Source organism: Amblyraja radiata, chromosome 4 (assembly GCF_010909765.2).
Source record: "Amblyraja radiata isolate CabotCenter1 chromosome 4, sAmbRad1.1.pri, whole genome shotgun sequence".
In the NCBI taxonomy this organism is placed as follows: Eukaryota; Metazoa; Chordata; class Chondrichthyes; order Rajiformes; family Rajidae; genus Amblyraja; species Amblyraja radiata.
In genome coordinates, this window is record NC_045959.1 from 101,971,779 (window position 1) to 102,217,454 (window position 245,676).

General features: G+C 44.3%; 5 protein-coding genes across 17 annotated transcripts; 4 read left to right on the top strand and 1 right to left on the bottom strand.

The window, feature by feature from the left end:
• Positions 1-12,763: 12,763 nt before the first annotated feature.
• On the top strand, positions 12,764-77,590 carry virma (vir like m6A methyltransferase associated). Of its 6 annotated transcripts, none has more exons than XM_033020092.1 (26): positions 12,779-12,883; positions 20,836-20,951; positions 21,195-21,281; positions 21,918-21,966; positions 23,575-23,791; positions 24,909-25,028; positions 26,220-26,459; positions 28,518-29,667; positions 30,512-30,988; positions 35,198-35,352; positions 36,274-36,356; positions 37,663-37,765; positions 39,862-40,406; positions 41,032-41,267; positions 42,438-42,690; positions 44,199-44,416; positions 46,179-46,311; positions 49,375-49,527; positions 50,408-50,568; positions 54,058-54,154; positions 55,450-55,616; positions 56,945-57,267; positions 61,521-61,580; positions 74,759-74,821; positions 75,308-75,442; positions 77,209-77,590. In XM_033020092.1, exons 1-26 carry the CDS (start codon positions 12,824-12,826, stop codon positions 77,343-77,345), a joined length of 5,538 nt encoding a protein of 1,845 aa, XP_032875983.1. In that variant the 5' UTR covers positions 12,779-12,823; the 3' UTR covers positions 77,346-77,590. The 6 variants fall into 6 exon arrangements, with proteins under 6 accessions (XP_032875989.1, XP_032875983.1, XP_032875984.1 ...); XM_033020093.1 differs by having other exon boundaries at positions 61,524-61,580; XM_033020095.1 differs by having other exon boundaries at positions 26,223-26,459.
• LOC116972429 (RING finger protein 151-like) lies at positions 62,904-107,836 on the bottom strand. Of its 6 annotated transcripts, XR_004411802.1 has the most exons (8): positions 107,659-107,713; positions 97,228-97,434; positions 93,072-93,211; positions 87,849-87,875; positions 85,537-85,699; positions 81,857-81,977; positions 78,985-79,335; positions 62,904-62,934 (listed from the first exon to the last, which is right to left on the bottom strand). XR_004411802.1 is itself a non-coding variant. In XM_033020108.1 (7 exons), exons 2-7 carry the CDS (start codon positions 97,431-97,433, stop codon positions 79,126-79,128), a joined length of 867 nt encoding a protein of 288 aa, XP_032875999.1. In that variant the 5' UTR covers position 97,434; positions 107,759-107,836; the 3' UTR covers positions 78,974-79,125. The 6 variants fall into 6 exon arrangements, 5 of the variants coding, with proteins under 5 accessions (XP_032875999.1, XP_032875996.1, XP_032876000.1 ...); XM_033020108.1 differs by lacking the exons at positions 62,904-62,934; positions 107,659-107,713 and adding an exon at positions 107,759-107,836 and having other exon boundaries at positions 78,974-79,335; XM_033020105.1 differs by lacking the exon at positions 62,904-62,934 and having other exon boundaries at positions 78,974-79,335.
• Positions 103,514-234,029, top strand: rad54b (RAD54 homolog B). Of its 3 annotated transcripts, none has more exons than XM_033020101.1 (15): positions 103,514-103,650; positions 108,334-108,444; positions 110,565-110,769; positions 182,167-182,436; positions 189,598-189,894; positions 190,514-190,676; positions 193,976-194,201; positions 197,159-197,366; positions 200,678-200,817; positions 209,921-210,211; positions 212,716-212,900; positions 215,496-215,757; positions 222,761-222,827; positions 226,756-226,956; positions 231,845-234,029. In XM_033020101.1, the coding sequence occupies exons 2-15, from the start codon at positions 108,349-108,351 to the stop codon at positions 232,063-232,065; spliced, it is 2,832 nt and encodes a 943-aa protein (XP_032875992.1). In that variant the 5' UTR covers positions 103,514-103,650; positions 108,334-108,348; the 3' UTR covers positions 232,066-234,029. The 3 variants fall into 3 exon arrangements, with proteins under 3 accessions (XP_032875992.1, XP_032875990.1, XP_032875991.1); XM_033020099.1 differs by having other exon boundaries at positions 182,164-182,436; positions 231,845-232,284; XM_033020100.1 differs by lacking the exon at positions 103,514-103,650 and adding an exon at positions 230,661-230,663 and having other exon boundaries at positions 107,933-108,444; positions 182,164-182,436; positions 231,848-232,284.
• Positions 120,787-130,038, top strand: LOC116972427 (fibrinogen silencer-binding protein-like). The gene is made up of 2 exons (XM_033020103.1): positions 120,787-121,344; positions 129,006-130,038. The coding sequence occupies exons 1-2, from the start codon at positions 120,962-120,964 to the stop codon at positions 129,577-129,579; spliced, it is 957 nt and encodes a 318-aa protein (XP_032875994.1). The 5' UTR covers positions 120,787-120,961; the 3' UTR covers positions 129,580-130,038.
• On the top strand, positions 149,928-159,302 carry LOC116972426. Its single transcript, XM_033020102.1, has 2 exons — positions 149,928-150,701; positions 158,225-159,302. Exons 1-2 carry the CDS (start codon positions 150,013-150,015, stop codon positions 158,775-158,777), a joined length of 1,242 nt encoding a protein of 413 aa, XP_032875993.1. The 5' UTR covers positions 149,928-150,012; the 3' UTR covers positions 158,778-159,302.
• Positions 234,030-245,676: the final 11,647 nt, after the last annotated feature.

The following is a 245,676-nucleotide window of genomic DNA, read 5'->3' on the forward strand; positions in this document are numbered from 1 at the left end:
ATTCTTCTTGGCAATGCAGCACATAAAGAAAGAATACAGACATAACAGTAATAAATAAATTTAAACATAAAAACATCCCCCCACAATGGTTCCCACCATGAGGGAAGGCACAATGTCCAGTCCCCATCCCATGTCCACCCATAGTCGGGCCTATTGAGGCCTCCACAGTTGCCTTTACGGAGGCCCGATGTTCCAGGCTGTTCTCGCCGGGTGATGGTGCTCCGGCGTCGGGAGAATCCTCTCAGCGGCATGGGAACCCTGGAACGGCCGCTTCCCTTACCGGAGACCGCGGCTTCCGAAGCCAACAGGGCCGCGCCGGAAGGAGCTTCACCACTGGCGATCTCAGCAAGAGATCCCAGGCTCCCGATGTTTAAAGTCAGCGCCGCCGCCCGCGGCTGGCCGCTCCACAGACCCGCAGCTCCGCGATGTTTTTCTCGGCGGTCTTCAGCTCACCGGAGCTCCAGCGCGGCGACCCAGGCAAGGCATCGCCCGCTCCGCCCTGCGATAGTGCTCCAGCGCTGTGCCGCCGCCGAAGCCGAGGTTCTGGGCAGTCCCCTCAGGAAATGCCGCTCCAGGCCCGCTGGTAGGCCGCGAGGACGGGTCGAAATTGCAGCCCGGAGAAAAGCTGCCTCTCCGACCAGGTAGGGACCCTGAAAAGTAGTTCCCCCCTTGCTCCCCCCCACCCCCCACATAAAAAAGACTATAGCTCCAAAAAACAAAACACTAAAACTCACTAAAAATAAAAAAAGAGTGAAAAACTAACAGCTGCAGGCTGGGCAGCCATAACCGCACAGGACGGCGCCCCCTATTTTGAACTACCCCGTGAGAAGTGGGGCTGCTAAGAAGATCGATGTTATACCAACCACAGAATACGAGTCGACGAGAGCCAGGTACTGCTTGCCATGCCACTCAAATGTGTCAGTTGCCATTGTGGACCACGGGCAGGGCATGAACCGGGTGTGAGAGAAATGGCTGCTTTTGTTGATGTGGTGCCAAACTGTTGCACATTGCACAGGATTCCACCTTCTCGTGAATGTAATCAGTCATGCCAGGCCAGTAAAACATGTTTTTTTTTTTTTTGCTCGTAGGACAGTTGCTTCGGCGCCTGTGTGTCCCGCATGGACAGCATCAAAATACTTGCTGTGTGGAGAAAAGAGGAACTTGTGGCCTTTTACGATAATGCCATCTTGTAGTACTAGATCGTCACGGACGGCAAAGAAGGGCCGAATTGGAAGTGGTGGATTGTATTGCTTGTCAGGCCAGCCGCGCTTAGTGACGGAGGAAGGCGAACGCAGGGTATCGTCAGCAGCAGTGTGGGTCCCCCAAACCGGACGAGGGAATAAAGGAAACAGTCGTCACGACAAAACCGTCATCTGGTGAGGGTGGACCTTTGCAGGTCTTTCGAGGAGCATGCGAGAGGGTGTCAGCCGGGTGCACGTCCTTGCCAAGTTTGTAGGTCAGAACAATGTCATACTTCTGAAGCTGCAGCAACATCCATTGAAGGCGTCCTGGAGAGGCGTGTATCGATTTGTTCAAAATGCTGATCAGGGGTTGGTGTAAGTAAGTAAGTAAGTAAACTTTATTTATATAGCGCATTTTAAGCCAATTTGCATTGACCCCAAAGCGCTTTACATAATTTAAATAATAAATTATGTATGTACTTAGTCTGGTACTTAGTACTTATGACCGTGTTCCCGAAGATAAGGTTATTAAACTTCTTGCACGCGAAAACGACCGCTAGCAGCTCCTTTTCAATCTGGGCATAGCGTTGTCCCGTGTCTGTCATGGTCCGTGAAGCATAGGCAACAGGCCTGTTGCCGTTACCATCATCCTGGAGGCAAGCTGCCCCTAAACCGTACTGCGAGGCGTCACAAGTCAGTGTCAAGTCAAGTCACTTTTATTTCTATGGCACATTTAAAAAACAACTCTGGTTGGTCAAAGTGCTTTACATTGGTGGAGGTACTAATGTTATACAACATTGGTTCATAGACTAAGTACATACATTGCTACATACATATCGTCCTCCCTCAGAGGATGTCAAGAAAGGCTTGAGAGTAAAGATGAGTTTTAAGTCTCGACTTAAAGGAGTCGATGGAGGGGGCAGTTCTGATGGGAAGAGGGATGCTGTTCCACAGTCTAGGAGCTGCAACCGCAAAGGCGCGGTTGCCCCTGAGTTTATGCCGAGACCGCGGGATGTTCAGTAACCCCAAGTCGGCCGATCTGAGGGACCTGGAGGTGGTGTGCTGGGTAAGCAGACTTTTGATGTAGGTGGGGGCAAGCCCGTTAAGGGCTTTGTAAACATAAAGAAGGATCTTGAAATTTATTCGGAACCCGCGCAGGGAGCCAGTGGAGAGAGGCCAGGATCGGGTTGATGTGGTCCCTTTTTCGGGTGCCCGTCAGGAGTCTCGCTGCGGCGTTTTGGACCAGTTGCAGGCGGGACAGGGAAGATTGCCTGATGCCAGTGTAAAGGGAGTTGCAGTAATCTAGGCGGGAGGAGATAAATGTGTGGATGATTTTTTTCGAGGTCATCAAACTGGAGGAATTGTTTTACTTTAGCTATCGTCCGAAGCTGGAAGAAGCTAGCTTTTACCACGGCATTGACTTGTTTGTCAAATTTCAATGCTGAGTCAATTATCACGCCAAGGCTTTTGACGTGAGGTTTGAGTAATGGGGTAAGGCTTCCAAGGCTGCCTGCTATCATTTTGATTGAGTCCGAGGGGCCGAGAAGGATGACCTCAGACTTACTCTCATTTAGTTGGAGGAAGTTCTGGGCCATCCAACACTTTATATCCTCGAGGCAGTGGATAAGGTTAAGTAGATTTGATCGGTTTTTGGGCTTCAGGGGGAGATAGAGTTGTGTATCGTCTGCACAGCAATGGAAGGAAATGCCGTTCCTTTTAATGACTTGGCCTAAGGGGAGCATATACAGGGAGAAGAGAATGGGGCCAAGGATGGAACCTTGTGGAACCTCGCAGCAGAGGCTAGCTGGGGAGGAGAAAGAGTTGCCTATGTTAGTAGAGAAACTCCTACCTTTGAGGTAGGAGATGAACCAGCTCAGGGCAGTGCCATCAATACCAACCCCATACTGGAGACGGTCAATTAGGATGGTGTGGTCGACAGTGTCAAATGCTGCGCTGAGGCCGAGAAGGAGCAGGATTGCACAGTCGCCGGAGTCAACGGTGAGCAGTAGGTCATTATGTACCTTCAACAAGGCAGACTCTGTGCTGTGGTGGGCCCTGAAACCTGATTGGAAAGTTTCCAAGATAGTATTTTGGTGAAGTTAAGGCATGTTGACTTAAAATTACCTTTTCAAGGGCTTTTGAAAGGAAAGGCAGTTGACCGGCAACTTAGAATTAAAGTAGGCAAGAGTGGGGGCACAAGACATCTGGTGTTTAACAGTGTCAAACACCCTCTTTTTTGCCTAGCATGAGCAACAGCACAGTGTCCTTGTGGGTCAGCTGGTGATATATGTGGGTCAGTGGGGCCGATATATCACTGAAGTTAGGACTATATTTCCCCAGATATTTTTACCATGCCAAGGAATCTTTGCAGGCCAAGCACGCCTGTGGGTGCTGGTAACTCGTTAATAGCAATAGTTTCCGATGGATCGGCTTTGAGGCTGTCTTTAGTGAACACATGGCCTATGTAGGTCACCTCGTTTACTCTGAATTTGCACTTTAGAGGGTTTGACTTGAGGTTGATTTATTTTGCGCGGTCCAGAATCTTTTTTAAATTTGCGTCGTGTTCTTGAAAAGTCTGCCCAGCAACAAGGATGTCATCAACTACGATGGAGCATGGGGAGCCTGCAAACAATTGTTCCATAGCGCGTTGAAATACTTCGCCGGTAGAACTTATGCCAAATGGCAAACAAAGAAATTTGTACCTTCCAATTGGAGGAGTGGGTTCGAATCCCACTTCTGACACCATGTTGAAATTCTGATCAAACTCACACATAGTGATTAGAATCCATAGTCCTTTATTAGCAACTCCGCAGAGGAAACACAACGGTGCTTTCTTATAAGCATGCCTACTAAGAGTCTACCAGAGAGAGGTCTAATAAGCCTGTGGGCAGAGCCGCAGTATGAGTGCCACTAATTTACACCTTCTCCCAGCTAACAATGGTCTATTCTACATTTTCCTTTTTCACAGTTTAAGGATAAAGGGGAAATCTTTTAGGACCGAGATGAGAAAAAACTTTTTCACACAAAGAGTGGTGAATCTCTGGAATTCTCTGCCACAGAAGGTAGTTGAGGCCAGTTCATTAGCTATATTTAAGAGGGAGTTAGATGCGGCCCTTGTGGCTAAATGGATCAGGGGGTATGGAGAGAAGGCAGGTACAGGATACTGAGTTGGATGATCAGCCATGATCATATTGAATGGCGGTGCAGGCTGGAAGGGCCGAATGGCCTACTCCTGCACCTATTTTCTATATTTCTATGTTTCTATCTCCATCCCCTTTTGCTCATTTTCACACCTTACACTACCTTGTCTCCGTATCTCCCTCTCCCCCTGAAGATCTTGACTGTCTGAAGAAGGGTCTCGATCCGAAAAGTCACCCATTCCTTCTCTCCAGAGATGCTGCCTGTTACTCCAGTATTTTGTGTCGATTTTTGGTTGAAACCAGCATCTGCAGTTACTTCCAACACATATTATCTGATCTATTTGGATAGCATGCAAAACTAAGTTTTTCAGTGCACCTTGGTACACAACACATGACAATAATAAACAAAAATCTAGAGTCATAGAATGATACAGTGTGGAAACAGGCTCTTCAATCCAACTTGTCCATACCGGCCAATGTGGCCCAGCATCACTAATCCCACCTGCCTGCGTTTGGTCCATATCCCTCCAAACCTGCCCCTATCTACGTACCCCTCAGATTCCTTTTAAATCTTTTCCCCTTCACCTTGAACCTATGTCCTCTGGTCCTCTATTCCCCTACTCTGGGGAAGAGACACTGTGCATCTACCCGATCTATTCCTCTAAAAAACCTCTTTGCGTTTCCAAGTTATCAGACAACTGAATCATCCAACCACAACTAGAGAGCAGTCCTGCACTACTATCTACCTCATTGGAGACTCTTGGAGTATCTTTAATCCAACTTTATCTTGCACTAAATGATATTCGCTTATTATGTACAAAATCATGAGATGAATAGATCGGGTAGATGCACAGAGTCTCTTGCCCAGAGTAGGGGACTCGCGGACCAGAGGAATATACAGTGCCCTCCATAATGTTTGGGACAAAGACCCATCATTTATTTATTTGCCTCTGTACTCCACAGTTTGAGATTTGTAATAGAAAAAAATCAAATGTGGTTAAAATGCACATTGTCAGATTTTAATAAAGGCCTTGTACCTTGTACCTTGTGGTCATTAATTCCGAAGAGTCTAACAGGGACTATACTGGAAGTTGGACAATTTATACTGGACAATTTTTACATTTATCAAGCAAATTAACCTACAAACCACTGCATCTTTGGAATGTGGGAGGAAACTGAAGATCTCAGCGAAAACCCACACAGGTCATGGGAAGAACGTACAAACTCCGTACAGACAGCGCTCGTAGTCGAGATCAAACCCGGGTCTCCGGCGCTGCATTTTGCTGTAAGGCAGCAACTCTACCGCTGCACCACCGTGAATGCTTGAATGAACCGTTTATACTTGGTTTCACCATGTAGAAATGACAGCAGTGTTTATACAGTGTTCAGGGCACCATAATCTTTGAGACACAGCAATGTCATGTAAATGAAAGTAGTCATGTTTAGTATTTTGTTGCATATCCTTTGCATGCAATGACTGCTTGAAGTCTGCAATTCATGGACATCACCAGTTGCTGGGTGTCTTCTCTGGTGATGCTCTGTATTGAGCCAGTCTGTGTTGCTGCCATCTTCAGCATTCTTGTTTTGGGGGCTAGTCCCCTTCAGTTTTCTCTTCAGCATATTAAAGACATGTTCAATTGGGTTCAGATCGGGTGATTGACTTGGCCACTCAAAAATTGACAAATTTTCAGCTTTGAAAACCTCCTTTGTTACTTTAGCAGTATGTTTGGGATCATTGTCTTGCTGGAGAATGAACCGCCGGCCAATAAGTTTGAGGCATTTGTTTGAACTTGAGCAGATAGGATGTGTCTATACACTTCAGAATTCATTATGCTACTACCATCAGCAGTTGTATCATCAATGAAGATAAGTGAGCCGGTACCTTCAGCAGCCATACATGCCCAGCCCATAACACCCCCACCACCGTGTTTCACAGATGAGGTAGTATGCTTTGGATCTTGGGTAGTCCCTTCTCACCTCCATACTTTGCTCTTGTTATCATTCTGATTAGAAGTTAAACTTCGTCCCATCTGTCCACAAGAACTGTTTCCAGAATTGTGGTTGCCCTTTTAAGTACTTCTTGGCAAACTGTAACCCGGCCATCCTATTCTTACGGCTAACCAGTGGTTTGCATCTTGCAGTGTAGCCTCTGTATTTCTGTTCATTAAGTTCTCTGCGGACAGTGGTCATTGACAAATCCACACCTGACTCCTGAAGAGTGTTTCTGATCTGTCAATAGAAAATAGACAATCGGTGCGGGAGTAGGCCATTCGGCCCTTCGAGCCAGCACCGCCATTCAATGTGATCATGGTTGATCATTCCCAATCAGTAACCCGTTCCTGCCTTCTCCCCATAACCCCTGACTCCGCTATTTTTAAGAGCCCTATCTAGCTCTCTCTTGAAAGCATCCAGAGAACCTGCCTCCACCACCCTCTGAGGCAGAGAACTCCACAGACTCACCACTCTCTGTGAGAATAAAAGTGTTTCCTCGTCTCCGTTCTAAATGGCTTACCCCTTATTCTTAAACTGTGGCCCCTGGTTCTGGACCCCCAACATCGGGAACATGTTTCCTGCCTCCAGCGTGTCCAAACCCTTAACAATCTTATATGTTTCAATGAGATACCCTCTCATCCTTCTACACTCCAGAGTGTACAAGCCCAGCTGCTCCATTCTCTCAGCATATGAAAGTCCCGCCATCCCGGGAATTAACCTTGTAAACCTACGCTGCACTCCCTCAATAGCAAGAATGTCCTTCCTCAAATTCGGGGACCAAAACTGCACACAATACTCCAGGTGTGGTCTCACTAGGGCTCTGTACAACTGCAGAAGGACCTCTTTGCTCCTATATTCGATTCCTCTTGTTATAAAGGCCAACATGCCATTCGCTTTCTTCACTGCCTGCTGTACCTGCATGCTTACTTTCATAGACTGATGTACAAGGACCCCCAGATCCCGTTGTACTTCCTCTTTTCCCAACTTGACGCCATTTAGATAGTAATCTGCCTTACTGTTTTTGCTACCAAAGTGGATAACCTCACATTTATCCGCATTAAACTTCATCTACCATGCATATGCCCACTCCCAACCTGTCCAAGTCACCCTGCATTCTCACAGCATCCTCACAGTTCACACTGCCACCCAGCTTTGTGTCATCTGCAAATTTGCTAATGTTACTAAATTTGCTAATCCCTTCATCCAAATCATTGATGTATATTGTAAATAACTGCGATCCCAGCACCGAGCCTTGCGGTACCCCACTAGCCACTGCCTGCCATTCTGAAAGGGACCCGTTAATCCCTACTCTTTGTTTCCTGTCTGCCAACCACTTCTCTATCCATGTCAGCACTCTACCCCCAATACCATGTGCCCTAATTTAGCCCACTAATCTTTTATGTGGGACCTTATCAAATGCTTTCTGAAAGTCCAGGTACACAAATGGCTCTCCCTTGTCCATTTTCCTAGTTACATCTTCAAAAAAAATTCCAGAAGATTAGTCAAGCATGATTTCCCCTTCGTAAATCCTTGCTGACTCGGACTGATCCTGTTACTGCTATCCAAATGTTCGGCTATCTCATCTTTCATAATTGACTCCAGCATCTTTCCCACCACCGATGTCAGGCTAACTGGTCTATTATTCCGTGTTTTCTCTCTCCCGCCTTTCTTAAAAATAACATTAGCCACCCTCCAATCCACAGGAACTGATCCTGAGTCTATAGAACATTGGAAAATTATCACCAATGCATCCACGATTTCAAGAGCCACTTCCTTAAGTACCTTGTGATGCAGACCATCAGGCCCTGGGGATTTATCAGCCTTCAGTCCCATCAGTCTATTCAACACCATTTCCTGCCTAATGTGGATTTCCTTCAGTTCCTCCGTCACCCCAGATCCTCTGGCCACTACTATATCAGGAAGATTGTTTGTGTCCTGCTTAGTGAAGACAGATCGAAAGTACCTGTTCAACTGATCTGCCATTTCCTTTCCCCCATAATAAATTCACATTTTTCGGTCTTCAAGGGTCCAAGTTTGGTCTTACCTAATGTTTTCCTCTTCACATACCTAAAGAAGCTTTTACTATCCTGCTTTATATTCTTGACTAGCTTACCTTCGTACCTCATCTTTTCTCCCCGTATTGTCTTTTTGGTTATCTTCTGTTGTTCTTTAAACATTACCCAATCCTCTTGCTTCCCGCTCATCTTTGCTACGTTGTACTTCTTTGCTTTAATTTTTATACTGTCCCTGACGTCCCTTATCAGCCATGGTCGTCCCTTTCTCCCCTTGGAATCTTTCTTCCTCCGAGGAATGAACTGATCCTGCATCTTCTGTATTATTCCTAGAAACACCTGCCATTTTTGTTCCACTGTCATCCCTGCTAGTGTATCTTTCCAGTCAACTTTGGCCAGCTCCTCCCTCATGGCCCCATAGTCCCTTTTATTCCACTGCAACACTGACACCTCCAATCTACTCTTCTCCCTCTCCAATTGTAGATTAAACCTGACCATGTTATGGTCACTGCCTCCTCATGGCTCATTAACCTCGAGGTCCTTTATCAAATCCGGTTCATTACATAACACTAAATCCAGAAGTGCCTTCTCCCTGGTAGGCTCCAATACAAGCTGTTCTAAGCATCCATCACAAAGACACTCTACAAAGTCCCTTTCTTGGGGTCCAGTACCAACCTGATTTTCCCTGTCTACCTGCATGTTGAAATCTCCCATAACAACCACAGCATTACTTTTACTACATGGCAATTTTAACTCCTGATTCAACTTGCGCCCTATGTCCAGGCTACTATTTGGGGGCCTGTAGATTAGTCCCATTCGGATCTTTATACCCTTACAATTCCTTAGTTCTATCCATACTGACTCCACATCTCCTGTTTCAATGTCACACCTTGCAAGGGACTGAATTTCATTCCTCACCAATAGGGCAACCCCACCCCCTCTGCCCACCTGTCTGTCTTTTCGATAGGAGGTATACCCTTGAATATTCAGTTCCCAGCCTTGGCCCTCTTGCAGTCATGTCTCAGTAATTCCTACAACATCATACTTGCCAGTCACTTTTTTTATTTTTTTTATTATTTTTATTAGAAGTACGGTAAATTACAATAATACACAACACATATATCTTAATACATTTTTTGTACCGCTTCATTTTTTTGAGCTTTAAGAAAAAGATAGAAGTAAGGAAAGTAAAGAAAGTGCGCAAGAGTCGTGAAGTGCAATAGAGTGTTGGGAAAAGAAAGCCCCTTAGAAAAGAAGTTAGAGAAGGAAGTAAAGTAAGAAAGTAGACCCTAGCAAAGAAAGAAAAAGAAAGTAGGAGCAATCGCTCTATTAAAACATTAAACTCCGCAGAAAGGGGACTACCAACCAAGTCTGTTTTTGTTGTTTTACCTCCCATTGCCAGGTCCTGATACCATTTATTTATTTATTTATTTTTAAAATTACTATTGCACCTCATGCTTGTAATAGGTCCAGAAACGTAGACCACGTCTTTTGGAATTGGTCTGCTTTACCTGCTAAGAGGAATCTCATCTCTTCCAGATGTAATGTTTCAAACATATTTGATGTCCACATTTTTATTGTTGGTGTGGGCGCATTTTTCCAGAATTTAAGTATGAGCTTTTTTCCCATTATTAGCCCGTAATTGAATAAATTCTTCTGATACACGTTTAATTCAGGGATACCTTCCGATATTCCAAAAATGATCCATTCTGGTTTTGGTACCAGTTTTATTTTAATTAATTTTGAAAAAATATCAAATATTCCATACCAGAATTTTTGGATTTTTGTACAAAAAACAAAAGAATGCGCTATGGTAGCTTCTTGACACAGACATTTATCACAGATTGGTGAAACATTAGGAAAGATTTTATTTAATTTAGTTTTTGAATAATATAGTCTATGTAATGTTTTGAATTGGATGAGCGTATGTCGTACGTTGATCGAACATTTATGCACCTGTAGTAAATGATTATCCCAGCTCTCTTCTGAAATTTTTATAGCTAATTCTTGTTCCCAGTCTCTTCTAATTCCATCTGTTGTGGGTATTTCTATGTTTAAAATGATATTATATAAGTACGATATTAGATTAGCTGATTCCGCCTTTGTCTTCATTGCTTCATCCAGTAAGTCGGAAGGCATATTATGATAGTCTTTTGTGTATTTTTTCAGATAATCACGAATTTGAAGATATTTAAAATATTGGTTATTTTTCAAATTATATTTCAGTTGTAGTTGTTGAAATTATAGTAATTTTCCCAATTCATACAGATCTTCGAGCGTTTTGATTCCCATTCTTTCCCATTGTATAAATTATTTGTCTATGATTGATGGTTTAAACGATGGGTTATTGACTATTGGTATTGAGAGAGATAGGTTTCTTAATTTTAGATTCTGTTTTATTTGTTTCCATGTTCTAATTGTGCTATGTATAATTGGATTTTTATTATAATTTTTATTATTCAAATTTATTGGTGAGAGGATAATCGCTCCTATATTACTCGGTGAGCAGTCCCCTTTTTCCATTACAATCCAGTCCGCCTGCTGGGCAGAATTGTCCAGCAGGTGAATCATATTTTTAATATTTACTGCCCAATTATAATACATAAAGTTAGGGAGCGCTAGACCCCCCAACTCTTTTCGTTTATTAAGGTGTGCTCTTTGTATTCTATGGGATTTATAATCCCATATAAAATTTGTAATGTCTGAGTCCAATTTTTTGAAAAACTTTTTTGGGAGATATATAGGTATTGATTGAAATAGGTATAGGATTTGTGGTAAGAAAATCATTTTTATAGCATTTATTCTGCCTATTAAGGACATCGGAAGTGTTTTCCAGAATTTAATCAAATTATTTAATTTCTTAAGTAAGGGATTATAATTGGCTTTAAACATATCCTGGTAATTTCTAGTAATTTCAATTCCCAAATATTTGAATTTTTCTGTAGCTATTTTAAAGGGGAATTTCCTGAGGTGTGTTGAGTCTTTTGGTTTTATCGACATAATTTCACTTTTGTTCCAATTTATTCTATATCCTGAGAAGGATCCAAAGTCCTCAATTAAATTTAATATATTCGGTATACTAATTTGTGGTTTTGTGATGTACAGTAGTACATCATCGGCGTATAGGGATATTTTGTTATTTGAATATTTTGTATTATAACCGTAAATATCCAGGTGTGTTCTTATTTTTTCAGCAAGGGGTTTAATTACCAAAGCAAATAACAGCGGAGATAATGAACAACCTTGTCTATTGCCCCTTGATAGTTCAAATTTCGAGGATAATATATTATTAGTTAGTATTCTAGCCGTAGGTTTGTTATATAATAGTTTTATCCATGCAATGAAGTTCTCTCCCAATTGGAATTTTTGCAATACTTTAATCATATAATCCCATTCTACTTGATCAAACGCTTTTTCTGCGTCCAGTGAGATGATAGATAACTCTTGGTCATGAGATTTATGTGAGTGCATTATGTTAAGCAAACGTGCCAGTTTCTAACTGAGCCTCAAGCTCGTCCACTTTATTCCTTATACCTCTTAAATTGTGGAGTACAGAGGTAAATAAAGAAATGATTGGTCTTTGTCTCAAACATTATGGAGGGCACTGTCTGTTCAAGGTGAAGGGGAAATGATTTAATAGGAATCCGATGGGTAGCGTTTTCACACAAAGGGTGGTGGGTGTATGGAACAAGCTGCCAGAAGAGGTAGTTGAGGCTGGCACGATCCCATCGTTTAAGAAACAGTTAAGACAGGTACACGGATAGGACAGGTTTGACAATAGGTGCAGGAGTAGCCCATTCGGCCCTTCGAGCCAGCACCGCCATTCAATGTGATCATGGCTGATCATCCCCAATCAGTACCCCGTTCCTGCCTTCTCCCCATATCCCCTGACTCTACTATTTTTAAAAGCCCTATCTAGCTCTCTCTTGAAAGCATCCAGAGAACCTGCCTCCACCGCCTTCTGAGGCAGAGAATTCCACAGACTCATCACTCTCTGAGAGAAAAAGTGTTTCCTCGTCTCCGTTCTAAATGGCTTACCCCTTATTCTTAAACTGTGGTCCCTGGTTCTGGACCCCCTACATCGGGAACATGTTTCCAGCCTCCAGCGTGTCCAAACCCTTAACAATCTTACATGTTTCAATGAGATACCCTCTCATCCTTCTAAATCCAGAGTGTTTGGAGGGATATCTGGATCTGGATGTAGTTCGCTGAAAAGCTCTAAGTAGAGCATCATTCAGCACTATGATGGTGGTGGGGTGGACGTGCAAAATGGACCAAGCACAGGCAAGTGAGACATGTGTGGACAAGTTGGGCCAAAGGGCCTGTTCCCACACTGTATCACTCTGTCTCTGGACACTGGATGGCCTTTGTTGTTGTCCTTGGGGTTGGGGCTGGGCCCGAGCATGCGCAGTGCCCCCACTACAACAACAACAACAACAACAACAACGCGACCGGAAGTGGCGGTGCCAGCGGAGGCGGAAGTGAGCGTCGAGCCGTCATGGCGGACGCGGTGGCGGAGCTTCTGTTTCTCGACACCTTCAAACACACCAACTCTGAGGTAAAGTAAGTCTCCGCTTCACCCCACCCTCCCTCCCTCCCTCCCCACCCCAGTTGCAGCCTGTTCGCGGCTCACTGCGGGTACCGCCGCCGCGGGGAATGGCGCCGGAGGAGGAGGAGGAGGAGCCCGGCCTCCGATGGTGGAGATTACCAGCGGGATTTAAAAACAAAAACAACGCACAGAGAGGGGAAAAAACCCACAAGCGCCTGCGGAGATACTCAACGGGTCCGGGCAGTGTCCGTGGAGAGAGGAGCGGCGGCGGGACCTGCTCTCCCCGGCTCCATCCGTCAAGGCAGAACCGGGCCTTGGAGAATTAAACCCGCATCGACCGAGGAAAGGAGGCGGGCGTGGAGAACAAAAGGGAACGTCTCTGCCATGAAGGAGGGCAAGAGGGGTTAAGCTTCAACAGCAGTGGTGTTACTGGCTGGAATAGTGTGTAAATAACACAAACAATGGTGTTACTGGCTGGAATAGTGTGTAAATAACACAAACAATGGTGTTACTGGCTGGAATAGTGTGTACATAACACAAACAATGGTGTTACTGGCTGGAATAGTGTGTAAATAACAAACAATGGTGTTACTGGCTGGAATAGTGTAAATAACACAAACAATGGTGTTACTGGCTGGAATAGTGTGCAAACGACACTAGTAATGGTGTTACTGGCTGAAATAGTGTGCAAACGACACAAACAATGGTGTTACTGGATGGAATCGTGTAAATAACACAAACAATGGTGTTACTGGCTGGAATAGTGTGCAAACGGCACTAGTAATGGTGTTACTGGCTGAAATAGTGTGCAAACGACACTAGTAATGGTGTTACTGGCTGGAATAGTGTAAATAACACAAACAATGGTGTTACTGGCTGGAATAGTGTGCAAACGACACTAGTAATGGTGTTACTGGCTGAAATTGTGTGCAAATGACACAGACAATGGTGTTCCTGGATGGAATATTGTGCAAACGACACAAACAATGGTGTTACTGGCTGGGAGTGTGTAAACGAAATTAGTAATGGTGTTACTGGCTGAAATAGTGTGCAAACGACACAAACAATGGTGTTACTGGTTGGAATAGTGTGCAAACGACTAGTAATAGTGTTACTGGCTGAAATAGTGTGCAAAGGACACAGACAATGGTGTTACTGGATGGAATATTGTGCAAACGACACAAACAATGGTGTTACTGGCTGGGTGTGTGTAAACGACATTAGTAATGGTGTTACTGGCTGAAATAGTGTGCAAACGACACAAACAATGGTGTTACTGGATGGAATAGTGTGCAAACGGCACAAACAATGGTGTTAGTGGATAGAATAGTGTGCAAACGACACAAACAATGGTTTTACTGGCTGTAATGGTGTTACTGGCTGAAATAGTGTGCCAACGACACAAACAATGGTGTTACTGGATGGAATAGTGTAATGGTGTTACTGGCTGAAATAGTGTGCAAACGACACAAACAATGGTGTTACTGGATGGAATAGTGTGCAAACGGCACAAACAATGGTGTTAGTGGATGGAATAGTGTGCAAACGACACAAACAATGGTTTTACTGGCTGGAATAGTGTGTAAATGACGCTAGCAATGGTGTTACTGGCTGGAATAATGTGTAAATGACACTTGTAATGGTGTTACTGGCTGTAATAGTGTGTAAATGACACTAGCAATAGTGTTACTGGCTGGAATAGTGTGTAAACGACACTAGTAATGGTGTTACTGGCCGGAATAGTGTGCAACCGACACTAGGAATGATGTTACTGGCCGGAATAGTGTGCAAACGATGCTAGCAATGGTTTTATTTACTGAAGTGTGTAAGCGACGCTAGCAATGGTGTTACTGGCTGAAAAGCAGTACTTCTAGGGTGGTTATCTCTGGATTGCTTCCTATATCTCGTGCTGGTGAGGGCAGGAACAGGGGATCTGAATGTGTGGCTGGGGGGAGGGAACAGGGGTTTAGATTTATAGATCACTGGGATCTCTTCTGGGGTAGGGGTGACCTGTACAAAAGTGATGGGTTACACCCTAAATGGTCTGTCCCACTTGGCGATATTTTTCGGCAACTGACGACATCATTGACTGACGTATCAGGTCACCGTGAAATTTGCGGCGTTATGACATATGACGCGCGGTGTTTTTTCAAGTGTCGCAACATTTTTTTGTCGTCGCTGGATTTCGAAATATTCAAAATCTTTTGGTGACACTGATATGACGCCGGCAGTCGCTGAAAAAATCGTCAAGTGGGACAGACCCTTAACTGGAGGGGGACCAACATTCTGGCAGGCATGTTTGCTCGTGTTACACATGTGGGTTTAAACTAAATAGCAGGGGGGGGGGGGGTGTTATCTACAGGACCCCAAACAGTAGCCTGGATATAGGGTGCAAGTTGATCAAGAGTTAAAATTGGCATATCTTAAAGATAATTTCGGTTGTTATGGGAGACTGGGAAAATCTGGTTGGTACTGGACCCCAAGAAAGGGAGTTTGTGGAATGCCTCCGAGATGGATTCTTGGAGCAGCTTGTACTGGAGCATACCAGGGAGAAGGCAGCTCTGGATTTAGTGTTGTGTAATGTTAGATAGTTAGATAGAGCTCTTAAAGATAGCGGAGTCAAGGGATATGGGGAGAAGAGGGTACTGATTGTGGATGATCAGCCATGATCACAGTGAATGGCGGTTCTGGCTCGTAGGGCCAAATGGCCTACTCCTGCACCTGCTGTCTATTGTCTGTTGAAATGGTGTAAACATTGCTAGCAGTGGTGTTACTGGCTGAAATTGTGTAAACGATGCTAGGAATTATGTTACTGACTGAAATAGGGTGTAAACTACACTGGTCGTAGGTGAAATGGGTGTAAATGACACTAGCAATGGTGTTACTGGCTGAAATGGGTGTAAAGAACACTTATCAGTGGTGTCTCTGGCTGAAATATGTGTAAACTACACTGGTAGTGGTCAGTGGCTGAAATTGTGTGTAAATGACACCAGCAGTGTAGTAGGTGACTAAAATGGGCATAAACAACACTAGCAGTGGTGTGACACAAAATGCTGGAGTAACTCAGTGAGATGGGCAGCATCTCTGGAGAGAAGGAATGGGTGACGTTTTGGGTTGAGACGCTTCTTCAGACTGATGTCAGGGGAGTGGGCATGACAGAGATTGAATGTAGTTGGAGATAGTAAGACTGGTGGGAGAACTGGGGAGGGGGAGGGGATGGAGAGAGGGCTATTTGAAGTTAGAGAAGTCAATGTTCTTACTGCTGGGGTGTAAACTACCCAAGCGCAATATGAGGTGCTGTTCCTCCGATTTGCGCTGGGCCTCACTCTGACAATGGAGGAGGCTCAGGACAGAAAGGTCAGATTGGGAATGGGAGGGGGAGTTAAAGTGCTGAGCAACCGGGAGATCAGGTTGATTAAGGCGGACTGAACGGAGGTGTTCAGCGAAACGATTGCCGGACCTGCGCTATGTCTCGCCGATGTACATAAGTTGACACCTGGAACAGCGGATACAGTAGATGAGGTTGGAGGAGGTGCAAATTAACCTCTGCCTCACCTGAAAAAACTGTCGGAGGCCTTGGATAGAATCAAGGGGGGAGGTAAAGGGACAGGTGTTGCATCTCCTGCGGTTGCAGGGGAATGTAACTGGGGAGGGGGTGGTTTGGGTGGGTAGAGACGAGTTGACCATGGAGTTGCGGAGGGAACGGTCTCTGCGGAAAGCAGAAAGGGGGGGAGATGGGAAGATGTGGCCGGTAGTAGGATCCCTTTGGAGGTGGCGAAAATGTTGGAGGATGTAACACACTGAAATAGTGTGTAAATGGTACTGATAGTGGATAGTGGACAGTGGCTGAAATAGTGTGTAAATGACACTAGCAGTGGTGTTAGTCTGAAATAGTGTGTAAACGACATCAGTGGTGTTACTGTCTGAAATAGTGTGTAAACGGCACTGGTAGTGGTTACTGAGTGAAATGGGTGTAAATGACACTAGCAGTAGTGTCACTGGGTGAAATCAAGTTCAAGTTCAAGTGAGTTTATTGTCATGTGTCCCTGTATAGGACAATGACATTCTTGCTTTGCTTAAGCACACAGAAAAATAGTAGGCATTTACTACAAACAGATAAATGTGTCCATAAACCATGATATAAATATATACACACATGAATAAATAAACTGGTAAAGTGCAAATAACAGAAAGTGGTTATTAATAATCAGAGTTTTGTCCGAGCCAGGTTTAATAGCCTGATGGCTGTGGGGAAGTAGCTATTCCTGAACCTGGTTGTTGCAGTCTTCAGAAATGGGTGTAAATGACTGGCTGAAATAGGATGTAGTGGAGTTAGTGGCTGCAATATGATGTAAACGACACTAGTGTTATTGGCTGCATTAATGTGTATATGACGCTAGCAATGGTGTTACTGGTCGAAATAGGATGTAAACGATACTACCAGTGGTGTTACTGGCTGAGGTCTTTGTAGGCCCCCCTCGGTCATGACTGACCATGGGTGATACATCCTAGCTGTTGGCTGCTTGCTCCAAACCTCGGCTAGAGCAGCGTCGCTTGTGGCTGAAGAGACCAATGCGGGAGTGACAGTCTCTGTCGCAAAGTCACATTTGTGTGTGGTCTCTGGTTTGTTGAAGTTGCCGCGCTCCTTTCTATGTGCCCGCTTGTCTGCCGCTGCCTTCAACAGCTTCTCTTCCCCCGTTTTGAGATGTTGGTTCAGGGTACCTCTCCACCTCGTGCGGTCAGCTGCAAGGCTCTCCCAGGGCTCCACATCGATGTCGAGCGCCTTCATATCTCTCTTACAGACATCCTTGTAACGTAGCTGGAGGCGGCCGACTGGTCAAAATAGGGAACATAAACAACACTAGTAGCGTTTTTACCGGCTGAAGTAGGGTGTAAAAGACAATATCAAGTGGCGTCACTGGCTAAAATAGGGCGTAAATGGCATTCGCAGTGGTGTCTGGCTGGAATGGGGTGTGAAGGGTGGTAGTTCATAACAATTGTGCTGCGTGGAGGCATAAAGCAAGTGAGATTAGAAATTATCTGGAAAGAGAAAGGAATTTAAATGCTGTAAATGTGAGCTATAAGGCTGGCATGTATAACTATCTGAAATCACTGGATTATGGAAAATTACTATGGATTTATTTATTTTTATATATACATGTGCGAACAGGTGTCAGTGGTTTTACGGGAGAAGGCAGGAGAATGGGGTTGAGAGGGAAAGACAGATCAGGCATGATTGAATGGTGGAGTAGACCTGATGGGCCGAATGGCCTAATTCTGCTCCAGTGACTTGTGAAGTAGTCCAACATCCCCATTGAGGTGGAAGAGCATTGGGCAGTGTCCCAGCTTCTGGAAGGACTGTTCAGAAGTTTGATAACAGATGGAGAAGAAGTTGTTCTTGAGTCTGATGGTGTGCCTTTTCAAGCTTCCACGTCTACTGCTGAGGGAAGTAGGGAGAAGAAGGAATGACCGACCTGGTTGGGAAGAGTCTTTGAGTATGTTGGCTATTTTCCTGCGGCAATATGAAGTTTAGTTGCAATCAACGGTGGCAAATCTGTCTGTGTGATGACTAGTTACATCCTCAACTCTCTGCGATGTCTCAAGAGTCAAAAGTGTTTTATTGACATGTATCCTGGAACGGAGCAATGACATTCTTACTTGCAGCAACTCAACAGATATGTAACCATAGTACTCAGTAGATAACGTAATAAACAACAAAAGGAAGTTTATTATATAAAACAAACAAACATATAGACGAAGACAAGTCCCTAGTGCATTCAAGTTCGGAGTTTAGTTTGAGATTGTGGTGTTCAATAGCCGATGGTTGTTGAGAAGAAGCTGCTTACATTTTTCTGCTCCATCTTTTTGATGGCAGGAGTGAAATGAGAGTATGGCCAGGGTGGTGTGGGTCTGTTGATGATGCTGGCTAACCTTGTTGAGGCAACACTTCCTATAGATCCCATTGATGGTGGGGATGTCAGTACCCGTGATAGTCTGGGCTGTGTTCACCACCTTTTGTGATCTCCTTTCTTCCTGGATATTTGAGTTGGCGAACCAGGCCGTGATGCGACCAGTCAATATTCTCTCTAGTGTACAAGAGAGTTTTCGTCGATATACCAAATCTACTTAACCTCCAAGGAGGTAGAGACGTTGATGGGCTTTCATTGTTATTTATTTGATTGCGTCGATGTGTTGGGTCCAGGACAGTTCCTCAGTGATATGTACACGCAGCAGCGTGAAATTTTTAACTCTCCTCTACTGACCCGTCGATGAAGACAAGTTTGTGGATCCTTGGCCTTCGTCTTCTCAAGCCAAGAATCTGCTCTTTGGTTTTACTGATGCTGAGAGCAATGTTGGTGTAATATCAGATGTTCCTCAAATTTAAATTGAACGTTTTCGAAAAACAATTGATTTATGGAATTTTCACTGGATAATAACTTATAGCACCCAATATCATAAAATGTGGCAAGAAATTGATTTTTTTCTTTCAAATAATCAAACCACCCTAGCCATGCTCTCACCTTGATTGGTAAGAAGGTGTAAGCTTCTGAAAGCTGTGACCATCAGGTTCAAGAACAGCTTCTTCCCAACAAACATTGGTCTCTTGAACACGAACTAAATTATGAACTGTGGACTGGCATTGGTTGCATTAAGCACTTTGCGCTTTTTTTCGCTAGTATTGAGCTTGTTAATTTTTTGTTTTTTTTGTTGTTATGTTATCTATGAGTATTGTGTCTACAGGCATGTTGCTGCTGTAAGTAGGAAGTTAGTTGTTCGGTTGTTGGTACATAAGACAGATAAGCACTCCACTCTTGAAGGGAGAAGGAAAAAAATGCTGGGGCACCGCTGAGGGGTGCTGTTTACATTGTATACATACGTTTTAACTTTTCTGCTTTTGCCCACGATCATAGTGATGGGCCACTCTGGCCAGAGTTTTCACCTGTAGCTTCCTATCTAGCCTGAACATGGGGGGGGCACCCTTGTTTACTGGTGAGGTGGGCGCATCGAATGTGCCGTGCATGTTTCTTGCCACTGAGAATTATTTGACAATTTTTCAAAGTTAGGGCTGGAGCTTTTTCTTCTGTGAAAGTCGAAAGTTCCTTCAATAATTATTCAAAATAATTTCTATTTAACAGCAAAAAATGTATTTTACAGCAAGCTGAAAAATACTGATAGGTGTTTGTTACATTAATTTAATGGAAAAGTGCCGATCGAAGCACTGGCTTGTCAATTTCAATTGCTTGTCATAAGGTCATAAGGAAGAGGAGTAGAATTAGGGCATTCGGCCCATCAAGTCTACTCCGCCATTCAATCATGGCTGATCTCTCTCTCCCTCCTAATCCCATTCTCCTGCCTTCACATAACCTCTGACATCTGTAGGAATCAAGAATCTATTCAATTCAATTCAATTCAACTTTATTGTCATTGCACAAATACGAGTACAGGTACAACGAAATGCAGTTTAGCGTCTGGTCATAGTGCAAGATAGTAGAAATAAAAATACTGGTTAAATAATGTGTGCACTGTGGATGAATTAAACTGGTACATAGGCAAATAAATGTATACAAATGGGAGAGTATAAAAGATAGCTAGCAACGGGACTGTGAGTTCAGCATTATCTCTGCCTTAAAAATATCCACTGACTTGGCCTCCACAGCCTTCTGTTGCAAAGAATTCCAAAGATTCACCACCCTCTGACTAAATAAATGTCTCCTCATCTCCTTCCTAAAAGAACATCCTTTAATTCTGAGGCTATGACCTCAAGCCCTAGACTCTCCCACTACAAGTGACACTTATGACCTGATGAATGACCTAATTCTGCTCCTATGTCTTATGGTCTTAGAACAGGAATGTGACGAGCATGTGCAAATGCTATGGAAATTTAAAAACGCTGCTGACAGAAGATTAGAGCTCCAATAAGAAAGTGCTGTTTCTAAATTTATTTTTCCTGTACCTTCTAGCATAATACACACGTGGATGTAGTTCGCTTTCCTTGTGTGGTTTACATAAATGAGGTTCGTGTCATTCCTCCTGGAGTCAAAGCTCACAATAGCTTGCCTGACAGTGGGGCATATGGGTAAGTGACGATGGGTGGGGATACCTCTTGAGCTTCTTGAATTATTAGTCAACTTAAATGTTAATGTCCTTGCAAGGGACCAATAGTCTAATAATCTTTGATCAAATTAATATCTATCAAAGGTGAAAAAAATCAGCGGTAAATTTTCTAATATAAATGAGCATCGCTGCAAGTTTATGACATAAATCGCATTGGATTAGAATGTAGTGTTTTGCTTGATGTGTCGTCTTTAATTTTCTTCAGGGAGACCTCCCCACATGCTTTTCAGTTAGACTTGTTTTTCAACAACGTCAGTAAACCAAGCGCGCCTGTTTTCGACCGATTAGGAAGGTAAGGGCAATTGTCACTCTTTAATTTGGGTTTTGATCTGCAACTGAATTGAGTGCCAGTTGTGTAAAACATTTTTTTGCGCTCATGTGTGTTAAAGTTTTAAAAAAAAGTATTTTAGCTAACTATTTGAGTCATTATCTGAATCGAGCATTTAGTTTATGGAGGGGGGGGGGGGAAGAAGAAAGAAAAAATGAAAATGTCTTTCTCTTGTTACATTTTCACAAATGCCTTCCAATCATCTCATGCATACGGGCATTCTGGTCGCCATTTATCACTTGGGAACAATAATTGTCAAAGGGTTATTGCATATTGCATTAAATTTGTCACAGTAAATTACCATGAACTGACAAGGGCTTCTATCCCTGACTGATCATGTTATTTGTTTCGGCTTCTCAATGCAGCAGAGTGTCATTCTCTGGGTTTAGAGAGAGGTTTCATTACTCTGTGCATGAGATGAATGGAGAGAGTTAAACTTTGTGATGTATGAATTCTTAAAATGGACAGAATTAAAAATGATCAGCAGGTTATTTAAAAATGTTTTAGTTGATACATCTAACGAAGTTCTATCTTAGATTTAAAAAATTGTAAAACAATATTTTGAAATAAGTGTAACCTATCTCTTATGTTCTTCCACAGTCTTGATTATGATGAAAATGCATCTATCATTTTTAGACCAAGCAATAAGGTAAGCTTGTTGCCAGTGTATGTTGTATTTTGTGAAGCAATTGCTTTTTATAACTTGTATACTGTCCTCGTTTGTCCTCCTTTTGCGATGTCATTGATTTTTATCTGTCCTTGCATTCCCTCAAATGTCAGTGAATGGGTGAGGCAGGTAAACTACATTGAGTGCTGAATTTGTTGCCTAGTTTTTGAATGGGTTGTTCCATTAACTTTTACAGTATTTGTATTTTTTTAAATTTGAGTCATATTTCCCTCTCTGGTACAGTAGATTTAGTTGGGGGGGAAAAGCCTGTAGATTATTCCAGTTCTAATTTTATCTGTAAGTTATCAAAATTTGATGTTTTAATGTTTATTTAAATTGTAAGAAAATATTTGTCTAGAAATTCTAGTTTACCATGTTGCAAACATCGAAACCTAGAAAATAGGTGCAGGAGTAGGCCTTTCGGCCCTTCAATATGATCATGTCTGATCATCCAAAATCAGTATCCCCATTCCTGCCTTCTCCCCATATCTCTTGATTCCGTTAGCCCTAAGAGCTATATCTAACTCTCTTGAAAACATCCAGTGAATTGGCCTCCACTGCCTTCAGTGGCAGAGAATTCCACAGACTCACAACTCTGGATGAAAAAGTTTTTCCACATCTCAGTCCTAAATGGCCTTACCCTTATACTTAAACTGTGACCCCTGGTTTTGGACTCCCCCAACATGGGGAACAATTTTCCTGTCCAATCCCTTAAGAATTGTATATGTTTCTATAAGATCCCTTCTCGTCCTTCTAAATTTACTGGGCTGCTTTTGTCCATTTCCAGTTTCAAAAAGAGCTCCCAAAATCATTGTAAATTTTGTGGAAACTCGTGCTATAGCATTAACAAAAAATAATGCTGAAAGGGGGTATCAGACCTACAAATACTGAGCAGACTACTAAGAAATGAGTTAGCATTTAAAGAACTTGAATGGCAGCCACAGCACAGCGGTTGGAAAGGTTACACTAAAGAGAAGGTGAAAGGGCAGCTTTGTCCTTTGGTTGTGGTAGTGTAACCTGGTAGGATAGTTGGTAGTGTAACCTGATCTTGAAATATTGGCCCAATCGACCCTTGTGCTACAATTCGTACAATGTTAGTGTGTGTCACGGTGGCGCAGCGGTAGAGTTGCTGCCTTAGACCTGGGTTTGATCCTGACTACGGGTGCGGTCTGTAGGGAGTTTGTACGTTCTCCCCGTGATCTGCGTGGGTTTTCTCCGAGATCTTCGGCTTCCTCCCACACTCCAAAGACGTACAGGTTATTAGGTTAATTGGCTTGGTAAATGTAAAAATTGTCCCTAGTGGGTGTAGGATAGTATTAATATGCGGGGATTGCTGGTCAGCCTGGACCCGGTGGACCAATAGATAATAGGTGCAGGAGTAGGCCATTTGGCCCTTCGAGCCAGCACCGCCATTCACTGTGATCATGGCTGATCATCCACACTCAGTACCCCTACTCCCGAAGGGCCTGTTTCCGCGCTGTACCTCTAAACTGAATGAACTAAAAACTATGTTTGGAAAAGAGGTGGGGTGCGATTCTGCTCGGCCGTTACTCAAATGAGTTTGTTTTCAACGTTACTTAATTCCCACAGGTCAATACAGACGGAATTGTCCTGAAAGGTTGGTACAACTGCCTAACCTTGGCAATTTACGGGACTGTCGATCGTGTGATAAGTCACGACCGAGACTCCCCTCCTCCACCACCACCACCACCACCTCCTCCACAGCAGCAGCTGCCGCAACAGCAACAAGCCCAGCAGCAGCAACACCAGCAGCAGCAACCAGCTCTTAAACGGAGTGTAAAACATGGTAAGGATTGATTTTAAGATATGTCGGGGCATGTGTTTTTTTTTTTTTGTTACTTCATGTCTGACGTTCTGTTTAAGAATCAATGATTACACACACTGCATGGTGTGGTATTGAGGCATTTAGATGTATAGCCTGAAGTTTGTTTCCCTTTTCCCCATGACTCTCAATGTGAAGAAAGGTCTCAACCCAAAACGTCACTTATTCCTTTTCTCCAGAGATGCTGTTGGACCCGCTGAATTACTCCAGCTTTTTGTGACTCTCTGGAGTTTGTTATGGTCGTTTGGGATAAATTACATGATCTCAGTGGTAGTGATAACTTGTATGTAGTTTTGTTATCTCTGACTTATTTGGAACCTTTAAAATGAGTAGCCCGAAGTTGATTTTTTGTTGTTGCTGCATTTGCTAACTTGAAACATAATCTGTTTCACTGTTTGAGGAAGAGATTATAAAGTGCAGGAGATTTATAAGAATTTTTACAAGCTATTTGGGACAGCATGGTGGAGCAAAGTTAGAGTTTCTGCCTTAGCTCCAGAGACCCAGGTGCTGTCTGTACGGAGTTCGTATGTCCTCCCTGTGATCTGCATGGGTTTTCTCCTCTCACACGCCTAAGATGTACAGGTTTGTAGGTTAATTGGCTTGGTATCATTGTAAATTGTCCCTAGTGTGTGGAGAATAGTGTTAGGGTGCAGGGATCACTGGTCGGCGCGGACTCGCTGGGCCGAAGGTCCTGTTTTCATGCTGTCTCTAAACTAAACTAAGTTCATACAGTAGACAAAAATGCTGGAGAAACTCAGTGGGTGAGGCAGAGCGAAGGAATAGGTGACGTTTCGGGTGAAGAAGGGTCTCGATCCGAAACGTCACCTATTCCTTCGCTCCAAAGACGCTGCCTCACCCGCTGAGTTTCTCCAGCATTTTTGTCTACCTTTGATTTTTCTAGCATCTGCAGTTCTTTAAGTTAATACAGTACTTTGTTGTGTTACAGTTTTTATTCACTGTGTAAGCTATTTTCGGATTTACAGTGATTTAGCAATGTTTAAAATAGAAGCTGCCTATTTTGTTTCTTGTTAGTGCTGTCTTGCTTAATTTGTTTTCTGGGTACATTTGTTTATACCTTTAGATTGGGATAAGGAGGATCAATTTAATGAAAATCCCCCAAGACCACAGCCCAGGGGACCTCGAACACCCCCGGGCCCCCCTCCTCCTGATGACGATGAAGAGGAAACATTACCTCAGACTGGTAAAGTGAAATAATTCAGTGTTGCTATCAACAATATTCAATACTGGTACCAATAATTTAAATCCAAATCAAAGATGTGCTGCCATAAATTGTTGGTAAATTCCCTTGGAATTTGTTTCCTAATCATGGATTTATAATGGAACTATATTTTGAAGTTCAATGCTCTTCATGAGTGGTATGAGTAAAGTTTTATCACATATCTGGCATCATGGTTGCTGATGTTATGGTGTATAATTGCACAAGACATTGTCTGATGGGGTATAGTGTTCGGTTTGGTCACCCAGCCATAGGAAAGATGTCATTAAGTTAGAAGGGAGTGCAGAAAATACTTGCAATGATGTTGCCAAGATATCGCTCAAATGCAAAGATGATTTGGCTTCGAGATACAACGCGGAAACAGGCCCACCGTGTCCGAACAGACCGGCGATCCCCGCACGCTAACACTATCCTACACACACCAGGGACAATTTGCATTCATACCAAGCCAATTAACCTACAAACCTGTACGTCTTTGGAGTGTGGGAGGAAACGGAAGATCTTGGCGAAAACCCACACATGTCACAGGGAGAACATACAGACAAACACCCATAATCGGGATCGAACCCAGGTCCCTGGCACTGTAAGGCAGCAACTCTAGTGCTTTATATGAATGTTGCCTGAACAGGATTAAAACCTTGTTAAATTTGGCTGGGAGGATGTTTCCCTTAGTTGAGATTGTGCAGGAAAAAGCATTGAGGTAAAGGTCAACCATGATCCTATTGCTTGAAGGGGCTAAAATGTCTTATAATTCTGTCATGGCATCATAGAGTATGGACGAGGGCCTTGCGGCCCAACTTGCCCGCGCCAACCAAGATGCCCCATCTACGCTACGCCTGCATTTAGCCCATATCCATCTAAAATGCTCCTATCTATGCACTTGTTTGTTAAATTGTTTCTTAAATGTTGTTATAGTACCTGCCTCAATTACCTCCTCTGGCAGCTTGTTGCAGACACCCACCACACACTGTGATAAAACTGCCCCTCCGGGTCCTATTAAATCTTTCCCCCTCTCACCTTATATTTAAAGGGAATAGTTTTGCACCATTGCAAATTTAATTTTAAGAAAACAATTTTGTTATTGTTGTTTTTGGAAGTTTTGTGATTAAATTCAAAGTTCTTCTCATGAAAACTTGGAACGATTTATTGTTTCAGTAGCTGCGGATAAAGCGGATGAAAGCGAACAAAGGGAGGATTACTTTGAACCCATTTCTCCAGATCGTTCTTCAACTCAGCAAGAGGCGCAGTTTTCTGAAGGTGAAGAGGAGGAGGAACCTCCAGATGATGAAGATGACGATGAGGAGGAGGATGCAGCAGAAGGGGAAGATGAAGACGAGCGCACTGTGGAAAGTATTGAAGAGGAAGATGATGTAGAGGAGGAAGTAGAAGTTGATGGTATGTTTCAGTTCAGTTTATTGTCATGTGTACCGAGGTACAGTGAAAAGCTTTTTTTGCGTGCTAACCAGCTAGCGGAAAGACAATACATGATTACAATTGAGCCATTCGCAGTACACAGATACATGATAAGGGATTAACTTTTAGTGCATGGTAAAGCCAGTAAAATCCGATCAAAGATAGTCCGAGGATCCCCGATGAGGTGGATAGGAGTTCAGAACTGCTCTCTGGTTGTGGGAAGATGGTTCAGTTGCCTGATAACAGCTGGTAAGAAACTGTCCCTGAATCTGGAGGTGTGTGTTTTCACACTTTGATATCTTTTGCCTGATGGGAGAGGGGAGAAGAGGGAGTGGCCAGGGTGAGACTCGTCCTTGATTATGCTGCCGGCCTTGCTGAGGCAGCGTGAGGAATAAATGGAGTGAACGGAAGGGTGGTTGGTTTGTGTGATGGTTTGGGCTGCGTCCACAATTTGCTGCGATTTCTTGCGGTTTTGGAATTGCGCTGTTCCCAAACCAAGCTGTGATGCATCTGTAGAATTTGGTGAGGGTTGTCTTTGTAAAAATTTATAATCCCCTGTTCAAAAGAAAATCTGGTTATGTTATTGAAAAATAAAGTTAGCATGTGTAGGAAATTTTTATATTCAAGGGAATTTATGAACGGGGGTAGGGGGAGCTGCCTTCAACTTTAAGAGCGTTGGAGCTGCTAAATTGGTTTGTTACTCAGCTTTAAAAAATAAATTCATAAACCTTTTGCTACACATACCCAACTGCAGTAATCACATTTTATAGACTTGATGCCTTGTCTGTTCAGTTTAGTTTATTGTCACGTGTACCGAGGTGTGAGGTGTAAATGGGGTAAATGGAAGGAAGGTTGGTTTGTGTAGGTGAGGCAGCTCCATAGATGCTGCCTCACCCGCTGAGTTTCTCCAGCATTTTTGTCTACCTTCAATTTTCCAGCACCTGCAGTTCCTTCTTAAACAGGTTGGTTTGTGTGTTGGTCTGGGCAGCGTCCACAATTTGCCGCAATTTCTTGTGGTCTAGGATGGAGCTGTTCCCAAACCAAGCTGTGATGCATCCCGATGAAATGATTTCTATGGCACACCTGTGGAAGTTGTTGAGGGTTGTTGGAGACGTGCTGAACTTCCTGAGCCTTCTAAGGAAGTAGAGGTGTTGGTGTGCTAATGATGTGTGCTAACATGATATTAAAAAAAAGGCCAGTCCAAGGGAAAGGGTAATTTGATGTTATTTTGTCTATCCCATTTTGGCTTCTGTACCTGCTTGATATCATGGAAGCTGCAACTCAGCTCTCCTCACCCCATGGGTTTCTCTAGGGTACAAGCTCACTGGCTAGTGATCATTGTATGGAGAAATCTCCCAGCTGGGGGAGCGGGGGAGGGGACTGTTGCATCTCAACCTTTTGGAGCTGGTCCTTCCAATCCCCAGAAAAGCTTGCATTCATTGCTGAGTGACTGTACTGCTTGCCCCATTCTGCCCAGCGCTCACAGGCAGCCTCTCTACAATGAGCAATGAAGTGATTCATTCCCGGGGCGAACAACAGTGGAGGACGGGTGACGACGGTACTGGGCCTGTACTCACTGGCGTTCAGAAGGATGAGGGGGTACCTCATTGAAACGAATAGTGAACGGCCTGGATAGAGTGGATGAGCAGAGGATGTTTCCACTAGTGGGAGAGTCTAGGACCACAGGGCACAGCCTCAGAATTAAAGGGCATTCCTTTTGGAAGGAGATGAAGAGGAATTTCTTTAGTCAGATGGTGGTGAATCTGTGGAATTCATTGCCACAGAAGGCTGTGGAGGCCAAGTCAATGGATATTTGTAAGACTGAGAATGACAAATTCTTGATTAGTAAGAGTGTCAGGGGTTTTGGGGAGAAGACAGCAGAACGGGGTTGAGGGAAAGATAGATCTGCCACGATTGAATGGCGGAGTAGACTTGATGGGCCAAATGGCCACATTCCGTTCCTCAAACTTAAGTACTCATTGTGATCATTGAAACTTAAATGAAAAAGATTATAATTGTTTCTGTGTTTTTATTTTGTAGAAGATGATGGGTATGAACAAATATCCAGTGATGAAGATGGAATTGCAGATCTGGAACGTGAAAATTATAAATTGAGCTTTGAGCTTGAGTACACTGTTGAAGATCTGACCTCTGTGCCTCCCATTGCATATGACACTTACGACCGAGAGATAGGACCCCCTTTATATTTTAATCCTCCCTATAGGACTAAATATGAGAATGAAATGGCGAGGCTGAAGGAGCTTGACCTAGAGAAAGCAGGCATGGGAAATATGGATGCTGCAGTTAAGTTAAAGGAACTTCTTGAACTCTACAAAGATGATAGGGGTGCCAAATGGGTAATGGCTTTGGAAGAGATACCGGGTTTACTCGTTAAAGGTTTAAGTTATGTTCAGCTGTTTGAGCGTGATCAGGACCATCTAAAACAACTTGTGGACTGGACATTGGATGCTTTAAGCCTTCACACAGCTATAACACAGCCCATAGCGTTGAATTTAAGGCAGCTTAAGGCTGGGACAAAGCTTGTTTCATCCTTGGCTGAATGTGGGTCTGAAGGAGTTTCAGCCCTTTCAGAGGCAGGCATCATTGACCGACTCTTTGTTCTGCTGTTTGCGGAGCACATGTCGTCTTCATTAAAGCTAAACACGCTTAAAGCTCTGGATAGCGTGATTAGCATCACGGAAGGGATGGAAGAGTTCTTGAATGCCAAAGCAGAGGAGCAGGGAAAAAGTGGGTATCAAAGATTAATGGAGCTAATACTGACTGACCAAACAGTGAGAGTGGTGACTGCTGGCAGTGCTATAGTTCAGAAGTGCCACTTCTATGAGATTGTATCCGATCTGGAAAAGATGGCCTCACAGCTGGCGGAAAGTACTCCCGTCCCGTCTAATGTCCATGAGGCTGATCATGATGCTAATTCTGGGCGAGAGAAAGGAAGTAAAGATAACGACGAAGGGGACATGGAGACTCCCACAGATTTGGACCGTTTGTTGGAAGCTTCGAACATTAGTGAAGTGGAAGTGGAAAAACTTGTAAGCATTCTCGATGAACTTCTGCAATTGTTGGAAGCCGCACCTTATTCAATGATACAACCACCTGTTAAGTCATTTCCAACAGCAGCTCGCATCACAGGTCCTCCAGAAAGGGATGATCCTGCACCATCGCTGCTAAGGTAAGTTTTTTATTTATTTAAAGGGTATGTTAAAAATGTAATTAGATTTTAATTTGTTTCGTTTGGAGATGCAGCGCGGAATCAGGCCCTTTGGCCCACTGAGTCCGCACCGACCAATGATCCCCAACGCTAACACTATCCTACACACACTCGGGACAATTTACAATTATACTGAGCCAATGAACCTACAAATCAGAAGGTCTTTGGAGTGTGGGAGGCAACCCACGCAGGTCACGGGGAGAACGTACAAACAACCACCCGTAGTCAGGATCGAGCCCGGATCTCTGACGCTGTCAGGTAACAACTCTACCACCGTGCCACCCAGTTAATTTGAGATTCTGGATTGCTGGGAAGGCAATTGCGTTTGAGAAGAGAGTGGTGAAACGTCTGCATGAATTACATAAGCTCATCGTATAATGGGACCGTACCTCAGTATGGGCGCTCCATTGATTCTCCGGCAACTGATGGTCCGGCACCTCCTTTAATCCGGACAAAATTCCGACAGCGTTGCATGTGGCGCACGTTATTTCAGGATTCCCCCAGCCCTGAAGGGGTTTATTGTTTACTACATTGTTAATTGCTGATCCTTTACGTTTCTTGCAGGCGATGGTGATTTAGGGACATGGGAGGGGTATGATTAGTGAGTGTATTAGAGGTGTATTATTGAATAATTATTACGTGGCCTCGGTTGGTGCTGCAAAATGAATAACCCGGCAATGGCTCTGGAACCAAGGGTGCCGGAAAATCGATGGTGCACCTGTCCTCATTTACAATTAGAACTGCTGATTGAAAGTTGTATAATTATTTCAAGATGTAGAAGTCTGAATGTTTAATTTTCTTGCAGGTACCTTAACAGCTGTCATTTTCTGGAATCGCTCGCCCTCCTTCTGTCTATCCCTGCAACCAACGCACATCCGGGTCTGCTGCAAGCCATTAAAGACTTGATTAAGTTTCTAATTCAGATACAAAATGGTCTTCTGTTCCTGAGTGCAGAGTACGAAGTGACAAATCTGCTGATCCGGGCCTTGTCTCAGACTCTTGATCAAGACCAAGAGGATGGTGGTAATGACGAAACATTGGCCATATGGCTGTTGTACTCGCTACAGGCATTGCAGTACGTTTCTGAACTTTTTGATTACTTGAATCGAGGTTTGTCGCTTGAGGAAACCGACCGCGCAGACATACTAGGAACTCTACACAGCCTCTACCTGGTTACCTTCCATCCAATTGGAAGAAGTGCTGTGGCCCACGTGCTACACCTGGACAAAAATCTTTCAAGTCTCATTACGCTAATGGAACACTATTCCAAAGAACTCTTGGGGTAAAGTATCTTTTTTTAATGAATCACTATGCACCCAGTGTACCACACGCATGCTTATTCTGAGGATTCTATTTCCACGGTTTGGAAAGGCCTTGATAGAGTGGATGTGGAGAGGATGTTTTCACTAGTGGGAGAGTCTAGGGCCCGTGGTCATAGCCTCAGAATTCAAGGACGTTTCTTTAGGTAGGAGATGAGGAGGAATTTCTTTAGTCTGAGGGTGGTGAATCTGTGGAATTCTTTGCCACAGAAGGCTGTGGAGTCCGTCAATTAATATTTTTAAGGCAGAGATAGATAGATTCTTGATTTGTCCGGTTGTCCGGGGTTATGGGGAGCAGGCAGGAGAATGGGGTAGGAGAGAGAGATCGATCAGCCACGATAGGGGAGAGACAATGCCTTTGCCTTCTATCACAGTGAGGAGGAGATTCACTGTGATGGATGTTTGTGTTAATTGTGTGTCTTGGTTTTTTTTTTCTTGTTGTATGACTGCAGAACTTCATTTGAGGTTCAAATGACAATAAACGGTATTGTATTGAATGGTGGAATAGACAATGGGTCGAATGGCCTAATTCTGCACCCATCACTTATTTAAAAGATTTTCTCAAACCTTTAGCCTGGATTTTAAACCATAAACGTAGTTTGGTTGGGGTAGTTGTTTTGTAAGAGGGTTTTTGCTGTTGTGATATTCATAAGTCTTGAACATTCAGTGGTTATTAATGGTGCGTTTGCCAAATTTGTGTTCTTTTGATTTCCTGCCGACTTAGCAAAATACAAAGTGCTGGAGGAACTCAGTGGGTCAGGCAGCTTCTCTGGAGATCATGGATGGGTGGCGTTTTGGGTCGGGACCGTTCTTCAGATTGTGCTGTGTAAATGCACTTAACCATTGCCCAAGATGAATGGGTGTGTTTCAAAATATCATTACTGACAATTAGGGTTGTGGTAGAGTTGCTGCCTTACAGTGCTTGTTTCCGCACTGGATCTCTAAACTAAACCTCATTTGAATGATCAATCGTCCTGTCAGTGTCCTATCTCCACTTAGGCTGCAAAGGCCTTGACTTTGGGGTCAAGGGGAATTGGATTCCTGTCTTTGCTTTGTATTGTAACATCTGACATGATATCAATGCAAAACACAAAATTCTGGAGTAACTCAGCGGGTCCAGGGATGCTGCCTGACCCGCTGAGTTACTCCAGCATTTTGTGACTTTCCATGGTAAACTAGCATCTGCAGTTCATTGTTTCTACAAGATATCTATGCACCTGTTCTGGGAATGAATATTTAGCCCACATTCTGTTGAATCAAAGTTGTTTCTAGGTCCGGAGAAGACTGTAAATATAAAAGTAATTGTAAACAAGAATAAGCAGCATTCTGGTAATTTATTTGCAAATTTATGCTATGGAGTGAATGCTTTTGGAGAAGTTTATTAAATAAATTAAGTGAAGCAGTTTATTAAAATATTATTGAAATTCTTGTGTTGTAGGAAATGGAAATGAATGTGTTTGCATATGACAGAAAAAAACGTTTTTTGTTAAAGATGCTAATGAAAATTTAAATTCTGGTTTGGAATATTTGAGTGAGAATCTGATAGAGGAACTCGGCGAGTCGAGCAGTATCTGTGGAGAGAAATGGGCAGTTGGCGTTTCAGGCTGGGATTTTTCATCAGCTTGGATGAAGGATCCTGACGCGAAACATCAATTGTACATTTCCTTCCACAGGTTGCTTGACCTACTGAGTACCTCCGGTAGATTATTTGTTATTATCTCCTTCCAATTAGGAACTCTGAAACCCCACAGATGCTCCCTCAATGCATCCGTTCCCTTCCCGTAGCCCCCAGGGGAGGCGTGGTCCTCCAACTCAAGCCGGTCCCGAACTTAAGATTCCAGCACTCCCCTGCCTCCCTCAGCAGTGCTCTTTAAAAATAAATTGCTATTGCACTTGCCCTGTGCGTTGCAATGGCAATTCGCCCTCCCCTGCTAGTCGAGCCATTGTGACGTCATCAGTTGAAGCTGGTCGTTTTAAATTCAATAGACAATAGGTGCAAGAGTAAGTTATTTGGCCCTTCGAGCCAGCACCGCCATTCAATATGATCATGGCTGATCATCCCCAATCAGTACCCCGTTCTTGCCTTCTCCCCATATCCCCTGACTCCGCTATTTTTAAGAGCCCTACCTAGCTCTCTCTTGAAAGCATCCAGAGAACCTGCCTCCACTGCCCTCTGAGGCAGAGAATTCCACAATTCAAAGTCATCTGATTTTTTTTTTGTGGGCCACCCCGACGGGAGCGCCACAGCCCCTCACGGGAGAGTCTCAGCCCCGCGCCAGGCCGCCCTCACGGGAATGTCACAGCCCCTCACGGGAGCGCCGTTCCAGCCCCGAGCCGGGCTGCCTTCACGGGAGCGAGCCCAGGGCAAGTCCTGACTGGCTCTGCCTCCGGAGTCTCGAGGTCGCCAGCTCCGCCATTAGGCCTCAGCGCAGACGGAGGCAGAGAAGGGGGATACGACAAAAAAGTCACATTCCCCCGAAGGGAGAGACAGCAAGCCCTGTTTCAACCCCTTTCAACCCCCCCCCACCCCACATAAACACAACCTAAAAACCAAAAACTTAACTAGACAAAACGGAAAACAACAACACAAAAAAGTGAAAACAAACGGACTGCAGGCGAGCTGCTGCTGCCGCCAGGCCGACTACCGCGCGCGCGCACACACACACACACACGTAATTTTTAACTCGCTGTATGTCATGTTGTCACTTGCGGGCGGAGCACCAAGGCAAATTCCTCGTATGTGAATACTTGGCCAATAAACCTATTTATTCATTCATACACAATGCTCCAGACAATTTGAATTCCTAATTTGCTCCTAGTTTTACAAGACTTCTTTTGACCGTGCTGCGTACACATTTTTCTCTCTTGCTCGACATACATCCTTTAATGCAATGTACTCCGAGGCACCCACTTGCAAGTGAAAAGCATTGTTATGCTACGATACGAGATAATTTTATTTATCCAGAAGGGAAATTGACCTGCCAATGGTCATAAAACACAACAAGATACATGAAACATGAAATTAAAGTGGCGAGTGGAAAGGATTGGGGATGTGCAAAATTTGGGGAGGGAAGTCGGTCTACCCCACGACAGAAGGGGGAGGATGTTGTACAGTTTGATAGCCACAGAGAAGAAGGATCTCCTGCGGTTATCTGTACTGCATCTTGGTGGAACCAGTCTGTTGCTGAAGGTACTCCTCAGATTGACCAGTGTGTCATGGAGGGGGCTGAGCTTTTATTGTCCAAGATGCTCTGCAGTTTGAGGTGGATAATGCAAGTATCCACCAAGCATTATGTTGTGCTGGATAATGCATTCAAAACCTAAGTAATTACTACTTTTTAAACTTTCTGCAACATTTATATTTCTAATGTAAGAACTTTATGAATGATCAATATTTCTCTAACAGTTTTTAAGGAAAATAATGTTTAAAGTCATTTATTTGTAGCTATTTACATTTTTCGAAACGCAGCTTAAAGCCCTTCTGCTTCTGTCTTTATGGACCATGTCCACTTGCTTTTCTGTATAGTATTATAATTTACAGTGCTTTTATTAATTAAAAGCCATTGAAATGCAGAAATATAACTGTATGGCAATGTCAACACTATATTAAACCTGACATTGTTTATGTAGACGTGGATGATTGGTGATCTGTGGACAATTCATCAGCTTTGAAGACTCTCTTAGCAAAGATTATGCAACTGTCTGGTTATTATAATTGCTATTCATTTCTATTTCCTCCACCTCCATTTTCATTAGACAGAGGGTGGTGAATCTGTGGAATTAATTGCCCCAGATGGCTGTGGAGGCGAGCCAATGGATATTTTTTTAGGCACAGGTAGATATTGATTAGTACAGGTGCCAGGGGTTATGAAGAGAAGGTCGGAGAACGGGGTTAGGAGGAAGAGATAGATCCGTCATGATTGAACGGCGGAGTAGACTTGATGGGCCGAATGGCCTAATTCTGCTCCTATCACTTATGAACATTCCACTCATCCATCCACTCTCAGCCTAGTAGTGTTTGCAATAAATAAGACTAGTTAAGTGCAGAATTTGTGGATTCCAAACTTCTGAAATGGAGAAACAAACTATTGGTACTAATTGTAGTGATGGCAAATGATACATTTTTCAATTTGTGTGTGATGTGATGCATGTCAACTTATTTCAAATTCCAGGGATACAAAGTCGAGAAAATCAGTTGCGTGCAATTATGCATGCATGCTTATTTTGCTAACAGTGCAGTCCACCCACGATGGACAAATGCTGGAGCAGCATTCAGTTGGGCTGCTGAGACTCTGCAAAGCTGACGACACCAACCCCAAACTTCAGGGTAAGATCATTCGAATCGTTTTCTCTCAACACATTCTCTACGTTCTCTCCAGAGATGCTGCTTGTCCCGATGAGTTGCTCCAGCTTTTTGTGTCCATCTTCGATATACATGTTTGATGCTGAATCATGTTCTTAACTTTGTAGAAGCTTATATGGGTGGGTTGGGTGGCCTTGCCGTTAACACCACCTCTTCCCTGGCCATCAGCACAGGGGTTCAATACTGTCACATGTGCAAATGCGCAGTGAAATTATTTTCCTACAAACAGTCCAGTAAAGTATTGTATAGGATTGTCTGAAGAAGGGTCTCGACCCGAAACCTCACCCATTCCTTCTCTCCAATTATGCTGCCTGTCCCGCTGAGTTACTCCAGCATTTTGTGTCTATCTTCCAGTAAAGTATTGCCCTACCCAAGCACATCCCGATTAGCAAAGCATACAGAAATAGTCTACTGAGTCCGCATGCATGAGATGCCATGTTTTGGCGCCATTTTCAGAGTCCAGTCCACACTCTAGTTCTCGTGAGCATTGCCCATTCCAGACAAGCCCCAGGGCAAGTCAAGGCTGCGTGCACAGACCCCAGCTCTACTTTTGAGGAAAAAATAGTTATAACCATACAACAAAGTCTTTCTAATTCAGCATCTGTGATGTTATAATATGGCACTGTATGTATGCAATCTAATGTTGTCTTAAGAATCTTTACATATTGTGTTTTAAAGTTAGCACGAGCATGATTTAGATTGTGATTTTTAACCAGTCTATTGGACTGAAGCTACCCAAAATAGTCTTGCACCGCATCTAACAATAAACTTAATTTAAACATTTGTAATGTTTTGGGAAATACTAAACATAAGTTGCAGAATGTACGAGTTTAGGAATTCTATATCAGGTGATATATTTTTCCTTCAATTGTTCTTGATTTTTAGAATTAAGTAAATGGGTGGAGCCCCTGAAAAATCTGAAGTTTGAAATAAATTGTATTCCTACACTTCTTGAATATATCAAACAGGTGAGTTGCATGTTAGATGTCTGTTTTCTATAGCTCATTCATAAAAATTGCAGCGATGGTTCCACTATATTTTCATTTTGTTTTTATTTATCGATAAACCAATTATGAAGTTATACGTTATGGAAACAGGCCCAACCCATCCATCCCCACCCAACAAGTTGCCCAAGTGAACTCCAACCAGTGCTTCTAGAGCTGCACGCTAGTAATCCTCCTGAAATCTAAGGAGAAACTATTCCTGTATTTTTAGTTTAAACTTTTAAGTACGATTGCATATTAACTGAAAAAAACAGTAGATAATTAAGATTAAACTAATGAGTACATACCTATTAGTTCGAGTACATACCTTCGAGTACATACCTAATTCATGTTTGTATTTACAAAGGCACTGAAATTTGTAGACAAGCAGCTAGTCTAACTAGTTTATATGTGGTTGTATCCTACATTTAATTAAACGGCTTTAATCATGCTTACCCATCCTGTTCTATTGCCTTTCATCTGCCTATCCAATCCAACGTTAATTGTTGACGCTCATTTTGCCAAAACCTTAAGTGAATTCCAAGTTTATTTTCTCTTTTAAATCTTAGCATTTAATGAGTTGCCTCATTCCAAGTTCTTAGCTATGGAAAAAAAACATGGTTCAATCTATCTGATCCGTACCAAAAAATAACTAGTTTCAAGTAGGATAACATTAAGATAACACTGGTTACATTTTTGAGTAGTTGTTATACAGATGGGAAATATTTGGAGGAAGCTAAAAGCGTTAGTACCCTGCAAAACAAAGAATTTAGCTGTGACATGTCATGTGATAATATAGTATCATTCTTAAATCATTGATAGTACTGTTAAGGACTGTTTAGGCCATTCTTGTAACTATGCAACCAGTAAAATATGAAACCGACAATTCAGTCCAAGAACAAGCCAAGCAGGGTTCACTGTTTTTGGATGTGTTGCAGTGGATAAAGGCCCTCGACAGCACACTGAGTCTACGCAATCCAACAATCGCCCGTATATTAGTTCTATCCTATACGCACCAGGGACAATTTACACAAGCCAATAAGCCAACAAACCACGTCTTTGGAATGTGGGAGGAAACTGGAGCACCTGGAGAAAACCCACGAGGTTACAGGGAGAACATGCAAACTCTGCAGAGACAGCACTAGTCAGGATCGAACTCGGGTCTCTGGCACTGTAAGGCAGCAAATCTACCGCTGCAATAATTCTTTCAATTATCTGCCAGATCAGATTAAAATGATTTAGCCTAAGCATTTTCATATTTAGCGTAACCAGTTTCATCTTGTGTTTTCAGAACCTGGATAATTTGACCATTCAGATGACTCAGGAAGGTGCTGGATTAACCTCTGCTCTACGTGTTCTTTGCCACATTGCCTGCCCCCCTACACCCCTTGAAGGTATGATACTTGATCACAGCGATAAAATTGTATAAAAAAATTTAAAAAATTGCTGGACGGACTCATTTGTGAGCAACATTTGTGGGCGATATGTCTCAATCCAAAATGTCACCTATTCCTTCTCTCCAGAGATGCTGCCTGACCTGCTGAGTTATTCCAGCATTTTGTGTCTATATCTTCCCTATATCAGGACTAAGAGTGCAAAGGCATGATAGCTAGTTATCTGGTGTTGGAAAGAACTACAGATGCTGGTTTAAATTGAAGGGTCGACACAAAATGCTGGAGTAATTCAGCGAGACAGGCAGCATCTCTGGGGAGAAGGAATGGGTGACTTTTCCGGTCAAGACCCTTCTTCAGATGGTTATCTTCCATCCTCACTCTCAGGCCTTATGCAATACCTTGACTTAATGGCAAGTTGCTCTTCCCCTCACAGATGATACTTGATCCACGGATCTTCAGCAGTTTGTGATTTGCACTAAATCTCAATATTATCTGTCCATTTTGTCTTTTCATAGAATGGTAATTATGTTTCAATATACTGTTTACTACAGCTGATTTTACCTCTTTGAAAGCATAACAATTTTAATCTATCTCAACTTCAAAAAAATTTTTTTTACATAGAGCACAGAATCATTTAATATGAAGTAGATAGTATATTTACTCACATTCCTTGGAATTGTGGATTATCACATGGATAGGATGGGATACGGGACAAATGCGAGCAGATGGAACTAGCTTAGATGGAGTATCATAAACATAGAAAATAGGTGCAGGAGTAGGCCATTCAGCCCTTCGAGTCAGCACCGCCATTCAATATGATCATCCAAAATCAGTACCCCGTTCCTGCATTTTCCCCATATCCCTTGATGCTGTTAGCTATAAGAGCTCAATCTAACTCTCTCTTGAAAACTTCCAGTGAATCCATTGCCTTCTGTGGCAGAGAATTCCACAGATTCACAACTCTCTGGGTGAAAATGTTTTTCTTCATCTCAGTCCTAAATGGCTTACCCCTTATTCTTAAACTGTGACCCCTGGTTCTGGATTCCGCCAACATCAGGAACATTTTTCCTGCACCGAGCCTGTCCAATCCTTAAGAATTTTATATGTTACTATAAGATACCCTCTCATCCTTCTAAACTCCAGTGAATACAAGCCCAGTCGATCCATTCTTTCCTCATATGTCAGTCCTGCCATCCCGGGAATTAACCTGGCGAACCTACGCTGCACTCCCTCAATAGCAAGAATGTCCTTCCTCAAATTAGGAGACCAAAACGGCACACAATACTCCAGGTGTGGTCTCACCAGGGCCCTGTACAACTGCAGAAGGACCTCCTTGCTCCTAAACTCAAATTGTCTCGCAATGAAGGCCAACATGCCATTAGCTTTCTTCACTGCCTGCTGTTCCCTCGTCCAAACCGTTAATATATATTGTAAATAACGGGTCCCAGCACTGAACCTTGCGGCATCCCGCTAATCACTGCCTGCCATTCTGAAAAGGACCCGTTAATTCCTACTCTTTGTTTCCTGTCTGCCAACCAGTTCTCTATCCATATCAATACCCCATCCCCAAATACCATGTGCTCTAATTTTGCACACTGATCTCTTGTGTGGGACCTTGTCAAAGGCTTTTTGACAGCCCAGATACACCACATCCACTGGCTCTCTGATCAATGCCTTGAGCTTCACCACTATCGTGGTGACATTGTTGCCAAAGAAAAGCAAGGTCCCATTGATACTCATTTGTTTAGCACCTTGCGGTGTAAAAAAAATCTTTCAGACTAAATTTCATTATAAAAGCAAGCAGTTTTTTTTTACCTGTTCTATCTTCCTGGTAGCTGCAGACAACATCCTTTAAAACTCTTTAAGAGATGAAAGTTCAAAGTCAAATGTTGTTTGCAGCGGCTTTATTCGCACTGGCACCAGAAAGGCTGTGATTTTAACGCTTGCTGCAATAAATATATCTGTACATAAAATTATGAGATTCTAAGTGGCTTTTAAAATGGGTTCGAGTCGCATTCAATAATGGTAATGTCGTGAGTATAAAATCATTTTTCTTTCAACAAGCTATGTGATTGACTTTTATTTTTTTTCACTAGGTCAGCAGAAAGATCTTAAATGGAACCTTGCCGTTATTCAATTGTTTTCAGCAGAAGGAATGGACATCTTTATTCGGATTCTGCAAAAACTAAACAGTGTCCTAATACTGCCCTGGAGGTTACATGCCAATATGGGAACGACATTACAGAGGATTATGATCTTGTCCATTACAAGATGTACCCTTTCTCTCTTGAAGACAATGTTGACAGAACTTCTGAGAGGAGGGTCGTTTGAATTTAAAGATGTTCGTATTCCTACTGTTTTGGCCACCCTCCATATGGTCCTTTGCTCCATCCCTTTGTCTGGTCGACTGGATGACGAAGAACAAAAGATTCAAAATGACATCGTTGATGTTCTGCTTACGTTTACTCAAGGCGTCAATGAACAGGTCGCTTATTCTGAAGAGTCCCTGGCAAACAACACGTGGTCGCTAATGTTGAAGGAAGTCCTTTCCTTTGTACTGAAAACCCCAGAAGGATTTTTCTCGGGAATGTTACTGCTTTCAGAACTTTTGCCCTTTCCATTGCCCATGCAAACAACACAGGTGAGATTAGTATCAGAACTTGCTGTGAAATGTCAAGTAATATTTGAACACTCTTCAAAGGTCATTTTAGGTGACGCAGCAGTCGTGTTACTGCCGTACAGCACCAGAGACTCGGGTTCGATCCTGACTAAGGGTGCTGTCTGTATAGAGTTTATGTTCTCCCTGTCACCGTGGATTTTCTCTGGGTGCTCCGGTTTCCTCCCACGCTCCAAAGACACGCAGGTTTGTACGTTAATTGGCTTCTGTAAATTGTAAATTGTCCCTAGTGTGTAGGATGGTGATCTCTAGTCCGCGCGGACTCGGTGTGCCAAAGGACCTGTTTCCCACCTGAATCTCTTTTGCCAACTATATGGGAATGATCTGATGACTAGAAAATCTCTGATGCCTAGCCCACTAAAGAAGATTCATTTCAAATGCAGTCAATATTTGAAACATTGGTCAAAAGGCATGAATCTGCAGATGCTGTAAGTCCAAAAATAAAACCAGAAAACGCTGCCTATACTCATCAGGTGAGACAGTATCTGTCATGGGAGACGGAGTTTTATTAGCCCTATTTTAAAAATGTGTTAATTTGTTTTGTTTTTTTTTAAAAACCTTTTGATTTGTGTTTTTTTAAATTTGACAGCCGATTTCAGCAGAAGGCATGGCTGTTGCACTGAATACCCGAAAACTGTGGAGCATTCACCTTCAAATCCAGGCCAAGTTTTTGCAGGAGATAGTACGTTCTAGCTTCGGATCTACGTGCCAGCCTTTACAGCAGCTTCTCCGGCGTGTGTGCATGCAACTCTGTGATCTGGCTTCTCCCACAGCTCTGCTCATCCAGAGAACTGTGTTAGATCTGATTATTGAAGAAATAAGCAGGTAATTTGTTTTTTTTAAGTGCTCCGTGTGATTTATGGTGGTGTCACCTTTGTGCTTTGTTCATGAAAAGCTGCTAAGGAATATTTCTTTTTAAATTCTGAAAAAATAATTTGGATTTCCAAGACAAAAGAGAAGGGCCACGTTTATTTGCTCAAGGTCAGCACAATTATATTTGTTTGGAGCCTTTTAAGACGGGTAAGGAGCAAAAGGATTTGAGTATAGGAGCAGGGAGGTTCTACTGCAGTTGTACAGGGTCTTGGTGAGACCACACCTGGAGTATTGCGTACAGTTTTGGTCTCCTAATCTGAGGAAAGACATTCTTGCCATAGAGGGAGTACAGAGAAGGTTCACCAGACTGATTTCTGGGATGTCAGGACTTTCGTATGAAGAAAGACTGGATAGACTTGCCTTGTACTCACTAGAATTTAGAAGATTGAGGGAGGATCTTATACAAACTTACAAAATTCTTAATGGGTTGGACAGGCTAGATGTAGGAAGATTGTTCCCGATGTTGGGGAAGTCCAGAACAAGGGGTCACAGTTTAAGGATAAAGGGGGAAATCTTTTAGGACCGTGATGAGGAAAACATTTTTCACACAGAGAGTGGTGAATCTCTGGAATTCTCTGCCACAGAAGGTAGTTGAGGCCAGTTCATTGGCTATATTTAAGAGGGAGTTAGATGTGGCCCTTGTGGCTAAAGGGACCAGGGGGTATGGAGAGAAGGCAGGTACAGGATACTGAGTTGGATGATCAGCCACGATCATATTGAATGGCGGTGCAGGCTCAAAGGGCCGAATGGCCTACTCCTGCACCTATTTTCTATGTTTCTATTTGTTACTAGTTCGTTTATTATTGGCACGTGTACCAGGGTACGATGAAAAGCTTTTGTTTGCGTGTAACCCAGTCACAGAAAAGACTGATTGCAATCAAGGTGCTATGATTACACTGACTGATTACAATCAAGCCGTCCACAGTACAGTACAGATACAGGGCACAACATTTAGTGCAATGTAAATTAAAGATGAGGTCGAAGAGAGGGCAGGACCACACTCTAGCTGTTGAAAGGACCGTTCAGTTGCCTGATAACAGCTGGAAGTAACTGTCCCTGAAGCTGGAGCTGGAGCGCTCTCAAATAATTAAATACTCTTCATTTTTTTTTTTTTCCTCGCAGTCCTGCAGAAGGGAAAGAGAAGACAGTCACTGCTCAGACTGCACGGCTGCTGGCATTACTGGATTCTTTAGCCTCCCATGGAGCTTGTAAGGCTGCTCTCCTACACCTTTTGAGTGGAGCCAGCAAGGGTGACGAGAGGTTTGCAGAAGTATTTCGAGGGATGCTGGAATTGTTACGGACAGTGGTCAACAATGTTCATCATCAGCACTGCGCTGAGTATATTGCTTCTGTTGTGCAGTCCCTCTGTGACCAGGTAATCTTTTAGTTTAAAAAGTTAAATATTGATTCATTTTTAAAATTTATCCTGCAGATTTAAATATAGATTATTTTTCTTATTGTAGAAACAAGGAACTGCAAAGATAGAGACAACGTTTTGGAGTAACACAGCGGGTCAGGCAGCATCACTTTCTCCAGAGATGCTGTCTGACCTGCTGAGTTGCTCCAGCACTTTGTGTCTATCCTTTTTCTTATTGTTAGGAAAAGTGCGGAGTTGTCAAAAACCTATTCCAAATCATTGCCTTCATGCTGCTGCTGTAATGGTGAGCTGGCAGTATTGGCGCATTGGCTGTCAGAACTTAGCACGAGATATATGTCCTTCTAAAATACTTTTTGTTTTCTGGGTTTCTCACTGTGAATCACTGTTCCTTCCGGTTGCAACTATTTTTGTTTTTAAATTAAATCTGTATTTCAGCGCCTCACTTGAAGGGGGGAAATAGTTAGATACATTCAAAAGTTATGGGAAGAAGGCAAGAGAATTTGAGAGAGAAAGATGGATCAGTCATGATGGAATGGTGGAGTGGCCTCGATGGGACAAATGGGCTAATTCTGCTCCTTTGACATGAACTTATTAATTGAGTACAGTATTTGTGCTCTGATATCTAGCCCACGTGTGTCTTTTCAAAGTAATAAAAATAAAAACGAAATGCAGTGATTGCAAAAAACATAAATAAAAGTGACGTTTGAAAATACTCAGTGGGTTAAGTTACATCTGTAGAGAGAGAAACAAGTGTCATTTTATTTTGATGATCTATATCGGTTATGATGAGTAGTCGTCAATCTGAGGCATGACCTCTCACTGTCGCAGTTGCTGCCTGAATTAATGAATATTGGTTTCATTCTTTTAAAAAAAAATCAACCTAAAAGACTGTTTGAAAAGGTCACATTTATTCAGTTTCACAGTTGCGTCTGTCTGAAGATATAGTGTTCTCTTTGGCAGATGATGGAATACAGAGCTGGAGGAACTCAGCTGTAACTTTGGAGGACATGGATAAGTGACGTTTTCTAACATCGGTCCCAACCTGAAACTTTGCCTATTCATGTCTTCCACAGATGCTGCCTAACCTGCTGAGTTTCTCCAGCACTTTGTGTTCTACACTAGATTCCAGCATCTGCAGTTCCTTGTATCTACATTGAGCTGATACACCCATTTGAAGAAGGGTCTCGACCCGAAACGTCGCCCATTCCTTCTCTCCAGAGATGCTGCCTGTCCCACTGATTTACTCCAGCTTTTTGTGTCCGCCCATTTTACCCGTTGCCAATTCCTATTCTTCTGACCAGGGCTCTAATTGCTGGTTCTTCCTAGACCATATCTTTTCAAAATGCATTTGTTAATATAAATGTGGTCATTTATGTGTAGTTATTAGTTAGCCCTTCAATAAGTAGTTAATTTAAGTGTATGGTTTGAAATTACGGCTTTAATGCAAGTGCAATAAAAACTTTCAATGGTTCTAATGCTCTTTTCATTCCGACCACCCTGTGCAGGACATTTCACTGATCTTGAATAATTCAACTGAGGGATCTGGTTCTGACCTGGAGCAGTTGTCTAATTCCCTGCCAAGTGGAGAATTTCTGTCATCAATTTGTGATACCTTCTTGCAAGCACTGGCTAATAATGAGACCACGTTTGCCACAGTTCTTACTTGCCTCAGGACCATGATATTTTTAACGGAACATGAATATGGGTTTTTCTATTTGAAGAGGTAACGAAGCAAATTAAAATATTTGACTTTAATATTCTCAAGCTGCCAATTAAGAAAATGACATGCAGTGGATTTGATGAGTCAACTATCAATGGTGAAGAAATTTACTCAATTTGAATGGATCTGTTATGTAATATTTAAGAACTAAAAATTATAAGCTGGTTATTGTGAAAGATGCACGTTATCCTCTTTGCATCTATACCTGGCCCATTTGATTACCTTAGAGGATGAGTTTGAATTCCAAAATAGGATGGTGGGTGTATGGACCAAGCTGCCAGAGGAGGTAGTTGAGGCAGGTACTATCTCAATATTTAAGAAACAGTTCGACAGATGCATGGATAGGACAGGTTTGGAGGGATATGGACCAAACGCAGGTAGGTGGGACGAGCGTAGCTGGGACATGTTGGCCGGTGTGGGCAAGTTGGGCCGAAGTGCCTGCTTCCCCGCTGTATCACTCTGACTCAAAGCCAAGGATGGAAAATAGGTGCATGAGGAGGCCATTCGGCCCTTCGAGCCAGCACGGCCTAATTTTAGCTTTACATAATTGTACAGGAGACATCATGTTTAGCCAAAGATTGATTGCAAGTTTAGTTACCTGTCTGTTTATATGTTCAGTGTCTCTTGATACCAAACCAAGGTTGACATTTTGCTGCAGCTCTGTGTGCCAACCGTTGACGCGTGAAACTCTACATTGAGGTGGATCAGATGTTAAAATATCATTACTTCACATAGCTATGCGTCCTTATAGTTTTCCATATCTCTCAATATGTTTTAGCGCCTGTTCAATATGTTGTCGTCTTTCCCTGAGGTCTTAAATCATATTAATTTTTCTGTAAAATGAGCAGCCTCAACTCTGAGTAGAACTTCTCAATAAACACTCCATGCTGAAAAGATTTCTTTAGCTTCTTTCTTTGCTTCTCAACCTCCAACTGCCTCTAGTTCTACATTGTTCTACATTTTATCTCTGTTACCTTCTCCCAGCTAACAATGATCTATTCTACATTTTCCTCGATCTCCATTCCCTTTGCCCTGTTTTCACACCTCACACTTCCTTATCCATGTATCCCACCTCCCCCTGACGTCAGTCTGAAGAAGGATCTCGACCCGAAACGTCACCCATTTCTTCTCTCCAGAGATACCGCCTGTCCCGCGGAGTTACTCCAGCGTTTGGTGTCTACTAATCCTACATTTCCAATTTTCTTCTTTATCTGTGTCATGTGACATTTCACCCAGAGAGTTGTGAGTTTATGGAATTCCCTGCCACAGAGGGCAGAGGAGGCCAAGTCACTGGATGGATTTAAGAGAGAGTTAGAGCTCCAGGGGCTAGTGGAGTCAAGGGATATGGGGAGAAGGCAGGCACGGGTTATTGATAGGGGACGATCAGCCATGATCACAATGAATGGCCGTGCTGGCTCGAAGGGCCGAATGGCCTCCTGCACCTATTTTCTATGTTTCTATGTCTTATAAGCGTTCTGAATCAAATATTGATTGAAAAATGTAAATGAATCTTTTGCATTTTTTGAATGGCATAGATGCAGCATGTGTCATTTATGTGGATTTAACAGTTTTTGTGCAGAAGACATAATGATAAATATAACCTAAAGTGTCATTATTTTACCATAATTAGAACTTAATAGTCTTGCTAGCATTTTTAACTTTACCTAAAATTCATGTTTAGATAGTGAAATAATAAATCATGCTAATGCTTAATTTTGAATGTGTAATTAGGTTACATGTTTTTAATTCTTTTTCCTTCAAATAGTGCTTTGAAACAATTTAATAACGCCCTTTACTCTCTGCTAAAACGTGTGGTTCATAATTTCAACAAAGAAATGGCTGAGTTGGCATCCACATTACTGGATTTTCTACGGCAGATCATAAATACAGACAGTTTGGTAAGTGGGAATATATTTTGTTTTACCAATACAACAGCTTTAAAAAAAGGAATTGCAACAATTGCATTTAGTGTTATGTCCCTATGTGGCATAATACGTGGGAGTGACTGTTCCTTCCTGTTACTGGAAAATCAGGTTGTATTCTTTGTTTAGAGTTTAGTTTTTTTATTTCAACTCTCGGCACATTTGAAGCATCTTGAATCAGATTGTGCTGGATCAACACAATTTGATTCACACGGCGTTCGAGCTGCTGCCTCACATTGACAGAGACACAGGTTTGATCCTGGCTATGGGTGCTAGCTGTGCAAGAGTTTGTACATTCTTGTGATCGCATGGTTTTTTTCTGGGTGCTCTGGTTTCCTTCCACACGCCAAAGACATGCAGGCTTGTGGGTTCAGTAAATTGTCCCTAGTGTGTAGGGAGTGGATTCGAAAGTGGAATACCATAGAACTAGTGTGAATGGATGATCTTGTGTGGACTCAGTGGGCCTGTTTCCACGCAATCTCTAAACAGTTAGATTATATCTTGTAAACATAATAGACCTTCAGCCCAGAGACATTAGGTTAGACGAACTAGGTGTCAATGACTGACTATGGGAGTGTGTAGGGGGTCACCTGAAATGAACTAACTAGGTACCAATGACTGACTATGGGAGTGTATAGGGGGTCACCTGAAATGAACGGAATTCGGAGTCTGCTGGTTACCACCCGCTGAGTGTAGATCTGGGGACCAAAAAATGGGTGCTAAATAGATGAGTGAGGTACTACTTAAATCCACCACCATGCTGTGCTCACTGCCACGCCTATATCAATAAAACAAACGGCAGAAAAGTCTCCTGGAAAAGTCAATGTTCATACCGCTGGAATGTAAACTACCCAAGCAAAATATGAGGTGCTGCTCCTCCAATTTGCGATGGGACTCACTCTGGCCATGGAGGAGGCCCGGGACAGAAAGGTCAGATTCGGAATGGGAGGGAGAGTTGAAGTGCTGAGCCACCGGGAGATCAGGTTGGTTAATGCGAACTGTGCGGAGGTGTTGGGTGAAGCGATCGCCGAGCCTGCGCTTGGTCTCACCGATGTAGACCCGAAATGTCACCTATTCCTTCGCTCCATAGATGCTGCCTCACCCGCTGAATCTCTCCAGCATTTTTGTCTTATCTTCGATTTTTCCAGCATCTGCACTTCTTTCTTAAACTAACAGATTGCAATCCCAAAGTCTTTTTGAAATGGAGTAGCCACGATAAGAGTCAGTCAGAGAGATCCAGCACCTTCCAGGATACAGTGAAGAGCCAAGCAGACTTACATGGTAACTTACATGGCGGTGGGGACAAGCCATTTCGATTTAAAAGCCATTTCGATCTGCAGTTCTTTCTTAAACATCCATTTACTATATCTCTTCTCTCAAAATCCTTGAATAAACTGAACCGTGTCATTACACTAATTCCCGAGGGTTTTCCCAGAAAGTCACTTCCTATTTTTTAACTGTTTGATGTTCCTTGGTTATCTCATCTGAAAATATAATGCCAGATTCCACATATACATGACGAACAACCATCCTTGCATGGCCAACGTCAATCTCGGCCGTTCCGCTGTCTGTGCTGTTCTTCTGGTTACCTGGCATCCAGTATTGGAAAATCTTCACCAGATATCAGAATCTAAATTGACTTACAAGTGAAAAGCAACGAGAGACCTTTCTCATAGTGTATCAATTGGTCAAGCTGCTCTTTGGTCATTAGAATTAGGTGGTAAAGCAGAACTATATAATTTGATGGATTAGCTTGTGACTCTTAATATTGCATGAAATTTGGTTTTGAATGTAATTTTAATGTGACTGTGTTGAGTTTATATGTTTCTCATGGCTTGTAAATAATACACATTTCGAGTAACAGAAACATTGCTGTGGTGGTGTAGAAGCACTTTATTTCCCCGTGGTTAACCCCGGTTCACCTTGAAAGGAACAAATATTTATAAAATTGCAAATGAAAATCAGTTTGACGTAAAGCTTTGCAGCTGATTAACTGGTGTGTGGTGTGTTTTGGGATTGGTGTGTGGGTAGGTGGGTCAATGAGAGCCTCTATGTATGTTATGTCTTGTGCTGTATATTCTATGTTGGACCCCCTCGAAAACGAGATGACTGTCCATCTCAAGGGGTTATCCATGAATAAACTTGTTTCAACTGATGAATACGTGGGAATTGCATGCATTCCTAGCATAGTTGGGACGACAGATGGCACAATGGGCTAAGTGTTCGGCTGGCAACCGGAAGGTAGCCGGTTCGAATCCCGCTTGGAGTGCATACTGTCGTTGTGTCCTTGGGTAAGACACTTCACCCACCTTTGCCTGTGTGTGAATGTGTGTGAGTGATTGGTGGTGGTCGGAGGGGCCGTAGGCGCAGATTGGCAGCCACGCTTGCGTCAGTCTGCCCCAGGGCAGCTGTGGCTACAGAAGTAGCTTACCACCACCGAGTGTGACTGAGGAGTGAATGAATAATGCGATGTAAAGCGCCTTGAGTATTAGAAAGGCGCTATATAAATCCCATCCATTATTATTATTATTATAGTTCAATTAGCATGCTGTGTTTCTTAAACTACAGGATTTTGAGAATACTGTAATGATGGGAATATTTACTTAAACTATTATAAAACATCACAATAAATAAGGATATTGCTATGTATCTTAGAGTTAATAAAATATAAAACTTACCATTTAAAAACACTCATTTAAACATAGCATTTAATCTATTTAGCAAACAATCTGTGATATCTATATGTTGTGATTTTTTTATTCATTACATTGACATTATTAGAGCCAGGTAATCTAAGATAGAATGAAATAATTGAGAAAATATTGGTCGGTGGGAAAAAAAAGTACTTACCTGGGTTGGTATATTAATTTAATATTTGTAGCAAGGTAATTGCAGATGCTGGTTTAAACCGAAGATAGACACAAAAAGCTGGAGTAACTCAGCAGGACAGGCACCATCTCTGGAGAGAAGGAATGGGTGACGTTTCGGGTCGAGACCCCTCTAATGTTCCGTTTATTAATGCTTGTAATTGTCTCGCAGGTCAGCTGTGGAGATGAAGGTGGTCCGATGAAGGTTGATGGGCTCCAGACTCTCCGATCTTCAGCACTGAGTGCTGCAGATGTGAAGCAGCTGCTGAAGTGGAAGGAATCCTCTGATGATCATTTGCTGCTTGAACTGGATAAAGTCGTAACGGTATGCACTGGCATTGATTTATCGTTGTCACATGCACCGAGGTTCAGTGAAATTTTTTTTATTGTGAATTCCATTCAGTCCTGTCATACTATACATGTCCAATCAATCTATACACAAGTAAGGTCATAAATAATAGGAGCAGAATTAGGCTATTCGCCCATCAAGTCTACTCCACCATTCAATCATGGCTAATCTATCTCTCCCTCCTAACCCAATTCTCCTGCCTTCTCCCCATAACCCCTGACACCCGTACTAATCAAGAATCTATCTGTATCTGCTTTAAAAATGTCCATTGACAGCCTCCACAGCCTTCTGTGGCAAAGAATTCCACAGATTCACCACCCTCTGACTAACAAAATTTTTCCTCATCTCCTTCCTAAAACAATGTCCTTTAATTCTGAGGCTATGACCTCTAGTCGTAGACTCTCCCACTAGTGGAAACATCCTCCACACATCCACTCTATCCAAGCCTTTCACTATTTGGTACGTTTCAGTGAGGTCCCCCCAAATTCTTCTGAACTAAAGCACAGCAGGTAGTGTAAAAATATCATGAACAGTGCAGAAGATTGAGCTATTGCATTGCAGTTACAGCTGGAGAGAAAGGTAAGATTTTTTTAAAGTGCAAGGACCACACTAACGTAGACTGGGAGAAGGTGCACTCTTACCTTATGAACGTTCCACTCAGGAGGCTGACAACAGAGACGATATATATTTTGTTAACCAGCGTCTGCAGTTCTTTGTCTCCATTTCGAACTATGTTTTTTTTAATGAAGTAACGCTGATATGAGTGTAGTTTTTTTTTTTACAGAGGTCTTCCAAATCATGTATATCAGTCTACTTCGTTATGGATTTGTGAAAATAAATGTTCTTCTTGTCGCAGGAGCTGTGTAAAGAGGATGATAGTTTTGACTCTTTGTTTGAAAACGTTGTTGGGTTGCGACAGATATTGGAAACTAGTCCAGATGTTTTGCCGCCCACTGAACAGGATGTGGAGACTGCCCTTCCGGCTGCTGAACCTCTCCCTGTACAATTTAACAACAGGTAAGTAACACAAATCTATGAAATTTCAATTGGTCTTTTTAGGACAGAATATATGCTCCTCTCTCTGTCTCTGCCCCTCTCTCTCTGTCTCTGCCCCCTCTCTCTCTGCCCTCTCTCTACCCCCCCCCCCTCCCTCTCGACGCGCCTGCGAGTTGGGGGCTATGCGTGAGTGGATAGGGCGAGGATGGGGTATAAAGGAGCGAATGAATAATATTAATATAATATCAAGGGGGGTGGTGTGTGTGTGTGTGTGTGTGGGGGGGTGGTTAGTGTGTGTGGGAGGCCGCAGGCCACCCTCCCCCCCCGCAACCCAACGGGTCCCACTTGGTCTAGTATAACCATTAAGTCGTTAGAAATCAAGTAAGAATAGACAATAGACAATAGGTGCAGGAGTAGGCCATTCAATGTGATCATGGCTGATCATCCCCAATCAGTACCCTGTTCCTGCCTTCTCCCCATATCTCCTGACTGCTATTTTTAAGAGCCCTATCTAGCTCTCTCTTGAAAGCATCCAGAGAACCTGCCTCCACCGCCCTCTGAGGCAGAGAATTCCACACTCACCACTCTCTGTGAGGAAAAAGTGTTTCCTCGTCTCTGTTCTAAATGGCTTACTCCTTATTCTTAAACTGTGGCCACTGGTTCTGGACTCCCCCAACATCGGGAACATGTTTCCTGCCTCTAGCATGACCCAGCCCTTAACAATCTTATATGTTTCAATGAGACACCCTCTCATCCTTCTAAACTCCAGAGAAGAAGTCAGAATTGTTTCCCGCACACATCAATTTCTTTCTTGATTTCCAGCAATACCTTAAGTTTAAACTCGGAATGGAAACAAGGGTTTCTGGAGATTTGGCTGATAATGAAAAAATATTATTTCATACAGATAGCTGATGTATAATTTAGATATTCTAAATAGGAACAAATGAATTGGCTTTTGAACCTCTATTTGAAAATAGTAATTTCTAATTATTACTGGATAATTTGAAGTCATAAATTTCTGGTACTTTGGTGTTTATTTAATAATTTGACATGGGACTGTCCCACTGTACGAGGTAATTCAAGAGCTCTCCCGAGTGTTTAAAAAAAAATCAAACTCGTGGTAAGCACATAGAATGTACGTAGCGGGTACGTCAGAGCTTGGGACTTCTCTTAGCGGGTCGTAACGCTAACGGCAGGTACTCTGGAAACGCAGTAAGCTCGTTATGACTCGTGAAGATTTTTCGACAGGTTGAAAAATGTCCACGAGAGCCCCCGCGTACCTATGAGCAGCCATTACCGTAATTCTCCGAGTACGAATCAGGGGAAACTCGGGAGAGCTCTTGAATTAGCTCGTACAATGGGACAGCCCCATTAATGAAACTGAATTGCTGTTTCACGCAATTACTGAATAACTGCTCCAGTTAAAGGCTTCAATTAAACGATCAAAAACTATTGTCTATTATTATTATTTATGGCTAATGTTATGAAAACTAAATCTATACCAGTTGTACATTATTGTATGGAGATATGAAATGCAGGAATAAAGTATATTTCTTGTCATTTGAACGTTCAAATTCAGATTGTTATTCACAAATCAATTGATGTGGCTGTGAATTATTTCCCTTGGGTATGCTTTTTGTGTAATACAATGAAAAAAATACGCAGTGCCACTTGATTTCACAAGTTATAGGAGCAGAATTAGGCTATTTTGGCATGTCGCGTCTACTCCACCATTCGATCATGGTTGTCTCTCTCCACCCCATTCTCCTGCCTTCTCCCCATTACCCCTGACACCCGTACTAACCAAGAATCTTATCAATCTCCTCCTTAAAAATAAACATTGGCTTGGCTCCACATCCGTCTGTTGCAATAAATTCCACAGATTCACCACCCTCTGATTAAAGAATTTCCACCTCATCTGCACAAGGGAGAGCCAGTGGATGTAGTGTACCTGGACTTTCAGAAAGCATTTGATAAGGTCCCACATAGAAGATTAGTGGGTAAAATTAGGGCACATGGCTTTGGGGGTAGAGTGCTGACATGGTTGGAAAATTGGTTGGCAGACAGGAAACAAAGAGTAGGGATTAATAGATCCCTTTCAGAATGGCAGGCAGTAACTAGTGGGGTACCGCAAGGCTCGGTGCTGGGACCGCAGCTATTTACAATATACATCAATGATTTAGATGAAGGGATTCAAAGTAACATTAGCAAATTTGCAGATGACACAAAGCTAGGTGGCAGTGTGAACTGTGAGGAGGATGCTATGAGAATGCAGGGTGACTTGGACAGGTTGGGGGAGTGGGCAGATGCAGTTTAATGTGGATAAATGCGAGGACAAATGCGAGGACAAAAACAGGATCGCAGATTATTATCTATTTGGTGTCAAGTTGGGAAAAGGGGAAGTACAACGGGATCTGGGGGTCCTTGTTCATCAGTCAATGAAAGTAAGCATGCAGGTACAGCAGGTAGTGAAGAAAGCGAAAGGCATGCATGTTGGCCTTCATAACAAGAGGAGTTGAGTATAGGAGCAAAGAGGTCCTTCTGCAGTTATACAAGGCCCAAGTGAGACCACACCTGGAGTATTGTGTGCAGTTTTGGTCTCCAAATTTGAGGAAGGACATTCTTGCTATTGAGGGAGTGCAGCGTAGATTCATAAAGTTAATTCCCGGGATGGCGGGACTGTCATATGCTGAGAGAATGTATGCTCCAGAATTTAGAAGGATGAGAGGGTATCTTATTGAAACGTATAAGACTTTTAAGGATTTGGACATGCTAGAGGCAGGAAATGTTCCCGATGTTGGGGAAGTCCAGAACCAGGGGCCACAGTTTAAGAATAAGGGGTAAGCCATTTAGAACGGAGATGAGGAAATACTTTTTCACACAGAGAGTTGTGAGTCTGTGGAATTCTCTGCCTCAGAGGGTGGTGGAGGCCGGTTCTCTGGATACTTTCAAGAGAGAGCTAGATAGGGTGGTTAAAGATAGAAGAGTCGGGTGATATGGGGAGAAGGCAGGATCGGGATACTGATTGGGTATGATCAGCCATGATCACATTGAATGGCGGTGCTGGCTCGAAGGGCCAAATGGCCTACTCCTGCACTTATTGTCTATCTCCTTTCCAAAGTTGCGTCTTTTTATTCTGAGATTGTGCTCTCTGGTCTTAGACACTCCAACTAATGAAAACATCTTATCCACATCCACTCTACCCAGGCCTTTCACTGTTCAGTTAGTTTCAATGAGGTGCCACCTCGTTCTTCTAGTCTCCAGCAAGTACAGGCCCAGTGCCGTCAATGACCTAATCATCCCCTGGGTCATTCTCGAAAACCTAGTTATCATTTAATTTAAAAACTGAAATTTAAATATCTCTGGCTCATTGGAATTCGTGACGTATTTAAAACAGCACAAATTTATTTGTGTTCTGAAAAAGCAACTCACTTTGAACTTTAAACTTGGAAAAAATGTATTCAACTGCTAGAATTTGCATCACCGGTGACATTTATTTTTGTGTTCTAGGACTGTATATGTGATAGCAGATGTTATGGATGACCAGTTAAAGACACTGTGGCTTTCCCCATTCCAAGCTGAGGAGATGGATACAGATTTAGATATGGTAGGTCCAATAACAGAACGCTCTCTTAAACATTTTCTAGGCTGAACTGAGCGAGAGCAGGGGGGGAGATATGGGTCAGGTGCGATGGACAAGAACCGGCAAGAGGACTGGTTTAATTAGGCTAATTGGTCGGCATGGACAAGTTGGGCTGAAGAGCCTGTTTCTATCCTGTGCGAGTCTGTGATTTCATGATTCTGTTCAGCCCTCCAATATTCAACAGACCCATGAACATCCAAATGTCCTATTAAGAAAGGTGCCATTGTTGAAATATGGACCATTCACTAAATCTACGTATGGCAGGCCAGTAAGGCACACGCCCAATATATGATTAAGGTGGTGCCTTATATTTGAGTCTTTGGAACTGCGTTATATGGCTCGGGTATAACGCATTATAACAGGTTCATAAGACAAATTCCTCATTGCAAGGGATAAGCAGTTCAGCTCTGTTGCTGAAATACATGAGGAGTTTCAATGTCTGAATAAATCCCCGAAACTACCAACTGGTTCTGTATTCCAGAGACCAGGTTCGATCCTGACTACAGAGTTTGTACGTACTCCCCGTGACCTGCGTGGGTTTTCTCCGAGATCTTTTGATTCCTCCCACACTCCAAAGACCTACAGGTTTGTAGGTTAATTGGCTTGATGTAAATGTAAATTGTCCCTAGTGTGTGTAGGGTAGTGTTAGTGTGCGGGGATCGCAAGTCGGTGGGCCGAAGGAGCCTGTTTCTGTGCTGTATCTCTAAACTAAACTAAAAGGTTCATAACTAGCTGACATAATGGTGAATGCTGCCAATTTGATGTGGAACTTCATTTCCCTGTAAATTCCAGCTCAATAGATAAGCTGCAAAGTAGGGATCACATTAAATGTTGCTGATTAGTTTGTCAGCTGATCAGAAGTATATATGCATTTAAAAAAATGAATATTTGATCAAATGAGTTGCAACTGTCATTCATCGTTGAAGTTTAGTTTAGACATACATTGCGGAAACAGGCCCTTTGGCTCAGTGAGTCCATGCCGACCAGGGATCCCTGTACACGAGCACTATCCTACATACAGGGACAATTTACAATCTTTGTAAAAAGTTAACCTACAAACCTGTATGACTTTGGAGTGGTGGAGAAAACCCACGTGGTCACGGTGAGACGGTACAAGCCTCTGTAGTGTGGATGGAATCTGGGTCACTGGTACTTTTAAGGCAGCAACTCTACCGCTGCGCCACCGTGCTGCCCAGTTATGAGTTTTATGAGCTAAGTTAAGGTTCCTTGCATTGATATCTTTACAATGTTCTCTGTAGGTCAAGGTTGACTTGATTGAGCTGGCTGAGAAGTGTTGCTGCGATATGGACTTGAAGGCAGAATTGGAAAGATCGTTCCTCTCAGAACCCTCGTCGCCTGGTAGAACCAAGGTATCGAAAGGCTTTAAACTGGGCAAGCATAAACACGAGACCTTCATCACATCCAGGTGAGATGTCATGAGATTGGCATTTTTGTTGTTGCTTCATCCACATGGTCAAGGAACAAGAAAATCATTTGAATCCTCTGATCTCGTACATTTATACATATCTTAGGAATTTCTAATTATTTTAGTCTATTCGGGTCTATTTGTTTTTCCTTATTGATGTGCCAAATGAGTGGTCTGTAAACATTCACATTTCCAAGGTATCTGTTTTAAGTTATCCGTTTAACTCGTTAAAGTGGCTCTCTTATTCCACCGGTCATTTTGGACTGCTATTGCCAAATGTATTTTTTATCAAAAATTGTCAATTTTGGACATTGAAACTGCTTCTTTTTCTTGAATCTGGTTTCTCTCAATTATGAGGTAAGGTTTGAGTTTTTTTTCTGTTTTCCCAGTCATTTTTTGTTTAGTTTAGAGATACAGTATGGAAACAAGCCCTTCGGCCTAACGAGTCTGCGCATATCATCAATCACCCGTTCACACTATTGCTATGTCCTGCACACTAGGGAGAAATTACTTTAGCCAAATCCGCACATCTTTGGGGTGTGGGAGAAAACCGGAGCACCCGGAGGAAACCCACGCAGTCACAGGGAGAACGTGCAAACTCCACACAGACAGAGATCAGGATAGAACCTAGGTCTCTGGCACTGTGAGGCAGCAACTCTAGCGCTGCGCCATCTTGAGATCTATTCCACATTACAGCAACATGGAGACATTTTTTTTTTCCATATTTATTTTATGTATAGCTCATTTCTTGGTAAGGTGGGAAATATGCAACTCATTTCCTGACCATCTTCTGTTCTCCCAAAACTCGCCCTCTGACCAAGATAATCAATTAACGATCAACATTGATCTAATTGAATGGGGGGAATAAATATGTCAAATGGCTTGCACAAGTTTATTTATCCTAGCTTCAGTTTTGTATATAGTTTAGTTTGGAGATACAGGGTGGGAACAGGCCCTTCAGCCCACCGTCTGAACTGACCAGCGATCCCCGTGGATTAACACTATCTCATACACTCATACCACGCCAATTAATCTCCAAACTGTACATCGTTGGAGTGTGGGAGGAAACCGTAGATATCTGAGAAAACCCATGCAGGTCACGGGGAGAACGTACAAACTGCACACACAAGCACCGGTAGTCAGGATCTAACCCTTGTCTCTGCCGCTGTAAGGCGGAAACTCTGCTGTGTCGCCCTAGTCTTTTCATGCAAAATATACTTTCTTTGTAAAGTTCATGCATTGTTTTCTTTAACGTGATCATATGTTCAACTTATTATTGTGGAAATATTGTTTAATTTGCTATAATCTTTGTATTAATTTTATTCCAGTGGAAAATCTGAATACATAGAGCCTGCTAAACGAGCTCATGTGGTTCCACTGCCTCGAGGGCGAGGCCGAGGGGGCTTTGGGTCCAATTGCAGACCCCACGATATATTTAGACAACGCAAGCAAAATACAAGCAGGCCGCCTTCGATGCATGTGGACGATTTTGTGGCCGCAGAATGCAAAGACGTTCCTTCCTCCGGCCCGCCGCCGCCAAAGAGGGCAAATAAAGGACCCCAGAAAGCTCCGCGTGGCGGGTTTTCTGGGAACAGGGGGCGAGGTGTCTTTCACAGTCAAAACCGCTTCTTTTCACCGCCTGCCCCCAAAGGTATGAAAATATCTACACTGTTCCCCTTTGTATGTGAAACCGAGTGATGGAAATGATCTTATTTACAATATAGAACATACATAGTACAGCACAGGCCCAGAGGACCTTTGGCCCACAATATCTGCACCAAACATGATGCCAAGAAAATGCCTGTTTCCTTTACCATCGTTACTTTATTGCATATCTTTTATTCATTGTTCTTTATCTCTCCACAACATCGTCTGTATCTCTCGTTTCTCTTATCCCTAACCAGTCTGAAGAAGGGGTCTCGACCCGAAACATCAGCCATTCCTTCTCTCCAGATGCTGCCTGTCCCGCTGAGTTGCTCCAGCTTTTTGTGTCTATCTTCGGTTTAAACCAGCATCCGCAGTTCTTTCTACACATGATACCAAGATAAACTAATCTCATCTTCATCACATGATCCATATCTCTCCAATTCCTTATTTATGTTTTTATTCATTTATATAATTGCATGTAATACTTCAGATGCAGCAATCTTTCAATAGCTTAGTACAGTCATGTATTGATTGCATGGATACTCAGGTAGCTAATGTACCACACAACTACTGTAGAGCCACTGGTCTAATAGGCTGACGTACATTATTAGGTGTAGGAAAGAACTGCAGATGCTGGTTTAAATCGAAGGTAGACACAAAATGCTTGAGTAACTCAGTGGGACAGGCAGCATCTCTGGAGGGAAGGAATGGGTTGACGTTTCGGGTCGAGAACCTTCTTCAGACACATGGGCCCAAAAATGAGCTTTATTATCAGCGGGCCGCAGCTCAGGCCCTCGCGTTTGTCTGACATTGTATTTTATTGGCAAAAGGAAAGGACCTGCTTTTTATTATTCATAGTCCTGCAACATTTTAGAGGAGCTTTCTTGGTGTGAAAATGTGTTTGTGCAAGGTTTGTATGTGCACTCCATGATGGACGTGGGAAAGGGAGAACACACAGTTGCATCATGTCCCCACTACGATGTTGAGGAAGGAACTGCAGATGCTGCTGTAAACCAAAGATAGACACAAAAAACTGGACTCAGCAGGACCCGAAGCGTCACCCATTCTTGCTCTCCAGAGATGCTGCCTTTCCCACTGAGTTACTCCACCTTTTTGTGTCTAATGTTGCTGGGATGAAACCAATTCAAACTTCAACAAGACACTGGACTGAACAGCCTGATACTGTGCTGTACCCTTCTACAGTGCCCTCCCTAATGTTTGGGACAAAGACCCATCATTTATTTATTTGCCTCTGTACTCCACAATTTGAGATTTGTAATAGAAATAATCACATGTGGTTAAAGTGCACATTATCAAATTTTAATAAAGGCCCTTTTTAATACATTTTGGTTTCACCATGTAGAAATTACAGCAGTGTTTATACATAGTCCCCCCCATTTCAGGGCACCATAATGTTTGAGACACAGCAATGTCATGTAAATGAAAGTAGTCGTGTTTAGTATTTTGTTGCATGTTCTTTGCACGCAATGACTGCTTGAAGTCTGCGATTCATGGACATCACCAGTTGCTGGGTGTCTTCTCTGGTGATGCTCTGCCAGGCCTGTGTTGCAGCCATCTTTAGCTTATGCTTGTTTTGGCAGCTAGTCCCCTTCAGTTTTCTCTTCAGCATATTAAAGGCATGCTCAATTGGGTTCAGATTGGGTGATTGACTTGGCCACTCAAGAATTAACAAATTTTTTTAGCCTTGAAAAACTCCTTTGGTGCTTTAACAGTATGTTTGGGATCATTGTCTTGCTGTAGAATGAACCGCAGGCCAATGAGTTTTGAGGCATTTGTTTGAACTTGAGCAGATAGGATGTGTCTATACACTTCAGAATTCATTATGCTACTACCATCATCAATGAAGATAAGTCAGCAGCCATACATGCCCAGGCCATAACACCCCCACCACCGTGTTTCACAGATGAGGTGGTATGCCAATAGACAATAGGTGCAGGAGTGTTTCCTCATCTCCGCTCTAAATGGCTTACCCCTTATTCTTAAACTGTGGCCCCTGGTTCTTGGGCAGTTCCTACTCTCCTCCGTACCTTCCTCTTGCCATCACTCTGATATAAGTTAATCTTTGTCTCATCTGTCCACAAGACCTTTTTTCAGAACAGTGGTTGCTCTTTTAAGTACTTCTTGGCAAACTGTAACCTGGTCATCCTATTTTTGCAGCTAACCAGTGGTTTGCATCTTGCAGTGTAGCTTCTGTATTTCTGTTCATGAAGTTCTCTGCAGACAGTGGTCATTGATAAATCCTCACCTGACTCCTGAAAAGTGTTTCTGATCTGTCGGACAGGTGTTTGGAGATTTCTCTTTGTTAGAGAGAGAATTCTTCTGTCATCAGCTGTGGAGGTCTTCCTTGGCCTGCCAGTCCCTTTGTGATTAGTAAGCTCACCAGTGCTCTCTTTATTCTCAACGATGTTCCAAACAGTTGATTTTGGTAAGCCTAAGGTTTGGCTGATGTCTCTAACAGTTGTATTCTTGTTTCTCAGTCTCATACTGGCTTCTTTGACTTTGATTGGCACAACTTTGGTCCTCATGTTGATAAACAGCAATAAAAGTTTCCAAAGATGATGGAAAGACTGGAGGAAAGACTCGGTGCTGAGAGCTCTCTTATACCTGCATTAAGGAGGCATTTAAACACACCTGAGCACTAACAAATGCCTGTGAAGCCATGTGTCCCAAACATTATGGTGCCCTGAAATGGGGGGACTATGTATAAACACAGCTGTAATTTCTACATGGTGAAACCAAAATGTATAAAAATGGCCTTTGTTAAAATCTGACAATGTGCACTTTAACCACATGTGATTTTTTTTTTTCTATTACAAATCTCAAATTGTGGAGTACAGAGGCAAATAAATAAATGTTTAAGAAGGAACTGCAGATGCTGGAATATTGAAGGTAGACAAAAATGCTGGAGAAACTCAGCGGGTGAGGCAGCATCTATGGAGCAAATAAATAAATGATGGGTCTTTGTCCCAAACATGGAGGGCACTGTATATTCTAAGATGCATAGAGGAAAGAGAGGACATAGGTTCAAGGTGAAGGGAAAAAGATTTAAATGGAATCTGAGGGGTGACTTTTTCACACAAAGGGTGGTGGGTGTATGGAACAAGCTGCCAGAGGAGGTATTTGACGCTGGGACTATCACAACATTGAAGAAACAGTTACACAGGTGCATGGATAGGGCAGGTTTGGAGCGATGTGGATCAAATGCGGGCAGGTGGGACTCGTGTAGCTGGGATATGTTGGCTGGTGTGGGCAAGTTGGGCCGAAGGACCTGTTTCCATGCTGTATCACTCTATGACTATATGCATTTTCCCTCCCAGACCTTGTTATTATATATCCTTATTCCTGTCTGCCTCACTTTAAAATAGAGCAAATGCATTCTTTACTTTATGAAATAAAATTAAATGCATTCATGTTACTTTATAGAAATAGTTAAAACAGACTGCCAATTATGAAAAAATGTATCATAATATTTTCTTATGTATATTTATAAATTGGGAAGGGCAAGTGACTGAGGTCTCAGTGGGCGAGCATTTTGGGACCAGTGACAATTGATCTATTAATTTTAAGATAGTTATGGAGACTGCAGGCAGCCAGCTGCAAGACTAATAATGTTGCCGTAGTTGGGGATTTTCGTTCCCAATATAAACTGGGACTGTCATAGTGGAAAAGGCTTGGACGGTTTTAAATGCATTCGGGCAAGTTTCCTCAGTTATAAGGTGAGAGGGGAAAGATTTAATAGGAACCAGAGGGGCAACTTTTTCCACACAGTGGGTGCTGGGTATATGGAACAAAGTGCCAAAGGAGGTATTTGAGGCAGGTGCAATAATGATATTTGGTTGTCATTAATACATGGATAGGTAAGGTATCGTAGGATATGGGCCAAATGCGGGCAGGTGGGACTTTCATAGATGGGGTATCTTGGTCGACATGTTTCCATGCTCTGAATCTTTGACTACCAAAGACTGCAGTCACCCCTGTGTCTTTGTTCAGAGAGATGTAATAATTGTGCCAGGTTTCAGGGGCTATGGGGGGGGAAAGGCAGGAGAATGGGGTACAGAGAGGGAAAGATAGATCAGTCGTGATTGAATGGTGTAGAGAAGATGGGCCGAATGGCCTAATTCTTCTGCTAACGCTTAACAAAAAATAACCTCATTCAATGACACTGTCAAGGGCAAGTTAGATTCAAGATCTATGGTTAGTTATGCATATTATTGATCTCTTATCATTTCTTTTTAGTAGATCTGACTTTTATTCCAGCTCATGCAGTCGGACTTCTGCATCCCAGCACGAGAAACCGTAAGTACTTTGTTTCTTGAGTCTATATATAGAGTATCATCATTTATTAATTTTATGACCAACAGAATGAATTAACAACACACATTTAGTTATGCTTGTTACTAATTTAATCTTAGTTAAATTTATCAGAAATAATATTTGGGCAGTAACTTTTCTTCTAATGGGTGTTCGATATTCCTTATTCCATCCATAATCTTTTACATGTTATAGGAGTAGAATTAGGCCATTCAGCCCATCGAGTCTATTCCACCATTCATTCATTGTTGATCTCTGCCTCCTAATCACATTTTCCTGCCTTCTCCCCAAAACCCTTGACACCCGTTCTAATCAAGACTTTGTCGATCTGGACTTTCAAAAAGCCTTTGACACAGTCCCGCTCAAGAGATTAATGTGCAACATTGGAGCACATAGTATTGGGTGTAGGGTATTGACATGGATAGAGAACTGGTTGACAGACAGGAAACAATGAGTCGGAATTAACGGGTCATTTTCAGAATGGCAGGCAGTGACTAGTGGGGTGCCGCAAGGCTCGGTGCTGGGACCCCAGTTATTTACAATATATATGGTAATGATTTAGACGAGGGAATTAAATGTGACATCTCAAAGTTTGCGGATGAGACAAAGCTGAGTGGCAGTGTGAGCTGCGAGGAGAATGCTGTGGGCTGCAGGGTGACTTAGATAGGTTGGGTGAGTGGGCAGATGCATGGCAGATGCAATATAATGTGGATAAATTTGAGAGCCATTTTGGTGGCAAAAACAGGAAGGCAGGTTATTATCTGAAAGGTGTCAGATTAGGAAAAGGGGAGGTGCAACGAGACATGAGTATGCTTGTACATCAGTCACTGAAAGTAAGCATGGCAATAGACCGCACCTGGAGTATTGTGTGCAATTTTGGTCTCCTAATTTGAGGAAGGACCTTATTGCTATTGAGGGAGTGCAGGGTAGGTTCACCAGGTTAATTCCTGGGATGACTAGACTGACCTATGATGAAAGAGTAGGTCGACTGGGCTTGTATTCACTGGAATTTAGAAAGATGAGTGGAGCTCATGTAGAAACATATAAAATTCTTAAAGGATTGGACAGGCTAGATGCAGGAAAAATATTCCCCATGTTGGGTAAGTCCAGAACCAGGGGTCACGGTTTGAGAATAAGGGTCTCAAAAATAATCATTTAAGACTGTGATGAGGAAATTCTTTTTCACCCAGAGAGTTGTGAATCTGTGGAATTCTCTGCCACAGAAGCCAGTGGGGGCCAATTAACTGGATGTTTTCAAGAGGGAGTTGGATTTAGCTCTTGGGGGTAAAGGAATCAATGGCAGTGCTGTCTCGAAGGGCCGAGTGGCCTACTCCTGCACCTAATTTTCTATGTTTCTATAATCTCTGCCTTAAAAATATCCACTGACTTGGCCTCCACAGCCCTCTGTGGCAATGAGTTCCACAGAATAACTACCCTCTGATTAAAGGAGTTCCTCATCACCTCCTTTCTAAAAGAGAATTAGGCCAGTCGGCCTATCTATTCTACTCTGCCATTCAATCATGGCTGATCTATCTATCCCTCCTAACCCCATTCTCCTGCTTTCTCCCCATAACCCCTGACACCCGTACTAATCAAGAATAAATCTGTCTCTGCTTTTAAAATATCCATTAACCTGTCCTCCACAGCCTTCTGTAACAAAGAATTCCACAGATTCACAAATTCCTAAATAAATTCCTTGTCATTTCCTTCCTAAAGGAACGTCCTTTAATTCTGAGGCTACGACCTCTAGTCCTAGACTCTCCCACCAGTGGAAACATCCTTTCCACATCCACTCCATCTATGTATGCCTTTCACTATTCTATAAGTTTCAACGAGGTCCCCCCCCTAAACCTTCTAAACTCCTGCGTGTCCAGGCCCAGTACTGTCAAGCGCTCATCACATGCTAACCCACTCACTCCTGGAATCATTCTTACAAATCTCCTCTGGACCCTCTCCAGAGCCAGCACATCCTTCCTCTGATATGGGACCCAAATCGCTCACAGTACTCCAAATGCGGCCTGACCAGCGCCTTGTAGAGCCTTAGCATTACATCTCTGGTTCTTTGCTAAAAGGGGCTTGAATCCATCCCTTATTAATGGGATTACATTAGGCTGCTCTGAATGAAATAAAAATGACAGTGATGTACTTTCTTGAGACCGAGGCAGACTAGAGGGAACGTAACTCTGCAGCTGGCTGTCTGACAATATCCCAGGTATCTACGATATTATTATTCCATGCACTGTCTTTAAATATAAATTCAAATAGTGCAGTTTAGTTTATTGTCATGTGTACCGAGGTACAGTGAAAAGCTTTTGTTGCGTGCTAACCAGCCAGTGGAAAGACAATACATGATTATAATCGAGCCGTTTACAGTGTATATGGCTCTATTGTAATTGTGTTTTGCCTTTCCACTGGCTGGATACGACCTGTGACAATAAACTAAACTGAACTGAAGTGTTTTAATTCATATTTAATGTCAGTGCATGGATCATTAATATTTTAGATACCTGGGGTACCACTAAATGAAATCACGTACACACGCGCGCACACCCACACACACACACACATACACACCCCACCACACACACCCCACCACACACACCCCACCACACACACCCCACCACACACACCCCCCCACCACACACACCCCCCCACCACACACACACCCCCACCACCCACCCACACCCCCACACCCACACCCACCCCCCCCCCCCACCACACCCACCCCCCCCCAACCACACCCACCCCCCCACCCACACACCACCCCCCCACCACACCCAGCCCCCCATCACACCAACCCCCCACCACAACCACCCCCCCATCACACAGAAACCCACCTAGCACTAACACCCCCCCCCCCCCACACCACCCCCCCCCCCCCCACCCACACCCCCACCCCCCCACCACCACCCCCCCACCCCCCCACCCAACCCCACACCCACACCCCCCACCACCCCCCCCACACCCCCCCACCACACCACCCCCCCACCCCACACACACCCCCACCCCCCCACCCCACCCACCCCCACCCACCCCCCCCCCACACACCCCCCCCCCACCCCCCACCCCCCACACCCCCCCCCCCCCACCCCCCCCCCCACACCCACCCCCCACACACCCCACCACCACCACCCACCCCCCCACACACCCCACCCCCCACCACACACCCCCCCACACACCCCCCCACACACACCCCCCCCCACACACACCCCCCCCCACACCACCCCCCACACACACCCCCCCACCCCCACCCCACCCCACCCCCCCCCCACACACAACCCCCACCCCCCCACCACACCCACCCCCACACCACCCCCCACACCCCCCCCCCACCACACACCACCCCCCCCACACACCCACCCCCCCCACCACACCCACCCCCCCCACCACACACACACACCCCCCCACACACACCCACACACCCCCCCCACACACCCACCCCCCCACACACCCCCCCCCCCCCACACACACCCCCCCACCACACCCCCCCCCACCACACACACACCCCCCCACCACACTCACCCCCCCCCCACCAACCCCCCCACACCCAAACCCCCCCCCCCCCCCACACACACCCCACCCCCACCACACACACCCCCACCCCCCACCACACCCACCCCCACACCACCCCCCCCCACACACACCCCCCCACCACACCACCCCCCCCCCACCACACCCACCCCCCCCCACCACACACCACCCCCACACACACCCCCCCCCCCACCCCCACACCCCCCCACACAACCCCCCCACCCACACCCCACCCACACACACCCCCACACACCCCCCCACACACACACCCCAACAACACCACCCCCCCCCCACCCCCCTCCCCCCCCACCACACCCCCCACCACAACACCCCCCCCACCCACCACACCCCCCCCCCCCCCACCACACGCCCCCCCCACCACACGCCACCCCCCCCCACCCCACCACACACACCCCCCCACACACACCCCACACACACACCCCCCCCACACACTCACACACACACACACACACACCCACCCCCCCCACACCCACCACCCACCCCCCCACCCCCACACACACACCCTCACACACACACACACACACACACACCCCACCCACACATCTCCTGTTCAAAAACCTTTCCAGCAGGTTTGAAATTCAAATGACAGTGCTTGCATAAGACAACAAGGTAAGTTTGCCACTGTTATATTGACAGACTTTTCAAACGTTCATACTTTCAAATCTAAACGATATACATATATATATATCTTTATTTCATTCTATGGAGATTTAAGAAATAGTGGATGCTGGTAAAAAGCAGAGGAGTTGGAGGAATTCAGTGGCTCAGTCATCAGTGGAGGACTGTTTTATTAACTTTCTTATTGTCACATGTACAGAGGTACGAGCATGTTGTTGTGCATTGTCCAGTCAGTGAAAAATCTCTACGTGGTTGCCATCAAGCCGTCTACAGTGTACAAATACAAGATAAAGGTTATCATATTTATATCATATTTATATCATAAAGGTTAGCAAGGTAATATCCAATTAAAGATAGTTTAATGTGAGGTCAAGACTGCTCTCTCGTTGGTGAAAGGACGGTTCAGTTGCCTGATAACAGCTGTAGAGACACTGTCCCTGAATCTGGTGGAGGTATGCGTTTGCCAGAGGGGAGAAGAGGAAGTGACCCGAGTGAGACTGGTCCTTGATTATACTGCCGAGGCAGCGTACGGTGCATATGGAAGGGGGTGTTGATGTGTGTGATCGTCTGGGCTACGTCCACAACTTCAGCTTGCGATAAAAGGACAGTGCTGGAGTAACAGAGGGTCAGGCAGTATCTCTGGAGAACATGGAGGGTAGTTGATATTTTGGGTCATGGCCCTTCATCCAGACTGAAAGAGCAAGGGGAAGTATCCAGCGTTAAGAGGTGGGGGGAGGGGTGAGGAAAGACCTATCAAATGATAGTAAAGTCAAGTTTATGTTCATATGCACAAGTCTGATGAGGTGCGGGTGCAATGAAAATCTTGCTTACAGCAGCATCACTGGCACATGGCCTCAATGGCATGAACATTGGACTCTCCAATTTCAGGCAATCTTTCTGTTTCTTTCTTTCGTCCTATCTACCTTGTCTACACACGCATGCACGCACACACCTTCCCACCCAGGTCCTTATCACCCTGTTCTTTCCCCCCCCCCCCTCTCCCCTATACACTCCTCCCACTGGATCCACTCCCTACCCCTGCTGCTCACCAGTCCCCTTCCTGTGTTGTCCCTACTGCCACCTCCTCCTCCTCAATCAGTTCCATTCTTTATCTTCCTTTCCTATCAGTTTCCACAACAACCACCAGACTCAACAATGGCTTCTTCACCACTGTTGTCAAACTCTTGAACAGACCTCTCCTGTGCTAAGAATGTATTCCCGACCTTCCAATCCACCTCGTTGTGGCCCTTGCACTTTCTCTGTAGCCGTAACGCTATTAATTGTGCACTCTTTTTCTACACTTTTTCTTGCTGCCTCTTGCTACACATGACAATAAGCCTTTTGTTCTCAACTTCTATCCTCTGTTGCTATCTCCACCGCTTCCCTCCCCCGGCGTGACTGCTACCTGCCATTCAACCCATCTTCACCTGTATTCACCATATTTGTTGATCCTTCTTGCCCCACCTCCCCCGCATCTCGTCGCATTCTTTCAGTCTAGATTAAGTGTCTCAATTTGAAACGCCTACTGCCTGATTCCCAACTGCCCAAATGTTATCTGAGCCATTGAGTTCCTCCAGCTACACTCCTTATTTTTATTACATCTCATTGTACTGAGTTGGTTCTGTATGAAATAAGCGACTGGTAAATTCATTTCTAAGCGGAATTTTTAATTGCTCTGAGTTAAAAGGTTGGCAGTCGTAGCTCAATTGAAATGTGGACTAGATCGGTATAGATTATTAGTCTGAAGTAGTTTCACAAAGGAGCATTGTAGTTGATACTAAATTTGGCATCTTTCACAAATTGATGTGATTGGATGTGGCAAGGATGTTTCCACTAGAGGGAGAGTCTAGGACTAGAGGCTACAGCCTCAGAATAAAAGGATGTACCTTTACAAAGGAGATGAGAGGAATTTCTTTAGTCAAAGGGTGGTAAATCAGTGGAATTCTTTGCCACAGACTGCTTTGGACGCCAAGTCAGTGGATTTTTTTATGGCAGAGATTGTCAGATTCTTGATTAGTCGGGTTATGTGGAGAAGGCAGGAGAATGGGGTTGAGAGGGAAAGATAGATCAGCCTAGATTCAATGGCAGAGTAGACTTGATGTGTCGAATAGCCTAAATTTCCTCCTATAAATTATGAACATGATAATAAATAAAGTCTAGTTCATGTGGCGATATCAAATGTTACCACATTATGTAAAGAGGACATGGTAGAATAATGATATAAGCATAACAAGTGGAGAATAAGAAATATTCTCAACTTAAAAATAATGCCACTGATTAGAATTTGTAACATTTCTCATTTGAATGAATGAATGAATAAGTTTATTGTCCAAGTATTCACATACAAGGAATTTGCCTTGGTGCTCCACCCACAAGTGACAACGACATACAGTGATAGTTAGGAATTACACATGAAATATTAAACATTAATAATAAAACATTGGTACACAAAAATGCTGGAGAAACTCAGCGGGTGCAGCAGCATCGATGGGGCAAAGGAAATAGGCCGAAACCCTTCTTCAGAATAATAAAACATTATTGATTAAACATGTGAATTAAGTAAAATACCAGAGCAAAAGGAGGCTACAGATTTTTGGTTATTGAGTAGAGCTACTACTCGTGGAAAAATGCTGTTTTTATGTCTGGCTGTGGCAGCTTTGACAGAACTCGTTTTTCTTAGTTTTAAAATGTTGAGATTGCTGCCTTAGACAGTTTTTTTTCATGTTCATATAACTATCAGTAATTCTTGGATGCCGAATACTTTGCCACATTGCTAGATGAATGCACAGAAAGTTTGTGTCTTCCCCTTGTTCTGTAACATGATGCAGTTGTGCAGTAATCCTCCACTATGCCAGTCAAGTGTTTATTCTCCCTGTTGAAATCTGACGATTCTCAGGTTCTTGTACCTTAAATACAGTCAGTTGCTTTGATGTTTACTAGTTACCAATTGGGAATCGGGATCCGAGCTGTGTTTCTCCTCTGCTTGATTATCCTTGATTTACAGCTTTCATTAGCCAAGACATAGAAACATAGAAAATAGGTGCAGGAGGCCATTCGGCCCTTCGAGCCAGCACCGCCATTCATTGTGATCATGGCTGATCGTCCGCAATCAATAACCCGTGCCTGCCTTCTCCCTTGATTCCACTAGCCACTAGAGCTCTATCTAACTTCCTCTTAAATCCATCCAGTGACTTGGCCTCCACTGCCCTCTGTGGCAGGGAATTCCACAAATTCACAACTCTCTGGGTGACAAAGTTTTTTCTCACCTCAGTCTTAAATGACCTCTCCTTTATTCTAAGACTGTGGCCACTGGTTCTGGACTCGCCCAACATTGGGAACATTTTTCCTGCATCTAGTTTGTCCAGTCATTTCATAATTTTATATGTTTCTATAAGAGGGAGACTGGACAAAAAAAACTTATGGGCTGTCCCACTTAGGTGATTTTTCTTTTTGGACGACTACAGGCAAGTGCCACACAATTTTCAACATGTTGAACATTTTTCGGCGACAGTGGTAACAATTTTTGTTGTTGTCGTAGGTTGTCGCCAAGTGACGGAGTTGTTGTCGTAGGTTGTCATAGTTGTCGTAGGTGGTGTCGTTGGTTGTCGTAGGTGAATTAGATTAAAACTACTCCCTGGCAGTCGCCCAAAGAGTCGCCTAAGTGGGACAGGCCCTTTAAGATCATGGGCTGGCCAGATTCACCAAGTGACCTCTTAGTCATAGTCATACAAGATAAGAACGGCCCCTTCGGCCCTACCCGTCCATGCCGACCAAGATGCCCCATCTGCGCTAGTCCATTTGTCACACTTGACTCTTATCCCTCTAAATCGGCGTGCGGGGACCACTGTGGGAGGGGGGGGGGGGACAAAGGAGGAGCCGGTGTGCTTTGTAACTTTGTCAGTGCTGTAGGTGCCCACTATTTGTATGTATGCAAGCAAAGAATTTCACTGTGCCTTGTGACATGAGACAATAAACCATTCCATTCTTTCTTATCCATGTATCTGTCTAAGTGTTGTGTAAATGCTGTTATAGTGTTATAGTGCCTGCCTCAACTACCTACTCTGGCAGCTCATTCCATTTATCCGTCTCCCTCACTGTGAAAAAGTTGCCCCTCGTGTTACTATTCAATCTTTCCCCTCTCACCTTAAACATCTGCCCTGTGCTTCTTGATTCTCCTGCCATGGGTGAATGATTCTGTGCATTCACCCTGTCTATCCCACTCATGATTTGATGCACCTCTCTGAGATTACCGCTAGCCTCCTGCACTCCTGTGCTGCCCAACCTCGCCCCATAGCTCAGGCCCTGGAGTCCTTGAACATCAGGTGCAGCAGTGAATCTGTGTCATGGGCCGCATATGCAGTGGCCTTGCCTCAACATGAGCCAAAACCTCAAAATAATTTTTTTAAATAATTTGCATTTTTTTTTTGTTTGTTTTTATTTATTTTATTAGAAGTTAGTACAATACAAAACAATACAGTGGGACCTAATTTTATGTGCCATCTATGTCATAACATAATTATACATTCTATGTACAACCTCTAGTTTTATGTTTTTGAAAAGGAAATAAGAAAGACAAGAAGAAGAAAAAGAAAAAAAAATTGAAGAGAAAAAGAGGAAAAATAGATGGTAGAAAATAGAAAAATGTGAAGTGTGTATAAGAAAAGAAAAAGTGGAAAGTAGAAATAGGAGAAAAAGACACTTAAAAGAGAAATTTTCAAATCTTTATTCGGAGATGTAAATCTATCCACGACCTGACCTGAAATCAGTAATCTTTACGGTACTGCTGCATCACATGATTCCAAAAAGTCGATAAAAGGGGACCAACTCCTTAAGAATTGGTCATATTTATCTATTAGTCGGAGTCTCATTTCTTCAAGGCGTGCTATGTCCATCATATTCCTAATCCACATTTTAACAGTTGGAATAGCTGTATTTTTCCAAAATTTAAGTATCAATTTCTTTCCAATTATTAACCCATGCCAGATTATCTCAGCGGGTCAAGCAGCATCTCTGGAGAAAAGGAATAGGTGATGTTTCGGGTTTCGACCACAGTGAAATGTATCGAGCTGTCTCCACCCGAAATGTCACCTATTTAGTTTCCCCTGGGATGCAGTCTGATCCGCTGAGTTACTCCAGCTTTTTATGTCTATCTTCAGACGAAATGAATGATGGATTTATTGCATTTAAGTGCCAAATTTATTTAGGTTTGTGATACCCCATTCGGCATATCGTGTTGTTAGTGGTTCTGACGAGATGATAGACATTGTACGTGTTTGAATAATGAATTTATTTCTACTGGATGAGAGAAGACTTGTCAAAGGTTTAATTTTAATGGATTTTGATAGTCTAAGAAAAAACTTATCGGTGGGAGAGTTAGTGATAAATGGACACCAATTTAAAAATTATTATGCAGCAAATTTAGAGGACTCCTCATTTGCAGAGTTTGGCGACTTGCTTTTGAAGATACCATTTCTACCACAGTAGCTTTGCTCCTTTGCTGTACCTGCACGGTGCCCTCCTATATTAACCACATTAACCCATTCAAAGTTGGATGCTTCCATGTCATTTCAGAATTGCTGGATGACTAGTTGATGATTAGGTGATGTTGCTGCTCCTAGCCTATCAAACGTCTTCACTGGGGGAACACATCCTGATACATTAGTTGAAAATTAATGTTAAAGATCTGTGGAATTCTCTGCCTCAGAGGGCGGTGGAGGCGGGTTCTCTGGATGCATTCAAGAGAGAGCTAGATAGGGCTCTTAAAAATAGCAGAGTCAGGGGATATGGGGAGAAAGCAGGAACGGGGTACTGATTGGGGATGATCAGCCATGATCACATTGAATGGCGGTGCTGGCTCGAAGGGCCAAATGGCCTACTACTGCACCTATTGTCTACTGTCTATTTCATAATGTAGATAAACTTTATATTTTGAATCAAGTTAAAATATTTAAAGCAATTTTTGGGCGACACGGTGGCGCAGTGGTAGAGTTACTGCCTGTGGCGCAGTGGTAGAGATAGCGCCAGAGACCCGGGCTCCATCTTGACTACAGGTGCTGTTTGTACCTTCTCCCCCTGACCACGTGGGTTTTCTCTGGTTGCTCTTGGTTCCTCCCACATTCCAAAGACGTACAGGATTGTAACTTGTCCCTAGTTTGCGTAGGATAGTGCTAATGTACAGAGATGGTTGGTCGGCACGGACTCGATGGGCTGAAGGACCTGTTTTCCACGCTGTATCACTAAACTAATCTAGAATTCCACTATTGCCTTGTGAAGGAATCAACCTAAGGTTCACTCAATCTTCCTGCACACGTGATAATATTATTTCAGCAACAGAAATGGCTCAAATGCCTCTGAGCTAAAGTCGAGTTTATTTAAAACAAAAGGCTATGCATTTTGTTCCTTGTTGGTTTCATGTGAAACCCAGTGGATTAAACTCTGTACACGTTGAAGACTGAGCCAGGTTTGGCTAGGATGTCTCATTTATTTGCACAGGCCTTTAGCATTCACAAGCTGGTTTCATACTGGAATAGTGCCAACTGAATGAGTTAACGGTGGATTGCTGACCCCCACCCTATGGAATCAAGATCCCAACAGGAGTAGGTATCTTTCAGAAGGAAAAGTGAAGCTAAATTTCATATTTAATACACCCAAGTTGAGTCAAGTCGGACTCGTTGTTTCGGCAAGCCGTTATATTTAAAAGTACAAAGTTGTCAGTCTTTAGTTTAGAGATACAGTGTGGAAACGGACACTTCAGCCCACCCAGTCCTCACCTACCAGTCTTCATCTTCTTTTGTACGCAGCCTAAAGTTGTAGGACAACTTGTTCCATTTCATCTTCCATTTGTGTACGTCGAGTTGATTGCATCAGTCGAAACAGGGCTGACCACGTGAAAGTTGCAATCTTCCACCCCAATCACCTACCAGTGATCCCCATACACTAGCACTATCTTACACACTAGGGACAATTTGCAATTTTTACGGAAGCCTCTTAACCTACAGTCCTGTACGTCGTTGGGGTTTGGGAGGAAACGGAGCACCCGGGGAGAACGTACAAACTCCATACAGACACCATCTACAGTCGGGAACGTACCCGGGTCGCTGGCGCTGTAAGGCAGCAACTCTACTGCTGCGTCACCATGTCGCCCTTTCCAGCCATGCAGTACTTTTCTGACTTTATTTCTGATATTTCCTTATGACAAATTCAGCCCATCAGCTCTTTGCTAGTTCTAAGAGCAATCACACCAATCCCATTCCCATTTGAATTCCCTGTAACCTTTTTGTTTTGTATGTGCCTTAAGCCCCTGTCCCACTTGCGTGTCCTTGGCATGCTAATTATGCGACCTCGTGGTCGCGTTGAGGCGCGACGGTCCCGCGAAGGTCGGATGCGATTTCATGCGTACGCACAGCCGTCTGGAGCGCGTGAAGTCATTTGAAGATGGACACAAAATGCTGGAGTAACTCAGCAGGACCAGCAGCATCTCTGGAGAGAAGGAATGGGTGATGTTTTGGGTCGAGACTCTCCTTCAGTCTGAAGAAGGGTCTTGACCCGAAACGTCACCCATTGCTTCTCTCCAGAGATGCTGCCGTTCCCGCTGAGTTACTCCTGCATTTTGTGTCTATCTTCAATTTTCTTGGCCCCGCTCTGGGAGTAGAAGTGGGGGCAGATCCGGACCGCAACGGCCGTGAGCCCCAGGCCGAGTTCGGCGATCGTTTGCCTGCTTCTGCTGCTGGTGGAGGTGAGACGTTGTGTCGCGCCAGGGTCTTGGGCCCGTCCCACTTTGGCCGTCAGTTACGCGACAGGCCGGTTGGGCGCAAAGATTTCGTTCGCTCCAAAATCCCGGAGAGCCGCGCACAACTGCGTACTCCTCCACGTTTCTCAGTGGGACCGGCCCCGCGCAGCAACACGGTGCCCGTGCGCCTCAACGCGACTGCGTAATAAGCGTGCCAAGGACACGCAAGTGGGACAGGGCCTTTAAGCACTCCCTTGATTCTTTTGCCACCCGTCTAAATCGGGAGCAAAGTACCGTGACCAATAAACCTAACAACCCAGCACATGGTTGGGTTGTGGGAGAAAACCAAAGCACTCCCAAGAAACCCAGATGAAAGCACAAAGTCCACGCAGTTAGCACTGGAGGTCAGAACTGAGGTCAGTGCTTCTTGCCCAGAGTAGGGGAATCTAGGAGCAGAGGGTGAAGGGGAAAAGATTTAATAGGAATCTGAGGGGATAACATTTTCACACAAAGGGTGGTGGAACAAGCTGCCAGATGAGGTAGTTGAGGCAGGGACTATCCCAATGTTTGAGAAACAGTCGGACAGGTACATGGATAGGACAGGTTTGGAGGGATATGGACCAAGCGCAGGCAAGTGGGACTAGTGTAGCTGGGACATGTTGGCCGGTGTGGGTAAGTAGGGCCGAAGGGCCTGTTTCCACACTGTGTCACTCTATGACTCTGAATGTGGGTCACCAGAACTGTTGAGTAAGTGTACAACCTACAGCACCACTCTGCCCCTGCAGTGCCACACTGTTTGCTGTGTTTTTAATTACATTTTCATTTCTTGGCACTTTACGATTTCTCATTTTCTTCAGTTGGATTTCAGCTCTTCATTAAATTTTTATTCTAAAACTAATTCCAGTACATGAGGTGAACAACTCATTTCAAAATGCCGGGTACATATATGTGTACATTAAAACATAACCATCAGTGTGCCTTCCAACAATGCTAACTCCACAGATAAAATAACAAACAAGCTGATATGACTTTGTATCGTCCCCATGAATAAATCTCCAGTCAGCTACAGACACATTATAAATCTTGTGCATTTGGCTGTAAAACGTTAGAAACAAAACTGGCCACTTTGCTGCAAGAGTTTGTCACTGCAGCTAAAAATGTTTCATCTGCAGATTATTTGTGAATTTAATTTTTAACAGTATCAAAATTGTGCTTTCTGATGAATCAGCAACTTGTTTTAAAGTCCCTTTCGTTTCTACTACAGAGTTTCATTTGTGCGCTGGTATTTCAAGCCCTTTTTATGCAGCAAACAGTCTGGATGAATGGGGTACTACAATACTACATTTCATTATCTTTAATTTAAACCTGTTTGCACAGCATTTAACTGTTAACAAAAGTCAAGGATATGCAGCAGAAAATATGGCATCCTCCTGTTGGGGAAGGTCGCCCAGTGCAGTGCTGCCCCCCCCCCCCCCCCCCCCCCAAGGTGGTCCCGGGAAGCATGCTATGGTTTGGCTTGTAAATCATTCTCCCACTCCTCTGTGCATTAGCTGTTTGTCTTCTTGTGGCTTTTCTGACCTTTTAAAATATGTGCCATTTCCCCACACCTTGGGAAGAGCTCTGCTATGTTCTGTGTTTAATGATTGCATGGTGAAGGTATATATATATATATACTCATTACAAAATATTTTGCGTTCGATATCCAGGCAGCTCTTTTCAGCTGTTAATTTGTGTCCTCCTAATGCATTGTGTTACTTGGTCACTTCTGGTAATGTGCTTTGACCAGCTGCTTTTTTTTCTCTCTCTACTGTAGGAAATTATAGCCGTCGTGAGGGAGGTCGCGGCTCGAGCTGGAGTGCCCAGAACAGCCCCCGCGTGACGTACAATGAAAATCGAGGTGGCCAAAGCAACTTTAACAAAGCTCCCCCATCCAGACAGCCATCTGCAGGTACAATAGCAAAGGCAGAAATCTGACGCTGTTTTTCCACATTCAAGTCCCTACTTTAAGAAAATGTATACTTTTCACATTAATAGATCAAGAAATAAAAATCACTGTATCGAGGCCAAATAGGAGTTGCACACAGTTGATATAATTTATATTGAGTTGAAAGATACTCCGTATTTCCCGGCAATGAAGATGCACCTGCGTCGAAGATGCACCTGTGTCGAAGACGCACCTCCATTTTGAGTTGCTAAATTAAAAAAAAGGCTGGCAGGACATAGAATTTCTCACACTCAAAAAAATAAAAAAAGTAACCATTCAATTTGTCCAAGGCTTCCAGATCTCCTCCATTCTGAATGGCTGAATGGGTGGAGGGTGACGGCAGGTGGAGAGATGGTGGGAAAAACAGGAGCACAAGTTGTATCAGTTGTGATCTTATTGAATGACAATACTAGTTCAAGGGACCAATTGGGGGTAGAGTTCCTTTCACAGCGGGTGGGGAGTCTGGCCCGGGGTCAGCACGGACAGGAGCGTTGAGAAGGAGGGGGTCGGGGATCATGGCAGCAACTCACTCACCGCTGCCGCCGCATTCCGGGCATGGAGCCACCGACTGCCGCCGGGAGCAGGACATGGCCTCACTTGCTGAGCTGGGTGACACTGCCTGGCTTTCACTGCTGTGTCTTTCAATGTAGACCGGACATTGAGGGACCAGCTCAAGATCGGGTCAGTGGATGATGGATAACAGGACAACGGTCAGTGGAGCTTACTCCTGTGTCAGCGCGATCAAGGGACCAATTGAGGTTACTTGCGCTGACACGAGTATGCTCCACCGCCCGTTGTCCTGTTATTCATCGCCCGCTGACCCACTCCGCTCTATGATATTGAGCTGGTCCCCTCACTGTCTGGTCTACATTGAAAGACACGGACTGGGCAATGAATGCCGTGCAGTGTCACCCAGCGCAGCAAGTGAGGCCATGCCCTGCTCCCAGCGGCAGTCGGAATTTAAGGAACGGCGGCCGCTCGCAACCACCCAAGCTACTTCCCTCCCCGGGCACAATGCGGTGGCTCCGCACCTGGAGCACTGCGGCAGCGATGAGTGAGTGGCATGATCCCCGACTCCCTCCTTCTCACCGCTCCTGCCCATGCTGACCTGCGCCAGACTCCCCACACGCTGTGAAAGGAACTTTTTCTTTCCCCCCCCCCCCCAGCGACGCTGTCCTTTTACAGCCGCTTCCCATCAGCTGCCAGCAATGAGGGATGGACTTGGCTATCCTTCAGTACAGCAACATCGTTCTTGATGTTGCTGTACTGAGGGATAGCCAAGTCGATCTTTCTTGGCTAACAACCTAACCTTCGGCCTCCAAGACACAGGTAAATTTTCGTGCCTTATTTTTGGGAAAAAAATAGCGTCTTCATTGTCGGGAAATACTGTATTTAAAAAAAAAAACAAGTGTCAAAATGGTCAACAATTTTTTTAATGTAATTACATCAGTGGAATGTTACAAGCATGAACTTGCAATTTGCTTTTTTGCAGCAAAAGTCTTTCTACTTTAGTTTAGAGATACAGGGTGGAAACGGGGTCCTTTGGCCCACGCCGACTAGCACTATCACACACACACATACGCACACACCAATAATTTTTCCAAAGCCAAAAACTTACGTCTTTCGAGTGTGGGAGGGAACTGGAGCACCCGGACAAAACCCACGCTGTCCCCTATTACTTCCTGTTTTAATAAAATGTTTGATGAATATTTCTGTTCTCGTTGATTCAGGATATCGGCAGAGTCCCCGTGATCGTACATCGAGGGGTCGAGGAGCGGGGCCGTCCTGGGGAGGAGGCGGCTCGAGAGGAAAGTTTGGCGGAGGAAACAGCGGAAGGGGAAGACACGTGCGATCGTTTACCCGTTAAATGGAATTTTTTTTTTGTTGCACATTCTCTTTATCAATGAACAATTAAATGTTTTTCCCCTCAAGACGATGAAGTTGAGAGAGATTCTGTAGTAGGATATGTGGCACTGAAGGACCAATTTTTGACGCCAGTAACTTCTGGCTGTGAGACTTAGTTCAAAGAAGTGGATATTTTTGTTGAATAAATTTGGAAGATGTTGTTCTTTTATAACGGTATTGAAATTTTAATAAAATCGATCAAAAAGATGTGTTTTGTAGTTGATGAGATCATGCACATTGAATGAAAGAGGTTCCTATGAAACTCCTTTTTATTTAAGTATATCTTGGGCAGAAGATGGATGCAAAATGCTGGCGTAACTTAGCTGGACAGGCACCATCTCTGGATAGAAGGAATGGCTGGCGTTTTGGGTCGAGACCCTTCTTCAGACTGCTGTAGAGTCTGCAGAAGGGTCTCGACCTGAAACGTCACCCATTCCTTCTCTCCAGAGATGCTGCCTGTCCCGCTGAGTTACTCCATCATTGTGTGTCTCTCTTCAGTGTAAACCAGCATCTGCAGTTCCTTCCTACACATCTTGGGTGGAATACACGGAACTTCCTACTTTACAGACTCCATTCTTAGAATACATCCCAGTCAGTTACCTTATTTTATCTAGAGAATTAATTATACAGCTCCTTTAGAATCTCTGAATAAGATTTCATACAGGATGTTTGGAGTTTTTCATCTGTTGATTTTCCAGAGATTGAAACTTGTGTATTACATTGTAAGAACAGTCCTTTGGAGCTGTATTGTGTTAAGGGCCTTAGGCGATTTTTTTCGGCGACTGTCATAGTATGTGGCTGAAAAAACGACGACTGGACCCCCCCCTGCGACAAGCTACAACAACCTACCACCTAGTTGACGTCAAGCTATACGGCAAGCTGTTGACAACCCATTAGGACATCCACCCGCGACAAGCTACGACAACATAAGACAATTCAGTCGCCGGTTGACGTAGGTAGTCGCCAATAGAATTCACCAAAGTCAGAACCGCCGACAACCTACGTCAGGAGAAGTCAAGCTACGCTCATTGGCGTCAAACCCACTGTCACCGACTGCTGCCAAAAATGGTTGAACATTTCAAAATCCAGCGGTGGCCAGAAAAATGCTACAACTCTTTGGGCGAGGACTCCCGACCGTACAGGCAACATCTCGGCCACCATGTGGTGACAGCCTAGTCGCCTAAAATAATAGCCCAAGTAGGACAGGCCCCTTACCATTCACAAACAGAAGCATACAAAAAGCCAACATGTGAGATGTATTAATACTCTGACTTTAATTAGGGTTTATCCTTCAAGGAACACGTGACACTCGAGCAACAGTTTTACAAATTCTCCTTAAAAGGAGCATAAGGTCAGTGCAGAACAGGCACTTGAGTGATTGAAATGACTCCTCTGATCAAGTACTAAGGCCAAATTCCTGTTTACAGAATAGCTTTGTCACCAAAAGCCACGTGCCTACATTTTACCATTACTTATGCTTTCAAGAGAGTTAGATGGAGCTCTTAGAGATGGCGGAGTCAAGGGATATGGGGAGAAGGCAGGAACGGCGTACTGATTGTGGATGATCACAGGGAATGGCGGTGCTGGCTCTACTCCTGCACCTATTGTCTATTACTACTCAAATGTTCTATCCTCGTGGGGGTGAGGCAGAAAGTAAGAATGAACTCATTTGCAAGAAGAATGAGGGAGCTGCTTCCTTCCACTAATTCCGTCGCCTAGTTTCTCAGAAAGCTGTGACCGCTTTAGGTTTTCCTTTTGATGTTGAGGGGCCTGGTGCAGGTGTTTCTTTTGCTACTTCCTTCTCCGCTGGAAAGCCTGCCGTCTTTGTGCATGCTCTTCAGCAGCTCCACCAGTTCTCTTTTCTCCAGCTCTGCCTGCTCTAGTTCCTGCCGATGCTTCCTCTCTTCTGACACCAGAGTCTGTACCTCCGACATCACGCGTGACATCTGGCTCTGAAAGCACAAATCGCACCCTGAAATTTAATACTTGACACAATTATTAAAATGTAAAAATAAAAACATCAAATACCCAACTGAGGCAAATACAATTTTGTATCTTACTTTGAAAAAAATTGGGGGATACAGTGGCGCAGCGGTAGAGTTGCTGCCTTGCAGCGCCAGAGACCTGGGTTCGAGCATGACTACGGGCGCTGGCTGTACGGAGTTTGTACGTTCTCCCCATGACCTGCGTGGGTTTTCCCCAGGTGCTCCAGTATTTCTCCCCCACTCCAAAGACCTACAGGTTTGTAGGTTAATTGACTTGGGTAAGGATTGTAAATTGTCCCTGGTGTGTCGGATAGTACAGCGTAGGTTTACAAGGTTAATTCCCGGGATGGCGGGACTGTCATATCCTGAGAGAATGGAGCGGCTGGGCTTGTACGCTCTGGAGTTTAGAAGGATGAGATAAACAACGTAAAAATAAAAACATCAAATAACCATTTGTATCTTAGTAAATATGGGGGAACATTGTGGCACAGGTGGTGGGGGGGAGGGGGGAGAAGGGAGAAGAGAGAGGGGAGAGGGAGAGAGGGGAGAGAGGGAGGGGGGAGAGAGAGGGGGGAGAGGGGAGGGCAGAGAGGGGGGGAGAGGGAGGGGGAGAGAGAGAGCAAAGGCGGGAGCCAGGGGGAACGTTGTCTAAAACGTGATACAGACACACAGGAAAGTTGCCGCTGTAAATAAGACAGCTAAAGCACAGTGTACGGTAAGTCCTTTAAAAGAGGGGGAGAGCGGGGGGAGAAGGAGTGGAGGCAACTTTTAAGAAGCCAGAGATACACGGCTGTGAAGCTCGGCGGACATTTAACATTACCGGTCGGTTATCCTTGGTTCTGAAAACTACTTACTGCTTACCTTTTTTTTTCCCCAATGAGCCAATGAAATTCATCGGTCAGCACCGGCTACAACCTACGAGAACCTTCAACCTCCTGGCAACCCACCAGGACTTCCTTGTGACCCACCTACGGCACGAGAATTCTCGCTACTCTCCATGGCGACTTCATTCTAGCCGCCACTAATTTTTCGACATGTTGAAAAATTATCAGCGCCCATAACGAGGCCGCGACTAGTTCCCAGAATGCGGGAACTCCTCACGACCATGAAGGCGACTCCCCGGCAACCACCCGCGAACATGTGGCGACTGCAAAGTCTCCTGCAGTCGCCTAAAAAGTCGCCTAAGTGGGACAGGCCCATTATGGTGACCTTAGGGTAAAAGAGTAAAAACTAGGGGGGGGACGACGACAAGATTTAGAATAGAACTGAGGGGCAATTTCTTCATGCGGATGGTGGTGCCAATATGGAACAAGCTAACAGAGGGAATTGTGGAGGAGAATACAATAGAGACATTTGAAAGACATTTAGTCAGGTGCATGAATAGGAAAGGTTCAGTGGGGGTGTGGGTCGAATGCAAACAAATCTGACCAGCTCAGTTCTAAACATGATCAACGTGGGCAGGTGGGGCCACAGGGTCTGTTTCTGAGCTGCATGACCCTGTGATTATTATAGGAAGGTCTGCAACTACATGAGGCATTCTTATAATGGACATTAATCCAACAGTTTCCCACCACCCCACCCTTCCCCACCTCCCCAAAGTTATTTTAAAAAAGTAAAAAGGAAGGCTAAAATGCTGGAGAAACTCAGCGGGCGAGGCAGTATCTATGGAGCAAAGGAATTTTTCCATAAAGTTAAATGCTTAAAAAAAAAAAATCACGATGAAAGGAAGAATATTTTCTGGGCAGGTTAATATCAACACATTCAAAATGTTCATGAGCAACTCAATGGATGAACTTTGCAATTCCAGCAGGACTGCAGAAAGACACCCAGATAGTCTTGTTTATTATAGTCACCTGTCCCAAGGTACAGTGAAAGGTTTATTCTTGCGTGCTGACCCAGCTAAAAGACTGACCATGATTACAATCAAGCTGTCCACATCGGAATTGGGAGAATGTTCATGAACATTGAATTCTCCCAATTCTGTTAGCCCTTGCTGTCTCCTCCCCTCTCTCCCTCAGCCCTCGGGCACCTCCTCCTCCTTTTTCCTTTCTTCTCCCCGCCCCCCCCCCCCCCCCCCCCCCCCTCCCTATTTCCTTCGCTCCATAGATGCTGCTGCACCCGCTGAGTTTCTCCAGCATTTTTGTGTACCTTCGATTTTCCAGCATCTGCAGTTCCTTCTTAAACACATGCTAATTTAGCACTGCAGTTTGGAATAAGGCACACAGGCTATTGTGGTGGCTGTGTCGATGGTCACTGGAGCCCTATAAAGAAGATGCCTTTGTTAATCCAAATATTGTCTGAAGTAGTATCCCGACCTAAAATGTTAGCCTATCTGTTTGCCAGAGATGCTGCCTGACCCGCTGAGTTACTCCAGCACTTTGTGTTCTACGCAAGTATTGTTAGGATATTCTGCCGTGCATTTTCAAGGCATAGATAATCACATGTATATATTTAGTTCCGTAAAACTCCCATAAGTAAACGTACTAACTTTAAGCTCCTCGATTTCATTTTGCAAGAAGCTCTCTTTCTGGACCATGTGCCGTCTTTGAGAATCTAAACGGGATTCCATTTCATGTCTTAATTCTTCCACTTTACAAATCATTTCAGACCTTTCATACGTTAAAAAAATGGGAGAAAATGTTAAGATTTATTTTACCAAACCGTATTTATTTTTCTCCAATTTTTAAGAAGAAGAAGAAGAAATAATTTTATTGCCACACAACCAAGGTCGGTGGTATTTGGGTTGCCAGCAGCGGTACAATAATAAAGAACACAACCACATTAAAATTTTACACAAACATCCACCACAGCATTCATCACTGTGGTGGAAGGCACAGAGCTTGGCCAGTCCTCCTCCATTTTCCCCCGTGGTCGGGACCTCCACCCTCCACAGCCGTTGCTGCGGGCGTCCAGATGGTAAGGGACAAAGTCAAAGTCAAGGTGAGTCCAGGATCGGCTCTTCCCAACCAGAGACCGCGGCTTCAGGCTGGTGTAGGCCGCAGGCCGGCGGTCAAAGTTTTAAAATTCTCCTTTCCATCAAGTTTTGACTGATTTCAGATATCATTAATGTAGATCTCCATCGTAGAGTGATACAACGTGGAAACAGGCCCTTCGGCCCAACATGCCCCAGCTACACTAGTCCCACCTGCCTGCGTGTGGTCCATGTCCCTCCAAACCTGTCCTATCCATGTACCTGTCTAACTGTTTCTTAACTGTTGGGACAGCTTGTTCCATACACCCACCACCTTTTGTGTGAATGTTTCCAAGCTGTGTACACATCTTCAGTGGAGTCCTTCCAAAAAATCCCTTTCAGACCTCGATAGCAGATGATAAATTGAGAACCCTTTCTATGCATTGCATCATCTACAGTCTGTAAAACCTGTAATTTGCTCTGTTGGTACGGCATCATTCATTTCCACCAATAAGATGAACATTGTTGTCCTTCAATTCAAAAGTCGAACGGAAAGATTTTCACATTACATTTTGCCAATTTCCAAGTTGGTGGGTTATGTCAATATCTTCTGGCTAATCTCATTAGCAGACGTTAGAATATCCTAAAACTTTAAAACCAGCTAGAAATTGTAAACCATTAACAGGTATTATCGCAGTGTTTAAGAAACATTTAGTTAGGTACATGGTTAGGAGGGATATGGGCCAAAAGAAGGCATGTGGTGTGTTGGTCGGCACGGGCAAGTTGGGCCGAAGGGCCGTTTCCATACTGTATGACTGTGACATTCATCATCGTCGTGGCTATCCCTCGCGGTCGAGGATGATGGTCTACGTTCTGTTGTTTTTATGGACTCTCAGGTGGCTTATGAGTCCAATCCTGGCTTTGAAAGTTCTTCAGCATTCAGGACAGGTAATTCCAGATGGCAGATCGGGCTTTGATTGTTGCTGCCTCTCTCTCCGTTTTCTTCTCTTTTCTTCCAATTCTGCGCATCTCTTGGCTTCAAAGGTCGCTGTTCCTTCTTGGATGATGGTTTCGCCAGTTTCCTGTCCTTGGCATTGGTTTCCCAATTGTCAATTTCACATTTCTTCACGCTGGCTTTTAAGGCGTCGTTGAATCTCTCCGTTTGTCCGCCTCTTTAGCGCTTGCCTTCTTTAAGCTGGGAGTAGAAGGTTTGCTTTGGTAGACGCTCGTCTTCCACCCGAACAACATGGCCGACCCATCTTAGTTGGCTCTTGATGACGAAGGCTTAGGATTAACATTTATACAACATTCTTCCGTCTGCACTCTTTGTGCATAAAACTTGTTCATCTGATATCAAACTACAATTTACATACATTAGGCCGAGATAAATAACGTACCTCGGTTGGTCAACTTCTCTTGTTCTTCCAAGAGACTTTACGTGAAAATTCAGGGACAAATGTTTCCTTCAGGCAATGAAGAATAAAAAACAACTTCCGCAAAAACAGCACAAGAGGACAGAATGCAATCAGCAGCTAAAGGTCATACACCTTTAATGCACATTACTTAGTTTGTTTTAGTTTTAGAGATGCAGCAGGGAATCAGGCCCGTCGGCCCACCGAGTCTACACTAGTTCTATGATATCCCACTTTCTCATCCACTCCCGACACCAAGGGCAATTTACCGGGGGCTAATTAACCTGCAAACCCGCACGTCTTTAAGATGTGGGAGGAGGCCGGAGCACCCGGATGGAAACCCACATGGTCCCAGGGAGAACGTGCAAACTCCACACAGGCAGCATCTGAGATCAGGATTGAACCGGGTCTCTGGCGCTGTGAGGCAGCAGCTCTAACAACTGCACTGTTGCCCAATATAAATTTCATATAATATTCCTTTATGTAGTTCTGTGCCACATGTACTAGGACACCAGTGAAGTAGAATTGGTAAGGACACAGGAGTTTCTTGGAGCTGAAGGGCCCGTCCCACTGTACGAGGTAATTCAAGAGTTCTCCCGAGTTTTCCCCTGATTTGAACTCGGAGAAGGTCCGTAGCGGGTCCGTAGGAGTTCGTGGATGTCCCGTAGCGGCTCGTACGAGTAACGGTAGGTACTCGGGAAATCCAGTAAACTCGTGACGTTTTTTCAACACCATGAAAAATGTCCACGAGTAAAAAAAATACTCGTGATGAAAAAAATGGTTACTTTTTACTCGTACGAGCCGCTACGAGACATCCACGGACTCCTACGGACCCGCTACGGACATTCTCCGAGTTCGAATCGGGGGAAACACGGGAGAACTCTTGAATTACTTCGTACGGTGGGACAGGGCCTTGAAGCAGAAGAATTGGGAAAACCAAGACAAGAGCATTGCTCTGTATTGAATATACATTTACAGCATGATAACTTTATGCATATGTTTCCCATTGTAAATATCGGCACAAATTTATAAGGAATGCGCTGATCACGATTTTGTAAAGAGGATGTATATTTTAATATATAAGGTTATAAAACTTTGTTCACACAAGACCTTATCAAACTATACAGCAACTTGTCACCAGCTGCAAATCACTCACAGAAATACTGCAAAGAAAAATGATGATTTTCAGCTACTCCAACGCCCAGGAGCAAAGATGATTGCACAAAGTGGTGAATGCTGCCCGGTCCAGCACGGGTACTGACCTCCCCACCATCGGAGGGACCTACAGGAGTCGCTGCCTCAAAAAGGCAGCCAGCATCATCAGAGACCCACACTTCTCTCATTTCAAGCCTTCCATTGGAAAGAAGATATAGGAGCCTGAAAACTGTACCATCCAGGTTCAGGAGCTGCTTCTTCCCTACAGCCAACAGGCTATTCAATTCTACAACCTCCAAATAAGCTCTGAACTACATAGACTTGGGGGGGCGGGGCATTGATTTTGTCTTTTTTTAGTACTATTATTATTTGTTTGTTTTTCTGTGTATGTTTGTGTTTGTATTTGTGACCGTCATTAGTGTCAAAGACAGATGACAGTCTGAAGACGTCTCAGTTTGAAGGAGGGTCTCGACCTGAAACGTCACCTATTACTTTTCTCCAGAGATGCTGCCTGACCCGCTGAGTTACTCCCAACGTTTTGCGTCTATCTTCAATTGAAAACGGCATCAGCAGCTCCAATAATCTATGCCCATTCTATAAAAATCCAGCTCGTGTCAGGAGTTTAGGATCAAGGTTGTGGAGAAGCCAAACAGAGCTCAAGATCAGGTTGTGAAGTGGCCCGTTACATACCTGAGCAATTCTAGTTCCGTCCTCAATTCTGCGATACAGTTGTGCTGTGCATCGTCAGCGCTGAGAATAGCATAGCCACAGCCACTCGAGCACTCACGGCTGCGGTATTCACACCCCAGCATGTGCGACTCCAGATTGTGTCGCTCGATCTGAACCGTGCAACCTGCGCAGAAAAATGCATCGACGTTAGAAAAATCCTTACGCGAACAAATTGCAGTTAAAAAAATAAAAATAAATAAATCTTGGAGCATGCAAACAGCACAAGGAGCACTGGAGTCCGTAGCATCTGTGGAGGGAAATGATTAGTTAACGCTTCGGGACGAGACCCATCATTTCCCTGAGCCAAGTCCAACAGTGCCACGGCTTCACAGCAGTAGAGTTGCTGCCTTACAGCGCCAGAGACCCGGGTTCGATCCTGACTACGGGCGCTGTCTGTACAGAGTTTGTACGTCCTCCCCGTGACCGCGTGGGTTTTCTCCCACATTCCATGAACTAGCGTACGGGTGATCGTTGGTCGACACAGACTCGGTGGATCGAAGGGCCTGTTTCCATGCTGTATCTCTAAACTAAACTAGACTGCAGGTGCAATTTCCTGGGGCATTGAGCCCAGCAGTGCAAAGGGGATCCATCCAGTATGTAGGGGTCCCACCTCCCCCGTGGATCTATAGCCCACCCTGCTGTAGCAGCTATCTATTCCATCTTCCTATTTCTGTACTCTGTGGTTGTGGTATTGGGGGGTAATCCAGAGATTTGTGCAAATACTTCCACTGCTTTTTGTTTTCAAAGATATCCGTTTACTCTGAGAGAAAGACAAAAAATGCTAGTCAGCGGGTCAGGCAGCATCTCTGGAGAACACGGATGGGTGAGGTTTCAGGTCGAGATCCTCTGCCTGACCTGCTGTTACTCCAGTATTTTGTGTCTATCTGCGATGGAAACCCAGCAGTTCCTTCCTACGTTTCTATTTACTCACCCACCCACCTCCTACACACCTTCCATCAAACACCTGTACAGGTTTATAGCACCTGTATAGGTTTATAGTTCAGGTGAAACAGAAAGCCCCAAGGAAATAATGCAGTTTTAGATGTAAAATACCATAGCCATGGGGCATAAGTGGCAATTCAACAACAGAAATGCTGGCATTGAGTTTTCATTTAGCATTGAGTTTTCATTTCTCGTGGCATCAGAAAAATAAATTAAAATCGAAGTGGCAAAGGACACGGATCACAAATGGTTTTGGAGAGGAAACAGTCATCTTAGACATAAAAGGAATCTGATGTGAGGAAAAAGGGGGCTGCTGCCACGTACGGTGGCAGGCAGTAGATGCCACTGTCCAGTGAACTTTTGTAACTGTCGGCATCAAAGCGTGGCGACACTTGTGTACTGCCTCGCTGTGGTCCGTCTGCGACATGATTTTACCGGCGTTGCACGCAAAACAAAGCATTTCACTGCACCCAGGTACACGTGACAATAACGTGTCATTGAATAACCAATCAAATCAAAAATTAAGTAGCATTTGAGCAAAAGTGAGAAGCTAAACTGACGTGATTAAAGCGAATAAAATCAAGAAAAACCTACCTGATCGCATATTAAAAAATACATTTGATGGAAAAAAACTATAGGGAATAGAGTAATATAATGAAGGGAAAAAATTGAATATTGTGATTGAATAAAACTGAAATTATACATAAATGTTTTATTAAAATGTTATATTAGTCAAATACACTTCCCATAAAGGCATATTCATGCACTTCCAACTACTGTTTTATACACCCTTATACTTCAATATGATTGTGCCTAAGATTTTTACTGGTGTGTAAAAAGATGACACTGTACTTCAGGACAATATCGTACACTTGATATGGGCCAAACACAGGCGGGTGGGACTAGTGTAGTTGGTTGGTGTGGGCAAATTGGGCCGAAGGGCCTGCTTCCACATGGTGCATAGTGTACAGAGGAAGTTGAACACTGGTTAATTTTATACTCGCTCTTGAACAGTGACATTGGATCATTAATGACCACAACAGGACTTGATGATAGTTCAACATTATTTAAACGTCATGATTTTGCTTTCTCTTCTGCACTGGAGTGTCAACCTGCTTTATATCTTCAATCGATAGAATGGGTCCAGGAAGCACAACATCTTTGGGCAGAGGGGGTGCATTACCAGATTAAGCAAGCACAAAATCATTCAAATCACACACACACACACACACACACACACACACACACAATTAACCGGTTATATTTTTGTATGCAAAATTAAGCTTTAAAATTGCACTGCAAAATTCACTGTTAAATATATACATACATACCACATCCATAATACATGTAAATTCCACCTAAAGAAAAATGGGTAGAGGGATACTTCAAATACTTGCGGAGAGAAACAAGAAAAGCCTTACTTTAGATGCAGAAATATTTTGAATGCTGCACAGCGCAGAAGAGAGCATGTCCATTATATCGTCACTGCTATCATATATTGGGAAAATATTACATTTAAGCCACATAATAGCCACAGTGATAAGGCTATGGTCACAAAGTAATTTTGCACATTGGTTAGAATGGTGTAAATGGAGCAGAAACCCTATAGTAGTAACAAGGAACTGCAGATGCTGGTTTACACAAAAGGACACAAACTGCTGGAGACACTCGGCAGGTCAGGTAGCGCCTCTGGAGTTTACGTTTTGGGTCAGGACCTTTCTTCAGAATGGACAGATTTTTTAAAAAGCCTAGAAAGTTGGAGGAGAGATGGGAGCGAGGCACACTCAAATATTTGTGAGGAAAGGGATGACTTTCAAGTTCAGAAGGTTTAGCAATAGGGTTATTAAAGTCATAGAGTCTTAAAGCCCTGTCCCACGGTAAAAGATCTAACTCGTGGTAAGCACGTAGAATGAACGTAGCGGGTACGTCGGAGCTCGGGGACGTCTCTTAGCGGCTTGTAACGCTAACGGCAGGTACTCGGGAAACACGGTAAACTCGGGAAGACTCGTGAAGATTTTTCAACATGTTGAAAAATGTCCACGAGAGCCCCGAGTACCGACGAGCGGCCATTACCGTAAATCTCAGAGTTCGAATCAGGGCAAACTCGGGAGAACTCTTGGACTCGTACAGTGGGACAGGGCTTTTACAGCGTGAAAATAGGCCCTTCAGCCCAACTTGCCCACACCGGCCAACATGTCCCATCTTCACTAGTCCCACCTGCCTGCATTTGGCCCATATCCCTCTAAGCCTGTCCCATCCATGTACCTGACTAAATGTTTATTTAAACGTCGTGATAGTCCCTGCCTCAACTACCTCCTCCAGCATCTTGTTCCATACACCCACCACCCATTGTGTGAAAAAGTTACCCGTCAAGTTCCTATTAAATCTTTCCCTCCTCACCTTAACCCTGTCTTCTGGTTCTCGATTCCCCTACGCTAGGCAGAAGATTCTGTGCGTTTACCTGATCTATTCCTCTCATGATTTTGCACACTTCTATAAGATCACCCCTCCTGCGCTTCAAGGAATAACGCACCAACCTACTCAATCCTTCCCTGTAGCTCAGTCCCTCTTGTCCTGGCAACATCCTGCTAAATTTTCTCTGAACCCTTTCAAGCTTGACAACATCTTTCCTGTAACATGGTGAGCAAAACTGAACACAATACTCTAAATGTGGCCTCACCAAAATCTTATGTAACTGTAACATGACCTCCCAACTTCAATAGACTAAACTAAAATCTCCATATCGCCCATTCTTAGTCACATGTGTGACCAAAATATTGTGGAATCCATCTCTTCTAATTCTGAAAGCATTACAGGTATATTGTTCTGTCTATATTACTAAAAGTCTGATCTTGACCACATCCTGTTTTTCTGTTTCATGATTTTAGAAGAAACGCTGTCATTTACAGCTGTGATTTTTGGCCATCTTACTCAGAGTCCCCCTCCGCTGTGCAGGACAAGATGATTTTTCCCATCGATGAAAAATAAAAGAGTTATTAATGTTTAAAAAATGTTGAGATTCTCTCTGCTGCCCCTGCTGGTGGGAGGGGGGAGGGACTATAAAACCCAGAAGTGTTGTGCCTCAGTCAGTCTCTGCAAGATGGGGGAAGTGAAAAGATCACGTCTCTCAGTCTGAGCTGTGAATAACACTGAACACATGTCTACTAAACTGTGAGTGTGGTTTTGAAATGGTAGGAAAATTGATTTGAATTTGGTGGCCTTGCACCCTGCTTGAAATAGAATTTCAAAGAATAGCCGTGAGTCAACTGCCAGCCCACCAGGCGTGAGTGAGCTGCCAGCACATCAGGCTTGAGGAACTGATCTGCCACCCCAAGAATCCATTTGGCCCACAATGTCCATACTAGCCCTCTGGAGACCAGTCCCTTCAGCCCACAACACCCATACCAGTGCTCCAGAAAGCCCCCCACTGGCCACCAATATTGGAATTGGTGGAGAGGTGGAATATTGCGTTGAGGGACCAGCCCTCCCATGTGATCATGGGACCCAACGGGTCCCACTTAGTCTAGTACTGTATATATCTTCTTCTTCTTCTTCTTCTTCTTCTTGCGTATGGCGTGCACAGCCTAAAGTTGTAGGTCAACTTGTTCTATTTGATCTTGCTTATGCACGTCGGGTTGATTCCATTAGTCGAAACAGGGTGGACCATGTGAAGGTTGCAATCTCCCACCCCACTGTATATGATATATTGTTTTTTCGAAGCTTATCAAGCGAAATATTTATGTTATGCTGACAATGTTTGTTTAGGGTCAGAGGTTAAATACGACTGGTCACGTGTGTGTGGCCTCGCACAGAAGCATTTTTTTTTCCCCATAACTCAGTTTCATCTTACAAACTCTTGTGAATTTTGAAAAGCTAGCATGTTCAATACCTTTAGCAAACATGCATTATAGCTTTGTAGGTAGGAAAATAGCAATGAATATGATTAATCTCTTACAAGAATGGTTTTAATGCATTACTTTATGTGATGCCATGTGGTCACGTGTGTGACATTTTGGTTCACTCTCCAAAGAATGGCCCATATTAAGGTCTCCAAATCAAATTTGGGTTAAAACTAGTTTTACCCACCAGAGGGCATGGCTCAGCAGCATAGAATTCCTCAGTCACAAGTGATTTAGATGGAAATAAATTCAACGAAGTATATGTGGTTTAAAAAAAAAATGTTTTAATTCCTCGAGATCTATTGCTTTTTACCCCTGATAGAAATCGGTGGCAATTTGCATCTATGGATAAATTGCTAAGTTGGTGCGGAGCTTCTAGAGAACTAACAACAGGAAATAAAAGAAATGGCAGATATGTTGAATTGATTTTACGTATCAGTCTTCACTGTGGAGGACACTGTGAATATTCAGAATTTAACAGATGGGCTAATTTCAAATAACAGGGAGGAGCTTTATAGAAAGTTTGGAAGAATGAGTGGTGACCATGTTCAAACATACAACAAGATGCTTATCTGGTTTGATAGGTTTGCTAGTCTTTTCAGTATGAAGAAGGGTCTCAACCCAAAACGTCGCCCATTCCTTCTCTCCAGAGATGCTGCTTCACCCGCCGAGTTACTCCAGCATTTTTTGTCTACCTTTGATAGCTTTGCTGTCGGACAAGTAAGCACCTGTCCAAATGCCTTTCAAAGACTGATTGGATCTATCTTTCCCAGCCCCCTTGTCAGCCCCTTCAATATAAACACCACCCTCTGAGTGGAAATACCTACCCCTCAGATCATCTTTACATTTATCCCCCTGAATCATAAACCTACGGTGTCTACGATCCAGCATAGACTAGACATGTACTCGGCTTGTACTCGCTAGAATTTAGAAGATTGAGGGGGGATCTTATAGAAACTTACAACATTCTTAAGGGGTTAGACAGGCTAGATGCAGGAAGATTGTTCCCGATGTTGGGGAAGTCCAGAACAAGGGGTCACAGTTTAAGGATAAGGGGGAAATCTTTTAGGATCGAGATGAGAAAAAAAAAATTCACACATAGTGGTGAATCTCTGGAATTCTCTGCCACAGAAGGTAGTTGAGGCCAGTTAATTGGCTATATTTAAGAGGGAGTTAGATGTGGCCCTTGTGGCTAAAGGGATCAGGGGGTATGGAGAGAAGGCAGGTACAGGATACTGAGTTGGATGATCAGCCATGATCATATTGAATGGCGGTGCAGGCTCGAAGGGCCGAATGGCCTACTCCTGCACTTATTTTCTATGTTTCTATGTAAAATGGCCTCCTTCTGTGTCATGATAAGTATGCCAAGACAGTCACAAAGTAATGCACAGCTAGTACAGCTGCTGCCTCACAGATCCAATGACCTGGACTCATTCCTGACCTTTGGTGATGTCTGAGTAGAGTTTGGGTTTCCGCTAGGAGCTCTGGTTTCCTCTGACATCGAAACATAGAAAATAGGTGCAGGAGTAGGCCATTTTGCCTTTCGAGACAGCATCGCCAATGTGATTATGGCTGATCATCCAAAATCAGTACCCGTTCCTGCTTTCTCCCCACATCCCATAGGTGGTTTGGTTAGGGACCGCTGTTAATGACCCCAAGTGTGTAGGTGAGTGGTATAAGTCAGTGGAGATGTGGCGAGAACAAAACAGGATTATTGCAATAATGGCCAGTGCAGAGTTGGTGAGCTAAACGGCAGAGCAATGTGAAAGGCCTGGATAGATTGGTTGTGGAGAGGATGTTTCCAGAGATGGGAGTGGAAGATTCTAGAACCAGACAACATGGGCAGCAGACTCTTGCATGATGTCGAATGGACAAGCCAAATCCATACTGAGTTTAGAAGAATGAGGGGGGGACCTCATTGAAACATACAGAATAGTGAAAGACAGAGTGGATGTGGAGAGGATGTTTCCACTAGTGGGAGAGTTTCAGACTAGAGGTCATAACCTCAGAATTAGAGAACGTTCCTTTAGGAAGGAGATGAGAAGGAATTTCTTTAGTCAGAGAGTGGTGACACTATGGAATTCATTGCCACAGAAGGCTGTGCTGGCCCAAGTCAATGGATATTTTTAAGACTGAGATTGACAGGTTCTTGATTGGGGTGTCAGGGATTATGGGGAGAAAGCAGGATAATGGGGTTGAGAGAGAAAGATAGATCAGCCACGATTGAATGGCGGAGTAGACTTGATGGGCTGAATGGCCTAATTCTGCTTTCGCTTATGAATTTATGAGTCAGTTCAAGAAATACATGCTCACTGGACCCCCATTTTGTTTTTATATGAAATCACAATTAAAATATATTTTGTCTGCTCTAGCGGTAAAATCCTCCTGTAAATTTCAATCAATTAAATGGGAATTAGTTAGAAAAAACAACTTAAAACCATAGACACTGGAAAAGGGTCTCAAGCTGAAACATCACCCATTCCTTCTCTCCAGAGATGCAGCCTGTCCCGCAGAGTTACTCCAACATTTTATGTCTATCTTCAGTTTAAACCAGCATCTGCAGTTCCTTCCTACACAATTTTAAACCATAATTGAAGACTACTCTACCTAACGGCAATTCTGGTCCAATATCATTTTTTATTGCTTTACACTCACCAGGATTTAAGCAAGGAACCTGGCTGAATTCACACTCTCTTTCATGTCTGTCAATAGCTTCTAAAGAACAGGTCGTTTCACAGCCATGCTGCCTGTTTTTGCACCAGATCTGAAGACGATTCAAATCATTTCGCATATATCTGTTATATAAAAAAAAGAGAGATTAACTTCTTTATTCTTTTTCTATTTGGTCAGACATGCAACATGTTAAATAAAGCAATTTTCACTGGGGATACACTTAATTTTCTAACATAAAACAGTCATGGTGGCGCAGCAGTAGTGTTGCTGCCTTACAGCGAATGCTGCGCTGGAGACCCGGGTATGATCCCGATTATGGGTGCTGTGTGTACGGAGTTTGTACGTTCTCCCCGTGACCTGCGTAGGTTTTCTCCGAGATCTTCGGTTTCCTCCCACATTCCAAAGACGTACAGGTTTGTCGGTTAATCGGCTTGGTAAATGTAAAAATTGTCCCTAATGTGTGCAGGATAGTGTTAATGTGTGGGGCTCGCTGGTCGGCGCGGACCCGGTGGGCCGAAGGGCCTGTTTCCATGCTGTATCTCTAAACTAAACTAAACTAAAATGGAACAGTTAAGCTGTACCTCAACTTTTAAATTCTCAGGTTCAGGAAGGAACTGCATTTTATTTTTATCTTTTTATTTTTCCAGTGCTGATGAAGGTTCCTGAGGCTGAAACATTAACTTTGTTTGTGTAGGAAGGAACTGCAGATGCTGGTTTGCACCGAAGATAGACACAAATGTTAAGGTAACTCAGCGGGACAGGCAGCATCTCTAGAGAGAAGGAATGGGTGACGTTTCGGGTCGAGACCCTTCTTCAAAGTTTGTGGTCTTGTTTTAAAATCTTCCAATGTCTCTAAACTCCTTTAGTTCTGCAAACATTTTGCTATTTATAGTTGTGATAGAGGGAGGCATTTCAGATACAGTAATATTTATTGATCACCCCTAATTGCCTCTAAGATGATGGTAGGGACACCTTCTTGAACTGCAGTTGCCATTTTGTTGTAATGTGTTCTTTGGATGGAATTCCATAGCTTAGCCCAGTGAAATCAAGAACCAGAGGATAGACAAAAATGCTGGAGAAACTCAGCGGGTGCGGCAGCATCTATGGAGCGAAGGAAATAGGCAATGTTTCGGGCCGAAACCCTTCTTCAGACTGATGTAGGGTGGGGGCTGCGGGAAGAAGAAAGGAAGAGGAGGAGCCAGAGGGCTGAGGAAGAGCTGAGAAGGGGAGGAGACAGTGAGGGCTACCTGAAATTGGAGGTCAATGTTCATGCCACTGGGGTGCAAACTGCCCAAGCGGAATATGAGGTGCTGCTCCTCCAATTTATGGTGGTGCTCACTCTGACAATGGAGGAGGCCCGGGACAGAGAGGTTGGATTCGGAATGGGGAGTTGAAGTGCTGAGCCACCGGGAGATCAGGTTGGTTAATGCGGAGGTGCTCGGCGAAACGATCGCCAAGCTTACGCTTGGTCTCACCGAAGTAGATCAGCTGACATCTAGAGCAGCGGATGCAATAGATGAGGTTGGAGGAGGTGCAGGTGAACCTCTGTCGCACCTGGAACGACTGCTTGGGTCCTTGAATGGAGTCAAGTGGGGTGGTAAAGCGACAAGTGTAGCATTTCTTGCAGTTGCAAGGGAAAGTGCCCGTGGAGAGGGGGTGGTACGGGTGGGAAGGGATGAATTGACCAGAGAGTTACGGAGGGAGCGGTGTTTGCGGAAAGCAGACAGGGGGGAGGTGGGAAGATGTGGCTGGTGGTGGGGTCACGTTGGAGGTGGCGAAACTGACGGAGGATTATTTGTTGTATGTGACGGCTGGTGGGGTGGAATGTGAGGACTAGGGGGACTCTGCCCTTGTTCCAAGTGGGGGGGGGGGGGGATGGGGAGAGAGAGCAGTGTTACGGGGTATGGAAGAAACCCCGGTGAGAGCCTCATCTATAGTAGAAGAGGGGAACCCCCGTTCCCTGAAGAATGAGGACATCTCCGATGCCCTGGTGTGGAACACCTCATCCTGGGAGCAGATGCGGCGTAGACGGAGGAATTGGGAGTAGGGGATGGAGTCCTTACAGGAAGCAGGGTGGGAAGAAGTGTAGTCTAGATAGCCATGGGAGTCAGTGGGTTTATAGAGGATGTCGGTCAGAAGTCTATCACCTGCGATGGAGATAGTGAGGTCAAGAAATGGTTGGGAAGTGTCGGAAATGGTCCAGGTGTATTTGAGTGCCGGATGGAAGTTAGTGGTGAAATGGATGAAGTCAGTGAGTTGTGTGTGGGTGCAGGAGGTAGCACCAATGCAGTCATCGACGTAGCAGAGGTAGAGGTCGGGGATGGGGCCCTGGTATGTCTCGAACAAGGATTGTTCAACGTGGGTTTAAGGTGAGAAGGGAAAGATTTAATAGGAACCCGAGGGGCATTTTTTTCCCACAAACTGGGTGGTGGGTAAATGGAATGAACTGCCAGAAGATGTAATTGTGGCAGGTACTATAACAACATTTAAAAGACATTTGGAAAGGTACATGGATAGGAAAGGTTTAGAGGGATATGGGCTAAAAGCAGGCAGATGGGACATGTAGATGGGGCATCTTGGTTGGCATGGGCAAGATGGGCCCGTTTCGTTGCTGTATGACTCTAAGATGACTCTAAGATGTCCCTTTAACATTGTTTTGATTATGTCTTAATATCTCCTTGCATAGCTGAGACTCAAATATAGTTTGTTAATGTTCCAGTATTGTGCCTTGAAATATTTTGCCACATGAAGATTACAGAAGTTACTGTTACAAAATATCAGAAGTCAGATGTAGAAGTGATGCCATTTACTTACTTTTAAAAATTTACAAATTCTATTTTGTGCTTCAAAGCACAAGTTTAATAAAAGTATATTAATATAACACCGGGCCCCGGCAGAATATCAGCTCCTGAAAATTTGTTTTTAAGAAAAATGTGTTTACTATTGAAATAAGTCTTAGGCAAGATATTTTACCTTCAGTTGACATTGTCTTAGCATATTTATTAATATAAAACTGCTAGAAAATTGTGGACACAAGGAACTGCAGATGCTGATTTACAAAAAAAGACGCAAAGTGCTGGAGTAACTGAGCGGGTCAAGTGGCACCTCTGGAAGAAATATATGCCAAATTACTTAAAGAAATGTACTTCTAATCAAGTGTAACAGAAATATATACTTGCAGGTGGATGAGGGGTGATCTTATAGAAAAGTGTGTAAGATCTTAAGGGGGGTGGACAGGGTAAATACACAGAGTCTTGTACTCTGGATGGGAGAATCGAAAACCAGAAGACATAGGTTTAAGGTGTGGAGGGTAAGATTTAACAGGAACCTATGCGGCAACTTAAGGGCCTGTCCCACGAGCATGCGACTCCATGCGGCAAGCGCGACTTAACGTGGTCGCTTGAGCCGTACGGCCTCGCGGGGCCGGTCCCACTCCGATCGCCGGAGCCGTATGGAGTTGTGCGGAGCTGATCCCGACATCGCGAGGGGCTCCGAAAAACTGACCGTGTTCAAAAATTCCACGCGGCAACGGCCTGCCGGCCCGCAGCCGCCTCGACGGGCGTGCGCAACGTCTTGACGCTGTACGTTCAAAGAGCCCGTTTCCACGCTCTATGACTCTAAAGATGTTAAGAGTCTGTGGGCCAAAGGACCTGTTCCAGTGTTGCATGGTTCTATGTTCGATGATAGTGCAAATAGGAAGCATCAATTTCCCTTATCAGAGGGTGAAAAATCAAGTGGCAGAGATTTAAAACAAAGGGTAGTCACGTTAAAGGAGGTGTGAGGAGAGTTTTGGTTTCAAGTGTGAAGAATATGGTTGCGATAAAAACCTTTAAACAGCACTTGACGGATAGAATGTGTAGGAAAGAACTGTAGATGCTGGTTTAAATCGAAGGTAGACAAAGAATGCTGGAGTAACTCAGCGGGACAGGCAGCATCTCTGGAGAAAAGGAATTCCTTCTCTCTGGAGATGCTGCCTGTCCCGCTGAGCTATTCCGGCATTTTGTGTGTACCTTAGGTATTTGGATAGGACAGGTTTAGATGGATATGGGCCAAATGCAGGCAAGTGGGACTAGTGTAGAGGGGCCTGTTTCTAGGCTGTATGACTCTATGACTCAGATAGAGATATTTGGAAAGTTACCTGAACAGTGGTCGAAGCATGGACGTGTCCAGGGTCTGCCGATCTTCAGGACAGTTGTGGTTCTGCACGAGCCACCCGTGTATACATGACGTGCAGTAGGCATGCTCACACGGAGCCTGCAAAGGATTCTCCAACACATCGCGGCAGATGCAACACAACAGCCCTTCATTCACATAGCCTACAAATCGCTCAATATCGTAGCCCATTCTAGTACAGAAAGGAGACCAAGATTTAAAGTTAAAACCAGATAACAATCAATACTTTGCTTTAACTTTGAATAAGACGATCTTTTTTTTTGCTCTGAATTGATAACAAGTTTGATTTACACACGATAAAATATTTCTCATGTACTTATCCTATATTATTATGTAATGTAAAAAATGGTGGCGCAGCGATAGAGGTACAGCTTACAGCGCCAAAGACCTGGGTTCGATCCTGACTACGGGTGCTTGTCTATACGGAGTTTGTACGTTCTTCCCGTGACCCGAGTGGGTTTTCTCCGAGATTTTTGGTTTCCTCCCACACTCCAAAGACGTACAAGTTTGTTGATTCATTGGCTTGTTATGAATGTAACATTTTCCCAAGTGTGTGTGTAGGGTAGTGTTAATGCGCGGGGATCGCTGGTCGGTGCAGACTCAGTCGGCTGAAGGGCCCGTTTCCGCGCTGTATCTCTAAACCACTCAGCCATAGAAAAAAAAACAATTTTGTACCGACTTTTTTAATCTTATTGTTTAAAGCAGGAAGTGAATTAAAATGATGTTGGTTACCCTAGCTTACAATCTACAATAATAATAACTCCAGGTCAATGAATTTCGTGACTTCTGCTGCTAGCGGGTCATGAGGTCATAAGTGATAGGAGCAGAATTAGGCCATTTGGCCCATCAAGTCTACTCTGCCATTCAATCATGGCTGATCTATATCTCCCTCCTTTACCCATTCTCCTGCCTTCTCCCCATAAGCCCTGACACGCGTACAAATCAAGAATCTAAAACCTCCGTCTCATGGTGTGAGTCCACCCACGAGTGATCCCGAGTTTAAAACAAGTCAAACTCGTGGTAATCACGTAGAATTAACGTAGCGGGAACGTCGGAACTCGTAACGCTAACTGCAGGTACTCGGGAAACTTGTTAACTCGTGAAAATCTTTCAACATGATGAAAGATTTCCACGAGTCAAATTTACTCTTGAAGTAAAAATTTTAAACTTTTAAACTCGTTGTAAGAACGTAGTAGCCCGTGAGTTTACAGTAGTGAATACGGTACCGTGGGCACGCTTTAACTCAGCGGGACAGGCAGCATCTCTGGAGAGAAGGAATGGGTGACGGGATGACGTTTCCAAATTTCTGCTGCGTCTTTGTGTTACTCCAGCACTGTGTGTTCACTTTTTGTCAACCAGCATCTGCCCTTTCTTGTGTATGACATTATTTGTATCCGTGGCAGTTGATTGTCGCTCCAGTTTTCCAGGGGGTCGGGGGGGGAAGATGCTGCCTAATGGCGATCTCATTTATTAATTTCTAAATAACCCGCCAATTTCTCTTCATTCGCTGTTATATCCGAGAACTGCTCCAGATGAACTCCTGGATTTGATTTTTTACCCTCCCGGGGGTAAAAGAAAAAAATAAATGCACTTAAAGCACCAGGGGTTGGGTAGAGGCATATGACCAACGAACGGGGCGATATTATCCAGAATTAGTAAAATAAAACAAAAATTGGAGTACTGAATTGCAGTCGCCCAGTCCATTTCTCCAGAGATGCTGTCTGACACACTGAGTTACTCCAACTTTCCGTGTCTCTCTACGGATTTGAGAGAGTGAGATTCACTGCCAGACATCGTCGGTATATTAAATGTACAAGAGTCGTTTCACATGACTGTAGTCGAGGAAACAGTAGCGTACCAATAGTCCGATTATTGTAGCGGTATAGCAAAGACATCTCTGCTGTCCGTTTTTGGTGTTGTATATATTTGTTCTTCCCCCCCCCCCCCCCCACCACCACCTTTCCCTCCCAACTCCAGTCCCGTCCCGACCCCCTGGGAAACTGAAGGGAGCGACAATCAACTGCCACGGATACAAATAATGTCATACACAAGAAAGGGCAGATGCTGGTTGACAAAAAGTGAACACACAGTGCTGGAGTAACACAAAGACGCAGCAGAAATTTGGAAACGTCATCCCGTCACCCATTCCTTCTCTCCAGAGATGCTGCCTGCCCCACTGAGTTAAAGCTACGTTAATTCTACGTGATTACCACGAGTTTGATTTGTTTTAAACTCTGGATCACTCGTGGGTGGACTCGCACCGTGAGACAGGGCCATAACTATCTCTGCCTTAAAAATAAGTGTGTGTAGGCACAGAGTTACTGCAAGATGGCGCTGAAGCCAGGAGGCTCTTTGCATGCTGGTCCCAGAAGAGGATCTGCTATCATACATTACAGTTGCTCCACTCTTTGATTTCTTTATTTCAAATGCAGCATTGCTTACTCAACTATGCTCAGCTAAACCATCCTCTCACTCGCTAGAGTGCAGTCTTGACCTCCCATCTACCTCAATGAAGACCCTCGAACTATCTTTAATCTGGCTTTATTGGTCTTTTTCATGCACTAAACATTAGACCCTTTATTCTGTTATGCCCGTCCCACTTAGGAAACCTGAACGGAAACCTCTGGAGACTTTGCGCCCAACCCAAGGTTTCCGTGCGGTTCCCGGAGGTTGCAGGTAGTGGAAGCAGGTAGGGAGACTGACAAAAACCTCCGGGAACCACACGGAATCCTTGGGTGGGGCGCAAAGTCTCCAGAGGTTTCCGTTCAGGTTTCCTAAGTGGGACAGGGGCATTACTGTACACTGTGAATGGCTTGTTTGTAATCATGTATCGACTTTTCACTGACTGGATACCACGCAACAAAAAGATTATCACTGTGCCTCTGTAACACGTGAGAATAATAAAGTACACTAAACATTGAGCATTTTATTGGTATGCATCACAGCTTGGTTTGGGAGCAGCTCCATCCAAGACCACAATTGAATTGAATTGAATACTTTTTTGTCACGTGATAAGTCACAGTGAAATTCTAATGTTTTGCAATAGTCACCACATAAAGGCTGGGTCGGCACTGACAAAGTTATAAAGTATCCTGCGCTAGGTCCACCCTTGTTCTCACCCCCTCCCTCATGGCGGTCCCCCACGCCACGTCCTCCGACTCCCACGTGGCCCATCCTCGAACGGCGACACACTCATCGACCGCCACACCGACCTCCTCCACGATCACATCCGCAGCGCTGACCCAGGCCCCAGTCGCGGGCTCCGTCGACCCAGAGTCAGTCGGCCGCAGGCTCCACCAACCCACGAGACTCCACCGACTGACGAGGATCGGGCTCCGACCCGCGAGGCTCCACCGCCCAGGTTCTCAGTGGCCTCCTGGAAGGCAGTTGCTGCGGCGGCCTCCAGCAAGTAATTGCCACAAATTGTGGACGCAGCCCAGACCATCACACAAACCAACCTCCCTTCCATTGACTCCATCTACATCTCACGCTGCCTCGGCAAGGCCAGCAGCATAATCAAGGACGAGTCGCACCCTGGCCACCCCCTCTTCTTCCCTCTCCCATCGGGCAAAAGGTACAGAAGTGTGAAAACGCACGCCTCCAGATACAGAGACAGTTTCCTCCCAGCTGCTTTCAGGCAACTGAACCTTCCTATCACAACTAGAAAGCAGTCCTGAACTGCTATCCACCTCATTGGTGATCCTCAGACTATCCTTGATCGGACTTTATTGGCTTTATCTTGCACTAAACGTTATTCCCTTATTATGCATCTGTACATTGTGAAAGGCTCGATTGTCTTTTTGCTGACTGGTTAGCACGCAACAAAAGCTTTTCACTGTACCTCGGTACACGTGACAATAAAACTAAACTAAAGGTACAGGATTGTTGACACAAAATGCTGGAGTAACTCAGCGGGACAGGCAGCATCTCTGGAGAGAAAGATTGGGTGACGTTTCGGGTCAAGACCCTTCTTCAGACTGATGTCAGGGTAGAGGATTGTGCTTGGTATGATTTCAGTAAGCTCTGTTGCCTGTGGTTACCCACTGTTAAGATACAGGCACAAGCAATACTCACTAGCTATTACGGGAAAACCGATACGTACTCCACAAAGCATTTGATTAAGCCCTTCTTGAGAGATCATTAAATAAAATCAAAGCTCTTGGTATTCAAGGTAGTTTATTGACCTGCCAAGGAAATAGGTGGAATGATATTTGACAGAGAGCAGAAATCACACGCATACCTACATTAGACATTTGTGACAACCTAATTCAGTATGTTGAAGTATAGATTTTTAACTGCATTAATTAATTGCCAAATTAAAAAAAAACAATTTTGCCAATACCAGAAATGTAAGTTACTCCCAAATTTCCCGGCAGCAATGAATCCTCCATTTGTGTACACAACGCATGAGAGATGATATGCAATTATGTAAGTGCTGGCTCGAAGGGCCGAATGGCCTCCTCCTGCACCTATTTTCTATGTTTCTAATCAAGACTGAAGAAAGGTCTCGATCCAAAATATCACTAATTCCTTTTTTCCCCCAGAGATGCTACCTGACCCGTTGAGTTATTCCAGCTTTTTGTGTCTATGCTCAAGAATTTGTCTCTCCCTCAAAAATACCCATGACTTGGCATCCACTGAGTCAGAGAAACGAGTGATATAGACGGTGATATAGAACAAATGAATGAAGGATATGCAAGAGAGCAGGAGGAATCACAGAGGGGGAACAGTGAGAGAGGGTGTTGCAGAACTCCCATTGGGGAGAAGAGGAGAACAAAGTAGGAGAAATGTGTAGGAAGAAACTGCAGATGCTGGTTTAAATCGAAGACAGACACAAATGTCTGAAGAAGGGTCTCGACCCGAAACGTCACCCATTCCGTCCCTCCAGAGATGCTGCCCGTCCCACTGAGTTACTCCAGCACTTTGTGTTTGTCTTCAAAGTAGGCACACCTCGAGGAGATTTCGCAGTGGAGTGGACAAAATGAGCTGCAGATGCTGGTTTACACCGAAGATAGTGAAGAAAGCGAAAGGCATGTTGGCCTTTATAACAAGAGGAATCAAATATAGGAACAAAGAGCAGTTGTACAGAGCCCTAGTGAGACCACACCTGGAGTATTGTGTGCAGTTTTTGGTCCCCTAATTTGAGGAAGGACATTCTTGCTATTGAGGGAGTGGTGCGTAGGTTTACAAGGTTAATTCCTGGGATGGCGGGACTGTCATATGCTGAGAGAATGGAGCAGCTGGGCTTGTACACTCTGGAGTTTAGAAGGATGAGAGGAGATCGCATTGAAACATAAAAGATTGTTAAGGGCTTGGACACGCTAGAGGCAGGAAACATGTTCCCGATGTTGGGGGAGTCCAGAACCAGGGGCCACAGTTTAAGAATAAGGGGAAAGCCATTTAGAACGGAGACGAGGAAACACTTTTTCTCACAGAGAGTTGTGAGTCTGTGGAATTCCCTGCCTCAGAGGGCGGTGGAGGCAGCTTCTCTGGATGCTTTCAAGAGAGAGCTAGATAGGGCTCTTAAAAATAGCGGAGTCAGGGAGATATGGGGAGAAGGCAGGAACGGGGTACTGATTGGGGATGATCAGCCATGATCACATAGAATGGCGGTGCTGGCTCAAAGGGCTGAATGGCCTACTCCTGCACCTATTGCCTATTGATAGACTCCAGCAGTAACTCAGTGGGACAAGCAGCGTCTCTGGAGAGAAGGAATTAACTTTCTGGTGCCTTTGCCCACAGTGGAAATTTTTGATTCTGCTGTGGGGGGGACGTTTGTGTTGTGTTGTGTCTATTTTCTTTATTTATTTATTTTTAAACCTTTTTCTATGGTATGGAAACTTATTATCTATTTTAAGTAAAGCACTTTGGTGTCAATGCGAGTTGACTTAAAACGTGCTATATAAATAAAACTTACTTACTTACTTACTAAGGAATGGGCGACGTTTCGGGTCGAGACCCTTCTTCAGACTCACTGGTTATATCTGCTCGTTACACTCTCAGGCTTTCAATGTCACCACGTTAAATTGATATCTGAGTGTTAGGAATGCATTGGCATCGTGTATACAACGATACGGTGGTATTACCTCTCACCGGCCCCGCTGCTGCTGATCCCACTCCCCTAGTGACCACCCGCTGTTGCTGCTGTAAAGCAAAGATTATACAGGCGCTCCTCTAGTATATTTGCTGTAAAGTGTCGCAAACTCCCCCTCACCACCTGCACTTTACGGCGTCCGTTGCCCAGGGTAACCGGTCCCCGGGCCTTCCCTCGCCAGTCGCCGGGAGACGCCGGCGGCGACGGTGGAGGGAGAGGGTACGCTGCCCACCTCCAGTCAGCAGTGTTTTATTCTCACTTGTCCCCCCCCAAACGGAGCAATGAGTAGCGAAGGTAATCTCCACATTTAAAAACACAGTTGCCTATTTCCTTCGCTCCATAGGTGCTGCTGCACCCGCTGAGTTTCTCCAGCATTTTTGTCTACCTATCATTTATTTGGCCGTGAGGCTTGTTTTTTTGTTTTTTTTAAAAAGAGTTGACAACATGAATGAATGCATGAATGAATGAATGAATGAATGAATGAATTAGCAAGGTAGACAAAAATGCTGGAGAAACTCAGCGGGTGAGGCAGCATCTCTGGAGCGAAGGGAATAGGTGACCCTTCTTCAGACTTAGTATGAATTAGTAAATACGGTGCCCTCCCCTCCCTCGGGTTCTGTTACCGGTGGTGTGTGTGGTGGGTCTAAAGAAGGGTCTGGACCCGAAACGTCGCCCATTCCTTCTCTCCACAGATGCTGCCTGACCCGCTGAGTTACTCCAGCACTTTCAATAGGATGAACATTGGCGTCTCCAACTTCAAGTGATATCCCTCTCCCACCGTTAACCATATAACAATTACAGCACGGAAACAGGTCAACTCGGCCCTTCTAGTCCGTGCCGAACACTTATTCTCCCCTAGTCCCATCTACCTACACTCAGACAATAACCCTCCATTCCTTTCCCGTCCATATACCTATCCAATTTATTTTTAAATGATAAAATCGAACCTGCCTCCACCACTTCCACTGGAAGCTCATTCCACACAGCTACCACTCTCTGAGTAAAGAAGTTCCCCCTCATGTTACCCCTAAACTTCTGTCCCTTAATTCTCAAGTCATGTCCTCTTGTTTGAATCTTCCCTACTCTCAATGGGAAAAGCTTATCCACGTCAACTCTGTCTATCCCTCTCATCATTTTAAAGACCTCTATCAAATCTCCCCTTAACCTTCTGCGCTCCAAAGAATAAAGACCTAACTTGTTCAACCTTTCTCTGTAGCTTAGTTGCTGAAACCCAGGCAACATTCTAGTAAATCTCCTCTGTACTCTCTCTATTTTGTTGACATCCTTCCCATAATTAGGCGACCAAAATTGTACACCATACTCCAGAATTGGCCTCATCAATGCCTTGTACAATTTTAACATTACATCCCAACTTCTATACCTTTCTTACCTCTCCCTCCATATTTCTCCATGCTCACATCACTCCCCACCTACCGCCTCTTTCTTATCCCTGCCTTCAACCCAGTGTGCATACATTTCCCCCTCCATCCTCCTCACATCACGCCCCACCTCCTCAAACCCCCACCCCCTACTTCCTCACATCACTCCCTCATTCCCTACTTTTCTCCCTCTCTTAACCCTGCCTTCAACCCAGTGCATACACATTTCATCCCCCTCCAACCCACTCACATCACTCCCCCACTCCTTCAACCCCTACACCTCTACTTCCTCACATCACTCCCCACCTAATCCCTCTTACTCCTGCCTCCACCATTGTGAGCGCACACACATGACTTCCCCCTTCAACCTCCTCATATCTCTCGCCCACTCCTCACCCCCGACTTGCTCACATCACTCCCTCATCTCCCATGCTGCATGCCCTGCTGAGTTACTCCAGCAGTTTGTGTCTCTCCCCACTTTCTCAAGCTGCACACTTTGAGATACTTTATTACAAAGAAACACAAAAGTACTGGAGTAACTCAGCAGGTCAGGAAACATCTCTGGAAGACACGGTTAGATGACGTTTCGGGTCAGGACCGAGAAACATGATTGTAATTGCACTACCCTATAATTATCAGTTTTAAGTTGAATCTTAACGTTGCTACCTTGGGAGATTTTAAGTTACCAAAAGTAAGATCACTGTGGACCAAAATCACTTTTAAGAAGGTTGGATCTTTGAAATAATCTTTCAAATTGGAAGAACCGCATCTTATATTTTGCTTGGATAGCTTACAGCCCATTGGTACGAATATTGATTTATCTCACTTCAGGTAGCCCCAGCATTCATAGATACATAGAAAATAGGTGCAGGAGGAGGCCACTCGGCCCTTCGAGCCAGCACCGCCATTCATTGTGATCATGGCTGATCGTCCCCAGTCAATAACCCATGCCTGCCTTCTCCCCATATCCCTTGATTCCACTAGCCCCTAGAGCTCTATCTAACTCTCTCTTAAATCCATCCAGTGACTTGGCCTCCACTGCCCTCTGTGGCAGGGAATTCCACAAATTCGCTCTCTATCCCTCCCCCACCCGTCGCACCAGCTTCTCATTTTCACCCTACAAACAGCTTACAATGGCCTGTGTCCTTTATTATAGTGTTTTGCCTATCTTTCATTCGTTGTTCTTTATCTCTCCACATCACCGTCCATATCTCTCGTTTCCCTTATCCCTAACCAGTCTGAAGAAGGGTCTCAACCCAAAGCATCACCCATTCCTTCTCTCCAGAGATGCTGCCTGTCCTGCTGAGTTACTCCAGTTTTCTGTGTCTGAGGGCACTGACAATATCTGTAAGGAAATTGGATGCTGAGGTTGAAAGGAGAATCGAGTAAAGGCGATTAAATGCTTAAAGAGATGACATTTTAAAGAAATCAAAAATATGTTTGTGGAGAGCAATTTTAGTTACTGTGATTATAGCCTCTACCACCAGGTGAGGTTGTACAAAAAGCCGGAATTGTAAGTGCTTTGTGATGGCGTTTGTACAAAAAAGGTACAATGAAGGAAACCTATAAATTAGTAACAATAGGGCCACAAAGGTTTTGCATGTGGGATTCATAATGACTTGGTAGATTAGATTCAAATGTGGCCTGACCATGGAAGAAAGTAGACAAAAGTGCTGGAGAAACTCAGCGGGTGCAGCAGCATCTATGGAGCGAAGGAAATAGGCAACGTTTCTCTAGCACTTTTGTCTACCTTCGATTTTCCAGCATCTGCAGTTCCTTCTTAAACACAGAAGAAAGTAGATAGATTCGCAGAGCTACACAGAATGAAAACAAGCCTTGCAGCCTAGCTTGTTCATGCCGACCAAGTTGGTTCTCCAAGCTATTCCCACTCAGTTTAGTTTAGAGATAGAGCATGGAAACAGGCCCTTTGGCCCACTGAGTCTGTGCTGACCAGCAATCCCTGCACCCCAACACTATCCTATGCACCCCAACACTATCCTATGCACAAGGGACATTTTACCAAGCCAATGAACCCACAAACCTGTACGTCGATGGAGTGTGGGAGGAAACCAGAGCTCCCGGAGAAAACCCAAGCAAGTCACGGGGAGAACGACAAACTCCGTACAGACAGCACCCGTAGTCAGGATCAAACCTGGGTTCCTGGCGCTGTAAGGCAGCAACTCTACCGCTGCGCCACCGTGCCTGCACCTGGGACACAATCTCCAAGCCTTTCCTATCCATGTACATATCTTAGTGTATTTTAAATCTGTAACCGTACCCACCTCTATGGCAGCTCATTCCATGTATACATCTGCCTCTGTGCAAAAAGGTTGCCTATAGGCTTCTTTTAAATCTTTCCCTTCTAACTATGGCCTCTAGTTTTAGACTCCCCTATCCCGGGGAAAAGACTGGCAGAATCATACAGCATGAAAACAGAGCCTTTAGCCCAACATCCATGCGACCCAGATGCTTCATATAAGCTTGTCCCTCCTGTACATGTTTAACCGATATCTCTCTATACTTTTCATATCCATGTACCTGTCCAAAATGTTTTATTTTAATGTTGTTATTGCACCTGCCTCAACTTGCCCCTGGAGCCAAACACCCAGTGCTGGAATATCTCAGCAGGCCAGCCACTGAGCCATCCAGGACTTTGTATTTTGCTCATGATTCCAGCATCTGTAGTTTCTCTTCTCCCCTCCCCCCTGGCAGCTCGATCCATATACCCATCACCCTCTGTGTGAAAAATAATTGCTCCTCAAATTCCTGGATTAACTCAGCGGGTCAGGCAGCATCCCTGGAGAACATAGATAAGTGACGTTTCGGGTCGGGACCCTTCTTCACTTAATACTCCAAGTGCCAACGTCTTGTATCAGGGTAGTATAATACATAATATATTATCTACATAGTTTGATTATATTACCTTAATGCGACCAGTCTCTCTGCCATCCAGTCTTTCCTTCCCAGTTCCACCACCTCTCTTTCCCATCACTAACATAAAACATATATAACATGTGGAAAACCTTCAGCATCCGTGGAAGGAGAAACTGTTAACGTTTCAGGCCGAAGATCCTGCGTCACAACGCCCAATCTCCACTTGTTCAGCAAAATCTTAGAACTAGATGCCCGAATTTGTTAGTCGCTCTCCATCCTGAATTGACTCGAAGCCACGATTTCTCCTTAACTTGCACTGCTTAAAATCTCTCCAAATAATCCCACTCCTCCAAGTGGTCATGAACAGCAATTCCCTTGAGTTTGGCTGAAGTCCAACTGTCCCTGGCCGAGCGGTGTCTCTAAATCTGGGTGGCATACTGCAGAGCAAATGTTACAATTACGACTGCGCCACTTTGAACAAAGTCGACGTGGATATGACATTGGGGACGCGTACATGCGCTGTGTGTAGAGTTTCTTGTCCGTGCTAAGTCTTTTGGGAAGGCGGGAAGCTCAAAACCATCAGGCATGAACATCAACAAAGTTATCGCCCGCTCGGTCACCTGCAGTACGAGAACGAGCGAGCCGATATCGTGATAAGTTTAACTCGTTCCTCGTCGACTTGCACACGCATTCATTTGTATGTTTCTTCTTCTTGCGCCAAAAGTGACAATTTATTAAGATGCGAAGGTCTGCAGCTCCGAGCCAACTCAGCGGCAACGCCGCAAAACGGTTCAAATTCGTCCCACCGGGGAGCAGACTCCTGCAGAGGAACGAGGTAGGCACTGAAATAAACATCTGTAGACATTAATTGGGATCGAGAAACGGAACACACCATTAAGGGGTTAATTTAGACTTCCGGGTTTCCACAGAAGGCTGTGGCTAATGAGACCAAGTAAATTGATGTTTTTAAGGCAGAGATAGATAGATTCTTGATTAGTACTGGTGTTAGGGGGAGAAGGCAGGAGAGGGAAAGATAGATCATCCATGATTGAATGGCAGAATAGACTTGATGTGCCGAATGGTCTAATTTGCTCCTATCACTTATGAACATGAAAATAAACACATTTTCTTGGAAACATTTCCAACCAATTGGAAAAGTCTCATATTTTTAACAAAATATATTAAGAGTATTCGATGGATGAATGTATTTACTGCCCATAAATATTACTTTTTGGCGTGGGTTATCCTTTTCTGAGCATTCTTAGTTTTGTGAAGTATGTGGAATTTATATAAAAACACAGTTTGGATGTAGTTGCAGGGTGTGTGGATGAACTCCATGCAACCTCCCAATATCAACGTCTATATGTGTGTGTAATTTTTACTTTCATCAATTGTTTGGCAAGTTAAGAATATGTTATAATGACTGAATCTGTGACCACAAGAGGCTGCCATGATGCATACTGCCTGTGTTATTGGTGGATACAAAATGCTGGAGTAACTCAGCGGGACAGGCAGCATCTCTGGAGAGAAGGAATGGGTGACGTTTTGGGTTGAGACCCTTCTTCAGACTGTATTATAGTATCTGTATTATTGGTGTTGGAGTAACTCAGCAGGTCAGGCAGACTTGTGTTCCAGACTTGTGGCCTGACCCGCTGAGTTAATCCAGCACTTTGTGTCTTTTTTTCATCAACCAGCATCTTTCAGATTGCAGAGAAGAGGGATGGGTGGAGAGAACAAATGGAAAGTCTGTGACAGTTTTGTCACAAAAAGAGATTCAATGACAGCTAAGAGTATTTGAGACCCCTGTTAACTATGGTAGAGGGAAAGCCAATTTCAGTTTAGTTTATTGTCACATGTACCGAGGTACAGTGAAAAGCTTTTGTTGCGTGCTAACCAGTCAGTGGAAAGGCAATACATGATTACAATTGAGCCATTTGCAGTGTACAGATACATGATTAGGGAATAACGTTTAGTGCAAGGTAAAGCCCGATCAAAGATAGTCCGAGGATGACCAATGAGTTAGATAGTTCAGGACTGCACACTCATTGTGGTAGGATGATTCGGTTGCTGGATGACATCTGGAAAGAAACTGTCCCTGAATCTGGAGGTGTGTGGTTTTGCCCGATGGGAGAGGAGGGAGTGGCCAGGGTGCGACTCTTCCTTGATTATGCTGCTGGCCTTGCCGAGGCAGCGTGAGGTGTAAATGGTGCCAGAGTTGTGAACAAAAATATAATTTCAAAACTGGATCCATAAGTGACTCAAATGATGTTACATAATGTACCAGGGTGTCAAGTACACGACTATCATATACAGGTACCTCCACTGTTATCTCATTGAAGATGGCCAAACATAATTTGCCTTTAACAAATTGTTGAGGCTTCCCAACTAATCATTTGAATACCAGGTTATTGAGATCAGTACAGAATTAGTGTAAATGGGTGATTGATGGTTGGAGTGGACTCACTGATCTGATGGACCTGTTTCTGTTCTGTATCTCTGACTATGAATATTTTTTCTGTTTTGTCTAATAATAATAGTGTGCTACGGTACCTTTGTGCCTTTTACCTGTGTTTCTCAATTTGTTTTTAAAGTTTTTCCTACTTTTGCATATTTGATCATTTAGCAACATTTGATATCTATAAAGAACCAGGTTCTGAATACAGGTTAGACGTTGACACAAAGAACTGGAGATGCTGGTTTACAAATTTAAAAAAAGGACACAAAGTGCTGGAGTAACTCAGCGGGCCAGGCAGCATCTCTGGAGAATGTGGATAGGCAACGTTTCGGGTTGGAGTCTGAAGAAAGGTCCCAACCTGAAACGTCGCCTATCCATGTTCTCCAGATATGCTGCCCGACCTGCTGAGTTACTCCAGCACCTTGTGTCTTTTTTCTGAATATAAGTTGGTGTCAATTATTTTAAATGATTTACTTATTGAAAATTGCATTTTCATTTAGACCCCCCGTGAAAGTGGTGATAATAAGAACTCCTTGCTGCGATCCAAAGCATTGCTCACAACATGCAAACAGCTTCAGACCAACCCTTCCCTCGAAACCTCAGGAAATGGGAATGAACATGGTTATTTGGAAACATCTAAATCGGATCATCTGACCACCTCAACTGGTTTTTCTGCTGAGTTTCCAAGTGCAAACCAAGCTGATGGTAAGTAGAAATTCACAAATCATATTTTTATTAATATCTTGCATATTGTGGCTTGCTGTTTGCCAGGATATTCCTCTGGTAAAATTCAACTGCTGACCTGTGTGAACGGACTTAAAAATCCCCAGATGGGAGGTCAGGGCATGCAGTAACTGTGCAGGGAGATTTAACATTGAATGTACACGTGATGCTAGAGTTTGTGCGGAATGAAAACTGTCTTCTCTCAGCCATCAGCAAAGTAAGAGAAAGTCTCATGGATGTTTGGGTGGCACATGGGTGCAGCGGTAGAGTTGCTGCCTTGCAGCTCCAGAGATCCGGGGTTGATCTTGGCTACGAGTGCTGTTTGTATGGAGTTTGTACGTTCTCCCTGTGACCGTGTGGATTTTCACCATTTCCTCCCATGCTCCAAAGACGCGCAGGTTTGTAGGTTAATTGGCTTCGGTCAAAATTGTAAATTGTCCCCAGTGTGTAGGATAGTGCTAGTGTACGGGGTGATTGCTGGTCAGTGCGGACTCAGTGGATCGAAGGGTCTGTTTCTGTGCTGTATCTCTAAAGTCTATAATAAAGCAAATATATGAATGAATAAGTTTATTGATCAAGTATTCACATACAAGGAATTTGCCTTGGTGCTCCGCCCGCAAGTGACAACATGACATACATTGACAGTTAGGAATGACACATAAAACATTAAACATTATTGTGGTCATCTGGCATTTTCTCATCAAAATCCTGCTAATAAATGTCCAGGTTATGACTCGCCAGGACTACCTAGCTCTGGAACTCATTCGTGATGTTCCATCAATCCCCCCCCCACCATCGATAATCTAGGGATGACCATTGACTGAAACTCAGATGAATCAGCCACATGAATATTGTGGTGTATGACTCAACCTCTGGAACTACAAAGCCCTGCATCGTGTGCAAGGCACAAGGTGAGGAGTATGATTGGAGACTCTCCAACGGGGCTGGGTAAGTGCAGTTCCAATAACATTCAAAGAACCAGTGCATAGTAGCTTTGTATGGTTGACATGGAATCACAGCCCTACCAGTTTCATTTCCCACCATCAGTTCATTCAGCATGGACCATCTGAACACTGTTCAGCTGTTACTGTTACTATGAATGAATTATCACATGTGACATCCCAGTCCCTTATCCTCTGCCAACAATCATCAGGCTATTAAATACAACAACCTCCAACTAAGCTCTGAACTACATAGACTTGGGGGCACCGCCATTCAATGTGATCATGGATGATCATCCACAATCAGTACCCCGATCCTGCCTTCTCCCCATATCCCTTGACTCCTCTATCTTTAAGAGCTCTATCTAACTCTCTCTTGAAAGCATCCAGAGAATCGGCCTCCATAGCCTTCTGAGGCAGAGAATTCCACACATTCCACATTGCACTATTATTATATTTTTTAATATACTGAACTTATTTTTTGTTGTTTATTATGGTGTTTACAGAGTGCTATGTTTACATATCTGTTGTGCTGCTGCAAGTAATAATTTAATTGTTCCATTTTGGGACGTGGCAATAAAACAGTTGATCAATAAGGGCAAGGGCAGCACGTGCATGGGAGCAGTGCTCCCTGTGTGTTTATTTCTAAATGACATACCACCCTCACTTGCAAATACAGTTGCCATTCCTTCGTCACTTCTGGAATTCTCCAGAAAAGAAAAATGTTGGGAATGCTTCCACTGGAAAATCTGCAGCGGCTCGTGAAGATGGCAACTAGAGATGAGCAATAAGTGACAGTTTTGTCAGTGGCATCCACATCCTGAAAAATAAGTTTAAAAAAAAAATACCTTTAAGTGGTTCACAGCTCAACCACCTACAGACCACTTTTGAGTCTGAAGAAGGGTCTCGAACCGAAACGTCACCTATTCCTTTTCTCCAGAGATGCGGCCTGACCCAGCTGAGTTACTCCAGCATTTTATGTCTATCTTTGATGTGAACCAGCATCTGCAGTTCCTTCCTACACACAATAGTGAAATTGACTGGAGCTATCAAGAACGGAACTCGCTATCAAAACATGGAGGGGACAGGACACAATTTTTTGGCGGCCACGCGCGCATGCGCACACTCACACACACACTCACACTCACACACGCACACGCACACACACACACACACGCACACGCACACGCACGCGCACGCGCACGCGCGAGGCTTCGGAGGCTCAATCCAGCTCAACACTGCCCTGTCTGGACTGACGGGACACCAGCGCTGCTTCTCCACGCTGGCCATATTTCCCGCAAGTCCAGGAAGGGTTGTAAGCTCCCCTGGCGGGACAGGCAGAGTTAGTTTGGTTTAGCGCTGTTTCTCTGCGCTGGCCCGTCTGATTCCCGACCAGAGATCCTAGATCCTATTGCGGATGATCTTTGCTGCCAACCTCACTGGCCACCCGCGGGGGGGGGGTGGGGGGGTGGTACTCGGGAGGGGGCAGGACAGCGCTAGAGACCCCGCCGGGATCGATCCTGGCTGCGGATGAAGCGCAGGTCTGTGCGGAGCTCCACTATAAGATCTTTGCTCCAATCATCGCGCTCTATCCTCAGTCCAACCCCCCCCCCCCCCCCACTCCTCCCTCCTCCAATCACCGCGCCCTATCCTCAGTCCCCCCCCCCCACTCCTCCCTCCTCCAATCACCGCGCTCTATCCTCAGTCCCCCCCCCCCACTCCTCCCTCCTCCAATCACCGCGCTCTATCCTCAGTCCCCCCCCCCACTTTCTCCCTCCTCCAATCACCGCACTCTATCCTCAGGCCCCCCCCCCCACTCCTCCCTCCTCCAATCACCGCGCTCTATCCTCAGTCCCCCCCCCCCACTCCTCCCTCCTCCAATCATCGCGCTGAATCATGTCCCGCCCCCATTGCCTGCTGACCGACGTCTCTCTCCTCCAATCGGCGCCCTCGATCACCGGATTATAAAATCCGGATTACAAAAACTTGGGCGGGGGGGGGGGGATGTCCCCCACCTCTCAAAACATGGAGGGGACGTGTCCCCCCTGGCCCCCCCGGGTTTTCCGCCCCTGGGAGCTATTAATACAGAAAAAGCCCAAGGTTCATGTTCTGGTTTGGAGCCTCCAAATGCAAACATCATCAGGATTTAAAGATTTTTACATGCCATTTGAATGGGGGGGAAAAATTGATAAACATCTTGTGATTACCAAGCCTTTAAACGGATCTGCAAGTTGAGCTTCAGGAATGTAACCCTTCCTGTATTTATTTATTTATTGTGAGCAATTTTGGGCACCATATCTGAGGAACGATGTGCTGGCTCTGCAGAGGGTCCAGAGGAGGTTTACAAGAATGAACTCGGGAATGAGTAGGTTAACCTATGATGAGCATTTGTCAGCACTGGGCCTGTACTCACTGGAGTTTAGAAGAATGAGGGGGGACCTCATTGAAACATATAAAGATTGTTAAGGGCTTGGACACACTAGAGGCAGGAAACATGTTCCCAATGTTGGGGGAGTCCAGAACCAGGGGCCACAGTTTAAGAATGAGGGGTAAGCCATTTAGAACGGAGAAGAGGAAACACTTTTTCTCACAGAGAGTGGTGAGTCTGTGGAATTCTCTGCCTCGGAGGGCGGTGGAGGCAGGTTTTCTGGATGCTTTCAAGAGAGAGCTAGATAGGGCTCTTAAAAATAATCAGAGGATATGGGGAGAAGGCAGGAACGGGGTACTGATTAGGGATGATCAGCCATGATCACATTGAATGCCGGTGCTGGCTCGAAGGGCCAAATGGCCTACTCCTGCACCTATTGTCTATTGTCTAAATTTATTTAATCAGAGGGTGACTAATTTGTGAAATTCTTTGCCACAGAAGGCTGTAGAGGCCAAGTCAGTGGATATTTTTAAGGCAGAGAGATAGATTTTTGATTAGTACAGGTGTCAAAGATTTTGGGGAGAAGGCAGGAGAATGGGGTTAGGGGGGGAGAGATAGATCAGCCATGATTGAATGGTGGAGTAGACGTGATGGGCTGAATGGCCTAATTCTACTCCTATCACTTATGACATGTGTACTTTGGGATCTTTAGTGTTCACTTTAGTGGGACTAAGGCCCCTTCTATTTAATGTCTCATTCAAAGACCAACATTTATTCGCCTGATACGATGAATAGCCACAATCTTTTTCTCAGTGCAAGGGGAATGTACAACTAAAGGGCATTGATTTAAGTTGAGTGGAAAAAAGTTTCAAGGGACCTTTTCATGCAGAGGGTAGTGGGTATGTGGAACGTGCAACCAAAGGAGGTGTTAAAGGTTCAATTACATTATTCACGGTGGCGCAGTGGTAGAGTTGCTGTAGATAGAGTAGGTTAATTGACTTCTGGAAATTGTTGCTGATGTGTAGAGAGTTGATGTGAAAGTAGGATAACGTGGAACTGCTGTGAATGGGTGATCGACGGTCAGCGTGTATTCAACAGTTACGGGCCAAAGGGTATGTTTGCATGGTGTATCTTTCAGTCAATCCATATATGTATCCAGTCGTTAATGAATACCATGAAACATTATTATTATTATTATTATTATTACTATAATAATACATTACAGTGGTGCAGGGCCAGAGACCATGTTCGATCCTGACCTTGGGTGCGTGACTGTATAGAGTTTGTATGTTCCCACCCTGACCGTGTGGGTTTTCCCTGGATGCTCCGGTTTCCTCCCACACTCCAAAGATGTATAGGGTTGCAGGTTAATTGGCTTTGGTGAAGATTGTAAATGGTCCCCAGTGTGTAGGATAGCGTCAGTGTATGGGGATGGCGGGTCGGCGCAGACTCGGTGGGCCAAAGGGCATGTTTCCGCGCTGTATCTCTAAACTAAGCTAAACTAAAAAGGATTTTGGGCAGATTCATGGATTTAAAAAAAAAGGTTTTGAGGGATATGGGCCCAACCTAGGCAAATGGGACTAGCTGAGGCAGGCAAGTTAATCGGCATGAAGTGGGGCAGGAGGCTTTTATCCGTGTTGCATTAACTCTATGACTCTTTGATTTTTAGCTGTGCAGAACTCTGTTAGTTGTTGATTAGTGCATCATTTTAGTTTAGAAGCTCACTCTTGGTTTAAGGTTCAAACTCGTGACCTAAACCAGATGGGTTGGTGCTACAAATGAATTGAGGTGAAGAAGACCTTTCATTGCCGTGGCAGTCATAATTGTTTGGTATTTCAAAGTGCAAATAAATGAATATTTAGGAAAAAATAGAGCCACTAATATAAACAATCACGTACGTACTGTAGATTTGTTTAGAAAGAAGATTGTGAAGATATCTAATAATCTTCAATTTTTGTTTACACCATTTTGAAGTTTGATTAAGGACTTTAGTGCTTCTATTCACTTGTTCTTTGGGAACCATTGTTTGTAATTATCGCAAGGATATGGTTATGCATTTATCTTTGGCGATGTCAGCAGTTGACTATACAGTATTATATTCTTTGGAGCCATTTCGGCCTATCTAGTCTACTCCGCCATGCAATCGTGGCTGATCTATCTCTCCTCCTAACCCCATTCTCCTGCCTTCTCCCCATAACCCCTGGCACCTTAATCAAGAATCTGTCAATCTCAGTCTTAAAAATATCCATTGACTTGGTCAGCACAGCCTTCTGTGGCAATGAATTCCATAGTGTCACCACTCTCCGACTAAAGAAATTCCTTCTCATTTCCTTCCTAAAGGAACGTTCTTTAATTCTGAGGCTATGACCTCTAGTCTGAAACTCTCCCACTAGTGGAAACATCCTCTCCACATCCACTCTGTCTTTCACTATTCTGCATGTTGCAATGAGGTCCCCCCTGATTCTTCTAAACTCATTCTTCTAAACCCCTGACAGCCGTACTAATCAAGAATCAATCTATCTCTGCTTTCAAAATATCCATTGACTTGGCCTCCACAGCCTTCTGTGGCAAAGAATTCGACAGATTCACCACCCTCTTGACTAAATAAATTCCTTGTCATTTCCTTTCTAAAGGAACATCCTTTAATTCTGAGGCTATGACCTCTAGTCCTAGACTCTCCCACAAGTGGAAACATCCTCTCCACATCCACTCTATCCAAGCCTTTCACTATGCAGTACATTTCAATGAGGTCCCCCCTCATTCTTCTAAATTCCAGCCCAGTGCCATCAAACGCTCATCATATGTAAACCCACTCATTCCTGGGATCATTCTTGTAAACCTCCTCTGGGCCCTCTCCAGGGCCAGCACATCCAACCTCGGATATGGTGCACAAAATTGCTCACAATACTCCAAATGCGGCCTGACCAGCGCTTTATAGAGCCTCAGCATTACATCCCTGTTTTTGTATTCTAGCCCTCTTGAGATAAATGCTAGCATTGCGTTTGCCTTCTTTACCGCTGGCTCGACTTGCAGATTAACTATTTCTCCTTTAACTCCTTGGGGTCACAAATGGCTTCTGATTTTATGGGTTTATGTTGTTAATGAGGTCAGTGTGGCAACTCCAGACTCCTCCTCAGATGGGCAGGAAGCGTCTCACAAGGAGGGCATGTGGTTAGTTTGATGAGGTCGCGTGCCTCTTCCATCACTCACACAAGGCTTCCTCAAGCTCCCAATGCATGCCCTTGAGGTTCTTAATACTATCCAGAATGTTTCACTTTGAACAATCATAGCCCTACCTGGTAGTTAATACCTGCCTCCACTTGAGATGCATTTTATCAGGATGCATCACAGCTTGGTTTGGGAGCTGGTCCATCCAAGAACGCAAGAAATTGCAGCAAATTGTGGAAGCAGCCCAGGCCATGACACAAACCAACCTCCCTTCTATTGTCTCTATTTACACCTCACGCTGCCTCGGCAAGGCCAGCAGCATAATCAAGGACGTGTCGCATCTTGGCCACTCCCTCTTCTCCCTTCTCCCATCAGGCAAGAGGTACAGAAGTGTGAAAACGCACACCTCCAGATTCAGGGGCAGTTTCTTCCCAGCTGTTATCAGGGAACTGAATCATCCTACCACAACCAGAGAGCAGTGTTGAAATACTATCTGTGGTGAACTACTAGTGTGCCTGCTGGTGCTAGGGGCACTCACTGGTCTCCCTAAATGACCATTCGGGTTCTGTCGTACAACTGTCGCAGCCTGCGTTTGGGCCAGAGCGCAGGGGATAAAGCTCGCCGCTCAGTTGTTGACAACCTTCTGGAGAACTGTGACATACAATGTATGCAAGAGACATTCTTAGTGAAGCAACACTTGGACAAATTCAATTATCTCAATGACAATTTTCATGGGGCTGGGGAGTCTACAACTGACCTTGGCATGGGAATAGTCAGTGGTGGGATACCAGGGGGTGTGGCTATTCTATGGAACAAGAAGCTTGACTCATCAATGGTCGAACTACGGAAAGCCAAGTTTGCAGAGACTAAAGGTGGCCTATAATGATGCAATGAGAACACTGCTAAGGAAACCTAGATGGTGCAGTGCTAGTAACATGTTTGTGGCTGCAGGACTCAGTACTTTAGAAGCTATCCGAAGAAATCATATGTATAAACTCATCTGCAGGATAAATGACTCTAAAAATGTGATTATTGTGGCCTTGTCAAAAATAAGGTTTAGCACTACACGCTACGAATCCCAGTTGTGGAGACTCTGGTATCACTGTCTCGTTGGAGACCATTGATCATTATTTTTTATTCTGGATTTTAATTTGTGTATTGTGCTTTTTTTATAAATATACTAGACCAAGTGCAGACCCGTTGGGTCTGCTCCCCCAACGCAGCCGTTCCTTACCCGTAGCCCCCACGGGAGACGTGGTCCTGCAAGTCAAGAGGCTCAGGAATCAGCAAGGCGGCTGTTTTGATATGGCGTCTTTGAGGCGAGATGCGGGCGCCAGCAGCCGTTATGGTCGCTGGCCATCAGGAGGCGACAAAATGAGTGATTGGGGGGGGGGAGGAGAAGGATTTGATTTAAAAAGTGTACATAAACACGACAAAATTTAATGAGGAGTGGATACTTGGAATGATAAGTGTAATCTCTACCGAAATGGAAAAAATCAGGGCATTTCTGGGTCGGGTGTTGGCGTAGCAACGAATCAAAGGCTGGCAGCCACAAGTCAGGCAGAAACACACACAGCCAGCCGGAAGCCACACAGTTTTATATATAGATAGAAGATAGATAATTTATGATGCTTTTATAAGTGATATACTAAGATTTTATTTGTATTTTATGATGTTTTTATATGCAATGTATTTTTATGTAATGTTGTCCCTTGTCTGGACTTTGAGTCCGAAATAAAGTTTATTATTATTATTTTTATTACTATCTACCTGTTTGGTGAGCCTCAGACTTTCCTTGATCGAACATTGTGGCTTTACCTTGCACTAAACATTATTCCCTTAATCATGTATCTATACATTGTAAATGGATCGATTGTAATCATGTATTGTCTTTCTGCTGACTGGTTAGCACGCAACAAAAGCTTTTCATTGTACACTGGTACACATGAAGGAGGGAAGAGACAGTAACCCTAAGATTTTTGCCTCCACCACAGTGAGGAGATGCTTGGAGGATACACTGTGGTGGTGTTAATTTGTGTTTATTGTTGTTTATTATTGTATGATTGTATGTATGACTGCAGGCACGAAATTTCGTTCAGATCGTAAGGTCTGAATGACAATAAAGGTATTCAATTCAATTCAATTCAATGACAATAAACTGAATTTAACTGACCCTCGGACTTTCTTTGATCGGACTTTGCTGGCTTTACCTTGCACTAAACATTATTCCCTTTATCATGTATCTATATACTGTAAATGGCTCGATTGTAATCATGTATTGTCTTTCTGCTGACGTGGCAATAAACTAAACTGAATTGAACTGATGTAGCTCCTGAGATGAGGGAATTGTTCCATTTTCATTTTCCAGGGTTTCACTGTGAACCTTTGTCGTCAGAGGGTGTTGAAATACAGTAGGATCAGGTTGGTCAATTGAAGGCAAATGAGACTAGCACAATATGTCTACTTTGGGTTGACATGGATAAGATGGGCTGAAAGGCCTATTTCTGTGTCATGCACAGCACTGTGTAACTCTGATGGAGGATCTTTCTGTGGGTATTGAGTACAGGCCCCATTTCGTATGCTCTTCAGCAAATGAGTCGTTAACAGGTTGGAGCTCGGCTTCTGAGCCGCAAGTATATTGTTTTATCATGTGGATTGGTCTTGGAAATTAATTTTTCACAATCTCACTTGAATATTGGTAAAATGTTATATATTAACTAAAATGCTTAAAATTGCATTGTTTTCCAGAAATCCAATCTGAGATACATAAAGTACGCTGAGGTGTTCGTATGCATTTATAAATAATTAAAAGTTTGGTAGAACAGGTTTGACTTATAAGTTGTTTTGTGGGATTCACGTATTTATGGTTTCAGATTTCATGCTGTTGCTTGTGGACTGCAGATCTTTCAACTTCTATAGCATTTGCTACATTATGATCTGTTTTTGTCAGTGCAACTTCATTTTATTTAAAACAAATGTTAATAACTAAACTTGTGCTGATTGTAATAGCAACTCATTGCGCGGAGTACATCCTAACATGACAGAGGAAACAAAGTTCCTTGGTTTACATTAGAAATAGCACGGGGAATGCAAATAACACTAAAGGCTCAGCAGCAGGATTACTGGGGCCCTGTCAGGGATCAGTGTACAGACTACCGCATACTTTTGCATACTGTTGTTTAACAACAACAATAATTCTTTGTTCCTCGTTTCATGTCATGACTTTTTCATTTCAAATGTAAAGTTGACACCAGTCCGCCTTTTAATTCTAAAGCCGCAATTTCAACATGCTTCATTATCCACAGTGACAATTTGATTAAATAGGTTTCTGTGGAAAAATAGCGCAATGGTAGCTTTCGGACACCTGTACCTTTTTTTTTCTCTGGGATTCTGTTGCTAATGCTTTCAAAAACCAGAAGAAAGACCAGATCAGATAACAAAATAGTCCAGCATTTGATTGGTCTCAGTATCGGGGACTGCATGGTCTCATTTTAGTCTGGAGCTTTAAGTAGGTCAGGCCTAGCTTAATCAGCTTGCAGATGATCTCTGGATGAAGCCAAGCTGAAAGGAATTTCAATGCACTCCTCCTGATAGGCGTAGGCCTAAAAGGGCTGGCCTAGCTAAGCTTCAGCTTACAGTGCCAGTGTAGATTTTTGCAGTCCGTCTGAAGTTTGTGTGCTTGTGTCCCCTGCAAAATATGCTTGGGAAAAAGTCTAACCGGTCCTCGAATTTTACCATATATGAGAAGATCGATTTGTTAAAACTTGTGCGCCCTTACATTAAAGTCCTGGAGGTTCATAAGAATAACCAGGCTGTCATAGTGGAAAAAAACCGCTGCTGGGAAAGTATAGCTCAGCAATACAATGCTGTTGGAGTAGATCGTCCATCTCGTAGCGCACAGGCTTTGCGAACACTATATAAACGGATTAAAGAAAGTGCCAAACAGGAGATAGCAAGGAGAGAACAGCTGCATCCAGACTATAAAGGCAACATCTCCGAGCCAACCCGGAGAATTCTTGAAATGATTCCACACATATTCCAACCGCTTCTGAAGGTGCTGGATGGTGACAACTTGCAAAGGTAAGATTCTCTAATTTTACCGAGTGTGTTTTTTTTGTTTGTTTAAAGACATGTCTCCCTTTTTGTGTGTCTTGCATGTGGAACTTGTTATTAGAATGGTCACTTCATCCATGTTTTTGAAACGGGAAATTGGATCACCCATGGAAAATCTGATTACAAATAATACAAATTGTGGTGAAATTACCATTGTGAGGTAGAGATTCCAAATTCTGAGATTTATTTGTTTCAGTGAGTAGACTGCTCGAGCCTCATATGGCTGAGGTTTGAGATTCGGGCATGTCCACTACTGATAAAAGCTTCTTCTGAACCTTGACTACCAAAGCAGCTTAGAAATCATTCCCTTGTTAGAATGGGTTAAGGCAACCATTTTTTACCTTGAGTTGAAATTAAGTAAATTGGCAACTAGCAGATCTTCTCACAGAGAGCGCTGAGAAGATGGATGGTGCTGTTATTTGGAAAGGTTGAAGCAAATACCACTGCCCTTAAGAAAGATGTGTAGTTATAGTGGTGGGTGTCCTGTGTTGAACGAACATGCGAACACATCAGCATACTCCTGTTATGCAAAATGGATCTTTCCTGTGATGAATTGCACGACACAATGACAGCCCAGCGTCAGTGGAGGCAGAGTGGAAATGAGGAACAGCGTGAAGTTGTCAGTATAAAATGGAAGGTACAGCCATGGAAATATCAATGAGAGGGAGCTTGTTCATGAGAAATGGGATGGGACCAAGGGTAGATCATTGACCATGGGTGGAAAGAGAAGCAACTCCAAGAACCTGGTCGGGAAGTCATGTTCAGCTGGACTATGGATGAGAGGTCTTGGAGGAGAGACATTGAAAAGGACAAGACTTTAATAAAGACTGTTATTGGAGAAAGAAAGTTTAGGATTTCCTTTGCATTTAGAGTCATAGAGCTATACAGTCTTAGGAAACGGGGCATTCGGGCCACCTTGTCCTTGCCTACCAAGTTGGGGTTCTGGACTAGTAGATTTGCTCACATTTACCCCATTTGTCAGTTGCCTTTGTGGCGACTCTCTTGGGTAAAGTATCATCATCACCATATCCGTCTAAAAGCTTCCCATCCATATATCTGTCCATATGCCTTTTGAAAGATGCAAGGACAGAATGCCACAGGAGATCCTTCTTCCATGTGGCTATCAAACTGTACAACTCCTTCCCCTTCTGTCGTGGGGTAGACCAAAGATCCTATAGCAAGCAAGATAGATCACCCGACGAAAAAGACGTAGTACGGTCATGGGCAGATTCATGGGTAATTTTCGGCCCCATTTCTGTAACCGGCTTCCGTCTCCGCACCAAAGATCCCATAGCGGAGCAAAGATACTAGTGCGGTGACGGAAGCCGGTTACGGAAACATCCATGTAAAAATAAAAGTTATTTGGGGAAAATGTTCTCCTCATTTATTATAATTTCTCCTCAGAATTATAATTTATTAACACAAACTGTTCCCCCGCAACGTTGATTACACTGCGGGTCGGGTCGGGTTACTGAAATGGATGAAAAAAAGGCCCACGTTCCGCTCCGTTGCGTACTACACGTCAGCCTTTAGAAGGATTGGTCTATCTTGCTTGCTATAGGATCTTTGGGGTAGACTTACTCCTCTTCTTCCCCACCCCCCCACCACCCCCAATCCTTTCCACTCATCACTTTAATTTCACGACTCATGTATTTTGTGTTTTTTATGACTGTTGGCAGATCAATTTCCTTCCTGGGATAAATAAAATTGTATTGTATCGAAAGGCTTCATTGTTTTTGTTTTTACAGTTATTTCAATGTGATCTAGGAGTTGTGAGCAAATGTTCCACGTAGAGCCTGATTTGTGCAATGTGGCCCAACCTGGCTTGGCTAAATAATATTTATTTCTAATCTATGCCCCTTGCAGTTGAGGGAGCGGTGATCGAACATAATAAAGAGGCTGCACAGGATAGGTCCTTTGAATTAAAAAAAGATAATTTTATCACCATATTCTTGATATTCATAATCTGTGGATTTCATCTTGACATTATTTAATAGCTATTAAAGGTTACCGTTTGCTCACTTCATATTGTAGCTTATAATCTAATTTTCAATCTACCATAGCCATCTCAAGCCTCGTGCTTTATTCAGATTTACGACTTGGCTTCAGGTGAAACAAATCATTTTCTATTTTTGTCTAAAAACATCTGGTTTCACGGCTTCCTAAAGATCCCTAACTGCTAAATTGGCATTTTACCCATTCCTACTACACAAGATCTAAAAATGTCTTGTCTCCTCATTCGCTTCCTCAAGATGCTGATCTCGAAAACTATCTTGTGTATTCCATAAGTTCGTCCTCCATATCATGATTATACATCTGTCTCTGTTCCTCTCTCACTCTAGTCCTATTGCTAATTTCACTGTTTGACTTCCTTTGTTATCACCTCGCCCCCAGCCAACATTGGACCATTGCGGGCTCCACCTTTCCTGAGTCATCGATTCAGGTTCTGCTTTGTTCTGGACCTTCCCATACCTCTAGTTTTCCCCTTCCCTGTCTGATAAAGGGTCTCGACCCAAAACGTCACCTATTCACTTTCTCCAGAGATGCTGCCTGACCCGCTAAACTACTCTCGCATTTTGTGTATATAGGGCCTGTCCCACTTACGTGACTTTTTCAGCAACTGCCGGCACCCGTCATAGGTTGTTACAGATCGCTGAAAAATTTGAAATGTTGAAAATCCAACGGCGACCAGAACAAGGTACGACTCTTTGGGCAACTACTCACGACCATATCACCATGTCGCCAGGGTGTCGCCTGTATGGTCGTGAGTAGTCTCCTAGTCACCCAAAGTAGCGTCTTTCTGGTCGCCGCTGAATTTTCAACATGTTGAAAATTTTCGGCGACATATGATGGGTGCCAGCAGTCGCCGAAAAAGTCGCGTAAGTGGGACAGGCCCTTATCTTTAGTAGTCGTGATTTATCCTTGTTACATGCACATTTACTTTCCTGACTTATAGAATTGCCTACATGACCACTACCGTTTGAGGCCACTCTCCACCAATGGTTTCTGCCAGTAGCTGTTGATTCATTCCACCCATACTTTCTCCACTTGAGGATTTTGCTGAATGAAGATTTTTCCTCGCAATACCATCCATTTCCTTTACTGTTCTTCTAACTCTGACTTTAAAATGTTAAGTATCCTTTAATATCTAATTCCCAAATTGTGATCACTTTGCAACCAAATCACTGGCATAGCTGTTAGATTGGAGCCATTCATTTCCATTTTTGTCATTAATTGACTATTTAGCCACAAATGTGTACATTCAAGTGCTTTCATTTTTGTCTTTATCCCTAATTTCTCCCATCTCAAACTCTAATTAAAGATATACTTGTACGGCTGTAAATTCAGTCCATTCCTTGCCAATTTGCCATTGCCATTTCCCATTTTGCTAGCCTGCATTCATTGTTTAAGGGCCTGTCCCACTTACACAATTTTTTTCGGCGACTTGCTGGCACCGCCATAGTTGCAGCAGGTTGCTGAAAATGTTCAACATGTTTATAATCCAGCGACGACCAGAAAAAGGTACGATGTCGCGGGGTGACGCCTGTTTGGTGGTGAGTAATTGCCCAAAGAGTCGTACCTTTTTCTGGTCATCCCTGTATTTTCAACATGTTGAAATTTTTCGGCAACCTGCTTCAACTATGACGGGCGCCTGCAAGTGGCCGAAAAAATTGTGCGAATGGGACAGGCCCTTTAGCCATATAACATATAACCATATAACAATTACAGCACGGAAACAGGGCATCTCGGCCCTTCTAGTCCGTACCGAACACTTATTCTCCCCTAGTCCCATCTACCTGCACTCAAGCCATAACCCTCCATTCCTTTCCCGTCCATATACCTATCCAATTTATTTTTAAATGATAAAATCGAGCCTGCCTCCACCACTTCCACTGGAAGCTCATTCCACACAGCTACCACTCTCTGAGTAGCCTTTCACTTTAACTTTCTAACTTTCTCCAGAGATGCTGTTTGACCTACTGAGTTACCCCAGCTTTTTGTGTCCATCTTCGGTTTAAACCAGCATATGCAGTTCCGTCCTACACATTTTATCTGCCTTGTTATACTGTCCCGTTTATCACTACATTCCTATTCTCTTCCCCCAACTTTAATGGCCCTCCTATAGCAAGGTGTTTCTCGTTCACCTAGTAGATTCCACTCGCAGTGATAAAGGCTGTACAATTCCTCATACCTGTTTGTCAAGTGCAAGTGTTGAAGCTCCTGCCACACTATTTCCTGGACCCTACACCCGTGTGTTTCATTCACACCCTCCTAGGAGCAGAATAAGGTCATTCAGCCCATCAAGTCTACTCCGCCATTTAATCAGGGCTGATCTATCTTTCCCGCAACCCCATCCTCCTGCCTTTGTTCCATAACCCCTGAGACCCTGACTAATCAAGTATCTGTCAATCTCTGCCTTAAAAATATCTATTGACTTGGCCTCCACAGCCACATGTGGCAATGAACTCCACAAGATTCACCACCCTCTGACTAAAGAAATTCCTTCGCATCTCGTTTCTAAAGGTACATCCTTTTATTCTGACGCTATGGACTCTGGTCCTAGACTTCCCCACGAGACTCTCGTTTACACAGTTGCATGACTAGTTCTACAGAATTTAACCGGCATGCAAGTCTCAAAGATATTTATTTAATTTTGTCAACATTGTCCTTTCTTCATCAAAGTCCATGCAGTGGTGCTATAACATGCGGCACCATTGTGTCACCTAACTTCAACTAATCAGCTCCTGCTGGTTACTCATTTATCTGCAAAACCAAAGTCTATGTGTTTACCACTGTAATTTGAAGCTAAAGATTAATAGAATTAAACTATAAAATCGAATTAAACGTTTTTTTAAAAGAGTCCATCAAACTCTGGAGCCAGCCACTTCCTCCTCACTCAAAACTCAGTGGTCTTTGTGTCCCATGTTGCTATTAAACTCTCTACCTTTCCAGCATCTTTTAAATCCCACATGGGGCCCCTGTTTCCTGTATTCCTCGTAAATTAATTTTGTTGCGTTATTAAAGAGTATTTTTGTGATATTCTTTTCTACACAAGTTCAATATTTTCATTTTCTCTATGATAAATATTGTTTCCGGTCCATCATGCAATCTCCACCCACGCTAATATTTTACCAGCGTACCCTAATTTTGTTTTGTAATCTTTCGGGCAACACCTTATCAAATGCTCTTTCAACATGTAAATGCGTTACAGCTTCCCCATTACTTAAGCTGTTGTTTACACTCTCAAGTTAACTAATAGGTTTTCAACAAATCTATCATGAATCCATATTGGATGTGGTCGTTAAATTGCTGGATGAACAATCCAAAGGCTTGTACTAACATTCCACAATGACATTTGTGGGATTTAAATTTATGATCCCCAATCCTCTCGTCACCTACAAGGCTCAAGTCAGGAGAGTGATGGGATATTCTCGACCTCATTTAGAGATCCTCGAACTATCTTTGATCAGACTTTACTGGCTTTATCTTGCACTAAGTGTTGTTCCCTTATCATGTATCTGTACACCATGGGTTGATTGTAATCACGTGTTGTCTTTCTGCTGACTGGATAGCACCCAACAAAAGCTTTTCACTGTACCTCGGTACATGTGACAATAAACTAAACTAAACTGGTAAATCCAACAACCTTTCCAGAAGCTTGACACCAACATTCAGGCCAAACCAGACACCCCATCAACCAGACTAAATATTCGTTCCCTCTGCATTGACGCACCGTTCCTGCACCCCTTCTACAAAATGCCCTGCATAACTCGCCTAGTCTACTTCGACACCACCTCCCAAACATACAAGCTCAACCACCAAGAAGAACAAGAGGTAGCAGGCACAATAGAATGCCATCACCTGCTGGTTGCTCTTTATGTAGCACTCCGATGTGACTTGGCAATATATCTCCATTTTCCTCATTGTGGCCGAGTCTATGTAACTCTTGTTGGATAATAGGAGATATATGTATTTATAAAGTTTTTAAACCTGTAAATATCTCCTAATACTCATCAAGAGTTACTTAGAGTTACCTCACACTTAATTGAATTAAATTCCAAATTATAAAATAAATTACAAATACAAAATGATTCGTCAAACCAGGGCAGGACCTTCTCAATGAATGGTAGGGCCCTGGGGAGTGTTGTGGAGCAGAGGTATCTAAATGTACTAGTACATAGTTCCCTGAAAGTGGCATCACAAGTAGGTAGGGTGGCAAAAAAAGTTTTTTGGCACATTGGCCTTCATCAGTCAGGGAATTAGGTATAGAAGTTGGGCTGCTCTGTTTCAGATTCAGATTCAGATTCAACTTTAATTGTCATTGTCAGTGTACAGTACAGAGACAACGAAATGCAGTTAGCATCTCCCTGGAAGAGCGACATAGAATATGATTTCAATAAATAAATCTAGTTACATGCATACAGTCATACTTGCATGCATACAGTCATGCATACGGTTGGACAGGGCATTGGTGAGGCCGCATTTGGCCTATTGTCATTCCGCTGACTGGTTAGCATGCAACAATAGCTGATCCCTGAGATGTCAGAACTTTCATATGAAGAAAGACTGGATAGACTCGGCTTGTACTCGCTAGAATTTAGAAGATTGAGGGGGGATCTTATAGAAACTTGCAAAATTCTTAAGGGGTTGGACAGGCTAGATGCAGGAAGATTGTTCCGAATGTTGGGGAAGTCCAGAACAAGGGGTCACAGTTTAAGGATAAGGGGAGAAGTCTTAGGACCGAGATGAGAAAAAAAAAGTTCTCACAGAGAGTGGTGAATCTGTGGAATTCTCTGTCACAGAAAGTAGTTGAGGCTAGTTCATTGGCTATATTTAAGAGGGAGTTAGATGTGGCCTTTGTGGCTAAATGGATCAGGGGATATGGAGAGAAGGCAGGTACAGGATACTGAGATGGTTGATCAGCCATGATCATATTGAATGGCGGTGCAGGCTCGAAGGGCCGAATGACCTACTCCTGCACCTAATTTTCTATGTTTCTATGTTTCACTGTACCTCAGTACATGTGACCAGAAACTAAACTGAACTGAAAAACTGATTGTGTTCAGTTTTAATCACCCAGTTTTTATGAAGGAGGCATTACGCCACAAAGCGGCAGAGAAGTTTTATGAGGATGTTGTCAAGACTTGGGGGGCCTGAGCTACACCAAATGGTTGCGCAGGCTAAAACTTTATTCCTTCAAGCAGAAGACTAAGGTGATCTTAGAGAGGTGTATGAAATCATGAGAGGGATAGATAGGGTGGATGCACAGAGTCATTTACCCAAGAGAGAGGGGAATCAAGAACTAGAGGCGAGAGGGGAAAGATTTAACTCGAGGGATAACCTTTTCACACAGAGGGTGGTGGATATAATGAAGGAGCTATTGGAGAAAGCAGTTGAGGCAGGTACAATAACAATATTTAAAAGTCATTTGGACAGGTACATGGATTGGAAAAGTTTAGAACGATATAGGCCAACAGAGGCAAGTAGGACTGTCTTAGATGCGGCATCTAGGTCATGTGTAAGTGTTGCATCGAAGGGCATGTTTCTGTGCTGTATGACTGCATACATTTGTAATGGATTCCTCCTATTTATTGCGCCAGTTTTATCTACGCATTTCTTCTCTTTAGGCTTGGTGGAAGTCCTGCTTCCGATCAAGGTTCTTGTGTGGAACAACCTTCCGGCTTGTATCCGCAGCCTGGAACCTCTGGTTACCCATCCCATCCTTGTTCAGAATGGATTACACCGGACTCAGAACCCGAACACGAGGAAAAGCCTCCTCCAATATTAACTATGCCATCGGAACCAAATGAAAGCATTGAGCAGGCAAAAAGGAAGGAGATCCGGGAGGCCACCAATGACTCCGCCTCCCCGTTTTCGTCCTGCGAGGCCCAGTTATCCCTGACGCCATCTCCTCGACCGGCGAGAAGGGAAGACGTCTTGTTCGTCCACCAGCCACGACACCAGGGGTCCTCGCACCACCTGACCAGGCACAACGACGGAGAGATCCAGTTGATGTCCGCAGAGGAACACGAGATAATTATGGAGAATCAAAGAAAGTTTGGACTGTACCTTGACGAGAAAAGAGAAAGCCTGAAGAGAAAGCAATTATTGGAGGAAGAATTGTTGAGGGCAAAAATCAGGGTGGAAGAATTAAAGGCGGCAAGGCTGCAACAAGGACTGCCAGTTCCCCAAGATGCATAATGGTTGTGAATATGCCCTTTCATCAGGCAGCTGACAAGTGGTGGATTTTCAATGGTTCTTTTTATTAGAACGTGTACCGAGGTACAGAGATTTTTTTTTTTTTTCCCCCATACAGATCATTAAGATTATTGCCGTACATCAGTACAATCCCCGATTAAGTACCGAATGCATAAAAATGGCCTACAGAGCTCAAATGCAAGAGTCGCTAGGGTTTTGGGCGCCATTTTCAAAGTCCCGACTGCAACGGGCCTTTTTGTCGCCGCCGTCCTGATCGTCCAGCGAACCGTCGTCCCCCTCCTTGCCCGGCCTTCAGCCTTCGTGCCCCAATCCCAAGGATTAATCCCAAGGATCATTTCTAATGTTGCATTCTATCAAAGATCTCTTGAGTTTCAATGACTGACTTTTTGAGCAAATTTTACCTGAATTGTAATGCAGCCTATTTTTAAATTAAATCCATGACAAAACTGCTTGTTTGTTGATAACCACAACGCACCACCAGAACCATTGGTTGTTGCACAATGGCCGCTGTTGCACCTCCTACAAAATACACTGCAGTTACTCACCCAGGCAACTCCAACATCATCAGCCAAATGCATGACCTCTATCTGCCTCCAAGAGAGGACAAGGCTACTGGGAAGATTTACGAGGATGTTGCTGGGACTAGAGTGTGTGAGCTGCAGGGAGAGGTTGAGTAGGCTGGGACTCTATTCCTTGGAGCGCAGGAGAATGAGGGGTGATCTTATAGAGGTGTATAAAATCATGAGAGCAATAGATCTGGCTGGTCTCTTGCCCAGAGTAGGAGAATCGAGGACCAGAGGACATAGGTTTAAAGTGAAGGGGAAAAGATTTAATAAGAATCTGAGGGGTAACTTTTTCACGCAAAGGGTGGTGGATGTATGGAACGAGCTGCCAGAGGAGGTAGTTGAGGCATCGACTATCCCAATATTTAATAAACTGTTAGACAGGTACATGGATAGGACAGGTTTGGAGGGATATGGACCAAATACTGGTAAATGGGACTAATGTAGATGGGACATGTTGGCCGGTGTGAGCAAGTGTGGCCGAAGGGCCTGTTTCCATGCTGTATCACTCTAGGCTCAATAAATCACGCACAATCCTGACGTGGCCAATCCTTCGTCATCATTTGGTCCATATTCTGGAACTTTCTCCTCTAACAGCACTTACAAAGCACAGCGGTAGAATTCCTGCCTTCCAGTGTCAGAGACCCGGGTTCAATCCTGAATATTGGTGCTGTATGTATGGAGTTTGTTCGCTATCCCTGTGACCACGTAGGTTTTTCCCGGGTGCTCCGGTTTCCTCCCACATTCCAAAGACATACAGGTTTGTAAGTTAATTGCCTTCGGTAAAAATAGTAAAATATCCCTAGTGTGTAGGATAGTGTTAGTGTGTGGGGATCGCTATTCGAAAGGTCTGTTTCCACGCTATATCACTAATGTTAGTTAAAACCAAACACTGCAGGGATACCTTCGCCAGGAGAAGTGGTCCAAATGGGCAGCTCACCAGCATCTTTTCAAGATCAATTGGAGATGAATAATGAATATTGGCCTCACCAGGTCTCAAAAAATTGTCTTTATCTGTTTAAATAGACAAGATGAACAGTCTCAACTAGATTTATAATATTCCAGTCAAGATACACAGACGTTTCAATTTAATGAAAGTACTCCTTCTGAGATAGACACAAAGTGCTGGAGTAACTCAGCGGGTCAGGCAGCATCTCTGGAGAAAAGTAACTGGTGACGTTTTGGGTCGGAACCCTTCTTCAGATAGAAAGTAAAGGCGGAGGTTGGGGGTGGGGGGGTTTGGGGAGTGGGGGGGAACTGGAGTTAGGAAAAGGCCAGAACAAATCGGGGTTGGCAATAGATGACCAAGGAAGGATCATAATGCCTTATGGTTGGCTGGTGAAGAGGTGGTTCTTTGGAAAGGGTTGTGATTCGACTTAGTTGAGTTGGTGAATACAAGGGGCAGGGAAGGCTGCATGGTGCAAAGAAGGGCCAAATTCTCTTTTTTTTTAATTATTGCTACTCATTTATGATATGAAAAGGTCAGCATTTATTGCCCATTTCTGATCACCTTTCCAACACTTGATCCATTGCAGGTTACAGCTATTCAAGTAAACATCGAAGCATTTTTAAACTGGGGGTTTATGACTCTTCTGTTCAGGCACTGGGTTTAAAACCATTGTCAAAGAGCTCATGCAAAAACCTTTTTCTTTAACTTCCCTGTCATCCTTTGCCCCAGCGAATTTTCCAAAGTACTTAACAGGAACATTAATAAAATGATTATTTACTTCATAAAGTAATTATTTACCAGGCCACAAAAGGGGAAAATTAGCCCAGATAATGAAAGTCGGGGGTGTCTTAAAGGAAGGGGGCGACACAATGGCACAGAGGTAGAGTTGCTGCTTAACAGCGGCAGAGACCAGGGTTCGATCCTGACTATGGGTGCTGTCGGTACGGAGTTTGTACGTTCTCCCTGTGACCACGTGGGTTTTCTCCAGGTGCTCCAGTTTCTTCCTACACTACAAAGACGTACAGCTTTATAGGTTAATTAGCTTTGGTTAAATCGTAAATTGTCCCTCGTGTGTAGGATAGTGCGAATGTACCGAGGATCGCTGGTCAGCGCGAAGGGGCCTGTGTCCGTGCTGTGTCTCTAAAGTCTGGTGCTTTGGAAGGACTATCAGAGTTTATTGCAATATGGTGGGTGATGAGCTACCTTGAATATCTGCAGTCCACGTGGCGAAATCTCACCTGCCGTAAGGTTCAGTGGGAAGTTTTAAGTATTTTAACCTAGTAGCATTAAAGGAATGGTGATTTATTTCCAAGTCAGAAGATTGTGTAACTTGGAGATGATGGTGATCAAATATGCCTCCACCCTTTGTCTTTTTAGGTGGTGAAGATTATGTTGGAAAAAGCATAGGCAAGTGCTAGAAACAGAGGAACATATAAAATAGGTGCAGGAGGAGGCCATTCGGCCCTTCGAGCCAGCACCGCCATTCATTGCGGTCATGGCTGATCATCCCCAATCAATAACCCGTGCCTGCCTTCTCCCCATATCCCTTGATTCCACTAGCCCCTAGAGCTCTATCTAACTCTCTCTTAAATCTGGATGCAGTGACTTGGCCTCCACTGCCCTCTGTGGCAGGGAATTCCACAAATTCACAACTCTCTGGGTGAAAACGTTTTTTCTCACCTCAGTCTTAAATGGCTTCCCCTTTATTCTAAAACTGTGGCCCCTGGTTCTGGACTCGCCCAACATTGGGAATTTTTTTCCTGCATCTAGCTTGCCCAATCCTTTTATAATTTTATATGCTGAAATGCATTTTATAGAAGCTGCATATGTACAGACGTTTAAAGACAATAGACAATAGGTGCAGGAGTAGGCCATTTGGCACTTTGAGCCAAATGTGATCATGGCTGATCATCCACAATCAGTTCCTGCCTTCTCCCCATATCACCTGACTCCGCTATCTTTAGGAGCTCCATCTAACTCTCTCTTGAAAGCATCCAGAGAACCTGCCTCCACCGCGCCCTGAGGCAGAGAATTCCACAGATTCACAACTCTCTGGGTGAAAAGGTTTTTTCCTCATCTCCGTTCTAAATGGATTATCCCTTATTCTTAAGCTGTGGCCCCTGGTTCTGGACTACCCATCATTGGGAACATGTTTCCTGCCTCTAGTGTGTCCAATCCCTTAATAATCTTATATGTTTCAATAAGAGCCCTATCATCCTTCTAAATTCCAGTGTATACAAGCCCAGTCACTCCATTCTCTCAACATATGACTGTCCCGCCATCCCGGGAATTAACCTCGTGAACCTACGCTGCACTCCCTCGTGAACCTACGCTGTCCTTCCTCAAATTTGGAGACCAAAACTGAAAAACTGTTGTTGGTGGAGGGAGAAAATGTTAAAGGCTACTTTGTAACGGATTTATCAAGATTCTTAAGTGTTACTGAATCTGCCCTTAACCAGGCAAGTAGAGTTTTCTGAAATATTTGGGTGGCACAGTGGCACAGCGGTAGAGTTGCTGCCTTACAGCGCCAGGGACCCGGATTCGACCCTCATCACGGGTGCAGTCTGCACAGAGTTTGTGCGTTCTCCGTATCACCTTTGTGGGTTTTCTCAGGGTTTCTTCCCACACTCCAAAGACGTGCAGGTTTGTAGGTTAATTGGCTTGGTACAATTGTGAATTGTCCCTAGTGTGTGTAGGATAGTGTTAGTGTGTGGGGATCGTTGGTCGGCGCGGACTCGGTGGGCCGGAGGGCATGTTCCCACGCTGTATTTCTAAACTGAACTAAACGAAATTTCTGACCAGTAGATGGTGCTGAGTCTTTGGGGAAGGAGTGAAGATACGAAACATTTTCTAAATCACCTCCAACTAATTATCAGCAAAACCAAACCATTAACTTCAATCTCTCCCATAAACTTAATTCCCTTCCCATAGACTATTTTCTTCTCCCAGGGAACTGAATGTAGCTGAACTAAGACTTTGCGGCCTTCATTTTTTTAATGTATATTTATTCAAATGATGGATTTTAGGTTACATTTTCCACCGTCATCAAGACTGTCTAGATTATCTTTTGTAACATTGTCATTTTCTACTTTTCCTCATCAGCTATTGGAACGCTAATCCAAGTCCTCGTTGCGAATGCATAAAATCAGAAACTGTTGGGAATAATCACGTTGGGTAAAATTGAAATGCCTATTAATTGTGGAATTGATTGTAGACTTTAGGAGAGCTCCCCCTCCCCTCACCCCACTCACCATCAACAACACCACAGTTACATCTGTGGAGTCTTTTAAGTTCCTGGGAACCATCATCTCCAAGGACCTTAAGTGGGGGGGCTACCATCGACTCCACAGTCAAAAAGACACAACAGAGTATGCACTTCCTACGGCAGCTGAGGAAGCACAATCTGTTACTGGTAATGATGGTCCAATTCTACACGGCCATTGTAGAGTCTGTTCTCACCTTCTCCATCATGGTCTGGTTTGGCTCAGCCACCAAGCACGACACCCGGAGGCTGCAGCTAATCATCCAATCAGCAGAGAAGGTTATTGAATGCAACCTTCCCTCCATTGATGAACTGTACACTGCAAGGGCCAGGAAGCGAGCGGGTAAGACCATCTCTGACCCCTCTCACCCTGGCCACAAACTCTTTGAATCACTTCCCTCTGGAAGGCGACTCCGGACTGTCAACGCTGCCACAGCCAGACATAAAAACAGTTTTTATCCACGAGTAGTTGCTCTAATCAACAGCCAAAAATCTGTAGCCTCCCTTTGATCTGGTATTTTGTTGGTTCACATGCTTGATCAATGGTGTTTTATCATTAATGTTTAGTGTTTTCTGAGTCGTTCATAACAGTCAACGTATGTCATGTTGTTACTTGTCGGCGGAGCACCAAGGCAAATTCCTTGTATGTGAATACTTGGCCAATAGACTTTCTTACTTACTAATGACCTTGGCCGGCAGGTCAAAGAGCACGGGATGTAGTGTTAACGTAATTTGCGGAAGGATTAAAAGGGATTTCCCCCCCCCCCCCCATTTGATGATGTCAAGGGAGTCTTGAAACGAGTGTTTAATTGTCATATGTACCGAAACAGAACAATGAAATTATTTATTGTAGCAGCATAACGGGTCTGAAAACACAGTACTCAATAGAAACATAATATAAACAAAAACAAATCAATAAATTTAAAAAATCCTTTAGTACAAAACAAAAACAAAAGCCCTGGGCTCCTAGTGGAACCAAGACAGTTCATAACACAAAGTTTACTTGGTGTTTGAATGAATGAATGATTGAATGAATAAGTTTATTGGCCAAGTATGTGCACATACAAGGAATTTGCCTTGGTGCTCCACTCGCAAGTAACAACACGACACACAGTAAACCATTAAGAATAAAATATTAAAACATTAACAATAAAACATTATAGTTTAAACATGTGAATGAAATAAAATACCAGACCAAAAGGAGGCTACAGACTTTTGGCTATTGAATAGAGCAACTACTCGTGAAAAAAAGCTGTTTTTATGTCTGGCTGTGGCAGCTTTGACAGTCCGGAGTCGCCTTCCAGAGGGAAGTGCTTCAAAGAGTTTTCTGCCAAGGTGACAGGTGTCAGAGATGATCTTACCCGTCCGTTTCCTGGCCCTTGCAGGGTACGGTTCGTCAATGGGGGGAAGGTTGCAGCCAACAACCTTTTTAGCCGATCGAACGATTTCCTGCACCCACTGGATGTCTGATAGTGTTGGGAAGAAGTGGCTCCTGAACTTGGAGGTCACGGTTTACAGGCTCCCATACCTTCTTTGATGGCAGGTGTGAAATGCAATGAGGCCCAGGTGGTCCTTGATGATGCCGGCTGCCTTTTTTTGTGGCACATACTGAATCTCCTCAATCATCTAAGGAAGTAGAGGCATTGATGAGCTTGTGTTGGAAGGAACTTTAGATAGAAACATAGAAAATAGGTGCAGGAGTAGGCCATTCGGCCCTTCGAGCTGATCATGCCGATTTATACTGAAGATAGATACAAGTTGCTGAACCTGGCCTCATAAAGAAAGCCTAGTGGTCTTGAACACAGACGATAGGCACAAAATGCTGGAGTAACTCAGCGGGATAGGCAGCATCTCTGGAATGAAGGAATGGGTGATGTTTCGGGTCGAGGCCCTTCTTCAGACTGAAGACTGAAGTAGGGTCTCGACCCCGAAACGTCACCCGTTCCTTCTCTCCAGAGATGCTGCCTGTCCCGCTGAGTTACTCCAGCATTTTGTGTCTATCTTCGATTTAAACCAGCATCTGCAGTTCTTTCCTACACATCTTGAACTCACTGTTTGTTGAAGGACGATAGAACCAGAAATCCTTTGTATAAACAAAAGGTTGTACTTTCAGAGTGGAGACATGTTGGTCACATATCAAACGTTGGAAGATACAATTAGGGGAGCTCTGTTTCAACTAGCACAATGGTTTCTTTCTGTGTTGTAATTTTGTTCTTTGATTCCGTCTGGGGAAGGAAGCTGAATTAATGCATCAGACTATTGATCTGTCATCAAAACCTAATTTTTGTTGCCATTAGATTTGACTATTTCAATTCTTTCCTGGATATCCTTCCTTGTTCTGTCTTCTGTAAACTTGAAGTGATCTTTACAATTGACTACAGTTAGACTGAAGAACGGTCCCGACCTAAATGTCACCTATTCATATCCTCTTGACCGCTAAATTACTCCAGCACTTTGTTTTTATTTTTGTAAACCAGCATCTGCAGTTCCTTGTTTCTCTGCCATTTTTTTAGTCTTATGACCACCAGACAAAGAGTAGAATTAGGCCATCAATCCCAGCAAGTCTGCTCCAGCATTTGATCGTAGCTGATCTATTTTTCCTTTTCAACCCTATTCCCCTGCCTTCTCCCAATGACCTGGCATCCACAGCAATCTGTAGCAGGGGATTCCAGAGATTCACCACCCTCTGGCTAAAGAAATTTCTCCTCATCTCCATTCTAAAGGTACATCCTCTTATTTTGAGGCTGTGCCCTCTGGTCCTAAAACATCCTCTCCCACATCCACTCTATCTAGCACATTATGCTACTAACATCGACTTCATTAGGAGATGCCTTGGTTATTCAAATCCTGCCTGGCCCCTTTCCTTCTCATCATTCCAACACCATTAGTCAGAGATCTCTGCATTCTCCCGACTCTAATCCTCAAATGTTAATGCTTTTGCTAATAGTAGCCACTGCTTCAGCTGCTAAATTCTGACTTCCCAGTGGCTCAAGAAAACAGCCAACCATCCTTATCTTGGGGGTAATTGTGGTTTGGGCATTTAGGGATGGACAATAAATGTTGCCTTTGCCAGATCCTGAAAAAATGAATAATTTAATAAAAAGGCTAAATCCCGACATTTCCTAATCCCCACTATTTGATCAAGCTTTTTGAAATATGCTTTAATATTTCTACATGTTGTTTGGCAGCAAATATTTTTTGATATTGCTATGTTAACGAAAGTATATAAAGATAAAAACTGAAAGGGTTGGAAATTCTTGATAGATTAGAATTTCAAGCATTTTCCCAATATTTGGTTTTTGCTATATAATTATATTGTCATTCCTAAATAACTATCCTAAATAGTTCAAATAATTTCCAGACTGATATGTTCCAATACTTTTCTAACTTCTGATAATTCTGAACAGTAATTATCAGGGTGGCACAGTGGCGCAGCGGTGCCTTACAGCGAATGCAGCGCCGGAGACCCGGGTTCGATCACGACCACGGGTGCTGTCTGTACGGAGCTTGTACGCTCTCCCCGTGTCCTGTGTGGGTTTTCTCCGAGATCTTCGGTTTCCTCCCACACTCCAAAGACGTACAGATTTGTAGGTTAATTGGCTTGGTAAATGTATAAATTGTTCCTAGTGTGTGTCGGATAGTGTTAATATGCGCGGATTGCTGGTTGGCGTGGATCGAAGGGCCTGCATCCTCGCTGTATCTCTGTAATTAAAAAAATTAACGTTTTTTAGTTATGGTTTCAGTTGCATTATTATTGCAATCTTGATTCCCATTTTATCCCTCCCCATTGGCAACTCCCCATATCAATGAACAAATCAACTCCAGAAGTAACATTTATGCATTCATACTTTATTCTAATACAACTGTCACAGTGTCAATGAAAACTTTAATGAGGTAATATTCAATTGTGTATTTTTTTTTTTAAGTCAATCTTGAGGGGGGGGGGGGGGGGGGGGGGTGGAATGAAATTAAAAGTTTTCGGAAGCTGCACTTTACTACCTTGTTTGTTGTTTGTAATTGGGGAAAATAATAAATAAATTCAAAATCAGCTTGTTTTCATGTTTTTGACTCGTGTTCGCAGTAACAATCGAAAGGCACAATGCCAGATAGCTACCACAGTTCTAGTTTTTATATTATCAAATTGATGATACCCCATTGCAAGTGAAGAAAGGTTTTCAACATAGAGCTCTGACAAACCTTAAACATATTGAGAAGCTGATTCAATAGTTCAATGGTACTTTATACTTAGATATGTGAAGTTTATGTGCAGGAAGGAACTGCAGATGCTGGTTTAAACCAAAGATAGACCCAAAAAGCTGGAGAAACTCAGCGGGACAGGCAGCATCTCTGGGGAGAAGGAATGGGTGACGTTTCGGGTCGAGACCCTTCCTCAGACAGATCAGAAGAAGGGTCTCGACCCAAAACGTCACCCATTCCTTCTCTCCAGAGATGCTGCTTGTCCCGCTGAGTTACTCTAGCTTTTTGTGTCTATCGTACGTGAAATTCATACTTGTAAGAACATTCATAGATAAGAGTCAAGGGTCAAAGGTGTTTTATTGTCATATGTCCCAGATCGATCAATGAAATTCTTAATTGCAGCAGCACAACAGAATACGTCAACATAGTACATTGTAAGCCATATAATAAACAAGGGAGAGAAAATATATATTCGGTGTTTGTGTACAAAAGTGCAACGATTGGGTGGAACACTGGCTCAGTAGTAGAGTTGCTGCCTTACAATGCCAGAGACCTGAATCGATCTTGACTACACTGTCTATTAGTATAGAGTTTGTACATTCTCTCTGTGACCGCGTGGGTTTTCTCCGGATGCTTCGGTTTCTTCCCACACTTCAAAGGCATATGGGTCTTTCGGTTAATTGGCTTTTGTTCATTGCAATTTGTCCCTAGTGTGTCGGATTACACAAGTATACGTGGTTATTGCTGGTCGAGGCGAAAGGCCTGTTTCCACGCTGTATCTCCAAGCCTGAAGATCGTAGTGGGGGACTTCACCTAAACACCAAGAGCCACCATGCTTCTGGCACCATCTTGTGCCCTTCAAGTTTCAAATTCTTTAAAGTATAGAGTCTTGTTGAGACCTTAAAGACATAGAGTCTTGCAGGAGTCGGCCTGGCCTGGTGATGCTGTTGGTGTCAACCATTGGTACTCCTCTGCTCTGTGCTGCTGCAGGCCACATCCAGTCTATGTGCTCGACCTCTGTTGGCGCCTCCAGCGGTGCCCGATCCACGCGATAGCCCGGCAACGGCAGGGCCTCCGCGGCCCGGTCTACTGGCACCTCGACCCGTGAACACTTTGATCCCAGGAATGAGAAGGTTAACATACGTTGAGCATTTGACGGCACTGGGCCTCTACTCGTTGGTGTTTAGAAGGATGAACGAGGACCTCATTGAAATTTCCCGAATAGTGAAAGGCCTGGATAGAGGGGATGCGGAGAGGATGTTTCCACTAGGTGGAGAGTCTAGGATCATAGCCTCAGCATTAAAGGACATTCATTAAGGAAGGAGGAGGCATTTCTTCAATCAGAGGGTGGTGAACCTGTGGAATTCTTTGCCACAGAAGGTTGTGGAGGCCAAGTCAGTGGATAGTTTTAAGGCAGAGATAGATAGATTCTTGATCAGTGAGGGTCAATAGGGGTTTTGGGGAGACGGCAGGAGAATGGGGTTAGGAGGGAAAGATAGATCAATCATGATTGAATGGCGGTGTAGACTTGATGGGCCGAATGGCCTAATTCTGCTGCTAGAACTTATGAACTTATGAAACTCTTAGAGTTGACATTTGGGATAAATGATGCTCGTGGTGTTTATTCACATGAAAAAAACTTTAGTAAATCATTTGACACATTATATAATAAAGTGTAAAATACAAAAGGAATATTAAATTATATATTTCGGAGAGTTTTGTCCAGTGCAGAATGGTAGCTTCTGTCCCCTTTAACTTATTTCCAATTTTTTTGTCTGACCAGTCACTGCTGTAGTGAAACCTGTTTTGATTAGATTGTTAATCGGAAATGAAAAGGTAATAATTAGATTTTAAAGGATTTTACTCAGTTTAATGTGCTTTTCGCATTTGTAATCCTGAACGGAATGCAGAAAGTTGCTGCCATTAACTTTTCTGAAAGTTGCCTTTGGTGTGTTATGTTGAAGCAAAATTCTGTACCCAGCAGAATTTATCAAAACTTTTGAAAGGGCAAAGAAAAGTAAGCTTCAGAAACTCTGTGACCTCGGTGAACTTCTACTGAAAGCTAGTAAAAGACAGACAACAAAGACAAAGAACACTAGGCTGTCTCTTTTTCAAGGACCATGCATCCTCCCATCCCCCTCCAACCCCCCCCCCCCCCCCCCCCCCCCCATGGGGATAAAGCTACGAATATAACTCCCATGGAGGGATTATCATTGGGATCAGATTTCAGATTATCCTCCTGGATAGCAGTCACTGATCCAGCACCAAATAAATACCACAGAGACAAATCAAAAGACAATAACTTGGGAGTTTTTCACCGGTTGTTAATATTGGCATTCGACTGTCTTGAAAGCTTCAGGTACAAGGATACATGCCTTGACCTCAAATTAAGGAACAATCTAAAGTGCTTTCAGCTAACAAGTGAAAAAGGCAGCTTCACATTTTCATTTTCAACCTAGGGTTTGGGCATGTTAGCTTCTTCCGGGAGCAATCCAAAATAGAGAAGCTGTTATTCACTAGATGGATGGATTCAAAGTCCATCATGAATCTTACTGGAAGGTTCGCTCATGAAATAGAGTCATAGTGGGGAAACAGGCCCTTCGGCCCAACTTGCCAACAACGGCCAACATGTCCCAGCTACACTAGTCCCACCTGCCCGCTTTTGGTCCATATCCCTCCAAACCTGTCCTATCCATGTACCTGTCGAACTGTTTCTTAAATGTTGGGATAGTCCCTGCCTCAACTACCATCCCTGACAGCTCGTTCCATACACCCACCATCCTTTGAAAAAGTTTCCCCTCAGATTCCTATTAAATCTTTTCCCCATCATCTTAAACCTATGTCCTCTAGTCCTCGATTTCCCCCACTCTGGGTATGAGACTCTGAACATCTACCCGATCTATTCCTCTCATGATTTTATACACCTCTATAAGATCACCCCTCATCCTCCTGTGCTCCAAGGAATAGAGTCCCAGCCTACTCAACCTCTCCCTGTAGCTCAGACCCTCTAGCCCTGGCAACATCTTTGTAAATCTTCTCTGAACCCTTTCTAGCTTGTTTCCAAGATTTTAGTACCGTCAAAGCGGATGTGCTGGAAACACAGTAAAATTCTATAAACCCTATTAAAAGTTCCTTATCGTTTATTATCAAATTCCCCATCTTCATTGATACCGGTTTTCAGTAAAGAAAGCTCATCAATGATAGACACAAATTGCTGGAGTAACTCAGCAGGTCAGGCAGCAACTCTTGAGAAAAGGAAAACGTGATGTTTTGTGTCGGAACCCTTCTTCAGACTTGTGATCTGCTTCCTCAGAAGACTTAAGAAAATTTAGGAATGTCTCGAATGATTCCTGCCAATTCCTACAGAGGCACTGGAAAAAGCGTCCCATCGGGGATGTGTCACAACTTGGTTTTCCACACTTCTATCCGAGAATGCAAGGAATTGCAGAGAGTTGTGGATGCAGCCCAGTCTATCATACAGACTGGACTCCTCCACCACCCATCTCACCCTGCCATATCTACTTCACGCTACCTCAGGAGAGCAGCCATCATAATTGAGGGCCACGAACACCCTGGTCATTCCCACTTTTTTCCATGTTCTGTCAGGCAGAAGATACAAAAGCTTGAAATCATGTACTGTCAGATTAAAGAACAGCTGTTAACGGACGACTTAACTCCTCTCATAAGCTAAGGGTGTCCTTCCAATCTCCCTCATTACGACCCTTGCACTTTTTTTAATCTGCACTTTCTCTGTCGCTGTGACACGATATTCTGCACACTATTTTTCTCTTTGCACTGTGTTGTACTCGTGTATGCTTTGATTGTACTTGCGGGTTTCCTCCGGGTGCTTTGGTTTCCTCCCACATTTTAAATTTGTGTGTTAATTGGCCTCTGTAATTCGCCCCTGGTGTGTAGTGAGTGGATGCAAAATTGGAATAACATAGAACTAGCGTGTATGGGGTTCAGTGGTCAGCTTGGACCCGATGGGCCGAAGGTCCTGTTTCCATGCTGTACCACTTAAAAATAATTTCACCGTAGTCCTCTTTTTGGTGGTTTTTCTGACTTTTTAAACTTTTGAGGTAAAATGTCAATGTTTTTAAATCATTTATAAGATTAAATGATTAAATAAAATTAAACGCCACTGTCACGGTGGCGCAGCGGTAGAGCTGCTGCCTTACCGCGAATGCAGCGCCAGAGACCCGGGTTCGATCCCGACTACGGGTGCTGTCTGTACGGAGTTTGTAAGTTCTCCCCGTGACCTGCGTGGGTTTTCTCCGAGATCTTCGGTTTCCTCCCACGCTCCAACGACATACAAGTTTATAGGTTAATTGGCTTGGTAAATGTAAAAAATTGTCCCTAGTGGGTGTAGGATAGTGTTAATGTGCGGGGATCGCTGGCTGGCATGGACCCGGTGGGCCGAAGGGCCTGCTTCCGCGCTGCATCTCAAAACTAAACTAAACTAAATCTGACTCAAATATGGAGCATCAACTTGACTTACTTTAATTGACTTTTGTGTCCAATGTTGTATTGCCAGTTTGATATTACTGTGAAAGAATAACCTTTTATTAACATCCCTACATAAGCTTAATGAAATTTGTTTTAATTGCACTTCTGCGCCTGTAACTGTGTAGAAAGACGGAGTACGTATAATCTGCAAAATTATGGGGAAAGGAAATCCAAAATAATAAACGTTAAAAAATGGACATGTTGAGCAGGCCAAACAACATGTGTGATTAGTAGATTTTGCAGTATAGCAGACAAAATGTGTAAGAAGGATCTGCAGATGCTGGTTTACCCCGAAGATAGACACAAATTGCTGGAGTAATTTGGGTCGGGCAGCATCTCTGGAGAAAAGGAGTAGGTGATGTTTCGAGTTAAAACCCTTCTTCAGACTGGGAGGGAGAGGGAGAGGTATGGAAAAGTTCAGAACAAATTAGTGCCGGCATTGATGACCAAGGACAGGTGGAGCCCACAATGGTCCATCCGTGGCTGTGGACGAGGTGATAACGAAGGGATGTGAATAGTGGATCTGGCAGGACGACTAGAGTGGGGGAGGGGTGGAAAGAGAGGGAAAAAATACACATGACTCCTGCATTACCACATTTCGGACTGAACTACCTAAACAACTGTACCTCGGTACCTCCCATTGCTATAAGATCATCATTAGCTTTGAATCTCAAGATGGCGGATGTGCGGGAGTGGGCGCCGTCTGTGTATGGCAGCCTGCCCGCAGTCCGTCTCTTCACCTTTTTTTTATTTTAAGTCCTGTCCAAAATGTTAGTGGAGGTCTTTTATGTGGTGGGTGGGGGTGGGGAAGGGGGAAACTTTAATTCTTAGTCACCTACCTGGTCGGAGAGGCAGCATCCCTCCGAGCTGCTTCTTCACCCCGTCCTCGCGGCCTACCATCGAGAATGGAGCGGCGTTTCCTGTCGGGACCGGCCGGGACTACAGCTTCGGCGGCGGCGCAGCGCAAGGACACCACCACGGAGCGGGGCCACGGAGCGGGCGATGCCTTGCCGGGTCGCCGTGCGGTAAGCTCCGGAGCGCTGTGGCCGCCGACTCCCGGCATCGCGGAGCTGTGGCTGCGGGCGTCCGGCCGCGGGCGGCGCTGGATTTGGAGCGCCGCGGAGCCAGGGATCGAGTTCGCCGGGGTTGGAGCTCCAACCGGCACGGCCTGAAGTCTACGAGTGCCCCGGTCTCCGGTCTCCGGGGAGGAGGCAGCCGCTCCAGACTTTCCAAGCCGCTTGAGGAATTGTTTCACCCGACGCCAGAGTTCCATCTTCACGGCAAGAGGGCCCTGAAAATCATCGGACTGGCTGCAAGGCCACAAATGGGCCCCGACCTCGGGTGTTTCAGAGGAAGAGGACTTAACTTTCTGTTGCCTTTCCGCACAGTGGAAATTTTTGATTCTGTTGTGGGGGGATGTTTGTGTTGAACTCTATAATGTGTTGTGTCCATTTTCTTTCTTTATTTATTTTTAACCTTTTTCTATGGTTTGTATGGAAACTTATTATTTAATTTATGTAAAGCACTTTGGTGTCAATGCAAGTTGACTTAAAACGTGCTATATAAATAAAACTTACTTACTTACTTATTATTATAGAACAATGCAATACGGGCCCTTCAGCCCACAAAGAATGATAACTTCCTGACACTTATATTCAATGCTCCTACCTGTGAAGTCTTCCGAACCTCCAAGCCCGGATTAAAACTCACCTCTGAATAAAGCTTTCAATTACAATTAGCTGTTTATTTCTTTGCATTTCTGTGAAATCGAGTCACCACTTTTTCTGTGAGAAGAATTGGACAAATTATTGTTGGCACATTGGTCGAGTGAAATAAGAAGAGGGATTAATTCAGAAATAAAATTAATAAGCACTGAAGGCAGCACCACTTGTTTGAATATTGAAGGCACTCATCAGCAAGAGTCAAGACCAGACAAGAGTGTTTCATATGTCCCAAAATGGAACAATGAAATTCTTAAAGCCCTGTCCCATGGTACAAGTTCATTCCAAGAGCTCTCCCAAGTTTGCCCGGATTCGAACTCGGAGATTTACGATAATGGCCACTCGTCAGTACTCGGGCTCTCGTGGACATTTTTCAACATGTTGAAAAATCTTCACGAGTCTTCCCGTGCTTACCTGCCGTTAACGAGTCTTCCTGAGTAACTGCCGTTAGCGTTACAAGCCGCTAAGAGACGTCCCCGAGCTCCGACGTACCTGCTACGTTCATTCCCCGTGCTTAACACGAGTTTGATTTTTTTTAAACTCGGGAGAGCTCTTGGAATGAACTCGTACCGTGGGACAGGGCTATTACTTGCAGCAGCACAAGAGGTATGTAAACATAGTACTCAGTCGCCCCTAGTGCAATCGAGACAATCCATAGTTCGAAGTTTAGTTGTAGTTCATACTGTTCAATACCTTGATGGTTGTTGGCAAGAGGCTGTTCCTGGACCTGGATGGTACAGTTTTCAGCCTCCAATACCTTCTTCTCAGTGGCAAGAGTGAAATGAGAGCAGGGCCAGAGTGGCGTGGTTCCCAGACAATGCTGGCTACCTTTTGCATTAGATCATAAGATGATAAGTGATATGAGTAGAATTAGGCCATTCGGGCCATCAAGTCTACTCTGCCATTCAATCTTGGCTGATCTATCTCTCCCTCCTAACCCCATTCTCCTGCCTTCTCCCCATAACATGTGACACCCGCACCAATCGAGAATCTATCTATCTCGGCCTTAAATATATCCACCGACTTGGCCTCCACAGCTTTCTGTGGCAAAGAATTCCACAGATTCACCTCCCTGGTGAGGCAGCAACTCCTATACAACCTTGTGATGGTGGGGAGGCCAGTACCCGTGATAGACTGGGCAGTGATTGCCATTTTGTAATCTTTGTTCTTGGGTGTTCGAGTTGCCGGAACAGGTCGTGATCCGACCAGTCGATATGCTCTTTACTGTGCACCTGTAGAAGTCCAAGAGAGTATTTGTTGACATATCAACTAACCATGCTATGTATATGTTCTATTTAAATTAAGGTTTGTATTGTCAACAGCCACATACTGATCCATCACAGGCAACTTTTATACTTTGCCCCATAAATATTACCAGCTGTGTAGCCCTTGTTTTGTTGACCTGTGCAGAACTTCCTTCGACAGAGGTTTAGTTTAGAAATATAGCATGGAAACTGGCCCTTTGGCCCACCAAATCCATGCCGGCAATCGATCACCCATTCACACTAGTTCTATGTTATCCCACTTTCTCATCCACTCTCTATTACACGAGGGGCAATTTTTACAGCAGCCAATTATCCTACAAACCTGCACGTCTTTGGGATGTGGGTGTAAGCCGGAGCGCCTGAAGGAAACACCTGAAGGGCATTCACGGTGGCGCATCAGTAGAGTTGCTGCCTTACAGCGTATGTAGCGCTGGAGACCCAGATTCGATCCCGACTACGGGTGCTGTCTGTACAGAGTTTTACGTTCTCCCCGTGACCTGTGTGGGTTTTCTCCAAGATCTTCGGTTTCCTCACACATTCCAAAGACGTACAGGTTTGTAGGTTAATTGCCTTGGTAAATGTAAAAAAATTGTCCCTAGTGGGTGTAGGAAAGTGTTAATGTGCGGGGATTGCTGGTCGGCTCGGACCCGGTGGGCTGAAGAGCCTGTCTCCATGCTGTATCTCTAAACTAAACAGAACCCACGTGGTCACAGGGAGAACTTGCAAACTCCACACACAAAGCATCCGAGGTCAGGATTGAACCAGGAACTCTGGCGCTGTGAGGCAGCTGTGAACCAACTGCGCCTCCGTGCCAAGGTCGACAATTAGAAACTGAAGTCTCAACTGCAACACTTGAAGAGCTATAGATGTGGAGCTGTGTTCTGTTGGTCTTGTGAAATATGCATACAGTGTAGATTGGATGAACTCCAGAGCTGGAGGATCTGAAACAAATTGCAAGTAGATCTTAGCATTTCCCCATCACTCCTTTAACAAGTATTCACTGCATGGTTATTCTGTTCGAACTGTAGCTGACATCCTTGTTTCGAATATAATGCATAACAATCTTCCAATGAAAATGTCAGTCAAAAAATATATTCATAAGTGATAGGAGCGGAATTAGGCCATTCGGCCCATCAAGTCAACTCTGCCATTCAATCATGGCCGATCTGTCTCTCCCTCCTAACCCCATTCTCCTGCCTTCTCATATTCCAACAGAGATGATGAATTCAGAAGCTTTGTTGGTGGGTAGGAAGGTGCTGATTTATACTGATGATAGGCACTAAGTGCTGGAGTAACTCAGCGGGTCAGGCAGCATCTCTGGAGAAATGAATAGGTGATGTTTTTGGTCGGAACCCTGCAGACTGCCTTGCAGATGGGATTTTATTTGTTGACACTTCTAAGAAACATTTTACATGTAGTTATTAAATATAAAATAGCCCCAGCATTCCCTCCCTCTCTCTCTCCCTCCCCCACCCATATCACACTAGCTTCTCATTTTCACCTAACAAATAGCTAACAATGGCCTGTTTCCATTATCATCGTTACTTTTTTACATATCTTTCAGTCAGTGTTCTTTATCTCTCTACATCATCGCCTACACCTCTCGTTTCAGCTCTTCCCTAGCCAATCTGAAGAAGGGTCTCGACCCGATATGTCTCCCATTCCTTCTCTCCAGAGATGCTGCCTGTCCCGCTGAGTCGCTCCAGCATTTTGTGTCTACCTTCGGTTTAAACCAGCATCTGCAGTTCCTTCCTGCACGTAAAAATATATCAAATGCGCGGTGCACAATTTCACAAATTCAATCATTTATGGGAGGAATATTCAAAATGTTTAAAGGCGAGCGAGCCAAATCCTTCGGAGTGCTGCGTTCCATAACGGCAGACCGCGTTCTAGTTAGAGAATTCCTGTGGAATTCCCACTAATTAACTGACAAGCCTAGTAGAATGAAGTGGAGGTCCTTTCTTTGTGATGGTCAAAGGCTTTTCTGCAGGGGAACTGCAGGGAATCATTCTGGCTGGATGTTTGAAGCTGATGTGTATGGAATAGCAATGATACACTTTGCAAATACAGTGGGACTGTGTAGATTGCGTATTTTGTTGAAATGTAGATTCATTATCCAGTCACTTAAACATTTCACAGCCTCTGCTTGTGTCATAAATAAAGAGCTGAAATTGAATTTGCAGACTGCGTGCACTGGTGGCAATTCTGTTTGCACCTATCATTGGATGCATTTAGTAAGAATGCAAGGTTATTTGTCATCATTCTGTAGCTTCTTTTTTCTGTGTGTAACACTGTGAGGGGGAGAAAGTGTGGCATTTATATATTGTACCTTGGGTTCCGTGATAATTAAAGCAAATTAGAGGCCTTTGATGTCACTTGGGAGCTTTCAAATGTCCCAAACATTATTTTCTGGTGGTGGTTTTTGCTGCTGCTGCTGCTACTCAGAAATGATGCATATTACAGGGAAGTAGTAGCAATCCAACGACACTGTTTTGTATCTGTTTTTTACGCATTACATTTTATTTCCTAAGATATTGCTTAGGTGACATGATTCGGCATTTTCTATCACACTGGATAAAGTGTTTCATCATTAAGGAGTGCTGCTGCTAGTACATGTCTTTCGCCCGCGTGTTTAATTTCTCCTTAGATTTGTGCGGGTCAAAAAAATGTGGAAGAATAATGCTGCCTCTGAAGCCAAATTGGCAGCACACTGCATGCCCGACCCTGATGATGACCATAGTCTGTGGCCAGAATAATTAAAAAATTTAATATTGTATGATCCTATTCCTATGGTTCTGAATAATTCCAAATAATTCTGTCATGTTAGCAGTTGAACCATACACACCTCAAACATACCTTCCTGTTATCAACTAGAATATTTGTACAAAAATAAACAGTTATCTGTGATTGCTGTCATAAAGTAATAGGAATTTAAACTTCATTTATAGCTCCACAGACCAAAGGCCTGTCTGAACTAATGGATTGGTCAATTTCTTGCACTCAAGAGGTACTTGATTTCAAAGTTTGGTGTTGCAATGGCTTTATCTTTTCTAAGTTGAATATCGCCCCAATTATAACAAGCACGACCGCTGTTTGTATTTAGTTTCAAATATTGAGTGGTAACAATTCCTGTTGCAAATCGAGTTCAGATGCAGGGATGTTGCACGATTTTCCTCGCAGGCTTTAAGCCTCAACTTCATGTTTTGTGATAACGTGGCGCTCCCTATCCATTCCCCTCCCCCCCCACCCCATCCCCTTGCAGACTAGTTCCTGTTTAGCTGGTTGGCAGGAACTAGGGGTGAGAAGTAGAGGTCAGTGGCATTTGTATACAAAACACATGATCACAAGGTTGGATGTGTAAGAGAAAAAAATAATGAAAAATCTTTAGAATCAGTCTGGTTTCACCACATTTTTGGTGACTGGACAAGTGTTAATGATGAGTTTTAAAACTAAAGAAGGGAAATGCTTGATTGCAGTTTAAGTGTATATATAATTTCTTTATATAAACTTTCAAAACTCAAAATTGTACTGCAATGCAGCTGCATATATATTTCAAATCAACTAAGTTTATAAGAAGCAAGTTTATACTTTAAATGTTTAGAATAATGGCCATTGACAGATTTCCATTATACACTTAACAGCTTCAATGGATTAGCTGGGCGTTTCTTACACAGTCATTGAGGGATTAGTCTGACCTTCCTTGACCCCTGGTTTAGCATTATGCAAGACTCAGGGTTTTATACTACACAATGGAGACATTCAGCACCTCATTACTCTGAATATTCAAGCTGAATGGGCCTTTTGCACATCATTACCTTAGAAAGCAGGTTTTTTTGGGTGTGTTTCTGAAGTGGGGGCTGGCCTTTGGAGGTAGTTCCGATTTTAAAAAGAGCAAGTCAGACCTCTAGACCATTTAGTGAAAAGTTCAGTTGCTCAACAGTTCAGTTACACCATGGAATCCACGAGGAAAAAACAGAAGGAGCTGACTTTATCCGAGAAGATTCAAGTTCTTGAATTGCTTCAGAGGCAAAAGATCTCCCAAATGGAACTAGCGAAGCGATTTGGGGTGACGCAGCCAGTCATCTCGAGGCTAATCAAGAACAAGGAGAAAGTCATGATGGAATGGCACACTAACAGCAATCCAGATCGAAAACGCAAGAGGGAAGGGAGGGATAATGATGTGGACTCGGCGCTTTTCCAGTGGTTCCAAATAGCCAAGGCGCAGCATGTGGTGATCTCCGATGAAATCTTGGCCGCCAAGGCAAAGTGTCTGGCAGAGGCGATGCAGATCAGAAACTTTGTTCCAACTGTTGGCTGGATCAGTAGGTGGAAGGCTCGCCACACCGCCTATTTTCCACAAGCACACGAAGACACCGATGTCATGGGCCAGTCATCGGGCATTGGATCGCATGAGGTTGTGCCACCAGAGGGAATGACGGAGGAGGAGTTCCACCAGTACGTGGAGCAGGCAGCCATTAAAGTATGTGTCTGGGATATAGCTGATCCAGAACCAGGTCACAGCATGAAAGTGATCACAAAAGCAGAAGTAATTGATGCTGAAGAAGAGAAACCCATGCCTGTCTTCAAGGTGGCAAGAGGAAGTAATGGCCAACTAATGTCTTCATCGAATCAACATAATATGTAAGTATAACTTATCTTTTCTCTTTTTCTCCAATACGGATTACTTTGAATTACTAAAAATTATAGAATACGTTTAAGTATTCCATTATAGTTTTTTTTTGTATTCTCAGAAGGGTAAAGTCCCATTTAAACACAATATGATGGAGGCTGGAAATACAAGTCAGCTAGCATAAGTGGAAAGAGAAGCAGAGAAAAAGTTTTGGGTTAATATCAAATTTATTAGGACTAGAAAATTGTGATTTGGGAGATATAGAACAGGTGTCAGAGGTTATGGGGAGAAAGCAGGAGAATGCGGTTAGGAGGGAGAGATAGATCAGCCATGATTGAATGGCGGAGTAGACTTGATGGGCGGAATGGCCTAATTCTACTCCTATTCCTTATGACCGAAGAGGAGTAGAATTAGGCCATTCAGCCCATCAAGTCTACTCCGCCATTCAATCATGGCTGAGCTTTCAAGAGAGAGCTAGATAGGGCTCTTAAAAATAGTGGAGTCAGGGGGTATGAGGAGAAGGCAGGAACTGGGTACTGATTGGGGATGATCAGCCATGATCACATTGAATGACGGTGCTGGCTCGAAGGGCCAAATGGCCTACTCCTGCACCTATTGTCTATTGAGTCGGCCTGGCCTGGTGATGCTGTTGGTGTCAACCATTGGTGCTCCTCTGCTCTGATCTATCTCTCCCTCCTAACCCCATTCTCCTGCCTTAACAAATGTTAAGATGCAGAGAAAGGGGAAGAGAGAAACATGACACAGCAATTTTCTCTATTGCAGTAACCCTTTCATCCTTCCTACCACTCACGGTCGCCCTTTTTCTTTCTTTACCTCTTGAAATTTGTGCTATATCTACTTTTACAGTTCTAGAGAAAGTTCTGCTTCTCTCTTCACAGATGATGCCTGACCTGAGTATTCTGAGCATCTTCTGGTTTTTTTATCTGTCCTTCCTACTTGGATTCTGCCTCTGAGAGGAATATTTAAAGATGGATTCAAGTTGTTCGCACTCTAGCCTCTGAGAAGGTTGTAGATTCAAGGCCAACTGTAGGTCTGAGCACATCATTTTGCCCGACAATTATTACCATTTTGATGGAGAGCTATATTGTTGAAGATACCATCTTCATGATGAGCGTTGCTATTCTCTTTGGAAGTTTGTAAAAAAGTTAATTTCCACCATTCTTAAAGGAGATTGAAGTCTTCCCTGATATTCTGAAAAAGAATCCTATCCCAAAATACCACCAAAAAACAAATCTGCCCATTTGTGTGCTATATATGATCTGGGGAATCTTTAGCGAAGAGTGATCATAATATGGTAGAATTTACCTAAATGATTGAAAGGGATTTAGTTCAATCTGAAACCAGGGTCTTAAATTCAGACATACGAACAAACTATGAAGAGATTGGACATCAATGAATTATAATGGGTTCGGAAACTAAATTGAAATAAAAATATGGCAAATATATATACGAAGATAGACACAAAAAGCTGGAGTAGCTCAGCGGGACAGGTAGCATCTCTGGAGAGAAGGAAATGGTGACGTTTCGGTTCGAGACCCTTCTTCAGACTGGTTAGGGATAAGGGAAACGAGAGATATAGACGGTGATGTGGCGAGATAAAGAACAATGAATGAAAGATATGCAAAATATGTAACAATGATAAAGGAAACAGGCCATTGTAAGCTGTTTGTAGGGTGAAAATGAGAAGCTGGTGCAACTTGAGTGGGGGAGGGATAGAGAGAGAGGGAATGCCGGGGCTACCTGAAGTGAGATAAATCAATATTCATACCATTGGGCTGCCCAAGCGAAGTATGAGATGCTGTTCTACCAATTTGCGTTTAGCCTCACTCTGACAGTGGAGGAGGTTGAGGACAGAAAGGTCTGTGTAGGAATGGGAAGGAGAATTAAAGTGTCCGGCAGCTGGGAGATTAGGTTGGTTCACGCGGGCTGAATGAAGGTGTTCCGCGAAACGATCGCCCACTCTACGTTTAGTCTCGCCGATATACATTCCTTTAAGGCATATAAATACCTAGAAGTCGAATGATCTAGACGTGGCTAAACCGAGGGGTTGGAGATAGCATTAGATCAAAGGAGAAACTTTATAATGTCAAAATGAGCAGTGCCCCCCAGAATTGTGAACATTTCCCATCTTGTCAAAAGATAGGCACGAGAAACTGATGAGGAACGTGAAATAGAATACAGAGGTCATGCACCTATTATCTGAATGGTGGCCGATTAGGAAAAGGGGAGATACAACGAGACCTGGGTGTCAAGGTACACCAGTCATTGAAAGTAGGAATGCAGGTGCAGCAGGCAGTGAAGAAAGCAAATGGTATGTTAGCATTCATAGCAAAAGGATTTGAGTATAAGAGCAGGGAGGTTCTACTGCAGTTGTACAGGGTCTTGGTGAGACCACACCTGGAATATTGCATACAGTTTTGGTCTCCTAATCTGAGGAAAGACATTCTTGCCATAGAGGGAGTACAGAGAAGGTTCACCAGACTGATTCCTGGGATGGCAGGACTTTCATATGAAGAAAGACTGGATAGACTTGGCTTGTACACGCTAGAATTTAGAAGATTGAGGGGGGATCTTATAGAAACTTACAAAATTCTTAAGGGGTTGGACAGGCTAGATGCAGGAAGATTATTCCCGATGTTGGGGAAGTCCAGAACTAGGGGTCACAGTTTAAGGATAAGAGGGAAGTCTTTTAGGACCGAGATGAGAAAATCATTTTTTACACAGAGAGTGGTGAATCTGTGGAATTCTCTGCCACAGAAGGTAGTTGAGGCCAGTTCATTGGCTATATTTTACAGGGAGTTAGATGTGGTCCTTGTGGCTAAAGGGATCAGGGGGTATGGAGAGAAGGCAGGGATGGAATACTGAGTTGGATGATCAGCCTTGATCATATCGAATGACGGTGCAGGCTCGAAGGGCCGAATGGCCTACTCCTGCACCTATTTTCTATGTTTCTAGAGGAAATTATATTTTGAGATAGAGAAATGGAAGAGAATTTTATCAAATAGTTTGTGTCCACCTTCAAGGAAGAAGGCATGAAAATAGTGAAGAATAGCAAGTCTTGGGGGCGAGGAGCTGAATGGCATTAGCGTTTATTTAAAAAAAAAACAGTATTGGTGAAATTAATGGGAATGAGAGGCGGTGAATTCCCTTAAACTCGTATCTAGGGTTTTGAAAAGGTAACTTTAGAAACGGCAAAATTTCCATGGATTCTAGAATGATTCCTGTTAATTAACGTAGACGAAAATGCTGGAGAAACTCAGCGGGTGAGGCAGCATCTATGGAGGGAAGGAATAGGCGACGTTTCGGGTCGAGACCCTTCTTCAGACAGATGTCGGGGGTGCGGGGACGGGAAAAATAAAGGAAGAGGCGGAGACAGTCGCTTGTGGGAGAGCTGGGAAGGGAGAGGGGAAGGAGGGAGAAAGCAAGGACTATCTGACATTAGCGAAGTCAATGTTCATACCGCTGGGGTGTAAACTACCTAAGCAAAATATGACGTGCTGTTCCTCCAATTTGCATTGGGCCTCACTCTGGCAATGGAGGAGGCCCAGGACAGAAAGGTCAGATTCGGAATGGGAGGGGGAGTTGAAGTGCTGAGCCACCGGGAGATCAGGTTGGTTAGTGCGAACTGAGCGGAGGAATTAATTAAGGGGTCACAAACGAAATCCTATTCCATGAACATAATCTTATAGGAAAGGATGAATAAAGAAAATGGGAATATATGGACCAGTTATCTTGACATCTTCAGTTGGGACTGTAAGGAAATGGTGGCGGTGCTAAGTAAATAATGGATCATTTTGAGCAAAGTCTATCATGATCTATAAAAATGATTTGACATATCTGTTGCTATGAGCCTGTGAGTAATTGGCAGACAAGGGCACACCATTGGATGTGATGCATTTTGGATGTGATGCATTTTTAAACAAAATTAGACAACGTAGGCTTATAGTTGTGGACTGAGGATCGGCGAACAGAGAGAAAGAGCAGGGATAATGATGTGGTTTTTGGATTAAGAAGGAATGAACAGTGGGTCACCACAGGGATCAATGCTGAGATCACCTTTTATATTAATTTGGATGAAGGAACCCAGTGTAACATATCCAAGTTTGCTGATGATACCAAGCTGGACAAATGTATAGGTTGTGAGGAGGATGTGGAAGGAATGGGTGACAATAGACAATAGGTGCAGGAGTAGGCCATTCGGCCCTTCGAGCCAGCACCGCCATTCACTGTGATCATGGCTGATCATCCACAATCAGTGCCTCGTTCTTGCCTTCTCCCTATATCCCCTGACTCTGCTATCTTTAAGAACTTTATCTATCTCTCTCTTCAAAGCATCCAGAGAATTGGCCTCCACTGCCTTCTGAAGCAGAGAATTCCACAGATTCATAACTCTCTGGGCGAAAATGTTTTTCCTCATAGAAACATAGAAAATAGGTGCAGGAGGAGGCCATTCGGCCCTTCGAGCGAGCGCCGCCATTCATTGTGATCATGGCTGATTGTCCCCAATCAATAACCCGTGCCTGCCTTCTCCCCATATCCCTCGATTCCACTACCCCCTAGAGCTCTATCTAACTCTCTCTTAAATCCATCCAGTGATTTGGCCTCCACTGCCCGCTGTGGCAGGAAATTCCACAAATTCACAACTCTCTGGGTGAAAAAGTTTTTTCTCACCTCAGTCTTAAATGGCCTCCCCTTTATTCTAAGACTGTGGCCCCTGGTTCTGGACTCGCCCAACATTGGGAACATTTTTCCTGCATCTAGGTTGTCCCGTCCTTTTATAATTTTATATGTTTCTATAAGATGCCCCTTCATCCTTCTAAACTCCAGTGAATACAAGCCTAGTCTTTTCAATCTTTCCTCATATGACAGTCCCGCCATCCCAGGGATCAATCTCGTGAACCTACGCTGCACTGCCTCAATCACAAGGATGTCCTTCCTCAAATTATCTCTGTTCTAAATTGCCAACCCCTTATTCTTAAACTGTGGCCCCTGGTTCTGGACTTCCCCAACATAGGGAACATGTTTCCTGCCTCTAGCCTGTCCAATCCCTTAATAATCTTATAGGTTTCAATAAGATCCTCTCTCGTCCTTCTAAATTCCAGTGTTAGGGTGAGCCTAAGACATGTGGAACATCAATGGAAAAGTGACTGGCACTCATGATTATATTATCCAAGTGAATCTTGATGGCAAAATTCAGAGGCTACTTGACCAAAAATGTCAAGCCCAGTTTACTCTCCCCATCCTCTATAATCCACTCTTTGCAGAGTCAACATTCTGGAACTCCTCCCTCTGCAAAAGCATTGTGGGACGAGCTTCACGAGAAGGACTGGAGCAATTCAAGAAGATAGCTTATCAGGGGCAGTAAACACTAGCCTTACTAATGATGCCTACATTCCACAATGTAAGGAATGTGGGTTGTTGGTTATCCACGAGGAACACACATTTCTGTGATAATTTCTCCAGGCAGTTATAAATACTTCATACAACAAACATAAAATAACTTGGCCATTATTGGGAACTTGGACTTCCCTGTTTTATGAAACTCCACTATTAGCTGCTTAGGTATATATTCTATATTACTAAAACTCTGTTCTTGACCGGTTTTGGCTTTCTGTGCTGCGGTTTCCGAGAGTACGCCGCCACCTACGGCCGTCATTTTTGGCCACCTCGCTCAGAGCCCCCCTCCGCCGCATGTGTGCCGAGGATTTTTCCCGTCGATGAAAATTGACAGAGATATTAATGTTTTTACAACATTCCCCATTCTCTCTTCTGCCCCTGCTGGAGGGAGGGGGAGGGACTATAAAACCAGGAAGTGGTGTGCCTCAATCAGTCTCTGCAAGTGGTGTTCCTCAATCAGTCTCTGCAAGTGGTGTGCCTCAATCAGAGCTTTGAATGACACTGACAAATGTCTACAGCACTGTGAGTACCCTTAATTTGGTTTGAAAATGAAAATATGGTTAGAGGTAAAAAAGCACTGCCTGCAAATGGTTGTTTGGGTTTGGATTGAAGTAAAAAGGCACTCTCTCTCCCCCCCTCCCTCTCCTCTCACTCTCCTCCCCCCCCCCCCTCTCCTCCCCCCCCTCTCCTCTTTCCCTCCCTCTCCCCCCTCTCCTCACCCCACTCCTCTCCCCCCCTCCTCTCCCCCCCCTCCTCTCCCCCCTCTACTCTCTCCCCCCTCTCCTCTCTCCCCCTCTCCTCTCTCCCCCCTCTCCTCTCTCCCCCCTCTCCTCTCTCCCCCCTCTCCTCTCTCCCCCCCTCTCCTCTCCCCCCCTCTCCTCTCTCCCCCCCTCCTCTCTCCCCCCCTCCTCTCCCCCTCTCCTCTCTCCCCCCTCCCTCTCCCCCCTCCCTCTCCCCCCCTCCCTCTCCCCCCCTCCCTCTCCCCCCTCCCTCTCCCTCCCTCTCCTCTCCCCCCTCCCTCTCCTCTCCCTCCCCCCTCTCCTCTCTCCCCCTCTCCTCTCCCCCCTCTCCTCTCCCCCCCTCTCCTCTCCCCCCTCTCATCTCCTCCACCCTCTCATCTCCTCCCCCCTCTCCCCCCCCCTCTCCCTCCCCTCTCTCTCCCCCCCCTCTCTCTCCCCCCCCTCTATCTCTCTCTCTCTCTCTCCCCCCTCCTCCCCTCCATTAGCGTGAGTGCGGGATATATATATATCTATGAAGAAGAATACTTATTGCTTATAACCAAACGCAGACTTCCATTAGCAATTATACAACAACAACAAAAATAGAGTGTACTTTTGCCTTTAAGGGTGGAATTTAGCTGGACTTTATCACAATCTGAGAAGTTGGAATTATAACCATATAATAACCATATAACAATTACAGCACGGAAACAGGCCATCTCGTCCCTTCTAGTCCATGCCGAACACATATACTCCCCTAGTCCCATATACCTGCGCTCAGACCATAACCCTCCATTCCTTTCCCATCCATATAACTATCCAATTTATTTTTAAATGATAAAAACGAACCTGCCTCCACCACCTTCACTGGAAGCTCATTCCACACAGCTACCACTCTCTGAGTAAAGAAGTTCCCCCTCATGTTACCCCTGAACTTCAGTCCCTTAATTCTCAAGTCATGTCCCCTTGTTTGAATCTTCCCTACTCTCAGTGGGAAAAGCTTTTCCACGTCAACTCTGTCTATCCCTCTCATCATTTTAAAAACCTCTATCAAGGGTCCCCTTAACCTTCTGCGCTCCAAAGAATAAAGCCCTAACTTGTTCAACCTTTCTCTGTAACTTAGTTGCTGAAACCCAGGCAACATTCTAGTAAATCTCCTCTGTACTCTCTCTATTTTGTTGACATCCTTCCTATAATTAGGCGACCAAAATTGTACACCATACTCCAGAATTGGCCTCACCAATGCCTTGTACAATTTTAACATTACATCCCAACTTCTATACTCATTATTATCGAATTATTGTGTCGAAATATTTTTTGACAATTCATTAAGTAGTAGCAAAAAGTATGTTTGCAACATTGATGGTGAATGAAGGAAATGTTTTATTTTCATACAGATCCTATGGCAGGAGTTCTACTTCAAGAAGAGATAGCTGTGTGGATATGCCGAGCAGTTCTTGTTCACAGCCTGGTACCTCAGGTTACCAGCCCTATGCATTTCCTAGGTGGATAACCCCAGAGTCTGGGCGAAAATCAGAAGGAAAATCTCAGTTAGCCACTCGGCTATCAGCGAGCAACTGCTTTGAAGGATTAAACAAGGCAGATACTCGGCAGATCAAAGGTGTCTCCCTTTCCCCGCCTTGCGTTAGAATACCCTCCACACCGTCTCCCCGACCTGTCACAAGGGACGATCTTCTGTTTCTGCAACATCACCACGCTGGCATTCCGGGCTTTGGAACCAGACACGAGAAGGAAGTGCCAGCCGTTTCTTCCAAGGAGCAAGAACTTATCCTGGAAAACCAAAGGAAGTTTGGGTTGTACCTTGATGAAAAAAGGGAAAGCCTTAAAAAATTACATGCATTGGAGGAAGAACTGCTCAGGGCAAAAATTGAAGTAGAGCATTTAAAAGCACTAAGACTACGAGGATTGTCAATGTATAAGGACTCTTAAATGTCGAACCCATTTTGTATTCACTGTTTCATCCCGAGTGTTCTTTTTAACATTATTAGGACATTATTGATACAATTGGAAGGGATTTCCATGGCTGTTCTCCCATTTATCACAAATTTGACTGGAAAAACTGGAAATTCATCTTTTTATTCACTATCAGGGGACTAAGCCACAAATACATTGAGTATTGACTGATAACAGCACAAAACCAACAATGAGATTCTAGCTTCGCTGATGGTCCAGTTTGTACAATATTTTATATTGCTAAGCCAGTAGAGTAGCCAGTGACTGACCTTCCATTGCTGAGGACATTTGTGTACATTGAAAGATGATGAGGACAATTGATTTCAATGCTTCAGTTGATTTAGATCAAGGTGGTAAAAATAACCTACAATCTAGGACTACACAAAATAGAACATCAATTTCAGGTTGTGCAGGAAGGAACTGCAGATGCTGGTTTAAACCGAAGATAGACACAAAAAGCTGGAGTAACCCAGCGGGTCAGACAACATCTCTGGAGAAAAGGAATAGGTGACGTTTCGGGTCGACACTTCTTCAGACTGCGAGTCAGGGGAAACGGAAACGAGAGATATAGATGGTGATGTAGAGAAATATAGAACAAATGAATGAAAGATATGCAAAAAAGTAACAATGATAAAAGAAACAGGCCATTGTTAGCTGTGGGCCAGGTAAAAACGAGTTCCATTTCCAGCAAATGAAACTCACCCGGATGACAGTGAAACGAGAACAATGACTAGGGTGGGGGAGGGACCGAGAGAGAGAGGCTGCAAGGGTTACTTGAAGTTAGAGAAATTAATATTCATTTTAGGTTCTTAGTTGTGCCAGTTGTAGAGCAGCGCCTCTGAATTTACATCTGTCTTCGGGGTAGACCCTCACAGCAAGAATTTCAAATCTTTGTGCAGGGCCATTACAAGTCAATGGACAGCTATCCATGCAGCACGAGGACCTGTCGAGGGTTTTGACAGTGTTGGCAGGAATAATAACCGAAAGACCATGTTGAATGTTGGCTGTCCATAAAAGGTGTACTTCATGTTTAAAGGAATTCCTTGTGCGGAATTCTTGACCTACATTTCTTGACCTTGTTTCTGCCTTGGACCTCCCTCTGTACTGCCACCTGTTGGAGAAAACCAGAGCACCTGAGGAAACTCCGTGCATTCAGCACCCGTAGTCAGGAACCCGGGTCTCAAGTGCTGTAAGGCAGCAACTCTATCATGAAGGCAACTATCTGGTACAATTAAAACAATTATCAGAGTTTGACAGCAATATTTGAAACAAGGCTGCATTTTCATGCCATATAATATTTTATTTTCTCAAGTACGCTATTTAAAACCATTCAACTGTTGTATTAATTGATTTGAAATGGGTGGCAACTTGTTGAGCGTTATACTATTTCAGACACTTACCAGCTAGCTCATCACAGATCTTTACAGATGATGTTGCATATGACTTGAACTCATCTGATCGAATGCAGATGACAAATAAGTAGTCTCGTAGAAACATGGAACATAGAAAATAGGAGTAGGTCATTTGGCCCATCGAGCCATCACCGCCATTCAATATGATCATGGCTCATCATCCCAAATCAGTACCCTGTTCCTGATTTTTCCCCATATCACTTGATTCCTTTAGCCCTAAGAGCTAAATCTAACTCTCTTGAAAACAACCAGTGAATTGGCCTCCACTGCCCTCTGTGACAGAGAATTCCACAGATTCACAACTCTCTGGGTGAAAAAAATGTTCTCATCTCAGTCCTGCATGCAAGCATTAAATTCAACATGGCAATAAGTATGAAGAGTACTGTTCGATTCACATGAAGCATTTGAGGAACTAACCGAAAGACTGTCGCCCTTCAGTGTACTCTTCAATATGGTTGTGAAAGTTCGGTCGCCTATTTAAAACAGCAATGATTGGATCTTCAATGTTCTAGAAACATCCTTGGTCATCCTTGGTCATCTGATCATGAAGAATGTCCTTCCAGTTCTGTTGCTCTTCCAACGCTTTGTTTTGTACAAAGCTGTAGCATCTGCATTTCTTGTGTCTCTGGTGGATACATTTAGTTTAGTTTAAAGATACAGCATGGAAACAGGCCTTAGGCCCACCGAGTCCGCTCCGACCAGCGATCCCCGCACACTACCACCATCCTACACACACTAGGGACAATTTTACAATTATACCAAGCCAATTAACCTACAAACCTGTACGTCTTTGTAGTGTGGGAGGAAACCAGAGATCCTGGAGAAAACCCATGCAGGTCACAGGGGAGAACGTACAAACTCCACGCAGACAGCACCTGTAGTCGGGATCGGACCCGGGTCGCTGGCGCTGTACGGCAGCAACTCTACCGCTGCGCCACCGTGCCGCCTTGTAGGCATTGAAGCTGAAAATCACAGAGAGAGGGTGTTGAGATTGAACGCCTAAGTCTGTGGCAGTACAGAGGTAGGCCCAAGACAGTTACATGGCCAAGAAATGTTTCAAGATATTCAATATTGCTATTGACAATAACTTGGTGCAATAGCTGTTCAGTCTGTAAAAGCCAGGTCAATGCTAGTGCAGGCATCACAGAGCGCCCATGCTGAGGCCCACTAGTGTGTTTGGAAACAAAGAAGGTTTGGCCAGTGGACTCATCGCCACTTCGGTGGAATCTTACTGCTTGTATCAAGTGCTTTACCCACACTATTGGCAAGTATCATTAACTGACTGTCTTTGCCTCAAGTACCTGCACCTGCAAGATATTGGATGGTTGCCTTCGTCCTTCCATAACAGTAAAAGCCAAGCAATGTATGTAGGTTGTCCTTCTGTATATTTCACATTTTTTGATACTTTTACCCAACTTGATTAGCACAGAGCTTTTTTAAATTCCTATTTTGTAATTAATGCTTGTTGCTCATTATTATATTGTTTGCCATTAAAGGTGGCAAATTTAAAACCACATTCTAGATGAAATCCAAGGAGGCAATTTATAAAAAAATGGCAAAAAAGGTTATAGTAAACAAAATGTTTGAATTTTCAAGAAAAATAATGATTGGTGTAGGTACAATTCTTTGAATGTCTGTCTTTATATTTAGAAGGAAGACATTTTACCACATATTTATAACCTTTGTGGTTTATTGTTGTGGTTGGTTATTAGTAGCGGAATAAATGGTCTTGGATAATTTGAGCTTAATATGAAGTCTGATTTGATGTTCTCTCACTTTGGTATGACTGAAACTGTTGTTATGGAAGGTGCAAGATCAGGCATTAAAAACAACAGTGGTTTGCTATTCAAAGCCATGTTACAGAAAGCTTGCCAAAATCGTGATAGTTTTTTTTATTTGGAAAGCCTTGGGAATTGCTAATGGGAGTCATATTAGATGAAAGTTCAAAATTAATATGGAGAAAGAAACTTAAATAGCTCGACTGTAATCATGTATTGTCTTTCTGCTGACGGGATAGCACTCAACAAAAGCTTTTCGCTGTACCTCGTTACACGTGACAATAAACTAAACTGAAACTGAAAGAGATCATCTCTTCATCATCGACCTACTGATGAGGATAAAATCTAAGAAGAGTGCTGTGTTCCAATGGAAGTTGTTTCCTAGCTACTAAAGCAAGGGTGTCATACTCATTTTAGGTCACGGGCAAAATGCGACTTCATGGGCGCCCGATCGAACCGTGCACACGCGAACGCAGCCCGATCCTGCACTGGGGACAGCTGCAGCCCACTCTGGCATCGGGGAAATCATCCTGCGGGCCAGATTGGACCCCTTCGCGGGTCACGAGTTTGACACCCCTATACTAAAATAACTTGTTTTCGTCACATTCACTATTTTCTTTTTTTTAACGGATATGCATGTACACAAGAAATGTCAATGTATTTCATTTGTGTTGACAATCACCTATCATCAATGAGTAAAATATTCAGCGAATTTTCACCAAAGTTCAGACTTCTTGCATAAATTCACTCGACGCAGCACTTGGTTGTTGTCCAGTATTTGTGAGTGGTACTTTGGTATCCTCTCGTGCTTCCTGTGTCAGAAGATTGTGGATTCAACTTGCACTTCAGAGTTTGAGCATAAAAAGTTAGACACACACTTCAATGTAGTACTGAGAGACTATTGCATTGTTAATTAGTTTAGAGATGCAGCACGGAAATAGGCCCATGCCGACCAACTAGCCCTTACACTAGTTATCCCGCACACTAGGGGACAATTTACATTTTTTAACCAAAGCCAAGTTAACATACAAACCAGTACGTCTTTGGAGCGCGGGAAGAAACTGGAGCACCCCTGGGAAAACCCACGTGGTCACGGGGAGAACATACAAACTCCGTACAGACAGCATCTGTAGTCAGGATCTAACCCGAGTCTCTGGCACTGTAAAGCAGCAACTCAACTGTAAAGCTGTGCCACTGTGATGCCCCAATCTTTTAAAAATATTTCAAGAATTATCCATTATTATTGAGTAATTTCAGAGTAATGTATCTAAATTCATGTAGAGGCTCTAGATACGTTGCTCTGGAATTACTCAATAATGGATAATTAATAAAAAATGTTGCCACCTTTTCATGGAATTGTATAATAACAAAACACCATCAACCACCCCCCTCCTTTGGCTATGTTCACCTAATACCTGCCATGCTTTGTTCTGACTCTCCTCTCTCCCATCGTTGTCTTCACCCCCAACCCCCCACAAACAGTTTGAAGAAGGGTCCTGAATCAAAATGTCACCTATCCATGTTGCCAGAGATGCTGCCTGATCCACTGAGTTACTCCGGCACTTCGTGCCCTATTTCATCAAAGGAGGTAGTTGGATCAATTGAATGTGCATAGGCTTGATTGAAGAACAACCTATTTATTTCTGAACAATAAATAATTCTGAAAAAGTGTCTCGACCCAAAACATCACCCATTCCTTCTTTCCAGATATACTGCCTGCCCCACTGAGTTATTCCAGCATTTTGTGTCTATCTTTGATTTAAACCAGCATCTGCAGTTCTTTCTGACACTATTTATTTCTACTCCTTTGCTCTATCTTTTTATTCTTGCATGCACTTGCAATTTGCTTTTGATGGCTGTCTTTCGGTACCCACTTCTTGGGTAAATGACTCATTGCGTAAAATGGTTTCTCAGTGTGCCAACTGGATCGTCTACAGATCAGCCATTGAAAAATAAATATTGATTTATCTCCTTTCAAGTAACCCTTGCATTCCCTTTCTTTCTGTCCCTCCCCCACCCTAGTCATCCTACTATTTTCACCGTTGTCCTGCCTAATTTCACTGTTTGTATCTACTTGTCACCTTTTCCACAGCCAACAATGGATCATTGTAGGCTCTACCCAGAACAACAGACTCCGGTAAGACCAGAGGTGGGGTTCTGTGCATTTATGTAAATAAAGCATGGTGCACGGACACCACCATCATCGAGAGTCACTGCTCAGCTAACCTAGAGTTTCTCATGGTTAAATGCAGACTGTTCTATCTGCCCAGAGAGTTTACTTCCACTGTTGTGACTGCAGCCTATATTCCTCCGGATGCTAATGCTAAGCTTGCAATGAAAGAACTGCATACTGCCATTAGCAAACAACAGACTTAGGAATATGATGGACATAGCATGCCTTGAAGAAATGAGACTCCGACTAATAGATAAATATGACCAATTCTTAAGGAGTTGGTCTCCTTTCATCGACTTTTTGGAATCATGTGATGCAGCGGTACCATAAGGATTGCTGATTTCAGTTCATGACGTGGATAGATCTACATCTCCGAATATAGATTTGAAAATTTCTCTTTTAAGGGGCCTTCTCTTCTATTTCTACTTTCCACCTTTTCTTTTTTATTTTATTTTTTTATTTTAATTTTTTTATACACACTTCACATTTTTCTACTCTCTACCATCTATTTTGCCACTCCTTCCCCTTTCTATTGTTTTCTTTTTCTTGTCTTGCTTACTTCCTTCTCATAACATAAAACTAGAGGTTGTACATAGAATGGATTACGGTATGACATAGTTGGCACCTAAAATTAGGTGCCACTGTATTGTTTTGTATTGTATTAACTTCTAATAAAATAAACAAATAAAAAAATAAATAAAAAAAGCAAACAACAGACTCACAACCCCGAGGCAGCCTTCATTGTTGCGGGTGACTTCAATCACTCCAACTTGAAGACTGTACTCCCCAAATTCCACCAACATGTCTCTTCGCCACGAGAGAAGACAAGATACGGACAATGTTTACACAAACATGGCTGAAGCCTACAAAGCCATCCCCTTCCCCCACCTTGGACAGTCTGATCACCTCTCATTGTTCCTGCTCCCAAAGTACTCTCCACTCATCAGACGTGTTAAATCCATAGTGAGGACTAAAGTTTGGTCAGAGGGAGCAGACTCCACACTTCAGCAGCGTTTTAGAAACACTGACTGGAAAGTGTTTTTGCAGCTCAGGCCACTCTTGACTCCCACATGGACATTGACTCATACCTCCTCCGTTTTGGACTTTATCAACTCCACCGTTAACAGTGTCACCACCCTCAAACGGATTACCACATTCCCGAATCAGAAGCCATGGATGAACAGAGAGGTCAGGCTACTGCTGAAGGCACGTGACACTGCTTTCAGGTCAGGCGATGCTCGGGCCTACAGTTAATCCAGGGCTAACCTGAAGAGGGGCATCAAGAAGGCCAAGCACAGCTACAAGCGAAGGATTGAGGAGCACTTCAATAACAACTCCGACCCCCAACGCATGTGGCAAGGCATCCAGGCCATCACGGACTACAGACCCACCAACTCCACCCCCACATCCAGCGACGCCTCCTTCCTTGAGGAGCTTAACCACTTTTATGGCCGCTGTGACAGGGACAATCTAGAGACAGCCATCAAGGCTGTGCTCCCTGCTGATCACCAACCCCTCACACTCGCCCCCCCATCGACGTGTATGCGGCACTGAGTAGGATTAATGCACGAAAGGCTGCTGGCCCTGACGGCATCCCTGGGCGTGTCCTCAGGGCCTGTGCAGCACAGCTGACAGACGCCTGGACATCTTCAACCTGTCACTTGCCCAAGCAGCTGTCCCCACGTGCCTTAAAACCACCTCCATCGTGCCGGTGCCAAAACACTCCACTGCGGCAAGCCTCAACGACTTCCGCCCAGTTGCACTTACTCCCATCATCACCAAGTGCTTCGAGAGGCTGGTCCTGGCACACTTCAAAGGCTGCCTACCTCCCACACTGGACCCCCATCAGTTCGCCTACCGCAAGAACAGGAGTACGGAGGATGCCATCTCCACGGCACTTCACTCCGCCCTCTCCAACCTCGACAACAGAGACACCTACATGAGAATGCTGTTCATCGATTACAGCTCAGAATTTAATACCATTATCCCCTCCAAACTGATCACCAAACTCATCGACCTGGGCATCGACCCCTCCCTCTGCAACTGGATGCTGGACTTTCTAACCAACAGACCCCAGTCTGTTAGGTTAGACAACCACACCTTGTCAACCCTCACCCTGAACACCGGCGTTCCACAGGGCTGTGTGCTGAGCCCTCTCCTCTACTCCCTCTTCACCTATGACTGCACACCTGTACATGGTACTAACACCATCATCAAGTATGCAGATGATTCAACGGTGATTGGCCTCATCAGCAACAACGATGAGTCGGCCTAAAGGGAGGAGGTCCAGCTCCTAGCAGCATGGTGCGCTGACAACAACCTGGCCCTTAACTCCAAGAAGACCAAGGAGCTCATTGTAGACTTCAGGAAGTCTAGGGGCGGCACGCACACCCCCATCCACATCAACGGGACGGAGGTGGAACGTGTTTCCAGCTTCAGGTTTCTGGGGGTCAACATCTCTGATCTCTCTTGGACCCACAATACCTCAACACTGATCAAGAAGGCTCACCAGCGTCTCTTCTTCCTGAGGAGACTAAAGAAGGTCCATCTGTCTCCTCAGATTCTGGTGAACTACCGCTGCACCATCGAGAGCATCCTTACCAACTGTATCACAGTATGGTATGGCAACTGCTCTGTCTCCGACCGGAAAGCACTGCAGAGGGTGGTGAAAACTACCCAACGCATCACCGGTTCCTCGCTCCCCTCCATTGAGTCTGTCCAAAGCAAGCGTTGTCTGCGAAGGGCGCGCAGCATCGTCAAGGACTGCTCTCACCCCAACCACAGACTGTTTACCCTCCTCCCATCTGGGAGGCGCTACAGGTCTCTCCGTTCCCGGACCAGCAGGTTCAGGAACAGCTTCTTCCCTGCGGTTGTACCCTACTTAACTCTGCACCTTGGGTGATTGCCAGTCAACCTCCCCCCTCGGACACTCCTTCCCCCAGTGACTGATCCCCCCCCCCCCTGAAAATTGAACTACTGCTGCTGTATATACATATATATATTTCACAGTTCCATTATTCTGTGTTCGCACTTCTGGGTGAGATGCTAACTGCATTTCGTTGTCTCTGTACTTGTACACTGCACAATGACAATAAAGTTTGAATCTGAATCTGAATCCTTGATCAACGTTGCTGGCTTTGATTTGTTCTTTTCATTACCTTTCATTCATTTGTTCTTTAGACGTTTTCATACCTCTAGTTTCCCCCTCCCCTGGCTCTCGGACTGAAGAAGGGTCTCGACCCGAAAGGTCACCTAATCCTTATCGCCAGAGATGCTGCCTGACCCACTGAGTTACTCCAGCATTGTGTATCTATCTCCTGAAAAAGGGTATCGACCCGAAACGTCACCTATTCCTTCGCTCCATAGATGCTGCCTCACCCGCTGAGTTTCTCCAGCATTTCTGTCTACCTTCGTGTGTCTATCTCCCCTTGTTTAATCTGTGTAAGCTTGCACATATTTTAAACATCTTTATTAGATCCATTTTTAGACATGTTTGCTCCAAGGATGGTGATCCATCTCCACTTTTCTGCTTGCGTGTAATCATTTTTGTGAATCTTTTCAGTACGCTACACAAACACATCACCTTAATAAACACATTATGTCCTTTCTAAAGAATGTTGCCAAGAAATAGACGTGCAGTTCCAGTTGAAGCAGTACAGTATTTTGTACGCGTTTACCATAACCCTGCCTTTTAAAAACTTATATCTATGTGTTTGTATGTTAATTGGCTTTGGTAAAATTGTATATTGTCCCCAGTTTGTGTAGGATAGCATTAGTGTGCGGGGACCGCTGGTCGACGTGGATTAGGTGGGCTGAAGGGCCTGTTGCCGCGCTGTATCTCGAAACAAAATTTACAATTCGCCAAAAAAAGGCTGGAGTAACCCAGCAGGTCAGGCAGCATCTCTGGAGAACATGAATAGGTGACAAGAAGCGTCCGGACCCAAAACGTCATCTATTCTGTTTCTCCAGAGATGCTGCCCGATCCGCTGACTTACTCCGGCTTTTTGTGTCTATCTTTCATGAATAGGTGACATTTCGAGTCACAGTTCCACACTTTATATTTTTATTCTCTAGACATCTTCACATATTCTGCATTTAGAATTTTTTTACTAATCATTTTGGTCACCTTTGAACTATTATCTGGGGCTTGACATCACTTTGCTAACTGATTCATCTTATCTTAGCATTTTACTCCAGCACGTTGTGTCTTTTTTTGTAAACCAGCATCTGCAGTTCCTTGTTTCTATAACCTTATCCCTTGATTGTTGGGGCATTAGTAGGTGGCAAATTAATTCGGGCAAGGGAATATTAATTGATGTACATTCATTAATCATGTAAATAGTTAAGTTGGGTGTATTAATAAACCACCAGCTTGCATTTAGAGTAATTCGAGTTTGTTTATACATTCGCTGGTATCTAACTCAAAAACTGAAAGTCTATAAAAATGTTAAACATTGTAAAAAAGATTTTTGCAAAGGTAATATCTTAATGGACTTGTAAATTCCTAACCATCTGCAAAAACTTTTGTTTCTTTTCAAGTAAACCTTTGTTAATCACTATCTGTTGAAAAGCATGGATTTGGGCCTCATTTTTCACTGCCCTGTATAAGGCTGCATTTCTGAACACAGACTCTTTTTATAGCTGTCTGAACAGGAACAGCAAAGGGCGACTTAACATTAAATCGAACTTCAGTGACCTCCTGCTTGAGTATGTGTAAACCTTTCATGGTTTCAGTACTTTGAGAGCTCATCAAACTGAGGTACCGTAAAGGCTTTTGAAATAACTTCAGAACAGTGTAGAACTTGCATGTTCTCCCTATGACCATGTGCGTTTTCTCCAGGTGCTTCAGTCTCTTTCCGCACCCCAAAGACGTGCAGAATTGCAGATTAATTGGCTTCTGGAAATTACCCCTGTTGTGTGGAGGGTAGATGAGAAAATGGGATTACGTAGAACAGGTGTAAGCTGGTAATCGATGGTCAGCATGTACTCAATGGGCCGAAGGGACAGTTTCCATGCTGTATCATTCACTCAATCTATATATGTATCCGGTCGTTAATGAATACTAGGAAACATTATTATTATTGTTATTGCAAAATGCTATGTCAATTTATGGGAGATTTTGCATGAAGTCATTTCTCTAAGTCGGGTTGTTTGTAACCCAGGCAGCCCACGTATCTGAAAAGCAACAGACAAGTTGGAACAGATAATGAAAATGGGTGAAAAGCGATGCAGGAAAATGTTGGTGTCATTCTTTTATACCGGTGCAAAACTATGTTTCGAGTCGGGACCCAAACGTCACCTATCTTTGTTTTCCTGGGATGCTGCCTCACCCGCTGAGTTACTCCAGCACTTTGTATCTTTTTATCTTTTTTGTAAAACAGCATCTGAAGTTCCTTGTTTCTACATATTAGGACATAAAGGAACATTTTACCTTCATACTGAACTTTTTTTTCGGTATGTAGAGCATGTAGCTCCAGAGTTCAGAAGGATAGGGCAAACTGCTTGCTGACTAATTCTTCCATTGCAAGTTTTAACTGTCCTTGGATGGCGGAGTGGAGATGGAAGTGTATGTGATAGTTGTGATGTAAATGCCTCTCGGTATTTCTCCTGTCCTTTTTTTCTCCAAAAGTGCATTTTAAGATTGAAAATACAGTAGATTGGTGATAAGACAAAAGGGGAGGCCCTAGTGGCGCAGCAGTAGAGTTGCAGCCTTGCAGCCCCAGGGACTCGGTTCGATCCTGACTGCAGGTGCTGTCTGTACGGAGTTTGTACGTTCTCCCTGTGACCTGCGTGGGTTTTCTCCGGGTGCTCCGGTTTCCTCCCACACTCCAAAGATGAACTGGTTGTAGGTGAATTGGCTTTGGTAAAAATTGTAATTGTCTCGAGTGTGTAGGATAATGTTAGTGTTCGGGGTGATCGCTGGTCGGAGCAGTCTCGGTGGGCTGAAGGGCCTGATTCCGTGCTGAATTTCTAAAGTAAGAGCCTACAAGTGCCGGAATCTAATTTGAGGAAGGACATTCTTGCTATTGAGGGAGTGCAGCGTAGGTTTGCAAGGTTAATTCCCGGGATGGCGGGACTGTCATATGCTGAGAAAATGGAGCGGCTGGGCTTGTACACTCTGGAGTTTAGAAGGATGAGAGGGGATCTCGTTGAAACATATAAGATTGTTAAGGGTTTGGACACGCTAGAGGCAGGAAACATGTTCCCGATGTTGGGGGAGTCCAGAACCAGGGGCCACAGTTTAAGAATAAGGGGTAAGCCATTTAGAACGGAGACGAGGAAACACTTTTTCTCACAGAGAGTTGTGAGTCTGTGGAATTCTCTGCCTCAGAGGGTGGTAGAGGCAGGTTCCCTGGATACTTTCAAGAGAGAGCTAGATAGGGCTCTTAAAGATAGCGGAGTCAGGGGATATGGGGAGAAGGCAGGAACGGGGTACTGATTGGGGAAGATCAGCCATGATCACATTGAATGGCGGTGCTGGTTCGAAGGGCCGAATGGCCTACTCCTGCACCTATTGTCTATTGACTCAAGCTGTACTGTAACTGTGGAGGAAAAATGGTGTGTTGACATTTTGAGTTGAGACGCTGCATCAGAACGAGCAGAGGTGATCATAAAATATGTCATTTCCAAACTGAACAGCAATACAACCACTTACATTCTTGTCGACCGGAGATTTAATGCAGTCAGTGACTTCATTCACTGCTTCTACTCACTTATTAATGGTGTACCAGTAATCAAATTTGTGGTCACAAGAAAAAAATCCGAAACAAAATGTACCATGCTGTATTTTTCAGCCAATATATGTCCACTGGTAAATGAAGACCATGAAACATTATTATTATTATTATTATTATTATTATTATTATTGAAAAATGCTATTAAAACATATGGAAGATTTTGCACAAAGTCATTTCCCATGCATTGATTCTGCCATAGTGTGAAATGAAAAAGTTTACTAAGTGGCTATCTCTCCCATGAAATCATTCAGTATCAAGGGCAATGTTTTTCAATGCATATCACATAATTTATTTAATTGTGGGGCATTTATAAAACAGTAAAGAGCATCAGAATGTAACGTTGTTTAAGAAGGAACTGCAGATGCTGGAAAATCGAAGGTACACAAAAAAGCTGGAGAAACTCAGCGGGTGCAGCAGCATCTATGGAGCGAAGGAAAAAGGCAACGTTGCCTTTTTCCTTCGCTCCATAGATGCTGCTGCACCCGCTGAGTTTCTCCATCAGATGGAACAGATGTATTTTAAAAAATGAAATAATTATAGGGTTGTCATGGACGGAAAGATATTGTATTTTACAGTGCCTGTTCTCAAAGAATGGAATAGAATTAATGTTTTAAAGAAAATGGATGTCTTCCATGCCATGGAAAACAATCTTGAAATATTGATTCCATGAATTACTTTGAGCATACCTTGAGTTGAGCTCTATAACATCATTGTGTTTAGCACTGGTGCCAAAAAAGGGTCAATCTCAAAAATTGTGAAGGCCTTTGGGGATTGCGATGGTGTCTCAACAACCAAAGAGGAGCAGTGGACCTCAAAGGAAGACTATTCAATGCAGTAAAACAGCAATGACATGCAATATCGTTGCCAAGGAAACGAGAAAGGCAGCAGGGAGAACAATCGCAGGTTCACCGAAAGGAAACTGGAAGTCTAATAAATGGCACTCGGAAAGTCATAAGGTCATAAGGAATAGGAGTAGAATTAGGCCATTCGGCCCATCAAGTCTATTCCGCCATTCAATCATAGCTGATCTATCTCTCCCTCCTAACCCATAACCTCTGACAACCATACTAATCAAGAACCTATCTACCACCTTTGCCTTAAAAATATCCATTGACTTGGCCTCTGCAGCCTTCTGTGGCAAAGAATTCCACAGATTCACCACCCTTTGTCTACAGAGATTTCTCCTCATCTTCCCAAAAGAACGTCCTTTAATTCTGAGGCTATGACCCCTAGCCCTAGACTCTCCCACTGGTGGAAACATCCACTCTATCCAAGCCTTTCTCTATTCTGTATGTTTCAATGAGGTCCCCCCCCCCCCCCCTCATTATTCTAAACTCCAGCGAATACAGACTCAGTGCCAACAAATGCGCATCATAGGTTAACCTGGAACCATTCTTGTAAACCTCCTCTGGACTCTCTCCAGAGCCAGCACATCCTTCCTCAGATATGGTGCCCAATATTGCTCATACTATTCCAAATGCGGTCTTACCAATGCCCAATAGAGCCTCAACATGACATCCTTGTTTTTTTGTATACAAGCCCTCTTGAAATAAATGCTAGCATTGAGTTTGCTTTCTTTACTACTGATCCGACTTGCAAATTATTAACCTTTTGGGAATCCTGCACCAGCACTCCCAAGTCCCTTTGCACCTTCGATTTCTGGATGCTCACCCTATTTAGAAAATAATCTAAGCTTTATACAAATGCCTGAAATCTGAAATCCCGTAAACTGCTGGAAGCACTCAGCAGGTCAGGCAACATCTATGGAAAGAGAAACTGAGCAGATCAGATAAGATCCGGTCTAAGACTTCTCATCAGAATGGGGAATGGGACATAAACTAACTTGTTTTCCCTGTTTTCCAATTTAGTTTTAGTTTTAGAGATACAGTTTTGGTCCATCGAGTCCACGCCAACCATCGATCACCAGTTCTATATCATTCCACTTTCTCATCCGCTCATTACACACTAGGACCAATTCACAGAGGCCAATTACCCTGCAAACCTGCGCGTCTTTGGGATGTGGGAGGAAACCGGAGCACCCGGAAGAAACCCGTGCGGTTTCACGGGGAGAATGTACAAACTTTGCCTAACAACATCCAAGACCGGGATCGAACCTGGGTCTCTGGCGCTGTCAGGCAGCAGTTCTATCAGTTGCGCCACTCTGATGCCTACTGGCTATGCCGAAGGGTCCCACACCTGAAACATTAACTACTTCGCTTACTTAAGATGTTGTCTGACATGCTGAATCTTTCCAGCATTTCCTTTTACTTTTAGGTCCTTTCTTCAGTTCATCATTCTTGCTCGAAGCTTAATTCTGTAATATATCAGGTAGGTTTTGTATGCCTTTTCCCATGGAGACCCACACAAAATATGTGTTCGATTTCTCCGCCATTTCCTTATTTCCCATTCTAAACCATTTTCTCTCCGTCTGTAAGGAGCCTACATCTGAGGAGAGACATTCAGAATGGTCGAAATTTGTTTAGTTTAGTTTAGAGATACAGCATGGAAACAGGCCCTTCGGAGAAAACCCACGTGGGTCACGGGGAGAACGTACAAACTCCGTACCCGTAGTCAGGATGGAACCTGGGTCTCTGGCACTGTAAGGCAGCAACTCTACCGCTTGCTGTGAAGGGTCTCGGATATGAACTCTGCTTTGTTTACCGTAAATGTTGCTTCTTTGTCTGTGTGCAGCATTTTCAGACTTTATTTCAAGTCAAGAGCCAAGTTTTTTATTGTCATATGTCCCGAAATGGAATGAACAAATTCTAACTTGCAGCAGCACATCAGACAAGAAAACATACAGTGGCTTGCAAAAGTTTTCATACCCCTTGAACTTTTCCACATTTTGTCACGTTACAACCACAAACGTAAATGTATTTTATTGGGATTTTATGTGATAGACCAACACAAAGTGGTGCATAATTGTGAAGTGGAAGGAAAATGATACATGGTTTTCAAATTTTTTTACAAATAAAAAACTGAAAAGTGTGGCGTGCAAAGGTATTCAGCCCCCCTGAGTCAATACTTTGTAGAACCACCTTTCGCTGCAATTACAGCTGCAAGTCTTTTGGGGTATGTCTCTACCAGCTTTGCACATCTAGAGACTGAAATTTTTGCCCATTCTTCTTTGCAAAATAGCTCCTCAGTCAGATTGGATGGAGAGCGTCTGTGAACAGCAATTTACAAGTCTTGCCAGAGATTCTCAATTGGATTTAGGTCTGGACTTTGACTGGGCCATTCTAACACATGAATATGCTTTGATCTAATCCATTCCATTGTAGCTCTGGCTGTATGTTTAGGGTCGTTGTCCTGCTGGAAGGTGAACCTCCGCCCCAGTCGTAAGTCTTTTGCAGACTCTTAACTGGTTTTCTTCCAAGATTGCCCTGTATTTGGCTCCATCCATCTTCCCATTAACTCTGACCAGCTTCCCTGTCCCTGCTGAAGAAAAGCATCCCCACAGCATGATGCCACCACTACCATGTTTCACAGTGGGGATGGTGTGTTTAGGGTGATGTGCAGTGTTAGTTTTCCGCCACACATAGCGTTTTGCATTTAGGCCAAAAACTTCAATTTTGGTCTCATCTGACCAGAGCACCTTCCTCCACATGTTTGCTGTGTCCCCCACATGGCTTATGGCAAACTGCAAACGGGACTTATGGCTTTTTTTCAACAATGGCTTTCTTCTTGCCACTCTTCCATAAAAGCCCGATTTGTGGAGTGCACGACTAATAGTTGTCCTGTGGACAGATTCTCCCACCTGAGCTGTGGATCTCTGCAGCTCCTCCAGAGTTACCATGGGCCTCTTGGCTGCTTCTCTGATCAATGCTCTCCTTGCCCGGCCTGTCAGTTTAGGTGGACGGACATGTCTTGGTAGGTTTGCAGTTGTGCCATACTCTTTCCATTTTCGGATGATGGATTGAACAGTGCTCCGTGAGATGCTTTTTATATAACCTAACCCTGCTTTAAACTTCTCCACAACTTTATCCCTGACCTGCCTGGTGTGTTTCTTGGGCTTCATGATGCTGTTTGTTCACTAATGTTCTCTAACAAACCTCTGAGGCCTTCACAGAACAGCTGTATTTATACTGAGATTAGATTACCCACGTGGACTCTATTTACTAATTAGGTGACTTCTGAAGGCAATTGGCAGCACTGGATTTTATTTAGGGGTATCAGAGTAAAGGGGGCTGAATACTTTTGCACGCCACACTTTTCAGTTTTTATTTGTAAAAAAATTTGAAAACCATGTATCATTTTCCTTCCACTTCACAATTATGCGCCACTTTGTGTTGGTCTATCACATAAAATCCCAATAAAATACATTTACGTTTGTGGTTGTAATGTGACAAAATGTGGAAAAGTTCAAGGGGTATGAATACTTTTGCAAGTCCGTACTATATTTCAATTTCAATTTCAATTTCAAAGCACTTTATTCGTCCCCGAGGGGCAATTTAAAAGGGCGCATTACAGTAGCTTTTAAAAAAAAAAGGGGCACAATCAACAAACATAAGCAGCACGCATACTGCACAATCAACCAACACACGCATTTCACAGACACACTGCACAACACACACCGCACATCAACATTCAACACATAGTAATAGTTTTTAAAGTGCTTCCTTAGTGCTTCAATTAAAAAGTGCATATAGAAGGTTATTATTTCATTTCATATGTTCATGAGTCAATGATCAGCATTAAGAAGCTGGACAGCCCTGGGGATGAAGGTTGCCTTCCTCCTCTGTGTCCGGCAACCCGGACAGCGGAGTCTGCGTCCTGAGGGAGCCACTCAAACTCAGGAAACAGGATGTGAGAGGGGTCGTGAAGAATCCTGCGTGTTAACTTTACAGACTGTTGGCCGCATAGGGCAGTGGGAGTTCGGACGGGCTGCTCAATGATTTTTGAGCAGACCTTGACCACATTCAACAGGCGGTTTCTGTTTTGCAGGGTGATGGAGTGGAACCAGCTAGTGAAAGAGAAGGTTATTACATTTTCAATGAATGCGTAGTAGAATGTGGTGAGAATGTCTTTGTTAATTCCAAATGACTTCAGCTTCCTGAGTAGGTACTGTCTCTGATGGCACTTTTTAAGGATTTCCTCTGTGTTAGAGGAAAACCTTAGCAGGTTGTCGAAGGCTGTTCCCAGGTATTTGTATACCTCCACTATCTCCACTGGCTCCTGCTGGATGATAGTGGTGGCTGCCTCAGCCATCTGTCTCTGTTGGGGGGGAAAAGGTCACAATCATGTCCTTGGGTTTGCTTATATTTAGCTCAAGACAAGACTTTTCACACCATACGATAAAGTCCTGCAGGGCTGAGCTGTGATGTTGTGTATGGCTGGGAAGCAGAGACAGGAGGACTGTGTCATCAGCAAGTGGCAGTTTGGCTGGGTGGATCTGCAGTCATCAGTGTAGAGAATGAAGAGAAGTGGGGAGAGGACACAGCCTTGTGGAGAGCCAGTGAAGGTAAAGAGGGTGTCGGACAAGGTGTGGTTCACCAACACACTCTGTGATCTGTTGGTGAGGAAGTCTATAATCCACAAAGTGAGTTGGTGGTTGAGGTGGAAACGGGTGATGAGCTTCTCAGCCAAAATATGTGGCTGCATGGTGTTGAATGCTGATGAGAAGTCTGCAAACAGAAGTCTGGCTGTGGTCTTGGGGATATCTTGGATGGTGTTTAAGATGAATATTTTTGCGTCATCGACACCCCTGCCAGCCTGGTAAGCAAACTGCAATGGATCCATCATCGAGCCAGTTGCCTTGGTGATGTGCTCCTTGATGATCCTCTCCATGGCCTTCATGACCAGGGAGGTGAGAGCCACTGGTCTAAGGTCATTCAGGACCTTGGTGGTGCCCTTCTTTGGGATGGGAATCACTGTTGAGTTTTTCCACATCGCGGGGACTGTGCTGCTGGTCAAAGAGCCCTGGAACAGATGCTGGAACACACCTCCCAGCTGCTCAGCACAGTGCCATAGGGTCCGCCCACAGATGTTGCCTGGCCCTGGAGCTGTGTTCTTTTTAGTCCTTTTGAGGGCTCTCACCACCTCTGATGTGTTGATGTTGAGGCCGGAGTCATCAGGTCTGAGTGTGGAGACGATTGATTCTAGCTGGGTGCTGTTGTCCTTTTCAAATCTGGTGTAGAAGGAGTTGAGATCATTCGGGAGTGAAGTGAAGCTGCTTCTTGCTACCTGAATGGGCTTGCGGCTGGTAGAGACAGAGTTCACTGCTGCCATGTTCTTGAGGCCCTGCCTAGCCGCACGGAGGTTCCCTTTTCCAAAGGTCTGCTCCACTTTGTTCTTGTATTTCAGCTTGGCAATTTTTATGGCCCGCTTGACCTCTCTGTTTACCTCCTTCTTCTCAGCTTCAGAACCGGTAAAAAATGTTCTCTTTTTCTTATTCAATATGTTTTTTAGATCTTTAGTCACCCAGGGTTTATTGTTAGGGAAGATTGTGACCTTCTTGGAGGGGATAATATTGTCTACACAGAAAGTGATGTATGCTGAGACTGTATCCGCTTGCTCACTGATGTTGGTGGAGGAGGATGTGAGGGTATTCCAGTCTGTGGTTTCAAAACACCCTTGAAGCCTGTCAATACTGTCCGGTGTCCACTGTTTGGTGTCCTTGATGACTTTCTCTGTTCTCTTTACCACAGGTGTAGGCAGGAGCGAGCAGTATGCTGCTGTGGTCAGCAGAGCCTAGGGGAGGGAGGGAGACGGCTCTGTAGGCATCTGGGACTGACCCATAGCATTTGTCCAGTGTTTTCCCTAGACGGGTGGTGCAGTTGACATACTGGTAGAATCCTTTAAGTGACTTGTCAATTGAACAGTGATTGAAGTCACCCATGATGAATTTGGGGGCGTCCGGAGATATCAGTTCGAGTCTGTCGAGCATATTTCTTATATGTTCCGTAGCAGTGGATGCATTTGCTCTGGGGTGGATATAAACCAGAATGAAAAACGGTTGTGGGAATTCCCTGGGAAGGTAGAAGGGACGCAGGGAGACAGCCAAGAGTTCAATGTCAGGGTTGCACAGTTCTTCTCTGACAACAACTGTTTTGCACCAGCGTGGATTGATGTAGAGGCAGACACCACCGCCATGCCATGGTGCTTGCCAGTCAGGTCAGTATCACGGTCTAACCTTACAGGAGACCCGAAGCCATCTATGTGCATGCTGTCACTGTTGTCACTCCCAGTCAGCCATGTTTCAGTGAAAGCAAGAATGGAAGCAGTCCGGTATTCATACATGTGAAAAACGTTAGCTTGCAGTTCATCAGTCTTGTTACGCAATGAGCGCACATTAGCAAGGATCACTGAGGGAAGTGCACGGTGCTTACTTTCTCCCCGCCTAAGTCTTGCTTTAATTCCACCCTTCTTCTTCCTCCCCCGTCTCGTTACCTTCTTTCTATTGTTGTGCAGGGTGCCTGTCCGGTCGGTTGGGAGTTTACATTGTAGCTCCTCCGGCAACTTGTCTATGGCAGGGGCTTGGTGAGAGTGAAATTGCAGCTGAAGTAAAAAGTCCCTGCAGTAAGTAATCCGTTGGTTGTCCGGAAGAGTATATCCATATGATGCAGTGGGCAGATAATCCAAGACGAACAGTAGAAGCATAAGAGTCCATAGTGTTCATGTAAAGTCCATACTTTGGAGCAGTGAACGCAAAAAGCTAGCTGGCTAATTAACGTTAGCTCGTTGGTCCGGTGTGTGTGTGTGTGTGTGAGATAATGGCAGTGCCCGCAAAAAACACACCACGAAAGTACTGGACTATACGGCAGCAGTTGACCGTCAATCGATACCCGATGTACTTAAACGAAACAAAACACTCTCACAAACTCACGTAACGTAACGTAACGAAGAGACAAACATTCAAAGCTACTCTCTGCACCGACCGGTCGACCGCACGAGCAGTGACCCGGAAGTCATATTTCCACCGTCTGCAGTTTGTTTTGTTTACTCACATATTTTATCTGGCCTTGTTAGCAATTTGTTGATCCTCATTTGCTGAGTTCTTAAAAAAAAAAGTTTCCGATCTTTTATTGCTATTTCTGGCTACGTTACAAGCCGTCTTCCTTTGATCTAATACTATCTTTAATTTCTCATCTCAATCACGGATGTGTTGCTTTTTCCTTTTGGGAGGTTTTTATGCGTTAAATACTCCGAAATTAGCTTTGTCCTCGCAACTTTGATATAGAAATTTTCCCAGGACTACGAAAGGGACACACAGCTGGGTGTATCTTGTCAGATTCCACCATGGCCATGGTTTGACTTGGAAATGATCAATGATGCAATTAACTGCAGGTCAATTCCATTATTCACTTGCAATGCACAGATAACACTAAAATAATGTGATCACATTTCTTGATATGTTATAATTTCAAAGGGAAATCTCAGTGCATTTCCATAACTAATTAGAGTCATGTAAGTGAGAGAAAGCCTTGCCCCATAAACCCCTCATTTTAAGTCTATTATATCTGATAAACCAGAGTTCTGTGGCTTTCAGAGTCATTCAAGCATGTCTTTCCTTGAAGTGGATTAGACTTTTGGTCTGCAGTTTATTGCCTACTTCCAGTGATACATGGATGAAAGATGAAATCTTTGCCATAAGCTCATAAGTGATGGGAGCAGAATTAGGCCATTCGGCCCATCAAATCTACTCCGCCATTCAATCATGGCAGATCTATCTCCCCCTCCTAACCCCATTCTCCTGCCTTCTCCCCATAACCTCTGACGCCCGTACTAATTTGTATTTCACAATTATTTCTCCCCATTGACATGAACAGTGCATAATAACTCAAGTTCTCTGTACAGGAGAATGAACATGTTTAAGTTTTAACTGAAAAGCTGATGGTACTGGACAGGAGAGAATGAAAAAACTCTGCAAAGTTAGAATTTCACTGATCTGTTTCATTGTATTTTTCATTAGGATACGTGCAAGACTGGGTTTTCTTCAGAGCTGGTGTGTGCATGATTTATTTTACAATTTCTAAGCCTTTCTTACATAATTTCTTATTAATTTTCTTTCTGAACAACATTATCCAACATTTAAAAAAAAACATTCTCACATTTAGGTAGGTAAAGTAATACAACTGAATGAAGATGGGTCTCAACCCAAAACGTCGCCCATTCCTTCTCTCCAGAGATGCTGCCTGTCCCGCTGAGTTACTCCAGCATTCAGTGTCTACCAACTGAATCTCTGTTCAGTTCAGTTTAGTTTATTGTCACGTGTACCGAGGTACGGTAGAAAGCTTTTGTTGCGTGCTATCCAGTCAGCGGAAAGACAATACATGATTACAATCGAGCCATTCACAGTGTATAGATACATGATAAGGGGATAACGTTTGTGCAAGGTAAAGGGCCTGTCCCACTGTACGAGGTAATTCAAGAGTTCTCCCGAGTTTCCCCTGATTCGAACCCGGAGAATTACGGTAATAGCCGCTTGTAGGTACGCGGGGCTCTCGTGGACATTTTTCAACATGTTGAAAAAAGTTCACGAGCTTACTGCGTTTCCCGATTACCTGCCGTTAGCGTTACGAGCCACTAAGAGACATCCTGAGCTCCGACGTAACCGCTACGCACATTCTACGTACTTACCACGAGTTTGATTTTTTTTTTAACTCGGGAGAGCTCTAGGGTAAACTTGTATAGTGGGACAGGCCCTTAAAGCCAGTAAAGTCCGATCAAGGATAGTCCGAGATTCTGATACAATCTCTCCCAACGCCAATAAACGTGTGCCTTTTAGGAGAAGGTAATGATATTGTCCAAAGGTAGGAAAATAGAGTCAATTTCTCACCTCAGAAGGGTCTCGACCCGAAAGGTCGCCCATTCCTTCTCTCCAGAGATGCTGCCTGACTCGCTAAGTTGCTCCAGCCGTTTGTGACATTCTTTATAGAGTTTAGCTCAGTACCATCATTTATATTACCTTTAACCATTCAACCACCGGAGAAAAATACTGTCCCATTTCTTTAAGATGCGTTGGTCACAAACTTTCTTTTGAAGCCTCATCAGCGTGTGTCATTTAGCTGCATGGAATGGTTGAAAAGCATGCTGTTCCATTATGATGCTCTTGGAATGTGGGATGTATCGTAGTGGCCCAAATCAATTTCACTTGCTTTACAGATCTTCAGAGATATGCACGTCCAACTTTGGACCTTGGCGAGGCCGTGGTTTTAATGTACAAGGGATGGGAGGGGAGTTGGGGTGTGAAGGATCAAAGTTAGTTATGGGGCATGTTCACGGCATTCGAATCCCACGCAATGTTGCAAGGACATAATTTCCCTGACAATGATGATCACTAATATAATATGTACTAATCGTGACAGGTTTGCTAGAATGATTTGCGCCTGCTCACATTTCAAGAGTAGTGTGATTTGACTCTAGAAGTGGACCTAGTCACATTCAGGCTGTGGCCAGCAGCATAATCGAGGACGAGTCGCACCCTCGCCACTCCCTTTTCCCCCCTCTCCCACCAGGCAAAAGGTATAGAAGTGTGAAAACGCACACCTTCAGATTCAGGGACAGTTTCTTCGCAGCTGTTATCAGGCAACTGAATTATCCCACCGCAACCAGAGAGCAGTGCTGAACTACTATAGATGATAAACAATGGACAATAGCTGCAGGAGAAGGTCATTCGGCCCTTCGAGCCAGCACTGCCGTTCAATGTGATCATGGCTGATCATCCACAAACAGTACCCTTTTCCTGCCTTCTCCCCATATCCCCTGACTCCACTATCTTTATGAGCCCTATCTATCTCTCTCTTGAAAGTATCCAGAGAACCGGCCTCCACCGCCCTCTGAGGCAGAGAATTCCACAGACTCGCAACTCTCTGTGTGAAAAAGTGTTTCCTCGTCTCCGTTCTAAATGGCTTACCCCTTATTCTTATCTCTTTGGTGGCCCTCGGACTACCCTTGATCGGACTCTGCTGACTTTACCTTGCACTAAACGTTATTCTGTTATTACGTTACACTGTAAATGGCTGGATTGTAATCATGGATTGTCTTTCTACTGACTGGATAACACATAACAAAAACTTTTCACTGTACCTCGGCACGCGTGACAATAAACTAACCTTACTGTAACTGATCTTTAAATGTGTAGTAATAATTCAAAAAGCATTACACAGCTGAACTTCCAGGCCAAAGTGTGTGAATGATTTGCAAGGTATGGCACGGTGTATTTGCACTGTATTATGGTATAGCGGGGATCACCTTTCTGATTTGAATTAATGTTATAATCTTCCATTTAATCTGCCGTATAAACGTATTCTGGTTTTTCAGCAGGTCCCTCTCCCCAGAAACAATTGAAACCATCTCAACCATTTGCAGCACCGAAACGACTTCACGTATCGCAGCCAGTAGCATCACATCAGCCATCTAGACTCACAAAACACAACGAAGAAAATGAACCTGACGTGATCACTGCGTACTACAGTGTCCTGTGGTGTAAACAATCAAAGAAGAAGCACAAGAAATGGGAGGGAGACGCCATTTTGATGGTTAGAAAGACATCTGTGTTTCTCAAGGACACAGAAGGCAAAGACATTGGAAAAGGTTAGCACTGTTACATTGTTGTTAAAATATTTTAAACGTACCAATTACAACAACATTAAGATGCATTACTTACAAAATCATAATTTTATTCCTAAATTCTAAAATGGACAAAAATCTAAAGGGGCTGTCTCACTTAGGCGGCCTAATCCGTGAGTTCTGGCGAGGTTGCCCTCGACTCATATTCGCAGCATGGTCGTAGGAGGTCTTTGTAACTCTCCTTCATGCTCGAGAGTAGTCCCTGTGTACTGGAAGCCTCAGCTAGGTTGCGGCGTATTTTTCAACATGTTGAAAAATGCCCGCGAGTGAAAAAGGTCGCCATGGAAAAAATCGATACTTTTTTTACTCGTAGGTTTAGGCGTAGTAGGTCGGCATGTTAGTCGTAGGTAATCGAGGGTAGCCGGAGGTAGTCGTAGATAGTCATCATCATAGTCGAAGGGAGGTCGAAGGAGGTCGTCTTCACTCTCCAATTTTCCCGAAGTTAGTCGAGGCTAGTTGAAGCTAGTTTTCAACATAGTCGAAGGAGGTCTTCAACATGACATTTTTTCAAACTCTCCTAAACTCTTCTAAACTCGCCAATTAGGTCGCCCAAGTGGGACAGCCCCTTAATAAAAATGGTACAGCAAAGAATATTTAAAATGATGAAATGCTCAGTGTTGACACTGCACATAAATGGATGAGTTAATTTAATTATTTTTATTTAACTATTTGGTAAATGCACTGTAGATGAGGGGCGGTTGTAGCAACAATTGGTGACTTGTTGACTATATACATGAACTTGGAAAGCGACAAGTTACGACAAGGTAAGACAATTCAGTCGCAGGTACCTGTCGCCGGTTGACGTAGGTAGTCGCCAATGCAATTCGCCGGTCAGCACCGGCGACAACCTACGACAAGCCAACTGTCGGCGAAAAGTTTTCAACATTCCAAAATCCAGCGGCGACCAGAAAAACGCTATGATTCTTTGGGCGACTGAGGAGACCATATAGGCGACACCCCGGCGATCATGTGGCGACAGCCTAGTCGCCTAAAAAAATCACCTAAGTGGGACAGGCCCATTATTCAAACCAGAAAGTATAAGAACCTGTTTGTATGATCTACTGAGTGTTCCCAGCATTTTCTGTTTGATTACTCATTTACAATCTCAGCTTTGCCTTTTTCATTGATTTATTTCCCTCTCCTTGCTGCCTGCATACTTGTGCAAACGCCCGTAGAAGACTTGTGCTTCCCTTTTTATCTCGACTGCCATTCTTTTATACTCTCTCTTATTGTTTGTCTTATTTTTCTTTTCATTTCTCGTCTCGGTTTATTGCATTTACTTTGGTTCTCATTGGAGTCTTTCACCTGAGACGCATGTCTTTTCCAAACCACTTTGTATCATGTCCCGTCTTTTTACATAGGTATGTTTCAGTTATCACAACTAGATTTCTGATTATCACAACAGAACTAGTACTACAGCTCACCAGGGCCTGTCCCACTTGGCGGTCATTTACGCGACAGGCCGGTAGTGACTGACGCGCGACTGTCGTGCACGTCATCATGTGTCCGCACAGCCGTCTGGAGCGCGTGACGTCATTTGAAGATGGACACAAAATGCAGGAGTAACTCAGCGGGACTGGCAGCATCTCTGGAGAGAAAGAATGGATGATGTTTCGGGTCGAGGCACTTCTTCAGTCTGAAGAAGGGTCTCGACCCGAAACGTCACCCATTGCTTCTCTCCAGAGATGCTGCCGGTCCCTCTGAGTTACTCCTGCATTTTGTGTCTATCTCCAATCGTCTTGGCCCCACTCTGGGAGTAGGAGTGGGGGCGGATTTGGATCCGCAGCGGCCATGAGCCCGAGGCCGAGCTCGGCGATCGCTTGCCTGCTTCTGCTGCTGTTGGAAGTGAGACGTTGAGCTACGCCAGGGTGTCCCACTTAGCCGTCATTTACGCGACAGGCCGGTGGCGCACGAAGATTTCGTGCAACACGAAATCCTGGAGCGCTGCGCGATACCGCGCGCAACTCCATACTCCTCCACGCCACTCCATGCGCCCATCCCACGCTACCAGGTCGCGTAAATGGCGCGCAAATGACGGCCAAGTGGGACAGGCCCTTTATTCACCACAACTCATGTGTTTCCATACATGCAGTTTAAACTTGTTCCTCAAAGTCTCTTATTCAGCTCCAATTTATTACTTTTTAAATTTCTTCAGGGTTTCTCTCTAACATTCCCACTGTTTTAGTTCAGTTTAGTTTATTGTCACGTATACCAAGTTACAGTGAAAAGCTTTTGTTGCGTGCTAACCAGTCAGCAGAATGACAAATCAAGATTACAATCGAGCCGTTTACATCATAAGTGAATAATGTTGAGTGCAAGGTAAAGCCAGTAAAGTCCGATCAAAGATAGTCCTAGGGTCACCAAAGAGGTAGATCAGCAATACTGAAATGTCAATGCTTTTATTCACCTCTTTCTATTACCAATGGGTAGTATTGTCTAACTGTAGTCTTGTAGGTCTGTGTCCAAGATGGCTGCCGTGAAGAGAGAGTGGACGCTGGCACGATTTGGTTGCCGCTGCTCTCTCTTCACACTGTGTTTTTGATTTTCTGTTTTTGGATTGAATTCTGTTTTTAATTTGTGTCATTGTGATGTCTTTAATTACTTGTTTTACTCCGATTATATGTTTTTATTCCGATTACTATGTAAGGTGTCCTTGAGATTTTGTATGAAAGGCGCCCATTAAATAAAATTTATTATTATTATTATTATTCATTCCAACCTCTGCCGCCCAACCACTCTGTTGCTGAAAACTTACCTTCGTTGGCTTAAGACTATTTCATCACACTCTCTGCTAGTGTCTTTGATTCTTTCTTCCATAGAATTGAGGCTATCCAAAGTAGTACATGGCCTATCTTTCATATCGTTCTGCTCCCATTTGACTGCATATTAAACAGTGCTGCTTTCAAAATTATCATCCTTGTTTTCAACTTCATCCATAACAGTGACTTTTCATGTGTATCCTTATAGTGCAATCATAATCTGAGCTCACTATGTTACTTGATTTATGGCCTCTTGATCAAATCAGTCTGGAGAAGGGTCCCAACCCAAAAACGTCACCCATCCTTTTTCTCCAGAGATGCTGCCTGTCCCGCTGAGTTACTCCAGCATTTTGTGTCCATTCACTGGAATTTAGAAGGATGAGAGGGAATCTCATAGAAACATATAACATTGTCAAGGGATTGGACAGGCTAGATGCAGGAAAATTGTTCCCGATGTTGGGGGAGTCCAGAACCAGGGGGTCACAGTTTAAGAATAAGGGCTGAGATGAGGAAAAGCTTTTTCATCCAGAGAGTTGTGAATCTGTGGAATTCTCTGCCACAGAAGGCAGTGGAGGCCTATTCACTGGATGTATTCAAGAGGGAGTTGGATATAGCTCTGAGGGCTAACAAAATCAAGGGATATGGGGAACAAGCAAGATCAGGGTACAGATTCTGGATGATCAGCCATGATCATATTTAATGGCGGTTTTGGCTCGAAGGACCGAATGGCCTACTCCTGCACCAACTTTCTATGTTTTTATCTTCTGAATATGATCACATCAGCATTGATGACCATGCCATCAGAGTCCAAGGCTCAGAGCTGTCTAGTTTCCGAATTAATATTTTCCCTTTTGCACTTTCTTGTTAGCTGGTTGGCAGGCAACAATAGCTTTTCACTGCACCTCGGTACACGTGACAATAAACTAAACTAAACTAAACTAACCTTTTGTCCAGGCTTTTGGTTGACTGCTTACATATCTGCCCCTGACCTGGTGTAAAATATGTTTTGATTAATCTTGCAATGTCTTGATATGATAAAACCATAAATACGTACAAGATTTTATTTTTTGTTTTCATTTTACAAATGAACCTCTTGTCTTTTGAACATACTGACTTTGTATTTATTGAATACATATTGAACACTCGATCTTTGTTGCTTCAGCCCAATTTACTCTGCTCACTGGATTTCTTCTCCCTTTGAAGTTGACCTTAACTTAAATTGAGGAACAGGAAATGAATGGCAGCACTGCAGATGCTTAATACAGATTTCCAACGGATATGAAGGAAGTGGAGGGATAATGTGAACTTAAAATGAACAGTTAGACCATTTAGATTCAAATGTGGATTAAGAGTGAATGGTAAAGAACTTCTCAATTGAGAACCAAAATTTCCTCATTTGTAATGTATACTAGCCCAAGAAGGAGGAAATGGAGTGATACAGTGTGGAAACAGACTCTTCAGCCCAACTTGCCCACACCGGCCAACATGTCCCACATACACAAGTCCCACCTGCCCGCGTTTGGCCTATATCCCTCCAAACCTATCTTAAACGTTGGGAATGCCTCAACTACCTCTTCTGGCAGCTCGTTCCACACACCCACCACCCTTTGTGTGAAAAAGTTACCCCTCAGATTCCTATTAAATCTTTTCCCCTTCACCTTAAATCTATGTCCTCTGGTCCTCGATTCACCTACTCGGGGCAAGAGACTCTGTGCATTTATTCCGATCTATTCCTCTCATGATTTTATGCACCTCTATAAGATCACCCCTCACCTTAAACATATGTCCTCTGGTCCTCGATTCACCTACTCTGGGCTAGAGATTCTGTGCATCTACCCGATCTATTTCCCTCATGATCTTATACATGCTGAATGATGCTGAATTTAATTGTGGGGAGTTGGTTCATACTAGTAGAGTGCATTCCCATGGGAGAACATTTGGGCATTATTGATCATAATGTAATTGTGGTTAAAGCAGTTCTAATTTAGATAATGAACAGTGGTTACAAATAAAAAAATATCCTTAGAGGAGGATGCCCAGGAGTTTAGAAGGATGAGGGGAATCTTGTTAAAACTTACCGAATAGGGAAAGGCCTGGATAGAGTGACTGTGGAGAGGATGTTTCCACTAGTGGGAGAGTCTAGGACCAGAGGCCACAGCCTCAGAATAAAAGGAAGTACCTTTAGAAAGGAGATGAGAAGGAATTTCTTTATGGTAAATCTGTGGAATTCATTGCCACAGACAGCTGTGGGGGCCAAGTCAATGGATATTTTTTAGGCGGTGATTGACGGAGTCTTGATTAGTACGGGTGTCAGGGGTGTTGGGGAGAAGGCTGGAGAATGGGGTTGAGAAGGAAAGATAGATTGAATGGCGGAGTAGACTTGACGGGCCGAATGGCCTGATTCTGCTCCTAGAACCGATGAACTTATCCAATCAAAGAATTCCGATTTCAAATAGGCAGGTAAGAGTTCATCTTGGCATCATGTTCAACACAGACGTTGTGGGCCAAAAGGCCTGTTTCTGTGCTGTGCGGTTCTGTGTAGTTAAGGCAGAATACAGCAGAAATGGAAAAGCTGAAATAAAGACAGAAAAAAATGGAATTGCTCACTCTCAAATTCAGCCATCTTATTTTTGAAAAATATCCTTTCAGTTGGAGGGAACGCACCAGAGTTTTACTACTCACTTTCTCACAGTTCCCACCGTTGTTTCCTTTAGAAATAGTCATTATTTAGCTGGATTATCTCATCTAATAGCTGGTTGGGATTCTTTCTCCATCACCTTACCTCGTCATTTTGATAGTACATATTGATATTGCATGTAGCAATAATAATAATAATAATATCAATATGCATTGATCGCAATGCCTTCGCTATCCGAAACCTGTGTGGTGCGTCTGCTACACATAATCAATACTCACACCTTTGCTCCCCAAAATTTGAAATATATTCAGTCCTTGTATTGCAAAATGGCAACACACAAGTCCTTCCCTTTAAAATATAAATAGTGGTTAGACAAAAATAATTCCAAATGAATAAAAATAAGCCGGAGTTATATTCATCATATTTCGCTTGTGCAGTTTACAATTCAATGGTATGAACATTGAGTTCTTCAATTTGAGGTAACCACCTTTCTCCCCTTGTGCTTCACCTGGACTCGCACCTCTTTCTCCCCTCCCCCCCCCATCAGGCAATTATCCCTGTCCCGCCTGCAATTGGTCCAAATGCCGCAGCGAGACTTCTGACGGGTACCCATAAAAGGGACCACATCACCCCGATTCTGGCCTCTCTCCACTGGCTCCCAGTACGGTACAGAATCAACTTCAAGTTCCTCCTATATGTATACAAAGGCCTTAACGGGCTTGCCCTCACATATGTCAAAAATCTGCTAACCCACCACACCACCTCCAGGTCCCTCAGGTCGGCTGACTTGGGGCTACTGACCATCCAGGTTTAAGCTCAGGGGCGACCGCGCTTTTGCGGTTGCAGCACCTAGACTATGGAACAGCGTCCCTCTTCCCATCAGAACTGCCCCCTCCATCGACTCCTTTAAGTCTAGACTTAAAACCTATTTCTACTCACCAGCGTTTCTTGAGGTCCTCTGTGGGAGCGCTGTATGTATCTATATTTATGTATTTATTGTTAGATCTATGTACCATTGTATGTAGCACGTTAGTACCTGCACTGATGTAAAGCACTTTGGTCAACGAGAGTTGTTTTTAAACGTGCTATAGAAATAAAATTGACTTGACTTGACTTTCCTCCTCCACATACATTCCTTCCTCTTGCTTCACGATTCACAACTCTTCAGTGCTTTTCTCTCACACCTTCTGTTCTTTCTCCTCTGGCCTTTGTTCAACTATCTTGTCTATCACAATCCCCCCTCGCCCTTGTTCACCCATTACCTTCGACACTTTGTCCTGCCCCTCTTCTCTTCCAGCTTTTCTCCGCCCCCCTCTACATTCAGTCTGAAGAAGGGTCCCGACCCGAAACGTCACCAATCCATGTTCTCCAAAGATGCTGCCAGACCTGCTGAGCTACTGCAGCACTTTGTGTGTTTTTTTTTTTGTAAACCAGCACGTGCGGTTCCTTGTTTCTGCATTTCAGCTGGAATTATATTTATTCAAAGATATACACAAAAAGATGGAGTAACTCAGCGGGACAGGCTGGAGAGAAGGAATGGGTGACGTTTCAGGTCGAGACCCTTCTTCAGATTGATCTGCAGTCCGAAAAAGGGCCGAAACATCACCCATTCCTTCTCTCCAGAGTCCCTCTGAGTTACTCCAGCTTTTTGTGTCTATCTCTGATTTAAACCAACATCTGCAGTTCTTTCCAACACGTTATATATTTATTCATATAATTTTCTTTCAGGAACAGGATACAAATTAAAAGAACTCGCAAGTCTTTCTGAGGGCCAGACTTTATTTGTCAGTGGAAAGGAGATTGAGATTATGGGAACAATTTCAACAGAGGACTTTATGAGTGGTCGCTGTTTCAACGCCGCCTCTACTGCTGCTTCTTCAGACCCGTCACTGGCGAACTCCGTGCAACAACCTTTGCTGAAACAGTTTACCACCCCGTTGAGAGATGCCTCTGGATTCAGCCAAGTAGAAGGCCTGAAAAAACCCTCTGTGGACTGTAAACCAAGGCACGATCCAACTTCACCAAGTAAGCATCACACCTAGACATCCCTGGTGGCTGCTGGTTCAACAGTGACAATGTGAAATAAACACTGCTATTAACTGCTGTATCATATACTTCTCCAACAGGCGGATGTGTCTAATAGCACACTGGACAGATCCTTCGGTCCCCGGCATCAACCAAGGACCCACTCACACTTCACTCTGCCCAACCTACTGAATATTTCTCGCTTTATGTTTTTTATTTTTCATTTATATACCCCTTTAGTTCATCAAATTAAAGATTTTGAATCGGCAAAAGAATATTCCAAAAATTATTATTCACCGCATCGAAATGTGATATTAATACGGAGGAAAAAAGTCGGTCCTTGGGTCTTCGTCTTGTCGAGTCCGTGCATAAGATTAGAAGTTGTCCATCCAGAGCTGAACACACTTCTCGGCATCTGCATACAATGGTGTCTGTCTTGTGCTTCTTGTGTGTGGTGGTGGAAGGATTGGTGGAAAGAGGGCCGTGACGTGAACGCTCTTTCCTTGACCCTAGTTCTTGGGTGTAAAACGCTTAAATGCTTTGATCATTCACGCGTGTAACATTATTTAATTCTGCAAAGGTTGTTGGTTAAATGTATAGTTCTCAATTTTACCAACAGATGCTTTAGTAATGCCACGACCAAATCTGAGCCACCAGTGGATGTTTAATAAAGCCAATCTGCCACTAGTAGATGTGGTGGTGGACCCTTATCTCACCTTTCACTTTCGACCGCACCAGAGGGATGGTGTGATTTTCCTTTACGAGTGTATAATGGGAATGAGGTAAGCCACCTTGCTTTCTCATGCTGCATATTGTTACTGTCATGTTACAGTTAAATCAGACGTTGGTGAAGCCACGTTTGGAGTATTGGACATGGAACGTGGTTAGGACAGGTTTGGAGGGATATGGACCAAATGCAGCAGGTGGGACTAGTGTAGCTGGGGCACGTTGGCCGGTGTGGACAGGTTGGGCCGAAGGGCCTGTTTCCACTCTGTCACATTATGACTCTATTGTGTTCAGTTTTGGTCACAATGTTATTGGAAAGATGTTGTCAAGCTTGAAATGGTTGAGAGAAGATTTACCAAGATGTTGCCAGGGCTCGATGGACCGAGCTATATGGGAGAGGTTGGACAGGCTGTGGCCTTTATTCCTTGGGGTGATCTTACAGAGGTGTACAAAATCATGAGAGGAGTAGATCCTAGTCTTTTCAGTCAGAATTAGACTTTTCAGTCTGAAGAAGTCCAAAACTGCCTATTCCTTTTCTCCAGAGATGCTGCCTGACCCGCTGAGTTACTCCAGCATTTTGTGTCTATCTTCGGTATAAACCAGCTGAAGTAATTTGTTCTACAAATTCTTTGGTATTGCACACAATGTTTATGTGCGCTGCACTAAGGAATTGAAGTAAAAACCTAATTGCGTGGATGTCAGTTTTGTTAAAAGACCCTAGTGTTGTTGCACCATATCAACTCAAAAGGCATCCAGCCACATGCAGTTATGTCAGATACATTCCGGCAGCATTTCTCCCAAGTTCATTTATACACACACACATGTCTACAAATAGGACAAGCAGATTTTTGACGAAGTATATGGGGCTTGCTTTAATCCATTTCAGTGCTTGGATCAACCTTTGAATGATTCATAGAGCACAGAAATGGGTCCTTCAGGCCACCAAGACCCGCTGACCTTTTTGACCATCCACTCAAATCCCATTTGCCTGCATCAGGACATATTCTCCTGTGCCTTGCCTATTGAAATGTCCGTCTAACTACCTCTTAAATGTAGGAGTTGTATCTGATTCCATAACCTCCTATGTCAGTGCGTTCCAGATACCAATCACTCACTGTACACAAACAAGTGTTTACTTCTCAGGTCCCCTCTAAAACTTCTTCCTCTTACCTTAAACCTACGTCCTCTTGTTTTTGATAAAGAAAATGATGGAAACATAGAAAATAGGTGCAGGAGTAGGCCATTCGGCCCTTCGAGCCAGCACCGCCATTCAATATGATCATGGCTGATCGTCCAGAATCAGTACCCCGTTCCTGCCTTCTACCCATATCCCTTGATTCAGTTAGCTCCTAAGAGCTATATCTAACTCTTTCTTGAATTCATCCAGTGAATTGGCCTCCACTGCCTTCTGTGGCAGAGAATTCCACGGATTCACATCTCTCTCTGAGTGAAAACGTTTTTTCCTCATCTCAGTCTTAAATAGTCTACCCGTATTTTCTGAAACTGTAAACCCTGGTTCTGGACTTCCTCAACATTGGGATTTATTTTCCCTGCATCTAGCCTGTCAAATCTCTTAATAATTTTATATGTTTGTGCAAGATCACCTCGCATCCTAAATTCCAGTGAATATAAGCCCAGTCGATCCATTCTTTCATCTTGAATCTTGGTCAAGTTTCTTAGTATCCCTTTGCATCCATCCTTAAAAGCTTCCCAGCCCCGTCCCCAAGTTACTGCAGTCGCCTCTGAGTCCTCCAACACTGGTTCTGGCCAAGTTTGTTCCAACTCCCTCCCAGCTGCCAATCCCAGTCTTCACTGTGGGACACCCCCAACCAGTCAACTCTATCATTTTTGGCATTCACTATTTACTTGAAACTCAAACTCAGGTACCATTGAACATTAAAAAGAAGACACAAGGTACTGTAGTAACGGGTCAGGCAGCATCCCTGGCAATCATGGTTAGGTTACATCTTCGGGTTGGGACCCTTCTTCAAGGGGTCAGGCAGCCTCCCTGGAGAACATGGATAGGTGACGTTTCAAGTCAAAAACATTTTTCAGACTGAATCAGCTGAAGAAGGTTCCTGACCCGAAACCTAAACTATCCATATTCTCCAGAGAGTCTGCCTGAGCTGCTGAATTACTCCAGGACTTAGGCTTTTTTTTCTCGTAAATCAGCATCTGCAGTTCCTCGTGTCATCATAAATTGGCTGAAGCATCCATGCTGCAAAATTATTGTTTTGTGCTTACTTTAAAGGTAATGCTGAGAAGTAAGTTCATGGTAAAATTTGGCCATTTTCATTTTAAAACAATTCATGTGTTAACCGATATTTTATAAAGAACTAACAGCAGTAGTAGGCATCCTTGTAGATTCTTAAAACTGTTGTTGCTTTGAACAAAGGTTCTGAACCTATAACATATCAAATATACAATATGATGCAATGTACATTCCTTTGCATGGAGCACAAAAGCTATGTCGAAGAATTTATAGCCCAGAATCTAGAATGTATCTAGTGCACGTTCTTGATTTTAGATAATAGAACCATAGAAGCATAGAAAATAGGTGCAGGAGTAGGCCATTCGGCCCTTCGAGCCTGCACCGCCATTCAATATGATCATGGCTGATCATCCAACTCAGTATCCTGTACCTGCCTTCTCTCCATACCCCCTGATTCCTTTAGCCACAAGGTCCACATCTAACTCCCTCTTAAATATAGCCAATGAACTGGCCTCAACTACCTTCTGTGGCAGAGAATTCCAGAGATTCACCACACTCTGTGTGAAAAATGTTGTCCTCATCTCGGTCCTAAAAGATTTCCCCCTTATCCTTAAACTGTGACCCCTTGTTCTGGACTTCCCCAACATCGGGAACAATCTTCCTGCATCTAGCCTGTCCAACCCCTTCCTGCATCTAGCCTGTCCAACCCCTATAAAATACAATATATGTATTTGATACTTTTTATGCTAATTTGTGAAGTTTAGTTTCGATTAGAGATACAGCACGGTAACAGGCTCACCGAGTCCACACCGACCAGCGATCCCCGCACACTACCACTATCCTACACGCACTAGGGACAATTTACAATCTTTACCAAAGCCAATCAACCTACAAACCTGTACGTCTTTGGACCCGGGGTAAACCCACGCAGGTCACGGGGAGGACGTACAAACTCCGTACAGACAGCGCCCGTAGTCAGGATCGAACCCAGGTCTCCGGTGCTGCGAGGCAGCAACTCTACCACTGCAATGCCGTGCCGCCCCAATTTAGTTGAAGTTAAACTATTTTCCCTTAAAACTCAATAGTTTTATTGATAGTTTAATTCTATTCCGAATTGTTAAATATATATCCAATTATTTCCAGAGCATCTGGCAGATTTGGTGCTATTCTGGCGGATGAAATGGGTCTGGGGAAGACCCTGCAGTGTATAGCACTGATTTGGACTCTCATGCGACAAGGACCTTACGGGAACAAACCTGCCATCAAGAAGACCCTTGTAGTCACACCAGGGAGTCTGGTAAAAAACTGGGTGAGAGAGTTCCAGAAGTGGCTTGGTCTGGAGAGGTTAAAGGTGTTTGCAGTCGATCAGGTAATTTAACGTCATTATTTATGTTTCTTCTTATCCCCTTTGATATTTTCGGAGAGTACCTATAGCAATGTTACAAAATTTTGAGATTTTAAAAATCAAGTCTGCAATTTATCCCATCAGATAAAGCATAAAAATAAATTTAATTTGACACCTAATTCACTTTCATATCTCAAGTATTTAAAAAGTTATGGCCATTTTCATACTCGGAAATTAACATCTTGTTCCCTATTGATTTTCTATGGACATAACAAAAAAGCTGTGATCGTGGACAGTCAAAAGCCCATAACTTTCTTAAAAATTAAGCGAAATGAATGAAATTTTCAGTTATCATAGATTGAAGCATTCTGAAACAAATATAAAATAATCTTACTTGGATGACCTGAAATTAAAGCATATAATTAGTTAGTTACCTAATTGTAGCTAATTTCAAACTTCAATTACTAGATCTAAACATCTATCCATTTCTTTATAAATTATTAACATTTTTAAATAGCCTAAGTGTCCAAATAATATTCACAAATAATTCACAGTAAAACATGATTTTAAAATCTCATTTACATTAATTTATAGGCCAAATGGAAGTAATTTAGTGTTTAATTGCTGTAAATTAAAGTCCATTTAAATCAGCTTTCTAGTGGGATCCTGTGAACGCGCTGGTTTAGAACGTTCACATTGCGGTAGATTTGTGCCCTCAAATGCCCAGAAAAATACTGCGGGATATAATGGGCCCAAAATTAGCTACTCGCAACATTAAACTTTGTATAAAGGGATCTTAAGAAGCCCTTTTTAACGTAAAAATAAACAGCCTACCTTCTGTTGTCCCCTGTATGAGATCCGGCCGATTGCCGGCGGTCGGGGGTTTAGAGGTTAATTTTTAACCTACTATAACAATTTAATAAAGCCCTTAAAACTAATAATAGCTCATGCGAGGGAATCTTCCAGCGATTTTTCGTTAATAATTAACTAGGCTGAAAAACCTCGATTTGAACAGCCTAGGGAAAATCGCGTATTAAACCCGCCCCCCTCTAAACGGCGCCAAAATCGCGCACACGGGCTGGGACAGATTTTCAGCGACGCTTCAGGTATGTTTTGCAACATACCTAGTACCTACTGTGGAAAACTGCATATTATGGACCATATTGACTTCCCCAAGGTACTAACTAACCACCAACATGGCTTTAGACCGGGTCGATCATGTGAAACCCAACTGGCGGGACTCATCGATGGTCTAGCCAGGTCACTCGATAACAAGGGTCAGACTGACCTGATTATATTAGACTTCAGTAAGGCTTTTGATGAGGTTCCCCGCTGGCGGCTCCTGTACAAGCTCAATCATGACGGAAACTTCTTGAAATGGATTGAGATCTTTTTGACAAGGAGACACCAGCAAGTTCTCTTGGAGGGAGAGATGTCTTATTGAAACTTCTGTGACATCAGGTGTACCATAGGGGACTGTCATGGGTCCATTGCTCATCCTACTGTATATCAATGACATTCCAAATGCAGTTTGGTCCAGAGTTCGACTCTTCGCAGATGATGCCATAATTTATAGAGAGATTAAAAGACCAGAAGACAGCTTGTCCTTGCAGAAGGATGTGGATGCTCTCTGTGAGTGGGGAAAAACCCTGGCAGATGTCATTCAATGCAACCAAATGTCACACCATGCATGTCTCACACAAGATCAAACCACTTTTATCAGAATACAACATGGGTAGCCATACATTGCTTGCTGTCGACTATCACCCGTATCTAGGAGTCGAATTAAGCAAAGATTTAAGTTGGGTGACGCATATTAGTCAGGTGTCTAACAATGCAAATAGAACTCTTGGCCTTCTCAAAAGAAATTTTCACGCATGTGGTACATCCATCATAGGGAATGCCTACAAGTCCTTGGACAGGCCCAAATTGGAGTATTGTATGGAGTATGGGATCCTTTCAACAACAACAACAACAAGATCACCCTGGAGAAAGTACAACGCCGAGCAGCCCGCTTTGTATGTAATGACTACAAGCGCAAGTCAAGCGTGAATAATATGCTGACTTATCTCGGATGCGATACCCTAGAGCTCCGCAGAATCAGGCTAAGGCTTATTGCAATTTACAAGGGGATTCCACAAAATCACGCCATCAAATCTCCCGTCATTCCAGAGCTCCAACTGCCATGAAACAAGACAAAATAACGGTCCCTACATCATCAACTCACTAAATTTAAATAAATATTCCCTTTATCCAAGGAAGATAAGGGAATGGAATATGTTACCACCCAACACACGTGCTGCTCCCGATGTTAAGTCATTTAAAAAGGGGATTGAGCAACTAGATCTCCTCAACTTGATCAAAAAGGCCCACTTCAAAATTTAATCGCTACTCTACTCACTCCGACCTGCGCGAGATAACCACTGATGAGGTGTTTGCGCAGTAATCAACCAGAACCAGAACCGGAAAAATGAAAATCAGTTGCACGCAGTTGGTGGAGGGTTGCTGGGCCCGCCGCCATTTTCAGATCGCCATTTTGACTGGCGTCACAACGGGGACACAACGGGGACGCAACGGGTCCACGGGTCGTCCAGTAGCTTTTAACGTTATGATTTTAAATGTCACAATTACTGGATTTATAAACACTTCGGAACAGCAGCCTTCTTTTTTTTCACCTCTATGGTTTTTTTTCTCCTTCTGCTCTATCTTTAAACTCATTTGGGCATCTTTTGACGAAAGGTCACCTACCCTTTCCCTCCACAGATGCTGCCTGAGTTCATTGAATTTTTTTTTGATATGTGGCTGGAGAGGCGAAACAAATTTAAGAAGCTGAATATGATCCAAAAGTGAGAAAAATAGTGATTTCCAAATTAAAAAAATATAACGCATGAAGTCTTAGCCCTGCTCCGGGTAAAAATCATGGCTGTGTCTCTCAGCTTACTGTGTGTATCACTAACGTTTATGAGTTTGTTTGCTTGTAGGATCACAAAATAGAAGAGTTCATCACTTCGCCGCTTTACCCTGTTCTCATCATTAGCTATGAGATGTTGCTGCGCTGCCGGGATCCAATTCAGAGCTTGCAATTTAATCTATTAATATGTGATGAAGGGCACCGTTTAAAAAATAGCTCCATCAAGACATCCACCGCAATTCTCAGCCTGTCTTGTGAGAAAAGAGTGATTCTCACTGGTAAGTTATCCCCAAGCTGTCGATCCATACAGGAAGATATCCTATCAATATAATATGAGAGCCATAGTCAGGGTAGTCAGAACCTTTGTTCCAGGGTGGAAAAAATCAAATACGGTGGCGCAGCGGTAGAGCTGCTGCCTTACAACGTTTTCAGCGCCAGAGTCGCGTGTTCGAACCCGACTACGGGTGCCGTCTGTACGGAGTTTGTACGTTCACCTCGTGACCGTGTGGGTTTTCTCCGAGATTAGTTTAGTTTAGTTTAGAGATACAGCACGGAAACAAACAGGCCCTTCGGCCCACCTGGGCCGCGCCGACCAGCGGTCCCCGCACATTAACACTATCCTACACCCACTAGGGACAATTTTTACATTTATACCAAGCCAGTTAACCTACAAACCTGTACGTCTTTGGAGTGTGGGAGGAAACCGGAGATCTCGGAGAAAACCCACGCAGGTCACGGGGAGAACGTACAAACTCCGGACAGACAGCACCCGTAGTCGGGATCGAACCCGTGCCGCCTATCTTCGGTTTCCTCCCACACTCCACAGACGTACAGGTTTGTAGGTTAATTGGCTTGGTATGAATGTAAATTGTCCCTAGTGTGTGTAGGATAGTGTGAGTGTGCGGGGATCGCTGGCTGGTCAGTGTGGACTCGGTGGGCCGAAGGGCCTGTTTCCGCACTGTATCTTTAAACTAAAATAAATACTAGAGGGTATAGCTTTAAGGTGAGAGGGTCAAAGTTTAAAGGTGATGTGCAAGTTATGTTACACAGAGGGAGGTGAGTGCCTGGAACATGCTGCTAGGAGTGGAGGCAGATACAATAGTGGCACTGAAGAGACTTTTTGGATAGACACATGGATTGGCAGGGAATGAGGAGTGTGGATTATGTGGTTGAAGAGCTGGTCTTGGCACCATGTTCGGCACAGACAACGTGGGCCCAAGGTTCTTGCTCTGTAAATCAAAAACCTACCAATCTCTGGTTAAAAATGCCCAATGACTTGGCCACCACAGCTGTCTGTGGCGATGAATTCCACAGGTTCACCACCTCCAGAAATTCCTCCTCATATCCATTCTAAAGGTATGTCCTTTCATTCTGAGGTGGTGCCGTCTGGTCCACTACTGAAAACATCTTCTCCTCATCCACTCTATCCAGGCCTTTCATTATTCAGTATGTTTCAATGACATTTTCCCCCTCAGCCTTCTAAGCTCCAGCGAGTACAAGCCCAGAGTCGTCAAACGCTCCTGACACGCGAACCCAATCTTCCCTAGGATCATTCTCGTAACCCTCCTCTGGACCCTCTCCACTTCATTCAGCATGTCCTTCCTCAGATATGGGGCCCAAAATTACACACAATATTCTGAATGTGCCCTGACCAACACCTTATAAAGCCTTGATATTATGTCCTTGCTTCTGTATTCTAGTCCTCTTGACATGAATGCTAACATTACATTTGCCTTCCTTACTATCGACTCAACCTGCAAATTAACATTTTGGGAATCTTGCACCAGCGCTCCCGAGTTCCTTTGCATCTCTGATTTCCAAATTCTCTCCCCATTTATAAAATAATGGGCATCTTGCAGTTCTGTAGGACTGAACACATTTCTCATCTGACAATTTAACTTTGCATCATTGATAGTTAGACTCCTTGAGTATACAACCATCACTTAACTAGTAGACAACGTGTATTTTCTTAATTTAATTTTAATTATCATTAATGTTTTTAATTAACATGCTTTAACATGTAAGATTATTAAGGGTTTGGACACGCTAGAGGCAGGAAACATGTTTCCGATGTTGGGGGAGTCCAGAACCAGGGGCCACAGTTTAAGAATAAGGGGGTAAGGCATTTAGAACAGAGATGAGGAAACACGTTTTCACTCAGAGAGTTGTGAATCTGTGGAATTCTCTGCCTCAGAGGGCAGTGGAGGCCGGTTCTCTGGATACTTTCAAGAGAGAGCTTGATAGGGCTCTTAAAGATAGTGGAGTCAGGGAATAGGGGGAGAAGGCAGGTACTGATTGGGGATGATCAGCCATGATCACATTGAATGGCGGTGCTGGCTCGAAAGGCTGAATGGCCTACTCCTGCACCTATTGTCTATTGTCTATAATGTGATTTTAAAATAATTTAAAAAACTAATGAACATTTTTTTAAATTGTATCTGAATGTCTGTCATCATTGAATAATTATATTCTCTCATCAGTTTTTAAGGGGATCTTTTAGTTTAGTTTAGAGATACAGCGTGGAATCAGGCCCTTCGCCCCATTGAGCCCCTGCCGACCAGCAATCACCCCCGTACACTAGTTCTATCCTGCACAATTTACAGGGACAATTTACCAAAGCCAATTAACATACAAACCTACACGCCTTTGGAATGTGGGAGGAAACCAGAGCACCTGTACAATCAGCACCCATAGTCAGGATCAAACCCGGGTCTCTGGCACTGTAAGGCAGCAACTCTACTGCTGCACCACTGTGCCGCTCATTTTGACATAAGAAACTCAGCCTAAGCTGTCCTTCCCCTTCACATTTTAGTGTTGACTGTTAAATATTAAAGAAGGCCTGTCTGGTTTGTTACATCAAAATATAATACATCCTAAGGAACATCTTGACCAGCTTTGCTATATCTGTTGCTTCAGAACTAATGAGTCTGAGTTAGCACAATTACCAAAATTAGATTGTTCTTATCATGGTAGACAAAAGTGCTGGAGAAACTCAGCGGGTGCAGCAGCATCTATGGAGCGAAGGAAATAGGCAATGTTTCGGGCCGAAACCCTTCTTATCATTGTGATTAGCATTGCGCATAGTCTCAAACTTGTTTTAGTTTTAGAGATACAGCGTAGAAACAGACCCTTTGGCCCACCCACCGAGTCAATAGACAATAGGTGCAGGAGTAGGCCATTCGGCCCTTCGAGCCAGCACCGCCGTTCAATGTGATCTTGGCTGACCAGGAGTCAACGCCGACCAACCGTCACCCATACACTAGTTCTATCCAACGCTCTAGGGACAATTTACAGAAGCCAATTAACCTACAAACCTGCACGTTTTTTGGAATATGGGAGGAAACCGGAGCACCCGGAGAAAACCCATGCGGTCACAGGGAGAACGTACAAACTCCACACAGACAGCAGCCGTAGTCAGGATCGAACCCAGGTCTCTGGAGTTGTAAGGCAGCATCTCTACCGCTGCGCCACCGTGCCGCCCTTGTGTTATGTGATGTGGATTATTAATGTGGTACTTACCAAAATTAATTGCTTTGTATGTATGTTGACTTGAATTATAATACCCTGTTTAAATGTTGGTTGCGTGCAGGTACGCCAATACAAAATGACCTTCAAGAGTTCTACTCTCTGGTAGAATTTGTGAATCCAGGTGTTCTTGGATCCTCATCCACCTACAAAAAGATCTATGAGGAACCCATCATCCGATCACAGCAGCCCTCTGCAACTAAAGTAAGAAGTAATGTTCATTTTTAAGGCTAAACGTGATGCTTGTGTCAGGTACACAGAAACATAGAAAATAGGTGCAGGAGTAGGCCATTCGGCCCTTCGAGCCAGCACCACCACTCAATATGATCATCTAAAATCAATACCCTGTTCCTGCTTTCTCCCCCAAACCCCTTGATTCCATTAGCCCTGAGAGCTATATCTGACACTCTCTTGAATACATCCAGTGAATTGACCTCCGCTGCCTTCTGTGGCAGAGAATTCCACAGATTCATAACTCTCTGGATAAAAACGTTTTTCCTCATCTCAGTACTAAATGGCCTACCCCTTATTTGTTAAACTATTCTGGACTCCCCCAACATCGAGAACATTTTTCCTGCATCTAGCCTGTCCAACCCTTAAATAAATTTATATGTTTCTACAAGATCTCCTCTCATCCTTCTAAATTTCAGTGAATACAAGCCCAGTAGATCCATTCTTTCATCATATTTAAGAAGGAACTGCAGATGCTGGAAAAATCGAAGATAGGCTAAAATGCTGGAGAAACTCAGTGGGTGAGGCAGCATCTATGGAGCGAAGGAATAGGCGAAGAAAGAATAGGTGAACAGGGAAGAAGAGTCTCGACCTGAAACGTCACCTATTCCTTCGCTCTATAGATGCTGCCTCACCCGCTGAGTTTCTCCATTCTTTCATCATATGTCAGTTCCGCCATCCCGGAATTAACCTGGTGAACCTACGCTGCACTCCCTCAATAGCAAGAATGTCCTTCCTCAAATTAGGAGACCAAAAATGCACACAATACTCCAGGTGTGGTCTCACCAGGACCCTGTACAACTGCAGTAGGACCTACTTGCTCCTATACTCAAACCCTCTCGTAATGAAGGCCTACATGCCATTTGCTTTCTTCACTGCCTGCTGTAGGTACAATTCATGACTCTTGCCCTTCTGCTGAGGATGTGTTGTCTTCTGCTGAGGACAACCCCATTCTCCTGTGTTGATATGCAACTTTAGGCACTGCTTGCATGTCATCTTTCTCACCAAGGGCACTGAGGCCTATCGAAGTTGTAGGAGCAGAATTAGGCCATTCAGTCCATCAAGTCTACTCCACCATTTATCATGGCTGCTATCTTTCCCTCTCAGCCCCATTCTCCTGCCTTCTCCTCAAACCCCCTGACACCCACACTAATCAAGAATCTATCAATCTCCACCTTAAAAGTATCAATTGAGTGGCTTCCATAACTTTCTGCACTATCAGATTTATCTCATCTTAAGTGCTATTAGAATAAGACTTTAGACTTTACTTTGGACTTTAGAGATACAGCGTGGAAACAGGCCCTTCGGCCCACCGTCCAGGCTGACCTGCGATCACTCTGTACATTAGCACTATCCTACACACATTAGGGACAATTTACAATTTTTCAGAAGCCAATTAACCTACAAACCTGTACGTCTTTGGAATATGGGAGGAAACTGGAGCACCCAGAGAAAACCTATGCGGTCATGGGAAGAACATACAAACTCTGTACTGACATCACCCGTGGTCAGGATTGAACCTGGGTCTCTGGCATCATAAGGCAGCAACTACCGCTGCGCCATCGTGTCGTCCTAAATAAGGGAAAATACAATCTGGAGTTGCAGAACTTTATGATTTAGTGCCACGTCAGAAGATTAATTTATTTAATGAGAAGGAACATAAGGGCCAATTGTCTTCGAAATATCTCTTTGCCTCTACTGCCTCACCACCCCTCAGTCAACAGATAACAACAGGTTACAAATCAGGCAGAGTATATCAGGGCAGTATCTTGAGAGCAGTTAGTGCTACAGTCAAAGAGGTCCTGAAGGTACTATCGTGCATGAAGGTAGACAAATCTTCAGCGCTTGATCAGATATATCCATTGACATGCTGGGAAACTAGAAAGGAAATTGTGGGAGCCCTGGTTGAACTTTACGAGTCGTGTTTAAATACAGGAGAGGTGCCGGAAGACTGGAGGATGGCACATGTTGTGACTCTGTTCAAGAAGGGCTGCAGGTAAAATGCTGGGAACTATAGGTCAGTGAGCTTAATATCTGTAGTTGGAAAGTTACTAGAGAGTATTAGGATAGAATATACATGCATTTAGATAGACAAGGGCTGATTAGGGATAATCAACATGGTTTTGTCCGTGGGAGGTCGTGTCTCACAAATCTGATTGAGTTTTATGAAGACATGACCGAGAAGGTTGATGAGGGCAGAGCTGTAGATGTTGTATTTATGGACTTCAGCAAAGCATTCGACAAGGTTCCACATTGTAGGCTGCTCTGCAAGGTTAGGTCACATGGGAACCAAGGAGAGATAGCTGAATGGATAGAATATTGGCTTCATGGAAGGAAGCAGAGGGTGACGGTGGAAGGTTGTTTCTCACACCAGAGGCGTGTGACTAGTGGTGTGCCTCAGGTTTGGTGTGTTCGGTGCTGGGCCCAAAACTTTTTGTCATCTACATCAATGATTTGGATGAGGGATTGAGGAATGCGGGTGCATGGTTCCTTGTAGATGGTGTCGCAGGTAGATAGAGTGGTCAAAAAGGTTTTTAGCACATTGGCCTTCATCATTCAGTATTGAGTATGGAAGTTGGGAGATCATGTTGCAGTTGTATAAGACGTTGGTGAGGCCACATTTCGAGTATTATATTCAGTTCTGGGCACCATGTTATAGGAAAGATAAGATACAGGAAAGTGTAGGTTCACCAGGTTTATTCCCGGGAAGGCGGCACTGACATATGATGACCGAATGAGTCGATTGGGCTTGTATTCACTAGAATTCAGAAGGATGAGAGGTGTCTTATAGAAACATATAACATTCTTGAAGGATTGGACAGGCTAGTTGCAGGAAAGATTTTCCCGATGTTGGGGGAGTCCAGAACCAGGGGTCACAGTTTAAGAATAAGGGGTAGGCCATTTAGGACTGAGACGAGGAAAAACTTTTTCACCCAGAGAGTTGTGAATCTGTGCATTTCTCTGCCACAGAAGGCAGTGCAGACCAATTCACTGGATGTTTTCAAGAGAAAGTTAGTTTTAGCTCTTAGGGCTAACGGAATCAAGGGATATGGGGGAAAAAGCAGGAACTTTCATATGAAGAAAGACTGGATAGACTCGGCTTGTACACGCTAGAATTTAGAAGATTGAGGGAGGATCTTATAGAAACTTACAAAATTCTTAAGGGGTTGGACAGGCTAGATGCAGGAAGATTGTTCCCGATGTTGGGGAAGTCCAGAACAAGGGGTCACAGTTTAAGGATAAGAGGGAAGTCTTTTAGGACCGAGATGAGAAAATCATTTTTTACATAGAGAGTGGTGAATCTGTGGAATTCTCTGCCACAGAAGGTAGTTGAGGCCAGTTAATTGGCTATATTTAAGAGGGAGTTAGATGTGGCCCTTGTGGCTTAAGGGATCAGGGGGTATGGAGAGAAGGCAGGGATGGGATACTGAGTTGGATGATCAGCCATGATCATATTGAATGGCGGTGCTGGCTTGAAGGGCCGAATGGCCTACTACTGTACCTCTCTTTATATGTTTCTGAGATGTTGTCAAGCTGGGACGAATAGAGAGAAGATTTACGAGGATGTTGCCATGACTAGATGGTCTGAGCTGGATATTGCCAGGACTTGAGATTGAGTAGGCTAGAATCCTATTCCTTGGAGCGCAGGAAGATGAGGGGCGATCTTATAAAGGTGTATAAAATCATGAGAGGAATAGATCGGGTAGATGTCCTGAGTAGGTGAATCGAGGACCAGAAGACATAGATAGTGAAGGGGAAAAGATTTAATAGGAATCTGAGGGGTAACTCTTTCACACAAAGGGTGGTGGGTGTATGGAACAAGCTTCCAGAGGAGGTAGTTGAGGCAGGGACAATCCCAACGTTTAAGAAACAGTTAGACACGTACATGGATGTCTGAAGGTGTCTAAGGATGGGTCTCAACCTGAAACATCAGCCATTCACTCTCTCCGGAGATGCTGTGTGTCCTGCTGAGTTACTCCAGCATTGTGTGCCTTTCTACATGGCTAGGATAGGTTTGGAGGGATATGGGCCAAACGCGGGCAGGTGGGACTTGTATAGTTGGAACATGTTGGCCGGTATGGGCAGGTTGGGCAGAAGGGCCTGTTTCCACCCTGTATCACTCTATGACGAGTATAGAAAATTCTGCTGCATCTAATCTGACACTATGTGCATGATCAATGGGAGGTAATTATAGAGGTTCCCTGAAACACTGGAAAGTGGAACATTTCCCATTACTATTCCGTGGTTGCCATGGGGAAAGTTCTGTCGGGTGTTTTCCTAACAGAAGCAGTATAACCATATAATAACCATATAACCATATAACAATTACAGCACGGAAACAGGCCATCTCGACCCCTCTAGTCCGTGCCGAACACATAATCTCCCCTAGTCCCATATACCTGCGCTCAGACCATAACCCTCCATTCCTTTCCCATCCATATAACTATCCAATTTATTTTTAAATGATAAAAACGAACCTGCCTCCACCACCTTCACTGGAAGCTCATTCCACACAGCTACCACTCTCTGAGTAAAGAAGTTCCCCCTCATGTTACCCCTAAACTTCAGTCCCTTAATTCTCAAGTCATGTCCCCTTGTTTGAATCTTCCCTACTCTCAGTGGGAAAAGCTTTTCCACGTCAACTCTGTCTATCCCTCTCATCATTTAAAAAACCTCTATCAAGTCCCCCCTTAACCTTCTGCGCTCCAAAGAATAAAGCCCTAACTTATAGCGGGGGGCTGCTGCCACTTGTGGACTGTCCTGTAAACTTTTGTAACTTTGTCAGTGCCAAAACTTGGTGACACTTGTGTAGACAATAGACAATAGGTGCAGGAGTAGGCCATTCGACCCTTCGAGCCAGCACCACCATTCAATGCGATCATGGCTGATCATCCCCAATCAGTACCCCGTTCCTGCCTTCTCCCCAAATCCCCTGATTCCGCTATTTTTTAGAGCCCTATCTAGCTCTCTCTTGTAAGCATCCATAGAACCTGCCTCCATCGCCCTCTGAGGCAGAGAATTCCACAGACTCGCCACTCTCTGTGAGAAAAAGTGTTTCCTCGTCTCCGTTCTAAATGGCTTGCTCCTTATTCTCAAACTGTGGCCCCTTCTTCTGGACTCCCCCAACATCGGGAACATGATTCCTGCCTTTGGTGTGTCCAAGCCCTTAACAGTCTTATAAATTTCAATGAGATTCCATTTCATCCTTCTAAACTCCAGAGTGTACAAGCCCAGCTGCTTCATTCTCTCAGCATATGACAGTCCCGCCATCCCATGAACTAACCTTGTAAACCTAGGCTGCACTCCCTCAATAGCAAGAATGTCCTTCCTCAAATTAGGGGACGAAAACTGCACACAATACTCAGGTGTGGTCTCACTAGGGCTCGGTACAACTGCAGAAGGACCTCTTTGCTCCTATATTCGATTCCTCTTGTTATAAATGTTAACATTCCTTTGTAATTAGTTATTAAAATTAGTGACAATGACTGGACTTGTGGATATGTTTAAGTATCATTGATTCATTGATAGCAGCAATCTCTAAAGGCATCTTATGTCAGGAACCATACGATTCAGGTTTAAATACAGGGTGAAAACCTCCTAAACAATTTTTTTAAGGTAACTACCAATTTTGGGGTTTTGGTTTGAACATAACATGGTGGAATTCCCCAGACTACATATTATGGGTGGACACATCAAGAGTGAACCCCAGTTTTAGTTTAGAGATGCAGCGCGGAAACAGGCCCTTCGGTCCACTGAGTCCGCACCGACCAGCGATCCCTGCACATCAGCGCTACCCTACACACACCAGGGACAATTTACACTTATACCAAGCAAATTAACCTACAAACCTGTACGTCTATGGAATGTGGGAGGAAACCGAAGATCTCGGAGAAAACCCATGAGGTCTCGGGGAGAAGGTACACACTCCGTACAGACTGCACCCGTAGTCAAGTTCAAGTTCAAGTGAGTTTATTGTCATGTGTCCCTGTATAGGACAATGAAATTCTTGCTTTGCTTCAGCACACAGAACATAGTAGGCATTTACTACAAAACAGATAAATGTGTCCATATACCATAATATAAATATATACACATATGAATAAATAAACTGATAAAGTGCAAATAACAGATAATGGGTTATTAATAATCAGAGTTTTGTCCGAGCCAGGTTTAATAGCCTGATGGCTGTGGGGAAGTAGCTATTCCTGAACCTGGTTGTTGCAGTCTTCAGTACCTGAAGGTAGCAGGGAGATGAGTGTGTGGCCAGGATGGTGTGGGTTTTTGATGATACTGCCAGCCTTTTTGAGGCAGCGACTGCGATAAATCCCCTCGATGGAAGGAAGGTCAGAGCCAATGATGGACAGGGCAGTGTTTACTACTTTTTGTAGTCTTTTCCTCTCCAGGGCGCTCAAATTGCCGAACCAAGCCACGATGCAACCGGTCAGCATGCTCTCTACTGTGCACCTGTGGAAGTTAAAGAGAGTCCTCCTTGACAAACCGACTCTCCGTAATCTTCTCAGGAAGTAGAGGCGCTGATGAGCTTTCTTGATAATTGCATTAGTGTTCTCGGACCAGGAAAGATCTTCAGAGATGTGCACGCCCAGGAATTTAAAGTTCTTGACTGTGGGTCCCCCTCCTACTCCTTCCAAAGTCCACTATCAGTTCCTTGGTTTTGCTGGTGTTGAGGGCCAGGTTATTGCGCTGACACCATATGGACAGTTGCTCGATCTCTCTTCTAATCTCTGACTCATCCCCATCAGTGATACGTCCCACAACAGTGGTGTCGTCAGCGAACTTGACGATGGAGTTCGCACTGTGACTGGCTACGCAGTCATGAGTATAGAGTGAGTACAGCAGGGGGCTGAGCACGCAGCCTTGAGGTGCTCCCATGCTGATTGTTATCGAGGCTGACATATTTCCACCAATACGAACAGACTGTGGTCTGTGAATGAGGAAGTCGAGGATCCAATTGCAGAGGGATGCGCAGAGACCCAGTTCTGCGAGTTTGGTAACCAGCTTGGAGGGGATGATTGTGTTAAATGCCGAGCTGTAATCGATGAATAACAGCCTGACATATGAGTTTTTGGTGTCCAAGTGGTCCAGAGCGGAGTGGAGGGCCAGCGAGATCGCATCCACTCTTGTGGCGGTAAGCGAACTGCAGTGGGTCCAGGTCTTTGTCGAGGTAGGAGTTGGTTTGCTCCATGATCAACCTCTCAATGCACTTCATCACCACAGGCGTTAGTGCCACTGGTCGATAGTCATTGAGGCACGTCACCTTACTCTTCTTGGGCACCAGTATTATTGATGCCCTTTTAAAGCAGTTGGGGACCTCAGACCTCAGAAGTGAGAGGTTGAAAATGTCCGTAAAAACTCCAGCCAGTTGGTCCGCACAGGTTTTTAGAACACGACCGGGTATACCATCAGGTCCAGGTGCTTTTTGGGGGTTCACCCCTCTGAAGGATTTCCTGACGTCGGCCTCTGTGACTGAGACTGAAATACCATCACAGCAAATGGGGGCTTGGGAAGGCACATCAGTATTCTCCCTATCAAGGCGTGCGTAAAACGCATTGAGCTCGTCAGGGAGTGATGTTTCACCGACATTCGAGCTGCCTCCTGGTTTCGCCTTGTAGGAGGTGATTGCATTCAGGCCCCGCCACAGCTGCTGAACATCTGTCTCATCCTCCAGTTTGGAGCAGAAGTCCCTTTTGGCCTTTTTGATGGCCTTACCAAGGTCGTATCTGGACTTCGTGTAGGCCACTGTATCATCGGATGTGAATGCCTTGTGTCTGGTCTTCAGAAGAATGCGGATCTCAAAGTTCATCCAAGGTTTCTGATTGGGAAACACTCGGAAGGTTTTTGTAGGGATGCAGTCCTCCACACATTTCTTTTCGAAGTCTGTAACGACTGTGGCGTATTCGTTCAAGCCCATTGCCGAGTCCTTGAACCTTGCCCAGTCTACAGACTCCAAACAGTCCTGGAGTTGTTCCTCTGCCCCCCTCCCCCCCGCCCCCCCCCCCCCCCCCCCCCCCCCCCCCCGACCAGCTCTGTACTGTCCTCACTTCTGGGGGTGCGCTCTTCAATTGCTGCCTGTAGGCAGGAAGAAGTATGGTCGGATTTACAGAAGTGAGGGCGAGGGATAGAACGATAGGCATTCTTGATGGTGGTGTAGCAGTGGTCGAGGGTGTTAGGTCCTCTGGTGCAGCAGGAGGCATGTTGGTGGAAGTTAGGGAGTGATTTCTTTAGGTTTGCCTTATTGAAGTCCCCAGCAATGGTGGTAAATGCCTCGGGGTAAGACGTCTGGTGTTTGTTGACCACGGCGTGCAGCTCCTCCAGTGCCAGACGGACGTCTGCCTGGGGTGGGGTGTAGACCGCGGTCAGGATAATGGAGGTGAATTCCCTTGGGAGGTAGAAGGGGCGGCACTTCACAGCCAGATGTTCCAGGTGCGAAGAGCAGGAGTCGGGATGGAACACCCGTAGTTGGGATCGTGCCCGGGTCTCTGGCGCTGCAAGGCAGCAACTCTACCGCTGCGCCACCGCATCGCCATTATCTGTGTATTTTCCTCTTCTGTTTAAAATGTTAACCGTTCTTTGCCACTGCACCACACTTTTGTAAGTTTATAAAGCATTATCCCAGGGATCCTCTGCTCATTGTCCATGATGTTTGTGCTCTCTCAGCCCTTCCCTGCAGACCACCCACATGCACCACCAGCTGGTTGCTTTTAGAGTGGAGGATGAACAATAAGAGACAGTGAGAGAAAGAACCAGATGCAAAAAAATATTGCATGATGAACCAAGTCATAAAATAAGCAAATCCGACTTTGCTCATTTGGGTTCTAAGGCCTCCAAATATTTAACACTATCAAAATAGAGTATAGTTTCAGCTGAAATAATTTAAAAATACGAGTCTTACCGATACAATTGGTCGGATTCCTGGTCCAAAAATGCCCATGGGTTGGCCCCAAGCTGAACAATAAACACTGCAGTCTTGTTTAAAAACCCATTAATTCAGGAATTCCTTCGTCTGCAGCTCAACATTCCAGATTTTGCTCTTTTGCTATTTCTTTTTTGTCTTCAGGATGAAAAGCAGCTGGGTGAAGAAAGGGCAACGGAGCTCTGCCGATTAACTGGCCTCTTCATACTTCGCCGCACACAAGACATCATTAACAATTACCTCCCTCCAAAGACTGAATGGATTATCTTCTGTCGGCCGGCCGCACTGCAGCTTGAACTCTACCACAAACTACTGTCGTCTCGTGCAGTGAAATCTTTCCTACAGGGAAAGCTGAACAGCAGTCTCCACTTAATATGCATAGGCTTACTGAAAAAACTCTGCAACCACCCTACGCTTCTCTTTAATACAATAAAGGTATTTGTTTGAAGTGCATATGGACATTAATACCCTAAGAGCCGGTATGGCATGTTGCTTGTAAGAATATTATGTTGTAATTCATCAAGCTGCGACTAAAGAATTTATTAGGCCAAGAATAGTTTTCGTTTAGACAGACACAAAATGCAGGGGTAACTCAGCTGGACAGGCAGCATCTCTGGAGAGAAGGAATGGGTGACGTTTCGGGTTGAGACCCTTCTTCAGACCTTCTTTGTCACCCATTCCTTCTCTCCAGAGATGCTGCCTGTCCCGCTGAGTTACTCCAGCATTTTGTGTCTATCTTCGGTTTAAACCAGCATCTGCAGATCCTTCCCACACATAGTTTTAGTTTAGTTTAGAGGTACATCACGGAAACAGGTCCTTCGGCCCACCGAGTCCATGCCGACCAGCGATTACCCTGTACACCAGCACTATCCTACACACACTGTGCTGCCCCTTGGAGCTCTAAGCAGAAGTTAAAAGTGATTTAGCGCATTTTTGTTCTTTGCGCATCAAAAGTCATACTTCAAATGTGAACTGTTCAAATTATTATTGTGTTTGTGCTTGATGAACACAATGAGATGCAAGCTCTTCAGATTCCTTCAGACGTCTAAGCACAATTTCATAACCACGAAAAAAAACTGTAAAATGGTAAATAGTAATTTAATATTTCATAATGTAAATAAGAGTGTGGAATTCTCTGCCTCAGAGGGCGGTGGAGGCAGGTTCTCTAGATGCTTTCAAGAGAGAGCTAGATAGGGCTCTTAAAGATAACGGAGTCAGGGTATATGGGGAGAAGGCAGGAACGGGGTACTGATTGGAGATGATCAGCCATGATCACATTGGCTGGCTCGAAGGGCCAAATGGCCTCCTGCACCTATTGTCTATTGTCTCCCTAAAACAGCAAGAAATATCCAATTTCAGCAAGATCTGGTCTGAAGAAAGATCTCGACCCGAAACATCACCCATTCCTTCTCTCCAAAGATGCTGCCTGTCCCGCTGAGTTACTCCAGCTTTTTGTGTCTACAGCAAGAAATATACTGATTTAAACATACTGTTTATATTTCATTTACTCATTAGGAGGCAATTTGATAACTTTCCTTGATAACATTCCTTGTACATGTTCTCATAGAAACCTGGTAATTTAAGTAGCAACATTTGCTTGTGCACCACTCATGCCTACAGAAGTTATTTTAAAGTATATCCTTGTTAAGGTGTTTGAATATTTAATACATTGAGGTCCTCAGAATTTTTTTTCCCCATGTTCTGCAGTTACTTTTGAAGATCTCTTGGAACGTTGATAGTATTTTTAAAGCAGTTATTTCATCATCCCTGTGATATCTATCCCACTAACCAAAGTTGCTCAGGGGCACCGGGGTGCCTCATGGACTAAACACATACTCCACATTAGGGACCTCAGAATTGTGAGGTGCTTTAAGCTTTGTGTGAATCTTTGGGAGATAAACCAGGTATATAAATCTTTTGCAAATTTATCAAAAGGATCCTTTAGTTTTATGTGTAGGAAGAAATTGCTACTTTCTCCAAGTATAAAGTACTATACTAGTGGTATAGAAGCATGCTGGTTATACACCAAGGATAGCCACTAAATGCTGGAGTAACTCAGCGGGACAGAAGGAAAGGAGGAATGGGTGGCAATTCGGGTCAAGACACTTCTTCGAAACGTCATCCATTCCTTTGCTCCAGAGATGCTGCCTGTCCCGCTGAGTTACTCCAGCATGAGTTACTTCTTGATTATTACAGGTGTCAGAGGTTATGGGGAGAGGCAGGAGAATGGGGTTAGGAGGGAGAGATGGATCAACCATGATTGAATGGCATAGACTTGGTGTGCCGAATGGCCCAATGCTGCTCCAATCACTTATGATCTTATTTTGTGGCTATCCGTTAGTTTAATGACTACAGGTGCTTGTCTGTATGGAGTTTGCACGTCCTCCCCGTGACCTGCGTAGGTTTTCTCTGCTTTCCTCTCACACTCCAAAGGCGTACAGGTTCTAGGTTAATCGAAGGTGGACAAAAGTGCTGGAGAAACTCAGCGGGTGCGGCAGCATCTATGGAGCGAAGGAAGTAGGCAACGTTTTGGGCCAAAACCCTTCTTCAGACTGTAGGTTAATTGGCTTGGTGTAATTGTAAACTGTCCCTAGTGTGTGTAGGATAGTGTTAGTGTGCGGGATGATCGCTGGTCGGCGCGGACCCAGTCGGCCGAATGGCCTGTTTTCGCGCTGTATCTCTAAACTAAACTAAAGAGTGAGACCTGCTATTTAAGAGCCAATATTTCTGAAAGGAAAATTCTTCCATGCATGATAAATGAATGAAACGTGGCGACTCTTCTGTACTGCCTCGGTGAGGTCTGAATTTACAGCACAACACAGCATTTTACTGGATCTAAGTACATATGACAAAGTAGCATTGAATCGTTGAAAACTATTCAGGTTTGTGGCACATCAGTTAAAATGAGATAAATGACTTGTGTTTCTTTACTCCCTTAGCAACATGAGAAAGACTCCGTAAAACCTGATATTGACCAACAGTTGGAAATCAGCCCGTACAGAGATCTGACCAGCATCTTTCCGATGAGCTACCAACCAGACGCATTAATTGCAAATAATTCAGGGAAACTAAATGTACTGAAAGATCTTTTAGCCAGTATTCATGCATTGAGTTCAGCGGAGAGGTAAGGGAAAAGCTGGATTTAAATTAATAATGATTTACAAAATATTTGTGCATATACATAATTTTTTTTCAATTGCCTATGAATGCATCTGCCACACATTGATTCGCAAAGATAAGGTCACATGTTTATTGACTCCTCCTGTGTGGACGGTGCAGCGTAGGTTCACCAGGTTAATTCCCGGGATGGCGGGATAAACAAATAATGAAAGAATGGGTCGACTGGGCTTGTATTCACTGGTATTTAGAAGGATGAGAGGGAATCTTATAGAAATATATAAAATTCTTAAAGAATTGGACAGGCTAGATGCAGGAAAAATGTTGGGTGAATGCAGAACCAGGGGTCACAGTTTAAGAATAAGGGGTAGGCCATTTAGGACTGAGATGAGGAAAAATATTTTCACCCAGAGAGTTGTGAATCTGTGGAATTCTCTGCCACAGAAATCGGTGGAGGCCAATTCACTGGATGTTTTCGAGAGAGAGTTAGATTTAGCTCTTAGGGCTAGGGAATCAAGGGATTGTCCCTAGAGTCTGTCAAGTGTTTTTTTCTGAGTTATTTCTTGATACTCGCCTCCTTGACTACACTTTTAGACATCTGTTCAGATAGTGACTTTTATAGCTCTGAATCAAAAATGGTCTAAGTGCTATCCCACTTGTTAAGTAACATGCTATGTTCTGTTACACTAATTGTCCTATGTAAATATAGGTTGATTTGCAGGAAATTAGTTTAAATGCACAGAAGGAAATATTTTTATACGGCCTTGTAAGACACTGGTCAGACTGCATGTGGAGTATTGTGAGCAGCTTTGGGCCCCATAACTGAGGAAGGATGTGCTGGCATTGGAGAGGTTTACGAGAATGATCCCAGGAATGATTGGGTTAACATATGATGAGTATTTGATGGCACAAGGCCTGTACTTGCTGGAGTTTAGAAGGATGAGGGGGAGATCTTTGAAACTTACCGAATAGTGGAAGACCTGGACAGGGTGAATGTGGAGAGAATGTTTCTATTGGATGGTCCAGGACCAGAGGCCATAGCCTCAGAATAAAAGGACGTACCTTGAGAAAGAAGATGAGGAGGAATTTATTTAAGCAGAGGGCGGTGAATCTGTGGAATTCATTGCCACAGACGACTGTGTAGGCCAAGTCAATGGATATTTTTAAGGTGGAGATTGACAGTTTCTTGATTAGTACGAGTGTCGAGTTATGGGGCGAAGGCATGAAAATGGCATTGAGAGGGAAAGTTAGATCAGTCATGATTGAATGGAGAAGTAGACTTGATGGGCCAAATGGCCTAATTCTGCTCCTAGAACCTATAAACCTATGAAATTGATGGAGCACAGAGTTGATGCATCTTTGAAATTAAAATATTTGTATTGTTAAATTGAAGCTCTAAGTAAAACTGGCCACATGAGGGAGCTGTAGGCGTGCAAATACACATTCAACCTTTAACTCCCTCCAGCCTTTTTTAACCTTCTCAAATGATCTTTCAAAGAAAGTTAATGGAAATATAATTTTTAAAAATCCAATATTGAACTGCTCATTGTTTCTAGTTTAACATAGAACAGTATAGCGCAGGAACAGGCCCTTCGGCCCACAATGTCCGTGCCAAACATGTTGCCAAGTTAAAGTAATCTGCTTTACAATTATGATCTTGATGGTGGAAGGCACAGGGTAAAATGAAATCATGTCAGCGACGATTTTGTTAACAAATTATCCTCTTGAAACATCATTAACTTAACTTTATTTACACTCACACTTTATAATTTTGTGTCTGAATTTCACAACAAGGATGTAGACAAATTAACCAGTAGGGGCTGCAAGATTAGTCAGCTAATTTTAATAGATGTGGAATCCCGGATTGCCTGCTGGCTCCCACCATTGTTTTCCCGTAAAAAATGTTTACCCTCATGACTTCATGACTTATGGTCAGAATGCTGTTTTCTCTCACAAGGTTGCACTTACATGTACCAAAGATAGAGTTATACAGCGTGGAAATAGGCCCTTCGGCCCAACTTGCCCACACCGACCAATCTACATTAGTCCCACCTGCCAGTGTTTGGTCCATATCCCTCTAAACCTGTCCTATCCATGTACATGTCTAAATGTTTGTTAAATGTTGCGATTGTACCTGCCTCAACTACCTCCTCCGGCAGCTTGTTCCATACACCCATCATCACCCTTTTGTGTGAAAAAGCTACCCCTCAGGTTCCTATCAAATCTTTCCCTCCTCACCTTAAGACTATTGACCGCTGGTTCTTGCTTCCCCTACTGTGGGCAAGAGACCCTGTGCATTTACCCAGTCCATTCCTCTTACGATTTTGCCTCCATACGATCACCTCCTGCGCTCCAAGGAATAAAGTCCTAGGCTGCTCAACTTCTCCCTATAGCTCAGTCCTTCGGGTCCTGACAACATCCTGGTAAATCGTCTCTGAACCCTTTCCAGTTGAACAACATCTGTCCTATAACGGGGTGAACTGGAAAAATTGTGGCCTCACCAGCGCCTTGCACAAGCTCGAGAAAACAGCACGATATTTTGTAAGAACTACAATCGCATTCTTATGGGGGCTTGTTTTAATTTGAATTTTCTCCGTTGCAGAGTTGTGTTGGTTTCAAATTACACTCAGACGTTGGACATCTTGCAAGAAATGTGCAACTTATTTGGATACAGCTATACTCGACTGGATGGGCATACTCCTGTCAGCCACCGACAGCAGATTGTGGAATCCTTTAACAGCAGGCACAACGAAAAATTTATCTTCTTGCTCAGCTCAAAGGCAGGAGGAGTTGGACTAAACCTGATTGGCGCATCTCGTTTAATTCTGTATGATATCGACTGGAATCCAGCAAATGATGTTCAGGTAACGTTTTTAACCTGATTTTTTAATGTTTGAAATGTGTCGGCAGTTCTGAGCCTGTCGCTTTTATTCTGTGCCGGGTACAAGGAGCTGGGTGAAACTGCCAAGCTGTCGTACAAAGCTCCAAGTAAACTCCACGTGCCAAATTATTCATTCGTCACTTCTCTCGCCTGTAATAAGTGTGGCAGATCTGAGAAATGCTTTAGATCAATGCCATTGAAAGGTGTGTAGGAAGGAACTGCAGATGCTGGTTTACACCGAAGATAGAGGCAACATTTTCGGGCGGCCACGGTGGCGCAGCGGTAGAGTTGCTGCCTTACAGCGCTTGCAGCGCCGGAGACCCGGGTTCAATCCTGACTACGGGTGCTGTCTGTACGGACTTTGTACATTCTCCCCACACCTGCGTGGGTTTTCTCTGAGATCTTTGCATTTCCTCCCACACTCCAAAGACGTACAGGCTTGTAGGTTCATTGGCTTGGTGTCTGTGTAAATTGTCCCTAGTGTGTGTAGGATAGTGTTAATGAACTGGGATCGCTGGTCGGTGGGCTTTCCTATCCATGTACTAGGTATGTTACAATACCTACCTTCAGCGGCGCTGCAGTTCTGCCACTGGCCATGTGCGCGACTTTGGCGCCTTTGGGGGGTGGGGGCGGGATTAAAATGCCGTTTTCTCCTGCCTGTCCGAGATATATTTTCTCGGGCTACTACCTAATGCTGAAAAATCGTTCCGACTTCCGTTCTCGGAAGATTTTTAAAGAAATCGCGGGACAATTTAATCGCTGGAGTAAAATAAAAAAGCTACTTCTAACGACGACGGGACAGATCTCACGTAGGGGACAAAACATAAGGTAAGTTGTTTATTTTACATATAAACTTGCTTCTTGCTTCTTAGGATGACTTTAATCCAAATTTCATTGGCGAAAATGTGATTATATGAACCGGCAGTGTTTTTCCTGCCGATATGGGGTTCAAATTCACCGCAAACCGCAACGTTCCAATCGATCGCGTTCCACAAAAGCCCACTCGTAAGATGATTTAAATGGCCATTAATTTACGGGAAACTGCATTTCGTTGTCTCTGTACTGTACACTGACAATGACAATTAAAGTTGAATCTGAATCTGAATCTGAATCTGAAAATCTTTCCATTTGGCCTATAAATTCATGACAATGAGATTTAAAAATCATGTTATATTGTGAATTCTTGTGTGAATGTTATTTGGACACTTGGGCTATTTACAAATGTTAATCTTTTCTTAAGAAATAGATAGATGTTTAGATCTAGTAATTGAATTTATAATTGGCTACAATTAGGTAACTAACTAATTATATGCTTTAATTTCAGGTCATCCAAGTAAGATTGTTTCATATTTGTTTCAGTATGCTTCAATCTATAATAACTGAAAATTGTATTCAGTTCTCTTAATTTTTAAGAAAGTTATGGGCTTTTGACTGTCCTTGATCACAGCTTTTGTGTTAAGGCAATGGAAAAGCAATAGGGAACAAGATGCTAATTTCCGAGTATGAAAATAGCCATAACTTTTTTAATACTGAAGATATGAAAGTGAATTAGGTGTCAAATTAAACTTCTTTTTATGCTTTATCTGATGGGATAAATTGCAGACTTGATTTTTTAAATCTCAAAATGTTGTGACATTGCTACATGTACCTGTTATTTTTAAAAGTGCGGGGCGGCACGGTGGTGCAGCGGTAGAGTTGCTGCTTTACAGCTCCAGAAACCCAAGTTCGATCTTGACAAGCGGTGCCGTCTGTATGGAGTTTGTGCACGTGACCAGGTGGGTTTTCTCCGGGTGCTCTGGTTTCCTCCGCACACTCCAAAGACATACAGGTTTGTAGGTTAAATGACTTCGGTAAAGGTAGTAAATTGGCCCCAGTGTGTTGGATAGTTCTGGTGTACGGGGATCGCTGGTCGGCACCGACTCAGTGGGCTGAAGGAACTTGTTTCTGCCCTGTATCTGTAAACTAAACTGTAGCCACCTCTACCATGTACAGCAGCAGCTCATTGCATTTATGCACCACCCTCTGAAAAGGCGGCTGCTCAAGTCTCTCTTAAATCCTTCCCCTCTCACCTTAATGTGTAAGAAGGAACTGCAGATGCTGGTTTAAACCGAAGATAGACACAAAAAGCTGGAGTAACTCAGCGGGACCTGGAGAGATAAGCAGCATCTCTGGAGAGAAGGAATCAGTGACATTTGAAGGGTCTCGACCGGAAACATCACCCATTCCTTCTCCGCAGAGATGCTGCCTGTCCCGCTGAGCTTGTTGTGTCTACCCTCCTATTCCCCCTGGTTTTAGACTCTCTTGCCCTGGGTAAAAGACTGGCTATTTATCCGATCCATGCCTCCTCAAAGAGTTAGATAGAGCTCTAGGGGCTAGTGGATTCAAGGGATATGGGGTGAAGGCAGGCACGGGTTATTGATTGGGGACGATCAGCCATGATCACAATGAATGGTGGTGCTGGCTCAAAGGGCCGAATGTCCTTTTCCTGCACCTATTTTCTATGTTTCTATGTTGTTGTTCGTCCTTCGTGGTCGAAGAAGACCATGACTTCAGTGTTTATGTTTGTGGGTCCGGAGGTGACTGGCGAGACCGATCCGGGCTCGGAAGGCTGGCCAGCATACGGGACACGGTTGGGTGGGTGCTGCAGTAGAAGTTGAAGTGGCCGGCTCGTTTCCTCTGAGCTTCTGCGGTGCGCTTCTTCTGAGCTGGTGGTGATCTTGCTTCGCCTAGTTGGGCGGTCCAGAGCAAGCGACTCTTACCCAATTATTGAGATTGATGTTAAGGTCTTTGAGGGACACTTTGAGGCAGCGTTTCTTCTGCCCCCCAACTGAGCGCTTGCCCTGACACAGTTCTCTGTACAAGAGCTGTTTTTGGCAGCCGATGGTCTGCCATTCGGATGGCATGGCCGGCCCATCTGGCTTGGGCTTTCTGAAGGAGGGTGTAGATGCTGGGGACTTCACTGTCGGGTCCTGAAGTCATAACTTGCGCTTGACTTGGATTAAAGTGAGGGAGAGTCTCGTAGATCATCAGCCTCACTCTCTCGTCCCGGCCTATCTGGATCCAATGGCAAGACAATCAAGATGGCTGGCGATAGCCTCATAGACACCGCTCCATAAGATCACCCCTCAGCCTCCTGTGCTCCGTTAGAAAGACCAACCTATTGTTATAATTCAAACCCTCAATTATCTCAGGATAAAAAGCATAGAGCTTCATTCTATGTTTCTTCTTATTCTACCTCAGTGATTGTGAAGGTAGTCCAGAAACATCAAGTGTGTGTGTTGGTTAAAGCCTTTAATATTTATGCCTACAATATTCTGTCGTGCAGCAGCAAGCAAGAATTTAATTGTCCTATCTAGGGACACATGACAATAAACTCTCTTGACTTGACTTGACTCTGGCGTTCAGAAAACGTGTTGTAATTTAAACAAAGATCTTAGTGTAAAATAACTGCCAAATCGTGTTGTGAATCTTAACGTAGTTTTTGAATAGTTGTTTTGGACTGTTATTCGTGACATATATTCAACGAATATAGAATATAAAAATGCAATTAATGGATTTGAGTTCATTTGTTTATAATTGAAACCCCAATACCTATAATTATTAATATTTTTATGCTGAAAAGAAATAAATAGATTGACCTTGATTGCTACATCAGTGTGGTTCCTTGTAGGTATTAAAGGAGTTAATGGATATATTACTTAGACAATAGATGCAGGAGTAGGCCATTCGGCCTTTCGAGCCAGCACCGCCATTCACTGTGATTATGGCTGATCATTCACAATCAGTACTCCGTTCCTGCCTTCTCCCCATATCCCTTGACCCGTCTATCTTTAAGAGCTATTTCTAACTCTCTCTTGAAAGCTTCCAGCGAATCGGCCTCCACTGCCTTCTGAGGCAGCGAATTCCACAGATTTACAACTCTCTGGGTGAAAAAGTTTTTCCTCATCTCCGTTCTAAATGGCCAACCCCTTATTCTTAAACTGTGGCCCCTGGTTCTGGACTCCCCCAACATCGGGAACATGTTTCCTGCCTCTAGCGTGACAAATCCCTTAATAATCTTATATGTTTAAATAAGATATCCTCTCATCCTTCTAAATTCCAGTGTACACAAACCCAGTCCCGCCATCCCACGAACCTACACTGCACTCCCTCAATATCAAGAATGTCCTTCCTCAAATTTGGTGACCAAAACTGCACACAATACTCCAGGTGTGGTCTCACTAGGGCCCTGTATAACTGCAGTAGTACCAAGAAGTACCTATACTCAACTCCTTGCTGTGAAGGCCATTGAGGAACCAAGAAACTGATAGTATTGAAAGGTGGAACAGGCAAGAGAGATCAAGTGACTTACTCTTGTTAGTTAGTTAGTTAGTTTAGTTTATTGTCATGTGTACTGAGGTACAGTGAAAAGCTTTACTGCTTCTATTTGTTATGTTTCATGGCAAGGGCATAGAAATAAGTGCAGGACAGGGTGACACAGCGGTAGAGTTGCTGCCTTACAGCGCCAGAGACCCGGGTTCGATCCTGACTACGGGTGCTGTCTGTATGGAGTGTGTACGGGAGCTCCCACACTCCAAAGACTTACAGGGATGAGAGCTGGTAAAATTGTAATTGATCCTAGTGTGTGTAGTATCGTGTTAGTGTGCGGGGATTGCTGGTGGACGCGGGCTCAGTGGGCCGAAGGGCCGGTTTCCGCGCTGCACCTGCAAAGTAAACAAATCTAAACTAATATGCCAATTGGTCCTTCTCGGTGCTATAACAACTTAATTGTCTCTGAGAGGAGGAGTAGACACTTTACTACACTTTACTACATCATGTCAAGTGTATTAGGTTGTGCTGTAAAAGCTTGTGTGATCCATTCCAAGCTAAAATGGAAAGAAGAAAACTCTCTCTCGTTATATATATTTGTATACTGTTTGTGCATCTCCCCATCCCTATTGCTCCTCAATCATTTCCCATTGTAGATACCAATCCCAATTGGGGCAGGCATAAGAATTCCTCTTACTTTTTGGTTATTGCATTTTAAAGGTAGTAGGATTTATATCCTCAAGAGCTATCCAAAAGATGAATGCTGTGGGGGGTGGGGGGGAATCATTGAATAATAGTATAGAATTGAGGTAATTCGGCCCATCAAATCGATGTTATTATTTTTTAGATTGACTTGGTTTTTCTCCGTGACACTGAGGAGTTTCTTTTAAAGCGAGGAAACAGGCTCGCCCCCGAGTCCGCCCTGATCAGCGATCCCCGTACACTAACACTATCCTACACACTAGGCACAATTAACAATTTTACAAAACCAACAAGCCTGTACGTCTTTGGAGTGTGGGAGGAACCCCATGGAGAAGACCCACGCAGGTCACGGGGAGAACGTACAAACTCCGTACAGACAGCACCTGTAGTCAGGATGGAACCTGGGTCTTTGGCGCTGTGAGGCAGCAACTCTACCGCTGCGCCACCGTGCCGCCCTTGGGCTATTGAGTGGCTCTTACTGTTGTTGAGGCGATGTTCAACTCTGGATGATTAACAACAAGTGTTGAGCAGAACATTAACCTGCAAGGCATCAACTCTACCACTGTGCTGCCCTCAATGCTAACTATAACTTGTGTAAAAACAAATTATTTTGCATGTCAACTCTGGTTCTTTGAACAGTCACTTCAAACCTGTATCCCCACAATTATTTATCCTTCAGCTGTTGGAAATAGCTCCTCGTGATTTACTCTGAATTTTTCACAAATATAAACACTCCGTCAAATCTCTCCTTGCACCTTTGATCTCCTGTTTCTCTAGTTCACATGTGAAACTACATTCACTTATTCCAGTAAATCTCTTCAAAAGCCTCTTCAGTGTTTTTCCTGCCTTGCTTAAAAATGCAGCGCAGCACAGTACTGTAGTTTTACACAACGTCTCCAGAGTATAACTTCCTGGCTTTCATTGCGATACATTCGTTGGTATAAAGCCTAGGTTCCCTTGTGTAGGAAGGAACTGCAGATGCTGGTTTAAATCGAAGATAGACACAAAATGCTGGAGTAACTCAGTGGGACAGGCAGCATCTCTGGAGAGAAGGAATGGGTGAGGCTTCTTCGGACTGATCCCGTTGAGTCACTCCAGCATTTTGTGACTACCTAGGTTCCCATGTGGTGTCTATTTTGTAAATCATTTACCACTGTCAAAGATTTGAGCACAAGCATACCCATATCTCTCTTTTTCCCCTACAAACTGTAAAATTGTACGATAAGGCAGCAAGGTGGCGCAGCAGGAGAGCTACTACCTTGCAGCGCCAGAGACCCGGGTTTGACCCTGACCACGGGTGCTGCCTGTACGGAGTTTGCACGTTCTCCCCATGACCTGCGTGGGTTTTCTCCGAGATCTTCGGTTTCATCACACACTCCAAAGGCGTACAGGTTTGTAGATTAATTGGCCTGGTGTAAATGTAAAATTGTCCTTAGTGTGTGTAGGGTAGTGTTAATGCGCGGGGATCACTGGTTGGCGCGGACTAGGTGGGCCGAAGGGCCTGTTTCCGAGCTCTATCTCTAAGCTAAAAAGGACATATTGGACAAAAGCTTTTCACTGTACCTCGGTACACATGACAATAAGCTAAAAACTAAAAATGTTCTCCTTCCTGCCAAAATGTATCAGTTTGCGCCTTTCTTTACTAAATTTCATTTGTCAGGCATCTACCACTCCACCAGCCAGAAGTCTGTGTACTTATGAAGCGTTTTATCTTCCTAAATTACACTAACACGTTCTGTGTTTAAAATGTGGGCACATTTGAAACTAAATCGAAATCCATGAGCAATGTCACTATGTATTGCAGATCCTGTGTGCGTGTATACACTGGTTAAACATAACAGAAACAGTGTGCCAATTGTAGATTTGAAATTCAGGAGGTAATTTTCAATAAGACTACACCCGAGTTTGAGTAATTCAGTTGTAACCATTTGTCCCCGTTTGTTATTTTAATGATTTGTGTTTTTCTGTTCCCTAAGGCGATGGCTAGAATATGGAGGGACGGTCAGAGGAGGCCTGTGCACACTTACAGACTACTAACTACAGGTTTGTTCGTCGAGTTGTATTAAATCTCTTATCTCAGATACTGGATATTTTAGTTTTAATGTTAGAGATACAGCGCGGAAACAAGCCCGAGTGAGCGCCAACCAGCGATCCCCGTACACTATCATTATCCTATACACACTGTTTACAATTTACAATTAAACCAAAGACAATTAACCTACAAACCTGTACGTCTTTGGAGTGTGGGAGGAAACTGGAGCATCCGGAGAAAACCCATGCAAGTCACGGGGAGAACGTTCAAACTCCGTACCGACAGCACCCGCAGTCAGGATCGAACCCGGGTCTTTGGCGCTGTAAGGCAGCAACTCTACCGCTGCGCCACCGTGCCACAGTTGTTGAGAAGTTCTTTGTCCTTTTCATCTTTTTTTCCCCCAGAGATACTGCCAGACCCGCTGAATTACTCCAGCACCTTATGTCTATGGTGAGAGGTTATGCACAAAATGCTGGAGTAACTCAGCGGGTGAGGCAGAATCTCTGGGGAGAAGGAATGGGTGACGTTTCGGGTCGGGACCCTTCTTCAGACTGATGGCAGGGGATGGGACGGGACAAAGATAGAATGTATGCGGAGACAGTAAGACCAGCGGGAGAACTGGGAAGGGGATGGAGGGAGAAAGCAAGGGCTATCTGAAGTGATTCATTCTGGGTTAAGACGTAGTTGTAGAGTCGGAGGGAAGGAGGAATCACAGAGGGGGGAGCAGTGAGAGAGGATGTTGCTGAACTCTCGTCAGGAGAGAGGAGGAGAACTTCAAAGTAGACATACCTTGAGGAAATTAATTCTGGGTTAAGAGGTTATGTTTGCTTGACTATCAGGAGAGTGAATTGTTCCAACTAGAATTAATCATCCCTGTCGTATAACATCAGTTGGACTAGACAGCCACAAGATGGCATGTTTTTTTTGCAACGTGAACAGATAAACGAGAACATTAAATTGGACATATTTCATTCCACGTGTCTAAACAGTTTCAAAATTTAGAAACCTTTTAACCAAAATACCATGAAAGAAACTTTGTAGTGCTCTCTGCTCTAATAAATATACAAGATTTGAATTATAAATGGAAAAGATTGGCTGTTTATGAAAATCCAGTCCGTTATTTTTAGCAGCTGATGTATGATTGGAGTTTCGCGATGAACCTCCACAAATCATTGGAAAATGTTGACACGTTTACAGTATTATCCCTATCTGTCTGCCCTTTTGTCAGTGGATGCAACCCCATCACATCAGGACCTTTCTAGCTTTAGTTTAGTTTAGAGATACAGCGCGGAATCAGGCCCTTCGGCCCCACCGAGTCCGCACCGACCAGCAATCCCCGCACACTTGCACTATCCTTCACACTAGGGACAATTTACAATTTTACCCGAGCCAATTAACCGACAAACCTGTACGTCATTGGAATGTGGAAGGAATTCCGGAGCACTCGGAGAAAACCCACGCAGGTCACGGAGGGAATGTATAACCTCCTTACAGACGGCACTTGTGGTCGGTATCCAACCCGGGTCTCTGGCGCTGTAAGACAGTAACTCTATCACTGTGCCACCATGCCACCCTAAAGTCATTAAGATGCATATTTGAACTGGGCTGGCGTACCATCAGTAATCGAGGAGTTCCTTTGTTCTGGCGGCGCGACTCACCCGTTGCAGCGGCCCCTACAGCCTGTCTGTCTTTTTTTTATTTTTTGTCTAGTTAAATGTAGTGTTGGTGTTTTTTTAATACTGGTTTTAAATGTGTATATGTGGGTGGCGGGGGGGGGGGGGGGGGGGGGGGTGGAGGGGGAAACTGTTTAAAATCTCTTCCCTGTCCGGGAGTCCCGACCTTTTCCCGTTGTCGTTGGGGCCTAGCACCGTGGAGCGGCCTCCAACCTGAACGACCCGGGGGCTCGGGAGACTGCGGAGTTGCGGCCTCGGAGCGTGGGGAGCGGTGGTGACTCGCTGCTGCGACTCGACTCCTGGGGCTCGGAGGCTCCAGCAACGCAGCCGCAGGTCCGGTGGACTGTCGGGACATCGGGAGCTCGCGGGTCCGGGGGGAGAGACCGCTTCCTGGAGCTCCCGCAACGCGACTTCTCCAGCCCGTGTCGCGGGGTTGGAACAACCCGGAGCAGGGACGTACATCGCGCGGCACGGCTTCATGGCCGTGGGACATTCCAGCGCCCGCCGGGGGCTCCAACATTGTGACTTTTAGACCGGGAGCGGGGCCGTAAATCGCCCGGCACGGCCTAAAATGGCCGTGGGACTTATCATCGCCCGCCTGGGGCTTGGACATCGGGAGAGAAATGGAGAACAGGGGAGAGAAAAGACTTTGCCTTCTATCACAGTGGGTTCACTGTGATGGATGTTTGTGTGAATTAAATTGTTTGTATGTCTGTAGGAAATTGTCTTTGTTTGTATGGCTGTGGAAATGGAATTTCGTTTGAGTCTCACTGAGGCTCAAATGACAATAAATTGTATTGTATTGTAATTTTATATCACGTCATGAGCTACCCAGATTTTCCATGTTTCTCACTGACTTTTTATTGGCTTTATGGAATTAGTGAACTTGCATTTAACACTGATTCATTTTGTAGTTCTGATTTGACTAAACTGATGAGAACGGTTTACATCTAATACTCTAATAAATATAACATTTTCTTCAAAATCATGTAATTGTTTTAAAATATGGATAGTATTTTCACTGCTATGTTTAACTATTCCTTTAATGATGCATTTTGTTGTTGTACCGGGTTCGGTCTGTAAAACAAAATCAGCTAAGGCGGCTCAGTGCCGCAGTTGGTAGAAGTGCTTTAGGCCGGCACGATGGCGCAGCGGTAGAGTTGCTGCCTCACGGCGTCAGAGAACCGGGTTCCATTCCAACCACGGGTGCTGTCTGTACGAAGTTCGTACGTGACCCGCGTGGGTTTTCTTCGGGTGCCTCCCTTTCCTCCCACACTCCAAAGACGTGCAGATTTGTTAAAATTGTAAATTGTCCCTAGTGTGTAGAATCGATGTTGTTTCGGAGTTCCGTTTGACCAAGATGATTTAATATTGAAGATCGACACAAAAAGCTGGAGTAACTCAGCGGGTCGGACAGCATCTCTGGAAAAAAGGGATGGATGACGTTTCGGGTCGAGACCGTTCTTCACACTGGACTCGCTGGCATCGCCCCAGCCAACATCAGACGAGAAGCAGCCACGCTGGCCCTCTCTCGAAAGCTACAGACCAGTGAATCCCACCTCCTCCATCAGATCGTCACAGAGACACCACGACGAGTGTGCCTCAAGTCACGGCGCCCCTTTGCCACGCAAGCCCAAGAGCTGCTCTGCACAACACCGGCTGACGCTTCTAAGGCCGCCTGGGTCAAGACGAGATGGAGAGACCAGTGGAAGTCAGGGGAACCATCTAGGCTACACCAGTACATCAATGACCCCATGGACGTCCCTGGCCAGGACCTGCCCCGAAAGCAGTGGACAACCCTCAACCGCTTGAGGACAAGCATCGGGCGCTATGGAGTAGCGATGAAGAGGTGGGGCCTTGTGGACGGTCCCTCCTGCGAGTGTGGAGACCCAACACAGACAGTGGAGCACATAGTCACCAGTTGCCCCAAACACTGGCCACCGAATGGTGAACGAGGCCTGGACGATGACACGTTGGCCTGGCTCGCCTCAACGGAGCTGCAGGTCTAGAAGACATACGACAGAAGAAGAAGACTCAGTGCTGAAGAAGGGTCGAGACCCGAAACGTCTCCTATTCCCTTTCCCCAGCGACGCTGCCTGTCCCGCTAAGTTACTCCAGCTTTTTGTGTGCATCTTCGTTGTAAACCAGCATCCGCAGTTCCTTCCAACACAATGATTTAATGTTGGTGGTGGTTCATTTGGGTTCAACGGGAGTTGTGCTAAAGAATGATTGGTGTGCAACTAAACAACTTTTTCGTCTACTGCAGGGACTATCGAGGAGAAAATCTACCAAAGGCAAATCAGTAAGCAGAGTTTGTCTGGGGCTGTGGTGGACATGAAGAAGAAGAGAGAACATGCCAGCTTTTCGCTGGAAGAACTTAGAAATCTTTTTGAATTAGATGAAGGCTCCGATTGTCTTACCCACGATCTCCTCTCCTGCGACTGCCTGAGAAATGGGGAGCTGCCAGGTATGTGGTGAGCCACGGTGAAGTTGCAAACTAGATGTTAGATAGATACGAATAAAAAGGCAAATTAATTAGAATTGATGAGTTAATTATTAAATATTACACCATCTGTTCTGCTATAGTCCCAAGCTGCTCGAGGGACTATGTACCTTTATAACTTTCTTATCAGCAATACCAGGATGTTCAAAATGTAGAAATAAGGAACTGCAGATGCTGGTTTTACACAACAGGACACAAAGTGCTGTAGTAACATAGCAGGTCGGGCAGCATCTCTGGAGAACATGAATAGGTGATGTTTTGGGTCGGGACCGTTTGTCTCTTGACCTTTGTTCTCCAGAGATGCTGCCTGACCCGCATAGTTACTCCAGCACTCTGAACCACGATGTTCCTTCATTGCATCAAAAGACACTTGATCAGTTCGCAATAACCAAACTGATCTCCCGGTGGCTCAGCACTTCAACTCCCCCTCCCATTCTGAATCCGACCTCTCTGTCCTGGTCCTCCTCCATGGCCAGAGTGAGGACCACCGTAAACTGGAGGAGCAGCACCTCATATTTTGCTTGGGCAGTCTGCACCCCAGTGGTATGATCAGCCATGATCATATTGAATGGCCGTGCAGGCTCGAAGGGCCGAATGGCCTACTCTTGCACCTATTTTCTATGTTTCTATGGTATGAACATTGACTTCTCTAATTTCAGGTAGTCCCTATTTTCTCCTCCCCTTCCCAGCTCTCCCTCAGCCCACTGGCTCCATCCCTTCCTTTCTCCTTCCCGCCCCCCCACCCTCACATCAGTCTGAAGAAGGGTTTAGACCCGAAACGTTGCCTATTTCCCTCGCTCCATAGATGCTGCCTCACCCGCTGGGTTTCTCCAGCATTTTTGTCTACCTTCGATTTTCCAGCATCTGCAGTTCCTTCTTAAACACTTGATCAGAGTCGATGCACGTGACCTTGTCAACTGTGATGTCCTCGTGTCAGAATAGATCAATTGGCATGAATTGCTTTATTCCAGTGGTCAGATGTAAGGAACAGGTCTGAGCTGAGACATCTGGCTTTACTTTCCATTTTTTCCCCCACTCCTACTTAGCTCCTCTTTTGACCTAACGATAAATATCTGGAACATTACTGTGTGAGAAATATTGAACAATCTCATTGAGCTGTGTTTAAATAGCAGAGTTGCTAAAGGAAAACTTATCATGCAGCTTTAGACTTTAAAGACACCACCGAGTCCGCGCCGACCAGCGATCCCCGCACAATAACGCTACCCTACACACGCCAGGGACAATTTTACATTTACACCAAGCCAATTGACTTACAAACCTGTCCGCCTTTGGAGTGTGGGAGGAAACCGGAGCACCCGGAGAAAACCCACGTGGTCACGGGGAGAACGGACAAACTCCGTACAGACAGCAACACTGAGTCTATGCCCCTGTAAGGCAGCAGCTCGACCGCTGCGCCACTGTGCCGCCCTTCAGAGGGGCAATTTCAAATTAAATCTAACACTCACCAAAGAGGTATTGGGACTAGTGCGGCAGGCTTTAAAGAATGTTTTCAACTTAAGGAAGACTGAAATGTATGATAAGGAAATTTCAGCATCTGTGACCTCGGCAGCTAAAGATATAGCTGCCTTAATGTCAATAATTTCTGAATATTTGATTTGAAAATGTTATTATGCCACAATTGATCAATTCCGTTAACATTTATAGATAGTTACCTCGAAATTCAAGGGTGCCACATTTATTTCTGCACAGCTGGTGGAGCTGCTGCCTCACGGCACCAGAGACCCGGGATTGATCCTGACCTCGAGCGCCATCTGTACGCAGTTTGCACGTTCTCCCTGTGACCGCGTGGGCTTCCTCTGGGTGCTCTGGTTTCCTCCCACGTCCCAAAGACGTGAAGGTGTGTAGGTTAATTGGCCCTCTGTAAATTTCCCCTAGTCGTAAGTGGGTGGATGAGAAGGTTTGATAAGATAGAACTAGTGTGAATGGGTGATAGATGGTCGGCGTGGACTCTGTGGACCGAAGGACTTGTTTCCATGCTGTATCTCTGAAACCAAAGCTAAGTACAAAGCTAAAAAAGTTGCAGGTAAAATCACATGTACATATTTTGACGTGTTTGAACCCATCACGTGTAGAAGACCCACTTATTAGCTATTGGTCTGGACATGTATGAGTGCAATTTGCCTTAGTGTCAGGGTTTAGTTTAGTTTGGAGACGCAGCACGAAAACAGGCCCGAGTCCGCGCCGACCAGCGATCCCCGCACACTAACGCTATCCTAAACACATGAGGCACAATTTACAATTATACCAAGTCTATTAACCTACAAACCTGTAGGTCTTTGAAGTGTGGGAGAACGTACAAACTCCGTACAGACAGCACCCGTAGTCGGGATCGAACCCAAGTTTCTGGCACTGTAAGGCAGCAACTCTATCTCAGCACCACCGTGCCGGCCAAGTTATTTTCCAGCGCTGTTTAGTTTAGAGATACAGCATGGAAACAGGCCAGAACTAATAGTGGCATGTAAGAGGGTTTTTAGATAGGCAGACGGATATGCAAGGAATGAGTGATATGGATCATTTAACGAGGTAATGTTCGGCATGGACAATGCAGGCCATCGGGCCTATTCCCGCGTAGGAAGAAACAGCAGATGTTGGTTTACACCGAAGGTAGACGCAAAATGCCGGTGCAACAGCGGGTCAGGCAGCATCTCAGGAGCGAAGGAACGGGTGACGTTTTGGGTTGAGACCCCTCTACAGACTGTGTATCAGAGGAGAGGGAAACTAGAGGCACCTATTCCTGTGCTGTGCTGTTCTATGTTCTCATACATTTCTAAGATTTTGTGCCGTTCAGAACAGAATTCCTCAAATGATAACTGGTAGAGAACTGGAAAGTGTAGTGGTCAGTTCAGTATTTGGCTGAGAGTGAAACTGTTATGTTCTAAGGATTATCATCTGATATTATGCTGTTTAAGAGGTCAAAGCTAGCATAGAAATTATACCACCCAAGTTGGGTCTGGCAATCGCGCGCGGGTGTAGAGCGGTTCTTAAAATGTCTATGACGTGCAGCCCAACAATCCTCCCTTTACTTTGAAGACAGACACAAAAAAACTGGAGTAACTCAGCGGGTCAGGCAGCATCTATCTGGAGAACAGGAATAGGTGGCATCTCGGGTCGAGACCTTTCTTCAGATTGAGAGTCAGGGTCAAGGGAAACGAGAGAAATAGACGACACTTAGAACAAATGAATGAAAGATACGCAAAAAGTAACGATGACCAAGGAATTGGTGGAGCCCACAATGGCCCATTGTTGGCTGTGGGGAAGGAGGTGACAAATTACTTTAGTTGGGAGCATACAGAATGTTAACCTAATATCTCAATGTGACTTTTTATTTTTAATTTGCCTGATCTATTTAATGAACATTTCCTAAGATTCATGAGACCTGGAAGCAGAATTAAGCCATTCGGCCCATTGAGTCTGTACCACCATATGAACATGGCGGATTTATTTTTCCCTCTTAACCCCATTTTTCTGCCGTTCCCCTGTAACCTTTGACACCCTTAACGAACCTGTCAATCTCTGCTTTAAAAATACCCAATGACTTAGCCTCCACAATGTTCCCGATGTTGGGGGAGTCCAGAACCAGGGGCCACAGTTTAAGAATAAGGAGTAAACCATTTGGAACGGAGACGAGGAAACACTTTTTCTCACAGAGAGTGGTGAGTCTGTGGAATTCTCTGCCTCAGAGGGTGGTGGAGGCAGGTTCTCTGGATGCTTTCAAGAGAGAGCTAGATAGGGCTCTTAAAAATAGCGGAGTCAGGGGATATGGGGAGAAGGCAGGAACGGGGTACTGATTGGGGATGATCAGCCATGATCACATTGAATGGCTGTGCTGGCTCGAAGGGCCGAATGGCCTACTCCTGCACCTATTGTCTATTGTCTATTGTCACAGCAGTTTGTGGCAATGAATTCAAAAGATTTACCATCCTCTGGCTAAAGAAATTCTTCACCTCCATTCTAAACGTACAGCCTTTCATTCTGAGGCTTGGCCCTCTGGTAACATTGATGGAGGGCCTGCTTTAAATGCTGTATCTTTCAATCAATCAATTAATCTAACAAAGCTTTAGCTACCAAAGAAACAATTGATGAAAGCATGTTACGTTCAATGGGTGAATTATACCAGTTTTAACCATCAGATTTAGTTTAGAGATACCTCGTGGAAACAGGCCCTTCGGCCCACCAAGTCCGTGCCGACCAACGATCACCGTACATTGGCATGATCCTACACACTAGGGACAACTTCCAATTTTTACCGAGGCCAAATGAACCTACAAGCCTATACGTCTTTTGAGTGTGGGAGGAAACCGGGGCATCACGCGGTCACAGGGATAACGTACAAACTCCGCACAGACAGCACCCGTAGTCATGATCGAATACCAGGTCTCTGGAGCTGTAAGGCAGCAATTCTACCGCTGTGCCACCGTGCTGCCCATTTGTTGCATGAAGGTTCATAAGCTCATAATGAATAGGAGCAGAATTAGGCCATTTGGCCCATCAAGTCTACTCCACCATTCAGTCATGGCTGAGCTATCTCTCCCGCCTAACCCCATTCTCCTGCCTTCTCCACATAACCTCTGACACCTGCACTAATCAAGAATCTATCCATCTCTGTCTTAAAAATAGCCATTGGACTCCACAGCCTTCTGTGTGGCAAAGAAAATCCACAGATTCACCACCCACTGACTAAAGACATTTCTCCTCATCTCCTTCCTAAAAGAACGTCCTTTAATTCTGAGGCTATGACCTCTCGTCCTAGACTCTCCCATTAGCGGAAAGGCTTTTAAGAATGTATCTAGAAAGGAATTTTATGTCAAGTAATTGTTTCTTTTCCTTGCAGCAGTTGCCGCTAAAAGGTCTCTGTCGGCCAGAACCTGTCAACTGGGTTTGAATTCGGAGGCGGTCGATTCCCAGGAAAACCTCTCCATGTCAGAGCTCATGCAGTGGAAACACTACTCGGGAGAAACTCAACACTTTCCCGATCCTTATCTTGAAAGAGCAAAGGAAAATATAACCTTTATGTTTCAGAACTCGACAAGATCACAGAACGTAGTCAATTGAGGAAAAATTAGGAAGCAGTACACATACCTGCAATGGAGAATCTCTTGTAATTTTGCTGACTTTCACTTCGAAGCTTGGTAGATTCTGTACGAACGTGGATTTACTCAATCCTGACCTCAGTCCATGGGACCTTTAAAATGTTTAGGAAGGAACTGCAGGTGCTGGTTTGAACCGAAGATAGACACAAAAAGCAGGAGTAACTTAGCGGGTCAGACAGCATCCCTGGAGTAAAGGAATAGGTGACGTTTTGGGTGGAGACCCTTCTTCAATCTGAATACCACGATTCCACAATATGACACAAAATGCTGGAGTAACTCATTGAGTCAGGCAGCATCTCCGGAAAACATGGAGTCTGAAGAAGGGTCCTGACCCAAAAGGTCACCTCTTCCCTTTCTCCATTCTTTGAGTGTAGAAGATTTTGGGGGATCTTATTGAAGACCAGCAAATCTTTAGCCGAAACGTCATCTACAGTATTGCTTTTCTCCAGAGATGCTGTCTGACCCGCTGAGTTACTCCAGCTTATTGTGTCTATCTTCAGACTTTTAATGATGTTGTTCTTCACGGCTGTGAATAGCTACGCAGTGTTGGTGTTCCTCAGCCTGGGCAGAGACGAAATAAGGAAGCAAGGAACTGCAAATGCTGGTTTCCACAACATGACACAAGGTGCTGGAGTAGCTCAGGGAGCTAGAGTCAGGCAGCATCTCTGGAGAACATGGAGTCTGAGGAAGGGTCCCGACCCAAAACATCATCTATCCATGTTCTCCGGAGATGACGCCTGAGCCGCTGAGTTACCCCAGCACTTTGAGTCCTTTCAGATACAAAGGACTTTCAGATACAAAGGGCAAAGGTTTTTGTCTGTACCAAAAACATCTTCCAATGGAAGATAGATGCAAAATGCTTGAGTAACTCAGCGGGTCAGGCAGCATCTCTGGATAGAAGGAATTGTTGACGCTTCAGAGTGCGGAAGGGTCTCAACCCGAAGCAGCACCCATTCCTTCTATCTAGAGATGCCGCCTGTCCCGCTGAGTTACTCCAGTATTTTGTGTCTATCTATGGTGTAATCCAGCATCTGCAGTTCCTTCCTGCATATCCTTCAATGGCATTGACCTAAAGCATTTCTCAGATCCGTCACACTTACTACAGGCGTGAGAAGTGACGCATGATCAATTTGACCAAGGTTATGTGGAGCTTTGGCCGTTTCACCCAGCTCCTTCGACACTGCACACAACAAAAGCACAGGCTCAGAAATGAATCACAATCGCCAAAAAAAAAACACATTGTCATATTTTAAATGTCATCGGCAATGACTGAATGCACTTTTCCTTGCATGCAGCTAACAAGCAGTGACAATCTCCAGAGATTAATCTTCCAATTGGCTCCTAGTTTACCCCCATCTGGGGAGGTGAAATACCATAATCATTTAAGCCTTGTGCTATCTTTCCCAAGCTATGATATTCATTGGCACGGTGGCGCAACGGTGGAGTTGCTGCCTCACAGCGCCAGAGACCCGGGTTCGATCCAGACTCCAGGCGCTGTCTGTACGGAGTTTGTACGTTCTGCGTGGATTTTCTCCGAGATCTTCGGTTTCCTCCCGCACTCCAAAGACGTACAGGTTTGTAGGTTCATGGCTTGGTATGAATGTAAAATTGTCCCTAGTGTGTGTAGGACAGTGTTAATGTGCGGGGGTCGCTGGTCGGCGCGGACTAGGTGGGCCGAAGGGCCTGTTTCCGCGCTGTATCTCTGAACTGACCTAAATCTGGTTTGTATTGTTGCAAAACAACTTAGCTAGATATTTGGCATCCTACCACACATTCGTCTCTTGCTCAGAATGCAGGTGTTTGGCTAGATTCCCATCAAATCTGGTGGCCACATTGTAATAATTGTGTTATGTTATGTTATGCACATGAGTTCCGTTTGTGGCATTTCTTTTGAAACGGGCGTTAAATAAACTTGTTGAAGTAAAATACTTTGCTTGCTTGCTGGGAAGGTCCAGCGGTAGAGTTGCTGCCTTACAGCGCCAGAGACCCGGGGTTCGATCCTGGCTACGGGTACCACAGAGTTTGTGCGTTCTCCCCGTGACCGCGTGGGTTTTCTCCGGGTTCTCCGGTTTCCTCCCACACTCCACACAAGGGAGAGGAAAATGCAGGGGTTATGTGAAGTTAGAGAAATCAACGTTCAAAGCAGCCCAAGCGAAATATGAGGTGCTGTTCCTCCAACCTGCATGTGACCTCCCACTGACAGTGGAGGAGGCTCAGGACAGAAAGGTTAGTGTGGGGATGGGAAGGGGAGTTAAAATGTTTGGCAATCGGGATATTGCGCACGCCAAGGATGACTGAATTCAGCTAAGCGATCGCACAGCCTGCACTGGATCTCGCCGATACATAGGAGTCCAATATAGGATAAACCACAGATAAGTGGCCTTCTCTTTGGACAATGTTCACACTTGTTCATGGCATATGTTACCGCACAACAGATACATTTACCAGACAGTATGCTCCATAGGTTCTAACAGCAGAATTAGGCCATTCGGCCCATCAAGTCTTCTCCGCCATTCAATCATGGCTGACCTATCTTTCCTTCTCAACCCCATTCTCCTGCCTTCACCCCATAACCCCTGACACCCGTACTAATCAAGAATCTATCTGTCTCTGACTTTAAAATATCCATGGATGGCCTGCACAGCCTTCTGTGGCAATGAACTCCACAGACTCACCACCCTCTGACTAAAGAAATTCCTTCTCATCTTCCTTCTAAAGGTATGTCCTTTTATTCTGAGGCTACGGCCTCAGGTCCTAAACTCTCCCACGAGTGGAAACATCTTCACATTCACTCTATTCAGGCCTTTCACTATTCTGAACATTTCAATTAGGCGTTTCCCCCCCCCCCCCGCCCCCCTCATCCTTCTAAACTTCAGTGAGTAAAGAGGCTGGTGATGTCAAACGCTCCTCATATCATTCCCGTAAACCTCTGGACTGTCTCCAATGCCAGCACATCCTTCCTCAGATATGGGGCCCAAACACTGCTCACAATGATGCTTTACTATTTCCAAACACATTAAACAGGACCCCATATTTTGCTTGGGAAGCTTACAACCCAGCGGTATAGAAGATTGATTTCTCTAACTTCAAGTAACCCATGCATCCCCTCTCTCTCCACCCCTCCCCCACCCTAGTCGTTGTACTAGTTTCACTGTCGTTTCAACTCGTTTTCACCTAGCCCTTAGCTAACAATGGTCCGTTCCCTTAATCACCGTTACTTTTTTGCATTCATTTGTTCTATATCTCTCTATATATATCTCCGTCTATATCTCTCATTTCCCTTACCCCCTGACTCTCAGTCTGAAGAAGGGTCTCGACCTGAAAAGTCACCTATTCCTTTTCTCCAGAGATGCTGCCTGACCTGCTGAGTTATCCCAGTTTTCTTGTGCTATCTTCGCAATTAAATGTTATGCTCATTTATGTTAGTAAAAATTCAAGTGCATATTGTTTTTGTTCAAGCTGTTCTACATCAAGAAGTTGTTTTCAATTAGGATAAAGATCGTCTCTACTTTTTTTTAAAAGAAAAACATTTTCTTTATTGGACAATCTATGAAGTAGATAGCATGCCATAGCCAGGCTCACATCTAGTTGTAACAATTACTATCAGTACTCATGAGCTATCAAGAAAAGCAATATAAATGTTAGCGCTTCCGCATCTGATTACCATGTATGCTCCACTTAAAAAGAGTGCACGGAAATATTGGCTTTAAACAAGTTTGACTAGGGTGGCACGGTGGCGCAGCGGTAGAGTTACTGCCTTACAACACTAGAGGCCCGGGTTTGATCCTGGCTACGGGTGCTGTCTGTACGGAGTGTGTACATTCTCCCCGTGACCTGCGTGAGTTTTCTCCAAGATCTTCGGTTTCCTCCCGCACTCCAAAGACGTGTAGGTTTGTAGGTTAATTGGCTTAGTATAAATTTAAATTGTCCCTACTGTGTTTAGGATAGTGTTAAGGGCCTGTCCCACTTTCACGACCTAATTCACAACCTTTTTTACTCGTGGACATTTTGTATCAGTCTAGAAAAAACGCCCCGACCTACTTGATGCCACGAGTACCTACGACTAGCATCACGGCCTGCTACGACCTACCTATGACCTCGTGACGACCATGCTGCGAGTATGAGTCGAGGGCAAACTCGGCAGAGGTCGTGAATTAGGTAGTGAAAGTGGGACAGGCCCTTTAATGTGCGGGGATCGCTGGTCGGCACGGACTCGGTGGGACGAAGGGCCTATTTCCGTGCTGTATCTCTGAACTAAACTAAGACTAATCTAAACCTCATGGCAACTTTATGTATCAAAATTGGCAACAATTAATCGTGATTGAGGCAAAGAGACCAGTGTGCTACTTACACCATTGTAGACATTTTTACAAATGTTGTCAATCAATTTCTTCCGCGGAGATTAAATATGGGGGAAAAGAAACTAATCCAAGTTTAGCTTTACCCGCCATTTTTTAGTTTGATCTTTGGTCCACCGAGTCTGCGCCAACCAGCGATCCCTATACACTTATTATGCCCCTGTCCCACTTAGGAAACCTGAACGGAAACCTCTGGAGACTTTGCGCCCCACCCAAGGTTTCCGTGCGGTTCCCGGAGGATTTTGTCAGTCTCCCTACCTGCTTCCACTACCTGCAACCACCTGCAACGTCTGGGAACCGCACGGAAACCTTGGGTGGGGCGCAAGGTCTCCAGAGGCTTCCGTTCAGGTTTCCTAAGTGGGACAGGGGCATTACACTATCCCACACATGCTAGGGACAATTTGCCAAGCCAATTAGCCTACAAACCTGGAGGTTTTTAGAATGTGGGAGGAAACCGGAGCACCCGGAGAAAACCCACGCAGTCACAGCGAGAACATACAAACTCCACACAGACAGCACCCAGGATTGAACCTGGGTCTCTGGCGCTGTAAGGCAGTAACTCTACTGCTGTGTCACTGTGCTGCCCTTTCACTATTGGTAAAACCACAATCAAATTTCTAAAACAGAAAGGAATGCCAAAAAATAAAATGACAGTTACACAAGGACCGTAGTCCATATTTAAAAACAATATTTATCGCTATTGAGTAAAATAATATTTTAAGACTTTACTGCATTGTGTGAGTGTTGTAACTGCTTAGAGACTTTGGAATTTAAATAACACTTTGGTTCATAGTGTTCAGACTCGCAGCCAACATTGCAGATGGTTTTACTCAGAGATTAGCATCATCTGATAGCCATGGGGTTGCCAACCTTTTTCGTCCCGTTTACCCCTGGCAACTTTAATAGCACATCACAATGTTATTTCACTTATTTATGAACCACTAATGATGAACAGATACCGGTATACTAGAACCAAACACAGTCGTCAATGAGAAAGAATATGTACAAATCCAGAATCAACAAATTTGATTAGGCGAAATTTACCCCAGGTTGGGAACCCTTGTGATAGTTGGAATATATTTATACTTGTATATAGTTATGATATTTGCTAAACAATCCCTATCCATGCCTTACTACAAAGGTTTTTGTTTCGGATGAAAGGTGGTGACTGGACCAGAGGGAGTAAAAGTGAGGCTGGTCCTGGAAGATAGCAGTTCTTCGAGGAGTAGCGCCAAATCTTCCATGTGGGTACCTTGCAATCTGACTCAATATTGAATGCAACTGGGTGGCACGGTGGCACAGCGGTAGAGCTACTGGCTTACAGCGCCAGAGACCCGGGTTCGATCCCGACTACGAGTGCTGTCTGTACGGAGTTGTGGGACATTGGCAATGGTTTATATAGATTCAAAACAGTGAAGATTGTTTAATGAGTCTTGATTACATTCTTGATTAGTACGGGCGTAAGGGGTTTTGGGGAGAAGGCAGGACAATGGGGTTGTGGGGGGTAAAGATAGATCAGCCATGATTGAATGGCGGAGTGGACTTGATGGGCCGAATGGCCTAATTCTGCTCCTCGAACCTATGAACGAGAGTCAATCAGACTGAGAGTTACAAGTAGGACAAAATGGTCAACATTAATGTATGACAACACTAACCTCAACTATGGAGCGTCTTTGGTTGCAATAGGGACCAAGGGTTTCTTGCACTGGTATTGTGGTTATCGATTTATTGTGTTGTGCTGCTGCAGGTAAGAATTTCATTCTTCCGTTGTTGGTACCTAAGCCGATTAAACACTCTGGACTCTCTTGATACTCAAAAGGAAGGGAGTACTTTGCACTGAATGCCATAATTTAGTCACAACCCTGCTATTCCCAGCCCTGATTTTCTTTCGATCGACTCAAAAGCTGGAGTAACTCAGCGGGTCAGACAGCGTCTCTGGGGCAAAAGGAATAGAAGACCCTTCTCCAGACCGAGAGTCAGGGGAAAGGGAAAACGAGAGAGATAGACGGTGATATGGACAATAGACAATAGGTGCAGCAGCAGGCCATTCGGCTCTTCGAGCCAGCACCGCTATTCAATGTGATCATGGCTGATCAGTACCCCATTCCTGCCTTCTCCCCATATCCCCTGACTCCGCTATTTTTAAGAGCCCTATCTAGCTCTCTCTTGAAAGCATCTAGAGAACCTGCCTCCACCACCCTCTGAGGCAGGGAATTCCACAGACTCACCACACTCTGTGAGAAAAAGTGTTTCCTCGTCTCCATTCTAAATGGCTTACTGCTTATTCTTAAACTGTGGCCCCTGGTTCTGGACTCCCCCAACATCGGGAACATGTTTCCTGCCTCTAGCGTGTCCAATCCCTTAATAATGTTATGTGTTTCAATGAGATCTCCTCTCATCCTTCTAAACTCCAGAGTGTACAAGCCCAGCTGCTCCATTCTCTCAGCATATGACCGTCCCGCCATCCCGGGAATTAACCTTGTAAACCTACGCTGCTCTCCCTCAACAGCAAGAATGTCCTTCCTCAAATTAGGAGACCAAAACTGCACACAATACTCCAGGTGTGGTCTCACTAGGGCTCTGTACAACTGCAGAAGAACCTCTTTGCTCCTATATTCGATTCGTCTTGTTATAAAGGCCAACATGCCATTCGATTTCTTCACTGCCTGCTGTACCTGCATGCTTACTTACTTTCATAGACCGATGTACATGGAGAGATAAGATATGCAAAAAAAGTCACGCCGATAAAGGAAGCAGGCCATTGTTAGGCTGCGGGGCGAGGTGAAAACGGGTTACAGACAATGAGAATCACCAAGATGACTTTTCTGTTTGTGCATCCCGTCCCGGGTGGATCGTGAGTAAAGATTTTCACAGATGAGAGCAAACCTAATATCCACCCAAGTTGCATTCTTGATGTGTGCGTCTGGAAAATAGCTGTCACCTAACAGGTGGTAGTTGATCAAGGGTTACACCACCCACCGAGTGCATTGCAATGTAAGATAAATAAAGTTACATATTATCAACAGCTGAGATGAGGCATGCATGGAAACTGAGAAAGGGTGGTGTCACTGTGATCTTTAGACTTTAGAAATACAGCGCAGAAACAGGTCCTTCAGCCCACCTAGTCCATGCTGATCAGGGTTCACCCCGTACATAAGATCATAAGGAATAGTAGAATTAGGCCATTCGGCCCATCAAGTCTACTCCACCATTCAATCATGGCTGATCTATCTCTCTCCCTCCTCATCCCATTCTCCTGCCTTCTCCCCATAACCTCTGACACCCGAACTAATCAAGAATCTTAACCATCTCTGCCTTATAAACATCCACTGACTTGGCCTGCACAGCCTTCTGTGGCAAAGAATTCCACAGATTCACCACCCTCTGACTAAAGAAATTTCTCCTCATCTCCTTCCTAGAAAAACATCCTTTAATACTGAGGCTGTGACCTCTAGTCCTGGACTCTCCCACCAGTGGAAACATCCTCTCCACATTCCACTCTATTCAAGCCTTTCACTTGTACACTAATGCTAACCTACACAGTAATAGACAATAGGTGCAGGAGTAGGCCATTCAGCCCTTCGAGCCAGCACCGCCATTCACTGTGATCTATTAAGGACAATTTAGAATTTTACCAAAGCCAATTAACCTACAATGGGCTGGGTTAATTTTCTTTGGAGAGTGGGAGGAAACCAGAGCACCCAGAGAAAACCCACGCGGTCACAGGGAGAACGTACAAACCCGGGTTCGATCCTGACTACAGGTGCTGTCTATGCGGAGTTTGTATGTTCTCCTTGTGACTGTGTGGGTTGGGCCTGTTTCCACTCTGTTTGACTCTGGCTCTAGAGAGGATACAAAGATTCTCACCTCCCCCAGTGGTTGCCCCGTTATCTTCAGTTCTCGATGTCCCACAAAGAAGCATTTTCACATCATCTGCCCTCAGATTCATAACTTAATGAAATGCCTCGGGACACTTGCTGGTCGACCCTGATGATATTTAACATGCATCTTTACAGCATCAGAATATGTCCCAACTGAAAAATGGGTTTAGTTTAGTTTAGAGATAGAGCGTGGAAACAGGCCCTTCGGCCCACCGAGTCCGCGCCGCACACTAACGCTACCCTACACGCACTAGAGACAATTTTACACATGCACCAAGCCAATTAGCTACAAACCTGTATGTTTTTGGAGTGTGGGCGGAAACCAAAGATCTCGGAGAAAACCCACGCGGTCACGGGGAGAATGTACACACTCTTTACAGACAGCACCCGTAGTCAGGATCAAACCCGGGTCTCCGGTGCCGCAAGCGCTGTAGGCAGCAACTCTACCGCTGCACCACCTTGCCGCCCGTTCAGAAGTGAACTTTTCACGTACTATTATCACTTGGAGGCACAGAGTCATACAGCACGGAAAGGTATGACTGGCCCAATCCTTCCATGTCAACCAAGGTACCCCATCTAAGCTAGTCCCACCTGCCCACGTTAGCTCCATATCCTTCCAAACCTTTCCTATCCATGTGCCTGTCCAAATGTCTTTTAAATGCCATAGTACCTGCCTCAATGGGGTCAAGGAAAGAGAGAGTACATGTTTCCACCAATCTTTCCATCGCAAAGCACAAGAAGCGACGAGATAGACACCATTGCATGCAGATGCCTAGAAGTGTGTTCAGCTCTGGCTGAATAACATCTAATCTTGTGTGTGGACTCGTTAAGAAGAAGAACCTGCCTCAATTACTTCCTCACGCAGCTCGTTCCATAAACCCACCACCCTCTGAGTGAAAAAGTTGCCCTTCAGGTCCCTATTAAATCTTTTCCCTCTCAATTTAAACTTATGCCCTCTAGTTCTTGATTCCCCTACTCTGGGTAAAAGATTCACCCGGTTATATTCACCTCCTGACTTTCTACACCTCGAGAAGATCACCTCTCATTCTCCTGCACTCCGATGAATAAAGTCCTATCCTGCCCAACCTTTCTCCACAGCTCAGCCTCTGGAGCCCTGGCGACATCCTTCAACATCTTCTCTGCACTTTTTCTTTACCGGCTGAAAGACATCCTTTCTATTGCAGGATGGCCAAAATCGGACACCACGCCCCAAATGGAGCCCCAACTCCATGTGGTACAACTGTAACAAAAATAATTCACGTGAAAAATTCAGAGTGAAAAAAATATCACTTTTGCACGTCACTTGCAAAAAAACTTTGACTCTCCCCCTCCTATTCCCACGCTGACCTTTCTGGCCTGGGCCTACTCCACTGTCAGAGTGAGGCCCAGCGCAAATTGGAGGATTAGCACGTCATATTTAGTTTTGTTTGCGACTCAGTGGTATTAAACTTGATTTCCCTAACTTCAAGTCACCACTGCTTACTCTCTCTCTCTCTCCATCCCTCCCCCATCCTAGTTCTCCGACCAGTCTGACTGACCCACTGATTAAATTTTACATTGGGGGTATGCCTCGTTGTCACCTTCCCCCAGCTAACAATGATTTATTCTACATTTTCATAGAAACATAGAAATTAGGTGGAGGAGTAGGCCATTCGGCCCTTCAATCAATCAATCAATCAATCAATCAGTTTTATTCATCACATTGCACATAAAGTGCAAGTGAAATGAATTTGTCAGCAGCGGTACAATGATAAAGAACACACAAACACAATAAAAAAATGTAACACAAACATCCACCACAGCATTCATCACTGTGGTGGAAGGCACAGAAATTGGCCAGTCCTCCTCCATTTTCCCCCGTGGTCGCGACCTCAACCCTCCGCAGCCATCGCTGCTGGCGTCCAGATGGTAAAAGGACAAGGTAAAAGTCAAGGCCCTTCGAGCCTGCACCGCCATTCAATATCATCATGGCTGATCATCCAACTCAGTATCCTGTACCTGCCTTCTCTCCATACACCCTGATCCCTGTAGCCACAAGGGCCACATCTAACTCCCTCTTAAATATAGCCAATGAACTGGCCTCAACTACCTTCTGTGGCAGAGAATTCCACAGATTCACCACTCTCTGTGTGAAAAATGTTTTTCTCATCTCGGCCCTAAAAGACTTCCCTCTTATCCTTAAGCTGTGACCCCTTGTTCTGGACTTCCCCAACATCGGGAACAATCTTCCTGCATCTAGCCTGTCCAACCCCTTAAGAATTTTGTAAGTTTCTATAAGATCCCCCCTCGATCTTCTAAATTCTAGTTTCCTTCAACTTCATCCTCTTTGATCTCTAGCTTTCACACCTTACCCTTCCAAATCTCTGTGTCTCCCCCTCCCCCGACTCTCGGTCTGAAGAAGGGTCTCGAACTGAAACATCACCCAATCCTTCTCTCCAGACATGCTGCCTGTCCCGCTGAGTTACTCCAGCATTTTGTGTCTATCTTCACAGGCAGCAATGATGGTCTTTTATGTATGATTTTGCTCTGCTGTGAATCTGTACACATTTGTAAGAGAAATAAAAGTTAAGGGAAGGAGGAAGGGAGGTTGTATCCGATTCATCACACGTTCCCATTCTACAAAACAGAAAATCGACACAAAATACTGGAGCAACTCCGCAGGCATGGCAGCACCTCTGGAGAGAAGGAATGGATGATGCTTTGAGTGAAGAAGAGACCCTTCTTCAGACTCAGAGTCAGGGGAGAGGGAGACATAAAGATAAGGATGGGTAAGGTCATAAGTGATAGTAGAATTAGGACATTCGGCCCATCAAGTCTACCCCACCATTCAATCATGGCCGATCTATCTCCCCTTCCTAACCCCATTCTCCTGCCGTCTCCCCATAACCTCTAACACCTGTAATAATCATGTTGCCGTTGTATAAGACGTTGGTGAGACCGCATTCAGAATATTGTGTTCAGTTCTGGGCACCATGTTATAGGAAAGATATTGTCAAGCTGGAAATGGTTCAGAAAAGATTTACGAGGATGGTGCCAGGACTAGAGGGTGTGAGCTTCAGGGAGAGGTTTAGTAGGCTGGGTCTTAATTACAATACAATACAATACAATACAATTTATTTGTCATTTGAACCCCATTGAGGTTCAAACAAAATGTTGTTTCTGCAGTCATACACACAAGAAAGAACCAAGACACAACACAATTTACACGAACATCCATCGCAGCGCATCTCCTCCTCGCTGTGATGGAAGGCAAAAGCTTATCTCTCCCCTGCATTCCCCATTCCCCTCCCGATGTCAGAGTCAAAGCCCCCGGTGGGCGATGGTAATTGTCCCGCGGCCATTTACGCCGCGCCGGGTGATGCAAGGCCACGCACCGGGTCTTGTTGTTCGAGCCCCCGGCGGGCGCTAGCAAAGTCCCACAGCCATTCCAAGCCGCGCGGGGCGGTGATGTAAGGCCCCGCTCCAGGAACTCTTCAACCCCGCAACTCGGGCGGGTGAAGTCGCCGTTGCGGAAGCCCCAAAAAGCGGTCTCCCAGCAGGGACCCGGCAGACTGTCCACCAGACCTGCGGTAAGTCCCCGAATCTCCGGGGTCAGGTCGCAGCCGAGCGCCACCACAGCTCCACCCGCTCCGAACTCGGCCAGCTCCACAATGGTGAGTAGGTCCGCAGCTGCGTGACTGGAGCTCCAGGTCGTTCCTGCTGGAGGCCGCTCCACCGTGCTAGGCCCCAACGACAACGGAGACCCGACAGAGAAAAGGTCGGGTTCTCCGTGCAGGGGATAGATTTTAATCGTTTCCCCCACCCCCCGCCCCCCACACACATACCCACACACATACACACAAAAAATAATAATAAAAACTACATTCAAACGAGACAAAAAATAATAAAAAGACAGACGGACTGCAGAGGCCGTAGCGACGTGAGTCGCGCCGCCCACCGAATGGAGTGCAGGAGGATGAGGGGTGATCTTGTAGAGGTGTACAAAATCATGAGAGGAATAGATCGGGTAAATGCACAGAGTCTCTTGCCTAGAGTAGGGGAATCGAGGACCAGAGGGCACAGGCTCAAGGTGAAGGGGAAAAGATTTAATAGGAATCCGAGGGGTAACTTTTTCACACAAAGGGTGGTGGGTGTATGGAACAAGCTGCCAGAGGAGGCAGTTGAGGCTGGGACTATCCCATCGTTTAAGAAACAGTTAGACAGGTACAAGGATAGGACAGGTTTGGAGGGATAGGGACCAAGAGCAGGCAGGTGGGACTAGTGTAGCTGGGACATTGTTGGCTGGTGTGGGCAAGTTGGGCCGAAAGGCCTGTTTCCACAATGTATCACTCTATGACTCTAGTCTATCTATCTCTGCCTTAAAAAATATCCATTGAAGGTGTAAGGTGTGAAAACGAGACATCAACATGGGATGATGATCAAAAAAAAATGTAGAATAGATCATAGGTACACAAAAATGCTGGAGAAACTCAACGGGTGCAGCGGCATCTATGGAGCGAAGGAAATAGGCAACGTTTCAGGCCGAAACCCTTTAGCATTGTTAGCTAACCGAAGCATACAGAGGTAAACTTTAATCAGGGGGGCAGTTGGACTGGCCAGAGAACTAGGAGGGCGGAGGGATGGAGAGGGAGAGGGAAAGAAAGTGTTACTTGAAGTTAGAGAAGTCAATGTCCATAAATCCGCTGGAAAAAAAGACGACCCTTAAGGCAGCGTGGCAACGAGCAACTGTCCATATGGTGTCAGCGCAATAACCTGGCCCTCAACACCAGCAAAACCAAGGAATTGATAGTGGACTTTGGAAGGAGTAGGAGGGGGACCCACAGCCGCATTTATATCAGCGGGTTGATGGTTGAAAGGGTCAAGAACTTCAAATTCCTGGGCGTGCACATCTCTGAAGATCTTTCCTGGTCCGAGAACACTAACGCAATTATCAAGAAAGCTCATCAGGGCCTCTACTGATTAGATTAGCGCCTGAGAAGATTACGGAGAGTCGGTTTGTCAAGGAGGACTCTCTCCAACTCTACAGGTGCACAGTAGAGAGCATGCTGACCGGTTGCATCGTGGCTTGGTTCGGCAACTTGAGCGCCCTGGAGAGGAAAAAACTACAAAAAGTAGTAAACACTGCCCAGTCCATCATCGGCTCTGACCTTCCTTCCATCGAGGGGATTTATCGCAGTCGCTGCCTCAAAAAGGCTGGCAGTATCATCAAAGACCCACACCATCCTGGCCACACACTCATCTCCCTGCTACCTTCAGGTAGAAGGTACAGGAGCCTGAAGACTGCAACAACCAGGTTCAGGAATAGCTACTTCCCCACAGCCATCAGGCTATTAA

Coding starts and splice junctions, on each gene's coding strand:
- virma (XM_033020092.1), top strand. CDS start 12,824: ATGGCGGACGCGGTGGCGGAGCTTCTGTTTCTCGACACCTTCAAACAC. Junction 35,353..36,273: donor CACCAACCCCAAACTTCAGG/GTAAGATCATTC, acceptor CTTGATTTTTAG/AATTAAGTAAATGGGTGGAG. Junction 40,407..41,031: donor TGCCCATGCAAACAACACAG/GTGAGATTAGTA, acceptor TAAATTTGACAG/CCGATTTCAGCAGAAGGCAT.
- LOC116972429 (XM_033020105.1), bottom strand. CDS start 107,684: ATGGCAGAGAGACTGGTCGCATTAAG. Junction 97,435..107,658: donor GAGAGACTGGTCGCATTAAG/GTAATATAATCA, acceptor TTTCTGTACTAG/AATGGGCTACGATATTGAGC. Junction 93,212..97,227: donor ATGCTTCGACCACTGTTCAG/GTAACTTTCCAA, acceptor TTTATATAACAG/ATATATGCGAAATGATTTGA.
- rad54b (XM_033020099.1), top strand. CDS start 108,349: ATGCGAAGGTCTGCAGCTCCGAGCCAACTCAGCGGCAACGCCGCAAAA. Junction 182,437..189,597: donor AGGCAAAGACATTGGAAAAG/GTTAGCACTGTT, acceptor ATTTTCTTTCAG/GAACAGGATACAAATTAAAA. Junction 222,828..226,755: donor TTACAGACTACTAACTACAG/GTTTGTTCGTCG, acceptor CGTCTACTGCAG/GGACTATCGAGGAGAAAATC.
- LOC116972427 (XM_033020103.1), top strand. CDS start 120,962: ATGCTTGGGAAAAAGTCTAACCGGTCCTCGAATTTTACCATATATGAG. Junction 121,345..129,005: donor GATGGTGACAACTTGCAAAG/GTAAGATTCTCT, acceptor TCTTCTCTTTAG/GCTTGGTGGAAGTCCTGCTT.
- LOC116972426 (XM_033020102.1), top strand. CDS start 150,013: ATGGAATCCACGAGGAAAAAACAGAAGGAGCTGACTTTATCCGAGAAG. Junction 150,702..158,224: donor TCATCGAATCAACATAATAT/GTAAGTATAACT, acceptor ATTTTCATACAG/ATCCTATGGCAGGAGTTCTA.